The 288,358-nt window shown below is 44.4% G+C and overlaps 2 protein-coding genes across 3 annotated transcripts; both read left to right on the top strand.

Annotated features, from left to right (window-relative positions):
* Positions 1–5,130: 5,130 nt before the first annotated feature.
* CHAT (choline O-acetyltransferase) lies at positions 5,131–133,337 on the top strand. Of its 2 annotated transcripts, none has more exons than XM_073574832.1 (12): positions 5,131–5,244; positions 10,817–10,870; positions 41,228–41,408; positions 42,784–42,961; positions 62,331–62,500; positions 78,266–78,366; positions 106,697–106,825; positions 108,211–108,333; positions 109,789–109,930; positions 118,303–118,365; positions 121,185–121,322; positions 126,929–133,337. In XM_073574832.1, exons 1-12 carry the CDS (start codon positions 5,150–5,152, stop codon positions 127,190–127,192), a joined length of 1,638 nt encoding a protein of 545 aa, XP_073430933.1. In that variant the 5' UTR covers positions 5,131–5,149; the 3' UTR covers positions 127,193–133,337. The 2 variants fall into 2 exon arrangements, with proteins under 2 accessions (XP_073430933.1, XP_073430934.1); XM_073574833.1 differs by lacking the exon at positions 5,131–5,244 and adding an exon at positions 10,287–10,447.
* Positions 133,338–156,823: 23,486 nt separating this feature from the next.
* On the top strand, positions 156,824–227,612 carry CUNH10orf53 (chromosome unknown C10orf53 homolog). The gene is made up of 3 exons (XM_073574834.1): positions 156,824–157,029; positions 226,499–226,618; positions 227,481–227,612. Exons 1-3 carry the CDS (start codon positions 156,894–156,896, stop codon positions 227,543–227,545), a joined length of 321 nt encoding a protein of 106 aa, XP_073430935.1. The 5' UTR covers positions 156,824–156,893; the 3' UTR covers positions 227,546–227,612.
* Positions 227,613–288,358: the final 60,746 nt, after the last annotated feature.

The following is a 288,358-nucleotide window of genomic DNA, read 5'->3' on the forward strand; positions in this document are numbered from 1 at the left end:
GTCGGAGGTCGTCACGGATGTGGCGATACCAAACTTGTACTTTTTTTAACATAAAAAAGTACAAGTATTTTTACAATTTTGATGTACTTTTTTTACTTTTTTACTTTGTCTCACTATGGTACTTTCTTTTTCAGCAACTTAATTGCAGTTATAATCTATTGCAGTGCACGAGCATTGCAATGGCTCATAACTGTCAGTACTGACTCAAGCCCCTGAGACTGTGCTCTGAGCATGGTCTGAGGGGTTTGCCGTAGCCCGGTCACCCGGATGTCGTCTTGATGACATTGGGTCACCATGGCAATGATTGGGCTCCCGCTATGACATTGCGGGGGCGCCAATTGGAATGCAGAATGGGCCCACTCTCTCTGCACACCTGCAATGCTGTAATTGCATGCCTCTGTGCATGCAAAATCGCTTAGGCTAGTTTCACACTAGCGTAAGGAGGAGCTGCGGAGGGATGCGGACTTCCCTCATGAAGCTCCACCCATGGCCACATTTCCTCCGGTCAGCTCCACCTCCGTCGGCATGCGGCCTGCATACCCTATATTTAGCATTAGGTACGCAGGCCGCGCCAATGTATGCGGATGCCTCCGCATGCGTCATTTTAACGGTGGGTACGCAGGCCGCATGCCGACGGAGGCGGAGCTGACCTGAGGAGGTGAGGCTGTGGGCGGAGCTTAATGGAGGAAGTCCGCAGCTCCTCCATATGCTAGTGTGAAACTAGCCTTAGACATACTCAGTACGCCTTAGGTCAGTAAGTACTAGCCAACCATGACGTACTGAGTTTCTCCAAGGAAGGAAAGGGGTTAAATAAAAAATCAGCAATGCGCTTCTATGGGTCAGTGAGAAAATTGTACAGCACTCAGATGCCATCCATATGCTGTCCATTTTCCACTATAGAAGAAACTATAGGTGAAGAAACTTTTTTTTCTCATCACAAAAAAAGTGATGACACTGTGATCAAACTCTGAAAATTACTGATCAAACTTGGTCCGTTTTTCTCATACGTCACAAAATATGACATCTGAATGAGGGTTTAGGTTGATGGGTAAATAAAATTGGACTTTTTCAAATTATGATTTTTTTATTAAGGGAAGCAAATCTATAATAGCATTTAAATGAGCATCCACTAGTATTATGTTAATGTAAGGAGGTGAAGTACAAGAGCAGCTGGGGGAGGGCTGCCTCCTCTGCTCCATGCACACAACCATTGGATAGGGGAGGGGCTGAGCACAGGGGGCCAGGAGAGGAGAGCAGAGAGCGGGAAATCTGCCTGGGCTTTCTCTCAGTACAGCCTGGGGAGCTGAAGGGGGAGGACCCTGACAGTCTGCAGAAGAGACAGAGCTCCCGGTCACAGAGAGAGTCCGGGGTATCGTGCATAGGGACAGCAGAACGTTAGTACGTGAGACTGTGTACTGTGGAGACAGTGGAGCTGTGCCCTGACTCCGTGGACAGACTGAGACCTGCAGAGAAGCAGAGACCATAGCCCGTGACTACAAACAGTTGGAGTCTGCAGAGACAGATAAGTTGTGTCCTGATCCCCATATGAAGTCTGTGTGCAGAGCAAGGGCTGTATGCTGTGACTAGAGACTTCCCTGTGAACCTCCTTAGGGAGACTGTGATAAGTGGCAAAATGCTTCCTTCCAGACGGGCTGCATTCAGTAGCTGAGCTGAGACCTGTATAGAGAGACTGAGCCATGGACAAGGGGCTGTGATTCATGTGTTAATGTAGAGCCCCTGATGCTGGTGAGAGAACACCTCTGCCAAAGCAGGGAGAAGGACTTGGAGAAAAAGGGGCATATCGTCAGCCTCAGACCCTTTTGATCCTATGTTAACCCCCCATACGCCAGTTGGACTATACCTAGGACCCCAGAGACAGAGGACTTCAAGCACCGCTTGTGCCTCGGTGCCTACGTGGGAGAAGAGTGATCTCTGCAATCAAGACCTCCAGGAACTAAGTTTCTTCCCCATAAGAGAATAACTTCTTGTTGTTTGCACCCCTTATACTTCTCCAGTTCCTGATATAACCTTCTACAGCATTTTCTCTGTTATGCTGTATGTTTACCAGTATTATTCCTTGTAAATAAACCTCCCTTTTACTGTTGGTCTGCCTGTTTCGGGGTGACATATATCTCTCCTGCACCTTATTACATTATAGCAATCTAAGGGTAAAAGAGTTATGGTATGGTAATGTGTACTAATAAAGCTAAGTCTACAAAGTCTACAGAGGAATAACGTACATCAATACATCTGGTAAACATCAGGACTCATTAGCATTGCATAGAGAATTTACCTCTCAAAAATACTTGGATAAAAAATAAGGCAAAAATCTCCATCAGAATGCTATTGATTTACAAAGCCATAGCAAACACTGAAATCCACAAGGGTTTTTCTGGCTGTATGTAAATGGTTTTCTAAACCTCAAGTTATTGTGGATATTCAGTTATTTCTGATTAACTAAACCCAGACATTTGCCACATAACTCATCTATAATAATGAGATAATGTGATCACCACAACTCATAAAGGAATCAGCGATATTTTGCATGTAGCACTCCATTATGCTGAGTATTCAGGAATACTAAAAAAAAAGTTAAAAAAATCAGACATAGAAATGTCCGAAATACTACCATAAATCAACGTATAGGTAGACATCAGGGGTTAGTACATCAGTCAAAAAAGCAAAATCTATTTATTGGTTTAAATGCAGTAATATTTATCATAAACTCCTGCCTTACAATCCCACATTTCTCCTGTGTTCTCAGCCAGAAATTTGCTGACATCAGTCAGTTTATTTGAAATCAAAGTACAAGTTCCACTCTTTGTTTTTTTAGAGAATTAATTTAGTACAACGTTACTATATTCCTTACATAAAAGACCAGAAATGCTGCCAAGATAGCTCCTGCAACAGACTTAAGGCCCAGAAACAAGTGATGCCTAGAGGATGACTAGGGCCCCATACTGCCTATACTACTTTGTCTCAGTATCCTGAGAGGTGGAAATGAGAAGTAGAGCCAGGCAGCAGAAGTGGAGAAGATACTAATGCCACTACAGCAAGTAAGTTCTGTAAACTATGGAGGTCATGGACACTACTGAACTGCAGTAACGTATGGTCAAAACCTTTGCGATTACTATAGCCCTAATTTACCAAGTCATTAAATGTTGCAAACTCTTTGTACAACTCAAATATTGTGACTTTTGTCTTTTTACACCGGCATCAGCCAACTCCGTTCATTTTTAGAAAATCAGGTAAACCTTGGGTAAGACAGGCCATGGCCAAGCATGGCCAACAAATTCATCCTAATTTCACCAGTGGGGTAAATGTGCTCCGTTCAAAAATTCAACACATCTTACTCCAGTATACAAGATGCCAGAAGTAATAAATTAGGCACATAATGTGTTATTTCTCATGTGCATTACTGTATGGCATTAATAAGATACTTCTATTTGTAGAGTCAGAGACTAAATAAATAATAAAGTGTATTAAATATAGGAAATTCCAGTAAGCATTGTTTCTTGATGGGAACATATAAGAACAATTCAATGATTAATATTGTGATTTTTTCAGGATTTACCCAAGTTGCCTGTGCCACCGCTGCAACAAACAATGGATATGTATCTGAAATGCATGAAGCATTTGGTCTCCGAGGAACAGTATAAAAAAAGTAAAGCAGTTGTGGATAGATTTATGATGCCTGGTGGTGTGGGGCAAATGCTGCAACAAAAACTGGAGGAGCTCCAAGAAAATACTGAAAATTGGGTGAGACTTTAATCTTGTGCCTACTCCAAAGGATGTATGAATTATATAGTCATTATGGGATCATATAAATTAAACTGCTTGTGTGAATATGTCAAGTAAAATAACACTATATACTGTATTTAATATATGGATAGTTATTTTTATAGATAATATTATTTTACTGGGAGTAAACCATGATTCAGAAGGGGTTGTTGGAGTAGTGGACAACCCCTTTAAAAATTATCCCCAAAAAATAACTCCAAAGTGCCAGCAACTAGCTGCCTCTCTTCTGTTTAGCTCGTTGCAGAGTATGAGAATTGGGACAGGTCCTGGACATGTTAGCTTGGAAATGCACCAACAGACATTTTAATTTGTTTTGGGGGTTGACTTAAAAAAAAAATATGCCTAGGCACTAACAGACAGGTAGTTGCTACACAGAGCAGTCACCGACTTCCACTGATGTCACGTCAACAGAGCAGTGGTTTCTTTTCCTGTTAACAGGGCGGGACTACTGGTGTTGTGCTGATTGACAGCCGACTCTCAGATGCATAATTGAGGGAAGTCGGCTATCAGTCAGCATGACACCAGTAGTTTCGCCTTGTCAACAGGAAAAGAAACTTGCTCTGGTGTTCTCTGAGTATTTTGGCATGCTCAGAGATTTAGTTTGTGTCACCGTAGCTGCATGATTTGTGGCTGCTAGACAGCCTGAATACATGTGGGGATTTCCTAGCAAACAGGCTATGGCGACACAAACTAAATCTCCGAGCACGCTCAAAATACTAGGAGAACATCCGCGCATGCTCGGAAAACTCGAGTAATGAGCATACTCGTTCATCACTACAGGGTACAATAAGCAGGTAGTTGCCTCTGTGAGCAAAAAATGCTTGTTAGTGCTTAGGTATATTGTTTTTCTAATGTCCTGGATATACCCTTTAAGATAACTTTAACATAAAAATGACTTTATTTTGATCTTCCAGGAATTGTTTCTTAGAAGTAATCATATCTGCTTACTTTGATAACATAATTTGTGCCATACAATACATGAACCACATTTATTACAGATTGTGCACTGACTAGCATGATGATTAATTTTAGGGTCAATCTACATGCAGCTAAAATTGCTCAATGATCCCAGCCACTAACTGCTGTCTTATATCTCCGCTGCATTTTATAACATACATGTTACTCATAATTAGAATGTATTATGAAAAATGTCTCTACATTATTATTTCTGCCATCATTGATCGCATTGCTTTCTAGGTTAAACCTGCTACAGTACATATTAATTACACAGTCATTCTCAATAATCTCTTTGAGAGGAGATAACACCTCTTTACTTGGTAAAGAAAATGCATCTAGAAGATTGCTACTAACGTTGTTGTTTCAGATACACCAGTACTGGCTGGATGACATGTATTTAAATAATCGTCTTCCGCTCCCAGTTAACTCCAGTCCGGCAGTGATATTTGCTCGGCACAACTTCCAGGATGCCAATGATCAGTTAAGGTAGAGTAATGCTCAAAGCTTCTCTTCTTGTCACTAAGCTCCAGCACGTAACGGATTTGTAGTTTACATATCACATATACAAAGCATGTTGGCAACTGCGAGAAATGCAAAAGACCTGAAAACATGAACATTACTGTAGACATCTGTTGGTGTAGGAAAATACATTCCACACACAGAGACAATAGATGACTGTGACCACTCCGAATTACACAGGGATAGCAGTGTCTTCAAAACGTCCACAAATTAAACATGTAAAATGTTGTTTGGCTTGTTGAGAACTCAAAAGACCACCCAAAATCCTTACTTATAGTATGTAAATGTTACTTGTTACAATAAAATATATTCAACACAGAACTTTATCTATTTAGAATTAGATTAAAGTCCAGCAGAACGAAAAACTGAATGGGGTGTAACGGTTAATAGAAATTATTACCTATTTACAAGATAGGTAATAACTTCTAAAACCATGTGGGCACAAGTGATGAAGCCCCCGCCAATTGCCAGAATCAGATTTGTGTTATTTGCATTCTTAGTTAACAGGATTTTTTTTGTATCTGAACAAATACCACCACCTCCATCAGCGCCTGTGCTGCAATCTACAAAATTGTATTTTATCCCTTGACTCCCCCCTGTATATCCCCAAAAAAATATTTTGAATTGCTCCCATAATGTATGCAAATCAAGACGATCCAGTCTGATGAAGCTCATTGCTGCAGCGTGTGTCCCTTGTCTCCGTTGGTAATCGCCGTCCTCCAGCTTTGATTGATGTAGATGACGCCCACCATCATGCACATAGCCAAACAAATTTTGCGCCTGCGCAGAGACATTGCCGGCACACACAGGCACATTTTGCTCTGCCCTACTGCTGGTCAAGCATAAAATATAGCTGCGCATACAGATAAAAAGCTAATGACAGGTTCAGTTTAAGACAAATCTGTCACCCGTAGAGATGGGCGAATGAACCCGAACAGTAAAGTTCGGTGTCCGTACTAAACACGTATTGTTTGGGCATGGACACCGAACACGGACTTCACCAGGAAGTCTGTATTAGTGTTTGGGTTTACCCCCCGAACACCAGGTGTTGATCGCGCTGTCATGTGCATGACAGCGTGACAAGGACTGCTTCTAATCAGTGGTAAAATCATTACTGCAGGTCAGACAGCCACGGTTCCCACGCTGTCAAATGACAGTGTGAACCCGCAGCTGTGATCGGAGGTAAAAAGTTTACCTCTGCTCACTGGCGTTGGCTTATGGACTACTGTTTCCATCAACCTATTCCTCCTGCCACTAATAACAGCGAGAGCAGTCAATAGCTGATGGGAGTATTCAGCAGCCGGCTCCTACATTCTAAATAAATAACTTAAAAAAATACAGGTTCCCCTGTAGTTTTGATAACCAGCCAGGCAAAACTGACAGCTGGGGGCTGAACCATCAGCTGTCAGCATTTACAGGGTTGGTTATCAAGAATAGAGGGGTCCCCACACTGTTTTTTTTATTATTCAAATAATTAAAAATTAACAAAGTGATGTCCCCCCCATTTTTGACAGCCAGCCTTTCTTAAGCAAACAGGAGGATGCTTGTATTCTCAGGCAGGTAAGGAGCCATGGATATTGGCCCCCCAGCCTAAAAATAGCAGCCCACAGCCGCCCATCTATTTCATGCACTAATTCTGGCACTTTGCTTGGCTCTTCCCACTTGCCTTGTAGCGGTGGAAAGTGGGGTTCATATTTGTGGGGGTTGATGTCACCTTTGTATTGAACGGTGACATCAAGCCCATGGGTTAGAAATGGAGAGACGTCTATAAGGCACCTATCCATTACTAGTCCTATAGTTATATTGTAAATAAACCCACAGCCAGAATAAAGTCCTTTAATTGAAAGAATGACACAAACTCCTTTAATGATTCTAAATTAAACCATACTCATTTCAACACCCATTCTACTGAAGCCCTTGTCTCCTGTAACAAAACAAAAATAGAAAACAACTATATCCCTCACCTGTCTGTTGTTCTATCCCATGCCGTAATCCATGTCTGGGGGATAAACAGTTTTCAACCTGGACGGTGCCAAGATGCAACCGTCCAGGCTGAGAACCATTGATGGATGAGCTGCTGTGAGCACAGCATCAGTGACCAGCGGTGACATGATCAAGGTCACTGAGGCTGCATTCCCAGCCAGGCCCTTGAACTGCAGGGACCTCGGTGAGATCACCTCTCGCACAGTGAGAAAAAGCCTCATGGTGCAGCGATGAGTTCACCGCAGTATGCGGGGAGAAATTTCTTACAGTGAACTGCAGTGAAGTCTCTGAGCTCAGCGCTGCACCATGAAACTTTCTCACTTTGCTAGCAGGGATCTCACCAAGGTCACCACAGTTCAGGGACCTGGCTGAGAACAAAGCCTCAGTTACCTGTGGTAACCTCAATGACATCACCGCTGCTCACTGATGCTGTGCTGCGCTTGCAGCAGCTCATTCTCCCAGTGGTTCTCAGCCTGAATGGTCACATCTTGACACCACCCTGGTTAAAAACTGTTTATCCTCAGACATGGATTACGGCATTAGACAGAACGACAGACAGGTGAGGGATATGGTTGTTTTTTATTTTTGTTATATAACAGGAGACGATGGCTTCAATGGAATGAGCAATAATGTGAGTATGGTTTAATTTAGAATCATTAAAGGAGTCTGTCATTCTTTCAATTAAACAACTTTATTCTGGCTGTGTGTTTATTTACAATATAACTATATGATTAGTAATGGTTAGGTGTCTTATAAACGCCTCTCCATTACTAAGACATGAACTTAATGTCACCAGACAATACAAAGGTGACATCAACTTCACAAATATGAACCTCACTTGCCACTCCTACAAGGCAAGTAGGAAGAGCCAGGCAAAGCATCAAGATTGGCACATCTAATAGATGTTCCTTTTCTTGGCAACTGCGGACTTTTGTTTTTAGGCTGGGGATGCAATATCAATGACCCTTTACTAGCCTGAGAATACCAGCCCCAAGCTGTCTCTTTTAGCAAGGCTGGTTATCAAAAGTCCTTTTTTTATTATTTATTTAAATAATTTAAAAAAGCAGCATGGGGACCCCTCTATTCTTGATAACCAACCTTGCTTATGCTGACAGCTGAGGGTTGCAGCCCCCAGTTGTCAGTTTTGCCTGGCTGGTTATCAAAAATTCAGGGGAATCCGCATGTTGTTTTAAATTTTTTATTAGAGTGCAGGCGCCGGCTGATGAATACTCCCATCAGCTGCCACCTGTTCTCGCTGTTATTAGCAGCAGCAGGTGTAGGTTGATGGGAGCAGTAGTCCCATCAGCCGATGCCAGTGATCGGAGGTAAAATTTTTACCTCTGATCACAGCTGTGGGCTCACTCTGTCACTTGACAGTGTGGGAACCAAGGCTGTCTGACCCGTTGTAATGATTTTACCACCGATCAGTAGCTGGATGTTCGGGCCCCGCATTCAAGTGAATGGGGTTCGGATTCGGGTCCTGGTACTGTTCTGGTGCCCAAACCCGAGCTTTTTCTTAACCGTTTGGCCGAACCTGCCGGACCAGAACATGCAGGGGCCCGTCCATCTCTAGTCACCAGTTTTCACATTACAATCTGCATGCAATATTCAATACATCTTGTAGAACTGATGAGGCTGGTATAGTTTGAGTTCAATAGTGATGGCAAGGGAAGCAAAATGCCTGTGCCTTTGCAAAATGCACTAAGCAGCCTGAATTTGGTGCTCTAACCGAATTTGAGAGCAGGTCATTTTGAAATAGACGATGTTATTGTAGGGATAACCCCATAAATTCACGTGGTGATGCTATGTATTATTTTTTATCAGAGCAAGTTTGCTGCCAAGAGAAACAGGAGGCAATGGTTTCCGTAATACATTGTCTATAGTGGTAGAACAGACTGTACATTATCTACAGAAGAATAATGCACAAAACACAGTGACTTTCTGGAAAATATTATTTATGAAAATGCCACTAAGTAAAATACAACTTTTCTTTAAAGGGAACCTACCAGCTAACCATGTACCACAATCTCAATTTCTGGTCCCACTCTTTACACTGATTCCAACAAGCCTCTTTAATTTGTTTCCTGTTTAAGTCATTTCGATAAAATTGCTTATTTAAATTTGCCAAGTGATATGCAAATCAGTGGGTGACTAGTCAAGGACTAATTATGCTGTCATACCCCTGTGGGTGTGAGGAACATGATTTGGAAGAGTGGCGTCACCACCGTCTCTTTGCCAATCTCAAGCATGTAACCCACGTCAAGGATGTGACTATCATCATCCCTGGCAGTGTGCAATGAAGCCTGGGAACATACACTCCAGCTTCATTTTGCGCTGTCAGGGAGGATGACAGTCATTTGTATGGAACAGAAAAACAGAACTGATGAAATTAACTTGATCAGTCCCACAATGGCACCAGATGAACCCCATTGATAATGGGGTCTGTTTAGTTTCTATTATGGTGTCCATATATTTAACGAGAAAAAGAGTGCAACATACATAAAGTGATCACAAAACTGTTTCATTCTATAACAAAAATAATGACTTCACTTTCACTCCTTCATTCTACAGAGGACCAGCAAAGACATAAACGTATTAGAAATAACAAAAATTTACATCCCAACAGACATAAAGCTGAAGAATAACCATAAGGAGAGATTCCCAATTTTCTTGGTGATATCCCACGAAATCACTTAAAAATATACTATGCCAGTAATATACATGATTTTGTAAAGGTTAGTGATCAGGAGGCCACAGTCTAAGTTAAAGGCAATCTGTCACCTATTTTTTGGGCTATGAGCTGCGGCCACCGCCATCAGGGGCTTATCTACAGCATTCTGTAATGCTGTAGATAAGTCCCCGATGTGACCTGAAAGAGAAGAAAAATGAATTAGATTATACTTACCCAGAAGCAGTCCGGGTCCGGCGCTTCCCATCTTGTAGAAATGACGTCCTCTTCTTTGCTTCCCAGCGCAGGCGCACAGGTCTGCCCTGTTGAGGGCAGAGCAGAGTACTGCAGTGCACAGGCGCTGGACCTCTTCTGGCGCCTGCACACTGCAGTGCTCTGCTATGCCCTCAACAGGGCAGAGCAGTGCGCCTGCAGAGGGAAGCAAAGTGGACGTCATCGCTACAAGATGGGAGGCGCCGGCCCAGACCATGACACCCTCCGGACCCGGAACGCCCCTGGGTGAGTATAATCTAACTCGTTTTTCTTCCCTTTCAGGTAACATCGGGGGCTTATCTACAGCATTACAGAATGCTGTAGATAAGCCCCTGATGGCGGTGGCCACAGCTCATAGCCCAAAAAATAGGTGACAGATTCCCTAGAAGGTTTTACCTGTTGAAGTCAAAGGAAAACCTATGTAAAAACAGCAACACATAGGGCATGATGTAAAAGCCTTATGTTATTACTGCTTTCCATATCGTAATCAATGTTTAATACTTGGGTGTTAAAATGTTAAATGGATTCACTATTGAATGGAGGAAGAAAATCTTCACATAGGAAAGGATCACGTAGTTTAACAAATAACATTACTTTCTGTCTTTTTAATCACAGGTTTACTGCTAACCTCATCTCGGGAGTGCTTGATTACAAAACTTTATTGGACATGTAAGTCACATTATTTGGATAATTCACAGCCTGGCAGTACAGATGTTCTTTGCAATTACAGTATGTTATTCCAGTATTAATGAAGAAGCAGCGAGATAGCTAATGTAATTGTGCCATACAATAATATTCATTACATTTATTGGCTTTTTAATTTACATTCTCCTTACTACAAGAAAAAATGAACATAAATGTGAGCCGTATCGAGTGCTAGAGGCAAATGTAGGGCAGTAACTTTCATAGAGTGTTTAGACAATCAGTATAATGAAAAAAGATTCAGAATGATCTTTCTAAACATGCAAAATTGTATAGTGATAAGGTGAATAAATTCATAATATGTAAAAAGGGGTTATCTGGGACTTTTTTTATTTTTATGCTTGGGGCTAAGCACTAACAGTAAATTAGTAACGATCTCCCTGTTCTGCCTGTGCCAATCTCTGCTGGCACAGAGCGGTCACGTACGCCAGTTATTCAACAACTTCCACTGATGTCACGTTAACAGAGCAGCAGTGTTCTGCACTAATAATGAGATATCGCTGCCGATGTCATGCCGATTGACAGCCAGCTCCCCGCTGCCTAACTGCAGGGAGACAGCTGTCAATTAGAATGACCTCTGCAGTAGAGATGAGCGACTTTGCCTTTTTTCTAAAAAGTCGGGTCGAACGAAATCGGTCGACTATAGGGAAAACTCAGGGTCCGACTGAAACACGAAACCCAATGCAAGTCAATGGGGAAGCAAAGTCGGCAGGGAGTGGAGGACAGTAAACACACCTACAGTGCCCATTTCAATGCCAACGACATCAATTCTTATTACTTAAGCTTGGCAAGCTTAATTTACTTTATAATAATAGTTACGCATTGAAAACTGGGGGTTATTTGGCTAAAGTTGGGGGGTAAGGCTGGCGCCAGGTTTTCGTGTGCCCTGGGCCAAAGAGTGTCAGTGCACCCTTTTAACACATACCACAATTCATAATGCTCCAATACGGCACAGAAATATAGGTATAGTACAATGAAAAATACTTCAATGCTTACATGACATGACTGATATCTATTTTAAATTCTACAATAGCTCAAAAGACGGACAGTATATTACTCCATACAGTATTATGGCCACCACCTAGTGCGTCATACAGAATAATGAGCCCCATATATTTCTCCATACAGAATAATTGATAATAATTGGTCCCATATAATGTTCCATACAGTATATGATGAGCTCAACATAATGCTACAGTATATGATGGTCCCCATGGATGATGCTCCAGTGTCTTATGGGCCCAAATAATGCTCCATATATAAGGGGCCCCATTTCTAATGCTCCAGTGTATAATGGGCCCCATAGATGCTGCTCCAGTGTCTGATCTGCCCCATTTAGAATGCTCCAGTATATGATGGGCTCCATGGATGATGCTCCAGTGTCTTATGGGCCCAAATAATGCTCCATATATAATGGGCCCCATTTCTAATGCTCCAGTGTATACTGGGCCCCGTAAATGCTGCTCCAGTGTCTGATGTCCCCCATTTGGATTGCTCCAGTATATAATGGGCCAAATGGATGATGCTCCAGTGTGTTATGGGCCCAAATAATGTTCCATATATAATGGGCCCCATTTCTAATGCTCCAGTGTATAATGGGCCCCGTAAATGCTGCTCCAGTGTCTGATGTCCCCCATTTGGAATGCTCCAGTGTACGATGGGCCAAATGGATGATGCTCCAGTGTATGATGGGCCCCATATATCATTCTACAGTGTATATTGCTCCCCAAAAAATGCTCCCAACATTTAAAAAAAATTAAATACCTCTCCTCGCTGGGCACTGCTCTACTCTGGACTCCTCAGCATGGCCATCTTCAAGCTCTCTGCACTTGTACTGTTTCGGTAGAGGGCATACAGACGTGATGTCATCGCGCTCTGTAACCTGAATGTCACTGTCAGGAAAAGCAGAAGACGTCACGGCGGTGGAGCAGGGAGATTTAAGAATTGCAAGTGCTGTGTCCCTGAGCAAGCAGGGGGGACCCACTCGTGGGCGCTGGTACTGGCACAGGGCCCCTCATAGTACGCCAGTGTGTCCGACAGCGAGTGGGCCCCCCCACCGTTAAAGACACTTTATTGTACTATGAGAGGCCCTGTGCCAGTGCCGTCGCCCAAGGGTGGGGCCACACACCTGTTCAGGGCAGCAGCATTTGCCCGGGTGCGGCAGGTGTTCACCCCGGGACAGGGGTGGGGGGCAGCTCATTTAGGGTGGCTTAAAAAATGGCATATGTTGATGTGTAGGCTGGACTTTCAGCTGCTGCAAATGGAGGAATTGGAGAAGTCAGAGGAAGAGGATGACAAAAGCGAGCCTTTTTTCTGGCAACCTATGTGTTATCAGGGGAGGGTGGGACAAAATCTTTTGAAACCCATACATGGTTCATTTTAAGATCATCAACATTTTGGGTCGACAGACAGGTCCTTTTTTCTGTCAGGATTGATCCAGCAGCACTGAAGACTCTTTCAGATAGTACACTACCAGCAGGGCAAGCGAGCTCCTGTAAGGCATATTGTGCCAATTCAGGCCATGTGTCCAATTTTGAGGCCCAATAATCAAAGGGGAATGACCTGTGAGGGAGAACCTCGATATGGGAGGAGAAGTAGTTTGTAACCATAGTTGACAACTGCTGTCTCCTGTCACTTGCAATCGATTCAGTATTAGCTGTCGTGTGCGTGGGACTTGAGAAATCAGACCACAAGATGATCAGGAAACCCCGTCTCCAACGCCAGTTCGGCAGTGTGCACCACGAACACTTCTTCCATTTTGCCCACTACGGCTTGTGGGAGAACCAGCTCCGCTGCTGTGTGCTGAGCATGCCTCAAACAACCTGTTTACCAGAGTTGCTTGTTTGTTAGCCAATATTAGCTCTAGGTTCTCCTGTGGCATGATGTTGTGTAATTTGCCTTTATTGCGTGGATCGAGGATGCTGGCCAACCAGTAGTCGTCATCCTTCATCATTTTGGCAATGCGGGGGCAAGATCCGCAAGGCATAGTCACGCATGTGGGCCAATGTTCCAGTTGTCAATGCTGCACTGCCAGTGGTGGGTGGAGGAGCACTTTCTGGCAAATCCACATCCTCCAGTCACGCACAAACCCTGTACCTGACCTTGGCACACCCACATGTTCTCTTGCCCCCTGAGAAGCATCCTCCTCCCGAAAATAATCATCCCCCTCATCCTCCTCCTCAACTTCCTCTTCTTCCTCCACCTCATCCACACCAGTTCCCTGACCAGACAATGGCTGACTGTCATCAAGGCTTCCCTCCTTCTCCTCCTGTTGCTCCTCAGCTGCAGACGCCTGATCCTTAATGTGCATCAAAGTTTGCATGAGCAGATGCATAAGTGGTATGCTCATGCTCATGATGGCGTCGTCTGCGCTTACCAGCCATGTTCATTCCTCAAAACACTGAAGGACTTTACAGAGGTCTTTCAGCTTTGACCACTGCACACCCAACACTTCCATGTCTGCCCTCAAACTGCCTGCCTGTGTATCCTCCCACAAATGCATTGCAGCCTGCCTCTGTTTGCACAGCCTCTCAACCATGTGCATGGTGGAGTTCCATCTTGTAGCATCGTCTATGATTAGGTGGTGCTTGGGGAGGTTGAGTGATCGCTGCAGCTTCTGCATATGACTGGAGTGGACATTTGAGCGACGGATGTGCGAGCACAATCTTCGCACCTTATGGAGCAGGGCTGTTAACTCCGGATAATTATTTAGGAAGCACTGCAGCACCAGGTTCAAGGTGTGAGTCAGGCAAGGTATGTGTGTGAGTTTTGAAAGGGCTATGGCCGCCACAAAATTCCACCCATTATCACTGACTACCTTGCCTGGCTCAAGATGTAGAGTGCCCAGCCATGACTCAGTTTGTCGATGCAAGTAGTTGGCCAGTACCTCCGCGGTGTGTCTACTGTCGCCCAAAGACATCATTTTTAAAACAGCCTGCTGCCGCTTATTGCTAGCTGTTCGATAGTGGGACACCTCGTGTGCAACACTGACAGATGTGGATGGAGTGCTAGTGCGACTGCGCTCTGTCGAAGAGCTTTTGCTTCTGCAGGAGGAGGAGGGTCGAACGCCTACAGCCAACTGTTTCCTATACCGTGGGCTAGGCAGCAATGTTCCACTGCCGCTGTCCCCTGTGGAGCCTGCATCCACCACATTAACCCAGTGCGCAGTGATGGACACGTAACAGCCCTGGCCATGCCTACTGGTCCATGCATCTGTTGTGAGGTGCACCTTTCCACTCACTGATTGTTTTAGTGCATGGACAATCCGGTCTTTCACATGCCGTTGGAGGGCAGGGATGGCTTTTTGAGAAAAGAAGAGCTGACTGGGTAGGTCATAGCGTGGGACAGCGTAGGCAATGAGCTCTCGGAAAGCTTTGCTTTCTACCAAACGGAAGGGCATCATCTCTAATGAGATCAGTTTGGCAATGTAGGCGTTCAAATCCAGTGTACGCGGATGAGAGGATGAGTACTTTCTTGTCCTACTTAGAGTGTCTGGTAGGGTGAGCTGGACTTGAAAGCTGCACATGGGGGAACTAGCATTGGACATGACGGACTGAGAAGGGGTTGGTGATGGTGAGGGTGTTGATGGCCTAAATTCAGTGTTTCCTCGCAAAAATATTGTGATTGCCTGACTGCTTTGGCCTAGCAACGACACCTCAACATTTCTTGATGGTGGTGTGCTTAGCGGTGGCCTTACAGTGGGGGAAGTGATGGAGCGTTGTCAGCTAACTTCAGTCGGAGCAGGTGCACATGTGCTACCTGAGCTTTTGTAGTCCGTCCACGCTTGCAAGTGCATGTTGGTTAAATGTCTAAGCATGCAACTGGTATTCAAATTTCTTAGATTTTTCCCTCTGCTAAAGGTCCTTCGGGAACTTCTTACAGATAACCTTTGCGTCATCAGTAGGATTTTGTTCAAAAAAGTGCCACACTGCACTCTTCCTACTGTGGTACAAATTTTCAGGGCCTGCACACTGTGCCAATTTGACCGTCTGGCCAAGCTGTCCTGCAACTCTTTTAGTTTTCTTGCCAAGTTTTTTGACAGATACGGGCCTGCCGGATAACCGCTGCTGCGATGACGATGCCTGCTGCGGATCCTTCTCCTGTTCTGACCTATTGTCACCAGCACCCTCTTCCCCCAATGGATGTCAATCAGGGTCAACAACTGGGTCATCCATCACCTCCTCTTCAATTTCATCTGCACCTTCCTCTGTACCTTCCTCTGTGTCACCATGTTAGGTAGTATAGTATGCGGGAAGGGGCACCTGAGTTTCATCAGGGTCTGATTCGGGTTCAGTAGACTGCGAGGACAATGTACTGCTGTGGGTGAATGTACCAACAGATTCATCTAGCAGTGGCTGTGCATCAGTGCACTCCCTTTCAGATTCATCTTGGACTGGGGAATTCAGGATTTGACTTGATAACCCAGGAATGGTATGTGAAAAGAGCTCCATGGAATAATCTGAAGTGTGTGCTGCAACAGCCTTCACTTTTGGTGTGGGTGAAGGACACAAGGAAAGGTGTTGTTCCTGACCAGAGGCCTGCACTGACGACTCTGTGCTTGCAGTTTTTGTAACTTCAGAAGAGGAGGCAAAAGAGCTGGAGGCTGTTTCGGCAATGCAAGCCAAAACCTGTTCCTGATGCTCCGGCTTTAAAAGCAGTTTACCTACTCCCAGAAAAGGGAACCTTAAAGGCCTTCTTGTGCCAGATGATGATGCAGGCTCAACATCTCCTGCCTTAGCTGCTATTGTGCTTTTGCCAGAACCAGCCGATGCACCACAACCACCACCATCAGTAGCAGTTGCGCCCCCCACCCACGTCCGTGGCCTCTTCCACCAGACGTTCTCATGTTTGGGAAAATGCACCAAAAATACCAGCAGAGAAATGGTACTGTATGAGTAGCGTACAGCTGTATAAGGTTTATATAAGAAGTGAAATCTCCATATATATTTTGTGAGTCACAGACGCTCACCCAGTATGTATTTCACCGTAATACAACAAGCAGAAATACCGTACTGTATCAGAGGTGTACAGCTGTATATGTTGTTGGTGAAACTGTCAATCTCCGTATATGTATGTACGGAATGTCACACACACACGCTGACTCTTTGCAGATGTGACCGTAATAAGAACACCAGATATCCGATACTGTTTGAGAATCAGACAGCTCAATACGGTGTATGGGGAAATGGAAATGTCCGTATATGTATTTACAGAGTCTCACAGACACACGCTGACTCTGTGTAGATGTGACCGTAATAAGAACACCAGATATCCGATACTGTTTGATAATCGGACAGCTCAAAACGGTGTATGGAGAAATGGAAATGTCCGTATATGTATTTATGGAGTGTCACACACGCTGACTCTGTGTAGATGTGACCGTAATAAGAACACCAGATATCCAATACTGTTTGATAATCGGACACCTCTATACGGTGTATGTATGGAAAAATGTTAATCTCCATGTATTTTTTTACGGAGTCACACACATATAGCATGTATTTGTCCGTGATACCAGCCGGTACACGGTAGTGTGTGAGGAGTGTACACCTCTATATGGTGTGTGAAAAAATTTACGCTCAGTATCTACTGTGCAGAAAAAAAGGAATAAAAGGATTTTTGCTTTTAAAAAGGCAGTCTGCACAGCAGCGTTCAAGCAGCAATGCAGCTATAAGGGAGCCTTATAAGGCAGCCTAATCACCAACAGAGCTGCTGCACAAAAAAGTGTGAAAAAATGAAGGATTGGTAACTGCAGAAAAAAGGAATAAAAGGATTTTTGCTTTTAAAAAAGCACTCTGCACAGAAGTGTGCAAACAGCAATGCAGCTATCAGGGAGCCTTATAAGGCAGCCTAATAACCAACAGAGCTGCTGCACACAAATATATCCTCCCTTGTCACTGCACACTATACTGTTGTGTTGTACAGTGACATTCACTATCAGCAGAAGCAATTTTTTTTCTTGGCCTGCCTAAACACTCTCCCTATTGAGAACGAGCAGCAGCAACCTCTCCCTATGCTAAGATCGGCAGAAGTAACATGGTGGTCGGCGGTCACGGCCTTTTATAGGCACTGTGATGCCACACAAAGCCAGCCAATCACTTCAATGCCCTTCTCTAACATGGTGGGGGCCCCTGCCTATGTAATCGCGTTGCCCACAGTGTGCGTCCTTGATGATTGGATGAGAAAAGGCGCTGGAAGCATTGTGGGTAACGCGACTTTGGCGCGCGGGTCGGCGACCTCATGGCCCACCTCACGCTATGGTCGGGTTTCGATCGGTGAAACCAGACTTTAGCCAAAGTCGGCGGATTCTGAATTTGGCCGACCCATTTCGCTCAACTCTACTTTGCAGTGATGCCCCATCAACATAGCAGCCGGACGAGAAAGAGCTGCTCTGATGACGAGAGGTGAAGCGAAGCATGGAATTTGCCAGCTGAGCTGGAAGAAAGCGTTTCCGTGCAGACGACTAACCGACTCGTTCATAACCCCACACACAAAAATAATAAAAGTCTTGGATAACCCCTTCAAATGTGAGATGAGCAATAGCTACAGTATAGTCCCCAAGACTTTCTAGCTATGCAACCGCACATTTATAATAGTTGTACAGTGGTTTTCCAGCTAATTAAAAATGGAGCTAAATGATTTCTATGTACACACATAACCTAGTGATACAGTCCTGTTATTCCAGGTGCTGGTACAATTCTCCAACAGTCAGCTCGGTCCCGTCACTTAATGCTACATCGTGGACCACAGAACCTGAAACAAGGCGGCCAGGCCCCAGAACGCAGTGGCTAGCAATCAATGGGGACGTCTGAAATAAAAGGCAGATATTACTAAGTAATCTAACTTATTATGTACACATTTTTTACTTACATTTTTAATTTCCTGGAAAATGCCCTTGAGGATATTCATTCCTCAACATAGAAATTGCAACTCCAAAAATTAAAAGTTATTAAGTTATTGAAATCACAGGCTAGATGTCATGATCCAGTCCAGAGTTTGTTTTCTGCTGTCTTCTCTTTGGACTGGTCATGCGGGGATTAATCTCCTCTGCCTCGTTCTGGAGCTGGTGGGGCTATTTCAGTCCTCTGCAGCCTGCGGACCAGTGTCAGCTATAGATCATGCTTCCTGGCTAGAACTTCTCGCCCTATACTGGTGATCCATCTGCCTCTGACTTCCCGACTTGTGTATGACTTGGCCTGATCTCTGGACTCTGCCTCTTGTTTTCTGTCTCTGATACCACACTCTCTGACCGGTTTTGACTCTGGCTTGTACCCTGACAACGGCTTACGTCTTACATTTCTGATACCACGTTCCTGGTAGGTCTTGACTTCTCGCTTGTCTCTAACTATGCACTTGCTGTCTCCCTTGGTACTTTTGCTCCTGACAGTTGCTGACTTCAGCTAGTCTGACTACTCTTTCATTACCTGTGACACTGGTGCTGTTGCTCTGTGTTACTACGCTGTGTTTGTGTGTGTGCAACCTCTCTTCCCTCACCCTCACCCCCTGGTGGAGGTTGCGCTGTATTACACTGCAGCAGCATGTTACACTAGATAGATATGTTAATGATATTCAAATAATGAAAAAAATAGAAAGAAAATGTTATCACATCTCAAATTGTTTAGTATCTGCTCCACATGGAGAAATCCTCGCACTTTCTGCCTTGGATGCTATAGATGAAGTTATTAATGGTTGTTCTGTCATATTGAATGCACTTGGACAAATTATCAAGATCTGCTGCTGGCAGCTCCCTTTGCGATTGCCGACCAATGACCTCCTAGATGCACTCAATAGGAGACAAGTCCGAAGACGCTGCAGGCCATTGGAGCACATTTAGGCCATACAGGCTGCTCAAAGTAGCATGAACAACATTTGACATGGCGTTGTCATGTTGAAAAACGGCTCCTGGGACACTTTGGAGAAATGGTCATTCCATTCGTTCCATAACCAAATTAATGTATTTAGGGTATTTGACCTGAAGATTAGTGCATTATGAAATGGGAGTAGGACCGGTGTGATGTTCCTTCATGAAGACCTCTCCATGGTCTCCAGACATTTCTTCAGCTATTATTGCATCCAAGACAAAATCGGGATTCATTGCTGAAAAGGATAGACCTCTATTCCAGCATCCATTGCCACCTTGTTCTGCGCCATGATGGCCTTTGAAAGTGGTCCTGTGAGGTCAATAGAGCACCTGTAGCTGGACATCTGTCTTGAAACCCAATGTCCTGCAAATGCCTTCTGACCCTGATCTGCATGAGAATCTGCCCCCACAGATTATTGTAAATGGAAGGGGACATTATCAGGGTAACACATATAGATGAGGAGAGCAGACTGTCAGTCATTACATGTCTCACACTAGTCACAATCCCTATAATTTACGATAAGTTCTGGAGGCAGATTTTTTGGGAGATCAGAGTCCGGGCCATAGAATTTAACAGCTCGTTTACATATTAAGAAAAACGTTGCTATCTCTAAAATAAAACATCAGATCACAGATATCAAGGTATCATTTTATTCAGCTTCATATGACCTACATGTCCATATAGGCGGCTTAGGAGGGTTGATCTTACAGATAGATTCCCAGTATGGCTAAAAAAGATGTAATACCTAAATACAAAGAAAATATATTACTGCACAATTAGTGTAAATATATTCATACGTCATGCTATAAATAGTAGTAAATCTAATTTTACAGTAAAAAGATATAACAGTCTGGTGTGGAAAGACACCTGATGTGCCTATGTGACAGATGAACAGTTCCCAATGGGAAGGCAACAACTGATGGATGAAGGGCTATTGTAATTTATGTGATAACAGCATGTGGAAAACAAAAAGTAAGAATTGCACTGATGCAAATGGATGAGCCTTCTAGGACAGCATAAGTATTATGTGCATTAACATTATAATACTAAAGGATCCAAACTTACATATCCACTGATTCATTTTAGTCTGCTAAAAATCCTTAATATATATTATTGAAAATTGTTTAAAGGGCCTGTCACACTAAGCAATATCGCTAGCAATATCGCTATAACATCACTGGTTTTTGTGACGTAGCAGCGATATTGCTACCGATATCGCTATGTCTGATACTTACCTCCGACCGGCTCCCCCGCTGGTTATTACTGATCGCACGAGAACGTCCTGGACCATTTCTCGTCATCAGCTTCCTGCTGGGCTTCCTGTGGCGCCGACGAGCGACGCATGGACGCGGGCGGGAGGACGTCAGGATCGCCTCGTCTGACAGGTAAGTAGCGACCCCCGACCCCTGCTATGTCACTGGTGAGATCTGCCTGTGTGGCAGCTCACTATCGACCACTTAGCGATGCACCAGCGATCCTGACCGCGTCATATCGCTGGTCGGGATCGCTGGTGCATCGCTAAGTGTGACAGTACCTTAACTGTAATATGATATCTCAATTACTTATCTACTGTCTGTTGAGAAAATACCTCTGTTAACCCCTTCTCCCCAGAGCCTGTTTTCACCTTCCCGACCAGGCCAATTTTTCCAATTCTGACCAATGTCAATTTATGAAGCAATATGTCATGGTCACGCGTGGCTGGACACAGCGCCTCCAGCAAGGTGGATTTAGATGACACGCGTGACCCTGGATACACCGCCTCCAGTTGGGCGAATTTAAATAATAAAACGTGCAGCTGGGTACGCCGCCTCCAACAGGCGAATTTCGGAAATACACGTATGTCTGGAAACCCCGCCTCCAATAAGGCGAATTTAAACAATAAAAGGGAAAAACTGGGTAACAACAACAATGGTGGCCCTGCGATAGGGAATGGGGAAGTGGAGACCTCCTGCACTCCCCTGAGTCAGTGTCTCTAGACTCCTAACGATCCCTAGGCCGGTTGCGCACCGGGCGCCGATCAGGATACCTAATATCCCTAGCTCGCCCTGCACCTAAACCCTCACTAGTGAAGTGGACGGTGCGGAAACTAATCCCACCACTGCACTAAAACAAACATAAGGAAAAGAGACAAAACAGGGAAACACCACTTAGCTTTGCTCTGTTGCTTAAGCTCCCAGCAACAGAGCCCACCACCTGCATGCATCTCTCCCTCTGACCAGATCCAACACCATAGAGCAGCCTTGGAGCAAACAGAGCCCACCACCTGTGTGCAGCTGTCCAGAAACAGAGTCCTGCATATAAGTCCAGCTTTCCAGCAAAAGAGTCCAGCATCTTGAGTCCAGCTTTCCAGCAACCGAGTCCAGCATCATGAGTGCAGCTCTACACCATAGCTGCCACTCCACCAAGCCATACAAGAACTCCTTGCTGACACCGTAGCTGCAACTCAACCAAGCCATTCCAGCCCTCCTCACAGACACCGTAACTGCCACTCCAGGACTCTCACTGAGCTGCCCGGGACTCTCCTTCAGCTCCATCCTTCACCAAGGCTTGCTTCTAACTGAGGACTAATCACCAACAGTGATTGCAACACCTGACACTCATGTATAGGTAAGAGCCAGCAATCACACCTGATTTAATCACATGCACTAAACTAAAAAAAAACAGAGTGCAATGACGCTCACCACCACCGGGGCAAACTAGAACTGAAAACACCAGTGCAATGACCATGATAGCAAGTGGGGGCAAAAACCAACTCCGAGCACACAGCTCAAGGAAAAAAAAGGTTACTTTGTGCATTTATCTGTCAGATCCAACCTGGATCATGACGGTACCCTCCCCTTAATGAGGGGCCTCTGGACCCTCAAGACTGCTCCTCATTAGGGAACCATCTACAGCGGGGACGCCCAGATCCAGATTTCACCCCAACCACTACCTGACACTTTAGGTTAATGACAAACGCACCGCTGGTGTAGGCAATGTATGTTCGGGAAGCACCACACATCTCCAAAGCACAACCTGGGGAATGAGTTATGTATGTGTATGTTCGGTATAAGCTGGTAAGACTCCGCAACACACTTCCACAGTATGTTTTTTGGTGGCCACCCATACATGCTCGTTCACACACAGGTCCGGACCTGAACGTTTATTGCCACACATTCGTTTGTCATAATTCGGTGAACTCATTCTGGGATCGACAACAGAGGCGTCTCCCTGTGTCACCACACTCACACCATCGCTATTCACCAAGGGAACACCACCCTCCAACCCTTTACACCACAAGGTCTGTGCCTCCCAGGGTTGGCTAATGGCGAGGGTTGAGATTTGCCCCTACTCCCCCGCAGCACACCTGCTGCTCACACTGGAGAGGAAGGGGCCTGGGATATGGAGGAAAAATTCACTCCCTGGTCGCCTTCCTCTACACGACCAGGAGGGGGCGGCTTCTTCGGTGGTATGGAAGATTTGGCATGAGTCCCACGGACTATAACACCAGTCTGCTCACTACCGGGACGTACCCCTTCACCTCGGGGAAACCCAGACAGCACCATGGTTGCACCAACTCCACCCACCTGTCTGGGTGCGTCCACCTGTATGAGCAAGTCCCGCTCCCCAGCAGCGACTCTAGGGGGCTTCATTGCCAGCCGCTATTTGATTTTCCGGTTGAGTCAGAGGGAAGGCCCCAGACCCTGATTACTGCTGCTGGAACTGCTTACACACCATGCAGCTCCTCACTCACCTCAGTGAGGCCCAGCAGCAAATGCTCACAGGTCTGAACATGGCTCGAGGCTCACCAGAAAAAAAAATGTATGGGTTGGTGATTATGTCATGGTCATGCGTGGCTGGACACAGCGCCTCCAGCAGGGCAGATTTAGATGACACACGTGACCCTGGATACACCGCCTCCAGTTGGGCGAATTTAAATAATAAAACGTGCAGCTGGATACGCTGCCTCCAACAGGCAAATTTCGGAAATACACGTATGTCTGGAAACCCCGCCTCCAGTAAGGCGAAAATAAACAATAAAAGGGAAAACCTGGGTAACAATAACAATGGTGGCCCTGCGATAGGGAATGGGGAAGTGTAGACCTCCTGCACTCCCCTGAGTCAGTGTCTCTACACTCCTAACAATCCCTAGGCCGGTTGCGCACCGGGCGCCGATCAGGATACCTAATATCCCTAGCTCGCCCTGCACCTAAACCCTCACTAGTGAAGTGGATGGTGCGGAAACTAATCCCACCACTGCACTAAAACACACATAAGGAAAAGAGACAAAACAGGGAAACACCACTTAGCTTTGCTCTGTTGCTTAAGCTCCCAGCAACAGAGCCCACCACCTGCATGCATCTTTTCCTCCGACCGGATCCAACACCATAGTGCAGCCTTGGAGCAAACAGAGTCCACCACCTGCATGCAGCTGTCCAGAAACAGAGTCCAGCATATGAGTCCAGGTTTCCAGCAAAAGAGTCCAGCATCTTGAGTGCAGCTCTATACCATAGCTGCCACTCCACCAAGCCATGCAAGAACTCCTTGCTGACACCATAGCTGCAACTCCACCAAGCCATGCCAGCCCTCCTCGCAGACACCATAGCTGCCACTCCAGGACTCTCACTGAGCTGCCCGGGACTCTCCTTCAGCTCCATCCTTCACCCAGGCTTGCTTCTAACTGAGGACTACTCACCAACAGTGATTGCAACACCTGACACTCATTTATAGGTAAGAGCCAGCAATCACACCTGCTTTAATCACATGCACTAAACTAAAAAAAGCAGAGTGCAAAGACGCTCACCACCACCGGGGCAAACTAGAACTGAAAACACAAGTGCAATGACCATAACGGCCACTGGGGGCAAAAACCAACTCCGAGCACACAGCTCAAGGAAAAAAGGTTACTTTGTGCATGTATCTGTCAGATCCAACTTGGATCATGACAGTACCCTCCCCTTAATGAGGGGCCTCTGGACCCTCAAGACCGCACCTCATTAGGGAACCACCTACAGCGGGGACACCCAGATCCAGAGTTCACCCCAAACCACTACCTGACACTTCAGGTTAATGACAAACGCACTGCTGGTATAGGCAATGTATGTTCTTGAGGCACCACACATCTCCAAAGCGCCGACCTTGGGAACGAGTTATGTATGTGTATGTTCGGTATAAGCTGGTAAGACTCCATAACACACTTCCACAGGATGTTTTTTGGTGGCCACCCATACATGCTCGTTCACACTCAGGTCTGGGCCTGAACGTTTATTGCCACACATTCGTTTGTCATAATTCAGTGAACTCATTCTGGGATTGACAACAGAGGCATCCCCCTGTGTCACCACACTCACACACCCCCTATTCACCAAGGGAACACCACCCTCCAACCCTTTACACCACAAGGTCTGTGCATCCCAGGGTTGGCTAATGGCGAGGGTTGAGATTTGCCCCTTGTCAGGATCCTGACAGTGCCGGCATACAGCCTCCGCTGAGCAGGGACTCACCTACACTGTAGGGGCCCCGGGGACAGGTACAGCCGGAAAGTACAGATGCACAGGACCTGTGGACGCTGAAGTTTAGCAAGCAGTCACAGGACCTACGGTCTGTGACTGCAAGGGGGCGGGGCTTAGCGTCCTGCTTTCAGAGATGGCAGGGCATTATACAGAAAACTCAGAGTCAGGCAAAACGGAGGTCACACACAGTATGGGCAAGCGAGGTACAGGAGGGATATACAGATGAGAGGTCAGACAAAGCCAAAGGTCATACACAGTATGGGCAAGCGCGCTACAGGAGGGATATTCAAGAGGGAGGTCAGACAATGCCAAGCTTCATACACAGCACAGGCAAAGCAGGTACAGAGTCAGCAAACCAGAGACGTAAACCGTAACAGAGCAGGGTCAGAATACCAGGCAGACGGACAATGATTGGCGTGACGCACGGACAGAGCAGGGTCAGGCACACCCAGATAGGAGTATAAGCGACAGGGGACGGCTCTCCCCTGAAGCTATAAAAACCCTCCCCAGATCCACAGAGAGGCTCTCAGAGTTAGCTCCTACACCACCTACCTCAAAACACACCATGACAGTACCCCTCCTTCAACGGGGGGCCTCCGGATCTCCAGGTCTCTCAGGATACCGAGCATGGTAAGCTCTAACCAGACGATCAGCGTGCACTAACCCAGCTGGTACCCACGATCGGTCCTCCGGACCATACCCCTTCCAATGTACAAGATAATGCAAGAAACCGCGTACCCACCGAGACTGTACAATGTTTTGCACTTCGAACTCCATATGACCGTCTACCAACACTGAAGTTGGTATGGAACCAGGTTCCTCTGCCACCGAGCCTACTGGTTTGAGTAGAGACCTATGGATCACATTATGAAGTTTCAAGGATGCTGGGAGAAGTAAACGATATGCCACTGGGTTGATTACCTCGGTTATTACATAAGGGCCAATGAATTTAGGTCCCAGCTTGGCGGAAGGTAATTTTAAGGTTGTGTTTCGCATAGAAAGCCATACCTTATCCCCACACTGTAGTGTCAGACCAGGAACCCTCTTATTGTCAGCAAAACGTTTATATTTCTCTTGTGCTCTGGAAATGTTCGTCCGAACCTTAGCCCATAAATCACTTATTCTGCTGACGAGTCTTCTGCCCCTGGACAGCTTGAATCCAACCGTGAGAACTCACCAAAGTGACGGTTCAATCCATAATTAATAAAAATGGTGACCTACCCGTGGATTGGTTTATTCAACTGTTAAAGGCGAACTCCGCCAATGGTAAGGCCTCGCACCAGTCGTCCTGTAACGTGGAAGTTAAACACCGGAGGATCTGTTCCAATGACTGATTGGTGCGTTGCGTCTGTCCATTGCTCTCTGGGTGGTAAGCTGAGGAGAAAGACAGAGATATCCCCAACTTCCTACAGAAAGCTTGCCAAAACTTAGCCACAAATTGTGTCCCCCTGTCCGAGACAATGTTAGTAGGTACCCCATGGAGGCGAACAATTTGAGAAAGGAAGTGTCGAGATAGAACTTCTGCAGACGGTAATTTAGTCATGGGTACAAAATGTGCCATCTTATAGAATCTATCCACGATTACCCAAATTACCGTATTACCCCGAGAAGTGATGAAGTCCATGGACAAATGAGTCCAAGGCCTTCTTGGAATTGGTAAAGGCACCAATACCCCGGCCGGCCTGCAATGAGAGCTCTTTGAACGTGCGCAAACCCCGCATACAGTGACATGTTTCTTAATCTCCCCCGGCATACATGGACACCAGAAGACTCTTTTTATCACCTCACCTGTGGCAGCAATACCTGGATGAGCGCCCAGTTTAGAGTCATGAAACTCTCGCAGGAGATCAGAACGTGTTGCGGATCAAAAATCTTTTAGCGGGTTTGGACCTTAGCGCTAAAGATTGAGCCTCCATAATCTCCCGCTCCAGGTCCGATGACAGTGCAGCTAAAACTACCCCAGGTTGAAGAATGGATGACGGAGGATCAGGGGCAGACAATGGTTCAAAACTGCGTGATAATGCGTCTGCTTTCACATTGTTAGATCCTGGATGGAACGTAATCGAGAATTGAAATCGGGGAAAAAAAAGTGACCAACGGGCCGGTCTGGGGGTCAATCCCTTAGCAGTTTTGATATATTCCAGATTTTTGTGATCAGTGATGACCGTAATCGGATGTTCTGCCCCTTCCAAAAATTGTCTCCATTCTTCAAATGCCAGCTTAATTGCCAGAAGCTCTCTATTCCCAACATCGTAGTTTCTCTCTGCCGGAGAAAACTTTTTGGAAAAATAAGCACAAGGTCTAAGGTTAGTCAGGGTAGCTGGCCCTTGAGACAACACAGCCCCTACCCCTACCTCAGAGGCGTCAACCTCCACCACAAATGGCAAGGACGGATCTGGTTGCACAAGTATTAGAGCAGACATAAAACAATTTTTTAAAACCAGAAAGGACTGTTTCGCCAAGGGGGACCAATTTTTGATATCAGCTCCTTTGCATGTGAGATCAGTGAGAGGTTTCACAATCTGTGAGAAGCCCTTGATAAATCTATGGTAATAGTTTGCGAATCCCAAGAAGCGCTGGAGTCCTTTCAGGTCCTGAGGTTGGACCCACTCCACAATGGCTTGCACTTTCTTGGGATCCATCCGAAACCCCTGTGGCGAGATTATGAGTCCCAAGAACGTTAGCTCCTGGATGAAAAAAGTACATTTTTCAGGTTTAACAAATAATTGGTTTTCCCTGAGTCTTTGAAGTACCGTTTTGACATGGAACAAATGAGACTTTTTGTCAGTCGAGTAAATCAGAATATCATCCAAGTAAATGACAAGGAAGCGGCCAATGAGGTCCGCAAACACCACATTAATGAAATTTTGAAAGACCTTTGGAGCATTAGTAAGGCCAAATGGCATCACTAAATTTTCAAACAATCCCTCTGACGTGAGAAAGGCAGTTTTCCATTCGTCCTCTTCTTTAATTCTTATCAAATTATAAGCCCCTCTAAGATCCAATTTGGAAAACCATTTTGCCCCTGAAAGTTGGTTACACAAATCTGGAATCAGGGGTAAGGGGTACGTATTCCTGACAGTAATCTTGTTGAGTTCTCTGAAGTCGAGGCAGGGGCGCAGGCCACCATCTTTCTTTTTAACAAAGAAAAACCCTGCTGCTACCGGAGAAACTGAGGATCTTATATGCCCTTTTCAGAGACTTTCCGTTATGTATTCCTTCATTGCCAGACGCTCAGGTCCTGACAAATTAAATAAACGGGCTTTGGGCAATTTGGCCCCAGGGATTAGGTCTATAGTGCAGTCAAATGACCTATGTGGGGGTAATGCCTCGGCCTTACTTTCGGAAGAACATGTCCTTGAAGTCCTCTGGAATACCCTCCAGACAAACAGAAGACTCACAGGCAGGTTTTGCAGGTGTAACACAGAACACACAGAACACCAGGGGAAGAGTCTTGAGGAGATCATTTGCATATTCCCAGTGCCTTCTGGGATAAGTGAAGAGTCTCCGCGAGCTCAACGATCACTGGGTTTTGGCTGTTGCAGCTGAAAAGAGGAAATCGGAAAACCAGGGGAAGAGTCTTGAGGAGATCATTTGCATATTCCCAGTGCCTTCTGGGATAAGTGAAGAGTCTCCGCGAGCTCAACAATCACTGGGTTTTTGCTGTTGCAGCTGAAAAGAGGAAATCGTTTTTAAGAAATCTCAATATGGAAGAGGCCAGGAGCCATTTGGCGAGCTACATTTCTTGCTACATGTTCACAGACTTACCAGTGGAAAAGCCAAACTTCACATGCCACAAATGCAAGCTTGTGTCCCTGTTGGAGGAAAAGTTGCAAAATCTCGAAGAGAGGTTAGCTACGTTGAAGATCATTAAGGAAGGTGAAGAGTTCTTAGACAGAGCAGAATTATCTCTTCATGTTACAGAAAGAGAAGAAATTCGAAGTGCACCTGAAGAACGAGAGGAATGGAAGCATGTGACCCAGAGAAGCAGGAGGATCAGGAGGCAGTCAGCACCCATACTGCTCAGGAACCAGTACCAGGCTCTCACGCAGGAAAACGATGAAGAAATACATCAGGATAAGACTTTGCCAACAAACAGCAACCTTGTACGCCTTCAGAGTCCTCCTGGATGGAGAAAGAAAAATGTTGTGAAGAAGAAACGGAGAGTGGTGGTCATGGGGGATTCCCTGTTGAGAGGAACAGAGGCCGCTATCTGCAGACCGGATATAACTTCAAGAGAAATGTGCTGTCTTCCAGGTGCAAAAATTAAAGATGTGTCTGACAGGATATCAGGACTCTTCAGACCTACAGATGACTACACATTCCTGCTACTACATGTGGGGACAAATGACACCGCAAGAAATGACCTGGAAACCATCTGCAGAGACTTTGAAGACTTAGGCAAGAAAGTGAAAGAACTGGGAGCGCAGGTGGTCTTCTCTTCCATCCTCCCAGTGGATGGCCATGGAACAAGAAGGTGGAATAAGATTCTGCAGGTGAACAACTGGCTACGTCGATGGTGCCGTCAGCAACGATTTGGATTCATGGATCACGGAGTGAATTACCTTTACGATGGACTGCTTGCTAGAGATGGGGTGCACCTTACGAAGACTGGAAAACATGTATTTGGAAGTCGCCTTGCTACACTTGTAAGGAGAGCTTTAAACTAGAACAACATGGGAAGGGAAGCAAAAGACCAGAAAAAGCCATACACCTGACAAATGCTATTGAGAGCTCTGCTATTAGAAGTGGAAAGGAAGAACAAAGACAAAATGAATCTAATTAATAAAAAAATTGGAGAAAGAGAAACCAATCACAAACTAAAATGTTTCTATACTAATGCACAAAGCATGGGCAACAAACAAGGAGAATTGGAACTACTAACACAGGAAAAGAAATATGATGTCATTGGAATCACTGAAACTTGGTGGGACGATACACATGATTGGAATACAAGACTAGAAGGATACAACTTATTTGCAAGAAACAGACTTGATAAACGAGGAGGAGGTGTTGCATTGTATGTTAGAAACACGTATATCTGCACAGAGATTGAAGCTTCAGAGACTGGGAGTTCTGTGGAAACTGTTTGGGTAAGAATACAAGGACAGAACAATGGAAAGGACACCATTGTAGGCATTTACTACAGGCCGCCTGTGCAAGCTGAAGATATTGATGAACTCTTTATGCATCAAATAGCCATGTTCTCCAAAAAATATGACATAGTTGTCATGGGAGATTTCAACTATCCAGACATTTGTTGGGAATCTCTCTCAGGCAAAACTAACAGGTCAAGGAAATTCTTATCCTCTCTTGCTGACAACTTTATCTTCCAAAAGGTAGGGGAGAAAACAAGGGGAACTGCTACCTTGGATCTAATCCTTATAAACACTGAGGAAATGGTTGAGGAGGTAAAAGTGGCTGGGACACTAGGAGGTGGCGACCATGCTATTTTAGAATTTTCGATAACTAGAGGAGGAAGACCTGTGAAGACTCAGATGTCAAGGTTAGATTTCAGAAAGGCAGATTTTAAGGGATTCAGAAAGAGAATTGGAGGGATCCAATGGCTGGATATCCTTAAAGACAAAAATGTGCAGGAAGGATGGGAAATCTTGAAAAATGAAATTCTCAAAGCACAATTGTTAACAATTCCGAAAAGAGGGAAGAATAGGAAGCATTTAAGGAAACCAGGATGGATGAACACAGAACTTAAGCACATGCTAAAAAGGAAGAAAAAAATGTTTATAAAATGGAAAGAGGGAGGCATATCTAAAGAAGAATATAATGCTGTCTGCAGAACCTGCAGGGCACAAATCAGATTAGCTAAAGCTGAAAATGAATTGAGGCTTGCAAGAGATGTCAAAAGCAATAATAAAGGATTTTGGGGATATGTCAAAAGTAAAAGAAAAGTCAAAGATGCTATAGGATTTTTACAGGATGAAAATGATGAAATGGTAAGACAGGATGTTGAGAAGGCCAAACTTTTAAATTCCTATTTTGCATCTGTTTTCTCTCAGAAAGGAAACATAACATCAACTGTTCTTCACTGTCCTATTAAGGGTATAGAAGAATCCAGGATATCTATAAACAGAAAGATAGTGAGGAAACACTTAGCTAACCTAAATGAATTCAAGTCTCCAGGTCCAGATGAATTACACCCCAGAGAACTGAAGGAGATAGCAGAAGAAATTTTTGAACCCCTCTCCATAATCTTTGAAAATTCTTGGAGAACAGGAGAAGTCCCAGAAGACTGGAGAAGAGCAAATGTTGTTCCTATCTTCAAAAAGGGGAAGAAGGTGGACCCAGGCAACTATAGGCCGGTGAGTCTGACTTCTATACCAGGAAAGATCTTTGAACAAATTATTAAACAACATGTATGTCAGTACCTGGATAAGAATGAAGTGATTAAACAGAGTCAGCATGGGTTTGTAACTAATAAGTCATGTCAGACTAACTTAATTTCCTTCTATGACGGAATCACTGATTGGGTGGATCAAGAAAATGCTGTAGATATAGTATATCTTGACTTCAGCAAAGCATTTGACAAAGTCTCTCATACAATCCTTATTGAAAAAATGACTAAGTATGGAATGGACAAGGCAACTGTTAGGTGGATTCATAACTGGCTTAGTGATCGGACCCAAAGAGTGGTCGTAAATGGCTGCACATCCAGTTGGAAGAATGTCTCAAGTGGGGTACCACAGGGCTCTGTCCTGGGCCCTGTATTGTTCAACATCTTTATCAATGATTTAGATGAAGGAATTGAGGGTAAACTGATTAAATTTGCTGATGACACAAAGCTAGGAGGGATAGCTAATACTAGAGAAGAGAGAGAGAGGATTCAAAAAGATATAAATAAACTGGAGAAGTGGGCAGCAACTAACAGAATGGTTTTTAACAGGGAAAAATGCAAAGTACTACATCTGGGCAATAAAAATGAAAAAAGCATATACAGAATGGGAGGAATAGGGCTAAGCAACAACACATGTTAAAAAGACTTGGGTATACTAATAGATCACAGACTGAATATGAGTCAACAGTGTGATGCAGCAGCAAAAAAGGCAAATGCAATTCTAGGATGTATTAACAGAAGCATACAGTCTAGATCACGTGAAGTCATTATATCCCTCTACTCCTCTTTGGTCAGACCTCATCTGGAATATTGTGTCCAGTTTTGGGCACCACATTTTAAAAAAGACATCATCAAACTGGAGTAAGTTCAGAAAAGAGCGACCAGAATGGTGACCGGTCTGCAAACCCTGTCTTATGAGGAAAGGTTGCAGGATTTGGGAATGTTTAGTTTGCAAAAGAGAAGACTGAGAGGAGACTTAATAGCTGTCTACAAATATCTAAAGGGCTGTCACATTGTAGAAGGATCAACTTTATTCTCATTTGCACAAGGAAAGACTAGAAGCAATGGGATGAAACTGAATGGGAGGAGACACAGATTAGATATTAGAAAAAACTTTTTGACAGTTAGAGTGATCAATGAGTGGAACAAGCTGCCACGAGAAGTGGTAAGTGCTCCTTCAATGGAAGTCTTCAAACAGAGGCTGGACAGACATCTGACTGGGATGATTTAGCGAATCCTGCTTTGAGCAGGGGGTTGGACCAGATGGGCCAGGAGGTCCCTTCCAACTCTACGATTCTATGATTCTATGATTCTATAGGCACAGTCAATACATTTAGGACCCCACTTAACAATTTCTCTTTTCTCCCAATCAATAACTGGGTTGTGCCATTGAAGCCACGGCATGCCCAATACCAGCCCTTCGGGCAGGTTGTCCATGACAAAACATTTCATCTCCTCAACATGAGAGGAACCAACATGCAAAGCAAAACTGTTAGTAACATAATGAATCCCCGAACGGGTGAGAGGGGAAGAGTCAATGGCCACAATTTCAGAGGGGTCTTCAACCTGACTGTCCCTATCTTGATCCTGGAGACGGTACTGGAACTGACCAGGTTAAGTGATGAACCGCAGTCCACCAAGGCTGTAGAAATAAAATGACAGTTGTCTACTACCAGTTCAACATTAAGCAGAAATTTAGGGCATGATGAAAAAAGTACCAGGGGGTCTGGGCAGCCTCCTCGATCACTACCCAGACCTAGTAGTTTCCCGTCGGCTTGGAGGACGTTGGACATACTGGACAATCTCTCCTCCAATGTCCTGGTTCCCCACAGTAGAAGCAAAGTTGTTTCTCACGGCGGCGCTTCCTCTCTTTCTCTGTGACTGAGGTGGCACCAATTTCCATAGGCACAGGACTGGCTTCCACCTCTTTACCACTGGAAAACAAGGACGACTCGGAGTGCATAACCCCTCTGGCTCTGAGCCGGCGATCCATCCGCACGGCTTGAGTCATGGCATCCTCCAGACTGTCAGGAGGTGGATGCAGAGCCAGGGCATCCTAAAGGCATTCCGACAGGCCCCTACGGAATAGTCCACGGAGAGCAGCATCATCCCAGGAGACTTCCGCTGACCACTGTTGGAACTCAGAGCAGAACCACTCTGCTGAGTGCTGACCCTGACGTGCGCTCATCACCATGTCCCCTGCCAAGCGAACCCTGTCTGGTTCGTCATAAATGCGGCCCAAGGCCTCAAAAAATGCATCCACAGTCATACGTTCTGAGGCTGTGGGGGCTAGAGAGAACGCCCAGGCTTGGGGGGCACCCCAAAGTAGGGAAATAATCACCCCCACCTTCTGAAATCCAAGAGCTCCCTGTACAGTATTAACCAGCTGCTGCTGGGTTTGGGACATAGAGCGCTGCTCCACATTAAGTTTCTGAAACATCTGTGATAGTTGTTTAACCTGGTCAGATAATGTTTGCATGGGGTCCATGATGCAAGCTGTAATTCCCACACTCACACACCTTACTCTCAGGGGCGGGGGGATGAACTGTTATAGGTCGTTTATAATGTCAGGATCCTGACAGCGCCGGAGTACAGCCTCCGCTGAGCAGGGACTCACCCACACTGTAGGGGCCCCGGGGAGAGGTACAGCCGGAAAGTACAGATGCACAGGACCTGTAGACGCTGAAGTTTAGCAAGCAGTCACAAGACCTACGGTCATGTGACTGCAAGGGGGCGGGGCTTAGCGTCCTGCTTTCAGAGATGGCAGGGCACTATACAGAAAACTCAGAGTCAGGCAAAACGGAGGTCATACACAGTACGGGCAAGCGAGGTACAGGAGGGATATACAGATGGGAGGTCAGACAAAGCCAAAGGTCATACACAGTACGGGCAAACGCGGTACAGGAGAGATATTCAAGAGGGAGGTCAGACAAAGCCAAGGGTCATACACAGCACAGGCAAAGCAGGTACAGAGTCAGCAAACCAGAGACGTAAACCGTAACAGAGCAGGGTCAGAATACCAGGCAGACGGACAATGATTGGCATGACGCACGGACAGAGCAGGGTCGGGCACACTCAGATAGGAGTATAAGTGACAGGGGACGCCTCTCCCCAGATGCTATAAAAACCCTCCCCAGATCCACAGAGAGGCTCTCAGAGTTAATTCCTACACCACCAACCCAAAACTCAAAACACACCATGACACCCCTACTCCCCCGCAGCGCACCTGCTGCTCACACTGGAGAGGAAGGGGCCTGGGATATCGAGGAAAAATACACACCCTGGTCACCTTCCTCCACACGACCAGGAGGCTTCTTCGGTGGTATGGAAGATTTGGCGTGAGCCCCACGGACTATAACACCAGTCTGCTCACTACCGGGACATGCCCCTTCACCTCGGGGAACCCCAGACAGCACCATGGGGGCACCAACTCCACCCACCTGCCTGGGTGCATCCGCCTGTATGAGCAACTCCCGCTCCCCAGCAGCGACTCTAGGGGGCTTCATTGCCAGCCGCTATTTGATTTTCCGGTTGAGTCAGAGGGAAGGCCCCAGACCCTGATTACTGCTGCTGGAACTGCTTACACACCATGCAGCTCCTCACTCACCTCAGTGAGGCCCACCAGCAAATGCTCACAGGTTTGAACATGGCCCGAGGCTCACCATAAAAAAAATGTATGGGTTGGTGATTATGTCATGGTCACGCGTGGCTGGACACAGCGCCTCCAGCAGGGCAGATTTAGATGACACACGTGACCCTGGATACACCGCCTCCAGTTGGGCGAATTTAAATAATAAAACGTGCAGCTGGATACGCCGCCTCCAACATTCGAATTTCGGAAATACACATATGTCTGGAAACCCCGCCTCCAGTAAGGCAAATTTAAACAATAAAAGGCAAAACCTGGGTAACAATAACAATGGTGGCCCTGCGATAGGGAATGGGGAAGTGGAGACCTCCTGCACTACCTTGAGTTAGTGTCTCTACACTCCTAACGATCCCAAGGCCGGTTCCGCACCGGGCGCCAATCAGGATACCTAATATCCCTAGCTTTCCCTTCACCTAAACCCTCCTAGTGAAGTGGACGGTGCAGAAACTAGTCTCACCACTGCACTAAAACACACATAAGGAAAAGAGACAAAACAGGGAAACACCACTTAGCTTTGCTCTGTTGCTTACACTCCCAGCAACAGAGCCCACCACCTGCGTGCATCTTTTCCTCCGACCGGATCCAACACCATAGTGCAGCCTTGGAGCAAACAGAGTCCACCACCTGCGTGCAGCTGTCCAGAAACAGAGTCCAGCATATGAGTCCAGCTTTCCAGCAAAAGAGTCCAGCATCTTGAGTCCAGCTTTCCAGCAACCGAGTCCAGCATCATGAGTGCAGCTCTACACCATAGCTGCCACTCCACCAAGCCATGCAAGAACTCCTTGCTGACACCATAGCTGCAACTCCACCAAGCCATGCCAGCCCTCCTCGCAGACACCATAGCTGCCACTCCAGGACTCTCACTGAGCTGCCCGGGACTCTCCTTCAGCTCCATCCTTCACCCAGGCTTGCTTCTAATTGAGGACTAATCACCAACAGTGATTGCAACACCTGACACTCATTTATAGGTAAGAGCCAGCAATCACACCTGCTTTAATCACATGCACTAAACTAAAAAAAGCAGAGTGCAAAGACGCTCACCACCACCGGGGCAAACTAGAACTGAAAACACCAGTGCAATGACCATAGCGGCCACCGGGGGCAAAAAACAACTCCGAGCACACAGCTCAAGGAAAAAAAGGTTACTTTGTGCATTTATCTGTCAGATCCAACCTGGATAATGACACAATAACTCTGGAACTCTTCAATGGATCCCACAGTATCTGAGAAAGTCTTTTTCGTGACACATTGTACTTTATATTATTGGTAAATTTAGTTCGATTTTTTTGACATTTATGTGTGAAAATATCGGAAATTTGAAGAAAATTTTGAAAATGTCGCAATTTTCAAACTTTTAATTTTTATGCCCTTAAGATGGTTATATTACACAAAATAGTTAAAAAGTAACATTTACAACATGTCTAATTTATATCTGGATCATTTTTTAAACATATTTTTTTGTTAGAAAGTTAGAAGAGTTAAAATTTTATTAGCAATTACTGATTTTTCCATCAAAATCTACAAAACCATTTATTTTAGGGACCACATCCTATTTGATGGAACTTTGAGTGTCCTATCTGATAGAGAATACCCAAAAGGGATACCATTTTAAAATATGCACCCCTCAAAGTGCTCAAAACAACTTAGATGAAGTTTATTAACCCTTTAGGGGCTTCACAGGAATTAATACAATGTGGAAGGAAAAAATAAACATTTCAATTTTTCCCACAAAAATGTTCCTTTAGCCCCAATTTTTTTATTTTCACAAGGATAACAGGACAAAATGGACCATACAATTTTTTTTGTAATTTCTCCTGAGTATGAAGAAACACTTTATATGGTGGAAAACTACTGTTTGGGTGCACCACATGACTCGCAAGGGAAAGAGCGCCATTGAACATCACGTCGCATTTGCAGAGCCCTGAGGTGACTATGCAGTGGAAACTCCCACAAGTGACAACATTTTGGAAACTACACACCTCAAGGGATTTATCTAGAGATGTGGTGAGCACCTTGAACCCACAGGTGCTTCACAGAATCTTACAACATTGAGATGTAAAAATGAAAAAATATATTTTTCCTGCAAAAAATGTTGCTTTGGCCCCAAATTTTTCATTTTTACAAGGATAACAGGAGAAAATGGACCATTCAATTTCCCCTGAGTATGCCAATACCCCATTTTTGGTGGGAAACTACTGTTTGGGTGTACGACAGGGCTCGGAAGGGAAGTAGCACCATTTGACTTTTGGAGTAGCGCACAAAATTGGCTGGAATAGATAGCGGATGCCATGTCACATTTGAAGAGACCATGGTATGCCAAAACAGACAAAATGAGTGACCACATTTTAAAAATTACACCCCTCAAGGAACTTATTTAGTGGTATGTTGAGCACTTGTAACCCAGAGGTGCTTTACAGATTTTTATAACCTTGACCAGTGAAAATTAAAAATTGTATTTTTCCTGCAAATATTGGAGTTCAGATTTTGCTGGAATGGTTTGGGGGTGCCATGTCACATTGGCAGAGCCCCAGAACAGCAGAAACCCCCAGAAGTCACCCCATGTTAGTAATTACACCCCTCAATGAATTAATATAGGGGTGCAGTTAACATGTTGACACACAGGTCGGTCACAACAGATTATACAATTGGCAGGTGAAGAAAGAATAATTTCATTTTTGCTACAAAAACTTTGTTTTAGCTCCAGATTTTACATTTTCACAAAGAGAAATGGGTTAAAATGCCATCAAAGTTTATCACATAATTACTGCTGAATGTGGCGATAACCCATATGTGACTGTACAGTACTGTTTTTCTACATGGCGAGACTCGGGAGAGAATGAGTGCTATTTGACTGTTAGAGAACAAATTAACGTAGAATAGTTTGCGGACTCCATATACAGAGCCCTTAAGTGCCAGAAGAGCAGAATTCCCCCTTAAGTGACCCCATTTTGGAAATTACATCCCTCTGGGAATGTAACTACAGTTGAAACCAGAAGTTTACATACACTACATAAAAAGACATATATGCATATTTCTCCTATCTGACATGAAATCAGAATCAACATCTTCCGTTTTAGGTCAATTACGATTACCATAATTATTAATATTTGCCAAATGCCCGAATAATCAGAGAGAGAGAGAAGGTTTTAAGGCATTTTTATTACTTACTTCCAGTAATGGAATGATTGCTTTCCTTGATTACCACTCTCATGTCTAGCTACATGAAAACTTAAGATCCAACCAACATGTCTTCCTGTGCTTACTGTCACTGAAAGGAAACATTGATTCCTGAGGCTGAACGGACGAGCAAACAAATCTCTTACACAACACAACATTATAAGATTGATGTAACCAGTTTTCTGTGCTGGAAAAAGTCTGCATCCCTTAGAGCCATGTCCATAGGTTGAATAGTCTTTAGAACAAGGCCAGCTCCTTACAGAAACCATGGGCATAATGCAATCTCAATCTCGTTGAAGCTCCCTCTCTGTGCTGGCCAGTCGATATCGCTGTCACTATTGACAGCAGGGTCTAAGTGCCTAAACGCTCATGATGGGCTCTAGCACCGATTGCTGCAGGGTGTCAGCTGTAATTTAGAGCTGACACTCACTGATGATCGTGCCGACACTGGGAGTGAGCCCATGCAATCATCACTTCGTATATGTACGGCAGTTTGTGGGAGCGCACATCCCATAGTACTGTACATGTACAGCGGATTTCATGAAGGGGTTAAGGCCCCATACATATTAAAGTCACCTGAGCAATAACCCTATCTCTGGAAATTATATTACTTGTTAATGGGGAAAAGATATCTGTCACTCCGTGAGTGCACTAAGGACTTCAAATTTATTTCAGAACATAAATATAGACAAGACAGCTCAGTCGGCAAAAGAAAATTAATTTCGACCAGAAGGTCTTAATCATGGTTGACCATGATTAAGACCTTCTGGTCTAAACGCATTGGTTTTGCTGACTGACCTGTCCTGTCTATATTTATGTTCATGAAATACATTTGAAGATCTAGTCTACTCATGGAGTGACAGATATCACCATTTACGCCTGACAAGCTTATGTGCCTGTGCACATGTAGGAGGATTATACTGCAAGACTGGTGAGCTAGAATCCCCATTATCTGCAGTATATCAATTGTATCCTGCATTTTTTTACCAGTATCCCCTCTACAGCCCCTATTTCAAATTTAGTGGGAGTTGATTAACTGCTCTGATTTCTCCCACACGCTATACACAGAACGAAGGAGTCCTGCTCTTTCCTCCTTTTGCAGCCCCACAAACAGAAGCAGCAGAGGCATAAAGGAAATTATACAGCAGTATTGAGCAGTGTAGCTGGGAATCAAGCCCTAGGACTGGAGAAATTACTTGGTAGAGAGAATGTAGCATGGATCTGTTCCTCTGTGTCAGTGTCTGTGTCTGTCCCCTTTTTCTAGGCATCAAACAGGCTGTATAGCCTGACACCTTACTGTGCTGACAGTTTATCTTATGTTGAAGATGGAGTTGAGCTGTTTTTTAGAGTTAATGGTGAATTTAATAGGCAGTATGGAGGGGAAAAGTGGCTTATAAGTGGAGAACAAAGGACAATTCTCTAATAAGATATATTAGAAAATTTATTAATAGGGTTAATTATCCTATTTTGCTGCCTTCATAGAGAAAATAGCTTCTAAAGTGTGCTTTGACAAGACATATCCCAAATTTGGAGTATGATCCTCCCAGCTATGAGTGCAGGGAGAGCTCAATCTCTGTATACAGCAGTCACATAAGAGGAGTGCTGGGTGAACACAGCGCTCTTGGAGCTCCCGCCAGGACCGTGGGAATACTCGGTACCGGGCCGGTTCTTAAGGGGATATGTCACGGCAGCAGTGACCTGGTCCGTGGCCCTGGGCAAATAAAGTTTATAGGGGATTAATTTGTGACTCCACCTGTGGTAGTTGTCCATGGATTGCCGACGCTGCTTAAAGAGACTGCTGGGGCTGATGGTGATGCAGAGTTGATACAGCTCTCCACAGGTAGAGCTTAGTCCCAGGGCAATTATATTGTTAAAGATGGTGATGATAGATGTAGTGCAGGGTGGATGGCACAGTAAATAACTCCGAGGACACAGCAGGGTGCAGTTTCCACACTTTTACTCAAGGTATGAAGTGCAGGCCGGGGCACTAGTTACAGATGATATTGAAGGTCCGGGGAGCCTGGAAGCAACTTAGGATCCATTAAGCCAGATGGGTTTTGAGGCCTCCTTACTGCTCTGGTCTGCTGCTGTGCGTTTGGATGTTTGCTGGGCCAGGAGACCTGCAATCCCCTACCCACTGGATTTAACTGCTGGTACTGTTATACCCATCAGCTACGGACTCCGGCGTCCGGTTTCTAGCTCTGTACTCTGGGGTGAGCTTGGTCACAGCTCTACTCCCCAGGTTTTCTTTCACTTCTCCTCTCTCCTCTCTTCACTCAGACTCTGTCTCTCTCAGTCCCAGACACTGACTGACTGACCCCTCCTCCAGGCCAGAACTAATAGAGAAGCTCCCCTGAAACCTGGTTTAGAGCTCCCCCTTCTGGTATGGAGTCAGGAAAAGTGTTAGATATAAGTGTTATCTGGTCAGGGAACCCCTCCTTGCTTCCAGGCATGCCATCACCCCCCTGTGAGGGAGGCAATGCCACTGTGGCAACTGGATTCCTGGGGTGCCACATTCTCACTGTAACTGCTGCAAATTCTCCTCTACACACTCTTGTACAGTAATGAACACTACAATTGTGCTTGTCAACAAGGCCATAGATTGCCTTTATTTCCATAAGATTACATTCACACTGCATTTGCAGCATAAGTTTTAGAGGCCTACATTGGCATATGTCATTATGTCATACTTTGACTCCCATGTTCACTGCACAGTCTAGTTTATTTACATGACAGCATTATTTCATTGTGGATTAGAGTACAGTAACAATCCTTTTTTTTTCAATGTTTTAGGCATGATCTGCCTGTAGACCTTGCTCGAGGCCAGCTGTCTGGACATCGTATGTGTATGAAACAATACTATGGACTATTTTCTTCCTACCGTCTTCCAGGCTCAACAAAGGATACTCTTGTGGCTCAGGAAAGTAGTATCATGCCAGAGCCGGAGCACATTATAGTTGCATGTAACAACCAGGTGAGTTCTTTTATGAGTGACCATGCACTCTGGGCCAATAACGGGGTCATTTTAATGGGTACTGCTGTCACAGTAAATACTGCTCACATAGGTAATGTTTTATACCTGGAACTATTCCACAAACACAATAACGTTTTCAATGTTATAGTATTCTGATATATTTTCCTATATTTATTCATAGTATCTAGTAGGGCATGTGGTGACAGTTATCAAACTGAACAGTCTTTTATTTAGCTTCAAAAGAATGCACTTTTGATATAAATCATCTGTAACTTGGATATCTATACTTATCACTTAGAGTGCCAAATTTGGGGACTATTAACCCCATTCCAGGAATACTTTGGAACACCCCCAAAATTTCCACCGTAGGATATGGTTTTGCTACACCCTGCCCCTTTTGTGGTATGATTCTCAGGATATATAAATATATAAGCAAAGAAATAGTCATGGCATAACTGACTCCGTGTTTTTGGAGCCCTATCCTTACATTCCTCTTTTGCCCACTCCCCTTCTGCCACTCTTTCTTCTCTCCGTACCTCTTCTGCTTCTCTCTTCTCCTCTCCTTCCTTCTTCTGAACTTACTCTTATGCTGGTGTTAGATCACTTTGACTGTCAGATTATGTTTATGGAATTTAATATTTTGATTGCAATATAAGTTTTATGATAAGGTCCTAGACTGAAAGCATGATTCCTGGAATCTGTCTATGATTGTTACGCTGTAGAAATATAGGACAGTCCGTTGATAATATAGTCCGTTAAATATGTGAGAAATTCAGCATTGAGTTTTGCAGTGAGTGAAGAAAAAGTTTTTGATGGCAATCCAAAACAAAATGTTAAAGTTTCTTTCCTAATCCGAACCTTCATCGGAGTATAGGGGCAGTATTTGCCGCAGTATAGGGGATCATATGCAAAGTGTCAGCACATTGGGGTGTGTCCTTAGTCATCTTTGTATAGATCTGATAGAGCATATCATCCCATATACTGTGACCATCAGTTTTTAACGAAGATCCGTATTAGGGCCTAAAATTTTGTTTTTGATTGCCATTAAAAACTTTTTATTCACTCACTGCAAAAGTGAGTGGCATTTTTTTTCACTATAATTATTACTCACAGTGATTATTTCGGCATGGTTAGTCCCTTATGATTGTACTTCTTTGTTTCTTTTATAAATCAATAAATAAAGAAAAATGTATTGGTTACAGACAACAATCAAATCCTGTGTAGTCTGATCCTGCCTTCATTTTTCCTTTCATCAGTTTACCAATTCTTGCCAACATAGACTGCTAGTTGTACTTTTTAGACATCTAATCACTGTGCAGAGGGAACAATCTGGCATAGAAATGCATTTATCCTTTACTTAAATTTGTTCCAACAGTTTTTCGTGTTGGATGTTCTTATTAACTTCCGCCGTCTCAGTGAAGGTGATTTATTCACTCAGCTTAGGAAAATAGTTAGACTGGCAGAAAATGAAGATGAGCGCCTTCCACCAATCGGATTATTGACATCTGATGGAAGAGCAGAATGGGCACATGCTAGAGAAGTGCTAATGAAAGGTAAGCTAACAATTTTCAAACTATTGCAGAGAAAATAACTAAGCCTGAGTACCGAGGTAACTTGATGTTCGCAACTGAGAAATCTACTGGATATTGCATCTTGGCACGGAATCAATGATTATCAGCACTCAATGATTATTACAGTGCTTTAAGGGAACCTGTCAGCAGGATTGTGCTGCATAACCTACAGACAGTGTCAAGTTGGCACTGTTATACTGATTAAAATTATACCTTGTGGTTGTTGTTTAATCTTTATTTTCAGTTTTGAGTTAATGAGATTCTCGTTCTCCGGAGCTGGATATGCATAATAGGAGCAACGCCGCCATAGGTTGAAGTCCATCGGTTCAGGGGACATATGACACTGGGTGGCTATGTGATTGTGACATTGCCAACAGACCACATCCTTAATAACAGCCTTTGGCGGACCCTCAGCACAATTTGGACGCCCCTGTCTGTGGCTCTATACCCTCTTCGTGGTGAGCCTGCCCCCCTTTGGTTATTCCAGTATGGGAAAGTGATGATGTCCTGTTTCTCTAGGGACTTCTCTACAACCTGGTAACTCTCCACTAAGCCAACCAGGGCGCCTGCATTTTTTGGCATCTTAATCCTGATTATTAAGATGGCATCTTAATGCCATTTTTTGGCATCTTAATCCTGATTATTTTATTCAAAAGCAATCCAGAGCACATGTTTTTTTCTGCATTTTGTTGTTGACACTGCAGAATACAGCCAGATCTTTTTCATAGTACAGCGTGAAAATCCAGCTATTTTAAAGTTGTTTGCCCGTCCCAGTGATCACATCTGAGTGCGCAAAAAATTCAGCCATTTTTGTGATACTGTAAACATTTTTTGGAGTGTATTATACAATTTATTGACACCATTTTGCTGCGAAAAAATCTATAGCTGCCAAAACAAAATTTAGCTACAGGGCAGATATTTTCCACAGGGTTTTGTTCGCCACACAGATTGCATATCATTGCGTTTAAAATTGTGCCATTTCAGGCCTCCATAGAATTGTTTTTGTTGTGTCTTAGCCTACTTATTGACACAATTTTACTGGCCAAAAAGCTACAGGCCAGATATTTGAAAGTGTGGTATCTCCGTCACACACCTCATCTACCTGTGGGCTACAAATTGTGACATTTCAGGCCTCCATTCAACTGTTTTTGCTGTGTGTTACCCTAGTTCTTGAAACGATTTTCCTGTAAAAATAAAAATACAGGCCACAAATTTTACAGTGTGGTATCTCTGTCACACGACTCAGCTATCTGTGGGATAAAAATTGTGGCATTTCAGGCCTACATTGAACTGTTTTTGCTGTGTGCTACCCTAGTTAGTGACAATATTTTGCTGTAAAAGATAATAAAAATACAGGCCACATATTTTACAGTGTGGTATTTCTGTCAGACACCTCATCTCTGTGGGCCACAAATTGTGACATTTGAGGCCTCAATTCCAATTTTTGTCCTGTGTCTTAGCCTAGTTATTCAAACAAAAAAAGAAGCACTCTGTATTGCCATAGCATGCAAACATGAAATATGGAAAATGAATTGCATTACTGCATTAGAAATATGAAAAATTGAGAAAGCTTAGCGCACAAAATGGCCAATTTATGTATTCCTGGAAGCCACGTTAAGGCATTTCTCATTTTCCAGGACCCTAACCTAATGCCAATCCTCACTTAGACTAACGTCTTGTTAGAGTCGGCGGAACGCACCTGATATAAATAATAGGAGGTGCGTTCGCCGCCCGGGGTCCACCGTGCGGTAGATGGTAAGACCGCTGCTGGACAATGGCAGATGCACCAAAAGGTGTAGTACTGCGCTCGGGTTAACGTCACCCGAATGCTAAGAGCGGCTCTGTTCAGACACAGAGTTGCTTGGCAGCAATAAATATAAAGACGCTGGCCCTGTTAACTTCACAGGAAGCCCAACGGGTGGCGTTGCAGCCGCAACTGCCAATGGACGCTGCTACCGCAGCGCGGCAATAACTTAGCCGCTGGACGGCGGCGCCGGGAGGCCGGACACCGTCGGACGCTAGTGTGCAGTGCAGGAGGCACAGTGGCATGTAGCTTGCCACAATCTGGAGCTGACTAACCAACACTCTGTCACCATTCGTAATATCAGAGGGAAGGGGTTTCTTAATAAGTCGGTCACCAGTCCATGCATCCATCACCATACACACACAGCATAATATGCTACACTAGCGCATGGCCGAGCCGCCATGCGGGCTTTTTATAGCCATGCGCTTCCGGGACCTTCCAGTACCCTGGAAAGGACCAATCAGATCCGACGCAGGACCTGAGCATGTGACCCCTGCTCTCCAGTGAGAGGTCACCTTGCGGGCATGCCCAGTAGCATGGTACGAGGACTTCCGTGCAGAACAGGTTGCGCTACCATTGCTGCACCAGAGGTGGCAGCAACATCCAGGCTGTCAGAGCAAGTCTGAGCAGCACGCCTGGCTCGCCGTGATTCCTGAGCAGCACCCGGGGCGGTCGGAGGATAATGGGAGACCGCTGGATGTCTGGCTCTGGATTCCCGCTGTGCAGTGTCAGGAATCCGACGCCTAACAAGTCTTCATCTGTATGGGAACCTATGTAAATCCTCTCCTTAGACTGAAATCTATATCTGTGTGGAGGGGTGGTGGCCCTGCTGTTATTAAAAATGCCTGCGGCTAAGAGGTGGAATGCTCAGTCTGAAGGTTAATGAATACAAATTTAAAAAAACTGACCATCACATCCAAGCATAAACTAAGTGTGAACAGGTGTTTAACCTAGAGTCACCAACTCATATACACTCAAACAAAAAAGGAAGCACTCTGTACTGCCATAGCATGAAATATGGAAAATAAATTGCATTACTGCATTAGAAATATGAAAAATTGAGAAAGCTTATCGCACAAAATGGCCAATTTATGTGTACCTGAAAGCCACGATAAGGTGTTTTGTCGTTTTTCAGGACCCTAACCTAATGCCAATCCTCACTTAGACTAAAGTCTTCATCTGTATGGGAACCTATGTAAATCCTCTCCTTAGACTGAAATCTATATCTGTGTGGAGGGGTGGTGGCCCTGCTGTGATTAAATCCGCCTGCGGCAAAGAGGTGGAGTGAAAGTATGTCGCCTGTGTGCCCATTTTAGAGAGTCAGCTACAGCTTCTGCCACCCTTGCTGTGCTTCAGCAGTGTTTGCAGCTTTTGGCTCACCGACTGGTGTGTGATGTCTCCACGCGTCGAACCTTTACACTGCATATGTTACAAACGACTTGTGAGCAGAAAAGGGCAGTTGTTGATTACCAGAATCAATAAAGCAGTAGGTATTCAGTTCAGACTCAACACATAAGACTTCAGGAATGGACATGGATGTCAGACATATGTTCCATCCTACAAAAATTTGAAGAGTCCACCAAGATGGTGAGCGGCGATGACACCATAATTAGCATCACCATCCCGCTTCTCTGTATTCTGAAAAGCTCTCAGCTTACAATGAAAGAGGATGCATTGCAGATGGAGCAAGGAACCATACAGGGTGATTACACACAGCCCAGCCTCTTGTCATCCCAACGTGGATTGGTTGACAATGAGGAAGAGGAGGAGGTAGAGCAGGCGCTACTTTCATGTGCTGTAGACGGTACTACAAGCACAACTGTCATACCATCTGTTCAGCGTGGATAGCCTGAGGACAGGGAGCAAGTGGAGAAGAGCATGGTCAGTTGTTCTCTTGGTGAGGACACGGAAGCCTTGCCTATTAGCTGATTTTATGTTGCACTGCCTTTCCCATGACACTCAAATTCTCCAAATTTTGAGTGACAGTCATTACTGGTTGGTGACACTTATAGACCCATGCTACCAGGAGAACTTTCAATCTCTTTTTCCAGAGGCATACAGATGTACTAAAATGGTGCAGTACCAGAAGGCTATTGTTGCGGAATTATTTAAACAATTTCCATCTGAAAACGCTGATGGCAGAGGTCACAGTTCGTTGGCTAACCAAAGCGTACAGGAAACCACGTTATTGTTTTCAAGGGTATTTATGATGTCTGTAAAAAAAATATTTACACAGTACGTTGATGTGTACCCCCCCAGGAGAAATGTTTGCCAGCTCATACACTTAGTGTATTGGCATTACAAGTATAGGAAACCCGTTCCTTTAAACTGGGAAAAAAAATTTTGGAGGCCATCCTCTACATTTCATCCTTGGGGGTTTGGAGTGCGTGCAAATTTGGGGCAGGCCTTGTATTCACTTCATGAGCAAACTTTATGTGACTTAAAAAAAATCATAATAATAGGAACTTTGGTTTCATGTGGCATCCACTACGTGGGTCAAAGGCTTATTGGGGTGTGTGTAACTTTGGAGCATGGCAGGCCTTGCATTCAATGCATAAGCAAATAGTATGGGAGTACCAAATGAATAATGTGACCTTGGTTTTCCTGTGGCCATCAATTACGTGGGTTCAAAGGCTTATTGGGGTGTGCGTAACTTTGGGGCATGGCAGGCGTTTAATTCAATGCATAAGCAAACACTATGGGAGTACAAATGACTAATAATGGGAACTTTGGCTTCATGTGGTCATCCAGGATGTCTGTTCAATGGGTTACTGGGTGCGTCTAAATTTTTGGCAGCCCTGGCACTCACTGCATATGCAATAACAGTATAAGAGACCCACTGTTTAATAATGGGAACAACAAAGCATAAAAAATAGACTTTGTGACTTTCTGAGTCCCTCTTTCATAAATGAAACAGGATGTGTCTGATGATGTGTCACACACCACATGGCCAGATAAGGTTGTAAAACGTTAAAATGACATTTCCTAGTGAATGCATTTTTCTTTTTTGAAAGCAATACTAAAGTTGAAAAATACATCAAAAAACCCTACGTGTGAACATAGCCCAAGTGGTGGCGGAACGATTTTGTTTTGGGTTATTTATTTTGCCTTACATACAAATCATTACCCTGGAAAAAATGTTCCTTAAAATATTTCCCAGGAAAATCCATTTTGGTTTCGTTTTTGTATGTTTTATTGTGTGCCTGTAAAAGTGGCGTAAGACTCTGACAATATTGTTCACAGCTGTGACCCGGGAGTCAGAAATGCTTCCAGGGGCATTCCCCATGATGCTCCCATGTGATTTGAGCACGTTGAGCACTGTTCCCATCAATTTCAAACGTTTTTAGACACTAAAAGAACCCCTCGGGGGGTCGCGGCAAAAATGCTCGGCTTTCCCATAGACTTACATTGGGCTCGTTGGTCGGGTCGAGCACCGAGCATTCCAATTTGCTCAACCCGAGCAACGAGCACCCGAGCTTTTTAGTGCTCGCTCATCACTACTTATGATACATATCTACCCTCACATACATTGACAGTGACCCTGTCACTATACACACATATATATATATATATATATATATATACTGTGGTAGATCAGCTCACTCAGCGGTACACGGAGGTAGAAACGGGAACACTCGCTTTAAAGGGAATCTGTCTCCCATTTTTAGTGATATCATGTAAAGATATCACCCAATTGTGCGTCCCATAAGGATTCTATTAGGACTTTTGATTCCCCCGACCCCACACCTTTGATGCATAAATACCTTTTTTATCTTGGTGGAGATGTATGGAAAGCGGTCCAGTCCGATGGGCGGAGCTTATTCACCTTCTCCCTTCTCGGCTTGCTGAACGTAATCTTCATCTGTGAATATCACAGTTTTCCGCGCTTGGGCATTGAAAATGCCTCCAGCGCTTGCGCAGTATGCTTTGCCCAACTGTGGGCAAAGCATATAATCGGTACTGCGCATGCCAGTATTTTTCAACGTGGTCTATGCCCCAGAAATCTTCACATGCAGGGCACACTTCCGGGGCATAGACCGCGCTGCAAAATACAGGCGCATGCGCAATACCGATTATATGCTTGGCCACAGTTGAGGAGAGAGACATAGCGAATCAGAAAAACTAGTGTCATGATCCATGCTGGATCATGACAGATATAAAGCACAGGTAACCTTTTTTTCTAAGCTGTGCTTAAGGTTGGTTTTTGCCCCCGGTGGCCATTAGGATTATTGCACTGTGGTGTCGTTTGTTCTAAGTTTGCCCCTGGTGGTGGTGAGCGTCATTGCACTCTAGTTTCTTTAGTTAAGTGCACATGATTATAATGCAGGTGTGATTGCTGGCTCTGCTATAAAAGAGTCACAGGTGTTGCAATCAGTGTTGGTGAAAGTTCATTTCAACCATCCTTGGTGGAGGAAGGAGCTGGAGAGCGTTCCTTGCAGCACTGTCTTAGCCCTGGTGTGGAGGGAATCATAGGGGATTTCCTTGTAGCTCTGACAAAGCTTGGTGGCAGCGATTCAGGAGGAGAGCTGCATGCTGGTGGTGGACTCTGTTGCCAGGAGCAAGTGCAACAGAGTAAAGCTAAGTTGTGTTTACCTGTTTGTATTTTTCCTTAGTGTGCATTAGTACAGCGTTCGGGCCAGTGCCTGCACCACCTAGCTCCCTAGCAAGGGATAGGTGTAGGTTGTGCTAGGGCGACAGGTTCGTGATTGGCACCCGGTGCGGAACCGGCATAGGGAACGTTAGGAGCGTTAGGGACACTGACTCAGGGGAGTGCAGGAGGTCTCCACGTCCCCTTTCCCTATCGCAGGGCCCACCGCTGTAACCGTTTCCCTACCCCTTGTCTTGTTGTTTTAGTTACCGGCCTGCGAGCCGTGTCACACAGGACAGTATCACGTGCCACGTCCTGTTGTTCTAGTTACCGGCCTGCTGGTCGCGTCACACAGGATGGGTCCATGTGACTTTATCACCAACCACAACTTTTTTTTTCTGCTGAGCCATGGACCCAGTTCAGACCTTTGCCCAAATGCTGCAGACCCTTACTGATGAGATTAGGGGGCTGCGCGGAGTGTTGGTGCGGCAAATGCGGCTGTTGGTGGGCTCTGGGGGCTTGGTTCAGGAACAGGCTCAGCCAGAACCCGAGATATCCCTCCCTGACAGATTTTCTGGAGGGAGAGATCAATTCTTGGTGTTTCAACAAGCCTGTAAATTGTATTTCAGGCTGCACCCTCGTTCATCAGGGAGTGAAGAGCAACGGGTGGGAATCATTATGTCCCTTCTTAAAGGGGATCCCCAATCCTGGGCCTTCGCCCTACTGGACGATTCTCCATCTTTGGAGACCGTGGACGAGTTCTTTGCGGCTTTGGCGCTTGTGTATGGGGATCCTGATGGCGTCGCCCTGGCGGAATCCCGAATCCGTAGGTGTAAACAGGGAGCCCGGGTCGCTGAGGAGTACTGCTCAGAGTTTAGGAGATTGGCCACTAATACTCAGTGGAATGACCCTGCACTTAGGAGTCAATTTGTGCAGGGTTTGTCTCCAAAGTTGCAGGATACTCTGGTGCAGTACGCCGCCCCCAGGTCGCTGGAGGCCGCCATGTCCCTTGCCATCCGGGTGGATAGACACCTTAGGGAAAGACATATACAAAAAGTGCCCCATGATGTCCTCGCTAGGGAGGAGTACCCACCAGTGCGGACGGAGGAACCCAGGCAGCCCGGTGTTGTTGATACAAAAAAGGGGGTGTCTGTGGCTCGTCGTGGTGGGGGGTATGCTTTTCCTGTGGGAAGCCTGGCCATTTTATGAGAGCCTGCCCAGTTCATGCCAAGTCTCCTGTCGAACCCATGCAAGTAGGAGGAGCTAGTTTGTATTCGGAGCTGCCTACGGTTCGGGGAGTGGTGTCGGCATGTTTTTACTGTGGGCAGACTGGTCATGTCCTGAAGGTTTGCCCATTGCATGCTAAATTATCTGTGCCATCTGAGAAGCCGCATTCCCCTGGCCGCTTGGAGGGAGGCGACCAGGGAGTATACATTTCCTCCATTTTGCCCTCCCAAAGTACCATGTCAGCAGAGGTCTTGGCTGGCAGGGTACCGGAGGTGATACCGGTGTTTGTGGACAGTGGAGCAGGAGTCAGTCTGGTGGATGCTCGCTTTGTCCAGACTCATGGTCTGACGTGTAGGACACTAGCCCAGCCTATAAGCGTCCAGGCCATAAACTCTGTTCCACTGAGCCAGGGGAGCTTGACCAAGGTCGTAGAGAATATACATCTGCGTATAGGACATCATGAGGAGTCCTTGTCATGCTACGTCTTGGAGGGAATGCCAGTACCTATTGTTTTAGGCCTCCCTTGGCTGAAGAGACACAACCCGGTAATAGATTGGCGGGCGAGGGAAACGGTCAGCTGGGGGCACTCGTGTGAGGGCTGCTGCCTAGGAACTACTGTCTCTGCCGTCTTTCTTCAACGGACCCCCTTCCTCTCCAGTGAGGGCAGCAGATGTGCTGCAGGAGAGTAGGGGCAAGTCTCAACCCTCGCCATTGGCCTACCCTGGGAGGCGCAGACCTCGTGGTGGAAGGGGTTGGAGGGTGGTGTACCCCTTGGTGAGGTCTTGGCTGGCAGGGTACCGGAGGTGATACCGGTGTTTGTGGACAGTGGAGCAGGAGTCAGTCTGGTGGATGCTCACTTTGTCCAGACTCATGGTCTGACGTGTAGGACACTAGCCCAGCCTATAAGCGTCCAGGCCATAAACTCTGTTCCACTGAGCCAGGGGAGCTTGACCAAGGTCGTAGAGAATATACATCTGCGTATAGGACATCATGAGGAGTCCTTGTCATGCTACGTCTTGGAGGGAATGCCAGTACCTATTGTTTTAGGCCTCCCTTGGCTGAAGAGACACAACCCGGTAATAGATTGGCGAGCGAGGGAAGCGGTCAGCTGGGGGCACTCGTGTGAGGGCTGCTGCCTAAGAACTACTGTCTCTGCCGTCTTTCTTCAACGGACCCCCTTCCTCTCCAGTGAGGGCAGCAGATGTGCTGCAGGAGAGTAGGGGCAAGTCTCAACCCTCGCCATTGGCCTACCCTGGGAAGCGCAGACCTCGTGGTGGAAGGGGTTGGAGGGTGGTGTACCCCTTGGTGAGGTGCGGGGGTGTGAGTGTGGGGACACAGGGGGACACCTCTGTTGTCAATCCCAGAAAGAGTTCTCCAAGAGGTGACAAAAGAACGACTGGCAATAAAAGTTCAGGTCCGGACCTGTGTGTGAACGAGCGTGTATGGGTGGAAAGCAAAAAACATCCAGTGGAAGTGTGTTGTGGAGTGTTACCAGCTCATACCAAACATACACATACACAACCCGTTCCCCAGGTCAGCACTTCGGAGATGTGTGTTGCCTCCAGAACATACGTTGCCAATACCAGCGGCAACCTCACATGCAGGTAGTTGCTGGGGTGAACTCTGGGTCTGGGCATCCTCGCTGTAGGTGGTTCCCTGATGGGGAGCGGTCTTGAGGGTCCAGAGGCCCCTCATTAAGGGGAGGGTACTGTCATGATCCATGCTGGATCAAGACAGATATAAGGCACAGGTAACCTTTTTTTTCTAAGCTGTGCTTAAGGTTGGTTTTTGCCCCTGGTGGCCATTAGGATTATTGCACTGTGGTGTCGTTTGTTCTAAGTTTGTCCCTGGTGGTGGTGAGTATCATTGCATTCTAGTTTCTTTAGTTAAGTGCACATGATTATAATGCAGGTGTGAGTGCTGGCTCTGCTATAAAAGAGTCACAGGTGTTGCAATCAGTGTTGGTGATAGTGTTCATTTCAGCCATCCTTGGTGGAGGAAGGAGCTGGAGAGCATTCCTTGCTGCACTGTCTTAGCCCTGGTGTGGAAGGAATCATAGTGGATTTCCTTGTAGCTCTGACAGAGCTTGGTGGCAGCGATTCAGGAGGAGAGCTGCATGCTGGTGGTGGACTCTGTTGCCAGGAGCAAGTGCAACAGAGTAAAGCTAAGTTGTGTTTCCCTGTTTGTGTTTTTCCTTAGTGTGTATTAGTACAGCGGTGGGGCCAGTGCCTGCGCCACCCAGCTCCCTAGCAAGGGATAGGTGTAGGGTGTGCTAGGGCGACAGGTTCGTGATCGGCGCCCAGTGCGGAACCGGCAGAGGGAACATTAGGAGCGTTAGGGACACTGACTCAGGGGAGTGCAGGAGGTCTCCACGTCTCCTTTCCCTATCGCAGGGCCCACTGTTGTAACTGTTTCCCTACCCCTTGTCTTGTTGTTTTAGTTACAGGCCTGTGAGCCGAGTCACACAGGACAGTATCACGTACCGCATCCTGTTGTTCTAGTTACCGGCCTGCTGGTCGCGTCACACAGGACGGGTCCACATGACAACTAGACTACATTTTTAATTAGAGGTATTTTCTATTATTATTATTAGACCTACTACATATTGGGATATGATCTTGGAGATGGCAATACCCCTTTAAGTTTGTGGGTTTAATGTGGAATGAAATGTGGAATGTTCAAGGCGTATGAATAGGCTGCATTTTGCTCATGCTACTGTGAGCAGCTTGCGTAGCCTAAATGTGTTCTCACGTGTCTCTGGACTTGTCTCCCATCAAGCACATTTGGGAGGTCATTGGTCAGCAATTACAAAGAGCTGCCAGCAGCGGATCTTGATGATTTGCCAAAGTCCATTCAGCATGGCAGAACATTCCTCAGATAACCATTAATAACCTGAATGATAGCAGCTAAAGCATGTAAGTGTATGTATGTCTGCAGGTGGCACTCAAATTCCATACTAAATAAATTGAGATGATTTGAAAATTTTGTTCCCATTTTTTCATCATTTGTAAATAATTAGCATGTCTATCGATTCTGTCATTTCCATGAGAACATAAGTTTCTCATCTTGCTCTTGCAATTTTATTGTTGAAGATATATGTCAGTCAGAAATCCATCCATCTGTACCTTTAGTCATACTCGCTGCCTTCTTGATCAGATTGAGAAACTGAGAGGCTACAAAAGTGACTCATATGAACAGACATTTTGAACTATTTAAATGGGCTGTGAATCTATTTTCCATACATTAATGTAAAGGGGAAGCCTGAAAAAAAACATTTTTCTGTATTCAAATAAAGATCCTACTAATTACCATCAAAATAAATATTTGTTAGTAATTTTGTGTCTGTTCGCCAATCTTAGCTCCAAAATTATGCTTTCTATCTCTACATGCCAAACATAGGTCTGGCATTTTAGCAGATCTACAAGCTTTAGTTTATAGACTAATTCAAAGACATCGCTGATATCAGGGTCTCTGTTTCTACATTATGCTGAGCTCAGATTAGGTGGCAAAAACCTGGTGACAGATTCCCCTTAAATTAATTTATTCCTAAATCAGATTTCTTTAAAAATAAAGAGCAACTGAGCATGTTAAAAAAGAGATGAAGTTTAATTAAAAACTTCAAAGATCATATATTATTATTGTTACTAGTATAATTAGGATTTTTAACATATTTTATTATAAAATTAGCTAAAAATGGTAATAAATATAATTTAGGGCTCAGACTGATGATCATTGAAAGCAAAGCATTTCCCAGTACATTTTAATAGACATAATGTTATATGTATACATAGATTCTCATTTTATGCTAGTACTAGATGGAGGTCCGATGCTATCGCATCAGGAGGGCGGTGACGCCCTGATGGGGGCAGGCTTTGCCGCACTGAGAATCTAGGGCTAGGCGTCAATATAATGCTGCAACGAAGCACTGCTAATGTACAACTAATGAATGTGGTCACACTGCGACCCGTAAGTCAACATACGATCTCATTCACAATCATTATTAGTAATGATGATTTAAGGAGCGCGGTTTTGCCATCGCAATGTTGTCCGGGTTCAGCGGCGGCAGGTCCAGTGGCGGGTGGGGTCCTGGCAGCGGCCAGCCGGCAGGAAAGTCCGCGGCTTGCGGGGTGTGCACAGGTCGCAAGCCGCGGTGTTTCCTTCCAGCTGTGACTGGTGGACAGGTAGCGGCGGGTCTGGGGGGGTCCGGCGGGGTGGCCAGCAGCGGTGGTGGCGGTGTTCAGGTCCGGCGGGGTGGCCAGCGGTGGCGGTGGGGGGGTTCAGCGGCGGCTGGTCCAGCAGCGAGTGGGGTCTTGGCGGCGGCCAGCCAGCAGGAAAGTCCGTGGCTTGCGGCTTGTGCACAGGCCGCAAGCCGCAGACTTTCCTGCTGGTTGTGACGGAGGTGGGTGGGCAGGCAGCGGCGGGTCCGGCGAGGGGGTCTGGCAGGGTGGCCAGCAGCGGCGGCTCCAGCGGCGGCAGGTCCAGCGGCGGGTGGGGTCCTGGCGGCAGCCAGCCAGCAGGAAAGTCCGCGGCTTGCGGCCTGTGCACAGGCCGCAAGCCGCGGACTTTCCTGCCGGCTGTGACGGAGGTGGCGGGTCTGACGGCGGGGGGGTCCGGTGGTGATGGGGAGGTCCCGGCGGTGTTTCACTGGTGGTACTGTGGAAGGGCCTGGTACCACCAGCGGGTGCCATATTGAAATACCCCTTACTTGGGTATTTCAATATGACGTTCGGCGTACTACCGGTCGGCGCAGTGGATTTTGCGATTCGGGGACATCCAGACGGAAATGAAAATGTTACAAGGCAATTATGTATATAGATATCTACATATTCATTTGAAAGTATAATTCCAGAAAAATGACGCTGGCCCATTTCTAGTCCACACAACAGGACTTTACCAGAACAGTTAAGTTTGAAATCAAGGTTTCAAAATGTATTACTGACCCAAACATAATCGTAGCGTGAAAGTCAACTTTTCCTCTGGGCTACTAAAATCACTCTACGAGATTTACAAGGTAGCCAGAGCTCATCTGTTAACATGACAAGCCATAACAAATGAAATAAAGGTAAGCTTGGTGAGTGATGAGAAAGCAGAGCATAAGTGAGCTAAGGACATGGAATTATCAAATGATCAATAGTCTATTTATTTACCACATTTACTAGCTGATCAATATTGTAGTTGTAGCAAAAAATGACCTACCCCATTAATGTAGGGCTTAAGAATCTCATATGTATACTGCTCTGGCAAAAATTAAGAGACCACTGCAAAATTTATATTTTGCCTGATTTTTCTCTTAATTGGTATATTTTTGAGTAAAATGTAAATTGCTCTTTTATTCTATAAACTACTGACAACATGTCTTCGAATTTCCAAGCACTAAATTTTGTATTTATTTTCAGAAAATGAGAAATGGTCAAAATAACAAAAAAATGCAGTGCTTGCACATCTCAAATAATGCTAAGAAAACAAGTTCATAATCATTTACAAACAACAATACTAATGTTTTAACTCAGTCCTTATGATCTTTTGCAAACTTCAGCCTGGCTCTCCTTTGCTTCTCATTGATGAAAGGCTTTTTTTTAGCTTTACATGACTTGAGCCCTGCCTCGAGGAGCCTGTTATGAACTGTTCTTGCCGTGCACTTCACCCCAGCTGCCATTCCTTTTGTAGGTCACTTGATGTCATCCTGCGGTTGCTGAGTGACATTCGAATAAGATGACGGTCATCCTGGTCAGTGGAGAGTCATTTTCGCCCTCTGCCAGTCTGTAGCTTTGTTGTTCCCAATGTCTGCTGCTTGACCTTGTTGTAGTGGACAGCCGTCTTAGAAATTTTAAGGATGGAGGCAACATCACACTCACTGTATCCCTCTGTTAGTAAAGCCAGAATTGAGCCCTTCTTTTCCTCATTCAAGACTTTTCTTTTCAACTCCTTTGGCATGGTTAAAAGTTATTTTTTCATTCCTATTACTTTTGGGATATTACTAGCACTTGTTTTGCCATCCAGCTTGTCCTATTGCCAAAGGATTGAGTACACCACAGCAGGATTTTTTATACTTTCCTTCATTCAGGTTATCACCTAGTGAGAAGCACATTAAGTAGAATGAGGTGTACTCTGGTTGGAATTCAACTGACACTGGAATGGAATGGCTGTCAGACATGTATGGATCACATGGGCTGGTCACATGGTCATGACCTCACTGCAGGTCCTGAAACTCACAACCACACACACAGGGAAAAAAAGGGTACAGTGAGCACCATCACCCAGAGGTGAGGTAAAATGGGTAGCCAGACCCTCCCATCTCTCATAGCTACCCAGAACCCGGACCCAGGTGCACTAAACGACATATTAGTGCTCATGTGCACTAAAGACAAAATACTCCGGGTTGCATCGCAGGGAGCATCCATCCCTGTGACCATTAACCACGCGATCACCAGTCACACCACATAATATATATATATACATCAAGACAGTAAAACATCATTAAATTTAGCAACAATAGTGGTCCTTGTGTTTTCCAGTTGATAGCCTTAATATTTGGCTTTTTTGCTGTTTGTACACGTGATTAAATGGATGCAGAAATTTCTGCAGCTCTTAACAGTAAGAACACAGGTACAAAAATACATGTTTTTACTGTGATTTTGCAGCGTCTTTGACTGATTTGAATGAAGTCATAGGTGAGAAACTCAATGCACAAACTCACAGAGAATTGACATTCTGCCGATTTATTTTCTGCACCAAATTTGCAAGTCATAAATACTCAACGTCTGCATGGCACTTCAGGTTTCTCAATCAGTTTGCTGATATCAGGATTGCTTCAGGTTTTGCTAGCTAATCTACATGGCAAAAATGCACCAAAAAACGCAGCAACTGTGCAACAAGTGCACAAGCCCTAAGCACGAAGACAATTCATAATATATTTAAAGTAAGAAATTTATCACAAAAGGTAGCTCATGGACATAGAGTGCAGCCCTACCACAGATCATTAGCTTTAACAAAAGTCCCATTATTTACAAAATAATGATATCCTTAATTTATATAGTACCAATATAGTACATGGCTATACAATCAAGGGTAACACATACAGGTGCTTCTCACAAAATTAGAATATCATCAAAAAGTTAATTTATTTCAGTTCTTCCATACAAAAAGTGGAACTCACATATTACATAGAGTCATTACAAACAGAGTGATCTATTTCAAGTGTTTATTTCTGTTAACAGAAATAAACACTTGAAATAGATCACTCTGTTTGTAATGACTCTAATATATGAGTCTTAAGGCCCCATTACACATAACGATGTCCCAGCGATCCCACCAACGATCCGACATGGATGGGATCGCTGGGACATCGTTAGGCTGATCGCATGTGAGCTGTCACATAGACAGCCCCTCCAGCGATCAGGACCAGCGAGCAAGCTGGTTTCTAATGTAAACAGCGGGTATCTAAGAGCCGTGCGCTGGTCAGCGGGAGACCAACGATCAAAAAATGGCCCAGGACGATCGAGCACGATCAGCGATACCCGGCAGGGGGGCCGGTCGCTGATCCCCATCACACACAGCGATGTCGCTGGCAAGATCACTGTGGCATCACAAAATCAGCGATCTCGCCAGCGAGATTGCTGTGTGTAATGGGGCCTTTACTTTTTGTATTGAAGAACTGAAATAACTTAACTTTTTGATGATATTCTAATTTTGTAAGAAGCAGTTGTACAAATATACAGTTGTGCTCAAAAGTTGACATACCCCTGCAGAGTTGTTGCTTTCTTGGCCTTTTCTCAGAGAATATGAACGATAACACCGAAACTGTCTTTCCACTCATGGATAGTGGTTGGGCGAAGCCATTTATTGTCATACTACTGTGTTTTCTCTTTTTAAATCAGAATTACAACCCAAAACATTCAAATGACCCTGATCAAAAGTTCACATATCCTGGTGATTTTGGCCTGCTAACATACACCGAAGTTGACGCAAATGGGTATGAATGGCTACTAAAGGTAACATCCTCACCTGTCACCTGTTTCCTTGTAATCAGTGTGTGTGCATAAAAGTTGAGTGAGTTTCTGGGGTCCAGACAGACTCCTGCATCTTTCATCCAGTCACTGACATTTCTGGATTGTCACTCATGGGGAAAGTAAAAGAATTGTCAATGGATCTAAGGTAAAAGGTAGTTGAACTTCATAAAACAGGAAAGGGATACAAAAAGATATCCACGAAATTGATAATGCCAGTCAACAGCAATCAAAATGTGATTAAGGCTAAGTGCACACGTTGCAGAAAATTTCTGCACAAAAACCTGAATCCCTTCCCAGAAACCGCACCTATTTTTCCGCGGCGGTTTTGATGCGTTTTTGATGCATTTTTTACCGCAGCGGTTTCTAAACGCATGGGAGAAGCCAAAACCGCGGAAAAATCCGCAAAATTAATGAGCATGCTGCGTTTTTTACCGCGATGCGTTTTTTTCGCGGTAAAAAACGCATCAATGTGCACAAAAAGTGCAAAATGCATAGAAATGACTGTGCAGCTTATTTTTAGCGGTTTTATAGTGAAAACCGTGGTAAAAACCGCTAAAAAAACGCTGTGTGTGAACACAGCCTAACAAATGGAAAATCAGGGTCTCTGTAAAAACAAAACCACGATCAGTTAGGCCAACAAATATTTTGTCCACAACTGCCAGGAAAATTGTTCGGGATGCAAAGAAAAACCCACAAATTACATCAGCTGATATACTAGACTCTCTGAAAACGAGCTGTGTGGCAGTTTTAAGATGAACAATAAGGAAGCACTTGAAGAAAAATGGGCTGCGTGGTCGAGTCACCAGAAGAAAGCCATTACTGTGCAAATGCCACAAAGTATCTCTCCTACAATATGCAAAACAGCACAGAGACAAGCCTCAAATCTTCTGGAACAAGGTAATTTGGAGTGATGGAACCAAAATTAAACTTTTTGGGCACAACCATAAACGTTACATTTGGAGAGAGGTCATCAAGGCCTATGATGAAAGGAACACCATTCGTGTAAAGCACGGAGGTGGATCGCTGATGTTTTGGGGATATGTGAGCTACAAAGGCACAGGAAACTTGGTCAAAGTTGAAGGAAAGATGAATGCAGCACATTAACAGCAAATACTGGAGGCAAATTTGCAATCATCAGCCCGGAAGCTGCGCATGGGACGTACTTGGTCGTTCCAACATGACAACAATCCAAAACACAAGGCCAAGTTTACCTGTCATTGGCTACAGCAGACCAAAGTGAAGGTTCTGGAGTGGCCATCTCAGTCTCCTGACCTCAATATCATTGAGTCACACTGGGGAGATCTCAAGTGCGCAGTTCATGCTAGACAGCCCAGGAATTTACAAGAACTGGAGGCTTTGCCAAGAAGAGTGGGCATCTTTATCATCTGAGAAAATAAAGAACCTCATCCACAACTACCACAAAAGACTTCAATCTGTCATTGGTGTAAGGCTAGTTTCACAATAGCTTATTTTCCACGCAGCGCTTGGCGCTGCTAAGCCCCGCCCCATCCGGTCATCACCACCTACTATCTCACACGGCTGTATGCGATCTGCGCACCCTATCTTTAGCATAGGGTGCACAGACCATGCGCTGGCCATGCACTAGTAGGATTTTAGCGTGCGCTGCGCACTTTTGAAGGTGCGCCGAGCGCGCCAAAATGCAACATGGTGCGTTTGGCGCACACCGGCGCACCTTCAAAAGTGCGCAGCGCGCGCTAAAATCCTACTAGCGCAGGTCTGCGCATGGTCTGCGCACTCTATGCTAAAGATAGGGTGCGCAGATCGCATGCAGCCGTGTGCGATAGTAGGCGGCGATGACCGGATGGGGCGGGCAGGGAGCCAGCAGGGGGCGGGGCTTAGCGGCGCCGAGCGCTGCGTGGAAAATAAGCTAGTGTGAAACTAGCCTTAGAGGGGACAATACACGGTATTAAGAAATGGGGTATGTAAACTTTTGATCAGGGTCATTTGGATGTTTTGGGATGTAATTCTGATTTAAAAAGAGAAAACACAGTAATATGACAATAAATGGCTTCACCCAACCACTAACCAGGAGTGCAATGAGTGAGGCAGGATACTGTCTCGTCAGAATGTGGCAGGAACTATGAAAATCATATGCTTGAGATCACATGACCTCTTGCTCCTGGCGCCTGCACTGAAGAATCCTCACAGGCCTTGTAGCCTAAGGCCAGAAAACCCCTTTAATGTCATTAGAATTGTTTTCTAATGATAAAAAACATGGCTGTTTACTTACAGAAAAAGTATCCCATCTGTCTGTGAATTGTGTCTGGTATTGTATGGGCTCATTCAGAGTCGAACGTATGAAATATATATCTCATGGGAATCAGAAATAGTGCGAACATATAAATCCCTTAAAACGAATTATTTATTTTATACATTAAAAAACACCTATCCCAGTGAAAAATGGCCAATGCCATCATGCATCATCTGGGTATCATATATGGATATGACGTTTATTGATTGATCCTCCTGATGAACCGCTACAGGCGGGGAAACGCGTCGGGGTTGACCTGCACATGATAAGTGACTTTGTTTATTATACTATGATTCAGAATATACCCTTGAGAGGAGTTAGTTTGTATTATCTGTCTGTCGGACATATTAGTCTGTCACATATGGTCATGATGTGGAGGTAATAGATTTTTTATCGTTAATAGTATCCTGGGGTCCTACTTTAGCCTAAGGCAACTTTAATGTTCATTGCTATAATATCAGATGGGCATACCTACATATGACAAGCAATTTATTGGTTAATATACCCCTGTGTGGGGGTTCTTTCAGGACAACATCAATTGTTTGAGGTTTTGCTTGAGCTTAGGGCATTCTGAAGTTTCATTTCTGCACTATCCCCAGATTATTGTTTTCCCTCCTGTCTGAATAGGGACTGGTAGGGGAGTGAGGGATAGTCCACGTTGAGTGGGGGCGCCAATTCTCGTTTTTAGGGTGCCAATCTCCACGGCTAGGAAGGTATCAGTGAGCCTTAAAGTAGGGCTATGTAGCATCCCAGCGTAGGTCTGGTTATTTTTGGCATTGGCCATTTTTCACTGGGATAGGTGTTTTTTAATGTATAAAATAAATAATTTGTTTTAAGGGATTTATATGTTCGCACTATGGGCTCATTCAGACATCATTTTTTCACAAAGTCCGTGTATTTTTGCAGACTGAGTGAAACAGACATCACGAAGACATGTCTGATTTTGATTCAAGTTTCGGATCAACCTCAGCAAAGTAAGTCTATGGGTCAGTGATAAAAACGAGCAGCAGTCGGATGCCATCTGTGCACTGATCGTTTTTCACAAACTGTTTCTTATGAGAAGGTTGAGAAACCTCCATCACCTTTTTTTATCCAAGAAAAACTGATGAAGCTCTTATTAAACTATGATGGTAAAAACTGACATTAACCAAACACTGATCAAAAACACTGTTTCATTCAGTGATTCTTCTTGCATGCAAAAAAAATAGTCTTACTTCTGAATGAGCCCTGAAATGAATAAAGCTGGTCGTGAATACTACACACAACCTGCGGACATACTGTATGTGTAATTGAGTGATGCCGGACCGGCATGCCCCACCTCTGCCGTAGCAATAAAGCAGCTGCAGAAAATAATTATATGGGTAATGGTTAACAGCAGCAAAAATTTGCTAATCAAAAAATTTCTCAGCTTTAGTCTATGCTCAGTTGTCTTTCTATCCCGTATTTCACAGATTCCACAAACCGTGACTCTCTAGATATGATTGAGCGATGTATATGTCTAGTCTGCCTGGACGCACCAACAGGGGAAGAACTTAATGAAGCCAATAGGGCACTGCAGCTTCTTCATGGTGGAGGGTATGACAAAAATGGAGGCAATCGATGGTATGACAAGCCCATGCAGGTAATTTCAAATCTCATATTTTGTGTTGCATAGTTAAAAGGGGTATTGGCACTTGTCTATTTTTTTTGGCATATTTAGAGAGGTTCCCTACATTTAAACTACTAATGAAAGTTATTTCATGCCTCTGTTTCAGAATACATGTTTTTTTATAAATATTTTTATAAGAGGCTATAAGGTTATAAGGTGGTTTTATCTATGTATTATCTTGCCAACCAATTCATCATGGACCTTGCTCAGATATCTAATAAGAAGGAGGGAATATGCAGATGTTTCAGAACAAACACGCATTCAGCAAGTGGACCATTAGGAATTTGTGTTGGAAAAGAACCACTTCCATCTGTTCTCTACTATAAACTTACTAAAGTAATCAGATGTGATCCCTTCAGACCTTTTCTTGCTAGAGTCTTGGCCAGTGTATAAGAAAGCTCATTAAAATGAGAGACATGTTACTGAATCCATTGCCAAGGGCTACACGGAAAACAACTAATTTTCAGATGATTTATTTCTTTCTCTTTCTGGAAATGAAACTGTAAATGATATCACACATTTAAACTTAAAGGGAACCTTCCAGATATTTCATGCTCTTCCTCTGGGTGCAGCATGCAGTGTTTGTTATTACTGATTATTGGGTCATTTGGCCACTCTCCCACTTTAATTCTAGGAGTACCAGCTCTGTTCTGCCTGCATTCAAAATAGACTCAAACATTTTCTACCATTTTGCATCTTAACATGTGTGAGCAGGTTGTGGGATACAGTGACAGACGGGAGACAGAGCAAGGGTTAACCTATATACTAATACAGGGATATACTCCACGCAGGGAGTTAATAGGTTTTGAAGGATTATTGCAGTAATGGGGAAAAACAACAAGGAGATAGGGTGCAAGGAGCAACACTGGGGAAGAGGTAGCGACGAGTTCTTAAAGGATAAACTTATCCAGTTAGTTGACTTCCAGGTGCTGGGTTCAACGATGTGGAGTGGTGACGATGACAGCCATCAGAGAAGGCTTGTTCTCGTGGAGTGCTGAGGGAAACGTAGATCCGGTGGGGTCTGTACAGCGACATTTCGTCTCTGGTACTCTACGCAGAGTTCTGACTCCGGGGCTTGTGGTCGAGGGTAAAGTGTGGGCCACAACACAGTTCAGACCCACCGTGGCTCAGCAGATATGGACCGTTGAGTCAGGACACAGTTCATGGTCAAGCACTGCACAAGCAGGACCACAGTGTTCGGCACCCTGGTATGGGACAGTCGGCGGAGGCACTCCTAGTCTCTCTCCACAGTCCCTGCAGGTGGCCGTGGATATCCTCAAGTGAGGGCCTGTGCTGCTCTCGTGCTGCAGGGACGGAACACTTACATTCCCCTGCTGCACGCTGTCCCTTCCCACCAACTCTCCCCGCTTCTACGCACGCTCCACTTTCCCCAAGCTAACCACGTCCCCTGCTGCTAGGTGCAAATGATGGTCTGATTGTTTTAGCTTTCCCCCAGACGACAGAGGAGACAGTCCCGACAGTCCCGGACCCAATGCCAGAAAGGTAACCCCAGCCCGGTCCTTGTGCTAACCACATGTATAGTCTGTGAAACTCCTGTGTATGACAGGTTGTCATGTAACTCCGGACACAGACTCAACAGAATACTGTCCCTGGCTGTTTCAGATCTGCACTACATGTTCCTTCTCTTTTTTCTCAGGTGCCAGTACATATTAGACTAAGGCTTGGTTGAGGAGGGCATATTTCATGGTCTGCATATGGATCGTAATGCTCAGACTGATCGTGGGTCTCCTGATCCAAATTTACAGCCTCATATGTGTCTTTGAGGCTGTAAGTTCATGTTGGGAGACTAATGATCAGTCCAAGCATTACAGTCCATATACAGACTGTAAAATCCGTTCATCTGAACCGGGCCTAAGATTGGACATACCGGCTGGTGTTCACATGTCCAACAACACTCTAATGTGTATTAAATGTTCAGTATGTATCAAAGAAATAAACAAGTAAGTTGAATTCGCCAAACACACAGAACAGGATTGTTTACTCGTCCCTAAAGAAGCTTATCAATCACCAAGAGTTGGTCATCCACCTCTTCTGATGGCCTTTCCTATTTTCCTATAGTTAGGCAACCAGTTTTGAAGTTTTAGATAACCCCTTTTATTCAGAGTTAGTGGTCATATGGATGAATGAATGCGATTTGCATACTTGTAGTCATGTGTCACCTAGCCTCTCCTCTGCTAGACCACTGAGAAGTAGTGAAGCGTCTCATCTTCATGTGACTGCATGTATGTATATTGTGTGATTGTTATAATACAGGGGAATCGTGACAGTACATGCATTGCATACTGTCATTGTTCTGCAGTCACATGGAGCGACTGTAAACTTCTCAACACAGAAAATCCCTTTAATTCATCAGTAAACTTTTTTGGGGTTTTGATTTTTTAATAAGCATTAAAGCGCCCTTAGTTTGAGGTATAAAATCTTGATGACAGGTTCTCTTTTGAAAGTACCTTTCATCAAAATATTCATGTTGAATTGAACACACAATGTAATAAAATGGTCTTTTTTTAACTTGCCTTTCCATTGCAAAGATATTAGCAATAGGGATGAGAGAACCTGAACGGGAAAGTTCGGGGTCCATACTGAAAATCTAGTGTCCATTACCGAACCCCAAAAACAGATTTTTTTCAGGTTTGCCAGTCTAATAAAGCTTATTGAAAGGCTGCAGTGCAGCCAATCAATTTGTATTCAGACTGTGGACACTTCCAGACCCATCACAGCCATGACAAGTATTGGCATGGCTGTGAATGGCAGGCGCAGCACGTGACCTGGCCTATGCTCTCATTAGTGTAGGGATAGGACGTGAGTCGCCCTCCCAGGGCTGTGGGGTACTCGGTACCGGGCTGGTGTCAGGGGGAAATGTGTCACAGCAGCGGTGACCCAGTCCGTGGCCCTCGGCACCCAATATCAATGGCAGATGATGTTTATAATGTAGTTTATATGGAAAGTTTGTGACGCCACCCGTGGTGTTTGGCAAGTAAGATGGTAAGCCAACGCTGCTTGCAGATCCACTGGGACTGATGGTGTGATGCAGCAAAGATGGTGTAGCTCCCCACAGGTGGAGCTGTAGTCCCAGGGCAGTGTAGGTGCAATGGATGAGGAGAGGCGCAGACTGGTATAGATATTGGTACCCAGATGTAGTGGAGCTGAACGTGTTAGTGACGAATTAATGGAGGACACCAGAGCTTGCAGTTTCAAAGCTTTACTCACAGTTCGTAGTGCACACAGGTGCCCGCTTCAGTACCGTGTCCTCCGGGGCAGAGGCCCAGCCAACCTCCAGGCGAAATAGGACTCTCCCTGCCAGCACCCCGCCAAAATGTGACTTTCCTGAACGACTCCTCTATTACGCCTTTTAGTGTGAAGAACTCCAGTACCGTGGTTCCCTGAAGTTCCTCCTGTCAGATGTTCCTAACAACTACTTGTATGACAGACAGCTGTAGCCTGCTTCGGGGACTCCCTTCTCCTGAATCCCGGCTCTCTACTCGTTTGCTGTCATGTCCCAAGTCTTTGATGGGAGTAGTGCATTTACAGCCAACTACTCCACCCGTGTCTGCTGCAGAACCATAAGTGTCCATACAACCTCGGGGACCGGGCCCCGGCCTTGCGCTGAGAACCTATAGGTAGGGTTCCTATCCAACCCACTCCTCCTCTCTGTTCTCTCTCCTCTTCGTTCCGTACTTGTCTTGCTCTCTCTTATGGAAATGCAGGTTACAGTTCTACGTCTCTCCTTCTCTTTCCTCTCCCGTGCCAGCTGGCTCAGGTCACTGAGGCAGCTGCAGCACTCCTTCCTCCATCCCTTCTTCCAGGAATCCCCCACTCCTCACTGAGTGGCTTCCTACTCCGCCGACCTTCTGTCAGACTGCACTGAACCATGTCAGACGGCCCCCTAAGGGACTGACCTCTAGATCCTAGCTTTCCCCTTATTTTATACTAACTCCACCCACCTCCCAGCACATCTCATGTTAGAAGCAAGGATCTACGAAAGGTGCTCTGCTACCCACTAAGCATTGAGCTGCAATCTGGTCCTCTGCTGAACTATCCTGTGTGTGGGATGCAGGTGTTGGCGTGTGGCAAGGAGTTGCCACCTTACCTGGATGGTGGTGCACTACACCTTAGGAGAAGGTGCAGTACCTCTGTGGCGACTTAGCCTCAGGGGCGCCACAGACGCAGCTGGAGAGAGGGACAAATATTGAATGTGCACTCTCAGTACTGTTCTTTAAGCCACTGTGTACTCTGCAACCCTCCGACTGTGAGAGTACTGTCCTTTAAGCCGCTGTGTGTACTCTGCACCCTCCTGCCTGTGGGAGTACTGCCCTTTAAACCCCTGTGTGTATTCTGCACCGCCCCATGCCTGTGAGTACTGTTGATTTTAAGCTGCTGTGTGTACTCTGCACCCTCTCGCCTATGGGAGTACTGTCCTAAAAACCGCTGTGTATTCTACAACCAACCATCTGTGTGAGTACTGTCCATTAAGCTGATGTTTATATTCTGCACCCAACCCCCCCCCGTGTAAGTACTGTCCCTTAAGCCATCCTTAAAACCACTTCCAAAAATTAGGAGAGCATCCAATGGGGGCCGTGGACGTGGCCATGATGGTGTTGGTGTAGCTGCTGATGGTGGTGGAGTAGCTAATGCAGTGTCATTCTGTACATGCTACGTGCCCAAATGCAACACCTTCCTCTGATGTACGCAGACAAAAGGACGTTATGCATCCTTTCATAGGCCTGAATACTGCTGCATGAATGGTGAGGCCACAAGATGTTGAAAAGGTGTTAGATTGGATGGCTGAGAGTGGCTCCAGTTCCTTCGCATTATCTTTCACCCGGTCGACTGGAGAAAGTGCGCAGTTTTCACCTGGTCATCCGGCTTCCACCTCACCCCCTTGCAAATCAGCCAATCAGTCTGAGCCCCAAGTCGTACAGCAGTCTCTTCTGCTTTTTTGATGACTCCGCTGGCTGTTGTTCCGTGGCCCATCCAAATAGCCCTGCCCCAAACCACTTGTTGATGAGTATGTGAGAATATAGCTAGGAGAGTTTCCCAAAAATGGATAAAATATAACCTTTATTGGATAATCTTAAAATAACCATTCAAGACAAAAAAGTGACAGAAAACTATAATACCACATGTATAAAGTGCTTGTGCATACCAGTGCTCGATTAAAAAAAATGGTTTGTTCTCACCACTGTATTAGATGTTCACCATAGCAGCTCTACATCGGACAGGAATAGGAAAGACAAATGTGAGGAGGGAAAACAGGGTTTCCTTTCATTCCTTGTCATGCCCCTGCATTGCTCCCATCCTCACAATAAATACAAGTAAACTGCTATGGGTCACCCACCAACCGTATATGATTTAGATGTCCCTACGCGTTTCCTCCCCAATGTAGAGGATTCATCAGGAGAGTTACAAATAAAACAAGAGGGACCATAAGAATAGATCATAGGGCCCTGCAGTGGCTGTGATCCCTTTTCTAACGGGGCAGTGACACCATTGGTCACACCTTAAAAAAAGGATCACTGCCACTGCAGGGCTCTATGATCTATTGTTATGGCCCCACTTTTTTAATTTGTAACGCCCTTGATGAATCCCCTCGCATAAGTTTATAACATAGAGTCGTGAAAATTAAAAATCACATTTTTTCCACAAAAATCCTCTTTTAGAACCAAATTTTTTTATTTAAAAAAAGGTAGCAGAAGAAAATGGACCCTAAAAATTGTTGTGCAATTTCTCCTGAGTACGCCAATACCCCCATGTTTGGAGGAAGACCACTGTTTGGGTGCACGGCAGGGCTCGGAATTGAAGGAGCACTGTTTCATGTTTTGAACGCAAAATTGGCTGGAATCAAGAGCGGACACTATGTCGCGTTTGGAGAGGCCCTGATGCACCTAAACAGTGGAAATCCCCCACAAGTGATATGATTTTGGAAACTAGACCCCTCAAGGAACTAATTTAGCTGTGTGGTGAGCATGTTGAACTACCAGGTGCTTTAGGCCAGGTTCACATAGAGTCAACCAGCCCTATCAACGCATAGCGTTGACGGGCTGCGTTAACGCTATAGCATAACGCGATATTCATCAGCGCTAGCGGTGACATGCTATGACTGCTAGCGCTGATGAATCATCAGCGCTAGCTGTGACGGAGCCTCAGACGCTGCAGGCCGCGTCCGAGGCTCCGTCAGTGCTTAACGGCACATCGCGAACGTGTGCCGCTTTATGCGCTAGTTAATGGGAGGCTATGGCAGCGTTAACGGACTGTCATAGCGCAGTATGAACCCAGCCTTACAGAAGTTTATAACAGTGCTAAGAACATTTTTTAAAAAACACATTTTTCCCGCAAATTTTTTCTTTTAGCCCCAAATTTTTTTATTTTCTCAAAGGTAACAGGAGAAAATGTACCTCAGAATTTGTTGTGAAATTTCTCCTGAGTGTGCCAATACCTCATGTGTGAGTGAAAATTACTTTTGTGGCACAGTGCAAAGCTCAAAAAGGAAGGAGCGCCATATTATAGTGCAGATTTTACTATTATGGTTTGAGGGTGCCATGACCCACTGGGAGAGCCCCTGAGGTGCCAGAACAGTAGAACACCAAATAAGTGACCCCAAACTACACATCTCAATGAATTAATCTAGAGGTGTAATGATCATATTGATACCAAGGGTGTGTCACAAAATTTTATACCATTGGGCAATGAAGAAAAAATAATTACATTTTTACCACAAAAATATTGTTTTAACCCCAAATTTAACATTTTCACACAAGAAGTGGGTAAAATTGGCACCAGATTAGCCATACGAAGAGTCTCGGTAGGGTTGGAGCGCTATTTGCCTTCTGGAGGGCAGATTTTCCTAGAAAAGTTTGCGGACTCCATATACAGTACAGAGCCCCAAATTGCTAGAGAGCAGAAGTGACCCCTGCCAAATGTGAAGGCTAAAGGTGTTTATGCACACTGGGGCTCAGAAGGTGAGGGGGCATTTGGATTTGGGAGTGCAGAATTTGTTGAATTTCTTTTTGGGGGAAAAGAGCCAATTTGCTTTCCAGAGCCTTTGTGTTACCAGTAACATGGAAGCCTCCTATATTTCTATTAACAGATGACGAACCTGAGTGGGGACTTGCTTTTTTTGTGGATTGAGTTGAAGCTTTTATTGGGAACATTTTACATAATGCTTGGGATCACATTTATCCGGCGCTCTACGCTGACCATTACTTTGGGGTCTCCATCTAAATCTCTGAGCTACATGACAGATGAAACCCCCGATGGATCCATTCACTATAATGAGGCAGCAGAGTTACTCTGGACTCCGCCCGTTCAGTGTTGTCCTTCCTTTCAGAGGCGCACAAAGCTATGATGGGCAGCATTTTCATTTACGCCTAAAAAGAAGGACACCGCCGGATGACAGGTTCTATGACGTTCACAATACCTCCATCTACCTCATTATAGGGAATCTTCCAGATGACAGGTTCTATGACGTTCACAATACCTCCATCTACCTCATTATAGGGAATCTTCCGCCAGCTGTTCTGTCTGAATCACATGTTTCAGAGATTTACACGGAAACCCCGGTATAAGTGCGCAGTGTAGAGCGCAGGATAAATGTACATCGAGCCTTATGGCAATCTTTGGCGGCAGGCGAAATGAACAAATCCACAGCAGGTGAAGAATTAGTTTTATTTACTTTTTACGTCATTCCTCATGCAGTATAAGTGATTAGGCAACTTTATTCTTCGTGGTCGGTACAATTACAGCTATGCCAGATTATATCCTTTTTTATGTTGGCCAGGTGTCACACATTTTTTTTTGCAAAAAGAAGTCATTGCATTGCCATATTTTGAGAGCTATAATTTTTCCATATTTAGGCCAACAGAATCATGTTATGGCTTGTTTTTTGTGGGACAAGCTGACTTTTTTATTGGTACCATTTTCGGGCACATGACATTTTTTGATTGTTTTGTATTCTGATTTTTGTGGAGGCAGAATGAACAAAAGCCAGCAATTCAGAATTTTTTTTTTTCTCCGTTCTGCGTTGGTAAAATTGGTAAGGCAGCTTTACTTTTTGGGTCAGTATGATTGCAGCAATACCTCATTTATATTTTTTTATGTTTTGGCGCTTTTACACAATAAAAACTTTTATAGGAAAAATAATTATTTTTGCGTTGCTTTATTCTGAGAGCTATAACTTTTTTATTTTTCCTCTGAGTTATCTGTATGGCGGCTTGTTTTTTGCTGGATAAGATGGCTTTTTCAGTGATACTATTTTTATTTACATTCGTCTTTTTGGTCGCGTTTTATTCCACTTTTATTCTACTTTTTTGTGTTTTTTTTCTTACTGCATTCACTGAAGGTGTTAACTAGTGGGACAGTTTTATACTTTGGATTGTTCTGGATGAGATGATCCCAAATGTGTACTTTTTCTGTTTCAAGGTAAACTCTTCTGGATTCAGGACCTACTATGTTGTCCTCAGATGTATTTGTAGTACACACAACACTGTAGCTTCTCTGGGGGGATTGTGCACCATGTGGTATGAGTTCAATTTTAAAGGGAATCTGTCACCGGAAGTTGCAGGACAATGTAAATGGCCTGGGTCTGGTCCGATGGGCGGGGTTCCTTCTTTTTTCTTCACCCCATCCGTGGCCCCCGTCCGCGCTCTTCTCCGGTATTTTTCTCCATCATTCGTGCGTGCGCAAGGCAATCTTGCTTTGCGCACGTGCAGTATGCTTTGCCCAACTGCGGGCAAAGCCAAAAATCATTACTGCGCATGCGCCGGTACACTATGTCCCGGAACACAGCAAAATACTTCCGGGTCATAGTGTACCGGCGCATGCGCAGTAATGATTTTTGATGATTTTCACTGACTTGGACTTAACAAAAGTTGACTCGTAATGTCCCAAATAATTTGATTGCAAATATCTCCACAACTGAGAGGAGAAATTAAAGAAAAGTTTTATTCTACTATTTTGGCTCTATCATTATTACATCGTGTGTCCAGTTCAACATGAAAAATTTGGTCAAATTCATCTTTGAAGACTTGTGAATTTTAAGCCTTTAGGACAAAGCTATTTTTCATTGTCACATTCCAAGAGCCATAGTATTTTTATTTTTCATCAACATAGCTACTGTAAATAAGGGCTTGTTTTTTTCAGGATGAGTTAGTTGTATTCGTAAGTAGTACCAAGTTGGGGTACGTATTACCAAACTTTTATTAAGTCTTTATAGAGAGAAAAAAAACAAAAACAGCATTTCTTCTTGCTGATTTTGATGTTTTACATGTTCTGCTAATCACGTGCTGAGCAACTTTAGTTTGCGGGTCAACACAATTTTGGCAATGCCAAATTTATGTAGTTTTATTTATGGTTTATTGCTTTTGCACAATAAATACACTGCTTGAGTTCCAGTAAACAAGTTTTAACCCTCCGTCAGGCGCAATAGATCTGACAGGCACACAGTAATTAGTTTCACTTCTCTCTCCTTGCCCACTTATCAGAAAACCCCACCCCTCCTAGTTATCTCCTGACTCTACAGGCTCTGTGAAACCTGATATCACAGTGACTCAGCAGACCTTCTAGTGAGCAGATATCAACACTTTGGCTTCTCAGGCACATTGCGCCTGATTTCAACACAAATTGAAAGGTTAGTATTTTCTTTTTTTATTCATCACGATTGTGTATTTAGCTTGTTTTATGAAGGATTAATGCTAAGTTAGTGTACATAAGTACTGTTTTCTTAGACAAAAGGAGGGTGGCTTCTAAGGCACATTGCGCCCTAACACATACTCTTTCTCTCTTGCTTCAGATTTTCTGCTGCAATGGCCAGAAAACAGTATGATTCATCTAAACCCCTTCATTTAGAAGAAATGAAGATTTTTTTGTTAGAAGATGATGAGGAAGAACCAGCAGTAACTGAGGATTTAGAGGAATCTAGTGACATTTCATCTGAAGATGAGGTAGCAGAATGTAACACTGATTCTGGAACAGAGCAGGATGGTGATGACACTGATACAGAGGAAACAGACACAGATCTAGCTTATTATTTGGGCAAAGATAAAAATACAAAGGACGTCCCAAGGACGTTCCAGAACAAACACCGACTCTACCACCTTCTAAAAGACGCAGTTGTACTACCTGCTCATTTGTATCTGGTTTCAGAAGGCTTTCTAAATATGACTGCAAAATATGTAAAGAATCAATCTGCCTTTCCCATGCAACTTTCGTCTGCCAGCCTTGCTTTTCTAAGTGTACCTGTGCTGCTTCTGCTGCAATTGAAACCACTGAAGATGAGTAGAAAATAATTAAGTAACATCTAAGTGCAATATCCTTTAAGTTTTTTTCCATAATTTTATATTTAAGCAATAGTTAAGTAAAGATAACTGGAGCCTATTTGGCGGTACTACCGAAAAGTGGTACTTTTAGTTTTAATAAGTTTATGGTTAATAAATGTTTTTTTTTGCATCTGATTTGGTGTAATCTCTTTTAATACATTCCTATGAAGGTCACTGACTACTTCTATAGTCCTGAAATTGAAATATGTAGCTACTATAGGTGGTTTTCTGACCTGTGCTTGTCAGGCACATTGCGCATGAACTGAGGAGAATCTATATTGCGCCTGACGGAGGGTTAATGGAGGAATTGGGCATGAAACGAGGTCAATCAAAATTTGTGGCTGACAACAGATGTTGAAGATACTTTTTTTCTCAGAAGGAAAAAATACTTTCTAGCTGCATGTTGTTTGCGTGAATCAACTATCACAAAATAGAAGAAAGATTGAACAAGTCATTGAAAAAAATAATCACTGGAATCAAACGCAACCTTCCCAATCAATGTCGGCTGACTCAAAAGGGTTCCGCAAACATTCATCTAATGTGGGAAGCCTGTACTACAAATGCTTTACCCTCCAGAAGATGAATGCTGTTTCTTTTAGATACCCTCTAGTATACATTTATTTATATATATATATCTAATATATAAAGCTCAAAGTGTGTATGTATGTATGTATGTATGTATGTGTGTGTGTGTGTATGTGTGTGTCCGGGATAGGCATCCGCACCGTCGCAGCTACAGCCACAAAATTTGGCACAGTCACACGTCTGGACCCCGAGAGCGTCCTAAGCTATGTTGTGAGCTGAAATTTTAACCCCGCGCGTTCTAATTCACCAAACAATTTTGCCCCTATCTACATACTGGGGAAAAAGTGTGTGCGCGTCAAGCCCCGCCCCTCATAATGATGTCATAATGCCCCTATCTACATACTGGGGAAACAATGTGTGCGTATCAAGCCCCGCCCCTCATTATGATGTCACAATGGTTGCCATGGCGACGCTGATGTCATCATAGGTTGCAAGCCCTGCCGCCGCTCATTATGATGTCATAATGGTTGACTATGGAATGGAGAATGTGTGATGGGTATATGGGCACTGGACTATGGGATGGAGGATATGTATGACGGGTATATGGGCACGGGCCTATGGGATGGTGGATATGTATGACGGGTATATGGGCACGGGACTATGGGATGGAGGATGTGTGATGGGTATATGGGCACTGGACTATGGGATGGAGGACATGTATGACGGGTATATGGGCACGGGACTATGGGATGGACGATATGTATGACGGGTATATGGGCACGGGACTATGGGATGGAGGATGTGTGATGGGTATATGGGCACTGGACCCCGAGAGCATCATAGGCTATGTTGAGAGGTGAATTTTAACCCCGCGCATTCCAATTCACCAAACAATTTTGCCCTAGGTACATAATGGGGAAAAAGTGTATATATGTATGTGTGTATGTCCGGGGATTGGCATCTGCACCATTGCACCTACAGCCACAAAATTTTGTACAGTCACACGTCTGGACCCCGAGAACGTCATATGTTTTGAGGCAAATTTTTTTCCCCACGTGTTCCAATTCACCAAACAATTTGGCCTATTATTCTTATCATTTCTATGGTGTTATCGTCCTTCTGTAAAGTTGGAAAAAACACAATTTATTACCGTGCCAACACAGACCACCATCTGACACAGACTGCAGGGGGAGCCCAGTATGACACAGGATAGGATTAGATACACAGCTCAGCAGTCAGTATCCCACATGAGAGGATTAGACACATGGCTCAGCAGTCAGTATCACACAGGATAGGATTAGATACACAGCTCAGCAGTCAGCATCACACAGGATATGATTAGATACACAGCTCAGCAGTCAGTATCACACAGGATAGGAATAAATACACAGCTCAGCAGTCAGTATCACACATGATAGGATTAGATACACAGCTCAGCAGTCAGTATCACACAGGATAGGATTAGACACACAGCTCAGCAGTCTGTATCACACAGGATAGGATTAGACACATGGCTGAGCAGTCAGTAACACATGATAGGATTAGGTACACGGCTCAGCAGACATTATCACACAGAATAGGATTATATACACGGCTCATTAGTCAGTATCACACAGGATAGGATTAGATACACGGCTGAGCAGTCAGTAACACACATGATAGGATTAGATACACGGCTGAGCAGTCAGGATCATACAGGATAGGGTTAGATACACGGCTGAGCAGTCAGTAACACACATGATAGGATTAGGTGCACGGCTCAGCAGTCAGTATCACACAGGATAGGGTTAGATACACGGCTCAGCAGATGGTATCACACATGATAGGATTAGATACACGGCTCAGCAGACAGTATCTCATAAAATAGGATTAGATACACGGCTCTGCAGTCAGTATCACACAGGATAGGGTTAGATACACGGCTCAGCAGACAGTATCACACAGGATAGGATTAGATACACTGCTCAACAGTCAGTATCACACAGGATAGGATTAGATACATGGCTGAGCAGTCAGTAACACACAATAGGATTAGACACACAGCTCAGCAGAAAGTATCACACAGGGTAGGGTTAGATACACAGCTCAGAAACAGGATGTGCCAAAGGAGAGGACATTTTCATTCCAAGAATTCCACTCATTCCATCTGATTTGTTTTTTTATTTTAAACGCCTCCAGTTTCCATTTCAACTGCTATTTGTGTTGCAAATCTGTAGTGTTGAATATATGATGTGAAATTTTTTATGTGCAATATAATCATTATAATTTGTTATAACTAACCACAGTTGGTTACTATGCCCAGGCAACGCTGGGCTCTTCAGCTAGTATATATATATATATATATATATATATATATATATATATAAATATGTATTTTTTTAAATCTGAGAACCAATCAGAACTATTTCAGTTTTTCATTTACAGAGATGTATGACATCTTGTTTTTTGGGTAACACATTTTTGGGGTATTTATTGGTACCATTTATTTATCACTTTTTATTTAATCTTTTGGGAGGCGAGATGAACAAAACCACGGCAATTTTGGCTGTTTTTTATGCGGCATTTAAAGTGAAAGGTAAATAATGATATAGTGTTTTGACATTATGGATGCAGCAATACCAAATAAGTTACATTTATTTTTTTCAGCTTAAAACCATTTTATTATTGGGAAAACTGGAATTTTGGAAAAAGGTGTTTCTACTTTTTTCTTCTTTTTTTATTACTTAAATTTTTTTTATTATTTTAACTACAATATTTATTAGCCCTTATGATCGTATTAGTAACACACAACACTACTTTTGTACAGCTCTGATTACACTATCCGATTGGTGCTTGTCAGGCTTCATCTCCAATGGGATCTGATAGGTTGTAGTGTATGGCAGACCAGGAGGCCTTTGTTAGGTATCTGGTTGCCATAGCAATCCATAGGCACCTTGCGATTGCGCTGCAAGGGTTCCAATGGGCTGAAGGGGGATGTGCTTTCATGTTGTCAAACTGCTCATGTGCCGCTGTCACTACTACAGCGGTATATGAAGGGTTAAACTGCTGGAGTCGGCAAAAATGCTGATCCTAGTACTTACAGTAGGAGCTATATGTATCTCAACAGTGCAGAAACTGTGCCATACTATCAGTATTATGGATATATCAGTGATGAAGCACTAAGTGACATGTGCTTATGGATATGTACTGTGGTGGTGTTTATTATATAGACAGCAAAAACTATCCTAAAGGGAAAAGTAAACACAGCCTTTCAGGCAAAACAGGAAAAAACAACAAAAAAAAATAAAAATGCTGTAACACTGTCCATACATTTGTGGGGAGCGGGCCGCTCTGGAGCAACACAAGCTCAGGACACATAGCACTGGAGATCCTCTCTCCTGCCCTGGTGAACCAAGACTGCCTCTGGAGTCCAGCTATTTAAGTTCCAGACCACTCCATGGGGAGGAGATAAGGTGGACATCCTCCCACCCGCTGTATGGATGTCTACATAAAAGTTAGCCCATCATAACAAATTAGCTTAAGGGTACCGTTACACCTAGCGATGCACCAGCGATCCCGACCAGCGATATGACGCGGTCAGGATCGCTGGTGCATCGCTAGGTGGTCGCTAGTGAGCTGCCACACAGGCAGATCTCACCAGCGACATCGCTGGGGACGGGGATCGCTACTTACCTGTCAGACGCGGCGATCCTGCGTCCTCCCGTCCGCGTCCACGCGTCGCTCGTCGGCGCCACAGGAAGCGCCGCAGGAAGAGACCGACGAGGAATGGTCCAGGAGCTTCTCGCGCGATCAACGATAACCAGCGGGGGAGCCGGTCGGAGGTAAGTATCACATGCAGCGATATCGCTAGCGAAATCGGTGACTTTACAGCGATATTGCTAGCGATATCGCAGTGTGTAACGGGGGCTTAACCCCTCCAGCACTTAGTGTGACGGAGGAAAACTCTAGGTTTTATATCACTGACGCCATCAAGCGTAGTGAAACATATCTCCCCTCCAGCACTTTACCAGTGAGTTTGTCGCAGTACGTCAAATAGCAAATAGCATTAAGGGGTTAAAATATTTATACAAATTTTTGCAAATCCTTACAATACCGCAAATTAAAACAAATGTTAAAAACGTAAAGAAATTAATTTGGTGATATCAACGTGCAAGGCTATTCATTACTGTGCTGTCTGAACATGCAAACAACATAAAATCAAGCTGACAGCAAACAGAGTAATAAATGTTCTGCAATCTCTGAAGGACCATTCATTGACAATGATTGGACCTCAATGAGAAAGGAGACAGTGAAACACAGCAGTGTTAATTTGGGATGTGTATTTTTGTCCTCAGACAAAGAGTCTAATATACAAGACATAAATACCATTATTGTAGAACATCAATCTTCACTCTTGGGGAGAGACACACACCCACACAATTTGTTCAGCAGCTCATCGTGGAAAATGATAGGCTATATTTCTTGTGAGACTTTCAAACATTTTGAAAATGAACAAGAATAAAAAATGAAATTAAGCTAAAAGCAATTGGGCCCAAAACAGTAATAAGTAAATAAATACACAAATAAATAGCATTTTATTAATGTTTTCAATCTTCACAGAATTTAGGTGACAATTTTAGGTTGGAGAAAACAAAAGAATGTTGCCAAAAGCAAATCAGAAAACGGAATCTCTTGGCAAGTGGCATCCTTTGGAAACTCTCCTTAACTCAGTCGATCTACAATTGGCTTTGGTTATTTTGTATATCCCATAATTTCCTTATGCTTTCAGACCTACAGCAAACAAATAGCATTCAGAAAAGCAGAGATTTAAAATAATGGTTGTACAGACCCCGCTGAGGAGTTATGTGCTCTTCACTTGTTATTTTCTTTTCGCATCCTTTAGTTTGTTGTGGGCAGAGATGGCGTTTGTGGAACCATCTGTGAACATTCACCCTTTGATGGAATAGTGCTTGTGCAATGCACTGAACACCTGCTCAAATACATGTGAGTTTACACCATGTCCGCCATGTTTTATTCTACAGTATAAGTGGAGATAAGATAATACTATACTTAACACTGAATTTTTCTTAAGGAATTGTGTTTTACATATGTTTCTGTTCATTTAGATCTGTTGAAAAGACTGGGATTATTAGCCCAACTGATAAGTAACATGATTTTTTATTTCTACAGTTGCAAACATTTTTGCTGCAACATTAAAGGGGTTATCGAGTCCAAATCAATAAGTCTTCATTCACTTTTTGTGACTGCAGACTTATGAATCCCCCTAGTGCGCACACTGTGCACTGCGGGGATTCACCATTTTCAGACCCGGGACCGGAGGGTATGTACAGATGTGGCCAAAAGTATTGACACCCCTGCAATTCTGTAAGATAATACTCAGTTTCTTCCTGAAAATGATTGCAAACACAAATTCTTTGGTATTATTATCCATTTAATTTGTCTTAAATGAAAAAACACAAAAAGAATTGTCCTAAAGCCAAATTGGATATAATTCCACACCAAACATAAAAAAGAGGGTGGACAAAAGTATTGTCACTGTTCGAAAAATCATGTGATGCTACTCTAATTTGTGTAATTAACAGCACCTGTAACTTACCTGTGGCACCTAACAGGTGTTGGCAATAACTAAATCACACTTGCAGCCAGTTGATATGGATTAAAGTTGACTCAACCTCTGTCCTGTGTCCTTGTGTGTACCACATTGAGCATGGAGAAAAGAAAGAAGACCAAAGAACTGTCTGAGGACTTGAGAAACCAAATTGTGAGGAAGCATGAGCAATCTCAAGGCTACAAGTCCATCTCCAAAGACCTGAATGTTCCTGTGTCTACTGTGCGCAGTGTCATCAAGAAGTTTAAAGCCCATGGCACTGTGGCTAACCTCCCTAGATGTGGATGGAAAACAAAAATTGACAAGAGATTTCAACGCAAGATTGTGCGGATGTTGGATAAGGAACCTCGACTAACATCCAAGTTCAAGCTGCCCTGCAGTCCGAGGGTACAACAGTGTCAACCCGTACTATCCGTCGGTGTCTGAATGAAAAGGGACTGAATGGTAGGAGACCCAGGAAGACCCCACTTCTTACCCTGAGACATAAAAAAGCCCTTCTGGAGTTTGCCAAAACTTACCTGAAAAAGCCTAAAACGTTTTGGAAGAATGTTCTCTGGTCAGATGAGACAAAAGTAGAGCTTTTTTGGGCAAAGGCATCAACATAGAGTTTACAGGAGAAAAAAAAGAGGCATTCAAAGAAAAGAACACGGTCCCTACAGTCAAACATGGCGGAGGTTCCCTGATGTTTTGGGATTGCTTTGCTGCCTCTGGCACTGGACTGCTTGACCATGTGCATGGCATTATGAAGTCTGAAGACCTGAAGACTACCAACAAATTTTGCAGCATAATGTAGGGCCCAGTGTGAGAAAGCTGGGTCTCCTGTTATAAATGAGTCACCGAGGAGGAAAAACAAAAACAAGCTAAGCCACAGAAAACCAGAGAGGTTGGTAACTAAGCGGATTGCAGACCCCTGATCCTATCCACACAACTAGCAGTAGCCGTGGAGTGGTCCTACGATGATCCTAGACGCCTCGTCACAGCCGGAGAACTAAATTAGCCTAAAGCAAGAAAAGGGGAAATCTAAACTGCCCCAGAGCAGACCCCAAAGCAATAGACAGCCCCCAAACATGTATTGTCGGTGAGACAAGATGAAAACACAAACACAGATAGAAAAATAGGCTGAGCAAACGATGGGGCCCACACTAACTAGAAAGGACAGGAAGGGAAAGATGCTGTCTGCAATCACACACAAAGCCCTGCCAAAAAAAGTCCAACACTTTCTGATAACAAAAAACCCTGAAGTCGCTAGACTTCAATTCCCTATATCAGCACTCTGGTATATTCTGAAGACAGAGCAAAAAGAGACCAATCTGATCATGGGCAAAAAGCAAACTGGCATAAACAGAAACATAAGAATGGAAATTCAGCACAGCCCCAGCAGGGGCTGGCTGACCACAAAAACTGAGTAAACCAGACCAAATCTCATGTGAAAAAATAGCAGAGCACACTTAGCTTGAGAAGGCAGGAACAGAGCTGGAAACCAGAACCTCAGAGCAGGAAAAATCACCAGCACAAAATTAGGGAGTCGGCTGTCTTAAATCAAGTCAGAGACTCCTGATGTCCACCCACAGTTCTCCTCCTCAGGTGGCAGGTCTCTGCCATTTAGATCAGCTTCATTATCTACTGTCACCACTAGAGGGAGCCCGGATGGAGAACTTACGACTCCTCTGTCAACACAGCCAGCTCCACCACCCTCACCAGAAGCCAGAGGTAAACCAGAAAATGAGTTCACAACAGTCTCCCTCAGAGGTCATGGGTCTTCCAGCAGGACAATGACCCAAAACACACTTTAAATAGCACTAGAAAATGGTTTGAGAGAAAGCACTGGAGACTTCTAAGGTGGCCAGCAATGAGTCCAGACCTGAATCCCATAGAACACCTGTGGAGAGATCTAAAAATGGCAGTTTGGAGAAGGCACCCTTCAAATATCAGGGACCTGGAGCAGTTTGCCAAAGAAGAATGGTCTAAAATTCCAGCAGAGCATTGTAAGAAACTCATTGATGGTTACCGGAAGCAGTTGCTCGCAGTTATTTTGGCTAAAGGTTCTGCAACCAAGTATTAGGCTGAGGGTGCCAATACTTTTGTCTGGCCCATTTTTGGAGTTTTGTGTGAAATGATCAATGTTTTCCTTTTTGCTTCATTCTCTTTTGTGTTTTTTCATTTAAGACAAATTAAATGAAGATAATAATACAAAAGAATTTGTGTTTGCAATCATTTTCAGGAAGGAACTGAGTATTATCTGACAGAATTGCAGGGGTGTCAATACTTTTGGCCACAGCTGTATGAGCTATACATACTCGTGGCCTCGCTCCATACATTTGCATTGAGCAAGGCTGCGCCTCGTCTAGTGAGGAGGCCGGCCAGTGGGTGTGACCGACTAGGGTGCACAGCCTCACTCCATGTGTATGGAAGCGAGGCCGCACCCACTGTCCGGGAGTATGTATAACTCATATACCCTCCGACCCTGGGTCGGAAACAAGGAAATCCCTGTAGCACATAGTGCATGTGCTGGGGGGATTCATAAGTCTGCAAACAACCCCTTTAACATATACTTCATAGAGGATGATATTGTTTTTTTTTTACTTTTATTGAATGGCATGGTGCTGCAATGCTTTACATGAATACATTTATTACTTGTTATATTACAAGCTGATGTCTGTAAATCATCATTAAGGCCCTTTAATTTAACAGAAGACAAATGAAAATGTCATCAGGTAAATACTTAAAAGACAGTAAGCCTGAAACATGGAGTTACTTTGCATAAAGGGGCATGGTGGCATTTAATGCTATCTACAGTTAGGTCCATATATATTTGGACAGAGACAACATTTTTCTAATTTTGGTTCTAGACATTACCACAATGAATTTTAAACAAAACAATTCAGATGCAGTTGAAGTTCAGACTTTCAGCTTTCATTTGAAGGTATCCACATTAAAATTGGATGAAGGGTTTAGGAGTTTCAGCTCCTTAACATGTGCCACCCTGTTTTTAAAGGGACCAAAAGTAATTGGACAATTGACTGCAAGGCTATTTCATGGACAGGTGTGCGCAATCGCTTCGTTATGTCATTCTCAATTAGGCTGTGTGCCCACGATGCGATTTTTAAGCGTTTTTGCCGCGATTTTCGGCGCGAAAACGCTGCAAAAACATTTAAAAATCGTGTACAGAACGCCCCCCTATGCATTCCTATGGCATTCCGCACATGCTGTGCTAATGCTGCGCTTTTTTTCCGCACCGGAATTGCATCGCGGAAAAATTCGCAGCATGGTTATTCTTTTGTGAGGAATCGCAAAGAATTGCCGCAATTCCACACCCATAGGAATGCATGAGAATCGCTTACTTCCCGCATGTGGCTATGCCCACCATGCGGGAAGTTAAGCGTCTCATGTGCGGATGGTACCCACGGTGTGGAGGAGAGGAGACTGTCCTCCAGGCCCTGGGTACCATACCCCTGTAAAAAAAAGAATAAAAAAGAAAAAATCGGGGTATATTTACCTTCCGACGTCCCGCGCTGCATTCCCGGCCTAAGCGTTCCCAGTAATGCCTTGCGGCATAGTCCTGTGATGACGTAGTCTCGTGTGACTCTAGCGGTCTCGCTAGATCGCTATAGCAACGCGAGACTACATCATCACAGGTCTCGCAAGGCATCAGTGGGAACGCTTAGGCCCGGGATGGCAGCGCGGGATGTCGGAAGGTAAATATACCCCGATTTTTTATTTTTTTATCATTTTTAACATTTTATCTTTTACTATTGAGGCCGCATAGGCAGCCTCAATAGTAAAAAGCTGGTCACACTTGTCAAACACTATGTTTGACGAGTCTGACCAACCTGTCAATCACTTTCCAAGCGATGCTTCAAATCGCTTGGAAAGTGCTTGAGAAAATCGCGGGAAAATCGCGAACAGAATCGCGGTAAAATTGCTGTGAAATCGCGTGGAAAAAAACGTGCGATTTCTGGGAAGGAGTCCGGTTTTCAGTGTGCGTTTTAACACGCAACGTGGGCACAAAGCCTTAAGCAGACAAAAGGCCTGGGGTTGATTTGAGGTGTGGTGCTTGCATTTGGAAGGTTTTGCTGTGAAGGAAAAATGCTGTCACAAGGGACAGCACAAGGGAAATACCAAGGCCAGGTATCCATCCACAGACAGCTGTTTGGGGGTGTTGCCCCTCATCAGTGTGGAGTAGGATTCTGGCTAGGTGGGAGCAATGCCTAGTAGACCAACATCACGAAACAATCACTGACCTCAGGGAGACCAGTCAAAGAAAACACTGCGGCCTTGGTATTTCCCTTGTCATATCTGTAAACTCGTAATGCGCTGGATATTGACTTAAAGGGCCACTTAATATGGTGGTCATGGTGGTTTCCGAAAGGAGCCACCCCTTGGCTGGGTCCTTCCCTGGAGGAATATCTGGCTAGTCCCGTGTTTGAGACTCTTAAATGAGGCTCCACGGACTTTATTTGCACATTCGTATTTCCCAGGGAGCATTGCACCTAGGATTTCACTGATTGAGCGCCTTTGCCGGCTGCCACAGTGTTTTCTTTGACTGGTCTCCCTGAGGTCAGCGATTGTTTCGTGATATGTTTTATACAAGACACATTTAAAGACCAAAATATGAATCTATAAAATCTCCAACCATATACAAAAAATTCAAATTTACTTGCTTCTGATACTCATCGCAATGTTCTGACTGACTGGCGGCTCCTCTGACATGAGTGTGACGGCTGCATAGAAATTTATATGCTGTCAGGAGCACCACCAGCCTATCTGTGCACTGTGATGCAATCATTGTCCGTGATATAGATCTAACTGTGCCCTAATGGTTATAAAGTTATCCTGCATGAAGTCTTTTCCAACATTGTCACCAAGTAAAACCAGGCGGTGAAGGGTTTTAATGATTTTGGGGCAATAATAACGGAACCTAGCAGAGTTAAATGCGAACGAGAGGTTTATGATGGCTGAGAGGAAAAAGCAGAAATGGAGTAAGGGTGTGTGTGCAAAACATCTTTTTCAAGTGGATTCCACCTGGAATTTGTTTGAAGAAAGTGCTGTAAAACTGCAACAAAAAATTGACACAAAGCAGAGCAATGTAAAAATGACATGGCTGTCCATGTGTTCACTTTTTTGCTTCTCCTTTTAATTGCTTTAGGGTTCAGAAAATGTGAAATGTTAAAATTGAATTTGTCTCCAGTTTTTTGCTTCCCCATCTAAGAGAAGCATAAAGTAGGGACAGAGACTGGGACAGTGATGTGTCACTTACTGGGCTCCTTGTTGTCAGTTTGAAACAATTACTGCTTTAAAGATCTGCTGCAAATCTAACAGTTCTCTGAATGCCGAGCTCTGTAAATCCAACCTTGCCCACAACCTTGCTGAAATTACATCTTTGCAATAATAAAATAAAATCTGATTTCAACTCCACCGTATCTACAATTATGCCTTACACAAATGTCTGTACTGCACCACGTAATAGAGGACTGATCCTACAATGCAAAATGATCGTAGAATGCAAATGTAAAAATACTATCAGAAATTGTGAGAAAATCAAAACGTTTTTCCAACAATAATGTTTAAATGGAATCTGTCATTACAATTTTACTACTGAAAGTAGCAGTTTTGCTGTAAAGTACAAGAAGAAAAAGGATAACTTTTGTAGTAATCTAATTATGCCAGCACTGAGAATTCCGAGAGAATATCCTGAAATCATCCCTTTAATTAGATCTTTATCCATGGACATATCTCAAAACACTGATTTGTTAGTGTTTTGCGGAAGTACCCATAATTCTGATAGTAATTTAGTCTTTTGCTGACAATAAAAATCAAGTGCATGATAGGTCACTGCCTACTGAAATTAAAGAGAACCTGTCATGTGAAAAAAACACTATTAACCTTGAGATATAGAATTAATCTGCAGGGCAACGTGCTGAACGTGCTCAGTGTCCGCACTGAACTCCGCTGCCGGGAGGAAATTAACTTTACTCCAGCCAGTAATGTTTGGCGTTCAGTCAGAAGGGGGGACTAGCACAGGTTCAGTCACCGGTCACTGACTGACAGCCGGCCCTAATGCGTGCAGGGAAGGCGGTTACAGCCACTGCTCATTATACAGATAACAATGACTGAACGCGCGCTGGCGCCAACCCCATGACTGAATGCAAAACTCTGCCGGGGTGAATAAAGTTCATTTCCTCCTGGCAGCGGGGCTCAAAGTGCAGGTGCCGGGCAGGTTCGGAATGCTATTAACCTGCAGATGAACTCCATATCTGCAGGTTAATAGCGCTTTTTCATGTGACAGGTTCTCTTTAATAGAAGTTTTGAGAAGCTTTTGCAGCAGCTGTATCCCCACCACATCCAAAACACCATATCATTAAAGCCGAGATGATTCCGTCTTTGACGTAACGAACAATGAGCTTAGTAGAATCTTAATAGTATTCTAAAGTCTTACACCATTGCTTAAAATAACATTTAGAATTTTACCTATTGTATAAAATGACTGTTCTCCAGCTTCCATCATCCTACCTGGCAGGATAACTAGCTTATGCTGGATAAAGCCTCCATATCTTGCTCATAAACTCATGACACATAATATTAATAAGCAATTATAATATTAAATACTTTATTACCAACTGGCTGTAAATTGCTGTCTTGTATGTTCTGCCCTCCAGCAAATGTCTGTCAGAATAAGCGGGATTATAAAGATTCTCATGATGAAATTTGCAGCCTTTGTAGGTTAAAGAATAAATATAATGTTGATCTTGATCCTGTGGTCTCACAACAATGAGTACACTGTGCAGAGATTAATAGCCAACAGTGGGAGACACATTTTACTCTGCATGTTCGACTAAATGAAGAAGCACAAGATTTTGTCTGGAATAGAATCTTTTTAAAATGAGGTATTTTCTATTGGTGACTTTTGCCATACAATATTAATTTACAAATGTCGCACTATCGCTAATCGACAACAGATAATACATATATATATGAATATGGTGTGGGGAGTTGACTCACTCAGCTGCTTCCCTATGTATACACAAGAACATTTCTTGTAGTAAATCACCTGCTGGTTTATTATAGACAGCATAGACCATAGCAGGGTTCAGCAAAATAAGCAGAGGCTTTCTGGCATAATGTAAAAAAAAAAAGATAACATATTGCAAAGTCCATTTGTCTGAGGAATTCGCCTGCTTAGACCTCCAACTCTGCCTGGAGCCACCGTTTGGAGACTTGCTTTCTCCAAACCACAACACACACTGACTCTCAAGTCAACCTAGTTAAGCCAGACCTTGTGATCACCTGACCATGACATCATCCCAGGTCCTGTCAGTACACCTGCTAGTGTCGGCTCTGCAGGTGGAGATATATTGGGTACCCTCCCACCCACTCTATGGATGCCCATGTGGTACTCGCAGGTGCGCAGGATGCAGTGACGAGTCGCGAGACATGTAGGTGCTTTCTGTATTAACGTTTATAGGGCCGGAGGGAACTTTCCTCAGTCCCGGCCTGATCACCAAAAACAGGGGTAACAAGGGTTGCCCTCGCAGGGGCTCTATACAGGCACACACAAAATGGTAGAACACGACTACTTCCGGCAACAGCCGGTCACTATAGGGCCGTGGTATGGCCGACTATGGGTCCTTAATTATAAAGTCAACTTAGCCGTCCCAGATGTTCGGGTTGGTGGTCTTTCGGCGTAGTAGTTGCTGGGCCCAGTTGCTGAGACGATGATGGTCTTCGCGCATTCCGGCGCGCTGATGACACTGGAGCCCCACAGGCTCCGGCGGGGTCCTTGGACAGTTGGGCCACAGCCCCTGGCCTGGGGCAGGTGGCAGCGATGTGTGGTGGCGAAGGGCAGGCCACCTGCGCAGCTAACGGCTGCGACGGGGGGTCCATGGTCAGCGGAGGCCCGGCCTCTGCTGCGGACCAGAGCGGGACAGTGATGGCCGCCTGCGGTGCTGTACTTGCCGACGGGGTACAGGCTACTGGCGGCTGGGAACTTGCTGCAGCCATGAGCTTGGGAGGGACAGCAGCGGCCGCGGGTGACCGCTAGCAGGCCGCAGCCGCGGGCTGAGGGGCAGCGGCAGCGGCCGTGGGTTGAACTGGGGCCGCAGTGGCCGCAGGCTGGAGTGCGGCAAAAAGTCCCAGATAGTCGCCTCAGAACCGTCCTTTTGGAGTCCTCAGTGAGCGTCCTCCCTGGCACTGGTGAGTCGCTCTCCCTTGCAGCCGCTCCCACTGTCTCCTGCTCTCTCTGTGTCGGTCTGCTGACTCATCGCCCTGGGAATTCCCCGCCTACTTTATATTGGTCCCTCCCCCAGCCCATCTGTCTGTCACAGTGGTCCGTCCCTGAATCCTGTCCCACGAGGACAGTTTTCCCCGGAACCTAGATGACGGCTCCCATGGTTCCGGCCCGGGCACTCGACGGGGTCCGTTCCTCCCACACTCCCCCGCCCTGTATGCTTACAAGTCCTCGGGTGAGGGTTTTTGTAGGCTCGGGCTAGTCTTTCGGGAAGCCAGTCCTTGTCGCCATACGAACTGGTCCTGTTCGTAACGTTCAGGGGGTTTGCCAGCTGTTGACCGCTCGGAGCGTAGAAGCTCGGGTATTGTGGAGTCTTCTGGGGTGGTGGAGGATGGTCGCATAGTGGGTTCTGGTGGGATGTCCGGGTCTACTGGAGTGCCACTGCTGGGGTGACCCGCAGATGTGACGGGGAGTCCTCTTCGTCATCCAGGTCCCAGACTGTGGGTAGGGGTCGGGGACCTGGAGGGTCGGTTCAGAACAATGGAAAGGACACCATTGTAGGCATTTACTACAGGCCGCCTGTGCAAGCTGAAGATATTGATGAACTCTTTATGCATCAAATGGCCAAGTTCTCCAAAAAATATGACATAGTTGTCATGGGAGATTTCAACTATCCAGACATTTGTTGGGAATCTCTCTCAGGCAAAACTAACAGGTCAAGGAAATTCTTATCCTCTCTTGCTGACAACTTTATCTTCCAAAAGGTAGGGGAGAAAACAAGGGGAACTGCTACCTTGGATCTAATCCTTATAAACAGGGAGGAAATGGTTGAGGAGGTAAAAGTGGCTGGGACCCTAGGAGGTAGCGACCATGCTATTTTAGAATTTTGGATAACTAGAGGAGGAAGACCTGTGAAGACTCAGACGTCAAGGTTAGATTTCAGAAAGGCAGATTTTAAGGGATTCAGAAAGAGAATTGGAGGGATCCAATGGCTGGATATCCTTAAAGACAAAAATGTCCAGGAAGGATGGGAAATCTCAAAAAATGAAATTCTCAAAGCACAATTGTTAACAATTCCGAAAAGAGGGAAGAATAGGAAGCATTTAAGGAAGCCAGGATGGATGAACACAGAACTTAAGCACATGCTAAAAAGGAAGAAAAAAATGTTTATAAAATGGAAAGAGGGAAGCATATCTAAAGAAGAATATAATGCTGTCTGCAGAACCTGCAGGGCACAAATCAGATTATCTAAAGCTGACAATGAATTGAGGCTTGCAAGAGATGTCAAAAGCAATAATAAAGGATTTTGGGGATATGTCAAAAGTAAAAGAAAAGTCAAAGATGCTATAGGATTTTTACAGGATGAAAATGATGAAATGGTAAGCCAGGATGTTGAGAAGGCTGAACTTTTAAATTCCTATTTTGCATCTGTCTTCTCTCAGAAAGGAAATGTAACATCAACGGTTCTTCACTGTCCTGTTAAGGGAATAGAAGAATCCAGGATATCTATAAACAGAAAGATAGTGAGGAAACACTTAGCTAACCTAAATGAATTCAAGTCTCCAGGTCCAGATGAATTACACCCCAGAGTACTGAAGGAGATAGCAAAATAAATTTTTGAACCCCTCTCCATAATCTTTGAAAATTCTTGGAGAACAGGAGAAGTCCCAGAAGACTGGAGAAGAGCGAATGTTGTTCCTATCTTCAAAAAGGGGAAGAAGGTGGACCCAGGCAACTATAGGCCGGTGAGTCTGACTTCTATACCAGGAAAGATCTTTGAGCAAATTATTAAACAACATGTATGTCAGTACCTGGATAAGAATGAAGTGATTAAACAGAGTCAGGATGGGTTTGTAACTAATAAGTCATGTCAGACTAACTTAATTTCCTTCTAGGACGGAATCACTGATTGGGTGGATCAAGGAAATGCTGTAGCTATAGTATATCTTGAATTCAGCAAAGCATTTGACAAAGTATCTCATACAATCCTTATTGAAAAAATGACTAAGTATGGAATGGACAAGGCAACTGTTAGGTGGATTCATAACTGGCTTAGTGATCGGACCCAAAGAGTGGTCGTAAATGGCTGCACATCCAGTTGGAAGAATGTCTCAAGTGGGGTACCACAGGGCTCTGTCCTGGGCTCTGTATTGTTCAACATCTTTATCAACGATTTAGATGAAGGAATTGAGGGTAGACTGACTAAATTTGCTGATGACACAAAGCTAGGAGGGATAGCTAATACTAGAGAAGAGAGAGAGAGGATTCAAAAAGATTTAAATAAACTGGAGAAGTGGGCAGCAACTAACAGAATGGTTTTTAACAGGGAAAAATGCAAAGTACTACATCTGGGCAATAAAAATGAAAAAAGCATATACAGAATGGGAGGAATAGGGCTAAGCAACAGCACATGTGAAAAAGACTTGGGTATACTAATAGATCACAGACTGAATATGAGTCAACAGTGTGATGCAGCAGCAAAAAAGGCAAATGCAATTCTAGGATGTATTAACAGAAGCATATAGTCTAGATCACGTGAAGTCATTATTTCCCTCTACTCCTCTTTGGTCAGACCTCATCTGGAGTATTGTGTCCTGTTTTGGGCACCACATTTTAAAAAAGACATCAACAAACTGGAGCAAGTTCAGAAAAGAGCGACCAGAATGGTGACCGGTCTGCAAACCCTGCCTTATGAGGAAAGGTTGCAGAATTTGGGAATGTTTAGTTTGCAAAAGAGAAGACTGAGAGGAGACTTAATAGCTGTCTACAAATATCTAAAGGGCTGTCACATTGTAGAAGGATCAACTTTATTCTCATTTGCACAAGGAAAGACTAGAAGCAATGGGATGAATCTGAATGGGAGGAGACACAGATTAGATATTAGAAAAAACTTTTTGACAGTTAGAGTGATCAATGAGTGGAACAAGCTGCAACGAGAAGTGGTAAGTTCTCCTTCAATGGATGTCTTCAAACAGAGGCTGGACAGACATCTGACTGGGATGATTTAGCGAATCCTGCTTTGAGCAGGGGGTTGGACCAGATGGCCCAGGTGGTCCCTTCCAACTCTACGATTCTATGATTCTATGATTCTAAGCCGCGGGGATTGGTAGACGTACAAGGTCGTAACATGTTGCAGTGCACAACTCGAGTGAGAGGCACGTTGTCTCCTTCTGATTGTATTTCGTACACAGGCACAGGCCCGTCGGGGCTTATTCGGCGCAACACTCGGTACGGATTCACCTCCCACCGTGGCTCTAACTTGCTTTGGGGACGTTGATCAAGTATGAGGACCCAATCCCCAGGCTGAAAGTCAATGGGTGGGGGCAGTGCTCCCCCTGGTGTTCTAGATCCTGAATTTTTGTGTGGACGATACGGTGAAGGGTCTGCAGCCGGTGCCGGTGGTTTCGGACCCAGGAGGATACCCCGGTCCAGGGTAGGGACTCCTCCGGGTTCAACTCCACCTCTGTAATTCCTTTGCCTTCCCGTCCGAACAACCTTGTGTAGGGGGTGTAACCAGTCACTCGATGCACCCGATTGTTGTATACCCACACCAGCTCGGGGACATATTCAGGCCAGCGGGCCTTGCGGTCACTCTCTAGAGTACGCAGCATTTGTATTAGCGTGCGATTGAATCGTTCGCAGGCTCCGTTTCCCTGTGGGTGGTACGGCGTAGTCCGCGACTTATCGATGCCGTAAAGATGGTGTAGCTCTTCCATGACTTTTCCTAGGAAGCATGCTCCTTGGTCCGAATGTATCCGTTGTGGACAGCCGTACACTTGAATAAAGTTCCTACAAATCGCATAGGCGGCCGACTCCGCTGTTTGATCTCGAGTGGGGGTGACCACGGCGAATTTGGTGAAATGGTCCACCATAACGAGACAATGTTCATACCCCTGATAGGCCGGACCTATAGTCAGATAGTCCACCGTAAGAAGCTCCAGAGAGGCTGATGTTACGATAGTTTGCATCGGGGCTCGTTGCGCGGGGGGTTTAGCGAGCTCGCCGGGCGGCAGGTTCGACAAACTTCTTTTACAGCAGCGTACAAGTGTGGGTGGTATGCTATCTGCTTCAACCATTGTAAAGTCTTTTGAGCCCCTAAATGAGCCCCATTCTCATGGGCTTCCCGGGCCAGTTGGTTGAGATGGGCTCCCGGCACGATCACCTGCCATATTGTAGCTGACGTGGTTCGTGACATGGCTTTTCGATAAAAAAGTCCCTTTTTGATGATTAGCCTTTCCCACTGGTGCAACATTAGCAACATATCTTGGGTTAAAGCCTGTCTCTGTGAGCCCGTGGGCAATTTACCGGTGGCCACCCATCGGCGCAGGAGTCCAACTTCTGTATCTTACTGTTGCTGCTGAATCCATTTGTCATGGGGCTGTTCCAGCATTCCTCCTAGGAGCCCTGGTTGAGGCACTTCCTGCGTGTTGACTATAGGCACGGCAGTGGTGAGGGCGAACGGTGTCTCATCTGCATCTAATTCGTCGTCTCGACTTCTTCCTGGGGTGGTGTGTTGGATTCTGGAGAGCGCGTTAGCGTGCACGTTTTCAGCACCCCGTTTGTAGATGATCTTATACTTGAATTTGGCCATCCGAGCCACCCACCGCTGCTCCAGGGCCCCCAGTTTTGCATTCTCCAAATGGGCTAACTGGTTGTTATCGATCCGCACTACTACTTCGGAGCCCGCCAGGTACTCTGCGAATCGTTCCGTCATTGCCCACACTACCGCAAGGAGCTCGAGCTTAAAGGAGCTGTAATTGTCCGGGTTATGTTCTGAGACATGCAGCGACCGGCTACCATAGGCGATCACTTTCTCCCGGCCATCCTGCACCTGTGACAACACAGCTCCTAGTCCCTGGAGGCTCCCGTCGGTATGCAGGATGAACGGTTGCGAGAAATCCGCATATGCCAATACCGGGGCATCCGATAGAGCAGCTTTGAGATCTTGAAACGCATCATCTTGCAGTTGCTGCCACTAGATCTTCCGTCCATTCGCCCCAGCGGGAGCCCCCTTCAGCAGATCTTGCAGGGCATGAGCTCGGCATGCAAAATTCTTCACGAATCGACGGTAGTAGCCAGCCAACCCCAAGAAGGCCCACACATCCTTTACTGTTTCGGGGGTAGGCCACCCCTGAACGGCAGCAACCTTTTCCAGGGATGGTCGGACGCCCTCTGCCGAGACGGTGTGTCCCACGTATTCAATCTGGGTGCGGAACAGGTGGCATTTCTGGGGCTTTACCTTTAACCCGTATTTCTGCAGCCGGCCGTGCACCTGCCCCAACCGCCTCAGGTGGTCATCGAACGTGGCGGAATAGATGATAATATCATCCAGTTATATCAACGTGGCTTCAAAGTTGAGGTCTCCTAGACACCGCTCCATCAACCGCTGAAAAGTTCCTGGGGCGTTAGCCAGCCCAAACGGCATCGGATTGAACTCGAACAGTCCCATGGGAAGGATAAATACCGTCTTAGCTCTGTCTTCCTCCATCGGCACCTGCCAGTACCCACTGGCCAGGTCTAGGGTTGAGAAGTACGTCGCGTTCCCCAGGGCGGACAGAGACTCTTCTATGCGGGGCAATGGATACATAGCCTTGATGGTGCAGGCATTCAACTTCCGATAATCCACGCAAAAATGCAGAGTGCCATCTTTTTTCCGAACCAGGACAATAGGGGCCGCCCAAGGGCTTTGGCTTTCTCGTATGACCCCCTTCCGGAGCATTTGGGCAAATAGAGTCTTCACTTCCTGGTATAACTCGGTGGTGTTTGCCGATATCGCTCCCGGATGGGGGCCGCTCCTGCCGTGGGGATCCCATGCGTGATGGCCGTGGTACATCCGAAGTCGTCCTCGTGGCTGGCAAAGACACTGTAAAATTGTCCGAGAAGTGTCTCTACCTGGAGAAGTTGGGCTGGCGCTAGGCCGGAAAGTTCGACCCGCATTCTCTCCAGGATGGCTCGACCTTTCTCCTGGGTCGAGGATATGGCAGTCTGTTGGGTTCGTACCGTTACTGCCCAAGGATTTTCGGGCTGCACCTTCAACTGAACCGTGGGGTCCGGCAGCATCTCCTCCAATGGTCTTACTAGTTTGGCTATTTCGGCCCGGGGCTTCAGGGCGATATCCTGATCTTCCAGGTTGACACAACGTACCAAGACAGTCCCCTCCCGCACTGTGGCCAGGGAGCGGGCGTCCAGGATGCCAGGGTGCAGGTGCTCCGCGTAATATGGTTCCACCTGCACCTCCACGCCCTCCAGTGGTATCGGAGCATGGATCGGCAGAGCTACCACCGTCTGCCCTGGAGGAAGCACGAGCGGGGGGCCTGCCGGCGCGATGACCTTGCCCAGCGCCTCACCCTCCTGGAGCACTCGCGCCTCCCGCACCAACCGCTGGAAGACCTGCCCCTGGGCCGTGCGAGAACCCCAGTGGCCCAGAGTCTCTTGTGTGGGTTCACTGAGGAGGAGGTTGCCGAACTCTCGTAGTATGTTCATACCCAGAATAACCGGATGTTGGCTGTTTGTGTCTCCCTGGGTCAGGACCACTCCCCGGTGGCCGAGTGATTTGCCGTTTATTGAAATCTGCATCCAGGCTAGTCTGACAAGAGAGACTGGTAGCTGGTTGGCGGCTACCAACTTTACCACTGTCCCCCACTGAGGTCTCACTGCTTCGGGAAAATGCCGCCGAAAATAAGCGTCTGGCATGGTCGTAACTCGTGATCCCTTTTCTACTAGGCATCGCACAGCATGGCCTTTGATCTCTGCCCATACCACTGGGCAACGCGCGACCAAGTCTTCGTGACTTCCTCCACCCCGTGTGATGGGCTCCAGCTCCAGGCAGCATATCCACGGCTCAGGGTCCTCTGCTCTTCTTGACTAGCGGGGCGAGTTTCCCCTGGAACATGGGCACTCTCGGGTGGAGCGTCCCAATTCTCCACAATTGTAACCGGCGAATGGTCGTGGGGACCGACTTGGGTGGGGGCCGCGATGGTTCATGCCCCCTTTAGCCGGCCCTGGCCGACTCCTTGTGGCCGCGGGTTGTTATCGGTCCGCACTACTACTTCGGAGCCCGCCCGGTACTCTGCGAATCGCTCCGTCATTGCCCACACTACCCCGAGAAGCTCGAGCTTAAAGGAGCTGTAATTGTCCGGGTTACGTTCTGAGTCATGCAGCGACCGGCTACCATAGGCGATCACTTTCTCCCGGCCATCCTGCACCTGTGACAACACAGCTCCTAGTCCCTGGAGGCTCCCGTCGGTATGCAGGATGAACGGTTGCGAGAAATCCGCATATGCCAATACCGGGGCATCCGAGAGAGCAGCTTTGAGATCTTGAAACGCATCCTCTTGCAGTTGCTGCCACTAGATCTTCCGTCCATTCGCCCCAGCGGGAGCCCCCTTCAGCAGATCTTGCAGGGCTCGAGCTCGGCATGCAAAATTCCCCACGGGGACCGTCATCTCTTGCTCCTGCTCCAGAACCCGTACTTCCTTCCCTATCTCTGAAAAGGTCAGATGTGGATCCACTCGCACCCGCTCCCGCAAAGCCTGTCTTGTCAGGGTGTCTCGTAACCCGGTCACTATCAGGTCATGTAATGTTACGTCCACGGTCCCCATGCCGACTCCATCCTTCCTTTCAATGGCTAAAAACAGTTCCTGCAAAACATTCATATACTGGGTCACTGTTTCCCCCTCTTTCTGCATGCATCTAAACATCTAGGTTCTCAGTTCCCCCACATCGGTTGGGTCCCCATAGGCCTCTTCTAAGATCTGTAACACCCTGACGAAGGTGTTTCACTACCCCCGGGGCCTCAACATTATGGTATCCCGGGCTTCCCTGTCCAACGCCATCAGGGCCACTTCTGCCTCTAGGTCAGGGGTAAGCGGATGCATCCTAAATAACCCACGCATTCGCTCCATTCAGTTCCACAGCATAGTATTGCTGCCAGAGAACCTGGGTAGATTGCTTAGCATGGCCCCCAAAGAAATGTTGGGCGGGGGCCACGTTGTCCGCGCTCGGAGACTGCATCCTGACGACTACACCAAATGTGGTACTCGCAGGTGCGCAGGATGCAGTGACGAGTCGCGAGACAAGTAGGTGCTTTCTGTATTAATGTTTATAGGGCCAGTGGGAACTTTCCTCAGGCCTGGCCTGATCACCAAAAACAGGGGTAACAAGGGTTGCCCTAGCAGGGGCTCTATACAGGCACACACAAAATGGTAGAACACGACTACTTCCGGCAACAGCCGGTCACTATAGGGCCGCGGTATGGCCGACTACGGGTACTTAATTATAAAGTCAACTTAGCCATCCAGATGTCCATCGCCGTTCGGGTTGGTGGTCTTTCGGCGTAGTAGTTGCTGGGCCCAGTTGCTGAGACGATGACGAAGTCTTCGCGCACTCCGGCACGCTGATGACACTGGAGCCCCACAGGATCCGGCGGGGTCCTTGGATGGTTGGGCCACAGCCCCTGGCCTGGGGCAAGCGGTAGCGATGTGTGGTGGCGAAGGGCAGGCCACCTGCGCAGCTAACGGCTGCGACGGGGGGTCCGCGGTCAGCGGAGGCCCGGCCTCTGCTGCGGACCGGAGCGGGACAGTGATGGCCGCCGGCGGTGCTGTACTTGCCACGGTCAGTCGTGAGAACAGGGCGGCTACTGGCGGAGGGGAACAGGCCGCAGTCGTGAGCTCGGGCAGGACAGCAGCGGCCGCGGGTGACCGCGAGCAGGCCGCACCCACATAAAACCAGCCCATGTCTGTAACTTTAATTTAACCCTCTCAAAACGTAGTGTGCTGGAGGAAAATATCCTGGTTTCACATCACTGACGCCATTATGCGCAGTGACACATATCTCCCCTCATACACTGTGCCAGTGACCCTGTCAAAATGGGTACTCGCTGACATAACCACATCTTCTACATATGTTCATGGCTTCATCACAAAATCACTTAGTGTAAGGTTTGACTCAGTTTTAATGCATGCCATTAACCCCTTAACCACCAATACACATTAAAACGGCGTCAGCTAAAGGGCTTTATTCCCTCATTGCCGTTTTAACATTTCTGGGGTTTCAGCTACTGGCGGGTAGCTAAGACTCTGGGGAAAAAACAGCCCTGATCATATTCTCTGATCAAGTGATCGCCGTTATTCAAGTAAGAAAAAGTGTGCCAGCAATCAAAAACATTTCTCTATCTTATGACAAGATATAGATTTCAGAGGAGAAAGAAATGAGGTCCCCCATTTCTCTAGTACCTCCCCCATCCCCCGGTCCCTTAGCTCTGTCCCCCAGCCCTCCGCCTCCTCTTCCGGAAAAAAAGTCGAGATCTGCCTGCTGGCACCTGGCAAAAGCAGAGATTTTTTTCTATTGGTTTATTTTGATGACTGTGAGACCCTATCACAGTAATCAAAAGCCAATAATTAGTTTGTCACCACCTCCTGTGTCACCTCCTTAGTCAGATTTCATTCTTTTTATTTTATAAATTGTATTTCTTTCATTCTTTGCCATTGGGGTTAGGGTTAGAGTTGAGGTTAGGATTAGGGTTGGGCTTAGGGTTTATTCAAAAGCAAAAAACAATAATGATGATATGACGACTAGTTTTGAGGGCAAGTGCTCACTACTCGAGTTTTCATCAGTCTCGCTCGAGCATCCGCAATACTTCTTGCATACCCAAGCACACAAAGCAAACTCGAATAACGAGCAGTTGCGCTCAACACTAATGACGATAAATTCAAAATGACGATCTAATGTTATCAAATTCTGTGTATTACCTTTGGATTAAAAATCCTCAATATACCTCTGGATAAAATCCTTGTGGGGTGGAGTTTCCAAAATAGGGTCAGTTGAGGGGGGTTTCCACTGTTTTGGCACATCAGGGGCTCTCCCAACGTGACATGGCATAGCAAATATTAATTTTTTCCTTCCACATTCCATTAATTCCTGTGAAGCATCTGAAGATAAATAAACTTCTTGATTGTGGTTTTTGATTATTTTGAGGGGTGCAGTTTTTAGAATAGTGTCACTTTTGGGTATTTGATGTCATATAGATACCTCAAAGTCACTTTAAATGTGATGTGGCTCCTAAAAAAATGGTTTTCTAAATTTTGTTGGAAAATTGAGAAATTACTGATCAACTTTGAACATTTCTAACCTCCTAACAAAAAAAAGTGCTGATGTAAAGTAGATATGTGGTAAATGTTATTTATTGACTATATTGTGTGGTATAACTATCTGATTTAGGTGCATAAAAAAATTTAAGTTTGAAAATTGCAAAATTTTCATTTTTGGGAGCAAATTTTTGATATTTTCATAGACATACGCAAATTATATCTAACAAAATTTACCACTGACATGAAGTACAATGTGTCACAAAAAAACATAAAGTGACACTGACATGGAAATTTATATGGGTAGATTTACCCCTGTGTGCACTGTGGCCTGCCCAAATTAGACAGAGTCCTATTGAGCGCTCAAGGAAGGAAAGACGCCACACCTGGTTAGCAGCAATACCTTCCAGCAAAAACTCTGGTAATTTTATTGAATATACTTGGTTTTATTAGCTGTACAGAAAGGAGTGGTTACTCATTAACATAAAGGCTGAACTTCTTATCTAATTGGTCAGTTTAAATACATGAACATATATGGGTGTCCGACCTGGGGTTACTTAGACACCACATGATTTACTGTCCGGAGTCTTGCACTCGTCAGCAAGTCTCCAATATCGGCTGGACCATCTGGCCTTACTTCCTCATTCCCTATGTCTGCTAGATATTTCTCAAGTCAGAAGACAATGCTATTATGAGATGACTGGGTAGCAGGTCAACTTCCACCAACTAGTTATAAGGTTATAAGGTTCAAACTGTGAATATGTATCTGTATGCATATGGCTATATAAGAATACATGAGTATATGGAGTATATAGCAGTATATAGCCTATAGCAGGCAAGTGAGATCTTTATGAAATACATATACATATATATTTCCATAACAACACAGTAGTCAGATTTAAAAAATTTTGCCTGGTTATTAAGCCCTTAAGGACCAAGCCACTTTGTAGGTTAATGACCAGGCCTTAATTTTGAAATCTGGCCACTGTCAATTTACGTGTTTATAACTCTGGAATGCTTCAAGAGATCCCACTGATTCTGACACTTTTTTCGTGACATATTGTATTTTATGATAGTGGTAAAATTTCTTCAAAATTTCATGTGTTTATTTGTGAAAAAATGTAAATTTGGCAAATTTTTTTTTTTTGCTAGGAAGTTATAAGGGTTAAAAGTTGACCAGCGATTTCTCATTTTTCCAACAAAATTTACAAAACCATTTTTTTAGGTACCATCTCACATTTGATGTGACTTTGGGTACCTATATGACAGAAAATACCCAAAACTGACAACATTATAAAAACTTTACCCCTCAAGGTGTTCAAAACCACATTCAAGAAGTTACAGTAGTTTATCAACCCTTCAAATGCTTCACAAGAACTGAAGCAATGTGGAAGGAAAAAATGAACATGTAACTTTTTTTCACTAAAATTGTACATCGGACAATTTTTTTTTTTTTTCTCAAGGTTATAAGGAGAAAATGAACCACAAAATTTGTTGTGCAATTTCTCCTCATTACATCGATACCCCATGTGTGGAGGAAGATTAGACCACTCTTTAGGCGTACAGCAGGGCTCGGAAGGGAATGAGCACCATTTGTGGTTTTGAACGTAAATTGGCTGGAATCAAGAGCGGACGCCATGTCACGTTTGGAGAGCCCCTGATGTGCCTAAACAGTGGAAACACCCAACAAGTGACCCTATTTTGGAAACTAGACCCCTCAATGGACTTATCTGGATGTTTGTTGAGGACCCTGAACCCCAAGTGCTTCACAGAAGTTTATAACAGAGCTAATTAGAAAATTAAAAAAATCAAACTTTTTTCCTGCAAAAATGTTCTTTTAGCAGCAATTTTTTTATTTTCACAAGGGTAGCAGGAGAAAATTAACCCCAAAATTTGTGCAATTTCTCATGAGTGTGCCAATACCTTGTGCGGGTGACAACTACTTTTAAGGCACAGTGCAAAGCTCAAAAGGGAAGGAGCACCATATTATAGTTCAGATTTTACTATTATGGTTTGAGAGTTCCATGACACACTGGAAGAGCCCCTGAGGTGCCAGAACAGCAGGGATCCTCATAAGTAACCCAATTTTACAAAATAAACGTCTTGATGAATTAATTTAGGGGTGTAGTGATCATTTTGACACCATCGTTGGGTCACAGTATTTAATATACAGTACCATTGGGCAATGAAGAAAAAATAATTCCATTTTTTCCACAAAAAATTTGTTTTAGCCCCAGATTTAACATTTGCACACAAGAAGTGGGTACATTTTGCACCAGAATTTGTCCCACAATTTCTGCTGAATATAGAAATACACCATACAGTACTGCTTAGCCATACGGAGAGTCTCGGTAGGGATAGAGCGCTATTTGACTTCTGGAGTGCAGATTTTCCCAGAATAGTTTGCAGACTCCATATACGGAGCCCCCTAAGTGCTAGAGCGCAGAATCCCCCCCAAGTGACCCCATTTTGGAAATTATACCCCTGCCAAATGTGAGCGCTAAAGGTTGGTTTATGCGCACTGGGGCTCAGAAGGGAGGGGGGCATTTGTATTGGGATCGCAGAATTAGCTGAATTTCTTTTGGGGGGGCAATGAGCCATTTTTCTTTTCCAGAGCCTTTGTGCTACCAGTAACGTGGAAGCCTCCCATATTTCCGCTAATAGATGACAGACGTAAGTGGGGACTTGCTTTTTTTTCTAGATTGAGTTGAAGCTTTTACTGGGAACATTTTTCATAACATTTGGGATCACATTTCTCCGATGCTCTACGCTGAGCACATACTTTGGGGTTTCCATCTAAATCTCAGAGTGACATGACAAATGAAATCCTCAAGGGATCCAATCACTATAATGAGGCAGCAGAGTAAAGCCCACGTCACACACAGCGATCTCGCTAGCGAGATCACTGTTGAGTCACAAGTTTTGTGACGCAACAGCGATCTCGCCAGCGAAATTGATGTGAGTGACACTTACCAGTGACCGGCCCCCCTGCCGGGTATCGCTGATAGTCCTGGAATGGCCAGGACATTTTTTTGATCGCTGGTCTCCCGCTGGCCAGCAAGCATTGCTGCGTGTGACAGGTGGGAGACCCGCGATCAGTGAGCTGGCGCTGGTAACTAAGGTACACATCGAGTTTCTACGCAGCGCACAGCGCTTAGAAACCCGATGTGTACTTTAGTTACCAGTGTGCTGGTGCAGGGAGCTGGTAACCAAGGTACACGTCGGGTTTCTAAGTGCCGCGCACCGCTTAGAAACCCGATGTGTACTTTGGGTACCAGCTCTCTGCACCAGCGTGCTGGTAACTAAGGTACACAGTGGGTAACTAAGCGACGTGCACCGCTTGTTACCCGGGATCGCTGGTGCGTCGCTATGTGTGAAGGGGCCTTTACTCTGGACTCCGTCTGGCCCCTGTTCAGTGTTGCCTGTCCTTTCAGAGGTGCACAAAACTATGGTTGACAGCGTTTTTATGCATGCTTAAAAAGACGGACACTGCCGGATCACAGGTCCTATGTCATTCACAGTGCCTCCATCTGTCCCATTATAGGGAATCTTCCGCTGGCAGTTCTTAGAAATTTGCATGGAAACCCCAGTGTAAGCACTCAGTGTAGAGCACAGTATAAATGTGCGCTGAGCCTTACTGTGATCTTTGGGAGGCAGAATGAACAAATCCACAGCAGGTGAATAATTGGTTTTATTTATTTTTAACGCCATTCCTCATGCGGTATAAGTGATTAGACGACTTCATTCTTTGGGTCGGTGCGATTACAGCGATACCAGATTTATATCAGGTTTTTATGTTTGCCTGCTGTCACACACTAAAAGACACTTTTTTTTGCAAGAAGAAGTTTTTGCATATTTTGAAAGCTATAATTTTTCATATTTCGGCCTACAGAGACATGTGAGAGCTTGTTTTTTGCGGGACAAGCTGACTTTTTTATTGGCATCATTTTCGGGCACATGACATTTTTTGATCGCTTTCTATTGCGATTTTTGTGGAGGCAGAATGAGCAAAAATCAGTAACTCAAGGTCTTTTTTGTTTTTTTTCTCCGTTCTGTGGTAAAATTGGTAAGGCAGTTTTATTCTTCGGGTCAGTAGGATTACAGTGATGCCACATTTATATTGATTTTTCTGTTTTGCCGCTTTTGCACAATAAAAACTTTTATAGAAAAAATAATTATTTTTGCATTGCTTTATTCTGAGAGCTATAGCTTTTTTTCTGCTGATGGAGCTGTATGGCAGCTTGTTTTTTGCAGGGCAAGATGGCATTTTTAGTGATATTATTTTTATTTACATTCGTCTTTTTGATCGCATTTTATTCCACTTTTTCCAAGCAATATGATGATAAAGCATAGTTTACTACTTTTTTGTGTTTTTTTATGGCGTTCACTGAAGGTTTTAACTAGCACGATAGTTTTACAAATCAGGTTGTTCCGGACGCGGCAATACCAAGCATGTGTACTTTTTTTGTTTAATTTTTTTTACATAAAAATGTGTATTTATAGTGGATTGCAAGGACCGACAGCATGGGTCCCTGTGTAAGGCGGCCAGAGTGGTAGTCGTGGCAACTGGCTGTACTGTTCCCACACCCTGGCTCCCTACAGATGAAATACAAAGTTCTCTCTGCTTTATGTGTGATGTGTGAAGCAGGGTACTCACTTCAATTGCTGGAATCGTTTCAATCTCTGTCACTCCAGCTTCTGACTTCCAGGTTCCAGGAATTACCACAGAGTCACAGTTCTTTTTCAACAGCTGAACTTTACTAGACAGCAGCATATTCATCACATAGGCAGCACAAGTCAAACACAGAGACATCTTCTTATCTGCATTCTTCACATATGCAGCACACGTTAAATATAGAGACATCTTCTTATCTGCATTCTTCACACAGGCAGCACAAGATAAACACAGAGACATCTTCTTATCTTTCCCTGTTATCCGGACAGACTCTATCTTCTGCATCAGCCTCCCTTTACTGGCAAGCTCAACTATTTCCCTGGACAATCCATGTCCGACCTGTTTCCTTGGACAATCCATGTCCCATCTGTTTCCTTGGACAATCTCTGTCCCTCTTCTTTACAATCTGTCCCACTCGTGCTCCAGGCCCACGAGCTTCCTGCCGTTTCCCTGGTCTGGCTGCGAGTTATAGGGTAACAGGCTCGCTGACTCAGCTGTCTCCTAATCCCAGCCGTTAGCTTCTGATCCTTCCTTGGAATGGTTCTTTATAAGCTGGTGACCACCTGCACGATTTTCTGCCCGGGGCCCCTTACTGAAACAGCTTTATCCCCATGGCCTGTAATACTCTGCTCACACTTCCTGCCCTTGGGCAAGCTGCCTGGGGGTCTGCCTCTAATCAGGAAGTGCCTTTCCTATACCTCTCTGTTCTGTGCTGCTCTGCTCTGTGACTCCTCCCATCTTCTTAACCCCTATGCTGCCTGTATCTAACTAACACTCCTATCTATTCTAACCCCGCTGTTACTCTATGCTAACTTCTATCACTATGATAAAGGAGAAAAAAAGTTGTAGCGGTCTGTGGAGCGCTGAGATAAGGGATAATAATAGGGAAAGCAATCTGGTTAACAAACCTTTATTAACCCTTTGATCTCCACAATGCATTTCGATAGCATAACACTATCTTCATCAGTTGGTACCATGTTATCAAAACGCGTTGTGGAGATCAAAGGGTTTATAAAGGTTTGTTAACCAGATTGCTGTCCCTATAATTATCCCTTATCTCAGTGATCCACAGACTGCTACAACTTTTTTTCTCCTTCATCATTCCATATCCCTCCTCCTGAGGGTTTGCGGCAGGAGCAGCTACTAGCACAGTCAATTCCATTGAGAAGCTTAAGGACCTGCGGTGTCCGGGCAATGCTGGATCCACACTTCCCAGCTTAAGGACCTGCAGTGACACGTATCCTGTCTACTGATCACATGACCAGAACCCGGAAGTGCTGGCCAGCAGCGGTGGTGCACGGCAGTCTCCAATGGTCCTCAGGGATCATTTCTTCAAGTGCAAGCTGGGGTTGTGCAGGGGTGCACAACCCCATTAGGTGAGTGACCACTTGGCCCCTGTTTGATAATCCACTTAATCACCAGGTTTCACACATTTTGCGCTCCTTGTTTATTGTTTTCATTACAACTTCTATCCATAATCCTAAACATATCAAGTACACCTCCTTAGAATACATGATACACATTAATGAACATTAGGGAACAGCACATTACATGTATATGTATAAAACTCAAAATCTGTGGTAGCCCGCTGTATACAAATCCACAGTTCTCGCCCAATTTGGGTGAATTTTGGCACGCCCCCTCTCCACCCACAGGAGCAGAATACTATGCATGTTACATCTCATTAGCGTCCTCCCATCATGAGATTGGGGCCCCCATAGTTAGGTACTATACATATAACGGGGAAATGTGAAATCAGTAGTAGTCCGCTCTATACAAATCGACAGTTCTTGCCCAATTTGGGTGAAATTTGGCACGCCCCCTCTCCACCCACAGGATCAGAATACTGCGCATATTAAATCTCGCTAGCGTCGCCCCGTCATGAGATTGGGGCCCCCGAAGTTATGTTAGGCTCTATACATATAATGGAGAAATCTGAAGGTGAAAGTAAAAGTGCTGAGGGAAAAACAATAGCTGTGACTGACAGGGATGGATTATAGCGACGGCACCAAAGAGTCTCTGCTAAAGGGGCTGCGCCACCACACACAACACACAAACATTTCACAAACACCATTCAAACATCACACAGACAGCACACATACCCCAACCCACAAGCACAATACCTCACAAATGCCAAAACACACCTCACAAACACTAGACCACTCTAGACACACACAACACAAACACCACCCCATAAATACTACATGCACACCACACACGCACGCAAGGACCATACACGCATGCAAACACACTTAGATAGATGCACCCTACGCCCATGGACGAACATTACTGAGCAGCAATATTGGTCAGACAAAAAATGCCTCATAGTAAGATTGTCATTATTGCTTACTATACAGGGAGCTTTCATCACTGAAGCTGCTGAGGTAAAGTGAAAGCTTAGCTCTGATTGGTTGCTATGGGCAACTAGACAAGTCTACCTGTGAGGCCATTTTCATTACTGAGATGTGAGCTCCTTCAGGTCATAGTAATACTGTGTGAGCGCTGCTCTGTATTTACTATTCATCCTATTACATCTCTTATCAGTGTCAGGTGAATACTAAAGGGTCATAATACTAAGGACTGTTTTTAAAATGCCGCCCAAAAAACGACCATCTATTGGGCAAGTTCATCCAAAAGCTAAGAAAGCAAAATTGTGTCAAAGAGGTGAGACAAGTGAACAACGTGACTCGCGGCTTGAAACGAAGCAGATGAGACAGGCTAAATGTAAGGCTAGGTTCACATATGCATTCAGGAGGGCTGCAATGGCTGCCTACTTCCTCCTTTCTTTCTCCCTGAAGCTCCGCCAACTTCAGTATGGTTCCTGTGTTTTCCTGCATACCTATCTTTAACATTGGGTATGCAGGGACATGCGTTGTAGCATCCGCATGTGGCAATTTGACGTGTGCAGCGACTGTGCGAAAACTCAAAATTGTGTTTTTTGTGCAGTCTCCGAACATGTCAAATCACAGCATGTGGATGCATCCGCATACAACGCATGTCCCTGGGTACCCAATGTTAAAGATACGTACGCAGGGAAACGCAAGACGCATATAGAAGTAGGCGGAGCGTAGGCGGAGCTTCAGGGAGGAAGAAAGGAGGAAGTAGGCAGCCATCCACAGCCCTCCTGAACGCAAATGTGAAGCCAGCCTAAGGCAGCTGACACATCAGAGCAACGGGAATGTCGTCTTCACAAGATTCGTATAAGGTAGGCTGAAGCAAGGAATATGGAAACATATGAACAAAAGGATAAACGTTGTGAAAATGACCGCATACTTTAGCTACCATTACCAACAATTTCACATATTTTCCACGAGCGAAGCCGCTGCACGTGACACATGTGCTCGGTGTTCAGGAGAGAGGAAGCACAAGGGTCCCTGCTACCTCTTTACACCTGCACCTCTTCCCGTGCCTCTCAGCTGTCACAGACAGCTGTTGGCACTGAACTGTCACTGTGTGTTTACAGTTTAAATGCATAACGGACACAGTCCATCCTGGTGTGAGAACTGACACCCGGCCATGATGGGACTTTAAGGGGTTAAGGTCAAAATTAGCTTCGTCATCGTCATTAAGAAGTTAAACAAGGCCTGTCACCAGTTCAAAGGTGGACAGTTTTTGCCTTTGTTTTTTTCCACTGCTCTCCTGAGTATTAGTTTTTTACATTTTTTAAAATCCACCAAACGTTTGCAAATTTTTATGGTCTTTACGAGGAGGCATTGGTCACAGAATTCTCTGGGATGTGGCTTTTGTCTTTAGTCTTGTTGTGTTAAGAGTTAACTTTCTGCATTGTGATATCTTTCTTGTATGTTAGTTTAAGAAAGGATATATTTGTCATATATAAGACATATAAGAAGACTGATTTTGGAAATACTGTATTTCCCCTTTGATTTTCAATGGTTTTAAGAAACAGAGAAAATAGAAGAAAAAAATTAAACATCAAAATTAATGTAATTCTGTTGATATCATCAATTCTAAATATTGTTTGACAAACTGCACTTCAATAATTAAATATGGTGTGAAAAAAAATATAGATGATATTACCAGATACCCTTGGGCAGGAGCAGACATACCATTGGTAGAATCTGTGCAGCTGCACAGGGGCCCAAGAGGTAAAGGGGCCATTTTTGTCTCCAAGACTGGTGGAATTGTGCATTATGATGAGCTAAGGGCCCGTTTACTGTTCTTGAATAGGGGCACCTTTCTGTCTGTCAGCCCTTGCCCTTGGAGGCACCGAGAGGTCCAACAACCTAGACACATGTCTATATTCCCAGATGAAATTAAAAAATAAAAAGTTACAAAGCATAGTTGGACAATTCATGAAGCAACACAAAGAAAAGTAAGACATCATTTATAAAGGATACTCATAGAAAAAAGCATGGCTTCAACAGGGAAAGGCAGCGCAGTAATAAGAACTGTATGCAAACGCTATGCAAGACTAGGCAAATGTGATGTGTAGGAGAATAGCAGAAGCAGGCACCAGCAAAGGTCAGGAGCAGAGAACTTGGATGCAAAAAATGTATTGCACAAAAAAGTGTATTGTCTATATAGGAATAAAATAGGGATATGGTTAGCTGAAAGTACACAATCTGCAAACTTTATACAAATAAGAAACTGTTCTACATAGTGAAGAAACTGCCTCTGACATGCTGCACACTTTACTATTAAATAACAAATAATTCCTAATGTTTAATCCACATTAAATCTTTTCATCCTGCGTTTTTCAGGAAAAACAGTCCGAAAAAACTAGTAAGGGCAGATTCTGTGAGCGAACTTCCTGCACCTAGGAGGCTACGGTGGAAATGCTCCCCAGAAATCCAGGGACATTTAGCATCATCGGCCGACAAACTTCAAAGGTATGAACTGTATTAACATCTTTTTACGTGGAGATCCTCTATAGCTGCGTTAAAAAACATTTTGGTTGATCTGTTATTGTCTATTGCAAATTCATATGTGCCACTATCAAATTCAGGTCTGACTCATAGAAGCACAGAAATTTAGAGAAGACTGAGGGGTATAAATATTATTAATTTTTATACAAGGGTGATGAGGTTTGTAGGAAATGTGTCCCTCTTTGGACATGTTCAGTAAGGTTTCACATGAATAATTCATAGTTTTTGAATTTTTGCCATTTCCCACTTGAAGACAAGTGCCCAAATAAGTGACAATTTTTTACAAGATTTGTAACTAGAGTTGAGCGACTTTAGTCGGATCGGGTTTCATGAAACAAAATTTGTTTCAGATTAAATTGGTCCGACTAGGGCAAAAAAAGTCGGAGTTTCGCCGAAACCCGACCCCAATGCAAGTCAATGGGGAATAAAAGTCGGCATTGAGTGGATCAATGTCATCCGCTCAATGCCGACTTTTATTTCCCATTGACTTGCATTGGGGTCGGGTTTCGGACGAAACTCCGACTTTTTTTGCCCTAGTCGGACCAGTTTCATCTGAAACGAATTTTGTTTCATGAAACCCGATCCGACTAAAGTCGCTCAACTCTAATTGTAACTATTGATTTAAGTAGAATACAAAAATATTTCCATTATGTGAAATTATGGTTCTATGAATGCACCCTATAACCTTCCCGATCCTGGATCACTGAGATTCCACACAGTGATCCTAGTTGGGATATGCCATTAGAATTTCACCTTGTACAGTCATAAATCAGCCACAGGGACTCAAACATAAATTACAAGAACTCCCAGATGCTTGGATAACACCAGTTATCCGAGCACATTCCCGAATCACTATCAGTGACCCCTCCGATAGATTCCCTGTACAGGGGAACATGCTAATATCTTAACCAGTTGAAATGGAGCCGCAGTGACTTCCTGGGAAAGCCTGTGTCAGACTTGTGTTCACACACAGCAACTAATCTGAGGAGGCAGTGCTCCAGAAGAAAGAGAGCAACAGCCTCCACCAATGATGAGACAGGAGGTGTTTCTCTGACTACCTCAGACTCCCTGCAGACAGAGAAGCTAAACTCTAGTCACAGTTTATAGCTTTGCCCCAAGTGAAGCAGAGTTAAAAAGCATCCAAGATCAGAGGAAAATAGCTAAGCATCCAACATACATACTGACGAATATTTTTTTAACTAATGACTGAACTGTCTCATTAATGTGTATCTCTTTTAAAAATGTATATAAATCAACCTTCTAAAAGAACCTAAAAGTGTATAGTAGCTAAATTGAACAAGTGTCTTGAGTTTGAGCATATCGCCCATATTTTTATCTGTCTTTTGCAGGATAGTGAAGAATCTTGATTTCACAGTCTATAGATTTAAAGGTTATGGAAAAGAGTTTATAAAAAAGCAGAAGATGAGTCCGGACGCTTTTATTCAGGTATCGCTACAGTTGGCGTTTTATAGGTGAGCATTCAAGCATCTGGAAATTCTAATACTTTACAAAATAAAATATTTCCTTAAAGTGAACCTGTCATGTCAAAAACGCTATTAACCTGCAGATATGGGGTTAATCTACAGGTTAATACCAGTCTGAAGACTTGCGACCTCCCCATGGAAAGTCGGGTTACTGGGAGGAAATTAACTTTATTTATCCAAGCAGTTCCAGCACCGACTGACAGCTGACTCAGCAGTACATCAGGGCCTGGGTGCAGTTACACAGCAGGGGAATTGGATTAGTTCCTGGACATTATAGACTGGACTGCTCATGAAAAGTAGTTATAGGGGGTTGTCCACTTTCAGGAATGTGAACCCCAAAAGCTGGAAAATAGCTAAATTAACAAACATAGCAGGTATTTACTCTCCTTGAGTCCAGCACCATCTCCCCACTGCTGCTCTAGTCTCAGTGTTTTGGCTGCAACAGTGACATCATGTTGACAGCACATATCTACATTGTAGCCAATCATTGAGCTCAACATCAATGACGAGGTAGGCTGCACGACCTGCCCAGCACATTGATTGGCTACAGCAGTCATGCGCACAGTTGACATGATGTCACCACTTCAAGCAAAACACTGAGACCAGCGCAGCTGGACCACTGGAGGTTGATTACAAGCTTTGCTATTTTAGTTATTTTTCAGCAGTGGTCAACTGCCCTGAAAGTGGACAACCCCTTTACTCAACTTGTGAAGAAGGAGGGCAGTGAAGCCGTTCTTTTATGTTTGGAGTGAAATGACAGATATGCTTTAAGCATGTTCACAGTAAGACTCCAAACAAGACTCAGTTTCAACAGAACAGGCCTGAAGAGCTCATCCAAGGTATTGGATTCGTATTATCCTGCAGCGATGTGGACATACTCAGATAAGCTGAACGTTGGTTTGGTAGATGCAACACAATTGAATAAACCTATTGAAAGCATTAAATAGATTGTCTCATATAGAAAACATATGGTCCATATTTGTTTAGGGCTGCCAAGGGAAACCCCCACTCTATGGGTCAAGTTCTCCATCGTGCTATGACAGCAATATCTGTTCTTGTGGAATCAGGCAACCCTTATAAGACAACATGTAGTACTCGATTTTCTTAGCATTAGTTGCTGTGGGAGAAACATCAGGCTGGTTGAGGCTTCCCCTGGGGGAATAAGCTGTTTGCCGAGGGTGGCGGCATTATGAAAATTTAGTTTACTGACAGTCATTACATTTTTTCTTTAACTTATCGTACTAAAGATCTAATCAGACCAACACCATTATTTAACAAAATGTTCTCTATGATTGTGTGGTAAAGTAAAAAACTTTTTTAAATATATGGGATACATTTTTGAACATGACTAATATCACATTGTATCCACCCACTGTAAATGTCTTAGAAATGCCTATGGGAAATAAATATATAGCAATAAATAGACTATTCTCCTCTATGTAGGTGCCACAGACATCTTGTCCCTACATATGAAAGCGCCTCCATTCGCAGATTTCGAATGGGGAGAGTAGATAACATAAGATCATCCACTTCCGAAGCTTTAGCTTTCGTAAAGGCAATGGTGGATGGTAAAACGACAATACCGGTAAGATCATTTTCTATTCTTTAAGACTTCTTTACAATGAAGAAATGATGAAAAGGAAACAAAACCAAAAATATATCTACTTTTTGATTCTGTCTCATAGAGGAGAGTACCAATCACATGGCCCTTTTTATATATTTTCCAGTGCCATAATAAAACTTCTTTTTTAATTGTTCTTTAATTTGCTAAATGCAAAATTAGGAAACTTTTTAAATTGTCTCCATGTAAAAGTGCCATACTATTTTACTTGTAAGAGAGGTACAGGTGTAGAAATCTCTAAAATGACAGGTGTAGCGGGCTACATTGCTATTGTAGTGCACCTAATCAACCAGTGGCGTTCATGTACTTTGTACTAATGATGTTACACCACAGAGTTTGTGTATGAATGTTCAACATGTCAAGTGAAAATTTGTGGCTGTTTGCTTAATCCCTTCTTAGCATCTGCCTTAGCATCTGAACCGTTTCATTAGCATTGATTATCATCTGCATACCATAGTTGACACTTGTGGTCATTTACAGTGGCTTACGAAAATATTCATCTATCTCCCCCTTGGCTCTTTACCTATTTTGTTTCATTGCAACCTGTGTTGAAATATTTTTTGCAATCTGATTTGTGTGTGATGCATCAGCACTAAATAGTCTGTTAGTGAACTGAGAAAAATATAAGCATAAATTAAATTTATGGGATCAATTAACTGAAAATTGGTATGTGCATATGTATTCATCCTTCATGATATGAGGACCCTAAAAATTTATGTTGCAAGCAATTACCTACATAAGTCACATGCTTAGTGAAGTCCTTCTGTGTGCAATCTAAATGTCACATGGTTTGTCAGTATATACACAACTTTTCCGAAAGACCATAGAAGCTAAAACACCATTAAGCAAGAGGAACAACAAACCAAACAACACCATGAAGACCAAAGAGATCTCCAAACAAGTCAGGGACAAAATTTTTGAGAAGTCAGAGTTGGGTTATAAAAAAAAAATCCCAATCTCTGATGTTCCCTTGGAGTATCTATTATCATCAAATGGAAAGAACATGGTACCACAACAAACTTGCAAAGTGAGGGCATTAATCAGAGAGGCAAGACAGAGACCAAAGGTAATTAATATAAAGATAGAATCTGGCACTCAACTTAGTGTAAAGATTGTAGGTGATTTTATTCAATCCCAAACAGTAGCATTACAAAATTTATGGGTCCATACAAAAGACCTTCGTCAGTTGCATACTGAAGGTTGTGATACAAATACAATGGCCAACCACAGGATAGCAATACGGTCAATGCCAAGACTAGGTAACAGGAGGGTGGATGCAGCCTTAGCTGTAGCTGCTGACACGGTATCCACCGTTGAGACCAATGGTGGATACCGTGTCGGCAGCTACAACTAAGGCTGCAGCCACCCTCCTGTTACCTAGTATATCTGAATACAATATAGCCTCTTGGCATTCACCGTATTGCAATCCTGTGGTTGAGTGCCGGGTTCTATCTTTACATTAATTACGGTCTGGAAACCTAACTGAGCACCATCAGTCAGCTGTGCACACATTTTCTCTGTACAAGAGACCAAAGGTAACCCTGAAGGAGCTGCAGAGTTCCCAAGCAGAGACTGGAGTATCTGTCCATACAAACACAATAAGTCGTACACTCCGTAGAGGTGGCCTTTATAGAAGAGTTGGCACAAAAAAGCCTTTACTTACACATAAAAATTGTAACGTTCATTTTGAGTTTGCCAAAAGACATGTGGGAGATTTCTCAACTAAATGGAGGAAGGTGCTGTGGTCAGATGAGATCAAAATTTACGTTTTTGACGACCAAGGTAAATGCTATGTCTGGCGCCAAAGCAACACAGCTCATCACCCCAAGAACACCATCCTCACAGTGAAAGATGGTAGTGGCAGCATCGTACTGTGGGGATGTTTTTGACAGCAGGGATAGAGAAAATGGTCCAAGTCGAGGGGAAGATGGATGGTGCGAAATACTGGAATATTCTTGAGCAAAACCTGTTTCAGTCTGTCATTGATTTGAGACTGGGATGGATATTCGCCTTTCAACAAGACAATTACCCAAAGCATACTGCTAAAGCAATACTCGAGTGGTTTAAGGTGAAAATTATAAATGTTTTGGAGTGATCTAGTCAAGACTCTGTTAAAAAAAAATATAACGCAAAAGACATACATACCCAGAAATTGTGTTATTAAGCCGTACAGCTCGTCACCCTCCCCCAAAAAAGCCCTCATCCTGCTTTATTGTCAGAAAAACAATAAAGATTTAAAAATAAAGTTAATTATCATGCCGAAGTAGTAGAACATAAGAAAAAAAACATAAATCTGGTAAAATTGGAAGTGTATGAAACACTATAAAATATAAAAAAAAGCAATGCCAGAATTGCTGCTTCCGGATCATCTGACTATCCAGAGGAAAAAAATGAAAAAAGTAATTAAACAGTCTGAGGTACTCCAAAAATGATACTAATAAAAATAAACTTATCATACAAAAAAATAAGACCTCATATAGCTTTGTGAGCAGAAAATTAAAAATGATATGGCTCTCAGTGCGCAGGCGCAGGGAAAGGTCAGAGAGGCCCAGCATCTGCGCACTACAGTACTTTGCTCTGCCCTCAACAGGGTAGTTACTACTTTGTGGATACCATTAAAAATCTCACTTGATCACGTTAAGTTGAGTGCCGAGTCTGCTATATATCTCCTGAATCCTGTCATATGGAAGATAATTTATTAAAAAAAAAAAAAATTCTATATCACTTGATAGATGACTTGAGGGGTGCAGTTTCCTAAATTGCGTCACTTCTTGGAGGTTCTTTTCTTATTTCACCTCAGCCTCGGCATTTGTCTGCTTATACTATGTCAGTCGCTAATTTAGGCCTGAAACGCTCATGGTGCTCTTTTACTTCTTAGCTTTGTATGTCCCAGCAAAATATTACAAACTCAAGAGGGGCATTTCTAAAATGTGGAGACCCAGCAAAATAATTAGAGATCTTTGCAACTATGCAAAACATAGTTGTAGCTGAAATGGAGTATTTGGTGAAAAAATAATTTTTTTACTTCATAATATCAATGTACGTTAATTTCTGGATACAACCTGTGAGGTCAAAATCCTCACTACATCCCGTAATGAATTTATTGAGGGACATAATTTCATGGTAGCCTAGGTCTTACAGGGTCTAAATGAGTTCTGCAAATATGACGTGGTGAAAGAAAAGTATTTCAGCAAAATAATCACTCAAACAGCTAAATGGTTCTCCTTGCTTTACGATGCCTGTTGTGTTCCTAAACAGCAGTCATAACGACATATGTAGTATAGCCATGCTTGGGAGAAATTGTATAACACATGGAGTTGTGCTTTTTCTCCCATTAGCCCTTGTGAAAATGGGAAAATAATAGCTGATAAATTCTTCCAGATCCTCGGAAAGTATGTATAAGGCAATGGCTGTATGATCTCAGTCAGGTTCTGTATGTTTGATTCTTTTTCAGGGAAAAATATACTTTAAAAGCCACCAGGGATGGAGCCGCATGAAAGGCTAGTCAAAGGGGCAGGTCCCCAGCAACTTCTCTCTTCCATTGCCCTGGGTAATATACACACTTCTCAGGACATGAGCGGTGCGCTTGTCTAAAGTGATTCTTCTGTTTCCTTGAGTGTAGGAGAAATGAATTATGGATCATAACCAACCACAGTTGACCTCCACATGTGAACACCTTACATTGCGTAGCCCAGCTTTTTATATACTTGGTCTTTGGCTCATGATTCCAAGACAGCCTAGATTATAATATTAAAATTGCTTGTTTGTGACATGACCATGGACTAATTGAGGGGCGAGCCCTTTGCATATTAAAGACCTTGCTTTTCTAGCTAACCCGTCCATAATGCAAATCGGAGATCACATCTAGCTACAATGACCATCTGCTAACTATTTGAAGCTTGACTAACTAGGCCAAGATGTGACAAATGACACCCTTAGTACTCTTTCAGGAGACACCCCAATGGTTCTGAGTTCCTGTAATACCAGTAAATCCAGGTTATGCCCTTTTGTGTAGGGAACATCCAGTAGACTCAAATCAATGTAACTTTATTGCTGTTATACAATTCCCCTACACCCTGTATTGATAAGTCTCTTCCTATATGCATATATTAAAGTGATCTGTCAATCCAGGAGAGCAAGCAGGAAGAAGACGCTGAGGACCCGCCTGTCTGACTGGTCTTTAATGCGGCTCGGTCACCTGCAGCTTTTAAAGCATGTTTTTCTTGAAATTCCACAGCAAGTCAAACATGCCTGGCTGAAATGGTGCAGCATGTATCAGTTGTCAGGTTCCCTTTAATGCTATAATTTTCACAGTAAATTTTATGAGACACAGGTGGTGTCAAAATCACTACATCCCTAGATGAATTCTCTATAGATTGTAGTTTCAAATTCTGGGTCTCTTCTTGGGGTGGGGTAAGGTCCATCAATTGTACGGGCAATTTAGGGACTCTGCTAATGTAACATGCCAGCAAACATTGAAAGCAAAAATATATTTTTTCAGATCATCTTCCCATTGCAATCTCCTGAATGCTCATTACAACAATTCTATTGGCGATGCAGTGGAAAACTCCAATCCAACAAATGGGAGTTGTATTGTGTTGAATCAAGTCGAAAAAATGAAACTCTAGCACTTGTGTTCTGAGTCAGTAAAAAAAACTTTGAAATTCTTTATTAATCCATTAAAATACACATTCAGTAGATTAAAATCACAAAAAAATTCAACAACAGACACTATAGCCATACTATCCTATGCATTTTGATGCAAAAAAAATTCACAGATTTTTAGTTGTAGCATAGAAAACTAAAAATTGATGGAATTGTAGCAACTGTAATATGTACCAGCAAGAGTGTCATAGGATTAATGAGAAATTGAAAAGAAGAGGCTGTAAAGATGAAATCTAGCAAATTTCAAGAATATTTAGAATTGAGAGTCCTCTGTGATTGATACCTTTTAATGGCTAACTGAAAAGATGGTAACACATTGCAAGCTTTCGAGACTACGCAGGTCTCTTCATCAGGCTAGACTAATACAAAATCTGAAGAATCACATATTTATACACAAGACAGCACATAAATAACTCAATAGATAAAACAAGTGATGTGAAGTGGAATAGTCTACTCTATTGAGTTATTTATGTGCTGTCTTGTGTATAAATATGTGATTCTTCAGATTTTGTATTAGTCTAGCCTGATGAAGAGACCTGCGTAGTCTCGAAAGCTTGCAATGTGTTACCATCTTTTCAGTTAGCCATTAAAAGGTATCAACCACTGAGGACTCTCAATTCTAAATATTCTTCTATCTACTGGCTAACATGGTACAAAGATATATATCTTTCCTGTAGCAAATTTCAAGTTATGGATTGAATATGTTTTTTCACCCAAAATGAATAAACAGGGGCCAAATTAATATGGAATACAACTTAGTAATAACTATATTAATAATTACTACAAAATAAATTAATCAATAATCATATACTTATGCTCTACAGAAATCCAGAGCCATATGAATTATTAAAAGGGGCTGTAATATTTTTTAGCTTGTTTTAACTAAATCAATTCAACATGGCCCCTAGACACCACTTTCTGTTCTGAGCCCTAACATGTGCCCAGTTTCTCACCAAATCTGAAGCAATACCGTATTTAGGAGAAATTGCATAATAAAATGCATGGTTCTTTTCTCTTACTACTCTTTGTGAAAATAAAAAAAATTGTTGCCAAAACAATATTTCATAGGAAAAAATAGAATTTTCATTTTTACAACTCAATGTTACAAGATTATGTAAAACACTTGCGTGGTCAAAAGACTGGCAACATGAATGGATAAATTCCTCAAGGGCTGTAGTGTCCAAAATGGAATATTCCTTTGAGTTTCTAGTATATAGGCACCTCAAAGCCACATCAAACCTGAATTGGTTCCTAAAAAAATAGGTATTAGAAATATCATGGAAAATGACAAAAATTGCTACTAAAACTTTGCTACTAAAAATTTGTATATAAACTTCTGAGCCACTGAGATTGTGATGAAAGAAATAAAAGCTGAAATAAATCACCGTCTCTAGTATTATTCTGACATCTCACATTCTTGAAATATAATCGTGATCTTCAATGACTTCACAAAAAGAGAGAGAGGGGATGTGTCCTATGAGAATTGTGAAAAACTGAGGTTTAGTGAACATGTGTCATGAACCAATACGGTTAAGTCCAACAGATGACACAACTTACACCAACAATGGAAATGAATGGGAAGAGGAAGGCCCTCACAGTAGAAAACAAGGGATGGGGTACTTCCTGAGCTCCAACCTGTGCCTGTCCCTAAACTCCCTTGATGCCCTAAGCGGGTCATTCCATCTGCCACCGTCACATGCCTGGTCCCTAGCTGTCACCTCACTATTCCCTGGCTAGTGCACTGGCCGGCAGGGATGCTAGCCTCACCACTGCAGATGGTGAACAACACAGAGAGAGGGACAACAAGACTGACAGAAAAAAGGAAAATAGAACTTAACAATGACCCCGCTGAAAAGCACCACACAGCTCAGGACATGGCACCAGGACCATGAGCTCCACGAACACAGCAGAAGCACCACTGCAACCAGAGAGCTCTTTACTCCAGGCTTGGTCAACATAGATTACTCTATCACCAACAGTCAGCTGATGGGTCATGTGACTTTTTAAAGCATGGTGGAAGTGGTCACCACCCACATCAGCTGGCTAACAACAAAGCAGCTGCCAGCAAAGAAACTGACATTTAACCCTTGCTAACCTGAAAGGGATAAACTACATTTAAATTATAGCTTAACCAGATCTGCCACGAATCCAAAAATGAATCATGACAATGTGGCTGAGGTGTATATAAACTTAAGGCTCCATTTCTATATGCTGTAGGTATATTATGGTGTATCATGATCTGCCTGTTCACCTTGCAGTCCTGGCATTATTTGGACTGGAGGAAAGCTGGATACAGCCACAATTCTCTGCCTTGTCACTGTAACTGGAATGCTAGTTTTTGACCTATTAGCTAACAGAAGCAAAGCATTTTACAAAGCATCTCACATCAAAATGACTAAGTATGGAATGGACAAGGCAACTGTTAGGTGGATTCGTAACTGGCTTAGTGATTGGACCCAAAGAGTGGTTGTAAATGGCTGCACATTCAGATGAATGTCTCAATTGGGGTATCACAGGCCTCTGTTCTGGACCCTGTATTGTTCAACATCCTTATCAATGATTTACATGAAGGAATTGAGGGTAAACTGATTAAATTTGCTGATGACACAAAGTTAGGAGGGATAGCTAATACTATGGAAGAGAGACAGAGGATTCAAAAAGATATAAATAAACTGGAGCAGTGGGAAGCAACTAACAGAATGGTTTTTAACAGTAACAAATGCAAAGTACTACATCTGGGCAATAAAAATGAAAAAAGCATATACAGAATGGGAGGAATAGGGCTAAGCAACAGCACATGTGAAAAAGACTTGGGTATACTAATAGATCATAAACTAAACATGAGTCAATAGTGTGATGCAGCAGCAAATATGTTCTATGAGGATTTGGGAATGTTTAGCTTGCAAAAAAAAGACTGAAAGGAGACTTAATAGCTGTCTACAAATATCTCAAGGGCTGTCACATTGTAGAAGAATCATCTTTATTCACATTTGCATAGGAAAGACTAGAAGCAATGGTATGAAACTGAATGGGAGGAGACAGATTAGATATTAGAAAAAAACTTTTTGACAGCGAGGGTGATCAATGAGTGGAACAGGATTCCATGAGAGGTGGTGAGTTCTCCTTCAATGGAAATGTTCAAACAGGGGCTGGACAGACATCTGTCTGAGATGGTTTAGTGAATCCTCCTTTGAGCAAGGGGTTGGACCAGATGACCCAGGAGATCCCTTCCAACTCTACCATTCTATGATTAAGAAGGAGGTGAAAGAATCAGCAAAAGCCCAGATAAGGATCTAGTGCCGACTTCACTGTCCCCACCGCTGGAAGAATGAGCAATCAAAAGGAGGTGAGAAAGCAGCCACAAATCTGACTTCCTCTTGATTGATCTTGATTGATTAGTTATAAGTCCGAAGGCGAGGAACGCGATTGGGCACAGGACTTGATTGACAACCACACGTGTGCCCCAGGAGAGTAAATGCTGACACAGCTGGAAAAGCACTGGCATTGGAGGTGAGTATAAATACTCAAATTAAGAAGGGTTTGTCCTAGTAGTGGACCACCCGATATGTCAAAAATATTCCCTAACAGGCATGAGCCTAACAAAGATAGTTTTAGAAATTTGTACTGGGAAGAATAGTGGCATTAATTGTAATTTATTTTTTCATTTATAGGACTCTGAGAAAATGGAATATCTTAGAAATGCTATTACAGCTCAGACAAATTACACTATTCTGGTATGTGGCAATTACAAAGCACTTATTAAATGTAAGAAATGTTTCTATACCCAGCAGAGTACCAGTATATACAGTTGCAGTGGTAAATATTACATAATTTTTATGACATGTTACATTACGACAAAGGCCATTTATCGATATAAGTGACATGATACTGTGTCTAGACTCTAAACCAAATCCTCCCATGAAGTGCTATTTATTCAGACTCATAAGCGAGTTAATCTGATATACATACCCGATATTCTATTCCAAATAGTGTAAGTAAATGCAGTGCGCTGTGCAGGAAAATAATGCTTGTTTTAAGATTCCCATCTGACATTGATAAATGTTGGAAAATGTCAGTGTTCTCAAAAATGTTAATATTGAAGCAACCTGACATTTATTTTCATTTATTAGCCAATTTTCATTAATGAGGTTAAATGGAAATAAAAAATGACAGAGCACAATTTCATTTTGGAGGTTACAGTTCCCATATTTCTTCTGCTCTCTGGGTGTAACAATTGAATGGCTGAATAAAAATGTAAACCTAACTATAAAAATCAGAATCTTTTTGGTAGTGTTTATTGGAATCTGGCGACAATGTAATGTTTCTGCAGCCTGGTGGCCCAACGTGCTAAAAACGTAAAAAAGAATCTCTTTTTAACAGATAATGTTAATGAACACAATACAAATCACTTCAATTATTGGTGTGACCACCCTTCACCCTCAAAACAGCATCAAAGCATCAATTCTTCTAGGTCCATTTGCACAAAGTCAGGGATTTTGTAGGATTATTGTCAGGTGTATGTGTAACCAATAATACCAAACAAGTGATCATAATAATCATTTGTAAGTTGAAGTGAAGTCATTAACCGAAACAGAAAAATATGTGTAGGAGGCTAAAAACTGTGAGGAACAGGCAAACACTGGTAAAAAGGTGAGGTTATGGAAGACAGTTTCATGTCATAGGTCATACACCGTTGCAAGACTAAGCACAGCAACAAATCACAAGATACTGTAGTTACACTGATTCAGCAAAATCTTTTCCAGGCAAATATTTCAAAGCAGACTTAGACTTCAAGATGTCCTGTTCAAGCTCTGTTGAAGAAGAACCAAGAAATGGACACATTGAGGACCGTAGGGGCAGTGGTCAGCCAAGGAAAATTAGGGCAGGCAGAAAATGAAAGACACATCATGCTTAATTTCCTTCCAAATCAGATGTCCAGCTGTGCCATCAGCTCAGAAATGGAACTAACTATTGGAACCTATCTACACTAATGTACTGAAGACTAGCCAGAAGTGGTCTTCAAGAAAGAATTGCAGCCAAACCTCCATACAAGGCCATGAACTTAATTCTCCCCAACAGCGTTCCCATTTCAGCCACAGGGGCGGTTCCACATTTCAGCCACAGGGGCGGTTCCACATTTCAGCCACAGGGGCGGTGCTGGCGAGGGTTCAATGACTGCTCTGATAATACAGAGCGGCGGCTGTAATTGCCCGTAGAGGCCAGATGTTACAGGATAGTGGATGCCCACTATGCGTGCACAGCCGCCTCCAGCTTCCCTGCAGAGATGCACATGCGTCGCATCTTTCCAGACCGCACCATGTCTATTTATTTTGCGAAGACGCCAGTGCAATGTATATGACGCGGTGATTCCGCACGGTTCCATGGACACATGCAGAATCACCTGAATTCTAAAGCCGGCAGCGCTTTGGATGCAGCGGACATGTGCTGCGTTAAAAACGCTGCCGGTTACTGACCATGGGAACATACCCTTATTGCACAGGGTGTCCCTAAAGTCTGGACACAAAAGAATTCTTATTAACCAGAATAAATTGCTAAAATTGATGGCAACGTAGATTTATTTCATGTGTATTTTGCAAAGCGCATCAACCTTTACATCGCAAATTATGGAAATAATATTGAAGAAGTTATTTAGTTTTCCAATTGAACAAAATATTGTTAATAAATTTCATTTCTTGAAAATATGAATTTTTGCCTAGACTTTAGCGACACTTTGTATATCTGCTGCTATATTACTACACACCTAGGAGGACAAGTAACAGTTATACACACAGTAAGACTAGTAATGGCTATTAATCATTGCTAAGTTTATCAGCATCTGCCAGCATAGGGTGCATGTTAAGGCTATCATAATAATCATCTTTTGGGTAGAATAACACAGGGGCTTAGCTGTGCGCTCAAGTAAAGCTAGATTCACACTTGCGTTGGAGTCTCCGTATGAAGGCTGCATCGCAGGTTTCATCATTTAAGGCAGATGAAAAAGTGCAGAACAGAAAGATGGAATACCGAATATCAATGTGATTCTAGCCAAAATATCTGCATTAAAATATTTGTGTTAGTCCTCATTCAGGCATCAGTGATTTTCTTGTACTCAACAATGGTTTGCATTTTATCAGAGTCTTTGATCTGAGTGTCAGCAGAGTTCGGCTTACCCTAGAGGTTATCCAGACTTTTATCGTTTTTTTCTCTAATGAAAAAAGTAATGGTAGAGGTTTGCCAAGCTTTTCATATCAAACAGTACGTGAAAAAAGGACTGCACTCAAATGGCATCCAAGTGCTGTTTGACTTTTTCACATACCTATAGATTTGCATTGGAGAGTTTGAGCAGAGACTCCGATCAATGTCGGACATATCTCCACGATTATGTGTGGACCACTCAGTCTGCAAGAATACTACATGGCCATGTGATCAGCTCCATAGGGTACAAGTTCTTTCTGTGAATACTACGCATAGAACTCGTATGACAAAAACTGACGTCTGAATGAGCCATTAGGAAGACACATTTTACTATTGAGTCTCCTCTTTGTTTTCTCAGGCTATTACAGGGATGGCAATTGATAACCACTTACTAGCTCTGAGACAGTTAGCACGAGAACACTGCAAGGAATTGCCAGAGATTTTTACAGACGAAATGTACTTGTTGAGCAATCGATTTACACTCTCTACCAGTCAGGTATGCATTTCAGAAAGCATGGTATCTCATATGCTCATATCTAGTTGTGTCATTTAGCATGTACAAAAAAAAATAATAAAATAAAAAATAAATATACACTATTACTTACATGGTTAAAAATAAAAGCATGCAAAAAAGAGCAGGGTTGGTTAAAGGAAAATTATGTCCCTGGTTGGAAATATCAATAAGTCCATACAGCTTTCTATCCAGTAAACCAGCGCAGTAACTGCATGTTACTGTAAAACACATGAAATGTCATTAGAACACTGGATTTTCTGTAAGATTATTTAAAACAAGTGATAGATGAACATGATGCGAGTGTTTCTATGTTGCATTGAAGTGACAGTGTCTCCACAGAACAATACGTTTTGTTTATATCTTTCCTGAAACAATGAGTCACTAATTCTAATCACTAATGAGACATGTAAGTGCCCTGGTGAATCAGACTTGTGGTTTTGACAACATTCAGGAAAAAGATACAAACAAATGTTATAGTTTGGCAAAAGATTTTTAGGCCTGTGCTGTATAGTAGGCATATTTTAACTACTTCCAGACCACCGATAGACTATAAACGTCCAGGAAGTCCTCATTGTACTCTGCAGTGATGTTCTAAAACATCATTGCATAGTATAACAGCTGCATGAGATCTGCAGGAGTGGGGAGCTGGCTGTCAGATACAGTCAGACTCCCCACAGAGAGAAGAAACAGTTTATTACCAACAAATTGAAGTGTACTCAGTGTAGAACTAGCACTATGTATACAGTATAGGAAACACTGACAGTGCTTCTTTCTCTGGACCTTGTGATCATGTGATCGCTGAATGTAGGAATGGAGCAGGAGGTACTGACTTCTAGGAGACACATTTAACTGTTATGCAGCCAGGAGGCAACATTTCCATTATAACTGGGGCTAACATACCAGCCCCATTCACAGAGCAAATCAGATTAAAACAAGTATTTAAATGTTGAAATGCACCCTCCCAACCCCTCAAAGGTGTTTTATGACCTTAGGAAGAAAACAATATGTGAAAAAAATGAAAATAAATAAAAGCCGCAGCTAACCCAAATCACTGTTCATAATCCTGTCCCAGACAAAAAAAATGTGTCTGCTATATAAAACAATTGTTACACAAAAGGGAACAAATTGTGGTCCTTTGTGGTCAAAAAAAAAGAAAAAGGGAGGAAAAAATAGACATGTCCTTCCTTTATTTTTCCCATTGATATCGCCCAATATTGACAAAAAGAAGAGTATTAAAATAACATAAAGTGGGGAAAAAAGTAGTTAGTCAGCCACCAATTGTACAAGTTCTTCCACTTAAAAATATGAGAGAGGCCTGTAATTGACAGCATAGGTAGACCACAACTAAGACAGTCAAAATGAGAAAACAAATCCAGAAAATCACCTTGTCTGATTTGGTAAGATTTATTTTTCAAATTATGGTGGAAAATAAGTATTTGGTCATTAACAAAAGTTCATCTCAATATGATGATGCCACCTCCATGCTTCACAGTATGTATGATGTTCTTTGGATGCAACTCAGCATTCTGTCTCCTCCAAACATGACGAGTTTTATTTCTACCAAACAGTTCTACTTTGGTTTCATCAGATCATATGACATTCTCCCAATATTTTTCTGGATAATCCAAATGCTCTCTAACAAACTTCAGATGGGCCCAGACATGTACTGGCTTAGTCAGGGGGACACTCAGGATCTGAGTCCCTGGAAGCGGTTTGTTACTGATGGTAGCCTTTGTTACGGTGGTCCCAGCTCTATGCAGGTCATTCACTAGGTCCCCCCCGTGTGGCTCTGAGATTTTTGCTCGCCATTCTTGTGAGCATTTTGACCCCATGGAGTGAGATCTTTTGTGGAGACCAGATCGAGGGAGATTATCAGTGGTCTTGTCTTCCATTTTCTTATTATTGCTCCCACAGTTGATTTTATCACACCAAGACGCTAGCCTATTGCAGATGCAGTCTTCCCAACCTGGTGCAGGGCTACAATTTTGTTTCTGGTGTCCTTCGACAGCTCTTTGGTCTTCACCATAGTGGAGTTTGGAGTGTGACTGTTTGAGGTTGTGGACAAGTGTCTTTTATACTGATAACAAGTTCAAACTTGTTATCAGTATAAAAGGCACCAGCATGTATGAAAAAAATGAAAATAAACTTGGTCATTAAAGGGAGATAACTGGCCTGGCCTTGTGCTGGTTAAAGCAGAGCATGGACATTTAAGATGATATTGGCCATTTTAGATTTTAACAAACTTAAGAACAAGATTTTTTGGCACTTAGAAAAAACGATTTCCCCTCCTGCACTTATTAGTGGAGTCTTCCCCATAGAACAAATTCTCAGATCAAAATTTAAGTCAGATAAATGTTCTGCCACAAGAGATGGATGAAAATACAATTTACACACTTAAATTCAGAATAATTAGTCATAATTGGGTTGGAAATGAACTTGTAGATACAAGACACTAAGTAATGTATAAACTGGTGAGTGATTGTACTTAATGCTTCATTTCCAGTCATTAGATGGCCATGCACAACCACTTATGTGATATTTGACCTCTCCAGAATAACAACAGTACCAACAGTAATGGTGATGAGGCTCAGCCTTTAATACTCCACTGAAACATCTGTACAACTTGAAATCCACCTAATAACACAGTAGATCAGGCTGCATTTCGACAGGAAGACCACAAAGATTAAATGAGCACCAACCGGCTACATGTAAACCTGCAGCCGCTGATTAACAGCCTGTGTAGATTATTATTATTTATATAGCACCATTGATTCCATGGTGCTATACCTGAGAAGGGGTTACATACAAATTACAGATATCACTTACAGTAAACAAACTAACAATGACAGACTAATACAAAGGGGAGAGGACCCTGCCCTTTCGGGCTTACATTCTAAGGGATGGTGGGGAAGGAGACAGCAGGTTGGGGGGTTGCAGCAGTTTAGGTGTTGGTTGAGGCGATATCTCCGGTAGTGGTGAGGAGGTAGCGGAGTCATTGCAGGCTGTAAGCTTTCTTGAAGAGGTGGGTTTTCAGGTTCCGTCTGAAGGATCCGAATGTGGTTGATAGTCGGACATGTTGGGGCAAAGAATTCCAGAGGATGGGGGATATTCGTGAGAAGTCTTGGAGGCGGTTGGGTGAGGAGCGAATAAGTGTGGAGGAGAGAAGGAGGTCTTGGGTGGACCGGAGATTACATGAGGGAAGGTATCGGAAGATTAGCTCAAAGACATATGGGGAGACAGGTTGTAGATGGCCTTGTAGGTCAGTATTAGTAGTTTGAACTGGATACGTTGAGGAAATGGGAGCCAGTGAAGAGATTTGCAGAGGGCAGAAGAGGAGGAGTAGCGAGGAGAGAGATGAATTAATTGGGCAGCAGAGTTAAGGATAGACTGGAGAGGTGCGAGGGTGTTAGCAGGGAGGCCACAGAAAAGGATGTTGCAGTAATTGAGGTGGGAGATGATGAGGGCATGCACAAGCATTTTAGTAGATTGAGGGTTGAAGAAAGGATGGATTCTGGAAATATTTTTGAGCTGGAGTCCGGCCACACTCAGCGAAAGATAGGTAATATGATAGTTCTGTGCTCTAAAACATCATGTTTTCAGAAGCACAGAGTACGAGGGTTATGAGTTTTAAAAGGAACCATGGGCAACATGAATCAGACACTGGCTTATTGTATTATTCCTACCATGTATATTTTACCCTGGAACGCTACAGTGTAACACATTTTGAAAAGTTGCTTGAGACTATAAGGCTATGTTCGCACGTTGCATATTTGCTTGCAGAAATTTCTGCAAGGTTTCTGCATCTCTTGGCAGTAAAAATGATGCAGAAAAATATGCTGCGTTTTTGGTGTGTCTTTGCATGCGTTTTTTACCTGTGCATTCAATGGGTCAAAAACACAGGCAAAACGCAAAAAGAATTGACATGCTGCAGAAAAAAAATGCACTGCAAATATGGACTGAAATTTAGTGATCATGTGCACAACACTTCAGGATGGTCATTGAATTACCTTGCTTAAGAACTCCATTGTGTTTTTGGACCATTTACACAAAGAAAAAAAGTAGCGAAAACGCATCACATACGCAACGTGCGCACATAGCCTAAGTCTCATATGAGAATTGTGTACAGAGAGACCAGTCATTCAAGGGGATTTGGACTGAGAAGCCAAAGAGCTTGCCTCGATTGAGCTAATCATCCAAGACCCAACGTCTTCAGCTTTTCAAAATATGATTGCTCTGAAATGCCACAGAGTTCCATAGTAAAACATACACGGCTATAATACAGCTAGTGTCTGAATCATGCTGTCTGTGGGTCAGGCAGCATGAATTAGATGACAGGTTCCTTTTAAATATCAATGTTTTTGGTAGGCTGTAGATTAAAATACTGAATCAAATATAAATATTGTAACAGGTCCAAATGGCAATCTATGATCAATGCTAGTACACAATAGAAACACACTACGTGCTCCTGTTGATTCCCCTCCATTAATTTTTGCACAGCTGACATCCGGTATGTCTTCAGGTGAAATGATTTCAGCACTGTGTGTACACACATAGTTTTGCAGATAAAAGCCACCTGACATCATTTGGGCTGCTATTTTTTTGTCCTTCTCATAATCATCTCCCAGATTTTTTTCACCATGGATCCTGTGTTATGTAATTTCTACCACTTTTGTATGAGAAAGTCCAGAAATTGTTCATTAAAACAATTCTGTGTTTCTGCAAATATGCCCATGTGTACATTGGCCTCCTCTAGCACTCTGGACTCACTCCTACACAATACAGCCCTCCACAAAAAGTCAAGTCGGCCATACATGAGATAGCTGTTGGACCATCCATGCTTAGGCCATCATTCGGCCTGCAGCCATCTCTACTGTCGCTCTCGTGCACAATATCGTTTGGTTGACAGCTCCTGTGTTCTCTATTATAGTGCTCTTGCTTGACAACGCGATTGGCAGTTCAAAATTGGACATGCCAGACCCTTATCTACCCCGACAAATAATTGCTCGGGGCACCCATACACAGAGGACAGCTGAACTCGTCGATATTGCTGGGTTCAGTCGTCATTAGTCTAATACTTATGGGAGGGTTTAACACTTGACTGGCAGAAAAGAACACGAGACCTCATATATTTCTTAAACTGCTCTGCTAAAATGAAAACTGAGCTCAGATTTGTTCCTGTAGACAACAAAGACATTTTAACTCTAAAACCTCCAACACTTTATGCTAAAGTCAGTCATACTAGTTGTTATTGATGGGTTCGGCAGTCTGTGTATGGGGGCCCCTGACAGATGGTTATCAGGAGACTAAAGGATCCGGTGTGTCCAATTCTGTTTTCTCTGGGATAAGCAGTGGCCAGAGATGTCTGGCAGTAACTCTGTCAGCCAAGTAAACGTTCCTATCCTGTGTATGAGTTGAGTTGGGTGAAATGGGTGGCAGCCAAATCATCATTCTGCCAACAGCTATCTCAAGTATATGGGGGCGCGTGCCTTTAGACAGTTTTCATGAAGTGGTTCTGTCTTTTGGTTGTCCAATTTATATTAAAAATGGTTTCTTGTTTTCTCAGTGATGATTTTGGGCTTAATTTTCAGGTTCCCACAACAATGGAAATGTTTTGCTGCTATGGTCCAGTGGTGCCAAATGGATATGGTGCCTGTTACAACCCACAGCCAGAAAACATCCTCTTCTGCATCTCAAGTTTTCATGACTGCAAAGAAACTTCATCTGACATGTTTGCCAAAGCGCTGGAAGAAAGTCTGACTGCCATGGGGAACCTGTGTGTACAATATAACATTAAGGCCCAAACACCAGTGAAGGAAAGACAATTAGAACCAAAGAATGGGCACAGAACCTAGATAACTTTTTAACATATAACAATGTTGCTATATTATTTATTTTCCATAAATATATCATATTTTTAAATGTATATTTTTGAGGTAAAAGATTACTAGAGTATAGATAAATAAAAAGTATACAAAATTCCACTAAATACAAAGATAGTGATCTAAAGGCAAGAGGAATCTTTTTCATGGAAAAATAAGATTCATATAGTTTGTGTTTATTTCTTAGGCCGGTATCACACGTCCAGATAATTCCGGTACCGGAGCTATCCGTGTCTGTGTGGACTCGTGGTACCTCCGTGTGGTAACTGTGTGCCACACGTGAGCTGCATTAGGACCACACGGACGGCGCCGGGAAGAAGCGCTACAGTTAGCGCTGTTCCCGGCGGCTGGTGCTGATCGCGGCTGTCATTCTTCTCTCCTGCTCTGCTGGCAACAGCAAGCAGGAGAGAAAGAATGAATGAAAACCCAGACGTGGGGTCCCCCTCAGTTTATGAACCAACCAGACAAAACTTACAGTTGGGGGCAGAGCAGGAGAGCAGAATGACAACCGCAATCAGCACCAGCTACAGGGGAGTAGCGGCTTACAGTAGCGCTTCGTCCTGGTGGCCGTCCGTGAGCACATGTTCAGCATTTTTGCGGACCGTGCGCTCCCATGAACACTGACATGTCTCCGTGTTTTTCTCACGGACTGTGTCCATGAAAATATGCTGACATGTGCAGAGACACATTCAGTTTAATGTGTCTACATGTGTCAGTGTCTCCGGTATGTGTGTCACTGTCTCTTCACATACCGGAGCCACTGACGTGTGAAACCGGCCTTACATAGATGTACACATGGGTGCCGTGTAGATAACATGCCACTCCAAAGGTGCATTCAATATTGTGAGATCATTGTGAACAGCGTTCCTGGGAGCACTCTTTTCCTGGTAACTGTGCAATTAGAACAGTTTTCAAGTGAAATGATCTTTTGGTGCGCGTGTGCCCAAAAGATCATCGTCCTGGGCAGTGCACTGTCCCGTGTAAACAGGACCTGCGCTGCAGTGTCTAATGACTGCTCGATCAGTGTGTTTTCTCATGGATGTTTTACAGTACCAGCAAAATTAATGAGATTTCTGAAATCTCATGCTGCTTTTTGTTCTCTGCGTGTTCTAACCATTAATGCATTTCTTCAGATCTGCGACTTGTTAATTCTTTCAGTGTTTTTCGCCTATTCAAATAAATGCATAGAAATAAAAAAAAAATGTGTGTATGCACATTTGGTATGATGCATTTTTCTGCTAAACGATGCATTTTCAGAGCAGGAAAAACGCATCAAAAATTCGGTCTTTGAACATACTTTTTTTTTTCTCCCTCCAAAACCTGCTCCTTTGGCATTAAAAGGATGCATTCAAAATGCCCATATTTCACCATTTTTTAAGATGTTTCACACAATGCTTTTCTTTGCATTTTCAAAGCTTTTTTGGCTGCGGATTACATGTATGGTTTGTCTACAGTACATGCTTTACAACATTAGCTTTGTTCACCAAAAACACTTAAAAAATGTCCCGAAAAATGCTGTTACTTAAGGGTGAATAAACACTGCAAAGTGCTGAAAGAATTGACATGTGGCAGGTTTAAAAAACGCTGCAGTTCACAAATTCAGTCAGGAAAAAGCAAACAAGCATGTGCATGAGATTGCCGGAATCTCTGAGCTTTTGATAATACTGTAAAAAGGAATTTTTAATTTGCATAAAAAAATGCAACAAAACAAATACTGCAACAACGCTGCATGTAAACATAGCCTCGCTGATCTTTCAGTGTGGAAAGAAGCTAAGAAACAACCACTGATCAGCAATCAGACATCAGCAAAAGGTTAGATAGTGTGAATGGACCTTTCTTTTAGAGTATAAAAAAACTACGAAAAATACTACATACAGTATAAGGGCTCATACTCACTTGCGAGACACTCGCATGATTCTCGTGCGAGTCTCTCGCATGAAAACTCGGCACTGCCGCCGGCACTGGGACCGGAGCGTGCTGCTGCATAGAAATACATGTATCTGCATGCTCCAGTCTGAGTGCCGGCGGCAGTGTCAGGTTTTCATGCGAGAGACTCGCGCGAGAATCGTGCAAGTCTCTTGCAAGTAAGTATGAGCCCTAAGGCGTGGAATTTACTAAGAAGCGAATTCATAATAAGACATGAGCCATTTATTACATGATCAGAACATGAGCAGTCACATTGTATAAGGCTTCACGGGAAGCTGCCCAGTGCCAGCCATTTCTAGTAAAACTAGTTCCTCACTACCATTTATTTTTGTAACCTCTACAGTTAAAGTTGTAATCCATTCATGAGTACATCAGAAATCTTAGATTATTTTTCCATTAGATTATAATTCATTAGATACACAGAACCAAATAATATTGCATAAAATGTTAATGTTGTATAGTTATGTAAAAAGCGCAATATTTGATTAACGTTGCTGAGGTCTAATTAGTGGTAAGCATGCAGCAATTATGTCGTAATAAGCAATACCTCAAATACATTTCCTACACTAAATTACATTAGAAAACATCTAATGAGTCAAGTTGTTTGTGGAGGAAAAATATTACACAATGTACAATATGATGTGTTCTTGATTTACTGTATGAAAAATGTTTTCATAATTTCATAGCAATATGTCGATAAGCTATGGCTCGTTAGTGATACATCCTAACATGGCATGACAGCAGGACAAATACCAGTGAGTATGGATGGTCTGGGTCATCTAACATGAAAACTAGTCTGATACATATCTCTAAAATGCAATGTGATCAACTTACCGTAACTCATATTCAGAAATATTTTCATAAACATAAATTATAAATAAAATGCTATTGGCGCGCAAAGAACTACAAATGAAATTGAATTGTCAATCTAATGGTATAAACATGGATATATAAAATACTCTCTGTGCCGGGAAAGAATGGTGCCGGGCACAACTGGCAGGTGGGTAGCAACTACCTAACTGTTAGTGCTTAGGCACTTTTTTTGTTGCAAAGCCAAAGATATCCGCTTTAGACCGGGGTCACTCTTGCGAGTGCAATGCGAGAAACTCGAGCATCAATACTCGGCACCGGAGTGTGCGGCTGCATGTCTTTCTATGCAGCTGAACACTCCGGTGCCGAGTGCCGGCGACAGTGCCGGGTATTGATGCGCGAGTTTCTCACATTGCATTCGCAAGTGTGACCCCGGCCTTAATGTAGCCCTCCCCTCTACAATGAGTTTTAACTGCTTGTATACCCCAAAATACTGAGCCTATACATACAAAGTACAATGTCACATCCAATTGGGTAAAACTTCTACATAAAAGCCAATGAATATAAAGATGTCCAGTATAAGGGGGATATTCAGGTATAACAGCACCTAATTGTGAAATACTATATAGTCTCTTATGTTCATGGCCCGTTCTACTTTTATCACAAATTATATGCAACAGAATTTGGAATTCATATTCCCCCTTGTTATATATCGTTATGTTGCTTTTCTGCTCCTGTTGAAAAATGTCATTGATTAATTGAAGAATGTCAACATGAAAGCAAGTTGTCAGATTCCCTAATGTTATGCTTGATTGCACTCATGAGGGTTATAAAAACACAAAGAAAATCTGCTCTCGAGTCTCTACAAACTGTCTTTGTGTAGCACTACTGAAGTCCGAGTGTTGGCACCGATGTAGGATGCTACTAAACACCTTTTCAAAAATTCAGCAAGCCAAAAATGTCAAAACTGGGATAAAACTTTGTGAAATCTACTACTATTTCTAGTAATAAAACTGCTACCTTATTTAGGACTAACTGAAATAGTAATGAGGGAAGAATTACTAAGCTAAATGCTCGAGCTTTCTTGAGCAATTCGTGCTGTACTACACATTTATTTCTACACTTGAAACACTTTTTGTGCTTTGCTTGATAAGAGCGTGTAACTTAGTAGGTAGCAGGTGGGCATCTTCCAAAAGACAAGTAACACTGAGCTAGAATTAAGCCAAAATTTTGACAAAAATTTCATACGCAAAGTAAGCTAATAGGTGACTACGTTCAACAAAGGAGTCTAAAGATGTGCCAAATTGATCATCCAGCATGAGCCACTGTGATGGATAAGTGTGGAACATTTTTAGACCGTCTAATCTAAATTTGCTCTGTCCAAAAATTAGCCATTTTTAGTATATTGGCACCAAAGAGTTCAAATATGCCAACTTTCTTTTATTTTTACAATCTACAAATACATCCAAGTAGATGCAGTAATCCCCTGATAATTTGTAGGCAGGCTGAATTATGTTTCTACAATTCCAAGACATTTTTCATGAAATTAAGGCTATCTTAGTTTGATGTTTGTGCCAAAAGAGAAACAGTCACTCAACTATGCACACTGTACTGCAGTAAAGACAGCCTATAACTATGTATATATTTTAGGATACTTTACAGTAATTATTAAAGGCTTAAAATTAAAAGGGTTGTCCACTACTTTTTCCTTGATGGTCTATCCTTAGGATAGGTCATTAATGTCTGGTTGGGATCCAATACCTGGCACCCCCGCCGATCAGCTGTTCCCAGTGGCGGTGGCGGGCTGGAACTGCTTGATTGCAGAGCTGCTCTGTCTTCTGGTAATGCAGCAGGGTACGGCACATTCACTTCCAATTGATTTGAATAAGAGGTGAATGTGCAATACCATGCCATGGCCACTACCAGAAGATGTAGTCGTTACGGCCAGTGCCACTGTACAGCTGATCGGCGAGGGTGCCAGAACCCAACCAATCAGACATTGATGACCTAGCTTAAGGATAGGTCATCAATGAAAAAGTAGTGGACAACCTATTTAAATGAAACAGTACCTCTTGTAAAATAAAAACTGCATATACTCACTTCCTGGACCAGGACTGTGCCTGTAGGCGCTCTCTTGACATTGCTATGTGAGCACTGCAGTCACTGAGAATTTGCAGCACTCACATTTCACTTGTTCCAAACTTTTTTATCCAAGGGAAATGGCTGCAGCATCCATGTGGCACAAAGTCACATGAGCGCTGACAGAAACTGTGTCAAAATTGCTGGAACGGTGCTGGTTCAGGGGGTGAGGATATGCTGTTAATATGTGGCACTGTGTCGCTGTCCAGATAGTGGACAAATCCTTTAAAAGCTGTAGTATGTAAAATATTAATTGTGCATTGCTTTATAAAACTAAACCTCTGACGTCTATTACCAAAGGAGACAAACTCACAACTTGCTTCACCATCTAAGTGTACCCAGCCATGCCATACTTGTTGTTGTTGCCCTAGGCCCTGTGCTCATCTCCAATAAGCCTCTGAGCATTTACACATTGAGATACATTTTCAGATACAATTTGGCTGGTTAATGGTAATCTGTCATCAGGTGCTTGCTAATTCATCTGAGAGAAGCATAATGTGGGAAAATAGACCGATTCCAATGATGAATCACTTAGCTTACTGGGTGCAGCAGTTCTGACACAATCAGAGTTCTTAGATGCAGAATGCAGCAGAGCTGAGAAAGCTAACCCTGCCCACACCAGGTTCTGTATGTATATAGTTTACTGTCAGTGAGCGGATTATCAGAGAATGGTGGACTTGGCATGAGACAGCTGGTCTGGGCAATGATAATGTCCTGGTGATAAAACATTCATGGTAAATAAACAGCACACAGCCCAACAAGTGACAAGATGAATTCGGGGTTTTAACCCTACCTCATGCTCCCCTCAGATTTCATAGTAAAACCTGCACACGGATTTCCTTTAAATGTATAAAGTGAGAGCTTCATTATTAGCGTTTAAGGAGTATTACAGCTACGTGTGTGCCATATGACCGTAATACACTTATGTCAATAAAGTCTTAGGTATATAGAACAGACGTAATTTCTTCATCACTTCAGGAGTTTGTGCTTTAGGGTATTCCATGTGTGACTGCTTTGTTAAATTGTAATATTGTTGCTTCTGAGTAATATAATCGGTCACTAGCTGCTATTGAAACTGTATTAATATAGTTAGATCCTCTTAGAAATGAATCACTCATTAATGAAAGTCGTAACATTTATTTTTTTTTACAATAGCAAAGAATATTATTTCACAATAAGGGAGATTGTTTGAACTTAAAGGAAAAAAAGTCTGTAAAATAATAAAGATATATGTTATTTATGAGTTTTGGATTGAATAATTTAGGCTCCAAACACACAATGAATGCAATATAAGGTTAGATGGGGTCCATCAGAACAGAAGCCCCTTGCACAGACTCATTCTCCATGGAGGGGAGGGTTTAGAGCAGTTGGACATCATGTCAATAATAACCGATAGAGAATATGTATAGGGATGCACTGTATCCTTTCTGATGTGTGACGCACCAGTAAGGCTGTGTGCACACGCTGCGGATTTTGCTGCGGTTCCGCAGCGGTTTTGGCCGCTGCGGACCCGCAGCAGTTTTTGCTGCGGTGTACAGTACCATGATTCCCTATGGGAATCAAAAACCGCAGTGCAGACGGTGCGGAATTTTCCGCGCGGATTATCTGCGGTTTTCAATCCGCAGAAAGAATTGACATGTCAATTCTTTCTGCGGATTCTCCTGCGGTTTGCCATCTCCTCCATTGAGGAGATGAAAAACCGCAGGGCAAAACCGCAGAGCAATCCGCAGGTAAAACCGCAGGTCTTTTGACCTGCGGTTTCACCTGCGGATTGTACAAAATCCGCGCGGATGAATCCGCACCTTTTCCGCAGCGTGTGCACACAGCCTAAGGCACACGTCGGGTGCGGGTGTATGGCAAGTGCCAGTTCTTCTATATGGCCAGCATCCACCAGAGCAACAAAAACAAATTATTTCACTTTTTTTTATTGATTTTAGTGCACAATACAAATTTGTTTTTGCCATAATCGTACTGACCAGTAGAATGATGTTAACGTCAGTGCTCTATCCCTAAGTGAGCTGTGTGCTCTGACCTCCTATTTATAGGCTGTATAATCCTAAAATGGCGCGACTTGGCCAGTCCTTATCTTTTATAGTGGCTGTTATAGTCCTTCCTGATTGGATGCGCTAGACCAGGTGATAAGCTGACTACAAGGCATTATGAGAAAGCCCAGGCGATTACCCCTTACATTATTAGCCAGCTCTCTGAGTTCTCCACAATGTGCAAAATGGTTTTGGGCATTTTTTTTAGGATCCTGATGAACAGAGATGAGCAGATTGCTTAACGCAACCCCAAGCCACAGTCTAGGTCAGTACTATATTTTGTATTCTGCTGCGGATCCGCAGCGGTCTTGATCCTGCGGATCCGCAGCAGTTTCTGCTGCAGTGTACAGTACCACTAAAATCAATGCAAAATGAAAACCGCTGTGCAGTGCGGATTTTTCCGCGCGGATTTGCTGCGGTTTCAAAACCACAGCATGTCAATTCTTTGTGCAGATTCCGCTGCGGTTTGGCACCTGCTCCATGGCAGGTGTCAAACCGCAGGGGAAACCCGCAGAAAAACTGCAGATAAACCAAAGGTCTTTTGACCTGCGGATCTACCTGCGGTTTTTGACAAATCCATGCGGATAAATCCACAGGACAATCCGCAGCGCGTGCACACAGCCTTAGTCCTCATGCCAATGAGTCAGCCCTCATCCGCTGTAACATGGACTCTTTACGACCTCTCAAGGTATTCAGTACTAAAGTGTATTCCCCATCTGGGACACTTGGCTTATTGATAGGCTGTCCTGTATCTGTCAAATGGATGAGGGTCCTACTACATTACCTAAGCCCCTTCTACAATGTAATTGGATACCATGGCTCCACAAAAAGCAGACATTTTTGTGGCAATCGTATTTCTTTGTCATTTTTTCAGCACAATTAATTCCATAAATACAAAAAGCCAGAGCAGAACTACATTATTATACACTATTTCTCCACACTTAGATTTTTCCCCCCATTTTTCAATACATTATAGGGTAAAATTAACGGTTCCATTCAAAATTTTAAAAATCCTGCAAAAAAACAAGCCTTCGTATTGCTGTGTTGATGGAAAAATAAAAAAGTTATGGCTCTTGGAAGATGAAAGGGGTGAACAGTGAAGGCTACAAAACAATGGATAAAGATATTGTTGATATGAAAATGATGAAAAAAATGAAGACAAAATTTTCAAATATAAACATGGAAATCCCCATACATGCCATTGTATCAGTGAGGTTATTAATGGTTGTCTGAGGAATGTTCTGCCGGGCTGAACGTACTTGGACACACAAATCATCAGCATTCGCTGCTGGCAGTTTTCTTTGCAAATGCCAACCAATGACGTCCCATATGTGCTGATGGGAGACAAGTCCCGAGACGGTGGGAGCATGATAATCCATGCAGGCTGCTCATTGCAGCTAAGAATCAGTCTTCGGATGTTGTGACTGTTGTCACGTTGCAGCTATGCAGGTAGCTGCAAGCTCCACTAGATGGCAATAGAGTGGAAGGAGGACAGCACGTCTGCAAGAGCAGACCTGCAGCGCTGCAGTGAGGCTACCACCAGGTGGCAGCAGAGTAGTCAAACAAGCCGGGTCAAAATCTAGACCGTCACGTAGTACAAAGGGAAAAAATAAGCACAGAGTTAGTGAAGCACCAGAGGGTCAATAGCAGTCCAAAGCAGAAGTAACAGAAGCAAGAGACAAAGTCAGGTCAGAGCCAAAGCCGAATCAAACACTCGGAAATCCAAAAACAAAGGGAAACACTAAGACGGGATGGACAGAGAGGAAGGAACAGACACAGGCAAAGTCAGTAAGCGCAGCAGGACAAATCAGGGTACTACCAGAGTCAGATACTCACACCGTAGCCAGAAAATATAACTGACATTGCCTGCAGGATGCAGCGGGGATAAATAGTAGCCCTGAGGGGGTACTTTGGGGGAAAAAAAAACAGAATTAGACTTACCGGTAATTTGGTTTCTAGTAACCCACCATGACATCACACCGGAGGATGCTACCCTTTTCCTAATAGGGACAGGAAATACCAAAGAGGTTAAATAACCCCTCCCACATCCTCCCCTCAGTGTTATTGTAAAGGAACACAGGAGTAAGAATTCTTCAAATTATATTTTATTCTCTTTAGCTGAGAAAATGAAAATTAAGCAAAGGGAGGGATTTACCCGTACTGTCATGGTGAGTTACTCTAAACTGAATTACCGGTAAGTCTAATTCTATTTTCTCTAGTAACCCACCCACGACAGCACAATGGAGCATTACCCAAGAGTAATGTTAGGGAGATACTATAACCGGGTGGACTTTTCTCCTGAAGGCCAAGTACTCGACAGACATCAGATCTAGCCTGTAATGCTTAGAAAATGAATATACTGAAGACCAGGTAACAGCTCTGCATATCTGCTCGATGGAAGCACTGGCTTTCTCGGCCCAGGAAACAGATGTCACTCTAGTACAGTGAGCCGTAAATTTCTCTGGCGGTGGAAGTCCCTGGATGTGATACGTCTCAGAGATTGGTCTCTGGATCCAGTGGCAGTCATGGATCTGGAATACTTCTTCCCCTTATTCTGTCCTCGAAGGTGAACAAACAGGTTTTGATCCTTCCTAGTTTTCTCCATCTCCTGAAGATAGCGGAGCATCATTCTCTGAACGTCCAGAGTGTGGAACTCTTCTTCCTCCTTATTACCTGGGTCTTGATAGAAGGAGGGAAGCATTATCTCCTGGCACCTGAGGAACTCGGAGACCACTTTAGGAAGAAATGACGGGTCCAGTCGCAGAATAAGTCAGTCCTGTAGGATTCTCATGTACGGTTCATGGATTGAGAGAGCCTTTAACTCATCCACTCTTCTGGCTGGAGCTATTGCTACAAGGAAGGCTGTTTTCCTGGAGAGCTTGTCTACATTTATAGATGACAAGTGCTCAAAGGGTGGTAGTGTGAGCCCTTTTAGTGCAACATTGAGGTCCCAGGAAGGTACTAAATTTATAGTTCTAGGACGTAGGCGAGATGCTGCTGTCATAACTCTTCTAACCCATCGGTGGTCGGCTAACGTCCGGCCGAAGTAAGAACGTATAGCTGTAACCAGGATTTTGAGGGTACTAGGTCTGAGACACTTCTCTAGTTTCTCTTGCAGGAAATCCAGGACCCGTGGCATGTTTTTTTTTTTTTTTTTTTATCATAAAGGTTTTTATTGAGTTTTCAGAAAAAATACAAACTTCTCATACAAAAACATCAAGAACAGGAGCAATGAGTAGCAAGAGGTGGAATAACCTCGAGCCATTATTAGAATATCAATCTGGGACATTAAATACCCCCTCCAACAACAACTTGAACATAGAAGCGGGGAGAGGGGGGGGGGAGGGGGAAGGGGAAGCAGCTCTACATGCATGGCATTCTTAGGCACAATCAATTTATTTATGGTGTAGGTGTCTGTATCTGGGGGAGGGCCGTTGCATAAAGGGAAGTGGCCCACGGATGCCATTGTTTAAGTCTCACCGTTCTCTTCTCTAGATTGGGGGTCAAGTTGGTTTCGTATAGCCAGTGTAGGTTGGTCCTCTCAATTAGTTCTGTTTTTGTAGGGGGGCTCACCGACCTCCACTTGTATGCCACACAGTACCTGCCGGCTATGAGAATGTGAGAAATGATATTTTTTAAAAGATCCGGGATCCCATCTAGGCCAATGTGTAGCACCGCTAAGGTTGGGTTTGGGGAAAGACGGAGACTAGTAACCTCATGGATTAGATTGAACACCTCCTGCCAGAAGTTAGATAACTTAGGGCAAAACCACCACATATGACACAAGGTGCCCCTGTGGTTGCATCCCCTCCAGCACAAAGGTGACATATGTGGGGAAAAAGAAGCCAGTTTAGTAGGGGAGTTGTACCACCGCAGATGAACCTTTTTTAATTGCTCTATGTGATTGAGACATGAAGAGAATTTGTGGATCCATTTTGAGGCCGCGAACCATTCTTGCGACGGAAGCTGAGAGGCTAGATCTTTTTCCCATTTGAGCATATACGGCAATTGTTTGTCCGGTTCCGGGGAGTTTAGCAGGTTATGGATGTATGAAAGGCCTTTGATTTTGCTATTTTAAAAGAATTTTTTAATTGCGGCGTTGTCGGCTGTTTTGGGAACTGGTAGGCGATGTGCGGACTGAAGTAAGTGACGTATTTGAAAAAAATGGAATAAACTGTGTCGGGGGAGGTTAAATTTAACACACATTTCTGAGTACGGGAGTAGGACGCCTTCTCTATAGAGATCTGCTAGGGTAATTGGACCTCCACGTGTCCAGGCGGCAAGATTCAAATTCGGAATGAAGGCTTCCAGCGATCTAAGGGGAAGGCTGGGACCTAGAGCCTGTGACACTGGCTTGCTCCATAAGGACCAAGCTTTCTTTAGAGCTGCTGTGGTGGGTAGAAGATCGCCGGGGGGCGAAGGGGTTAGGAGCAGGGAGTCTAAGAATTGTTTAGGGGAGTGGACCTGTGCCCAGGTGTACTCAATCTGTAACCATCTCAAGTCTGAATCATTCTTCCACCAATCTCGAGCCGGTTCCAGGATAGCAGCTCTGTGATATGTTAGAATATTAGGAATACCCATTCCTCCACCACTGAACGGGGCATGCATACATCTCAGGGCTATTCTAGGTTTTTTCCCAGCCCATATAAATTTACTCATTAGCGAATGAATTTTGGTGAGATACCGTTGCGGAATTGTTAGGGGCAGGCACCGAAGTAAGTAGATAATTTTTGGGAGACAGATCATTTTAAAAGTCTGCATTCTCGCCACCCAAGAGAGCGGGAGAAGAGAAAGGCGAGTAAGTTCTTTATCCAATGAGGTGTGCAGGGTCAGCAGATTTTTCCGGATCACGGAGTGTAGCGGGGCCAGTATAATACCCAGGTAGGGGATTCCCTCGTCTTCCCATTTGAAAGGGTAAAGATGAGAAAGAGTGGCTCTGGTAGAGGCTGGCAAGAAGAGCGGAAAAATTAAGGACTTGGTAATATTAAGCTTGTAATACGAGACTTGAGCGAAGGAGGACAGGATCTCCATTACGTGTTGTAGGGACACCTCTACATTAGTGCAAGATAAAATCACGTCATCTGCATATAGACTGACCACATGATTTATACTCCCCACTCGAATCCCCGAGATCCGAGGGCATTCACGGATAGTCTGCGCCAGAGGCTCTATAGCAAGGGCATAGATGATAGGGGAGAGCGGACACCCCTGGCGTGTCCCATTGGTTAATTCAAAACTCCGAGATATAAATCCGGATGCCAGAACTTTGGCGTTAGGGTTAGAGTACAGCGCCATTATGGCATTAAGTATGGGGCCTTTGAAACCAAACTTGGCCAGAACAGATTTCAGATATCCCCAGTGCACCCTGTCGAACGCCTTCTCTGCGTCCAGGGACAGGAATACACTGGGGATTTTCCTCCCCTCAGCCACCGCAATCAGATCCAGCATACGTCTCGTCCCATCCTTCGCCTGCCTCCCCGCCACAAACCCCACTTGATCCGGGGAAATCAGTGATGGAAGAACTTTATGTATTCTAGCTGAGATTATTTTGGCGTACAATTTTAAGTCGCAGTTTAGGAGGGATATTGGCCTGAAGTTTCCTGGTGAAATAGGGGGTTTTCCTGGTTTTGGCAGGGTAGTTATAATGGCCTCTAGATTATTTGGTGAAATATCTGCTGTGGCTCGCCAAGAGGAGAAAAGTCTCAGGAGGAAAGGAGACAGGGTTTCAGTGAATTGCCTATAATAGGAGTTAGTGAGGCCGTCTGGGCCTGGAGCTGAATTTCTTTTGGCTGTGGTCACCGCCTGGCGAACCTCTTCCAGAGAAAAAGGGGAATTTAGTTGCTCCAGCTGTACTGCAGATAACCGAGGAAGATTAATATTGTTTAAGAAGGAATTGCCGTTTGGGTAGGCTTTGGGGCAGTCGGGTCATTTTTAAGGTTGTAGAGAGACTGGTAAAAGTCAGCGAATGCGTTGGCTATTTCCGTTGGGTTGCGTATTGTGGCATTAGAACCCGTCATGAGGTATTCAATTTTATTTTGCATTTCTCGTTTTTTAACCCTCCTGGCTAGTAAGGCACCCGCCCTGTCACCCATCACATAGTACCGCTGTTTGAGGGATCTTAAGTTTTTCTCATAGTCTGCCATCAACACCTGGCGGAGCTGTGTTCTTAGTTTCCTGAGTTCGTCAGATGTCGACAAGTTTGGGGCAAATTTATTGTGGGCTTCCAAAAGTACTATGTGGGACAGTAGAGCTTTGTAAGTTGCCTGATGCCTCCTTTTCTCCCTAGTGGCAATTTTGATGAATGACCCCCTAATATAGGCCTTGTGTGCAGACCAAAGCGTTTCCTCTGTCACCTCCTTGTTATCATTAAAGTTAAAAAACTCTGCGAGGTCGGCCTGCAACTCCTCAGAGATTTGTCTACAGGCTAGGAGGGAGTCATTCATGCGCCACCGGGCAAAAACAGGCGCGCGGTTTTGCTCCTGAACTGTCAGGTATATGGGGGCGTGGTCCGACCAAGCTATAAGTCCAATTTTTGAATCTGAGCAATCCATAATAAGTGAGCTATCAACCAGAAAGTAGTCCAATCTGCTGTAAGAGGTGAACCGAGGCGAGAAGAATGTGTAGTCCCTCTCATTTGCATGTTGGTATCTCCATATATCATGGAGATGCCTTTCTGAAATTATTGTGCTCATCTCCTTCCTCTTTACAGCAGTATTGGAGCAATCCAGAGTGCTGGACATTACCATGTTAAAATCCCCGCAGATTATTTGCTAAGGCTGGTTTCACATTTGCGTTTTTTTGCGCTGGAAAAAAACGCATACGTGCGCATGCGTTTTTTCCCCTATACTTAACATGGGTGCGCATACCTGCGCGCTGGCATGCGCACGTATGCGATTTTCATGCGCTGCATGTTTTTGGGGTGTGCGTTGGTATTTTCCAGACGCAGCATGTTGCATTTTTTGGCCCTGCAAAAAAGCGCATGCGCACGTATGCGCACGTTTTGCGCTAAAAATGGCCATTATAGCCTATGGGTGCGCATATGTGCGCATTGGCATGCTTATGTATGCGTTTTTTTGCACAAGCGTTTTTTTTTTTAACCATGGAATTTAGGGGTTTGGGTTAGAGTTAGGGTTAGTTAAAGGGGTTTAGGGTTAGGGTTAGGGTCAGGGTCAGGGTTAGGGTTGGGGTTAGGGTCAGGGTTAGGGTTAAGTATGGTTTGGTTAAGGGTTAGTGTCAGGGTTAGGGTTAAGTATGGTTTGGTTAAGGGTTAGGGTCAGGGTTAGGGTTAGTTAGGGTTAGGGTTAGTTAGGATTAGGGTTAGTTAGGGTTAGGGTTAGTTAGGGTTTAGGGTTTGGGTTAGGGTTAAGTATGGTTTGGTTAAGGGTTAGGGTCAGGGTTAGGGTTAGTTAGGGTTAGTTAGGGTTAGGGTTAGTTAGGGTTAGGGTTAGTTAGGGTTTAGGGTTTGGGTTAGGGTTAAGTATGGTTTGGTTAAGGGTTAGGGTCAGGGTTAGGGTTAGGGTCAGGGTTAGGGTTAGTAAAGTCATGGTTTGGGTTAGTGTGAGGGGCCACCTAATGTTGGAAAAAACGCAAACGCGGTAAAAACGCACTAAAAACGCATACAAACGCATAAAAACGCTGCGTTTTTTTCATGCATGCTCATAAAAATGCTTGAAAAAAAAGCAGCAGTTGTATGCTTTTGTATGCGTTTTTTTAATGTGTTTTTTGCGGGAAAAACGCGCTGCAAAAAAAAGCAAGTGTGAAACTAGCCTTACCCTCTTTAACGGATGAAAGCTTGGAATGAAACCTCTGCAAAAAGCTGATCTGACCAGAGTTGGGGGCGTAAACGGTTGCAATAGTATACTTAGATCCATTTATGGAGCAATTAATAATGGCGTATCTACCGTCAGGGTCTAAATGTTGTGAATGTAGTGTGAACGCAACAGTATTTTTTACACAAATGAATACTCAAGCCTTTTTTATTTTTCCACAAGCCAGCAGTATGAAAGGAAATTTAGCATTATTTAACCTGTGCGAGTCCCCTTGGAGGAGATGAGACTCCTGACCACATATTACATCACATTTGGATTTAACCACTTCCCGCCAAAACATGGATCTCTTGGCTGGCGAGTTCAGACCCCTAACATTTATAGACATACAGTTCAGTACCATTGTACATGAAAAAAAAGTCTCTTGCCTAGAGCTGCAGGGGGAAAAGGAAGGTTAGGCAGGAAAGAGATAACACTAACAATATTGACATCACTAACATTACTGATGTAGGGAGCATCAGTCCACAAAGAAAAAAGCCCAAAAAAGGGGCCTGCGGTATGGTGGAAATTTACCGCCATGGGGGTTCAGGGTCCTGGTTGAACAGAACCAGCGGACCTTAAAAGTAGCAACTAAGTCTCAGCCGCGACTCAAACATATCACATAACTCACGCGACGGACCAATCTTCATTCACTTTATCCTGTTGGGATGATCCTGTAGCTCTTGGAGATCTGGCCGGGAGATTTGCCAAGTTCCATGAGGATAGGAGCTTTGCCAACTGCTGTGGGGAATGGCAGGCGTGGGTATTTCCTGCTCGGAAAAGCAGGATCTTTACAGGGAAACCCCATCTATAGGATATAGCTTCATCCCTGAGAACTTTGGTATAAGGAGCAAATTCCCTCCTTTTTGCCAGGGTTCCTGCAGACAGATCTGGAAAAATGGACAGGTGCCGGAATTGCTCAGACAGAGGGGGTCTCTTTCTCAGGGCTTGCAGCAGGGCTTCTTTGGTCTTGTAAAAGTGCAGGCGAGCTAAAGTGTCCCGAGGGACATCAGCACTGAGGGATTTAGGCTTAGGGACTCTGTGTATTCTGTCCACCAGGAAATCAGTTGCAGTCAGGTCTGGGAGCAGCTCCTGCAGCAAGGAGCCCAGAAAACTCTGCAGCCCCTTGTCTGGTATGGCCTCTGGAATTCCTCTGATTCTTATATTATTTCGGCGGGACCTGTCCTCTAAATCCAAGACCTTGGTATGGAGCTTTTGCACTTGTTCCTCCAGTGCTGCATTGGCATCAATGAGGCTATTGTGTGACTTTGTCAGCTCCCCCATTTTAGATTCAATATGTGCTGTACGGCTGCCTATGGCAGTGATATCTCCCCTCAGCTCAGCCACCATATCTTTCCAATCCTGCTGCAGTGATGAGCGGGGGCACTGAGCAGTTTCTGCATTGTACCTTTGGTAAGCGGTATATCTGCAGCGTCTGTGTCCAAGTCTGGGCCTGCTGTGGATCCCCTCCTGGATGAGCGTGAGGAAGCTGTGGAGGAGGATGCTGCCGCCATTTTCCCTCGCCCTGTGCTGGAGAAGAAGTCTGTAACTTTCGCCGGGGACGGCTTCTTCTGGGATTTTCCCCTTGGCATGCTACGATCCTGGATACCTCCGCAGCACTCCCCCCCGTGTGCAGAGAGACTGGTGCCGCTGGCGAGCCGCAATGAGCCGATTAGGAGTCGAAGTGGCTGGAGCTCAGCAGCTAAGTTTCCGGTGCCATTAGCAAGCAGGCCACGCCCCCTCGACCCGTGGCATGTTTGATTGGTGTTGGTCAGGTTGTTCGGGTGCACTCGATGCGATGAAGGTCTTCTCTATCTTCTGGTATATAAATTTTGTCACTGCTTTCCTGCTTTTCTGTAGTGTCCTAAAAACCCTTTCTGATAATCCTCTGGTCTTCAGGATTGAGAACTCAGAAGCCAGGTACTCAGATGTAACTTCCTGGGATCTGGATGGAAGATTGGTCCCTGGTGGAGGAGGATTCTGATTGGGGGTAGTGCTTCCGGTCCCTAAATGCTTAAGTTGGACAGAGCACTGAACCAGCTTCTTTTGGGCCAGAGTGGTGCTACCAGGATTATCTTGACCCTTTCCAATCTTGTTTTTTGTAGAACCCTTGGCAAGATGGGTATTGGAGGGAAGGCATATGCCAGTTTAAATCTCCATGGGTGGGCTAACACATCTATGCCTAAGCAAGGATTGGCTGGATTTAGTGAAAAATATTGATCCGCCTTTGCGTACTGACCACTTGAGAAGAGATCAGCCTCTGGATGGCCCCACCTTCTGGTCAGTATCTGAAAGACCTTGGGGTCTAAAATCCATTCCCTTGGATGGATCTCTGTTCTGCTGAGAAAATCGGCCTGTATGTTTACTGCTTCTTTAATGTGCAGGACAGTGAGAGGTGTTCTTCCGACCACAAGAATATTCTGTCTGAAATCACTTTCAGGTCCTCGTGCTTTGATTTTAACAAGATCTGTTTTTGTTTGGGCAAGAAGGATGATTGGCTGTGTGAGTCTAGTAGGACTCCCAAGAATATTTTTGATGTTGCGGGAACCATATCTGATTTCTTGAGGTTCACTATCCAGCCTAGAGATGATAAGATCTGGGTCATTATCTGTAATGTTCCTGTAGCATGGGTAATGAAGGAGCTACCAGCAGAAAATCGTCGAGGTATGAAACTATGCATATGTGTTGACCTCTGATGTATGCCATGACTTTTGACATGATCTTTGTGAAGATCCATGGGGCAGAAGATGGACCGAATGGGAGGACATTGAATTGGTAATGTACTGTGTGTTCTCCCTGAACAATCGCAAACCTTAGGAAATTCCGATAAGTTGGATGAATCGGGATGTGGTAATACACATCCTGTAGGTCTATTGTCACCATGATGAAATCTTGCCCAATTAGAGGTACCATCGATCTGATGGATTCCATCTTGAATCTTCTGTATGTTATGTATTGGTTCAGGGATTTCAAATTGATTATAACCCGATGAGACCTTTTTTTTTTTATCAGGAACATGTTTGAATAGTGTCCACTGTTTCTTTCCCTTTCTAGGACTATGGAAACTACCCCTGTGGATAATAGGCCCCTCACTACTGAAATCAAGGTGAACTGTAGCTCCGGAGAGGAGAGTCGCGTTGATTTTATTTTCTTTAGAGGATACGAGGCAAACTCTATTTTTATTCCTTCCCTGACTGATGCTATAGTCCATTGGTTTGAACAGATCATGTGCCATTGAGGAAGTTTGAGATGAGATCCCCGCCTCTCTCTCTTGGGACATGCACATAAAGCGAGCCCAGCGAGCCCATACCGGGCAGCAACTTTCTGAACCCTGCTCATGAAGGTATTGTTCACATGATCAGGTTTTAAATATATTAGATAGGACTGCTCCGAGAAGGATATACTGTGACGTAGTGGAGTGGCTTAGCGTACATTTTTTTGCAAAAAAATGTATCAACTAAATACCCTGGTTTATCTTTTACTAGCACTTGCTGCTTACTGTTACATATATTTTACAACAGAGTATTTATGCACCTTTGTCATACTGTGTGCTTTTTCTGTGTCTTAGTTCTTGGGTGGTGAGAACAGGGTCTTACTGACCTGTTCATTTTTTGTGCATGTGTCATGTGTTCTGAATCTATTGATTTCTTGCTTATGCAAGCTTTGGGAGATCCCCACCTCTCTCTTTTGGGACATGCACATAAAAAAACATTTTGCCCAGCGAGCCCATACCGGGCAGCACCTTTCTGAACCCTGCTCATGAAGGTATTGTTCACATGATCAGGTTTTAAATATATTAGATAGGACTGCTCCGAGAAGGGTATACCGTGACGTGGTGGAGTCGCTTGGCGTACATTTTTTTGCAAAAAAAATATCAACTAAATACCCTGGTTTATCTTTTACTAGCACTTGCTGCTTACTGTTACATATATTTTACTACGGAGTATTTATGTACGTTTGTCATACTGTGTGTTTTTTCTGTGTCTGCGAACTCCTACTGAGTTGCCATCATGACTTATTTTGTCTCTGAGAGTGGGGAAGAAAAAGATTCTTGCCTCTTCCCCCTTTCGGGTAGCTCCAGTGACCTGACTTGCCCTTCCCTCTGCATTGAGGTGTACGTTCCTGTGGGGGCGAAAGGGTCTCTTCCCAGTATTCCTAGGTTCAGGCAAGGTCGTCTTCTTATCTGAAGCTTTCTCTAGCAGCTTGTCAAGGTCAAGACCAAATGTACTTTCCTTTGAAGAAGCAAAATCTCAATTTTGAAGTCATGTCCCTACTCCAGGATCTTATCCAGAGTGCTCGTCAAACAGAGTTCGATAACCCTGATGATCTTGCTGCTATTCTTATGGATTCTGCAGAGGCATCTGCTAAGAACCCTGTTCCTTTCTGGAGGAGAGGTAGAGAAGCCAAAATGTCCTGTCCAGGAGTACCTGTGGACAGGTGTTCTTCCAGCTGCTCTAACCAAAGGTAAATAGGGCCACACAGGTAGATACGGCATTGGAGTTTAATAAGGACGCCAAGGTTTCCCATTACTTCCTTAGTAGACCATCCATCTTGCGTTCCAGAGGGTGCTTCAACTGTGAGGCATCCTCAAACGGTAGTGTAGTTTTTTTGGCTACCCGCACAATTTGGACGTCGACCTTTGGAATCTCTGAACAGCATGCCGCTGTTTTGTCATCTTTCATCTCTGCTGGAGAAGTCAACCTATTTTCTGGGGATTCCCACTCCTCTAGCACCATGACCCGGATGTTTTTATGAATGGGAAACACCTGTTTCTTCCTAGAATGTAGGCCCCCCCAAACATCTCTTCCTGTAAAGACTGAGCAGTCTTCTCCTCAACTCCATGGTCCTCCTTACTGCCATAAAGAATTCCTCTATATTCTCTGGGGAAAAATAATATTTCTCCTGTTGGGAGATCTCTGGGTCCAAGTTAATTCGCCCTCTTCCAGAAGTTCGTCTAGGATTGATGTTTCATCCTGAGAGTCATCATTCAACTCCTCCTCCAGATTAAGCTTTCTCTTTTTAGCTTCTGGAGGGACACTGGGAGAGGGTAGCCAGGGAGGTCTTTATCTCCTGGTGGATTAAGACCCCCTCTCACATAAGGAGATTGTTAGCGAGATCGCTGAAACGTCACCGATTTTGTGACTCAACAGCGATCTCGCCAGCGATCTCGCTGCGTGTGACACATAGCGGCGACCGGCCTCCCACTGGATATCGCTGATCGTGCTCGAATGTCCTGAGCCATTTTTAGATCATTGGCGTCCCGCTGGCCAGCATGCATCGCTGTGTTTGACGCCGACGAGCGACCTCGTTAGCGACGCAGAACTCATGGACGCAGGCGGGAGTCGTCAGAATAGCTGCTGTGTGACAAGGTACCAATGACCGCTGAGGTCGTTATACGGATCGTCGGATCGTTGCTGCGTGGTTAAGTAGATCTGTCTGTTTGGCAGCTTACTAGCGACCATTTAGCGATGTACCAGCGATCCTTAACAGGTTGTATCATTGTCGGGATCGCTGGTGCATCGCTATGTGTAACGGTACCCTTAAGCCTTTAATCTCTTCCATTAAGGAAGGTTGTTCTTCCCTGATGACCTTTTCAAAGGGAATGGACACCCAGTGCCAAAGTACTTACTCGGACCGGGAGGGTGCTGGGATCTGCAGATGCAGAGCAGAGAGAACTTGACATCTCCATGCTACCACCACACAGGGTTAGTATTACCTTAGATGTCTTCCTCATCCAGGGCTCTTATTTAGGCGACCAGACCACAGCACCTGTCCACTCATTAGAGGACCTCCTCCCCCTCGATGTTCAGGTGTGGGGGCAGCCAACACCTATCTGTGCTGTAATCCCCGAAGTGTTACGGCATGGAGCGCAAGAATCTTGTGCATTTTGTGTACCGAAGCCGGCGCACGATGTCACTTCCTGCCGCCGGCTTCAGTACACCAGATGCACAAGATTACTCATGCGCGCGTTCCAGTGCAACACGTTGCCTGGATACAGCAACACCGGAGGAGGAGAGGAGGCTGGAGAGCACTTAGAGGCCCAAAGGTGCGGACTGGAGGGGGGTCCTGAGTTATGACCGGAGACGGGAGCAGCGCTCGGGGAGGAGAGGTAAGCCTGCTCGGTCCCCTGCTTCCCGGCTTGTTCTCTATTCCCCCCGGTGACTGTTGCCAGCACAGCACATCGTGGATGACCTCTTCATCCCTAGTAGGGACAGGAAAAAACACACTGAGGGGAGGATGTTGGAGGAGATATTTAACCTGTTTGGTATTTCCTGTCCCTATTAGGAAAGGGGCAACATGCCTGTGCAGGCATTCAGCACAGTAAAGGCAGAGGCATGGGCACATAGGTGAGCAGTGTTACCCTGCTGCGTTGGTGACTATCAGAACGCAGGCCTGCCGGTCTGCACCCTGTTGGAGACGGCACACACATGGGACTTTGGACGATGCAATATTTAGCTAATGAATCAGGACTTTACATGAGGGTCTGGCTGTGGGGGACATACGAGGGTCTGGCTTTGGGGAATATATGAGGGTCTGGCTGTGGGGGACATATGAGGGTCTGGCTGTGGGGGACATACGAGGGTCTGGCTGTGGGAGGCATACATGAGGCTGGATGTGCGGACTATCACAAGAGTGGCTGTGGGGGACATCAAACTGTATAGGAGGCTGTGGGGGACATCATACTTTATAGAATCATAGAATGGTAGAGCTGGAAGGGACCTCCTGGGTCATTTGGTCCAATGCTCTGTTCAAAGCAGGATTCACTAAATCATCCAGACAGAAGTCTGTCCAGCCTCTGTTTGAAAACTTCCATGGAAGGAGAACTCACCACCTCTCGTGGCAACCTGTTCCATTCATTGATCACCCTGTTAAAAAGTTTTTTCTAATATCTAATCTCTCATTCACATTCAGTTTCACCCCATTGCTTCTAGTCTTTCCCTGTGCAAATGAGAATAAAGATGATCCTTCTACAATGTGACAGCCCTTGAGATATTTGTACACAGCTATTAAGTCTCCTCTCAGTCTTCTTTTTTGCAAGCTAAACATTCCCAAATCCTGTAACCGTTCCTCATAGGACAGCTGTTTCCTTAGACAATCGATTCTTCTATTCCTTTAATATGACAGTGAAGATCAGTTGATGCTACATTTCCTTTCTGAGACAAAACAGATGCAAAATAATAATTTAAAAGTTCGGCCTTCTCAACATCTTTCTTACCATTTCCTCATTTTCATCCTGTAAAAATCCTATAGCATCTTTGACTTTTTTTACTTTTGACATATCCCCAAAATCCTTTTTATTGCTTTTGACATCTCTTGCAAGCCTTAATTCATTGTCAGCTTAAGATAATCTGATTTGTGCCCTGCAGGTCCTGCAGACAGCATTATATTCTTCTTTAGATATGCCTCCCTCTTTCCATTTGATAAACATTTATTTCTTCCTTTTTAGCACGTATTTAAGTTTTGTGTATATCCATTCTGGTTTCCTTAAATTCTTCGTATTCTTCCGTCTTTTTGGAATTATTAACGATTGTGCTTTGAGAATCTCATTTTTCGAAATTTCCCATCTTTCCTGGACATCACAGGGGACATCGTACTGTACAGGGCGCTGTGGGGGACATCACGCTGACCAGGGAACTATGGGTTCATCATATTGCATATTGGGGCTGTGGTGGACATCATAGTGAGTATTGGAGGGATGTTGTGGATATCAGTTTATATTGGGGGAATGTTGTCATGTCCAAAGTGTGGTCACCATCATACTGTGTTGGGGACAGTGTAAGAAGGGATACAGTTTGAAGAGTACAATGTAGTGGGCAGTATGAGGGAATAGTGTGAAAAGGGGGAACAGAATGGATATGGAGAGGTGACAGTGTGAAATGGGGGCACTATATGGAGAGAGGTTAACATGGTAGGGGAAAATGTGGAGATATAAAAATATATAAAGAATGTAAGGGAAAACTAGAGAGGAGACAACTATGGTATAGGCCGTGGTTCATAAGGGTGGATGGTGTAGCAGTTATAGCTGTTAATGGCAGACAGTATAGTGGCCATATACTGTAACAGGCTTATTTAGGACAAAATATCAACAGATATTTTTATGCAGCGGTCATTTTAATAACACTCATTTTAAAGCACTGTGTCTGAATGTGCTGCAGAAGACGGGAGAAAAGTGAATCTGGAGAGACAAGCTGTGGATGTGAAAAGCCATCATGGCGTCTGGGCAAAATGGAGTCGAAAATAAAGAACAGACCCAGAGAAGATGTCATCCATAAAGTAACTGGGTATAAATGTTTACTTGTTGACACTATGTCTCATCAGTACTGTGGTTCCTATATGGTCCGCAGTTTGATAAAGACGGATAACTTTCAGCATCTCCTTACCATTGTTTAGGACTTACTGTGAGTTGTAGGTTCATGAGATACAAATTTATATGGGCCTGACTTGACATTACAATTGAGTGCTATACTAAGCTTTGTGATGTACAGTATGCATGTAGTGATGGTGGTTCTGATGATATATACATGTACTAATGATGGTACTGGTGTTTTATTTATTTACTGATGGTGGTTCTTGCGATATGTTCATGTCCTGACTGAGGTTCTGGTGATGCATTCATGTACTGATGGTGACTCTGATGATATAGTCATGTACTAATGGTGGTTCTGGTGACCTGTTTATTTACTGATTATGGTTCTAGTGCTGTATTTTTGTACTAGTGATGGCTCTTGTGTTCTATTTATGTACTGATGATGATTTTGGTTTCCTATTCACGTACTGATGTTGGTTCTGGTGATTAATATAGCACCGGATCCATCATCACTACATGAATACATCATCAGAACCACCATCAGTAAAGGAATAATGACACAAGAACCACCATGACTACATGAATAAGTAACCATAATTACCATCAGTACAGGAATACAGCAACAGAACCACAATCAGTTGTGATGCAACCTGCATTTGTCACATGAGTGACTTAAAGAAGCACTCCCATCAAAGTATGTTATAGTCTTAATATATTGCAGTCATCATAATATACAGCACTGTGTACTTAAATTTACTTATTTTGCCCTTCTACTCTTTTTTGTGTTCTATGTAGGAACATGAAGTCACTTGTCTCTGCATTTATTATTCACTTCTTCAACTCCTGACTAGTGATGAGCGAGTATACTAGTTACTCGGGTTTCCCCGAGCACGCTCGGGTGCCCTCCGAGTATTTTGGCGCGCTCTGAGATTTAGTTTGTGTCGAAGTAGCTGCATGATTTATGGCTGCTAGCCAGCCTGAATACATTTGGGGTTTGCCTAACAAACAAGCATTCCAGACATGTATTTCAGGCTGGCTAGCAGCCATAAATCATGCAGCTACTTTGACACAAACTAAACCTCAGAGCACGCCAAAATACTCGGAGGGCACCCGAGCATGCGCGGGGAAACCCGAGTAACGAGTATACTCGCTCATCACTACTCCTGACCCAACTGCTCCATCATCATTAAGTGAACACATTTTACAAACTACACCCCCAAATGAATTAATCTAGGGGAGCAGTTATCATACTGACAACACATGTGCCTCTCAGAATTTTATACCACTGAACAGTGAAGAAAGAATAATTACTGGTTTATAACTAAAATGTTGTTTTAGCCCGAAGTTTTTAATTTTTATAAGGGCTAATATGAAAAAATGGACCTCTCAGTTTGTTCTACAATTTCTCCGGAGTGCCGCAATACCCTACATGTAATCAGGAAGTACTTTTCTGGGACAGTGGAAAGCAGCACCATATTACAGTGCAGATTTTACTGTTTTGGTCTGCGGGTGCTATGACCCACTGGAAGAGCCCCTAAGGTGCAAAAACAGCAGAACCCCCCACCTCCCCATAAATGACTGCGTTTTATAAACTACACCTATCAATGAATTTTATACTATTGCGCAGTGAAGAAAAAATAATACAATTTTTAACACAAAAATGTTGTTTTAGCCCCAGATTTTACATGGGTAAAAATGCCACCAAAATGTGCCAAACTAATTCCGCTGAAAGTGGAAATACATTACAAAACAGAAAACGGCACAATTTGTACGGTATTTCTACATAATATATCCAAAAATATTTTAGCCAGTATACTGTATATACACAAGTAGTAGAAATAACTTTGCAGTAAAGTCAGCACTGTGAACCAATCATCCAGACTGCGGTAACAGGCTTCAGGAAGCGTCTGATTTGCAGAGAAATCCTGGGTGAGGGTGAGCCCTGTGCAGACATGCACTTCCATAGATTGAGCAGGAGACACTGACGGTGAAGGAAGCACCCCTGTGGTGACGTTTTGGGGGACCTCCACCTGTCTCAAGCTTGCAATCCTTTTTCCGTTCCTTCATCAAAATGATATACACCACGTGACCCAGAACCAATCCTGACACCAAGTACTAAAACATATAAACCCAATTTAGCACAAAACAGCTTGTTTACAGCTATTAATATAGAGAACCATAGTAATACATCTTTGCACGATTGCATTATAAAAAGCAAGTGTCTTACAAAAACACATTAGACATATCTCATGTAATGTTTACAAAGATACATTAACGTTACATCTCTCATTTAACCCTTTTAGGGAAACCATATCAAGAAAAAATATCCTATACTTTGGAATAGCACTGTCATGGGGTTGCCGTGACAGTGTGGAGCCAGAAGACCCCAGCTGCTACTCTGGAGCTGAGAAGCACTTCTCCTTCATTGTAATGGTGTTTATTCCTTCTGGCAAAATAGGGGTTAATCGGCCATGTTGGAAATCTCGTTGCTTGCAGCTTAGCTCAGTTAATCACTCCTTTCTCCTTTATAATCTGGGCTCTGATGCAAATCCGTGTCAGAGCTAGCATTTGCAGCATGGCTTCAGGAGGGAGAGGTGTTCATTTGAGAAGGAAGTTATCTGTGACTGCTGCTTGGTTTGTAAGTGTGGAAATTCCCTATCCTTCTCTATCTTGGTTTATTCTCCCTCGTGCTCGTTCTGCACAATCCTGTGATAGATTAGCAGACTCAGGAAGTAGCAAAATGGAGTGTGTAAAGTCAAGATCGATGCTTGGGTAATCGGTTTGCTAGGGTGGATACCCAGTCTGTGCCAAATTACCTGTCGGATTTTGGGGATGTGTTCTCGGAGCAAAGGTGCCAAGAATTCCCTCCTCATTGGCCTTATGATTGTGCCATAAATCTCGTCCCTGGTGCCAAGCTGCCTAAAAGCAGACTCTATAACATCTCTGGTCCAGAGAGCCATGCCATGAATGACTACATCACGGAAAGCCTGGATAAAGGTCATATCAGACCATCCTCATTCCCCGTTGCTGCAGAATACTTTTTTGTAAAGAAAAAAGATGGGGGTTAGGCCCATGCCTAGATTTCTGCGAACATAATATGATCACTGTCCGTGATTCTCATCCGCTCCCTCACATTCTGGACCTCTTTAGTCAAATTGTGGGGGCAAAGTGGTTCTCAAAGATGGACCTCAAGGGGGCGCACAACGTAATTCGCATCCTGGTAATAAAGCCACCGCTGATCTTACTTGGCATTTTTGGTGGCCAGGTGCTCATCAGGATGTCCAGGAGTATGTAGCCGCCTGCAGCGTCTGTGCGTATTCTAAGAGCTCTCGTACTAGTCCTTCGGGGGCTCTCCAACCATTGAAGATTCCCAGTAGACCTTTGACTCACTTGTTGGTCGATTTTATCACGGATCTTGCCATGTCGGCAGGGAATACTGTAATTCTGGTGATGGTAGATTGATTCAGTAAAATGTCTCATTTTATCGCTTTACCGAACGCCAAATCCTTGGTGCACATTTTCGTCAGGGAAATAATTAGGGTATGTGCACATGTTGTGGATTTGCTGCGGATCCCCTGCAGATTTACAGTACAATGATAACCTACGGGAAAAAAAATGGCTGTGCACATGCTGCGGAAAATTCCGCACGGAATCCGCAGAGGTTCACTTTCCGCAGCATATCAATTCTTTGTGCAGATTCCATAGCATTTTTAAACCCATTTCATTATAGAAATCCCCAGGTGTAAAAACGCAGACGAAATCCGCACAAAATCCGCATATAAAACGATTTTGACACGCGGATTCTGCCAAGAGATGCAGATTCCACGCGGAAAAATGTGCACAGCAATCCGCAACGTGTGCACATACCCTTAGATTACATGGGCTCCCGATCGATATTGTTTCTGACCGGGGGGTGCAGTTCGTCTCCAAATTTCGGAGGGCATTTTGCAAAAGTCTGGAGATCCATTCGTCATTTTCTTCCGCATTTCACCCGCAATATAACGGGCAGATGGAACGGAACCAAATATGTGTTCTTTTTTTTTTTTTACATAAAAATACGTATTTATGGGTATTATGTGTTTTAATTAGTATTTTGTGATTTTTTTTTTTTCTTTAAAAAATTTTTTATTTTAAAACTTTTTTTTTTTTTACTTAGTCCCTCTATGGGACTCTCACTTCTATGGCTCTCATTGTCAGTATAATGTATTGGCCAGGTGTGGACCACAATGCCCATAATGACTGCGGTCTCCAGACCTGAACAGAGACCTTGCCCTATGTCTCAGGCTAGAAGCTCGGGCTGTATAGGAGATGTAGGGTCAGTCTGGGCATTGTGGTTCATCTACCGCCCCTAAAATCCAGCGCTATGGACCAGTGGCGTATCTAGGGGGGGGCAGCCGGGGCAGTTGCCCCGGGCGCAGCCAGCAGGGGGGCGCAGTTGGGCCGCCTAATGCAGCGGTCCGCAGTGTCCTCCCCGGCGGCTGCGTTCTGCCGCCCCCCTGGCCTGGGAGTCGGCGGTTCTCTGTGTCAGCTGTCAAGCTGACAGGCGGCACAGAGAAGGAGCGCATGCCGGCTCCCAGGGAGCAATTGTACTGGCGTCATACAGATGCCAGTGAAATTGCAGCTCTGACCGCCGGGTCAGAGCGACGTTAACAGCGTGATCAGGTCACGTGATCACGCTGCTGACGTCACTCCCCGGCGCCCAGAGAGAACCCTGGTGGTAAATGTGCTCCACTGTGGAGCTGAAGAACCACCGAAGATGGGAGATGGGGGGGATTTGTAGAGGGGATGGGGATTAATGTGTGGGGGGATTTGTAGACGGCATGGGGGTTAATGAATGGGGATGGGGGTTAATGTGTCTGGGGGTTAATGAGTGGGGATGGGGGTTAATGAATTGGGATGGGGTTAATGTGTGGAGGCGTTAATGAGTGGGGATGGGGGTTAATGTGTGGAGGCGTTAATGAGTGGGGATGGGGGTTAATGTGTCTGGGGGTTAATGAGTGGGGATGGGGGTTAATGAATTGGGATGGGGTTAATGTGTGGAGGCGTTAATGAGTGGGGATGGGGGTTAATGTGTGGAGGCGTTAATGAGTGGGGATGGGGGTTAATGTGTGGAGGCGTTAATGAGTGGGGATGGGGGTTAATGTGTCTGGGGGTTAATGAGTGGGGATGGGGGTTAATGAATTGGGATGGGGTTAATGTGTGGAGGCGTTAATGAGTGGGGATGGGGGTTAATGTGTGGAGGCGTTAATGAGTGGGGATGGGGGTTAATGTGTGGAGGCGTTAATGAGTGGGGATGGGGGTTAATGTGTGGGGGGTTAATGTGTGGGGGGGCTAATGAATGGGGATGGGGGTTAATGTGTGGGGGGTTAATGTGTGGGGGGGCTAATGAATGGGGATGGGGGTTAATGTGTGGGGGCGTTAATGAGTGGGGATGGGGGTTAATGTGTGGAGGCGTTAATGAGTGGGGATGGGGGTTAATGTGTCTGGGGGTTAATGAGTGGGGATGGGGGTTAATGAATTGGGATGGGGTTAATGTGTGGAGGCGTTAATGAGTGGGGATGGGGGTTAATGTGTGGAGGCGTTAATGAGTGGGGATGGGGGTTAATGTGTGGAGGCGTTAATGAGTGGGGATGGGGGTTAATGTGTCTGGGGGTTAATGAGTGGGGATGGGGGTTAATGAATTGGGATGGGGTTAATGTGTGGAGGCGTTAATGAGTGGGGATGGGGGTTAATGTGTGGAGGCGTTAATGAGTGGGGATGGGGGTTAATGTGTGGAGGCGTTAATGAGTGGGGATGGGGGTTAATGTGTCTGGGGGTTAATGAGTGGGGATGGGGGTTAATGAATTGGGATGGGGTTAATGTGTGGAGGCGTTAATGAGTGGGGATGGGGGTTAATGTGTGGAGGCGTTAATGAGTGGGGATGGGGGTTAATGTGTGGAGGCGTTAATGAGTGGGGATGGGGGTTAATGTGTGGGGGGTTAATGTGTGGGGGGGCTAATGAATGGGGATGGGGGTTAATGTGTGGGGGCGTTAATGAGTGGGGATAAGGGGTAATGTGTGGGGGGATTAATGAATGGGGATGGGGTTAATGTGTCTGGGGGTTAATGAGTGGGGATGGGGTTAATGTGTGGAGGTATTTGGAGTGGGGATGGGGGTTATTTAATGTGTGGGGGGATTTTGAGTGGCGATGGGGGTTGATGAGTGGGGATTGGGTTAATGTGTGGGGTGATTTGGAGGAGGGGGGCGCCGAACCGAATTCTTGCCCCGGGTGCTAGAAAGCCTAGATACGGACCCCCAGCTGAGGGGAGCGCCCAGTGGGAACATGCAGAGCCCCCTCGCTATGCACCAGGGCTACTGATTCCAGAATAAAGACCCCGCAACATTCATAGCACTACCCCCAGAAAATGGGGGCATTCCTGCTCCCACACCCAAAAAAGGAATAACCTGACGAGACCCTCACATGAATCCCAAAGTAGTGCGACAGCTAATTAAATCCTGAGGGAAAAAAAAACCTGCGTTATTAAGGGGCAACGCGGCGTCTTCTGCTTTGCAGGCGGCAATGGCCGCGCACGGAAATCCCCGGTCACCGCGGACAGTCAGGAGCCGGCGCGTCACCGGTGTGGGGAGGCGCGGCCGTGGTCGCCATGGGGACCGTGCAGCAGCGACAGGAGACGGCGGGTGACATGCCAGAGAAAGCCTCGGTGACGGTGCGGTTCGGTCCGTATATGAACGGCTCCGGTATAGTGCAGCACAGCGTGTCACGGCTGCAGGGGCTGCGAGGTAGGTGGCTGGCGAGGAGACTGCAGGTTAACAACGTGGTTGACTACAACGGGTTAACTCAGCATAGAAATCAGTTATTGCACGGTAACCATAGGCTGCACGCCAGCCAAAGCGGAAACAACAAAAAGCCATGAGATACGATTTGTTATGGAATAGAATAAAACTGTGGCGCCGACCCCTGTGAGGGGCTTCTGGGAGAAACTCTGCTCCAGGTGTAGTGTCGGCTTATCATCCCTAGGTTTGTTTTACCTGCTGCGTAGGACGCTGTTTACACTGGACATACATGCGATTATATACTGCGCAGTTACTGGGCTTCAGCCATTGTGGCCGTGCGCCTGTGTTATCACCCAAACTCTCTTGGATCTGTTTATACAACGATGTATTTAGTAATTTGGTTTCTCTCCTCTGTGGGGCCATGTTTGGCTACTTTGGATTACTACAATTTTTTATATTTGGCAATAAAATGTAATTTATTTCTAAGCAAATCTTTTCTCAGAACTTTTTTTTTTACACTATTCTTGACATAATAATAATAATAATAATAATCTTTATTTTTATATAGCGCTAACATATTCCGCAGCGCTTTACATTTTGCACACATCATCATCACTGTCCCCGATGGGGCTCACAATCTAAATTCCCTATTAGTATGTCTTTAGAATGTGGGAGGAAACCGGAGTGCCCGGAGGAAACCCACGCAAACACGGGGAGAACATACAAACTCCTTGCAGATGTTGTCCTTGGTGGGATTCGAACCCAGGACCCAGCGCTAACCACTGAGCCACCGTGCCGCCCTATGATTTGGAAACTAGGCTGTGTGCACACGTAGCGATTTTTAAGCGTTTTTGCCGCGATTTTTGGCGCGAAAACGTTTAAAAATCGTGTACAGAACGCCCCCCATGCATTCCTATGGCATTCCGCACATGCTGTGTTATTGCTGCACTTTTTTCCGCGGCGGAATCGCATCACGGAAAAAATCGCAGCATGATCATTCTTTTGTGCGGAATCGCAAAGAATTGCCGCGATTCCGCACCCATAGGAATGCATGAGAATCGCTTACTTCCCGCATGTGGCTATGCCCACCATGCGGGAAGTTAAGCGTCTCATGTGCGGTTGATACCCACGGTGTGGAGGAGAGGAGACTGTCCTCCAGGTCCTGGGTACCATACCCCTGTAAAAAAAAAGAATAAAAAATCGGGGTATATTTACCTTCCGGTGTCTCGCGCTGCATTCCCGGCCTAGCGTTCCCAGTAATGCCTTGCGGCAAGGCCCTGTAATGACGTAGTCTCGCGAGATCGCTATAGCAACGCGAGACTACGTCTACAGGTCTCGCAAGGCATCAGTGGGAACGCTGAGGCCTGGGAATGCAGCGCGGGACGCCGGAAGGTAAATATACCCCGATTTTTTTTATTTTTTTTAGCATTTTAACACTATGTTTGACGAGTGTGACCAACCTGTAAATCACTTTCCAAGCGATGCTTCAAATCGCTTGGAAAGTGCTTGAATATCGCACGCCAAAATCGCGATCATAATCGCGGTAAAAATCGCGGTGAAATCGCGCGGAAAAAAACGTGCGATTTCTGGGAAGGAGTCCGGTTTTTGGTGTGCGTTTTAACACGCACCGTGGGCACATAGCCTAAGGCTACTTTCACACATCCAGTTTGTGCCGTCAGGCACAATCCGGCATGTGTGTAAAAAAACGGATCCTTTTTTTGTTTACCGCCGGATGCGTTTTTTGTCATTGAGAAGCACATGCGCCGGATTGCGCCGCATGTGCTTCCGTTTGTTCCGGTTTTTACCGGATCCGGCAGAATTCTCCCGTCCGGCGGCCGGACAGGACGCATGCAGCGTTTTTTTGTCCGGCGCAAAAAGCCGGACATGGCCGGATGCGGCCCTCCCGGCTCTGCGGGACAATGTTACTCTATGGCACATTTCGGCCGCCGGATCACGCTTACACCTGATCCGGCCGCCGCATGCACCATTTGACCGTGTGCGCATGCCTGGAGCGCTCTCTCCCCCCCTCCTCACCGGCGCCTTCTTTACAGCATCCGGCGCCGTATACCTTTCCGATCCCTGCGTTCCCAGCCGCATCCGGCTCTCCTTCTTTTCACCGCACCATACCGGATTTGCAACGCCGGATGTGTGAAAGAGGCCTTAGAAGAGTCCGGTCTTGAGCACCGTCCTGTCCGAGGATGCAATAGCAGCAGCACTAGTGATACCAGACACAGGTTCTGGGGCGGCAGCACTAGTGATACCAGACACAGGTTCTGGGGCGGCAGCACTAGTGATACCAGACACAGGTTCTGGGGCGGCAGCACTAGTGATACCAGACACAGGTTCTGGGGCGGCAGCACTAGTGATACCAGACACAGGTTCTGGGCGCAGCAGCACTAGTGATACCAGACACAGGTTCTGGGGCGGCAGCACTAGTGATACTAGACACAGGTTCTGGGGCGGCAGCACTAGTGATACTAGACATAAGTTCTGGGGGTGGCAGCACTAGTGATACTAGACATAGGTTCTGGAGCAGCAGCACTAATGATACTAGACATAGGTTCTGGGGCAGCAGCCGGGGTCGGACTGGCCATCTGGCAATTCTGGCAAATGCCAGAAGGGCCTGTCTGGTCATGGGCCGCCTTGTCTGCTACATTGTTAACTGAATCGGTGTTCCCAAGACACCCATACTGTTCAAAGTCGTGACGGAGCACAAAGTCGCTGACTCCGTCACTTACCCCTGCAGGCTACAGGTATCATTAGAAATATTGTCTTGTAGTAAATCTTACTTTCCTCTAACCTGGGTAATATTAATAATATACCCCATCTGGGGCGGCAGCACTAGTGATACCAGGCACAGATTCTGTGGCAGCAGCAATAGTGATACCAGACACAGGTTCTGGGAGCGGCAGCACTAGTGATACCAGACACAGGTTCTGGGGCAGCAGCACTAGTGATGCCAGACACAGGTTCTGGGGGCAGCAGCAGCGCTAGTGATACCAGACACAGGTTCAGGGGGTGGTATCAGCACTAGTGATACCAGACACAGGTTCTGGGGCAGCTGCACTAGTGATACCAGACATAGGTTCTGGGGTCGGCAGCAGCATTAGTGATACCAGACAGAGGTTCTGGGGGTGGCAGCTGCTTTAGTGATTCCAGACACAGATTCAGGGGATGGTAGCAGCACTAGTGATACCAGACTCAGGTTCTGGGGCAGCTACATTATTGATACTAGACACAGGTTCTGGGGGCAACAGCAGCACTAGTAATACCAGACACAGGTTCTGGGGGTGGCAGCAGCACTAGTGATACCAATCATAGGTTCTGGGGTCGGCAGTGACACTAGTGATACCAGACACATTTTCTGGGGCAGCTACATTAGTGATACCAGGTAAAGTCATCTAATCACTTATAACACACAGGGTACAGCATAAAAATAAAACCAATTCTTCACCTCGTATTGATTTGTTTATTCTGCCTCCCAAAGATTGCAAAAAGGCTCGGCTCATATTTATCCTGAGCTCTTACACTGGGGTTTCCGTGTAAATCTCTGAAATACTTGATTCCGAAAGAACCTCTGGCGGTAGATTCCCTATAATGATGCAGATGGAGACACTAGGGATTCCGTCTGGCCTATGATCCACCAGTGTTCATCTTTTTAAGCATGTATAAAAGAGTGGTCAGCCACAGTTATGTGCACCTATGAAAATAAGGACACCGCTGAACAGAGACCAGACGGAGTCCAAAGTAACTCTGCTGTCTCATTATAGTGAATGAATTTCATCTGAATCACACTTGTCAGGGATTTTTATATAAGTGCTCAGCATAGAACACAGGATAAATGTGATACAAAGTGTCATGTAAAATGATCCCAATAAAAGCTTCAACTCAGTCCACAAAAAAAAATCACTCAGGATAGTCATCTGTTAACGTAAATATAGGGGGATTCCACGTTACTGGTAATGCAAAGGCTCTGGAAAAGCAAAATGTCTCACCCCAAAATAAATCTAACGAATTATGCTCTCCCAAATCCAAATGCCCACCCTCCCTTCTGAGCCCCACAGTGTTATGAATGAGTCACCGTAGGAGGCAAAAACAGAGATACTAGCTAAGTCCTGAAAACCAGAGAAATTGGCAGCTATCGGATTGCAGACCTCTGAACCTATCAACAACAACTAGCAGTAGCCGTGGGGGGTTCTTACGGTGCCCTAGACCCCTCGATCACAGCCGGAGAACTACATAGCCTAAAGACAGAAAGGGAAATCTGAACTGCCCCACAGCAGACCCCAAAGCAATAGGCAGCCCCCAACATATAATGACGGTGAAGCAAGATGAAAAAACACTCACACAGATAGAAAGACAGGCTGAGCAAATGATGGGGCCCAAGCTAACTAGATAGGACAGGATAGAAAAGCTGCTGTCTGTAATCCGCCAAAACCCTATCAAAACAAGAGCCAACAGCTGATAGGGAAAAAAGCCCTGAAGACACTGGGCTTCAAAAAGACTATATCAGTACTCAGGTATTTTCTGAAGACAGAGCAAAAAGGAATTCAGCTCACCCCAGCAGGGAATGGCAGAAATCAAGGAAAACAATGCAAAACAAAACCAAAACACAAATGCAAAAATTAGAGCAGAAAACTTAGCTTTTGAGGAGCAGGAATCAGACTGGTCTCCTAGAATCCCTCAGAGAGATCACCAGCAAGGCAGAAGGGCGTCGGCTGCCTTATATCCAGTCAGTAATTCCCGTCACCCAGTCATCATCATCCTGCCCAGGTGCTTGGTAATCAGCTTCACTACCTTCCTTCACCAGAAGAGGGAGTTCATCAGACCTCAATGGTGAAGGGGAAAATGAACTCACAACACCACAGTGTGCGTAAACGACATTTGCGCTCCAAAAGTCAAACAGTGTTCATTCCCCTCTGAGCCCTGCCATGCGCCTACACAGTAGTTTTTCACCACATATAGGGTTTCTGTGTGCTGAGGAGAAATTGCACTATAAATTGTATAGTCCATTCTTTCCTGTTAATCTTGTGAAAATTAAATTTTGCAGCTAAAGGAACATTTTTGTGGTAATTTTTTTTACATTTTCACTGCTCAATGTTGTAAAATTCTGTGAAGCACTTGCAGATTTCAAGGTGCTCACTAGTGATGGGCGAGTATACTTGTTGCTTGGGGGTCCCTCGAGTATTTTAGGCGTGCTCGGAGACTTAGTTTGTGTCGACATAGCTGCATGATTTGTGGCTGCTGGACAGCCTGAATACATGTGGGGGTTGCCAGTTTACTAGGGAATTCCCACACATGTATTCAGGCTGTCTAGCAGCCGCAAATCATGCAACTGCGTCGACAAAAACTAAATTTGAGCACACCAAAGTACTCGGTGGACACCCGAACTTGCTCGGGAAAACACGGGCAACGAGTATACTCGCTCATCACTAGTTCTCCTCACACCTCTAGATACCTTGAGGGGTGTAGCTTTCAAAATTGGGTCACTTGTAGGGGGCTTCCACTGTTTAGGCACATCAGGAGCTCTGGAAACACAACATGGTGTCTGCTTTCGATTACAGCCTATTTTGCTTTCCAAAAGTGAAATGGCGCTCCTTCCTTGCTGAGCCCTGCTGTGTCTCCAAATAGTATTTTTCCACCACAAATGGGGTCTCATCGTAAGAGAAATTGCACAACAATTTTTGGGTTCCATTTTCTCCTGTTACCCTTCTAAAAATGTGAATTTGGGGCTAAAGCAACATTTTTGTGGGAAAAAGTTAAATTTTAATTTTCTTCTTTAGACATTGCTTTTATTCCTGTTAAGCACCTACAGGATTAATAAATTTCTTCAATGTGATTTTTGAGCACCTTCAAGAGTGCATTTTTTTAAAATGTTGTCACTTTTGGTTATTTTCTGCTATATGGACCCCTCAAAGTCACTTCAAACATGATGTGGTCCCTAAAAAAAATGTTTTTGTAAGTTTCGTTAAAAAAATTATGCAAATTGTCTGTTCTTAGATGAAGAGGACTAGAACCCTTTAACGAGCCTTGTAACATGACTTAGGATAAAAGCCAAAACCAGAATCTCAATTTGCAGACACTGTGTTTTGGGGTGCTGCCCCTCATCAGTGCAAAGTGTGAGATCTGGTTTGGCTGGGTGAGAGCCATCTGACCGAAATCCAAGGGTAACGTTTTTGCGGAGAGCGACATGTCAAGCATGCCGAGATGAGGAGACGTTTAAGCCGCAGTGCTCCTCTGGGAAATATGCAAATTGTCTCTTCAGAGAGGAAGAGGACTAGAACTCTAGTGCCACCTATTTATTAACAATTATAACTTCCTAGCAAACAAAATGTTTCAAAAATTATGCTGATATAAAGTAGACACGTGGTAAGTGTTATTTATTAACTATTTTGTGTGACATAACTCTAGTTTGAGCATAAAAATTTAAGTTTGACAATTGCAACATTTTTAACATGTTCTCCAAATTTCCAATATTTTCACAATTAAATGCCAAACATATCGACCTAAATTTGCCACGAACATAAAGTACAATCACAAAATCACTGGGATACGTTGAAGCGTTCAAGAGTGACACTGGTCAGAATTGGAAAATTTGGCCTTGTCATGAACGTAAAAACGGACTGAAGGGTGAAGGGGTTAATGATAATCGTTGCATCGGTGGCATTGGTCATCTTAAGTGGTCTGTGCAAACAGCTGTCTAAGGTTATGTTCACTTGAGGCACTTTTGTTGTGTTTCGTAGAATATTGAACTTATTTCGGAGGGGCTGTTTTAATGTAAAAAAAAATTACTTATTTTCCAATCTTACAAAATGTCATCAAATCTCCAGTATGAGGAGGCTTAAACGCCTTGCGTGCTCCTCTGGGGTGCGTCCTGATTTTTGGCAGCCCTGCCACTCATTGCATAGGCAATAACAGCATAGGAAACCCACTCTAATGCTCGAGTTTCCCATAGACTTACATTGGGCTCGATGCTCGGCTTGGGCACCCGAGCATTCCAATATGCTCGACCCAAGCAACGAGCACCCGAGCATTTTAGTGCTCGCCCATCAATAGTGGAAATGAATACAATTTGTACTGTGATAAAACACTCCGGTATCGCCTTTGCTGGGGTCAAAGGTCACGTGCATTCAGCATGAAACTCAGGCGCAGAGCTGGGATTCGGGTGTAACTGACCCTGGGTCAGGTTTATTAACGGTGAAAGCAATGCAAAAGGAAATAAAACATAAAACAAATCCTTGCCTGTCCGGCACTAACTAAACAGTGGACAACCTAACTACCAACTGGCGGGCTTCTCCCGTCCAGCCAAACCACAGTTGCAGTGGGCACTGCTTCCACTCACGTGTGTCTCTCACACAGACAGGCTCTCTGTGTTCCCAGGCTGAGACCCTCACACAACCACCTGGCATCCTTTTATATCCACCTCCCATTCCATTAGTAAGCAGGTGCGATACTGACCAGACTAGGCCACATAGGAAAGGAATCTGGGCGAGATATACCTGCCCTCATCCACTATTCCCACATGATTCTCACATATCCCCCCCCCTCTGCTCAGACCACTCCGGTCGAGCAATGACACCCGCCAAACAGTGCACTCGGGACAGGGCATCTGCATTTCCCATCTGTACGCCTGGGCGGTGCTCCACCGTAAAAGTGTAGGCCTGCACGGCAAGGAACCACCGGGTCACCCGGCTATTCCGTTCCTTGTTCAAGTGCATCCACTTGAGAGGGGCATGGTCAGTGATCAGCCTGAACTTTCGGCCTACCAGGTAATATTTGAGGGCCTCTAGAGCCCACTTAATGGCGAGGCACTCTTTTTCTACGACTGCATACCTTTGCTCGTGTTTATTCAGCTTCCTGCTGAGATAGAGGACTGGGTGTTCCACTCCGTCCCTCACTTGTGAGAGTACGGCCCCGATACCGGTATCCGAGGCATCCGTTTGTACCACAAACTCGCTGCGGAAGTCTGGAGTCACCAGTACGGGCTGAGAGCAAAGTGCCCGTTTTAGGCCATGGAAGGCTTCTTCAGCCGCTAAACTCCATTTAATCATGACGGAGTCTTTCCCTTTTGTAAGATCCGTCAGGGGGGTAGCGATGGCTGCAAAACTGGGTATGAACCGGCGATAATAGCCGGCGATCCCCAGGAAGGCTTGCACCTGCTTCTTGTTGACAGGTTGTGGCCAGTCCTGAACCGCCTGAATCTTATCAACCTGGGGTTTAACAACACCCCTCCCAATTACATACCCCAAATACCGGGCTTCTTCTAGCCCGATGTGACATTTCTTGGGGTTCGCGGTTAGACCTGCCTCCCACAGGTCGTCAATCACAGCTTGTACTTTCTGGAGATGAGTCTCCCAGTCCAAGCTGTAAATGGTAATGTCGTCCAAATAGGCCGAAGCGTACTGCCTATGTGGCCTCAGGACTCGATCCATCAGTCTCTGGAAGGTCGCCGGTGCTCCGTGCAGTCCAAACGGCATATACACATACTGAAATAGACCTTCTGGGGTAGCAAATGCCGTCTTTTCTCTGGCAGCCTCCGCCAGAGGGATCTGCCAATACCCCTTTGTTAGGTCTAGGGTCGTAATATACCGGGCTTTTCCTAACCGATCTATTAACTCGTCGACCCGGGGCATAGGGTAGGCATCAAATTTTGAGACCGCATTTAGTTTCCTGAAGTCATTGCAGAACCGAATGGTGCCGTCCGGTTTAGGAATTAGCACAATCGGGCTGGACCAAGCACTGTGCGATTCCTCAATGACTCCTAACTCTAACATTGCCTTCACTTCTCGGGAAACGGCTTCACGGCGCGCTTCCGGGATTCGGTAGGGCTTTACGTGAACTGTGACACCAGGTTCCGTTATGACGTCATGTTTCATTAGCGTAGTCTGCCCGGGTTTTTCTGAGAAAAACTTTTGGTTGTGAAGTAGAAACTGCCTGACCTCAGTCTTTTGCCGCTCCGAGAGAGTCTCTGCAACCCGTACCTCCGGTACGGTATGTGAGCAGACGGGACGGGCCAGCTCCGCTGACAAGGCAGACCGATCTTTCCAAGGTTTTATCAGATTTACATGATAAATCTGTTCAGGTTTCCGTTTACCTGCCTGGTATACTTTGTAGTTTACTTCACCAACTCTTTCCTTAATCTCAAAGGGGCCCTGCCACTTTGCCAGGAACTTACTGTCCACCGTGGGGACCAGGATCAACACCCTATCTCCGGGTGCAAACGTACGGATCTTGGCGCCCCTATCATAGATTCTTTTTTGGGCTCCTTGAGCCTGTATCATGTGTTCTTTGACGATAGGCATAACAGCCGCAATACGGTCCTGCATTTGTGTGACATGATCTATCACTGTTTTAAACGGAGTGACCTGACCCTCCCAGGTTTCTTTTGCAACGTCTAACAGTCCGCGAGGAAGTCGGGCGTACAATAACTCGAAAGGCGAGAATCCCGTGGAAGACTGGGGTACTTACCTGATGGCAAAAAGCAAATACGGAAGTAAATAGTCCCAGTTCTTCCCATCCTTGTCTATCACCTTTCTCAGCATCTGCTTCAGAGTTTTATTGAACCGTTCGACCAACCCGTCTGTTTGAGGGTGATACACGGATGTGCGTAACGGTTCAATTTGTAACAATCGGCAAAGCTCCTTCATTACCCTGGACATAAAGGGGGTCCCCTGGTCGGTGAGTATCTGTTTTGGTACACCGACCCGACTAAACACATGCACCAGTTCCTTGGCAATCGTCTTGGTGGCCGTGTTACGCAAAGGGATGGCCTCCGGGTAACGAGTGGCATAATCCAAGATGACCAGGATATGTTGGTGTCCACGTGCAGACCGTGGAAGGGGCCCAACGAAATCCATCCCAATCCTCTCAAACGGGACTTCAATAATAGGGAGGGGTACCAAAGGGCTACAGAACCGGGGCTTAGGTGCAGAGGCTTTGCAGTCAGGACAAGACTCACAATATACACTGATATCGTGATGCATGCCTGGCCAAACAAAACAGTGTAATATCCTTTCGGTGGTTTTCTGGACTCCCAGGTGATCTCCCATCACATGTCCGTGGGCCAGGTCCAGCACCTGCCGCCGGTAGGGTTTTGGCACGACTAATAGTTGCACCGTATCTTCCCCCTTTTTCTCTATCTGATAGAGTAAATCATTCTCCAGAACCATGTAAGGATATGCCAGCCTAGAGCCAGGTTCTACGGGTACCCCATTTATCACTTTTACATTTGTCCTAGCCTGAGAAAGGGTAGGATCCTTTATTTGCTCACTTTGGAAGTCATCTTTCTGAACTTCTAAATCCGGCAAACGGGGAGGTGGACGGCTGTCAGCCTCCTCCTCTTCCCCGGTCCCCTCCGTATCACCCGCCATGACTGAAAACGGGAACTGCAGGTCATTTCCCGCAGACTCTTTCCCCGAGTCTTCCGGGGAGACCTCTTCCCGGGGTTCGGGACCCACACGCGCCCTGGAAGAAGAATCATGTACACTATTACCCGAAGGCATCAACTGATTCTCCCACAATTGCCAGAAGTGGGGAAAATCCCGGCCCAGGATAACATCATGCAATAACGCCGGGATGAGTCCCACTTTATGTTGCACAGACCCATAGGAAGTTGTAATGCATATGACCGTGGTGAGGTACGAACAGGTGTCTCCATGCACACACGTTACAGAGAATTTGTCTGATGGTCCAGTCGGGGCTGACACCAGACTGGCCTTCACCAGAGTCACCACACTTCCCGAGTCTAACAAGGCCACCACATTTTTGCCATCAACAGTTAAATCACACAAATGTTTTTCCACATCTTTTTGACCGGCATTCACACTCACTACCCGTGCAACCATAGACATGCGGTTTTTAGAGTCTGTGACGTCACACTGCATGGGTTCAGTAGTGACCGGACAATTCGTAGCAATATGTCCCATCTCTTGGCAGCGGAAACACCTAACGGGCCCCTTGCTTAGACCATAGTTCGCTACTCACGGCCTCGCAGTGCGGGCAGTCCCGTTTTCCTCCCCCACTGTCTTAGGGATTTTTCCATCTCCCCTACTCCCTGGAACAGTCTTACCGGTTCCACGTGGAGATGATGAAGAACGAGGTGGGGTAGCGTCGTCTCGGAGTCCTTCCGCCACGGAGTAACGTTCAACCAGATCCACCAGTTGATCTGCCGTCGTAGGTTTTCCATGGCTTACCCACTTCCTCAGGGCTGGCGGTAGAGCTCTCAGGTACTTGTCCATGACGACTCTCTAGATTATCTCTGGCGCCGTCAGCACCTCGGGTTGTAGCCACTTCTTCTTCACGTGGATCAGGTCGAACATCTGTGACCGCGGTGGTTTATCCGGCTGATAAGTCCATTGATGCACTCTCTGTGCACGGACAGCGGTCGTCACTCCCAGCCGGGCCAAGATCTCGGCTTTCAATTTGTCAAAGTCCTGCGCGGCTTCAGGCTCTAAGTCATAATAAGCCTTTTGGGCCTCACCGGAAAGAAACGGGGCAATCAGGCCGGCCCATCGTGCCTTCGGCCATTTTTCTCGCACCGCCGTCCGTTCAAACGTGGTCAGGTATGCCTCGACGTCATCTTCGGTCGTCATTTTCTGCCAGTACCGACTCACGTGAATCACTCTCGACTCGGCTTCCAGGTTAAGCTCAGGTAAGCTTGCCAAGCGCTGCGCCACCTGCTGGAGAAGCGAACGATCGGTAACTGTCATGTCCACCAACTCCTTCAGCTGGGCCATCATCACCCGATTAGCTTCTTGCTGGACGGCGGTGGACTGTACCAGCGCTTTCACCACGTCCTCCATGCTCATGCTTGCAACGTGATGCCCGCGTTCTCCACCACAATGTGATAAAACACTCTGGTATCGCCTTTGCTGGGGTCAAAGGTCACGTGCATTCAGCATGAAACTCAGGCGCAGAGCTGGGATTCGGGTGTAACTGACCCTGGGTCAGGTTTATTAACGGTGAAAGCAATGCAAAAGGAAATAAAACATAAAACAAATCCTTGCCTGTCCGGCACTAACTAAACAGTGGACAATCTAACTACCAACTGGCGGGCTTCTCCCGTCCAGCCAAACCACAGTTGCAGTGGGCACTGCTTCCACTCACGTGTGTCTCTCACACAGACAGGCTCTCTGTGTTCCCAGGCTGAGACCCTCACACAACCACCTGGCATCCTTTTATATCCACCTCCCATTCCATTAGTAAGCAGGTGCGATACTGACCAGACTAGGCCACATAGGAAAGGAATCTGGCGAGATATACCTGCCCTCATCCACTATTCCCACATGATTCTCACAGTACTTAGATATTTAGACCTTGGCGCAGGAAGGAATTAGATCTGTGAACAGCTGTTTTCAGAAAGTCATAATAATCTTTTGCTTCCTAAAATTGATTCCCAATATACCAGAACGTAAAATTATTTTCTTCCGTACATCCTGAACTCCAGGAAATCAGTCAAAAACCTTTTAAAAAGGCAATCTTCATTAATACTCTTCTCCAATGCTGCTGTTTGTGACCTTAGCTTTGCTTGCTGCAATAAATTACATACAGAATGTAATACCAGTGTATTTACGCATACAAATTTCATGCCGACGCATGGTGTTTTAGGTTGTTTGGTATCGATATTTATTAGAGTTTCTATTGTTCCGTTACCTAAAATCTTATAAACTCTACATACCAAGTGAACACATAAAATGGACATGTATGTGAATTTGCATCTTTAATAATTAAATATAGGTTTTGAGCAGGTTATACAGGGTTCAAAATCTAAGCTCTGCTACATATGTAGCAGAGAAATATTGACTCTCAGAACCACTGAACCCAGTAAACTAAGAGATACAGCACTAGTGTTGGGGTATCTGTCCCTATCTCATGCAGGAAGGATTCACAAGTATTTATTTATTTTCTCCTTTGGATCAATTTATACCAACAGTGTGCCATGGGAGCAAAATGACCCCACAATATGCTGACCTATATATGGTTAAACTGGAAGTGGAGTTTTTGTCTTGCTTTATAGCATACCTCTTCTACATTGATGATCTTCTAATAATCTGGACAGGCTCAAAATATGATCCTTACACAATAATTTCAACAAGTTCCACCCTCAAGCTTAGGCCTGTTTCACACTTCCGATTTTTGCCGTCAGTCAAAATCCGCCGATTTTAGAAAAAAAACGGATCCGCCAAAAAAGGGGCGGATCCGTTTTTCTCCCCCATTGACTTACATTAGTGCCGGATCTTGACTGACGGTCGTCCGTCCCACCCCTTTTTTTGACGGATCAGCCAAGATTTTAGCGTCTCCCGGGCGGATAAGACGGACCCTGCAACGTTTTTTTTCCTTGACGGTCCGTCAATTTTAAGTGCGCATGCCCGGAAGCTTTACTCCGGAAAGCATTTTAACCCTGAAATGCATTTCCGGGAGCAGCGAAAAATTCTCTCTCTCTTTCCTTCCAGACCGCGGTCGCTTTAAATTTGCTGCACTTTTCATGTTCGGCGGATCCGACCATATTAGCGTCCGCTGACATACGTATGTCACAACAGAGGGGGATCCGTTAATTTTCGTTTTTGGCGGATGTCAGCTGTCCGCCAAAAACGGAAGTGTGAAACAGGCCTTACCCTCAACTTCTCAAAGTCCCATATACATTTTCTGTACACGACCATATACTTCAAAGACAACACTCACAAACATCAGTTTACCATAAGCCCACAGGATGTCTGGCGTATCTTAGATGGAACAGCTTTCATCCAAGACACAAAAAATCCATCATCTACAGTCAAGCTCTGAGGTACATTCGAATCCGTTCAGATAGTGAAGACAGAAAACTACAGAAATGTTATCAAAATTGTCCTGTCATCACCATCAGTGACGGGCACATTCCCCTGTAATACTAAAAAAATTATCAAAATGTAAAACCTGTCCATTTATAATGGCATGAAATTGCTTGTATTAAAAGGTAACTTAAAATCTCAGTGAGACAGAATAGTCTGGGAGTATAAACTCATGACAACCTTTGACACACTCAGTGCAGGAATGAATGTGTCTCATGGATTTATGTCTTTTTACATCAATTAAGGAATTTGCTCCTCAGACCTTGTGGGAGCATCACAACACTGAACCAGACTCCAATCAGAGGACAATAAAACTTTCACATTCCTTATCTATGAATTGTTCCAATATTTATGGCCACAACTGTTTATCACTTTGCCATAATGATACTTCTGCTTCGTGTCACTTGTCTTATCTATTGAACTATTTCTGTGCTGTGTTGTGTATAAATTATGTGATTCTTCAGATTTTGTATTAGTCAATGCCTGATGAAGAGACCTGAGTAGTCTTGAAAGCTTGCAATTTGTTACCATCTTTTCAGTTAGCCATTAAAGGTATCAACCACTGAGAAGTGGAAATGGGGTTTTACACATAGTCTGTGCATGTGTGCTGGTGCTGCAAAAATGTTGATGTTTCAAAGCTTTGTCGGGGCTGGAGAATTATCTAGTCTTGTTTGGAGTTATTCAATTATACTTTTCTAGGTAATTTTCCATGACTGTTGGTAAATAATAAAGCATGATTTTTTTTTTTGCCTTTTTATGCTTTAGTCATGTGTTTTTTTGGTGTGTTTGGTGCCCACATTAATATATTGATGTGTTTTTGTAAGTGCTGTACCTAAAAAGTTCTAATGGCTCCTAACATTTTTAGAAATATATCCATCTGTAAGTAAATGTAATATGTATGACAAAGGCAAACTCTAACATTTAACCAATGTAATTGTAGTGGGTTTGTTCTACGTGAATACTTTACCACTATTTTAAATTTAGTATCCTCATATGTCAATAAAGCATAGTAAAAGTATAGTCGAGGAGCAATTAAAACAGGTTTAAAAAAATAATTCAACCCTTGCGTTCCTTATATTATTTATACATCACTTGAATTTTTCCACCTTCAACCTCAGTAGTCAAAATATTGTTTCCATTAGTAACATCAGACTCTTCCTCACTTTCTCAGGCGGCCCCAATACATTCCCTTCAGTCAGGGCAGTTTTAACATATTGGTGGCCCCAGTGAAAAAGTTTCATTAACTCCCTCCACTGAACATTGTACAATTTTCTTTCGATGGGCATCTAAAGGGGGTTTTACACATAGCGATATCTCTAGCAATATCGCTATAATGTCACCGATTTTGTGACTTTATAGCGATATTGCTAGCGATATCGCTATGTGTGATTCTTACCTATGACCGTCTCCCCCGCTGTCTGTCGCTGATCGCGTGAGATCGGCCTGCTCTATTTCTCGTCGGGCGCTTCTTGCTGGGCTTCCTGTGGCGCCGACAAGCGACGTATGGAGGCGGCCGGGAGGACGTCAGGATTGCCGTGTCTGAAAGGTAAGTATCGTCCGCTGTATCGCTGCTGCATCGCTGTGAGATCTGCCTGTGTGGCAGCTCACTAGCGATCATTTAGCGATGCACCAGCGATCCTGACCGTGTCGTATCGTGGTCAGGATCGCTTGTGCATCGCTAAATGTAAAAGGGCCTTAAGGGGTAAGGTTTCTCCTTGTGAAGAGTGACATGCCAGGTCTTGCACACCAGTATGAGGAGACTTAAACGCCTTGCGTGCTCCTCTTAAATTTGCAAATTGTCTCTTCAGAGAGGAAGAGCACTTGAACTCTAGTGCCACCTACGGGAAGTCGCAATCGTACAAATCAATATCGACCTTTTAGCAAGCATTGCAATATGACTTCAAATAAAAGCCGAATTAGAATCAGTTTACAGACACGGTGTTTCGGGGTGTTGCCCCTCGTACTCATACTTTTGCACTGATGAGGAGCAATACCCTGAAACACCATGTGATGTAGGGACATGTGAAGCTCTATCACCACTGTGGATGTGATATAGGGACATGTAAAGCTCTATCACCACTGTGGATGTGATGCTGTATCATCACTGTGGATGTGATGTGGAGACATATGAAGCTCTATCACCACTGTGGATGTGGTATGGAAACATGTGACCCTTTGTCAACTCTGTGGATGTGATGTGGAGACGTGATGCTCTATCACCACTGTGGATGTGGTGTGGAAACGTGTCACTCTGACACCAATGTGGATGAGATGTGAGGACATGTGAAGCTCTTGCACCACTGTGGATGTGATGCAGAAACATGTGACTCTCTAGCACCACTGTGGATGTGATGTGGAGACATGTGACACTCTTGCACCACTGTGGATGTGATGTGGAGACATGTTATGCTCTAGCACAAGGGTGGGGAACCTCAGGCCCCAGGGCCATTTACGGCCCTCAATGACCTTTTATCAGGCCCCTGAGCAGATTCTCAGAGACCGCATTCTTGGGCAGAGTGCTGTATTTTGATTGCCACAAGCTCATTAATTTCTTCTTGGCCTGTTAGCACACACACCCACTGAACATTGAAGGGCATGCAATGAAAGATTAAGTCATGAAACCAGTGCCAGAGTCAGGATGTACTTTGTGGGCGGAGTTTGTACGGCCCCCGAAGGATGGTATAAATATCCAAATGGCCCTTAGCAGAAAAAAGATTCCCCACCCCTGCTCTAGCACCTGTGGTAAATCGGCTCAATCGACTGCACACGGAGGTAGTCACGGGAACACTGCATCTTTAAAGATGCACTTGGTTTATTAGTTACAGCATAAACCAAGTTTTAAACACAAAATAAACATGGCCCTTTGGGCAAAACAGCAAAGCAAAATGGTAGCACTACGTGCACTCCTTGCATTGGTCGGGGTCAGTCCACTCAGGGTTAGCAATGTCCTTTAACAGGCACCATGTGCACAAACACTTTCCTGGAGTCAGAACCTGAAGACCTACCTCTTCCGACAAGCCTGCAGTTACCACCGATCCACCAAACCGCTGCACGACCTGCTCTACCCTCACCTACTGTATCCTCACCCATCCCTTGTAGATTGTGAGCCCTCGCGGGCAGGGTCCTCTCTCCTCCTGTACCAGTCGTGACTTGTATTGTTTAAGATTACTGTACTTGTATTTTATTATGTACCAGCTGAAGAGCCCGGCGTTGCTACGGTTAGTTATAACAAATTATAATGATTATATCTATATATTTATATAAAGCTGAGTGTAATCAGCCAGAACCACCGGACAACTACCCCTAATATCCCACATCAGCCAGAGCCACCGGACTACTACCCCACATCATCCCGTCAGCCTGGGGTCAGAACCAGAGCGCTGAGTGGAACGGTCCTAACTTCTATACTGGGGATCCCTTTAAGAGAGGCCTGGCATCAGAACCAGAGCAGTGACTTGATTTGCCCTGACTTCCATACCAATGATCCCTTTAATAGAAGCCTGGGGTGAGAATCAGAGTGCTGAGAGATTTACCCTAACTTCCATACCGGAGATCCCTTTAAGAGAGGCCTGGGGTCAGTACCAAAGTGCAGTATGGATTTGCCCTCACTTCCACACCAGGATCCCTTTAATAGGGGCCTGGGGTCAGAACCAGAGAGCTGAGTGGAATTGCCCTAACTTCCATACCAATGATCCCTTTAACCCTTTCATGACCCAGCCTATTTTGACCTTAATGACCTGGACATTTTTTGCAATTCTGACCAGTGTCCCTTTATGAGGTAATAACTCTGGAAGGCTTCAACGGATCCTAGCAATTCTGAGATTGTTTTTTCGTGACATATTGGGCTTTCATGTTAGTGGTAAATTTAGGTCAGTAATTATTGCGTTTATTTGTGGAAAAAAACAGAAATTTGGCGAAAATTTCACAATTTTCAAAATTTGAATTTTTATTCTGTTAAACCAGAGAGTTATGTGACACAAAATAGTTACATAATAACATTTCCCACATGTCTACTTTACATCAGCACAATTTTGGAAACAAATTTTTTTTTGTTAGGAAGTTATAAGGGTTAAAAGTTGACCAGTCATTTATCATTTTTACAACAAAATTTACAAAACCATTTTTTTTAGGGACCACCTCACATTTGAAGACACTTTGAGGGGTCTATATGGCAGTAAATACCCAAAAGTGACACCATTCTAAAAACTGCACCCCTAAAGCTACTCAAAACTACATTCAAGAAGATTATTAACCCTTCAGGTGCTTCACAGGAACTAAAGCAGCGTGGAAGGAAAAAATGGACATTTTAATTTTTCTAACAAAAATTTTCTTTTAGCATCATTTTTTTCATTTTCACATGGGTAACAGGATAAAATGGATCCAAAAATTTGTTTGGCAATTTCTCCTGAGTACACCGATACCTCATATGTGGTCATAAACCACTGTTTGGGTGCACGACAGGTCTCAGAAGTGAAGGAGCGCCATTTGACTTTTTAAATGGAAAATATGCTTTAATATTTAGCGGTTGCCATGTCGCATTTGGAGAGCCCCGTGTGCCTAAACATTGAAGCTCCCCCACAAGTGATCCCATTTTGGAAACTAGACCCCCCAAGGAACTTATCTAGATGTATAGTGATCACTTTGAACCCCCAGGTGCTTCACAGAAGTTTATAACGCAGAGCCGTGAAAATAAAAATTTTTTTTTTTCCTCAAAGGACAGTTTGTCCTGAGTATGCTGGTACCCCATATGTGGGGGGGAACCACTGTTCGGGCACACGTCGGGGCTCAGAAGGGAAGTAGAGACATTTTGAAATGCTGAATTTGATGGAATGGTCTGCGGGCGTCATGTTACATTTGCAGAGCCCCTGATGTGCCTAAACAGTGGAAACCCCACAGAAGTGACCCCATTTTGGAACTAGACCCCCCAAAGAAATTTATGTAGATGCGTGGTGAGCACCTTGAACCCCCAAGTGCTTCACAGAAGTTTATAACGCAGAGCCATGAAAATAAAAAATCATTTTTTTTCCTCAAAAAAAATGATTTTTAGCCCGCAATTTTTTTTTCACAAGGGTAACATGATAAATTGGACCCCAAAAGTTGTTGTCCAGTTTGTCCTGAGTACGCTGGTACCCCATATGTGGGGGGAGACCACTGTTTGGGCACACGTCAGGGCTCGGAATGGAAGTAGTGACGTTTTGAAATGCAGACTTTGATGGAATGGTCTGTGGTCGTCTTTACGTTTGCAGAGCCCCTGTTGTGGCTAAACAGTAGAAACCCCCCACAAGTGACCCCATTTTGGAAACTAGACCTTCCAAGGAACTTATCTAGATGTCTGGTGAGCACTTTGAACCCCCAAGTGCTTCACAGAAGTTTATAACGCAGAGTCGTGAAAATAAAAAAAAATCATTTTTTTTCCACAAAAATAATTTTTTAGCCCCCAATTTTTTATTTTCCCTAGGGTAACTGGAGAAATTAGACCCCAAAAGTTGTTGTGCAATTTTTCCTGAGTACACTGATATCCCATATGTTGGGGTAAACCACTGTTTGGGCACATGTCGAGGCTTGGAAGGGAGGGAGCACCGTTTGACTTTTTGAACGCAAAATTGGCTGGAATCAATGGTGGCACCATGTCGTGTTTGGAGACCCCTGATGTGCCTAAACAGTGGAAACCCTTCAATTCTAACTCCATCCCTAACCCCGACACACCCCTAACCACAACCGTAACCCCAACACATTCCTAATCCCAACCCTAACCATAACCCTAACCCCAACACACAGCTATCCCTAATCCCAACCCTAACCATAACCCTAACCACAAGCCTAACCCTAATCCCAACCCTAACCCCAACACACCCCTAACCCTAATCTTAACCCTAATTCCAACCCTAACCCTAATTCTAACCCTAATTTCAACCCTAACCCTAATTCCACCCTAACCTTAATTGCAACCCTAACCCTAATTCCACCTTAACTCTAATTCCAACCTTAACCTTATTTCCAACCCTGACCCTAATTCTAATCCTAAACCTAATGGAAGAATAAAAATAAAAATATTTTCTTTATTTTTTTAGTTGTGCCTACCTATGGGGGTGATAAAAGGGGGGTTTATTTGCTTTTTATTTTATTTCGATCACTGTGAGAGTTTATCACAGTGATCAAAATGAATGATTGGAATCTGCAGCCGGCAGATTCGAGCGGGCGCACTGCGCATGCGCCCGCCATTTTCCAAGATGGCGGCGCCCATGATCTGGGACCGCGGTACCCCGGGATTGACAGCAACACTGGGAAGGTTCCGGGAGGGGAGGTTATCGGGAGCTGGGGGGAGTGGAGGGAAGGCAGGGGGAGCAGATGATGACAGTGGCGGCAGATCCCCGCTGTCATTCAGTGCCGGGGGGCAGATCGGCTCCGTTAGCCAGTGTGGGTGGGGTCGGTGTCTCCAGCCATGTCCGATGCTACTGCAGCATCAGCCATGGCTGGTTTGTAATATTTCATCAGATTTCATTGATGAAATATTACTATCGCTCTGATTGGCAGTTTCACTTTTAACAGCCAATCAGAGCGATCGTAGCCACATGGGGGTGAAGCCACCACCCCCGTGGTGAAGTACAAAGCCCCCTGTATCTGCGGGTCGGGTGACCTTTCATTGACCCCGGTCACCCGACCCGCAGGGGGGCTTTAAAGTCATGACACAGCATATGCGTCATGGGTCGGATTGGCACCGTCTTTCATGACGCATATGCTGTGTAACAGGTCGGGAAGGGGTTAAGAGAGACTGGGGTCAGAACCAGAACGCTGAGTGAAATTGCCCTAACTTTCATACCGGGGATCCCTTTAAGAGAGCCTGGGATCAGAACCAAAGCGCTGAGTGGATTTGCCCTGACTTCCATACCAATGATCCCTTTAATAGAATCCTTGGGTCAGAATCAGACCACTGAGGGATTTGCCCTTACTTCCTTACAGGAGATCCCATTAAGAGAGCCTGGGGTCAGTACCCCAGAGCATTTGAAGGCAATTGCCCTCACTTCCATACCGGAGATCCCTTTAAGAAAGCCTGGGGTCAGAACCAGATTGCTGAGTGGAATTGCCCTAACTTCCATACCAATGATTACTTTAAGATAGACTGGGGTCAAAACCAGAGCGCTGAGTTGAATTCCCCTAACTTCCATACCGGGGATCCTTTTAAGAGAGCCTGGGATCAGAACCAGAGTGCTGAGTGGATTTGCCCTGACTTCCATACCAATGATCCCTTTAATAGAATCCTGGGGTCAGAATCAGACCACTGAGGGATTTACCCTAACTTCCTTACAGGAGATCCCTTTAAGAGAGCCTGGGGTCAGTACCAGAGCTTTTGAAGGCAATTGCCCTAACTTCCATACCGGGGATCCCTTTTAAGAGAGGTCTGGGGTCAGTACCAAAGTGTAGAGTGGATTTGCCCTCACTTCCGTACCAGGGATCCTTTTAAGAGGGGCCTGGGGTAAGAACCAGAGCGCTTAGTGGAATTGCCCTAACTTCCATACCAATGATCCATTTAAGAGACCCTAGGGTCAAAACCACAGCGCTGAGTGGAACGGTCCTAACTTCCATACCGGGGATCCCTTTAAGAGAGGCCTGGGGTCAAAACCAAAACGCTGGATGGATTTGCCCTGACTTCCATGCCAATGATCCCTTTAATAGAAGCCTGGGGTCAGAAACAGAGCGCTGAGGGATTTGCCCTAACTTCCATATCGGAGATCCCGTTAAGAGGGAAGATGTGCCTATGGGATGGAGGAAGTGTGATGGGTATATAGGCACGGGAGGGGGGGATTCATTTCTGTCATGTGCTCTCTGCTCCTTTCTGGGGGGCAGACAATGGCTGGGAGCTAAAGTTCCCGGGGATGCTAGATTTTTCCCACCAGTTCAGTGTCTGCTGAGGTGCTGTTGTGGAGTGGGAAAGCTGTTGCTCATAGGAACCAATCACAGCTCAGCTTCTTTTAAACAGCTCTGGTGAAATGAAAGATGCTTAGTGATTGGTTGCAAGGAAAACTGTTGCTCATAGCAGCCAATAACAGCATAGCTTCTTTTAAACAGCTTTGGTGAAATGAAAAATGCTTCGTGATTGGTTGGTGATACACACTGTGAGGAAGCGCTGTCATTCAGTTAGGGGATCACTCGCTTGGCAGCCACAGAATCAGATCCGGCACAGGTTTTTCATAACAACATAACAGTCCATGCGGCTTATTAAGCATCATAAACCATGACCAGCAACATAAAGTTCATATAAACGGCGTAGCGTCCATATCAGAGCTTCACTCTGTTAGTAATGTACAACACGCAGGCTTTTCAGCCTCACAATTATATCCCCTGTCAGGGTTTTACATCATGGCTGCTTCTCCATGCTGCAGACATTCATTCCTTCTCCCTGGGAACTCTCAGGCACTTGCAGCCATTAAACACAGCGTCCACACGTGCTATTAGGAAGACAGACATCGCTTTGCATGAGACCTTCCATATGGACCAATCGGGTCCCTGCATTCACCACGTGACCTACCCTGGCCACATTATATGGTCCATAGCCACGCCCACCGGGTCACATGACTATGACCTCATCACAGGTCCTTCAACCACTCACACTCTTTACAACAGTGGGTTTGTAGGTAACTGGCCCGCCCATCTCCCTAGTTACCTGGAGACTTCTCCCTGACACATTAAAGCAGCACCTCAGCAGTATTACTGCTGATCAACACATAAGTCTCCATCTCAAAGCCACCCACTTTGAGATACATAACGGCCATTAAGTATTCTGCCATTCATCCTTTCTCCTGGGACATCCACACAGCGCCCCCTAGCGGACACAGTGGTTACTACACCACATACCTCCCCCCTCTGTTCAAACTTGTGGAGTTGAACACACATTACACTAGGGTCTCGCGACTGGGCACTCAGTACACCTTGCCCCACAGGTCGAGAGAACCGTCTCCATCTGTCATACGGCCTCGTTCCTACGTTAGACCTCCCCCGCCTCCAGCGGTCAGAATCTCGGTCATTGGCTTTGACCCTCCAGTCACGGTCTGTCTGCGTCGTCAGACACTGGTTAGTCCTCATCCTTTATCTAAGCGTCTTGTAAGAAATGGTATCCCACCACATCTAAGTTTACTTTTCAGTGCATTAACCTCACAGTTCTTTGCATCTGCTGTCTCTATAGCAACCTCCAGTTCACACTGTAACCTACGGTGTAACGTATTGGCACGTTGAGCCTCTTTCTCTGCTTCCACCTGGCGTTTCAACTGTTTCAGACGCACATCATTTCCCTCCGCCAGACCTTTGTACTGCTCAGAATTACGCCTTTCATCATCCATTTGCCTTAGTACAGCCTTCAGTTTTTCTCCGTACGACGTACTTGTTTGCTAGCAGATTGTCGCACTTTAATTTCTGCATCAAGCTGTTCCTCCAGTAGTGCAACCTTTGCTTCTAAGTCCTTATTCTGGTGAACTAATTGCTGACTGGCAGTCTCATTCTTCTGAGCATTACTACGTTCTGTCTTCAGATCAGCATCCATCTGGACAACCTGAAGTGTGGCCTTTCTCAGCTTGTCATTGGCTAATTCAACGTTGCCGTGTTCTTCCTCCACTTCTTCTTCAAGCTCAACAATGCGAGACTCTAACCGCCTCTTTTCTTCCAAAGCCAGAGCACCTTCACCTCTGTTGTTGGCAATCACATCAGCCAGTTCATCTCTTTCCTGCTTTGCTTGTCTTTTAGCACACTCTGCAGCAGCAAGCTCCGTCTGCAAACGAATCACCTCTGCTTGCATATTTTTCAGTTTCTTTTTGTCTTCACACTGTTCCTCATTCAGGCCTGGCCGCTGTAAGTCTTCGTCCCACTTCTCCCGCAGAAGACCTCTTACAGTTTCTGTTAGTACTCCTACCTCTTCTCTGAGGGACTTATTCAGACCTTGCCACGATGCCAGGTGACCTTTGAGCTTGAAGACTTCTTTCTCTAGGTCATCTAGTCTGTGCTCCCTTTCTATCTCAGATCCACAGTCACCCCTAGAGTCTGAGTCACACCAGTCATCCGAGTCAACCCTCCAGTTACCCTCTGACCGTGTGTCCACTCCAGTCACCTCATCTCCCAGCCCACCATCTGTCTTGTCACGAGACGTCAGGTCCGTCAGTTGGGCAGATGTACTTCTTCCGGTCAGTTCTACCTCTGACCTGTCCACGTCAGGAGCTGTCACTGTCTCAGTGTCTGCTGGCCCCACAGTTGAAACGTCTTCATCGTCCGACCATGCGTCATCAAACATGACAAAGTCTCGGCCCCTCTCAAAGGTATGCACTAGGTTTGGTGACATACTACCACCTTGACACTTCCCCTTTGTCATCTCAATCATAACTCTGTTCACCGTATAATTCACAATGCCCCCATGGTCACAGCGAACCCTGACGTTTTTCTCAGTCAGAGATAAAACGAGAGGAGTTCCTGTCAGAGTCACCTGACTCTTTGAGTCCAGCCTACCAGGGACTCTTTCCCGGTGCAGCATCACGGTACACACCTGTGGCCCGTCGTTATCAGGAAAATACATACCGCACTCCTCAAAACTCATACACGTACACTGCGGTTCCCCAGACCTACCCACTGAGGCAACCAGTGCTGCCATTTCCTGAACCACCCCAATTTGGGTCGCCGCCCCCTCCTGGGACTCCACCCCTTTTTGGGTTACCACGCCAATTTGGGTCACTGCCCCCCTCTGGGACGCCACTTCTTTTTGGGTTGCCACCCCGATTTGGGCCACCACCCCCTTTCGGGATTTCCCCATGTCCGTTCTGCAGAACTTCTTATGCCACAGTTCACACAGTACAGTTTATGTCTATTTGGGCTGGTACTGGCCCTTTAAGCACAACACCACACCAGTTCCTTCTGGCACTGCCACAGCTCCTGCTGTCACAAATCACCGACACTATCGGCTGCTGTTCACACACAGCGGCTGGTGTCCTCTTCGTAACCCCGCCGAGTTACAGGAAGCCGCTTGTCCCCTTCGTGACCCCACTGAGCCACAGCAAGCTGCCTTGCAAAAAAAAAACACCACACAAAAAACTCACGTGTCCTGTCTGTATGCTCTTCAGGAGGTACCGTCTCCGCCTGAGACCGTCCAACACACGGCGCACCGGGTGCTATTCAGGGAGCCGACCCTCCTCTCAGGGTTTCCCAACACACCGGCCTCACCAGGTCCAGGGGCTTAGCGGGTGCTCTTCAGGACATCTGTCTCCGCCTGAGACTGCCCAACACTCGCGCCTCACCAGGTCCAAGGTCATACCACGTGCTTCAGGGATCCGATTCTTCTCCCAGAACCTCCCAACACTGACTCTCAAGGACCTTGCTCACTGAAACCTCCAGGTACAGTCTTTTCCCACTGACCCAGGTCAGTACAACACGAACACCTGTCCGTTACCTGTGTCAGCCACACAGGTCCTCGGGTAACTCTCTTATCCGCAGAGGCACCCTATAGCAATCACCAGTCTCTTTCTCCTGGGGAAACGGCCATACTGGGTTCACCGATCCGGACAGTGCCTTACTCACTAAGCCGCCCCACGGTTCCAGAACCACAGCCGGCTAGTGGCTTCCCCAACCGTCAGCCCTCCTGGCTCAGCGTTGCCAGCACTGTAACATACACTTTTTGGAAACCGTTGCCCTTAGCAACCGACTTTGCAGTCCTCTTCCGTTGCTCTCAGCAACAAGGCTACAACAATGCCCATAGCTTTCTCCACCAATTGTGAGGTAGCGCTGTCATTCAGTTAGGGGATCACTCGCTTGGCAGCCACAAAATCAGATCCGGCACAGGTTTTTCATAACAACATAACAGACCATGCGGTTTATTAAGCATCATAAACCATGACCAGCAACATAAAAGTTCATATAAACGGCATAGCGTCCATGACAGAGCTTCACTCTGTTAGCAATGTCCAATATGCAGGCTTTTCAGCCTCACAATTAAATCCCCTGTCAGGGTTTTACCTCATGGCTGCTTCTCCATGCTGCAGACATTCATTCCCTCTCCCTGGGAACTCTCAGCCATTAAACACAACGTCCACACATGCTGTTAGGAAGACAGACATCTCTTTGCACGGGACCTTCCATATGGACCAATCGGGTCCCTGCATTCACCACGTGACCTACCCTGTCCACATTATATTGTCCATAGCCACACCCACCGGGTCACATGACTGACCTCATCACAGGTCCTTCAACCATTCACACTCTTTACAACAGTGTTCTTTAAACACACCTCCTGGGTGGGTTTGTAGGTAACTGGCCCGCCCATCTCCTTAGTTACCTGGAGACTTCTCCCCGACACATTAAAGCAGCACCTCAGCAGTATCACTGCTGATCAACACACAAGTCTCCATCTCAAAGCCACCCACTTTGAGATACATAAAGGCCATTCAGTATTCTGCCATTCATCCTTTCTCCTGGGACATCCACGCAGCGCCCCCTAGCGGACACAGTGGTTGCTACACCACAACACATACATACAGACATACATTCAATTTTATATATAGATACCCCCCTTACATGTAAAGCGCCATGGAATAAATGGTGCTATAATAATAACCCAGACTGCCCCTGGAGTTCAGCTATTTAAGCCCAGACCATGTGACTCCCCATCCATATGACTGATCACATGACTGTGACATCACATAGGTCCTGTCAGCACACGGTTTTGCCGGCTCTGCAGGTGAAGATAAGGTGGACAACCTCCCACCCACTCTATGGTTGTCCACATTAAAAATAGCCCATTATGCAACTTATCTTAAGCCTCACAACAATTAGTGTGCTGGAGGAAAAACTCTGGATTTTACATCACTGACGCCATTAGGCATATTGAAACATATCTCCCCTCCAGCACTTTACCAGTGACTTTGTCACACACCACTGTGGATGTGATGTAGAGTGTAATGATTGTGCTGCTTTAAACAGACACAGGTCACTGCTCTGTTATTTCCAATACTGCAGTGATGACAGAGGTCAGTGCAGGGGCAGATTACTGACAACAAATGAGTGTGCAGAGGGCAGTGCTGGACACTGAGGCCGGTGGTGCCAGGTTAGATAATAAAGCACAGGGAGCTGTCATGTTTGGTAGGTAAAAAAAGGTGGGTGCAGGGAATGGAGTAAAATTCAGGAGGAACGAAGGGCAGGAGGAAAAAACAAAATGTATAGGGATGTTTTAAATCACAATACAGCACAGATTAGTTTAAAAAAAATTGGATTTCCGGATCGGATAACCCCTTTAACATCTCAACAATTTCAGTTAACAAAGGATTGTGCCTCTTCAGGAGTCCCAGTCCATATAAGAAATAGGATGTCTATAAACCTTCTATAAAACAAAATGTGACTCACCGGCAGGGAGGAGTGAGCGATGTGAATAGACTCAAACAGACCCATAAATAGTTTGTAATAACTGGGAGCAAATCGTGTACCCGTCACGCAACACCTGATCGCGGCCGGGTGTCAGCTGATTATCACAGCTGACACCCGGCACAATGTGTCAGGGGCGGTCACGGACCACCCCCGACACGTTAACCCCTTGCACACCGCGATCAAACACGATTGCTTTGTATCGGGGGTTAAAGGGAAGCATCGGCAGGGAGGGGGCTCCCTCCGTGCTTCCCTGAGCCCCCCACAGCGGCGCAATGTGCAGCGCTGCTGCGGGGGGCTCCATCCCTGCAGGTTCCCGAATTCAAGATGGCGACGGGGACCTTCGGGGGCCTGCAGGGAGCTGGCTTCCTCATATATGCATTCTATGTGTCTATATCTATTCTTTGGTTTCTGTTAGAAACCCTGTCATAGGGCTCCATTATAAGTCCATTTTGCAAGCCTGCGAGAAAATCTAGCCATACGGATGCCATACGGATGCAGACATGTGCAAAATACGCGACCACAGCTTGATTACGGATGACATACAGAGCACTGTTTAGGGGCCATTCATCCGTATTACGCATGTAAAATACTGACCGTATTTTGCGTCGGTTAGTGTGACCCCGGCCTAACGGCAAAAAACTGAAGTGTGAAAGGGGCCTAATGGATCCCTCTGGCAAACAAGACTTAATACTTGGTGGCAAAAATTGATCAGTCAGACTCTAACCTTTACAACATGGGCAAGACAAAAGAGCTTTATAAGGATGTCAGGGACAATCTCCTAGATCTGCACAAAGCTGGAATGGATTAATCTCATGGTCCTTTTCTTATAGGCAAAATGTCACTTCGATACTACGTTTAAACATATTTCGTAATGGTGGGTACCATGCGAAAATCAAGTTAATGGAGTTCAAAGAAGTGAAATAAAATCATTGTATTTATTAAATGACGTTAAAATCTGAAACAAGTTAAAAAAAACAGGGTGATTAGCCTCCAAATAGGAGGGGAATGTTCCGCAGCAGAGAGCAAAGTATAAGTTACATGTTATATTGCAAATGCAATTAAGTTGCAAATAAACCTTGTAAAATTGTATTTATATAAAAAAAAAAACTCCCAACACATATGCTAAGAACAGCTTGCCTCAAGGAAATGAAAAGGCTACTTGGTGAGGACAATAATATATAATTTTCTACTACCAAGTTTTGTGAAACCAATATTATGTGCTGCTCAGAAAAGATGGGGGCGACAATATAAAGTGACATCAAATTATTCACCAGTGTTGGTAATACAAGGGTTCATCCAAAATGTATGTAAAGAAACATGCAGGTATGTAATGCAGTTTAGCATGAGATTTTTACCTGCTGTTAGATGGATGCACAAAATTGTGCTGCAATTGCCATGTATACGGGGTTAACTGCCACAGAGCATTCCCCATATACATGGCAGTGGCAGTTAACCACGTATACATGGTAATTGCAGCATCACTTTATTCTGAGAGCTATGACTTTTTTATTTTTCCGGTGATGGAGCTGTATGGCGGCTTGTTTTTTGCAGGACAAGATGGCGCTTTCATTGATACCATTTTATTACCATTCATTTTTTTTATCGCGTTTTATTCCACTTTTTCCAAGCGGTATGATGATACCGCTTGGAAAAAGTATAATTTGCTACTTTTTTGTGTTTTTTTACGGCGTTCACTGAAGGGGTTATCTAGGGTGACACTTTTATAGATGGGATTTTTACGGACGCGGCGACATCAAACGTGTACTTTTTTGTTTATTTTATTTTTTTTACATAAAAATGTGTATTTATTAGGGGATTTTTAAAATTATTTTTATTTTTTCATTTTTTTTACATATTTAAAAAAAAATGTTTTTCTTTTACCTAGTTCCTTTATGGGACTTTCACTATTGTTTACTTTGGTTGAAATGTATTGCAATGTATTATGCCTATGCTGAATGCTTCTGAGACCATGCTGTGAGCATGGTCTCAGAGGCTTTCCGTTGCTGGATGTTACATTGCGGGGATGCCGATCAGAAGGCACAGGGAGCCCCCGACCCTCTGCCTCCCCCCTGAATGCTGCAATCGCACCCGATCACAGCAATCAGGGGTTTAACAGCCGCTCGTGGCTGTTAGTGCAGGAAGCTCAGCCACCGCAGCGCTTAGCCTCCTGCACTGACCGGGTGGGAGATGCTGAAACTTCAGCATCTCCTGCTCGATCATGCTGTGATCGGTCCGTCAGATTGACCGACCATTCACAGAGTTGTGAGGGTGGGGACCAATGTCAAGGGTCCCCGCATATCTTTCCGTGCCTCTCAGCTGTCAGTGAGATGTCGGCACAGAACTGTTACTGCGTGTTTACGCGCAGTGACAGTTTAAATGCAGGACAGACGTAGTCCGTCATGGTGCAGGAACTGACATCCTGACATGACAGACTATGTCCGTCTTTGGACGTTAAGGGGTTAAGGTCATGGAGTGGCCTAGCCAGTCTCCAGACGTTAATCCCATAGAAAACTGAGGGAGGGAGTTGAAGCTCCGAGTTGCCAAGTGACAGCCTCAAAATCTTAATGATTTAGAGATGATCTGCAAAGAGGAGTGGACCAAAATTCCTCCTGACATGTGTGAAAACCTCATCATCAACTACAAAAACGTCTGACTGCTGTGCTTGCCAACAAGGGTTTTGCCACCAAGTATTAAGTCTTGTTTGACAGAGGGATCAAATACTTATTTCTCACTGCAAAATGCAAATAAATTTAAATAATTTATATAATGTGATTTTCTGGATTTTATTTTTGACATTCTAACTCTCAATGTTAAAATTAACCTACCCTTAAAATTATAGACTGTTCCTGTCTTTGTCAGTGGGCAAACTTACAAAATCAGCAAGAGATCAAATAATTTATTTCCTTCACTGTACAGTGTACAAATGTGAAGACTGGAGCCATTTGGCCAAATGTGTACAGTGTACACATTTGGCCAAATGGCTCCAGTCTTCACATTTGTATACATAGATAGATCGGTCATATGTCCCAGTATGAAAGTACTGCTCTGTCAATAGTTATGCTTAATAGTTATACAAATATCCACAACTCGGGCCTGAGAACACATGGCACTTCCCAACTACTATATGCACCAAACAGATCAAGGAAGCATAATGCCATAAAATACAAATTACTTTATTGAAATATGTACAACAGACATAAACATGATAAAAAGAGATGGATATATCGATGGATATCACTGGTACAAATGTGCTAATCGTGTAAAAATACACAAAAAATGGTACACCTAACAATGAAATATCAAAGAATCGTGACAAAGTGTATCAGTATGAGGTTTAAGGGGTATGCAAAACATATGCATTCCTAAGCGGCTAGATTGTAGTCTGCTGCAGTAGTGATACTAACAGGAAAAAGTACTGAAAGCATCCAATATAACATGACAGTGAGATAGCCACTACCAAAAAATATATGCCCTACATGGCGGGAAAGAACTCTCAACAAATAATGTAAAATATGGTCAAATTAGATGCACGACACTGCTATAATAGTTTAGATAAAAAACCGTGTCCTAAAAAAGTACTAATGGTACACATATTGACCTGTTGTCATAGCAGTAACATTAAGCAAACGTGCATAAAGAATGGCCGAAATACTGAGTGTTTATAAATATGCTGCTATTAGCAATCTTAGACACTATCTAAATCAGGGTTCAAAGGGTAGTATATACCCACAATGTCATGTCAAAAACATGGGTGCAATAAACGACACAAGTGTGTCCATGGCATATATGCCCCCATTCTTGGTGCAAAGCAACCCCCCTAAGTGAAAAGCACATATGACCTGAGATACCGCAGTCCCCGACGCGCGTTTCGCCTTAGCTTCGTCCTGGGAGGTAAGTGAATGTGGCTGCAAGGTGTGTTGAAGTATATATAGCAACATAATTACAGATCACTCACAGCTGAGAAATCGCCCAGTGCCCGGCGTGTGACGTCATCATGGCGCGCGTCTCCCGGTCGCACAACCACTCCCCATCATACACGTCATGATGTGGAGACGGCTGAGTGAGGCCAGGGAGAACGCGTTGCCACGGCGACGCACCACGCTGCAGGAAGACGCTGCAGATAGGTAAGCCATTCCTCCGCCCGACGTGTCAGGGTAGAGAGGCGGACTTAACCCGTCCAACAGACGTTTCCACACAGAATGCACACAGTGCTCTGGGAGATACATGGGAATGGTGGTATAATGGAATGTCTTAGGACCGTGCTGCTCAGGTGCATCATTTATAAATACATAGTGGGCATGACTAGCGCCCTACCGAGCTGTGTACAGGAATCCATATTTCCAAAAATTACTCCATTAAAATATGCAATATGCAATGGATAGATATCTAACTATTGATGAAGTATAGAGAAAAATTCCAAAGATACTGATATAAAGAAAACGATATCGATGACCCTTATTTAGTAAATTTAATTTAACAGTAACAGTATCATATATAGCAGAAATTAAGGGTCTCGACTGCATATAGTGTAAATCACCAGATACACGAGAAATATAATATCATGGAATGTCCCCCTAGTTATCAATAAAGTTGGAGCAATACTACACCATTAAACGGGAAATGGCCATATGGAAATTATCCTGACGGGGTGTTTGCAGCCTCGTTGGCCCTTCATGACCATTGTGTTCATCTATATGCTGTTCCTTTTCCCTGTCCAAACACTGTGTGTCCATATTTATTAATGTTTTAATATTATTTTCAATAAATATCATAGTTTTATGGATTTTTGACTGCTTTTTCTTTTGGTACTTTCTAGTAAATGTGCAGTTGTCCTGCATTTGTCCTGGCTCAATTATGTGGATCATGATATATGATTTATATTATTGATCTCCTTTTATGGCCATTATATATCTTTGATATTTGGCCTCCACATATAACATGTCTATTACCCTTTTACTACCATCCATAACATAATGCAGACCTATTGGCACATAATGTATTAAGATTAAAAGAGTGAAACTCCAAAAGAAATATTGTGCGGACCCAAGAACATATATACATATATATGCTGATGTATGCATACTCTATACAGACAAAAAAAGGCCACAGTGTAGACATGCAGCAGTCCTGAAAAATAAATCCCACGATTCTTTGATATTTCATTGTTAGGTGTACCATTTTTTGTGTATTTTTACACGATTAGCACATTTGTACCAGTGATATCCATCGATATATCCATCTCTTTTTATCATGTTTATGTCTGTTGTACGTATTTCAATAAATTAATTTGTATTTTATGTTCCATAGGTAAAAGACCAGATTCATCAGCATTTTCCTTGTAGTTGAAACTCAGTCCTATAGAATTAATTTGGGAGGGTCAAGATAATCGGATAAGAGATATGCATAAATCAAGGAAGGACTATGGGAGGGATTAGAGGGCCTGTGGGAGGGGATATCCCCATTTTTCTACACTTTATAAGCACCCAGGCCCCTTTTTGCTCTATGGACCAGTGAGCAATATGGATCTCATTACTTTTATTTTTATCTTATGCCTTCCCCTTAACAAGTACACTCCCCTGATGACAGCTCATTGTTGAGAAAAGAAACGCGTCGGGAGGAATTTTTTTCTGGGGTATACAGAAATATGCAGAAATATCTGTTCCTGATTCCGAGGCTTGTAAGGAAGAAATTGTACAGTATACATGTATTTAGTTACAAGTAAGCATTATGTGGTCAGTCTCAGAGGGGATCATGTTAATGGTTAACCTAATGGAATGTGTGCAGTGTAAAATAATTGAATTGCTACATGGAATTTGAAATTACATAGTTGACCTCTAAAAGGACCTTTCACCAGTTTGAGAATGTTAAACTGGCCACATAATAACTATTTGTGGCTACAGAGCTGAATAAAATGTTTGTACTTATTAATTTCTTATCTCTGTTGTGGAGATATCAACTTGTAAAGTTTAGAGATTCTAATTTTCACTAAGACGAGAGGGCGCGTTAGCAGAAATTCATCTCTGGGGACATTGACTTTCTCGCCTGCATAAGTAAACAGAGCGGCGGCTGTAACCACGTCTTCAGTGGTCCTGACTGACAGCCATTCACAATACAGAGCCAGGGACAGTCAATGTTGGGGATGCAGTTACAGCAACCACTCTCTATACTCAGTAAGAGCGGTGACTTAACCAGTGCCGGTGCTGCCCCGTGACTGAAACTCAATGCTGCTGCATAGAATAAAGTTTATTTTCTCCCATATTGTTTGGCTGTTATTCTCCCCATATCATTCAGCTAACGCTACTAACCTGCAGATTAACCCCATCTACAGGTTAATAGCATTTTTGTTGGTGACAGGTTCCCTTTAAATATAAGTCTGAGTCTAGTCTCATGTCTCGCGCCTTCAAGCATGGCCCTAGTTTCGGCTTCGTAGTGCCTTTGTGACTTATAGTGCCTCATAGTGCATTTGTGCCTCATAGTGCCTCTATGCCTCATAGTGTCTTTGTGCCAAATAATGACTTTAGGCCTCCTAGTGCCTCTAAGCCTCATAGTGCCTTTGGGCCTCATAGTGCAGTGCTTCTGTGCCTCATAGTGTCTTTGGGCCTCATAGTGCTTCTGTGCCTCATAGTGCCTCTATGCCTCATAGTGCCTTTGGGCCTCATAGTGCATTTGGGCCTCCATAGAGCTTCAGTGCCTTTGTGCCTCATAGTGCCTTTGTGCCTTATAGTGGCTTTGTGCCTCATAGTTCCTCTATGCCTCATAGTGCCCTTGGGCTTCATAGTGCCTTTGGGCCTCATAGTGTTTGTGTGCCTCATAGTGTTTGTGTGCCTCATAGTGCCTTTGGGCCTCATAGTGCTTGTGTGCCTCATAGTGCCTTTGGGCCTCATAGTGCTTCTGTGCCTCATAGTTTATTTAGGCCTCATAGTGCCCCTATGCCTCATAGTGTCTTTGGGCCTCAGTGCTTCTGTGCCTCATAGTGTCTCTCTGCCTCATTATGTCTCTGCCTTATAGTGCCTCGTGGCGCCTCTGGGCCTCATAGCGCCTCAGTGCCTCATAGTGCCTTTGTGCCCCTTATGCCTCATGGAATTATTGGTTCACTCTTCTGGCAATCCAGGGCCTCTGTCCTGCAGGACTCCTCGTGCTATGATAAACTGGTTTGTAAACAAGGTTTAGTCGTGTGTTATTATGCACATGCAAGTTTATTGTGGGAATGCAGCAGTCCTCATTGCTGTGCAATAAGAGGTGTGGTCTATTCTATGGCTGCAGTTTTATAATTTATCTTTTTAATTACTGTGGTTCATTATTGGTGTTGGGGTACAATAGCGGAGTATCTAACGCTCTGTTTCTTTTGTATAATTTGACTAGTACCACATTTGTACTGAATATTTAGCATTATAGACATATCAGGCTCTCACCACGATGATTTGTCTTTCTAGATTTCTGTAATTGTATATATTTTCATCTGATCTTACAGATTGTTTTTATATCTAGCCTAGTTCTTGCCCAGGACTTTGGTCCTTTAGGGCTTCTGTACCCACCCTGGTGCTATTTCTCTGGTACTACTCCTCGTGTGCTGTTCGGAGAGGGAATTGGGTGTACCGGTAATTTGGTTTCCAGGAGTCCCTTAGGACAATACTCTTATTTCCCCTCCCTTTATGTTTGATCTTGTGCAAGTCTAAAGATAATCTTCCTGCAGACCGTTCATTCATCAGGACGCCGTGGCTCGAGATCAAGCTGGGGCCGTTAAAGTGTTATATTGCTTATGAGTTTCTAGTTGCTCGTATAAGACCATATGCATCCATCCTTCTGTGATACTTCTAAAAACACTGGAGGTGGGAGGCGCCTTTTAACCTCTCCGTGATCCTGTCCCATCATAGGTCAAGGAAGGGCTGTCACCAGGTGTTCTGTCCTCAGGGACTCCTGGAAACTGAATTACCAGTGGGTCTAATTCCCTTTTTCCATCCCTCCCTTTTACTGTACCTTTGTGTTAAGTGTTGTCACTGCTCAACTGCTGTAATCTTTCCTAAAAGGAAATTGTAGACAACCCCTTTAATGCAATATATAATAACATTTGTCTGTATCCTCCTGTCCGCTTTTCTAGCTAAAATAGTATTTAAAATGTCAAGTGAGTACCTGGTCTTATTGCTTAGAGGCACTAGGAGGCCTAAAGTCATTATTTGGCACAAAGACACTATGAGGCATAGAGGCACTATGAGGCACAAATGCACTATGAGGCACTATAAGACTTAAGTGCTTGTGTGCCTCATAGTGCCTTTGGGCCTCATAGTGCTTCTGTGCCTCATAAATGTCCAACTGGGGGTCTGTATGTGGGGGAGACAGGGCAAAAGCTTAGAACAAGGATGAATGCTCATCGTCACACAATAAGAGAAAAAAGAATGGATCTACCTGTGGCAAAACATTTCTGTATCCCTGATCACAGCAGCATGGATATGAAATTACTGGTATTGAAAGGTAACTTCACATCTCAGAGAGAGAGACGAGTTTGGGAGTACAAATTTATGACGAACTTTGACACTCTCAGTGCTGGAATGAATGTGTCGCATGGATTTATGTCTTTTTACATCAATTAAGGAATTTCCTTTTAAAACCTTGCGGGGCATCACAACACAGAACTAGACCCCAATCAGAGGACCATAAAACATCCAGACTCCTTATCTATGAACTGGTCCAATGTTGGTCCCATATTGATAGTTCTGCTTCACGTCACTTGTCTTATCTATTGCATTTTTTCTAGGCTGTATTGTGCATAAATATGTGACTTCAGATTTTGTATTAGTCTAGCCTGATGAAGAGACCTGAGTAGTCTCGAAAGCTTGCAATGTATTACCATCTTTTCAGTTAGCCATTAAAAGGTATCAACTACTGAGGACTCTCAATCCTGAATATTTTTCTATCTACTGGCTAACACGGTACAAAGATATACATCTTTCCTGTACCTGGTCTTAGATATTTAAAGGAAAACTGACAGTAAATTAATTCTTGACAGTGAGCAATTCTCATGCACCAGTAATAGCTCCGTCCAAACTTGATGTGACATCCCCCCACCCCCACAAGGTCCAAAACAGCAAGGATTCCAAAAATTCTGAGGCACCAGAGAATATATAGGGATAAAACATAGCTTTTATTCCATCTTTAAAATCACATCGCCAGTGTACAAAAATGAGGTAGACGATGCAACGTTTCGGCCATAAAAGACCTTTATCAAACCAGAAATACAAATAATGAAAATTCAGTCATATGGTGTAAGTGACACAGTTGTAGCTTTTTATACATCAGGGGAAATTGGCTCCACCTCTTCCGGGCCCATGCCAGTTGTAATGACAACCTGAGGATGAAGATGTGGAGCTCATTTCCTCTGGTGTATGAAAAGCTCCAACGGTGTCACCTACCCCATATAGCTGAATTTTTATTTGTTTTCTGGCTTGATAAAGGTCTATTATGACCAAAATATTGCATCGCCTACCTAATTTTTTAAGGTAGCTTGAATCCAACACTTGGTGCCTTATTCCAATCGTGTATATTTTATTACAAAATTCAGCAGAGTTGAGTTTCAGAAGAAACATACGGTACTTTCCAAAGGTTTATGTGTCTCAACTGATGAGTCTGAGGCTGGTCACAGTTGGCTTCTTCCTATACGCACACATATGGACCTGTTAGGGTCTCGTTTCTCTTAGCGATGCACCAGCGATCCCGACAATGATACGACCTGGTAGGGATCACTGGTGCGTCGCTAGTAAGCTACCAAACAGGCCGTTCTCTTCAGCGACGCAGCAACGATCCAGCGATCAAGCACAGCGATGCAAGCTGGCCAGCGGGACGCCGACGATAAAAATTGCCAGGACATTCCTGCGCGATCAGCGATATCCAGCAGGGGGGCCGGTCGCTGCTGCGTGTCACATGTAGCGAGATCGCAGGCGAGATCGCTGTTGCATCACAAAGTTGGTGACGCATTAGCGATCTCGCTAGCGATCTCGCTGTGTGAGACGGTGCTTTAGTCTAGGTGAGCAGGACGTGGAGAACCACCAGGGACCTGCCTTTCATTAGGTATCCAATGCAAAAAGTTAACGGCCGGCTTTTCAAAGTTAATTTTCTCTGAGAGAACCTAGGATGAAAACTATTTTGCCCATTTTGTTTTAATTCTAGGTTCTGTCTGTTAAATGGCCACAGTGTGAATGCCTTTCCACAAACAGGTGCAAACAGTCAGACATGGGGACTTCTATGCCCCCGTCTATTTTGAGGTATGTTAACACAGAGGTGAACTACAAGAGTTAAGGACCATCCTGATTGGGTACACCTTGTTGTAGTGGGACAGATTTTACACTCTTTTGATCATAGAATCATAGAATCGCAGAGTTGGAAGGGACCTCCTGGGCCATCTGGTCCAACCCCCTGCTCAAAGCAGGATTCGCTAAATCATCCCAGTCAGATGTCTGTCCAGCCTCTGTTTGAAGACTTCCATTGAAGGAGAACTCACCACTTCTCGTGGCAGCCTGTTCCACTCATTGATCACTCTAACTGTCAAAAAAAATTTTCTAATATCTAATCTGTGTCTCCTCCCATTCAGTTTCATCCCATTGCTTCTAGTCTTTCCTTGTGCAAATGAGAATAAAGTTGATCCTTCTACAATGTGACAGCCCTTTAGATATTTGTAGACAGCTATTAAGTCTCCTCTCAGTCTTCTCTTTTGCAAACTAAACATTCCCAAATCCTGCAACCTTTCCTCATAAGACAGGGTTTGCAGACCGGTCACCATTCTGGTCGCTCTTTTCTGAACTTGCTCCAGTTTGTTGATGTCTTTTTTTAAAATGTGGTGCCCAAAACTGGACACAATATTCCAGATGAGGTCTGACCAAAGAGGAGTAGAGGGAAATAATGACTTCACGTGATCTAGACTGTATGCTTCTGTTAATACATCCTAGAATTGCATTTGCCTTTTTTGCTGCTGCATCACACTGTTGACTCATATTCAGTCTGTGATCTATTAGTATACCCAAGTCTTTTTCACATGTGCTGTCACTTAGCCCTATTCCTCCCATTCTATATATGCTTTTTTCATTTTTATTGCCCAGATGTAGTACTTTGCATTTCTCCCTGTTAAAAACCATTCTGTTAGTTGCTGCCCACTTCTCCAGTTTATTTAAATCTTTTTGAATCCTCTCTCTTCTCTAGTATTAGCTATCTCTCCTAGCTTTGTGTCATCAGCAAATTTAATCAGTTTACCCTCAATTCCTTGATCTAAATCATTGATAAAGATGTTGAACAATACAGGGCCCAGGACAGAGCCCTGTGGTACCCCACTTGAGACATTCTTCCAACTGAATGTGCAGCCATTTACGACCACTCTTTGGGTCCGATCACTAAGCCAGTTATGAATCCACCTAACAGTTGCCTTGTCCATTCCATACTTAGTCATTTTTTCAATAAGGATTGTATGAGAGACTTTGTCAAATGCTTTGCTGAAGTCAAGATATACTATATCTACAGCATTTCCTTGATCCACCCAATCAGTGATACCGTCATAGCAGGAAATTAAGTTAGTCTGACATGACTTATTAGTTACAAACCCATGCTGACTCTGTTTGATCACTTCATTCTTATCCAGGTATTGACATACATGTTGTTTAATAATTTGTTCAAAGATCTTTCCTGGTATAGAAGTCAGACTCACCGGCCTATAGTTGGCTGGGTCCACCTTCTTCCCCTTTTTGAAGATAGGAACAACATTTGCTCTTCTCCAGTCTTCTGGCACTTCTCCTGTTCTCCAAGAATTTTCAAAGATTATGGAGAGGGGTTCAAACATTTCTTCTGCTATCTCCTTCAGTACTCTGGGGTGTAATTCATCTGGACCTGGAGACTTGAATTCATTTAGGTTAGCTAAGTGTTTCCTCACTATCTTTCTGTTTATAGATATCCTGGATTCTTCTATTCCCTTAATAGGACAGTGAAGATCAGTTGATGTTACATTTCCTTTCTGAGAGAAAACAGATGCAAAATAGGAATTTAAAAGTTCAGCCTTCTCAACATCCTGTCTTACCATTTCATCATTTTCATCCTGTAAAAATCCTATAGCATCTTTGACTTTTCTTTTACTTTTGACATATCCCCAAAATCCTTTATTATTTCTTTTGACATCTCTTGCAAGCCTCAATTCATTTTCAACTTTAGATAATCTGATTTGTGCCCTGCAGGTTCTGCAGACAGCATTATATTCTTCTTTAGATATGCCTCCCTCTTTCCATTTTATAAACATTTTTTTCTTCCTTTTTAGCATGTGCTTAAGTTCTGTGTTCATCCATCCTGGTTTCCTTAAATGCTTCCTATTCTTCCCTCTTTTCGGAATTGTTAACAACTGTGCTTTGAGAATTTCATTTTTCAAGATTTCCCATCCTTCCTGGACATTTTTGTCTTTAAGGATATCCAGCCATTGGATCCCTCCAATTATCTTTCTGAATCCCTTAAAATCTGCCTTTCTGAAATCTAACCTTGACGTCTGAGTCTTCACAGGTCTTCCGCCTCTAGTTATCCAAAATTCTAAAATAGCATGGTCGCTACCTCCTAGGGTTCCAGACACTTTTACCTCCTCAACCATTTCCTCCCTGTTTATAAGGATTAGATCCAAGGTAGCAGTTCCCCTTGTTTTCTCCCCTACCCTTTGGAAGATAAAGTTGTCAGCAAGAGAGGATAAGAATTTCCTTGACCTGTTAGTTTTGCTTGAGAGAGATTCTGGATAGTTGAAATCTCCCATGACAACTATGTCATATTTTTTTGGAGAACTTGGCCATTTGATGCATAAAGAGTTCATCCATATCTTCAGCTTGCACAGGCGGCCTATAGTAAATGCCTACAATGGTGTCCTTTCCATTGTTCTGTCTTTGTATTCTTACCCAAACAGTTTCCACAGAACTCCCAGTCTCTGAAGCTTCAATCTCTGTGCATATATACGCGTTTCTAACATACAATGCGACACCCCCTCCTCGTTTATCAAGTCTGTTTCTTGCAAATAAGTTGTATCCTTCTAGTCTTGTATTCCAATCATGTGTATTGTCCCACCAAGTTTCAGTGATTCCAATGACATCATATTTCTTTTCCTGTGTTAGTAGTTCCAATTCTCCTTGTTTGTTGCTCATGCTTTGTGCATTAGTATAGAAACAGTTTAGTTTGTGATTGGTTTCTCTTTCTCCAATATTTTTATTAATTAGATTCTTTCGTCTTTGTTCTTCCTTTCCACTTCTAATAGCAGAGTTCTCAATAGCATTTGTCAGGTGTATGGCTTTTTCTGGTCTTTTGCTTCCCTTCCCATGTTGTTCTAGTTTAAAGCTCTCCTTACAAGTGTAGCAAGGCGACTTCCAAATACATGCTTTCCAGTCTTCGTAAGGTGCACCCCATCTCTAGCAAGTAGTCCATCGTATAAGTAGTTCACTCCGTGATCCAGAAATCCAAATCGTTGCTGACGGCACCATCGACGTAGCCAGTTGTTCACCTGCAGAATCTTATTCCACCTCCTTGTTCCATGGCCATCCACTGGGAGGATGGAAGAGAAGACCACCTGCGCTCCCAGTTCTTTCACTTTCTTGCCTAAGTCTTCAAAGTCTCTGCAGATGGTTTCCAGGTCGTTTCTTGCGGTGTCATTTGTCCCCACATGTAGTAGCAGGAATGGGTAGTCATCTGTAGGTCTGAAGAGTCCTGATATCCTGTCAGACACATCTTTAATTTTTGCACCTGGAAGACAGCACATTTCTCTTGAAGTTATATCCGGTCTGCAGATAGCGGCCTCTGTTCCTCTCAACAGGGAATCCCCCATGACCACCACTCTCCGTTTCTTCTTCACAACATTTTTCTTTCTCCATCCAGGAGGACTCTGAAGGCGTACAAGGTTGCTGTTTGTTGGCAAAGTCTTATCCTGATGTATTTCTTCATCGTTTTCCTGCGTGAGAGCCTGGTACTGGTTTCTGAGCAGTATGGGTGCTGACAGTATCAACTTAAATCACTTATATCAATATGAATTCCGGCTAATTTCCTTGGTTTTCCATTAATTTTTTTTCTCAAACTCTGCAGTGTTTCGGAGTAAAACATATCTGGCTGCAATAACACAGCCACTGTCTGATCTACTGTATGCTGCCAATATGAAACCACAGTTCCCTTTAACCACACTTTGCAATTCTGACCACTGAAACTTTTTGTGGTAATAACTCCAGAACGCTTCAGCGGATCCCACTGATTCTGAGATAGTTTTTTGTGACATATTGTGCTTCATGATTGTGATAACATTTCTTTGATAGGACTTCTGTTTATTTGTGGGGGGGAAACCAGAAATTTGGCAAAAATTTTACAATTTTCAAATTTTTCATTTTTATGCCCTTAAATCAGAGCGTTGTGTCGCACAAAATAATTAATAAATAACATTTCCAACATGTCTACTTAACATCAGCACTTTCTATAGTTAGGAAGTTATAAGGGTTAAAATTTGATCAGTGATTTCTCTTTTTTCCAATAAAATTTACAAAACCATTTTTTTAGGGTCCACATCACATTTGAAGTGACTTTGAGGGGTTTATATGACAGAAAATACCCAAAAGTAAGACCATTACAAAAACTGCACCCCTCAAGGTGCTCAAAACCACATTCAAGATGTTTATTAACCCTTCAGGTGCTTCACAGAAATATTTGGAATGTGGAAAGAAGAAATTAACATACTTTTTTTCACAAAAATTAAGACCCTAATTTTTTTTTATTGTTGCAAGGGTAACAGGGAAAAATGGACCCCAAAATTTGTTCTGCAATTTCACCTGAGTATGCAGATACCCCATATGTGGGGGAAAACCACTGAGCGTACGACAAGGCTCTAGGAAGGGAAGGAGCTCCATTTGACTTTTTGAATGCAAAATTTGCTGGAATAATTAGCCATGTTGCGTTTGGAGAACTCCTGCTGTGCTTAAACAGTGGAAACTCCACACAAGTGACACCATTTTGGAAATTCGACCCCTCAGGGAACTTATCTATCTTTTTTATAAAATTGAGCCGTGAAAATAAAAAAAAATCACGTTTCCCACAAAAATGTTTTTAGCCCCAAATTTTGCATTTTCACAAGGGTAGTAAAAAAAACTGCACCATACAATTTGTTGTGCAATTTCTCCTGAGTTCGCAGATACCCCATATGTGGGGGAAAACTACTGTGTGGGCCCATGACAGGGCTCAGGAAAGGAAGAGTGATGTTTTGGAATGCAGACTTTGATGAAATAGTGTCATGTCGCATTTGGAGAGCCCCTGATATGCCTAAACAGTGGAAAGCCCCCACAAGTGACCGCATTTTGTTAAATATACCCCTCAAGAAATTATGTCTAGATGTATGGTAATAATTTTCACCCAAAAATGTTAGTTTATCCCCATTTTCTTTATTTTTGCAAGAATAGCAAGAGAAAATATACCCAAAACTTCTTTGTACAATTTCTCCTAAGTATGCCGATACCCCGTATGCGGTCAAAAACTACTTTAAACTGCAAAGCTCAGAAGAGAAGAAGTTTGATAATGCAGTACAGATTTTACAAGACTTGTTTGAGGGCACCAGGTCATATTGGCAAAGCTCCTGAGGTGCCAGATCAGCAGAACCCCCCCCCATAAGAGACCCCATTTTGCAGACTTGGACTGTGTGCCCATATAGCGTTTCTGCAGCGCTTTTAGACAAGCGATTCTGCTGCAAAAACGCTTAAAAGCATCCAATTGATTTTTAATGGAAAACGCACATGTTGTGCCAATGGTGCATTTTTGACCACTGCGGAAACGCTTAGTGGTTAAAAACGCAGCATGTTCATTAATTTTGCGGAATTGCACGCGATTCCACATACCATCAATTATATTGGCAAAAACGCTTGACAAACGCTTACAAAAGCACGTCAAAAAACGCATGCGTTTTCTCGGGAGCAGGGTGTGCGATTCTGCTCAGGTTTATTCTGCTTCACAATCTCTACGTGGGCACATAGCCTAAACCTTTCAATTAATTCATCTAGGGGTGCATTGATCATATTGACACCAAAGGTGGGTCACAGAATTGTAAACCTTTGGGTTGTGAAGAAAAAAAATAAGTTTTTACTACCAAAATTTTAATTTAGCCCCAGATTTTACATTTTCACACGGGAAATGGTTAAAAATTGCACTAAAATTTGTCCCACAATTTTTACTGCATGTAGAAATACCCCTTATGTGGCTGTACAGCACTGCTTAGCCATACAGCGAGACTCGGGAGGGACTGAGCGCTATTTCATCTTGGATCGCAGATTTTCCTAGAATAGTTTGTGGACTCTATGTACAGAGCCCCTAATTGCTAGAAGAGCATTATCACACCCCCTCAAGAGACCCCATTTTGGAAAATATACCCCTTTGGAAATTTATGTACAGGTGTTGTGACGATTTGGCCTCCATGGGTGTTTTCCAGAAACAAGCAATGTTATTATTATTATTTATTGTTATAGCGCCATTTATTCCATGGCGCTTTACATGTAAGGAGGGGTATACAGAATAAAAACAAGTACAATAATGTTAAACAATACAAGTCATAACTGGTACAGGAGGAGAGAGGACCCTGCCCGTGAAGGCTCACAATCTACAAGGGATGGGTGAGAATACAGTAGGCGAGGGTAGAGCTGGTCATGCAGCGGTTTGGTAGATCGGTGGTTACAATGTAATTTAAATTCACCGCACACTCATATGGATTTAATGCTGATTAGTATAAATTTTTATTATATACAAATTTATGGGAGCAAACAAGAATATATAGTTTATTGCTCCCATAAATTTGTATATAATAAAAATGTATACTAATCAGCATTAAATCCATATGAGTGTGCGGTGAATTTAAATTACATTGCTGTTGGGACCAATTGGTCCATTGCACCGGAACCTCGTATTCCAGACAGAGCGCATGCTAACTTTACTTCCAGAAACAAGCAGCAGTGGATGTTGCTGAGTGAAAATTGCAAACTGCCGTTGTAGTGACCAGTACGTTGTAGTGCCTAGCTCATGCTTCTGAAGATATGCACCTGTAAATTAGATGGATTGTCATCGCTACAGAAATACCAAACATGTCGACACCAAGGGCTTGTGCACACATTGCAGATTTGGTGCGTTTTTGCCATGCAGATTTGCTAGCAAAAACTGAAGAAATCCTGATGCCAGCAAAGTGAATGAGAAACCTGAAGTGTCATGCACGGTGAGTATTTTTGACTTGCAGACTTGGTGCAGAAAATAGTCTGCAGAATGACTATTCTCTGATCATTTTTGCCCACGTTTTTCACCATTGACCTGACTCAAATCAGTCAAAAAACGCAGAGTAAAAACAGAGGCAGAAACATCAAAAAATCAAAAATGTGTGTTTTTCGACAAGAGATGCAGAAATTTCTGCATCCATTTACTCAATGTGTGCACATAGCATAAATGAGGTTTAAGTGCACTGGGGCTCAGAAGGGAGGGGCACATTTTTAATTTGATTTGATTTGACTTCTAATGCATTGCAATCCTGAAAATTCTGTGCTTTCAAATCAAATCAAATTAAAAATGTGCCCCTCCCTTCTGAGCCCCAGTGCAACGTCCAAGGTCGGGAAGGGGTTAAGCCATTAGACCAGTGTTAAAGGGGTTGACCACTACTAGGATTCCCGTGCCAGCGCTGTTCCAGCAGTATCAGCACTCGCATTCCCCGACCTATCGTGCAGTTGTTATGATACATGATGCTGGCGCCCAATCTGCGCTGGCGCTACTGTCTCCGCCTTCTTACAAATTGAACATCAAGAGGAAGTCAGCGCTGTGGCTGCTCTCTCCCTTCCTTCATGTTCAATTTGTATGAAGGCGGAGACAGTGACTGAATGGGTGCCAGGCTCGTGTCATAACCTTAAGAGAACCTTGGGAACATGAGTGCTGACCGTGCTGGAACGGCATGGAAGGTGAGTTTAAGCCTTTTTATTTTATTGGGGCCAAGCGTGGAGTATTAAAAGGAGTTGTCCAAGTAGTGGTTAACTTTAAAGGGGTTGTTCACTACTAGAACAACCCCTTGATCAAAATGTTTGGCCCCCATAAAATAATAAAGCTTATATTCACCTCCCGTGCCAGCACTATTCCCATGGTGTCAGCAGTCGCTCTCCCTAATATCTGTAGTGCGGTGTTGTGACACATGACGCCGGCATCCAATCAGCGATGGCATCACTGTTTCCACCTTCGTACATTTTCAACATGTTTTGAACATGAAGAGGAAGTCCAGGCTACAGATGATTTTGGACTTGCTCTACATGCTCAAAACATTCGAAGGTGGAGACAGTGACACCAGCGCTGATTGGACACTGGCATCACATGTCACAAGACAGCCCCGGGGAGAGTGACTGCCGACGCCGCGGGTACGGCGCTGGCATGGGAGGTGAGTATAAGCTTTTTTATGTTATTGGGGCCAAACGAGGGGTATGTCAAGAAGAAGTACTGGACACCTTCTTTAAGGTTTCCAAAACCAATCTACATTATTGTATGTGATATGTTTCATATTCAACATTTTCTGGAAATGCATGGAAAATTACCTTGATTAGAAGACTTGCTGAGACATGGTCTGCACAGTTTACTTTACAAGTGATACTAAAAATTCTGCAATCATAATTTCACAGTTTGCGCTCACTTTGAAGAGCTAATTAAATGATAAGGAGTGGACATGTGCCAGTATTACAAGGGAACAAAGAGTAATTAGGCAAATTAGAAAGCCATTTTCCTATTTTTATTTTCTTATTATTGCTGATTAACAGCAGGCATTTTTTTTTTGTTTATTTACCTAACACTTAATAAAAGAGTGATGCAGCACAGATTCAGATGTGTGCAAGATACAACTTATGATTTCAATAGGCTTAATTTTATTTGCTTAAGGTTTTTAGACTCAAGGACACCTTTCAGTGAACTGCAAAGAACAGTTTTTACATTGTTGGCCATTCATTTACATAGCTACAGCCCAGTTGTAACCTAAAAATGATAATTACTTACCAGTAATTTTATTTTCCTGAAACCCATGACAACACTGAGAGAGTGGGATAAACCTCAACTACTGAACAGAAAGCCAAGAGCACAAAACAAAAAGTCAACTCCCACTTCCTCCTTCAATGTGGTTTCCAACAAGTCAAGTAGGAGTCACCTAAATTATTATCATTATTATGTTATATTTATACATTCACTCATTCCATAAATCAAAAGCCAAAGAGATGGAATAAATAGGGGTGCTGTCGTGGGTTTCAGGAAAATCAAATTACTGGTAAGTAATTATAATTTTTCTACTCACCTATGACAGCACCTGAAAGACAATGATGGAGTTACAGTATGTGGGGTCAAATATGATGTGAAGTCTGACTTATAAGGTCAGAAAAGAGCTTTCAAATACTGTCATTTTGACCAATAGGTGAACCTATGTACAAATGCTTTTGCACCTCTTGAAGACTTTTTTACTGTTAAATTCTTGACAAATATCCAAGATATGCTTTAAATAAATGGATTGTAAATTGTTTCCTAATGCAATGAGTGGGTTCCATTCCATTATGTGTCAAAAACACATTATTCTGGTGAATAAAGACATGTACACGACTATGGGATGGGGCTCATTACTTCATCAATCTTAGATCTGCGGGGGTTTGACTATTAGAAAAAGACTGGTTGGACAAAGCAGCAGTATGAAGCAGGGTTAGTACAAAAGCTCCCAGTAAGCAGTGGAAAGTCTGCATTGATTTCCAGAGCACTGTGCTCGTTCTGTGGTTTGTAGAGGTGATGGGAGTAGAACCTTCACCAATCTAAAATTGATTATTTATGGTAAGGATTGAGCATCAATATTAAAATCCCAAAAAAGTCCATAAATTTCTCAGTATAACATATCTAATCCCCAAATCCTCTGAGGGATTACTATAGCAGCTATGCATGCCCCACAAGGAAATAAGTTCATTTTTTTCCCAGTAGTCGCACTTTCAGTATGGCAGCCGAGCAATTTCATAACACTATTAACCTGCAGATTAACTCCATATCTGTAGATAAATCACGTTTTCTGAGGTGTCAGGTTCCCTTTCAATTGATACTTTGTCACACTATTTTAGGAGGTTATTTATTATCATTTCATGTTATCAAAACTATAGCAATTAATACCTACATGTTGACTTGCAGCTCACTGTGATTTTATTGTGAGTAATGATCCAGAAAGTCTTTGAACCTGGGTAGCATTAATAAAATGTATCATTTTGCATTGACCTCTTACATTGTCATGGAGTGTTATACCACAGCCTTGTACTATGTAGCCCCTGGATGAAAAGCAATCCCGCATATGAATGCTCTTTACTGTTGACATGACACAGGACTAGGGATGAGCTAGTACTGAAGTATTCAGACTCGCTATACTCGTACCGAGTATACCCTAATACTCGGGTATTCGGTACGAATAGCAAGTCCAATGATAGTCAATGGAAAATGCAAGTAATTGTCTGCTGGACCCTTCAAAGTGGTCTGGGGGCTGAGAAAAACGTTAAAAAATGTGTAAATGTTAAAAAATGTAGTATGCTGTAAACAAATGTATAGAACATGGGGGCACCTGGTCAGGGGCTGCACGATTGTTTTTACACCACTGCTTCACTAGAATGTACAAACACTATTTTAAGTCCTTTGGTTGTTTGCCAGAAGAGTGGGACTCGTACGCCACTTACGCAGTGCCAGTGATATATCAGAAGTGCCGTAAGAGCGAGTGATGATGGAGGCAATCTGCCCTAGGGGTAGGGGCTGTGTTATGGTTAACGCAGGAAGAAGCCACCCATCATCATCATCATCATCATCATCACAAGGGATTCACAATCATAAAGCTTGGACTACTGTCCTTGTTGTGCCACTGCCCAATGTGTAGACATAGATTTAGTGTCTTCCAAACATTAGCCATAGAGGCTGTATCATGGTTGATGAAGGAAGCAAGACAGGTCTGAAGGGCCTAACAATTATGATAAAGCCAGGACTACTAGCATAGAGGTGGCCGTGCCCAGTGTCCAGGCATAGCAATATTGTCTCCAAATATTAGCCCATGGTGCTGTATCATAGTTCATGAAAGAAGCAAGGCAAGTCTGAATGGTCAAACAATTATGATGAAGCTAGGAGTCAGACTACTAGCATAGAGGTGGCCGTGCCCAGTGTCCAGGCATAGCAATAGTGTCTCCAAAAATTAGCCTATGGGGCTGTATCATAGTTCATGAAGGAAGCAAGGCAGGTCCGAAGGGCCAAGCAATTATGATGAAGCTAGGAGTCGGACTACTAGCATAGAGGTGGCCGTGCCCAGTGTCCAGGCATAGCAATAGTGTCTCCAAAAATTAGCCCAAGGGGCATGATAGCATGGTTGATGAAGGAAGAAGAGTCTCACTCTCATCACAAGTGCCTCTGATGGGAAATATTAACGTAACGTTTTTAGCTTATTGACCATGAGGTACATGTGTCAGAAGCAGGTTTTGAAAACGTGTAAGAAGAAGAAAAGGGGCTTGTATGCGAATGGAATGGGATGGGTGTGATCACCAATTTTTAAAAAAAACATGTTGGGTGACTTTAGGTTGGGATACTGTCATCTGGAGGGCTTAAATACTGTTGCGAAATCCAGTCCTTGTTAAATTTTATCAGAGTCAGCTTGTCTGCATTCTCTGTAGTCAACCGTGTGCATGTATCTGTGATGATTGCACCAGCGGCACTGAAAACACGCTCTGACATCACACTAGCAGCAGGGCAGGCCAGCACCTCCAAGGAGAAGGAGAGATCGGGCCAACTATGCAGCTTGGATACCCAGTAATTAAACGGTACAGAAGCGTCAGGAAGGACGCAGGTATGGTCACTTAGATAGTCGTTGACCATGTTGTTCAACTTCTCCCTCCTTGACATTGCTACTGTTGCAGCTAGTCCTTGGTGATGAGCCGGTTTATTGAAGATGGCCCAGTTTGTGGACATTTTACCACCACCTCTTTTGGAACTGCTTGGCGTATCTCTCCCCATTAATGCATGCTGTTGCACAGAGCTGGTGTCTCTGCTAGCAGTGGTGTCTGAGGGTGCTGTTGCTATCAAATTATCGACAACGGCCTTCTTGAAGGATTCCATTGTGTAACCCCTTGGTGACTGCAACAGTAGCGGAGGAAATTTATCCTTGTACCGTAGGTCTAGAAAGGTGGCCAACCAGTATAGGTTGCTATTGAAAATGTGGATTATGCGAGGATCTTGGCACAGACAGTCAGATATGAAGTGTGCCATGTGTGCCAAGCTGCATAGAGGCAAATTTTCTGTGACCCCTGAAGGAGGAACAATACCCATCCTCTCCTCACACTGACTTTCCTCCTCCACCTTCTCTTCAGCCCACCCATGCTGGACAGACATGAAGCTGGGGTTTGGATTCCCCTCTGTAGCAAGACATGTCCCCTCGGTACCACTGAAAAAGAAGTCCTCTCCCTCCTCATTTTCATAATCATCTTCATCCCCCAATGTTACCTGATGATATTAGCTGGGCTGGGTAGGATCACCCATGTGAAATCTTGCTCCTTACCCAGCTGCTGGGCATGCAAAGATTCCATTTTTTGATTCTGCAGAGATTTTTTCAGCAGACAGCATAGGGATGGTTACACTGATAATAGCCTGATCACCGCTCACAAGCTTGGTGCAGTACTCAAAGTTATCAAGCACCTCACAAATATTAGCGATCCACACCCACTCGACAGTTGTTATGTGTCTTGGCTGAATCTCAGTGTGACGGGCATGTTTAAGCTGGTATTCAGAAAGTGCCCTCTGCTGCTCACTTTGCGAACATATGATATGTTGAGTTCCACCGTGTTGGCAGGTCGCAAATCAGTCTGTGGTTTGGCAAATTAAATTGCTTTTGAAGCACTGCAAGACCGGTTGAGGAGTGGCGGAAATGGGCGTAAATACGGCGCACCTTCTCAAGTAGGTACAGAAAGTCAGGGTATGTTTTTATAAATTTCTGCACCACCAGGTTCAGCACGTGAGCCATGCATGGCACGTGTACCAGCTTCCCAAGCTTTAAAGCCGCCACCAGGTTACGCCCATTGTCGCAGACAACCAGACCAGGTTGGAGTTACAGTGGGGAGAGCCACTGATTGGTCTGTTGTTTTATTCCTTGCCACAGCTCTGCTGCAGTGTATGGTGTTTCACCTAAGCAGATCAGCTTCAGCAGAGCGTTTTTCCGCTTTGCCGATGCGCTGCTGCACAGCTCCCAACTTGGGAGTGATGTGGAGGGTAATTCAGCATAGGGTGACGAGGTGGAGGAGGAGGAAGAGGGGAGACTGGACGTATATGGCGGAAACCCTGATTGAGGTTGGGCCCGCTATTCGTGGCGTGGGTAGGATATGTGTTGAGGGTCCAGTTTGAGACTTTGTCCCACCCTCCACCAGGTTCAGCCAGTGTGCCGTGACAGCGATGTATCGTCCCTGGCCACAATTACTTGTCCACGTGTCTGTTGTAAGATGGACCTTCCCGGTTACGGCGTTAGTGAGTGCACACTTTAGATTGTTTAAGACGTGCTGTTGTAATGCGGGGACAGCACAGCAAGAAAAATAGTGCCGGCTGGGAACCAAGTATCATGGGGCAGCCACAGCCAAAAGATCACGGAAAGACTGTGTCCTCACAATCCTAAACGGCAACATCTCCACGGCTAGCAACTTGGCAATGTGCGTGTTCAGTATTTGTGCTTGTGGGTGCGCGGCTTGGTATTTACGCCTCCTTTCATACATCTGGGGCACGGACAATTAGACGCTTTCCTGGGACAAACAAGTGGATGAGCTTGTTTTGGTCTGTGTCTGTGCAACCGCAGCTTGTGAGCAAGAGGTGTGATGATCACCTGCTTCCTGCCCAGCAGATTGGTGAGGCCGTATCACAGGCGACATGGCGGTGGTTTGACCCGCAGTCGCAGACACTGATTTGGTACCCTGTTGTTCAGCCCACCGACTAGGGTGCTTGGCTGCCATGTGTTTCCACATACTGATGGTGCTTTGGTTGTCTTTTCCCTGGCCTCTGCTCAGCTTCCTATGGCAGATGCTACAGATGACAAAATTTGGTTCAGAAGGTCTATCGGAAAAAAATTTCCAGACAGCGGCTGAACGCACCCTTGACTTGGGGCACAGAAGGATTGCTCTTGGCAACAGTTGACACACTTCGCACTCTGCTCAAACCAGTAGCCCTTGGTGCCTTTGTTGGTACTATGTATCCACCTTCATCCTCTGTGCTGCTGTGCAGGCTATGCGTGCCAACGGCCCAGGTCGGATCGGTGGTCTCATCATCGACCACCTCGTCGTCCATGTCATCCTACTTCCGTGTTGATATTGGCGACTGGACAGATGGCAACTGTGTGTCATCACCATCAGCTTCCACCTCTTCACCCGGTATATCACGTGGATGAAAGTGGCTTTCTTCTGGACGTGGGGTTTCAAATATTTGGCCATCTTCAACAGACGATACCCCCTCACGTTCCTCTTCAGTGTCGCGCGGTGAGAGGCCAGAGGCAACGAAAGAAAATGGAACAAAGAGATTCTCGGAGTGACCAAGGTTGGGGTCAAATGTTTCCTGTGACTCCTGACTGTGTGATGAACTAGGAACAGGTTGAGAAAAGGATGACCCACCGTTATCTGTATGGACAGTAGACTATTTTGTCATGGAGGATTGGGTGCTGCTAGAACATTTCGTGGAGGCCTTGTCAGCCATCCAAGACAGTATCTGCTCTTGTTCTTCTGGCTTCCAGGCCCGTTTATGTCCCAGACAGGGAAATTTCGCCAGGAAACTAGATGCATCAACCTTCTTCAATCTCCCAGGCTCTGTGCCTTGTTGGGCACCAACGACCCCACGTCCACGTCCCTGTCCCTTCACAACAGCCTTTTTAGTAATTTTGGATTTTTCTGCCATAGTTGCAGATGTTCAGATGCAGATATTGGGGAACAAGGAGCAGTTAGTGCTTTGTGGAAGGTAGCACTACAGCCTAGTACTGCTTTGTGTTTTACAAACCGCACCGCAGCAGCAGAAAAAAATTGCCCTGAGGTCTAAGGTGACATTACGCACCCCAGGAACCACACAAGACAGCGGTGCTGACCCTGAAAAATTGCTTTGAGGTTTAAAGCAAGAATACGCACCCCAGACACCACACAAGACAGTGGTGCTGCCTGCGTGTCAGTTGTGCAGTACCGTGCGTGCATACTATTTGCTGTTTTTATGTGAACGCAGCATGGTAGCAGCACAAAAAACTGCCCTGAGGTTTAAGGGAAGAATACGCACCCCAGACACCACACAAGACAGTGGTGCTGGCTGCGTGTTAGTTGTGCAGTACCATGCATGCATAATATTTGCTGTTATGTGAACGCTGCACGGTAGCAGCACAAAAAACTACCCTGAGGTTTAAGGCAAGAATACGCACCCCAGACACCACACAAGACAGTGGTGCTGCCTGCGTGTTAGTTGTGCAGTACCGTGGGTGCGTACTATTTGCTGTTATTATGTGAAGGCAGCACGGTAGCAGCACAAAAAACTGCCCTGAGGTTTAAGGGAAGAATACGCACCCCAGACACCACACAAGACAGTGGTGCTGGCTGCGTGTTAGTTGTGCAGTACCGTGCATGCATAATATTTGCTGTTATGTGAACGCTGTACGGTAGCAGCACAAAAAACTACCCTGAGGTTTAAGGCAAGAATACGCAGCCCAGACGCCACACAAGACAGTGGTGCTGCCTGCGTGTCAGTTGTGCAGTACCGTGGGTGCGTACTATTTGCTGTTATTATGCGAAGGCAGCACGGTAGCAGCACAAAAAACTGCCCTGAGGTTTAAGGGAAGAATACGCACCCCAGACACCACACAAGACAGCGGTGCTGGTTGCGTGTCAGTTGTGCAGTACTGTGCGTGCTGTTCGCTATTCGCTGTGAATGCAGCACGGCAGCAGCATAAAAAAACTGCCTTGAGGTTTAAGGCAAGAATACGCAGCCCAGACACCACACAAGACAGTGGTGCTGCCTGCGTGTCAGTTGTGCAGTACCGTGGGTGCGTACTATTTGCTGTTATTATGTGAACGCAGCACGGTAGCAGCACAAAAAACTGCCCTGAGGTTTAAGGCAAGAATACGCAGCCCAGACACCACACAAGACAGTGGTGCTGCCTGCGTGTTAGTTGTGCAGTACCGTGTAAATGCAGCCTGGCAGCAGCATAAAAAAACTGCCTTGAGGTTTAAGGCAAGAATACGCAGCCCAGACACCACACAAGACAGTGGTGCTGCCTGCGTGTCAGTTGTGCAGTACCGTGGGTGCGTACTATTTGCTGTTATTATGTGAACGCAGCACGGTAGCAGCACAAAAAACTGCCCTGAGGTTTAAGGCAAGAATACGCAGCCCAGACACCACACAAGACAGTGGTGCTGCCTGCGTGTTAGTTGTGCAGTACCGTGTAAATGCAGCACGGCAGCAGCACAAAAAACCTGCCCTGCAGGGGTAAATGTGACCTAAAAAAAGCTGGGAAAACGGTCACTACTCGGTCCCTGACCTTATACTTTCAGCTCTCAAACGAGCTTTTGGGTTTCACTGAGGATTTCTGGCTGATTTGAACCAAAAAACACAACTCTCCCTAGCAGCTGCTCACATTCTCCCTACACTAGCTGTGTTCTGCATGCAATGTGCAGAAAATGGCGGCGGCGGCAGGCAGGGCTTAGTGCCAGGCTATGATTGATGACTCATAGGAAGCTGGGCGGCCAGCCAATCATAGTAATGCCGCCCACAACCAAGAAGGGTGCGGCATTACTGTGATTGGCAAATGCTGGGCGGGAGAACCGAATAGCGGGGCGAGTAGTGAAATACTCGCTTTGGTTCGAGTACTGCGAGTACCGCAATACTCGCCAAGTACCGAATACCCACGAATATGCTTGCTCATCCCTACACAGGTCTCATAGTAGTGCTCACCTCTTCTCTGAACAATCATTTCTCCTGATGTCCCAAAGAATGCAAAGGGAGCGTCATTGGAAAAAATAACTCTACCCGTCTTTTTGCAGTCCAATCCTCGAACTTCCTGCAAAGGTATTGTGTAAGCATTATGTGTTATGAATAGGTCACCGAGGAGGATGGCAGGAATAGGCTAGGCCACCAGGAAACCAAAAAGGTTGGTAACTTAGCGGATTGCAGACCCCTAATCCTAACACCACAACTAGCAGTAACCGTGGGGTGTACCTATAATGCCCTAGACACCTCGGCACAGCCGGATAACTAACTAAGCCTAAAGCAAGAAAGGTGAAATCTAAACTGCCCGGAGTAGAACCCCAAAGAAATAGATAGCACCCAAACATATATTGTCGGTGAGACAAGATGAGTCACAGACACAGACAGAAAATAGACTGAGCTAATGATGGGGCCCAAACTGTCTAGATAGGATAGGAAAGGAAAGACACTGTCTGCAATCACGCAAAAACCCTAAAAAATCAAACACGTCTGATATACAAAAAATACTGAGGTCTCATGACCTCTCCCCCACTATATCATCATTCTGGTGTGAACTGGCAGCAAAGCAAAAGAGACTAATATAACAGGGGAATAAACAAACTGACATAAGCTGTAACATATGGAGCGGGGTCCAGCACTGCCCCAGCAGGGAGCACGCTAAACCCTCACAGCAAAGCAGAAAGAGGCAAAACCAGATCAGATGCAAAGGACTAGCAAATGAACAACTTGACTGAAAAATGATGCAGGATCAGGCAGGAGACAGCAGACCTCAGAATGCACAGGAAGAAACTAATCACCAGCAGCAACTGAGGGAAGCCTGCTCACTTATATCCTCCCAGTCAGTAACACCTGACTTCCAATCATCGGCGTCAGGTGGCAGGCTTATATCAACCCGGCCAGCTCCACTATCCGCAGTAACCACCAGAGGGAGCCCTGACTCAGAAGTCAGTTCAAGAGAATTCACAACAATTATGTATTTTTTATCTGAGTCCTGTTTCCTTGACTAATCACTGTATCTATGAGCGGCATCTCTGCCCATTTATTGGTGCTTCTTCAGCAGCTTGAACAGCACCTCTTGAATCCCTAGTCCACTTTGAAATCTTTACCTGGTAGAGACCTTGCTAATCCAGTATAACTACCTTGTGCTTTGTTGCTGTGTTCAGTCTTGCCATGGTATATCACCTGTGTCATGACACTATCTTCCAAAACTGCACATTTGTAGCAGAGTGTGGCTGTTCTTTATCCAATTTTAAACCTTCTAAACAGTTGTTTCAGTTAAACAAATTCAAGAATATTTTTCATTCTCTAAACCTGCCTAAATTTGTATGAAATGTAGTTTAATCCCTTCACAACGTATGACGTAAGCTTACCACATATGTCCCTGCCCTTTCATCAGTCATCCTGTTCCTCTATCAGGTATGGGTGGATTGGAGCTCTGTCCGCAGCTGTTAACCTCCGGCTAGAGGTGTGTCATTCCACTCTATCGCAGCACCTGTGAAAAATGAGTACGTTACGGGTCTCAGAAAATTGGCGAGAAAAGCATGTTTTTTCTTTGATGAATTTCCGAATTTTTGTTAACCACTTAAAAAAAAATTATGCACATTTTGCGTATTTGTACTGACCTTGAGAATCACATTACCTAGTCAGTTATACCATAAAGTGAAAATGGTAAATAAAAAAACATTGTGAAATTGCACTTTTTTTGCAATATCAAAGCACTTGGAATTTGTTTTCCGTGTTCTAGTACACTATGTGATGAATCATATAACAAAAAGGTGCAAAAAGATCAAGTAACAAGAGTAATGCTAAAAATGTAAATCCCCAAACTCCTGCCCTTACAAGGTCAGTCCACAGCTCACCCTAGTGGACATATTGCCCTACATGCCTCCAAACACATTTCTCCTTCAGTGGAGGACAAATGCACACAAAAGAAACTATCATATCTGGTCTCATATTCCGTTGTCCATCTATCACTGTATACTAGATTAACATCAACATCTAGTGGTACTAGTAGTAGCAAATAGGGCTTTAATATGTGAGCTATGGACTGCCCTTGTAAGGGCAGAAGTTTTGTGGCCTTGGACTGACTAGTGCTGAACAGTGCTCAATAGGGCCAGGTCCTGATCTCCCTTCCCATCTATACCAGAAGGCCAGCTGCTGGATTGATATTTGGCTTAAGGACATCATCTCCAACTAGAGTCTTGTGAGACAGTTCTAATTTTCATATGCTATATTGCCTATCCAGAAATGACTTAGAGGCATTGATTCTTACTGATATATTTAAATTGCCTTTCTGATTTATTGACTGTTGTCACGTAAACCAACTGGTTTAATAAGATTCTTATTTCACTCCATTCTCCACCACTATGGTGTAATTATAGTCAAATATTGCACCTAAGAAATGTTGGTGTTTTTAGAATTTGTGTATGCGTGACCGATTTTTAATTGATACAATTAAAAGTTAAATTGTATTATTTGTATTCACCTTGCTGCATAATAATAATTCCTCCATACAGAAAGCATCTTGAGGCCATCATCACTAACAAAGACTTGTGTACGATGTATTACCATATAGAAAGAAAGAGAATCAACATGACAAGGGGAGGAGGAGGAAGGGAGGATTAATTAAAGGAGAGCGAAGGCAAAAGTGAAAAAAAAACAATAATGAAAAAACAATACAGTGAAAAATGAAAAAAATCAATGTGTAAGAAAGTAAAGAAAGTTATTAATATGATGAGAGAAGTGCCAAGAAATCAGCCAGTGCTTCAAACAGAACCCTAAGACTATCACAGAGCAGGTGCATTTATACGGAGACTTGATTACACACAGGTGGATTATATTTATCATCATAAGTCATTTAGGACAACATTTGATCACTCAGAGATCCACAATGAACTTCTGGAGTGAGTTTGCTGCACTGAAAGTAAAGGGGCCGAATAATATTGCACACCCCACTTTTCAGTTTTTGAATTTCCATAAAAATTTAAAATAACCAATAAATTTCGTTCAACTTCATAATTGTGTCCCACTTGTTGTTGATTCTTCACCAAAAATTTACATTTGGTATCTTTATGTTTGAAGCATGATATGTGAGAAAAGGTTAAAAAGTTCCAGGGAGCCGAATACTTTCGCAAGGCACTGTATATATAATATATACACACACTGCTCAAAAAATAAGGGGAACACTAAAATACCACATCCTAGATATCTCTGAATGAAATATTCCAGTTGCAAATTTTTATTCATTGCATAGTGGAATGTGTTCAGAACAATAAAAGATAACAATTATCAATGTAAATCAAAATGAATATCCCATGGAGGTCTGGATTTGGAATGATACTCAAAATCAAAGTGGAAAATCAAATTACAGGCTGATCCAACTTCAGTAGAAATGCCTCATGACAAGGAAAAGGTGCTCAGTAGTGTTTGTGGCCTCCACTTGCCTGTATGACCTCCCTACAAAGCCTGGGCATGCTCCTGATGAGGCGGCGGATGGTCTCCTGAGGGATTTCTTCCCAGACCTGGACTAAAGCATCCACCAACTCCTGGACAGTCTGGTACAACGTGACGGTGGATGGAGTGAGACATGATGTCCCAGATGTGCTCAATCGGATTCAGGTCTGGGGAAAGGGCGGGCCAGTCCATAGCTTCAATGCTTTCATCTATCTTGCAGGAACTGCTGACACACTCCAGCCACATGAGGTCTGGCATTGTCCTGCATTAGGAGGAACCCAGAGCAAACCGCACCAGCATTTTGTCTCACAAGGGGTCTGAGGATCTCATCTCGGTACCTAATGGCAGTCAGCCTACCTCTGGCAAGCACATGGAGGGCTGTGCGGCCCTCCAAAGAAATGCCACCCCACACCATTACGGACCCACTGCCAAACCGGTCATGCTGAAGGATGTTGCAGGCAGCAGATCACTCTCCACGGCGTCTCCAGACTATGTGACGTCTGTCACATGTGCTCAATGTGAACCTGCTTTCATCTGTGAAGAGCACAGGGTGCCAGTGGCGAATTTGCAAAACCTGGTGTTCTGTAGCAAATGCCAAGCGTCCTGCACGATGTTGGGCTGTGAGCACAACCCCCATCTGTGGACGTCGGGCACTCAGTCCATCCTTATGGAGTCGGTTTCTAACCGTTTGTGCAGACACAAGCACATTTGTGGCCTGCTGGAGGTCATTTTGCAGGGCTCTGGCAGTGCTCCTCCTGTTCCTCCTTGCACAAAGGTGGAGGTAGCGGTCCTGCTGCTGGGTTGTTGCCCTCCTACGGCCCCCTCCATGTTTCCTGGTGTACTGGCCTGTCTCCTGGTAGAGCCTCCAGCCTCTGGACACTACGCTGACAGACTCAGCAAACCTTCTTGCCAAAGCTCGCATTGATGTGCCATCCTGGATGAGCAGCACTACCTGAGACACTTGTGTGGGTTGTAGAGTCCGTCTCGTGCTACCACGAGTGTGAAAGCACGACCAACATTCAAAAGTGACCAAAGCATCAGTCAGAAAGGCATTGGTACTGAGATGTGGTCTGTGGTCCCCACCTGCAGAACCACTTCTTTATTGAGTGTGTCTTGATAATTGCCAATAATTTCCATCCGTTGTGTATTCCATTTGCACAAGATCATGTGAAATTGATTGTCAGTGTTGCTTAGTAAGTGGACAGCTTGATTTCACAGAAGTTTGATTTACTTGGAGTCATATTCTGTTGTTTAAGTGTTCCCTTTATTTTTTTGAGCAGTGTGTATGTATATATACACACCGTATTTTTTGCTTTGTAAGACGCACTTTTTTCCCCCAATTTTGAGGGGAAAATGGGGGTGCGTCTTACAAAGCAGATATACCTTTCTGTGTTGCCGCTGAGGGCGTCCAGTGCTTGCCGCGGCGCTCTGTCCCCCCGGTGCTACCACCACGCTGTCCCTCGGTGCTTGCCGCCACCGCCGCGCTCTTACCCGTGCAGCGTGGGGGGGCTCTGCCGTTCCATGCATGCTTTTCTGTGGATTTCTTCCGGGAAAATGGCCGCTGCGCATACACAGATGGAGATCTCAGCACTGAAATCTCGGGAGATGAGATTAAAATGAACTTTCATTCGTGGGAAAAATTCTTTAATGTGACCGGCCTTCTCTGCCTGTAGACACGTCACACATCTGCTGCCGGGTTCAGCCGAATGATTCACTGCACCTGCCCGGAATATGCGCAGGCGCAGAATATGTGTATGTGTGGTGCGATGGTGTTCCGCTGGTGGTACCGCGTGATAGGTTGGTACCAGCAGCAGTTTCCATATTGAGACACCCATCACTTGGGTGTCCCAATATGGCGGTCAGTGATCTTCCTCCGCTTGGAATTCTGGGATACCGTGACATCTGGACAGAACAGGAAATGAAAACATTACAAGGCAATTATATAAATAGATAATAAATGTGAGTAATGTGACATGATTTACAAAAAATTGTATACCTACATATAGGTGCAAGAAATATATAGATTGGATAAAGTGCTGTGCATATTAACCCCTTCACCCCCAAGGGTGGTTTGCACGTTCATGACCGGGCCAATTTTTACAATTCTGACCACTGTACCTTTATGAGGTCATAACTCTGGAACGCTTCCATGGATCTCGGTGATTCTGACATTGTTTTCTCGTGACATATTGTACTTCATGTTAGTGGTAAAATTTCATTCAAATAACTTGCGTTTATTTGTGAGAAAAATGGAAATTTGGCGAAAATTTTGAAAATTTCGCGATTTTCCAACTTTGAATTTTTATGCCCTTAAATCACAGAGATACGGCACACAAAAAACTTGATAACTAACATTTCCCACATGTTTACTTTACATCAGCACAATTTTGGAACCAAAATTTTTTTTTGTTAGGAAGTTATAAGGGTTAAAAGTTGACCAGCGATTTCTCATTTTTACAACACCATTTTATTTTTAGGACCACATCACATTTGAAGCCACTTTGAGGGGTCTATATGATAGAAAATACCCAAAAGTGACACCATTCTAAAAACTGCACCCCTTAAGGTGCTCAAAACCACATTCAAGAAGTTTATTAACCCTTTAGGTGCGTCACAGGAATTTTTTTGAATATTTAAAAAAAAATGAACATCTAACTTTTTTTCATAAAAAAAATACTTCAGGTTCAATTTTTTTTATTTTACCAAGGGTAACAGGAGAAATTGAACTGCAAAAGTTATTGTGCAATTTGTCCTGAGTACGCAGATACCTGATATGTGGGGGGGAACGACTGTTTCGGCGCATGGCAGAGCTCAGAATGAAAGGAGCGCCGTTTGACTTTTTCAATGCAAAATTGGCTGGAATTCAGATTGGACGCCATGTCACGTTTGGAGAGTCCCTGATGTACCTAAACAGTGGAAATCCCCTACAAGTGACCCCATTTTGGAAACTAGACCCCCCAAGGAACTTATCTAGATATGTGGTGAGAACTTTGAACCCACAAGGGCTTTACAGAAGCTTATAACGTACAGCGGTACAATTAAAAAATCATATTTTTTCCACAAAAATGATCTTTTCACCCCAATTTTTATTTTCCCAAGGGTAACAGGACCCTAAAAGTTATTGTGCAATTTGTCTTGAGTACGCTGATACCACACACATGTGGGGGTAAACCACTATTTGGGCGCATGGCAGAGCTCGGAAGGGAAGCAGCGCCATTTGACGTTTTTGGCTGGAATTGAGATCGGACACGGTCGCGTTTGGAAAACCCCTGATGTACCAAAACAGTGGAAACCCCCCACAAATGACACCATTTTGGAAACTAGACCCCCTAAGGAACTTATCTAGATGTGTGGTGAGAACTTTGAACCCCCATGGGCTTCACAGAAGTTTATAACATAAAGCCATACAATTAAAAAATCATATTTTTTCCACAAAAATGATCTTTTCACCCTCAATTCTTATTTTTCCAAGGGTAACAGGACCCTAAAAGTTATTGTGCAATTTGTCCTGAGTACACTGATACCCCACATATGGGGGTAAACCACTATTTGGGCGCATGGCAGAGCTCGGAAGGGAAGCAGCGCCATTTGACGTTTTTGGCTGGAATTGAGATCGGACACGATGTCGCGTTTGGAAAACCCCTGATGTACCAAAACAGTGGAAACCCCCCACAAATGACACCATTTTGGAAACTAGACCCCCTAAGGAACTTATCTAGATGTGTGGTGAGCACTTTGACCCCCCCCAGTGCTTCACAGAAGTTTATAACACCCGGGCGTGAAAATAAAAAATTCGTATTTTTTCCACAAACATGATCTTTTAATCACCATTTTTTTATTTTCCCAAGGGTACCAGGAGAAATTGGACCCCAAAAGTTGTTGTCCAATTTGTCCTGAGTATGCTGATACCCCATATGTGGGAGAAAACTACTGTATGGGCACACATCGGGGCTCGGAAGGGAAGTAGTGACGTTTTGGAATGCAGACTTTGATGGAATGGTCTGCGGGTGTCATGTTGCCTTTGGAGAGCCCCTAATGTACCTAAACAGTGGAAACCCCCACAAATGACACCATTTTGTATACTAGACCCCCCAAAGAACTTATCTAGATGTATGGTGAGCACTTTGAACCCCCCAGTGCTTCACAGAAGTTTACAACGCCCGGGCGTGAAAATAAAAAATTCGTATTTTTTCCACAAACATGATCTTTTAGTCACCATTTTTTTATTTTCCCAAGGGTACCAGGAGAAATTGGACCCCAAAAGTTGTTGTCCAATTTGTCCTGAGTATGCTGATACCCCATATGTGGGAGAAAACTACTTTATTTGGCGATTTTTTTTTTTTTTTTTTTTTTTTTTACACTTTTTTTTATTTTTTTTTTACTTTATTAAATAGTTCCAGGTAGGACATCACTGTCCTGTGACAGATCGCTGATCTGTCACATCACAGATCACTGTGACAGATCAGCGATCTGACACAGGCACTGCAGAAGGCTTCCTCATGCCTGCTCTTTGCAGGCACTGAGGAAGCCAGCTTCCGCAGGCCCCCGAAGGCCCCCGTCGCCATCTTGGATTCGGGGGCCTGGAGGAAGGGAGTCCCCCGCAGCAGCGCTGCACATTGCGCTGCCGTGGGGGGCTCAGGGAAGCACGGAGGGAGCCCCCTCCTTGCCGATGCTTCCCTTTAACCCCCAGTACACCGCAATCGTGTTTGATCGCGGTGTGCAAGGGGTTAACGTGTCGGGGGCGGTCCGTGACCGCCCCTGACACATTGTGCCGGGTGTCAGCTGTGATAATCAGCTGACACCCGGCCGCGATCAGCGGCGCTCACCACGTGGGCGCCGCTGATCGCGCCGACGTACTATCCCGTCCCCGGTCATACGGGCCCGGGTACCGTGGACGGGATAGTACGTCGGATGGCAGGAAGGGGTTAAATATAAATATGTGTGTTGAATATAAATATGCAAATGAATAATGTAAAAATATAATGCCATGATTTACATGGATCGACATCGTGCACATGACATGTGCACGCATGTGTGTCCAAATTACCAAATATATACATTAAAAAATAATTGCAAACAAAGCTTTCTGTACCAAATAAGTTCTGTTTTTCCATTGTATCAAATACTTATTTAATGCAATAAAATTCTAATTAATTATGTAGAAATCATACAATGTGATTTTCTGGATTTTTTTTTTTTTTTTAATTCTGCATCTCACAGTTGAAGTGTACTATGATAAAAATTGCAGACCTCTCCATTCTTTGTAGGTGGGAAAACTTGCAAAATCAACAGTGTATCAAATAATTATTTTCCCCCACTGTTTATACAGTGGCTTGCAAAAGTATTCACCTACCTTGGCAGTTTTTGTGTTTTGCTCACAACCTAGTATTTTACAATTAGGACAAAATAACTAAAAAAAAACTTTAGTGTGCATCCCTCTAAAGTCAGTACTAGAGATAGATGGACACCTGGATGTTTGGGTCCAGCGGGTTCGGCCGAACAGTTTCAAAAAGTTTGGGTTCGGGTATCAGAACAGTATCCGGACCCCATTCACTTGAATTGGGGCCCCGAACATCCAGTGATTGCCATGCTGTCATGTGCATGACAGCATGACAAACACCGCTTCTGATCGGCGGTGAAATCACCCCCACCGGAAAGAGAGCCACGGTATCACGCTGCTGCAATGCAGGTAGGTGCAGGCTCCACTAGAGGGCAGTAGAGTGGAAGCAGGACTGTACCTAAACAGAGCTGGCCTGCAGTGCAGCAGTGAGGCTACCACAGGTGGCAGCAGAATAGTCAAACAAGCCAGGTCAAATCCTAGACTGTAGCGCAGTACCAAAGGAATAAGAAAACTCACAGTGAGAGACAAGCTAGGGAATCAGTAATGGTCAGGAGCAGATATGACAAAAGACAGAAACAGGTCAGGATACAAGCCAAGTCAAAACCAGGTAGTCACGCTGCGGATTCTGCTGCAGATCTGCAGCGAATTTGGCCCTGCGGCCCTGGGAAAGGTTAGGTTAACTCTTGACATGACCAGACCGTGAAAAAGGGAAAACAGGACTGGATCTGGTCTGGATCATGGCACACGGTTCCCACGTTGTCAAAAGACAGCATGAACGCTCAGCAGTAATCGAAGGTATAAAGTTTACCTCCAGTCACTGGTGTCAGCTGATGGGACTACTGCTTCCATCATCTGACACCTGCTGCCACTAAGAACAGCGAGAGCAGGAGCAGTGGTGTACTCATCAGCCACACATGTGCTGTAAATAAATAATTTTTTTTTAAAACGGTGTGGGTTCCCCTGTATTTTTGATGACCAGCCAAGCAAAACTCACAGCTGGGGGCTGCAGCCCTCAGCTGTCAGCCGCCAACAAAGCTGGTTATCAAGAATAGAGGGGTCCCCACACTGTTTTTTTAATTATTTAAATAAATAATTTAAACAAACAGTGTGGTATCCCACCAATTTTTGACAACCAGCCTTGCTAAAGAAGACAGCTGGTTGCTGGTATTCTCAGGCTGGTAAGGGGCCATAGATATTCACCCCCAGCATAAAAATAGCAGCCCGCAGCTGCCCAGAAAAGGCACATCTATTAGATGCGCCAATTCTGGCGCTTTGCCCGACTCTTCTCATTTGCCCTGTAGCGGTGGCAAGTGGGGTTTATGTTTGTGGGATGGATGTCACCTTTGTATTGCCAGGTGACATCAAGCCCATAGCTTAGTAATGGAGAGGCGTCTGAGACACTTATCTATTACTAATCCTATAGTTATATGGTAAATAAAGACACAGCAGTAATAAAGTCCTTTATTAGAAATAAAACAGTTTTACTTTTTTATTTAAAAAATAAACACAGTTATACTCACCAAATGCCTATTCCAGCGAAGCCCTCGTTCTCCTGTAATAAAACTGAAATAAAAAAAACAACAATATCCCTCACCTCCCTGCTGTTCTATCCCACGCCGTAATCGATATCTGGGGGAAAAACAGTTTTCAACCTGGATGGTGCCAAGATGCGACCGTCCAGGCTGAGAACCACTGAGGAATGAACTGCAGCGAGTGCAGCCTCAGTATCGGCAGTGACGTCATGGAGGTTACCTCTAGTCACTGAGGCTGTGTTCCCTGCTGAACTGCTGTGACCTCGGTAAGATCCCCTCTAGCACCGTGAGAGTTTTTTTATTTTAATGCAATGTTGCGGCAATCAAAAAAATGTAATTCTGGTGTTTTGACGTTTTTTCTCGTTATGCCGCTTAATAATTGGGTTAATTCTTTTATTGTTTTATTTTGAATAGGGCGAAAGGGGGGTGATTTGAACTTTTTTTTTATTTATTCTTTTAATATTTTTAAAAACATTTTTTTTAACTTTTGGCATGCTTCAATAATCACCATGGGAGACTAGAAGCTGCAATTGTCTGATAAGTTGTCTGATCAGCTCTGCTACATACAGGCGATGATCATATCACCTGTATATAGCAGAAATGCTCACTTGCTATGAGAGCTGACCTCTGGGCGGCGCTCATAGCAATCGGCAGTGACAACCATAGATTTCTGCTGGAGAACTCTGGTTATCATGCCAACCCATCGGTGACCCACGATCACGTGACAAAGTCACCAATGGGCGGGATTTCCGGCACGCTTTCCGGAAGCGTGAGTTAATGCCACTGTCCGAAATTGACAGCGGCATTTAACGGGATAACAGCTGTGGGTGGATCCTGATTCCACCCACGGCTGTTGCAGGCACATGTCAGCTGTATAGATCAGCTGACATGTGCCCGGAAAGGTGCGGGCTTAGCGCCGGAGCCCACATCAAACAGGGAGTCCAACATTAGCGTACATTTATGCTTGATGTCTCAAGTAGGTTAATGGTGTTGCAACCTCTTTGGCCTTTCAGAAAAGGTGTGCATATATGACAGATCATGTGAAACTAGATTACACACAGGTGGACTTCCTTTCACTAGGCATGTGACTTAAAAAGGTACCATATTTTTCGGATTATTATCATTTTTTCCCCCCAAATTTGGAGAGCCCCTGATGTGCCTAAACTATAGAAACCCCCCACAAGTGACCCCATTTTGGAAACTAGACCCCGCACGGAACTTATCTAAATGTGTGGTGAGCACTTTGAACCCCCAAGTGCTTCACAGAAGTTTATAACGTAGAGCCATAAAAATAAAAAAAATATTTTTTCCACAAAGATTATATTTTTGCCCCCAATTTTTTATTTTCCCAAGGGTAACAGGAGAAATTAGACCCCAATAGCTGTTGTGCAATTTCTCCTGAGTAGGCTGATACCCCATATGTGGGGGTAAACCACTGTTTGGGCGCATGGCAGAGCTTGGGAGGGAATGAGCACCGTTTTACTTTTTCAACGCAGAATTGGCTGAAATTGAGATCAGATGCCATGTTGCGTTTGGAGAGCCCCTGATGTGCCTAAATAGTGGAAACCCCCCAATTCTAACTCCAACCCTAACCCCAACACACCTCTAACCCTAATCTCAACCATAACCCTAATGGGAAAATGAAAATAAATACAGTATATTCTCGTGTATAAGCCGAGATTTTCAGCCCATTTTTTGGGGCTGAAAGTCCCCCTCTTGGCTTATACACGAGTCATATACCTGGGGGTCAGCAGGGGGGGGCGGGGGTGTTACAGATCATACTCACCCGTCCTGGCACTCTGCAGCCCCCTCGTTTCTCCACTGTCTCCCTTCCTGCCTTCAGCGGTCACGTGGTACCGCTCATTAAACTCATGAATATGAGCATATTCATGAGTGGTAATGAGCGGTATCATGTGACCGCTGAAGGCAGGAAGGGAGACCGTGGAGAAGCGAGGCTTCAGAGACGTTCCAGGATGGGTGAGTATAGCGATATTCACCTGTCCTCATTCCCACGCTGCTCACCGCCGTCTGCTGCTTCCTGTGTCCGTGATGTTTAGCCAGCAGGGGGCACAGTGATGTGATTAGTGCGCGCCGCACCCTCTGCTGGCTGAACAGTCACTGACAGACGCACAGACAGTGGTGAGCAGCGATGAACCCCGGACAGGTGAATATCACAGGTGTCGGGTCCTGAGCAGGAGAGGTGAGTATGGCATTTTTTGCAGCAGCAGCATATGGGGGCATAATATATGGGGGCATATTCTATGGAGCAGCATATGGGGTAAAATCTATGGAGCAGCATATGGAAGCATATTCTATGGAGCAGCATATGGGGGCATATTCCATGGAGCAGCATATGGGGGCATATTCTATGGAGCAGTGTTATGAGTTCATTTTCCCCTTCACCATTGAGGTCTGATGAACTCCCTCTTCTGGTGAAGGAAGGTAGTGAGGCTGATTACCACGCACCTAAGCTGGGAGAGGATGACTGGGCGACGGGGATCTCTGACTGGATATAAGGCAGCTGACTCCCTTCTGCCTCGCTGGTGATTTCTCTGTGGAATTCTAGGAGACCAGTCTGATTCCTGCTCCTCAAAAGCTAAGTTTTCTGCTTTGCCTTTTTGCATTTGTGTTTTGGTTTTAGTTTGCTTTGCTTTTCTGGATTCTGCCATTCCCTGCTGGGGTGAGCTGAATTCTTTTTTTGTCGGTTTGCTCTGTCTTCAGAAAATACCTGAGTACTGACATAGTCTTTTTGAAGCCTAGCGTCTTCAGGGCCTTTTTCCCTGTCAGTCTGTTGGCTCTTATTTTTATAGGGTTTTTCACGGATTGCAGACAGCAGCTTTCCTATCCTGTCCTATCTAGTTAGCTTGGGCCCCATCATTTGCTCAGTCTATCTTTCTATCTGTGTTAGTGTTTTTTCTTCTTGCTTCACCGTCATTATATGTTGGGGGCTGCCTATTGCTTTGGGGTCTGCTCTGGGGCAGTTTAGATTTCCCTTTCTGTCTTTAGGCTACGCAGTTCTCCGGCTGTGATCGAGGGGTCTAGGGCATCGTAGGAACCCCCCACGGCTACTGCTAATTGTTGTTGATAGGTTCAGGGGTCTGCAATCCGATAGCTGCCAACTTCTCTTTTTCCCATTTTTTTGTGGCAAAATTAGGGGGGTCGGCTTATACACGGGTCAGCTTATACACGAGTATATACGGTACATTTTTTATTTTATTATTTTTCCCAAACTAAGGGGGGGATAAAGGGGTGTTTGATTTACTATTTATAGTGGGTTTTTGTTTGGCAGCTGTCACACGCTAAAAGACGCTTTTTATTTTAAAAATAGTTTTTGCATCACCACATTTTGTTGAGAGCTATAATTTTTCCATATTTTGACCCACAGAGTCATATGAGGTCTTAAGTTTTGCGGGACGAGTTGACGTCTTTATTGGTACCATTTTCAGGCACGTGACGTTTTTGATCACTTTTTATTCCGATTTTTGGGACTCAGAATGAACAAAAACCAGCATTTCATGAATTTCTTTTGGGGGGGGCGTTTACACCGTTCCACGTGTGGTAAAATTGATAAAGTGGTTTTATTCTTCGGGTTAGTACGATTACAGCGATACCTCATTTATATATTTTTTTATGTTTTGGCGCTTTTATAAAATAAAAACAATTTTATATAAAAAATTATTTTTGCATCACTATTCTGCGAGCTATAACTTTTTTTATTTTTTCGCTGATGACACTGTATGGTTGCTCATTTTTTGCGGGACAAGATGGCGTTTTCAGCGGTACCATGGTTATTTATATCCGTCTTTTGATAGCGCATTATTGCACTTTTTTGTTCGGCGGTATGATGATAAAGCATTGTTCTTTGCTTTGCTTTTTATTTTTTTTAAGGGGTTCACTAAAGGGGTTAACTAGTGGGACAGTATTATAGGGCGGGTCGTTACGGACACGGCGATACTAAATACTGTATGTGTACTTTTATTGTTTTTTTTATTTACAAAAAAAGAATTTATTAGGGAATTTATTTTTTATTAATTTATGAATTTTTTAAAAATTATTTTTGCACTTGTTTTTTTTTTTTTACCTTATTATATTGTCCCAGTGTGGGACAATATAATAAAGTGTCAGATCACTAATCTGACACTTTGCAGTGCACTGTGTCAGATCAGCGATCTGACAGGCACTGCAAAGGCGCTGAGAAAGCTGCCTCGCTGCAGGACACCGAAGGCCCCCCCGGCCATATTGGATCTGGGGGCCTGCAGGGAGGAGGCCCTCAGAACAGCGCATTCACATCGTGCTGTTCCGAGGGTCTCCGGGAAGTACGCAGGGAGCCCTCTCCCTGCATGATTCTTCCCTATGCCCCAGTACACTGCGATCATGTTTGATCATGACCGCCCCTGGCACATAGTGTCGGGTGTCAGCTGACACCCGGCCGCGATCAGCGGCACTCCCCGTAAGCGCCGCAGATCGTGGTGACATACTATCCCGTCCACGGTCCCACGGGCCCGGGTCACATGGACAGGATAGTACGTAACATCAGAAAGGGGTTATCGAGTCGCCATTGACTTAGGATTGCTACTTTCTATAGGTGGCACTAGAGTTCTAGTCCTCTTCCTCTCTGAAGAGACAATTTGCTGAATTCTTATTAATTAGAGTTGTGTAGTCTAAACTTTAACTTTGTTCCTAGATACCTTTTTTTTTGTTTTAAATATATGGTTTTCAACAAATTTGTAGGGAAAATTACTTTTATGTCTGTGCAAAATAACAAATCTTGTATGCAATGAATGCCCCACATTTGTGGAAGTATTTTGTAGTATGGTATCCCATAGAAAATGTTTACTCTGAAAGGATACCAAAGGATTGACAAATCTGTTGTGATGCAGTCCTTTATACTGAGAACTGTATATATACACGCATAAAGTATACATTATATATTGCAGCTGTTCTTGCCTACGATGGACACAAAGTTTTCTTGGAGGAAATTCCAGATCGGGACACTGTGGAACTTATAATTAATGAAGAGATTGTATTTCACTGTAATATCAAAGAACTTGACTTTGGTAAGAATAGAAGGATATTTCCTTTCAAGTAATGTTTTACCAAACTTTTAACTGAATCCTATATTAATGATCATTTAGGGCACAGACTGCCTCCATGTTTTCCATATATTCTGTAAATTACATGCGTACAACATTATTTTTGTATCCACAAAGATTCAGCTAATTACTGTACATTTAGACCACTTATCAACAAACCTTTGTGCAAGTGTAACATTAAAGAGGATTTCCCATGAACGAAACACATGTTAAAAGATTTTGGAATAATAATAACTTCCACAATTGGATGTGTTAAAAAAAATGTTCCTGTGCTGAGATAATCTTATAAATGTGTCCTAGCTGTGTACAGTGTAATGGCTGTGTCTGATTGTGTAGTAACATGGTCTGATCATACCATAGCTCCTGGGCAGTGGTGGACAGAAAAGAGTTACCACAGATATTTTCTTAATATATATTTGTGGGATAACCCTTTTTAACTGAACATTTTTTTCAGCATGATTCTATAGGCATACATCTTAATAACAGCTAAAGTATGCATTCATGTAAAGAACTGCTCCGGGGGAGGGGGGGTTACGTCATCACCGGATAGGTATCGGTAATGTAGGTTCCATGTGTTCAACAAAGAGATGTAAGAGGGCACCACTCAAATATACATAAATGTTGGGATCAATTTCTCTCATACTAGGGATATCATAAAAAATATTGAATATGAATATAAAAACATTAAAAAAAAACAACTGTCTGTAGTATATTAACTAGATCAAGATAGAATGAATCAAGATCTCCGCTGCCTATACATATGATATTATATTACAAGGTAGCAACATGATGATGGCTAATCTGTAACTTTATTTTTGTGTTGTAGGAGGTGATGGCAAATTGGACCCACTGTGTGAGCAAGCAAGACATGCTGTGCTAAAGGCATATTAATAAATATTTTGTTTATGATGTTTAATATATAACAGGGAAAATAATAAAATTGTTACTTAAATTATAAGGTACTGTAAAGTATTGCTAACTGAAACGCCTCGAGCAATGGTACCTAAAACTGTCAGTGCAAATAATCAGTCAAATGTATCAATAGATTTTACCTATTGTTACTTTTTAATGATCTTTACAGTGCAAATTCTGTATTCATTACATAGCAATGATCATTATAGAGCTGAGTTCTCTGCCTCTGTAATGGCTATGACAGGGAAGGGGACTAGGATAGGTCTAGAGATGAGGCGTTCATCTCACCTCCTCCATAGGAAGCAGACTAGTGCTAACACAAGAAGCTTACTCATGTCAAATGCTAAAAAGAACCACAACCTTGTTATTCAAGTTCAGCTTTCTTCAATCTTTTAGTAAAAATGTTTTACTTTCAGTTTTTATAATTGTAAAATAATTTTTTTTCAACTGAAGTAAAATAAGCAATGTTGCTATTTGAAACAAGAAGCAGAAGTAAAATAGTGAACTTTATAGACCTATTCTTGAAGCTCAATATTTAAAGCAGATATGTCACCAGTAGAGTTGAGCGAAATGGGTCGGTCAAACTCAAAAGTCGGCGACTTTCGCTGAAGTCGGGTTTCATGAAACGAAACCCGACCATAGCGTGAGGTTGGCCACGAGGTCGGCGACCAGCACGCCAAAGTCGCGTTTCAAATGATGCTTACAGCGCCCTTTTTCAGCCAATGATGGAGGACGCACACTGTGGGCAACGCGATGACATAGGCATCGGTCACCACCATCTTTGAGAAGGGCATGCAAGTGATTGGCTGGCTTTGTGTGGCGTCACAGGGGCTATAAAAGGGCATGCACGCCGACCGCCATCTTCTGATGATCTTATCCTCACAAAAAAGTGCCCACACACCGTTAAATCCCCAAAAGAGGGTGATATACCACAAGTCAATGCTATTGTCACCTTGTGGCAACCTTAATTTCTAATTAAGAATAGGTGCCACACAATGGTACATCTTAAAAACCAATCTTTATTATACAAAAATGCACAATTGAAACCAATAAAAAGAAGGTGCCAGACCAAAGTGACAGAGACCCATTAATTATGGGAGCACAACACTACAGCAATAGAAGGTATAACTGTATGGCATAACATTGGATATTGCTTCATTCCCAAAAGGGGAGGCACAAAAAAGAGACATAAGCAATGCAGAGTGATATAGTCCCAACAACTCTCAACTGCCACCAGGCATATTACTGAAGTTAGTGGGACAATCACGTATAGTCCCTAATGCCTTCCCTATCGGTGCCACATGCTAAATAAACAAGCCAGATGTGTCATTTTCCATAACTACATACCGCAAGTTGGTGGTGCTTCCCCGGCGTCCCTTATGCCCCGACGCGCGTTTCGCACTGCTTGATCATGGAGGCGTGTCAGAAGGGGGCAATCCCATTTAAATACACAAGAACTCCTCTCGTCATTGGCCGCTATCAAAGTGTCACACCTGACTAAAAAGCGTCATCATCCTGTGTCTACCCACCCAATACTATACACCCTCCACCTTGTCATACACCATCCAATTTCAGCCTGTTACATTGAGGTGTAATCTCTACTGGGCCTGAGATACTAGTTCAGCGTCCTCAAATCTCTAGTGAGATTCAAATTCTCACCAATACTATATACACCCTCCACCTTGTCATACACCATCCAATTTCAGCCTGTTACATTGAGGTGTAATCTCTACTGGCCCTGAGATACTAGTTCAGCGTCCTCAAATCTCTAGTGAGATTCAAATTCTCACCAATACTATATACACCTTCTACCTTGTTTTACAGTGCCATATAGCTGGTGGTATTTTGAGTACATTTTCACAAAAATGAGGAAGTATGGTGGAAGTGGGCGGGGTTGCCAGCTGGTCCTGATGGTGGTGGTGTTGGTGGTGCATCTGTTGGTAGTGACAAAAGCACCTAAGGCAGGTGGTGTTGAGCCTGCATCATCGTCTGGCTCCACAAAGCCTTGAAGGCTCCCTTTTCTGGGAGTAGGTAAACCACTTTTAAAGCCGGAGCTTCAGGATCAAGTTTTGGATTACATTGCTGACACAGCTTCCAGCTCTTTCGCCTCCTCTTCTGAAGTTTCAAAAAATAAAAGCACTGAGTTGTCAGTGGAGGCTCCTCGTCAGGAACAACACCTTTCCTTGTGTCCTTCACCCCTACCAAAAGTGAAGGATGCGGCAGGCCACACTACAGATAACTCCATGGAGCTCTTTCCACATACCATGCCTGGGTTATCAAGTCAAATCGTGAATTCCCCAGTCCAAGATGAATCTGACATGGAGTGCACTGATGCACAGCCACTGCTAGATTTTTCTGCTGGTACATTCACTCAGAGCACTACATTGTCCTTGCAGTGTACTGAGGCAGAATCAGACCCTGATGAAACTCAGGTGCCCCTTCCCGCATACTATACCACCTTACACGGTGACACAGAGGAAGGTGCACATGAAATTGAAGAGGAGGTGATGGATGACCCAGTTGTTGACCGAGATTGGCATCCATTGGGGGAAGTGGGTGCCGCTGCCAATAGCTCAGAAGAGGAGGAGGATCCGCAGCAGGCAGCGACATCGCAACAGCTGTTATCTGGCAGGACCGTAGCAGTCCAAAAACGTGTTACAAAAACCAAAAGAGTTGCAGGACAGCTTGGCCATACGGTCAAATTAGCACAGCGTGCAAGGCCTCAAAATGTCTTCCATAGTAGGAAGAGTGCAGTGTGGCACTTTTTTGAACAAAATCCTAATGATCAGGCAAACGTTATCTGTAAGAAGGGCGCAAAGACCTTTAGCCGAGGGAAAAATCTGAGAAATTTGAATACCAGTTGCATGCTTAGACATTTACCCACCATGCACTTGCAAGCGTGGACGGACTACCAAACCTCACGTACCACATGTGCACCTGCTCCGAATGAAGGTAGTCAACAATGCTACATTGCTTCCCCCACTGTAAGCCCACCAGTTAGCACACCACCAGCAGCAAATGTCGAGGTGTCGTCGCAAGGGCAAAGCAGTCATGGAATCACAATGTTATTGCTACGAAAGACTGAATCTAGGCCATCATCAACACCACCATCACCAACCCTCTCACAGTCCACCATGTCCACTGCTAGTTCGACCATATGCAGCTCTCAAGTCCAGCTCACCCTACCAGAGACTCTGAGTAGGACAAGAAAGTACTCATCCTCTCAGCCGCTTACACTGGCTTTGAATGCCCACATTGCCAAATTAATCTCGTTAGAGATGATGCCCTACCGGTTGGTTGAAAGCAAAACTTTCCGCGAGCTCATGGCCTACGCAGTACCATGCTATGACCTACCCAGTCAGCACTTATTTTCATGAAAAGCCATCCCAGCCCTCCACGTGCATGTGAAAGACCGCATTGTCCATGCACTCAAGCAATCATTGAGTGGAAAGGTGCACCTCACAACAGATGCATGGTCCAGTAGGCATGGCCAGGGCCATTACGTGTCTATCACTGTGCACTGGGTTAATGTGGTGGATGCAGGGTCCACAGGGGACAGCAGCGGTGGGACAGTGCTGCCTAGCCCATGGTATAGGAAACAGTTGGCTGCAGGCATTCGACCCTCCAGAAGCGAAAGCTCATCCACAGAGCGCACTCGCACAAGCACTCCATCTGCAGCTGCCAGTGCTGCACACGAGGTGTCCCACTATCGAACAGCTAGTGGTAAGCGTCAGCAGGCTGTGTTGAAAATGATGTGTTTGGGAGACAACAGACACACCGCGGAGGTACTGGCTGACTACTTGCAGCGACAAACTGAGTTATGGCTGGGCAGTCTACAACTTGAGGCAGGCAAGGTAGTTAGTGATAACGGCTGGAATTTTGTGGCAGCCATAGCCCTTTCAAAACTCAGACACATACCTTGCCTGGCTCACACCTTGAACCTGGTGGTGCAGTGCTTCCTCAATAATTATCCAGAGTTAACAGCCCTGCTCCATAAGGTGCGAAGACTGTGCTCGCACATCCGCCGGTCGCCCGTACACTCCAGTCATATCCAGAAGCTGCAGCAATTGCTCCACCTTCCCAAGCACCGCCTAATTATCGATGTTGCAACAAGGTGGAACTCCGCCCTGCACATGGTTCAAGGGCTGTGCGAACAGAGGCAGGCTGTAATTCATTTGTGGGAGGATACACGATCAGGCAGTTTGCGGGCAGACATGGAGTTGTCTGGTGTGCAGTGGTCGAAGCTGAAAGACCTCTGTAAAGGCCTTCAGTGTTTTGAGGAATGCACACGGCTGGTAAGCCCAGACGACACCATCATAAGCACGAGCATCCCACTTATGCGTCTGCTCATGCAAACTTTGATGCACATTAAGGAGCAGGCGTCTGCCGCCGAGGAGAAGGGAAGCCTTGATGACAGTCAGCCATTGTCTGCTCAGGGAAGTCTCGTGGACGAGGTGGAGGAAGAAGAGGAGGATGATGGGGATGATTATTTTGGGGAGGAGGATGCTTCTCAGGGGGCAAGAAAAAATGTTGGCGTGGCAAGGTCAGGTACAGGGTTTGTGCGTGACTGGAGGGATGTTGATTTGCCAGAAAGTGCTCCTCCACCCAGCACTCGCAGTGCATCATTGACACCCTGGACATTGGCCCACATGCCTGATTATGCCTTGCAGATCCTAAAAAGGGACCCCCATATTGCCAAAATGATGAACGATGACGACTACTGGTTGGCCAGCATCCTGGATTTACGCTATAAAGGCAAATTCCTAAACATCATGCCACAGGAGAACCTAGAGCTAATACTGGCTAACAAATAAGCAACTCTGGTAAACCGTTTGTTTGAGGCATTCCCAGCACACAGCAGCGGTGATGGTTCTCCCACGAGCCGTAGGGAGCAACATGGAAGAGGTGTTCGTGGTGCACACAGCCGAAGTGGCGTTGGACACAGGGGTTTCATGACCATGTTGTGAACTGATATTTCAAGTACCGCTCACGACGTAATACTGCATCGATTGAAAGTGACAGGAGACAGCAGTTGTCATCTATGGTAACAAACTACTCCCATATCAATGTTCTCACTCACCGGTCATTCCCCTTTGACTGTTGGGCCAGTAAACTTGACACCTGGCCTGAATTGGCACAATATGCCTTACAGGAGCTTGCTTGCCCTGCTGCTAGTGTGTTATCTGAAAGAGTCTTCAGTGCTGCTGGATCAATCCTGACAGAAAAAAGGACCCGTCTGTCGACCCAAAATGTTGATGATCTAACCTTCATTAAAATGAACCATGCATGGGTTTCAAAGGATTTTGTCCCACCCTCCCCTGCTGACACGTAGGTTGCCAGAAAAATCGCTCACTTTTGTCCTCCTTTTCCGCGGCCTTCTCCAATTACTCCATTTGCAGCTGCTGATTGTCCAACATCAACATATACCATTTTTTCCACCTCGTTAACTGGGCTGCCTCCCCCCACAGGGCCGGTGTCACCACCTGGCGCACGCACCCGTGCGAGTGCCGTTGCCCTGGACAGGTGGGCGGGCCCACTCTTGGGCAACGGCACTGGCACAGGGTCCCTCATAGTACAATCAAGTGTCTCTGACGGTGGGGGTGCACACCCGACGTCAGACACCGGCGTACTATGAGGGACCCTGTGCCAGTACTGCCGGCCACGAGTGGGCCGCCCCTGCTTGCTCAGGGCACCAGCACTTGCAATAATTACCTCTCCCTGCTCCACGACTGTGTAGTCTGGCCTGTTAAATACTTCACTGGGACTGCCAATACAAATTTGGTGAAATGATAGATGATGGTTAAGACGTAGCTATGCCCTGTCTTGCTGGGCTCTATCTTCAGATGATCAATGGCTTCCATTTGTTATGGACGTCGACTCACAATGAGATGCAGTGGTGGTTTATCATCAGCTTTCACGGTTTTCCGACTCACAGACGTGTGACATTCCTGCCCACATTTTTAGATGTGTCCTCTCATGCCTATCCAATAGAATCGCCTACGGCCTGTGGCTTGTGTCTTTTGCACTCGAAAGTTACCTGACAGATCATGATAGGCAGTGAGGACAATGTCTACATCTCTCCTTGTGATCACAATTTGATGGAGATGAGTAACGGTGATGGGTTCCACGGTACTGTGATACAGCAAACCTTTCTTCACAAGAACTGTATTCGCTGTCTCTACAGACAAAGTAATTGAGGGTCAGCATCGCCTCTGAGAATTCTCCCGGGAGTTTTTCCCGTGATTAGTAATTCCAAAATTTCTGCAATCACTCGACTTTCCGTCTGTACTTGTATCCATCTCGTTTCCTGTTGCAGAGAGTCTGGACTGTCTTACTGAGACTGAAATATATATGCAGATTGAAAAATACCCCAACAGTGTATACTGGTGTACGCTTCGAATACATAACCCTTTTTCTACTTTTTAGATTCTTGTCTAATCCATACTGAGGCTGTGAGTGTCATTGTCGGACTCCGGAAATATACACGGAGATTTTTAATGTTTAAACTATGCTATATATACCTGCTATCCAGTGATACTGTACCCTTTCTCAACTTTCTACAATCACGTCGAATCCATACTGGGCCTGAGACCGTCTGAGTTTGCCTCCTGATATATTGACATACAGTAGGTTTTTAATGTGTAAACTATGCTATATATATACCTGTTATCCGGTGATACTGTACCCTTTCTGAACTTTCTAGAATCTTGTAGAATCCATACAGGGTCTGAAAACGTCTGAGTCTGCCTCCTGATTAGAGATGAGCGGTGTTCGAGTCGACCTGTTCACCAAGTTAAAATTCCCGCTGTTTTGGGCGGTGTTCAAGCCGTTCGTCGAACTCGAACACTTTGCTTTAAAATTCGGCTGTTCGAGGTTCCATTCGAGAACGGTTCGTTCACCAAAAGCGTAACTTCATTTTCACATTAATAATGGTTTTCAATGTTAATAGACTGTTTCATGGCATAGAAGCGGTGTGTGGTAGCAAGCGGTGTAGTACACCTGTCAAGGAGCTACACCGTGTGTGTTTCTAATAATTTTTTCTGCATTTTGTCTAGAAAATCCTTTAGGGCCTTGTAGTACTGTCTGCTACTCAGCAGAGGAGCCCACCAGTGAACCTAGCTATGTCGCCTGTTTATGAAAGAACCAGTTTTTTACTGCATTTAGCACAGTTAATACTTTGGGCCTAGTAACTGTGTCTGCTACTCATCAGAGGAGCCCACTCGTAAACCAAGCTGTGCCGCCTGTTTATGTAAGAACCATTTTTTAACTCCATTTAGCCCAGTGACTACTTTGGGACTAGTACCGGTGTCTACTGCTCAGCAGAGGAGCCCACCTGTGAACCTAGCTATGCCGCCTGTTTATGTAAGCACTGTCTGCTACTCAGCAGAGTTTCCCACCCGTGAACCAAGCTATGCCGCCTGTTTATGTAAGAACTGTGTGCTACTCAGCATAGGAGCCCAGCAGTTAAGCAAGCCACAGCACCTGTGGTTTGGACACTTAATTTTTCTATTCTTTCTGGAATGCTGGTTAGGCCTAAGTCCGGAATTCCGGTTGACCTGCACTTACTGGGAAATCCTCTTTCGCGGGGAAGAATTGGAATCCCAGATCCCCATCACTAACGGTGTTCAGCGGGTTATCTGCACCTGTAAGCGACACACGCTGGTCCTTTCAGTGTAGCGCGCATGCAGCCCCAGACATGTAAGGGCATGACAGACCTGTTATTGCTCTATATCGTGTGCCAGAGCCTTGTGTGTCCCTCTAGTAAGCTTGACGCGTACCGTGGGGGCATGCCGGAGTCTCGTTCGTTAACGGAATTAAGCTGACAAATCGCTAGCACAACTAAAAACGGACATCCACCACCACCCACTGAATCGACAAAGCTTGCAATCTGTCCATCTTTTCTGTAGCTGGCATGGTTGAGGTTTCCCGGGTGGGGTCGAATTAAGCCGCAGGCTCCACTCCTGATGGTGCCCTTCTGGACATTCCTTTAAGGTTCAGCTTTGCAACCATACTGCCCCCCGGAAGCCAAACACTTTGCCTTCATGGACGCTGTTCGGACGTTCGTGGGAATAATGCCGCCCGATCGGCAGTTGGCATAATTTATGGAGGGAAGTCCGACGGTATATGATCGTCTTCGATTTCAGATTTTTATTTTGTCTTTGTATTTTACATTTTTATTCCAGCCTTTCTTGACTTCATAAGGGCATGACATGCCTATATCTGTGTCTCCTCCTCCTCCTTTTACTCCTCCACCTCTTTTCTATATGTACTTGCCCTTTTCCATATGTTATTTTTGTATTCTGAGCATTTTGTCTGCTTTGAGACACCTTTTAAGGTGTTTTGCAATTGTTTTCTATTTGTTAGTATATGTTTGTGTTTGCCTGCCATTGTTTTCAGTGGTGTTCGACGAACATTCGACAAACTTGCCTCCTGTTTGACGAACCAAAGCGGACTCGAACACTAGCGGGGTGGCTCAACACTACTCGTGATATGTAGACGTACATTTTTAATGTTTAAACTATGCTATATATACCTGATATCTGGTGATACTGTACCCATTCTGCCAGGAAGTCCTCCTCCACCCACCACTCTAAGTGTATCATTGACACCTGGAACATTGTCCCACATGTGTGATTATTTCTTGCGGATCTTCTTGTTATATTGTGGTGTGATCCATCCTGATCGTGTGACGGTCTGTGGGTTACTCCTGCAATTTAGATGTACATATAAAAATTACCACAACACTAGTGTATACAGCTGTACGCTTGTGATACATTACCCATTTCCTGCTTTTTATATTCTGGTCTAATCCAAACTGACCAAGTGAGAGTTATTTTCTGACTGTGGAAATAAATACTGACATTGACAACAATGACCCCTACACTGTGTACAGCTGTTCTCTTCAGATCCATTACCGTTTTATGGCATTTTATATTGTGTTATAATCCATACTGAGCCTGAGAGCGTCTGTGTCTGCCTCCTGAAATATCTAAGGAGATTTAGAATGTTTAAACTATACTATATATACCTGCTATCTGTTGATACTGTACACTTTTTCTACTTTTTATATTCTTGTCTAATCCATACTGAGCCTGTGAGCATCTCTGTGTGACTGATGGAATATATAGGGAGATTGACAATTATCCTTTGACTGTATAGAGCTGTACGCTTCTGATTACCATATATCTGATGTTATTTTGGGTTCATTCTGCAAAATTTTGAAGTTTGGTGGAAGAGGCCGCGGATGTGGGCGTTGGGGGGCCAGCTGGTGCTGATGGTGGTGGTGCATCTTCTGGTAGTGGCAAAAGCACAATAGCAGCTAAGGCAGGAGGTGTTGAGCCTGCGTCATCGTCTGGCTCTGGAACGCCTGGAAGGCTACCTTTTCTGGGAGTAGGTTAACCGCTTTTAAAGCCGGAGCATCAGGAACTGGTTTTGGCTTACATTGCCGAAACAGACTCCAGCAAATATGCCCTCCTCTTCTGAAGTTTCAAAAAATGCAAGCACTGAGTTGTCAAGTGCTGGCTCCTGGTCAGGAAGAACCCCTTTCCTTGTGTCCTTCACCTCCACCAAAAGTGAATGATGCAGCAGGCCACACTTCACATTAGTCCATGTAGCTCTTTCTATCATACCATGCCTGGGTTATCAAGTCACATCGTGAATTCCCCAGTCCAAGATGAATCTGCCATGGAGTGTGAGTGGCCAGCCAGGCCAGTGGGGTTAATCGGTACCGGGCCAGTGTCTCAGAGGGATGTGTCACGTTGGTGGTGATGACCCATTCCATGGCCCTGGGCGTCCATGCAAAGGGGTGAATAACGTTTATAGGTGAATGATACGTGACGCCACCTATGGTTTTTGATCAGATTGACCCATGCTGCAGTGTCGCTTCTCTAGGACAGATGCGGTGGTGCAGCTAAGATGTAGAAGCCCTGCACAGGTAGGGTCGTAGTCGCAGGGCAGATGAAAGAGTTGGTAGATAGTGTGCAGTGCAGGATGTAGCAGAGCCATGCGCCAGGCGCAGGATAAAGATGACAGACACAGTCGTGCAGTTCCTTTTGGGCAGCACGGTGGCTCAGTGGTTAGCACTGCAGCCTTGCTGCACTGGGGTCCTGGGTTCGAATCCCACCAAGGACAGCATCTGCAAGGAGTTTGTATGTTCTCCCCGTGTTTGCGTGGGTTTCCTCCGGGCACTCCGGTTTCCTCCCACATTCCAAAGACATACTGATAGGGAATTTAGATTGTGAGCCCCATCGGGGACAGTGATGATGAGTGCAAACTGTAAAGCGCTGCGGAATATGTTAGCGCTATATAAAAATAAAGATTATTATTATTATTATTATTACCTGTACTTGGTAAGTGCCGTCCAGGACCCAGAATACAGATGGAGGAATTGGTCAGCCTGGAAGCAAATTTGGAATTCTCTCTGCAGATAGGTATTGTGGCCTCCGTTCTAGCGCTTATCTGAGGTACTCGCAAGACTGACTTCACTGAAGTTCCCCCTGTTGACTCTCTTTTGGAACTTTCTCGTATGGCAGGCAGCCATAGCCTTTTCCTTCTGGCTCACACATGTCGCTGCTGGGGCCTCCGAGCCTTAGTTGGGAACAGAGCATTTACAGCTGCTACTTCCTCCGGTTTCTGCTGCAGGACCGTCAGTGTCCCTACAAACTCAGAGACTGGAATCTGGACCATGCACTCCAGCTAGGAGTGAGCCTTAACTCTGCTCATCCTCCAGCTCCCCTTCTCACATCCACACACTTCCCCTTCCCTTCCCAGACTGCCCTAACTTACCTCCTCCCGACCACAGAGAGCAGCTCCTCTGCAGTCAGGTTCAGAGGTCTCCCTGCTGGCCTGGAGTGGGAACTGTGTTGTGTGTTGGTTTAACTGCTAGAGAGATTCTTCGTTACTCCCAAGCATGACATCACACTCCCTAGGAGGAAGCTAATGCCACTGTGGCGACCGTACTCCTGTGGGCGCCACAAGTGCACTGATGCCCAGCCACTGCTAGATGATTCTGCTGGTACATTGACCCAGACCACTACATTCCCCTCGCACTCTACACAGCCAGAATCTGACCCAGATGAAACTCAGGTTCCCCTTCCCGCATACTATAGCACCTTACACGGTGACAAAGAGGAAGGTGCAGATGAAAGTGCAGGTTCCTTGAGCAGGTGGGGGGGCATACTCATGGGCGACAGCACTGGCACAGGGCCCCTCATAGTACGCAAAGGTGCCTCTGCCGGTGGGGGTGCACACCTGCCGTCAGACACACTGCCGTACTATGAGGGGCCCTGTGCCAGTGCCATCACCAATGAGTGGGCCTCTACTGCTTGCTCAGGATCACAGCACTTGCAAAGTTGAAATACCTCTCCCTGCTCCACCGCCGTGACGTCTTCCGCGCTTCCTGACAGTGACATTCTGGTCAGAGAGCGAGATGACATCACGTACACCCTGTACGCCCTCTGTCTAAACAGTCCAAGTGCAGTGAGATGGAAGATGGGGATGACGAGGAGTCCAGACTAGTAGAGGGATTCCCTAGTGAGGAGACTTATTTACTTGTTTTCAATGCTGGGACAGCAATTTTTGGGGAGCACTATACTCTGGAGAATGATATATGAGGCCCACCATACACTGGAGCATTCCAAAGGTGGACATCAGACACTGGAGCAGCATTTACAGGGCCCATTATACACTGGAGCATTAGAAATGGGGCCCATCATATATGGAGCATTATTTGGGCCCATAAGACAGTGGAGCTTCATCCATGGGGACCAACATATACTGTAGCATTATGTGGAGCTCATCATACACTGTTTCAAACATTATATGGGACCAATGATTCTGTATGGAGAAATATATGGGCCTCATTACTCTGTATAGCGCCCTATGCGGTGGCCATAATACTGTATGGAGCAATATATTGTCCGTTTTTGGAGCTAATGGAGAATTTAAAATGGATATCAGTCATGAGATGTAAGAAGTGAAGTATTTTTCATTGTTCTATACCGCTATTTCTCTGCCGTATCAGAGGATCATGAATTGTGGCATGTGTTAAAGGAGCCCAGTGACACTCTTTGGCCCAGGGCTCACGAAAATCTGGAGCCAGCCCTACCCCCCCACAACTTTAGCCAAATAACCCCCAGTTTTCAATGCCTAACTATTATTATAAAGTAAATTAGGTGGACAAGCTTAATAATAATTGATGTTTTTGGCATTAAAATGGACACTGTAGGTGTGTTTCCTGTCCTCCACTCCCTGCCGACCTTGGTTCCCCATTGACTTGCATTGGGTTTCGTGTTTCAGTCGGCCTTCGGCTTTTCACGATAATCGGCCGATTGCGTTCGACCCGACTTTTGAGAAAGTCGGGTTTCATGAAACCCGACTCGACCCGAAAAGGGCAAAGTCGCTCATCTCTAGTCACCAGATTTCACAATACAAACTGCATACATTACTAAATAAATCTGTTAGCTGTACTAAGGATTGTATTTAGTGTGACAATTTGTCATTAATTAATCCTCTGTGAAAGTTTATCTAATCCTCTGCCCATCTCACCTGACTAACAGCTCCTCCTCCTGCTGAGTTCTTCCGCTGCTCTGTACAAACTGCAGCTGTCTGGCTGGATGGGCAGGAACTAAATACAATTGGACTCATGAGCTGTTTCATTCTATTGCTGAACTCGTGCTCATCATCAATTTCAGGATTATAGAGCCAATCTGACATAATTGTTTAAAGTAAATTTACCAATGTGGTCATGTCTAAGAAATCTATATATAATATACACAGTTGTGGAGTTTAGTGACAGATCTCCTTTAATTAAAATTAAGCTGACCTTACATAGCTTACACAGCCATCTTTCCTGAGTTGCCTTCTAATGAATTTAGTACCTCTTATTCCTGCACGCCTCTTAGTAAGACGGGACTACAAGGCGCCAGTTTTAATGAATCTGAACCATACTGTTTTAGGCCTCATTCACACATCCGTGGTTGAATGGTCCAAGTGTCATCAGTGTTTTTGAGCCTAGTTTCATCAGTGTTTGATTCTTGTGTCAGTGTTCATCAGTGATTTTCATCTCTGAATAAATAAATTACAAAGCCTCACCTATCCTTTGTGATGTTCATGACGGACAGTACTCAGACTGCACACTGACCGACACCATCCATGGGCTGTTTGGAATTTTCACTGACCCCAAGACTTAGAGCTCACACTTGCGAGAGGCTCGCACGATTGTCGTGCGAGCCTCTCGCATGAAAACCTGACATTTCGCTGGCACTTGGACCGGAGCGTGCGGCTGCATAGAAATACATGTAGCCGCATGCTCTGGTCCGAGTGCCGGCGGCTGTGCCAGGGTTTCATGCGAGAGGCTCGCACGAGAATGAGCCCTAACACTGATACTTTTCATCCGTGATGCCGGTAAAAACAGATCACTCCATGATTATTGCATGAACCACTCAATCTGCGAAAAAACATAGATATGTAAACAGTTCCATAGACTAATGGGTATATGGTCTATGAAAATCTCAGACAGAGCACATATGGGTAGCACGGACATCTGAAGGAGGCCTTAGAAAATTTTAATAGAATATTTCATTACAGTAAATTTGGAAGGTGGGAATGTATGATATGCATATTTATAAAGGTATAACACCTTATTGCAGCTGTAAGCACTGTTCAACAATGTGGATAGCAACTGATGTAAATCATGCCTACACACAAACAAATGTATCAAGACACAAGAAGATTTACTACGCCTATTTCTTCTGAAATCGTAGCTGTCCTGATTGCACGGTAAGGGCATGATTAACATTGTTTCAGCAGCACAACACATTATAAAGCACATTTTCTTCAGTGTAATTTACAATTTGTCAGCAAGCAACACAAAGTATTATTAAACATATTCTTCACATTTCTTTTTTCCAGCAGGAAAATGTAACTTTACGTCCATGTAATTTTTCATGCTAGTGATTATTTAAAGCCTCCACAAAGTAATTACCCTATAAAAACGTGTTGATGTGACAAGGTTTCTCCTACCTCGTATTACAGATTATTTCAAACAGCGGCACATAACAAAAAATTTTGCTACAAACTTTTCATGATAAAGCAAAAGCACACTCTACCAGAAAGGATTAAGATGAAGTCTTGTCTGCAATTTTATTTGCTGTACATCTTTATAATTTACGAGATTAACCCCTTAGTGACGGAGCCAATTTTTTAAATTCTGACCAATCTCACTTTATGTGGTGATAACTCTGGAACGCTTCAACAAATCTCATTGATTTTTAGATTTTTTTTTCGTGGCACATTATAATTTATGATAATGGTAAATTTAGGTTGATATGTTTTGTGTTTATTTACAAAAAATATCAGAAACTTGACAAAAATGTAAAGAAAAATTGCAATTTTCAAACTTTGAATGATTATCCGTTAAATCCAGATAGTCATTCCACACAAAAACATTAATAAATAACATTTCCCACATGTCTGCCTTACATCAGCACAATTTTTAAAACACTAATTTATTTTGTTAGCCTTTTAGGTTTAAAAATGTAGCAGTAATTTTTCATTTTATCAAGGAAAGTTACAAAATTTATTTTTTGAGGGACCTATCCAAGTTTGAAGTGACTTTGGGGATCCTATATATTGGAAGACCCCAAAAAGTGATACCATTTTAAAAAGAGCACCCCCCTGACACATTGAAAACTTCTGTCAGGTAGTTTATTAACCCCTCAGGTGATTTTCAGGAATTAATGCAAAGTGGTATAGCAGGAATGAAAAAAGGCCAGATAGAAAAAGGCCAGATAGAATAACAGAAGTACAAGTCGATGGACACCTAGGGAACAGTGACCGCACTATAATACAATTCCACTTGTCCTTCAGTAAGGTGCCCTGGAAGGGGGTTACAAAAACGCTGAATTTCAGGAAAGCAAAGTTTGATCAGCTTAGAGAGGACCTTCGCCGAATTGATTGGGACCCAAAGAGTGGTCGTAAATGGCTGCACATCCAGTTGGAAGAATGTCACAAGTCGGGTACCACAGGGCTCTGTCCTGGGCCCTGTATTGTTCAACATCTTTATCAACGATTTAGATGAAGGAATTGAGGGTAAACTGATTAAATTTGCTGATGACACAAAGCTAGGAGGGATAGCTAATACTAGAGAAGAGAGAGAGAGGATTCAAAAAGATATAAACAAACTGGAGAAGTGGGCAGCAACTAACAGAATGGTTTTTAACAGGGAAAAATGCAAAGTACTACATCTGGGCAATACAAATAAAAAAAGCATATACAGAATGGGAGGAATAGGCCTAAGCAACAGCACATGTGAAAAAGATTTGGGTATACTAATAGATCACAGACTGAATATGAGTCAACAGTGTGATGCAGCAGCAAAAAAGGCAAATGCAATTCTAGGATGTATTAACAGAAGCATACAGTCTAGATCATGTGAAGTCATTATTTCCCTCTACTCCTCTTTGGTAAGACCTCATCTGGAATATTGTGTCCAGTTTTGGGCACCACATTTTAAAAAAGACATCAACAAACTGGAGCAAGTTCAGAAAAGAGCAACCAGAATGGTGACCGGTCTGCAAACCCTGTCTTATGAGGAAAGGTTGCAGGATTTGGGATTGTTTAGTTTGCAAAAAAGAAGACTGAGAGGAGTCTTAATAGCTGTCTACAAATATCTAAATGGCTGTCACATTGTAGAAGGATCAACTTTATTCTCATTTGCACAAGGAAAGACTAGAAGCAATGGGATGAAACTGAATGGGAGGAGACAGATTAGATATTAGAAAAAACTTTTTGACAGTTAGAGTGATCAATGAGTGGAACAAGCTGCCACGAGAAGTGGTGAGTTCTCCTTCAATGGAAGTCTTCAAACAGAGGCTGGACACATCTGACTGGGATGATTTAGCGAATCCTGCTTTGAGCAGGGGGTTGGACCAGATGGCCCAGGAGGTCCCTTCCAGCTCTACGATTCTATGATTCTACAATGTCCTCAAAAATAGCACAGAAAATAAATGGGAAATATTTAAATCAGTTTTACACACCCACTGCGAGCTAGCCATACCGTACAGAAATAAAAGGGCTAGGAACAGGAGAACACCAATGTGGCTAAATAAGGATGTAAAAAGGGCAATAAATAACAAGAAAAAGGCATTTAAGAGGCTAAAACAAGAAGGCAATGAAGAAGCATTAAAAAGTTATAGAGAAAAAATAAAATGTATAAAAAGCAGATACATTTAGCAAAAGTGGAAACTGAGAGACTCATTGCTAAGGAAAGTAAAACAAACCCCAAACTATTCTTTAATTATATAAACAGTAAAATGGTTAAAATTGATGGTGTCGGCCCTTTAAAGAACAATGAGGGTGAAATCATAGAGAGCGATGTGGGAAAAGCAAATGTTTTAAATACTTTTTTCTCAACAGTGTTCACACAGGAAAAGTATTTGCCAGGGGAAATGCAGAGTGATAATGTAAACTCCCCATTAAGTATTACCTGCCTAACTCAGGAAGAAGTGCAGAACCGCCTTAGTAAGATTAAAATTGACAAATCACCAGGCCCTGATGGCATTCACCCTCGGGTATTAAGGGAGTTAAGTAATGTGATAGACAGGCCTCTATTCCTTATATTTAAAGACTCTATAGAAACAAGGTCTGTTCCTTTTGATTGGCGACAAGCAAATGTGGTACCAATATTCAAAAAGGGGGTTAAAAGGGAACCTGGAAACTATAGGCCGGTAAGCTTAACATCTGTTGTGGGTAAAATTTTTGAAGAATTTCTAAGGGATACCATTATGGAATATCTCAATGTTAATAAATGTTTAACTCCATATCAACATGGATTTATGAAGGATCGCTCCTGTCAAACTAACCTGATCAGCTTCTATGAGGATGTAAGCTCTCAAATGGACCAAGGAGAATCATTGGATGTCATTTATCTCGACTTCTCTAAAGCATTTGACACTGTCCCACATAAAAGATTGGTAAGTAAGATGAGAACGCTTGGGCTAGGGGAAAATGTGTGTAGATGGGTAGGTAGCTGGCTTAGTGATAGAAAACAAAGAATGGTTATAAATGGGGCATACTCAGATTGGGCCAGGGTTACTAGTGGGGTACCACAGGGTTCTGTATTGGGCCCCCTACTATTGACCTAGTGGATGGCTTACACAGTAAAATATCAGTATTTGCAGATGATACAAAACTATGTAAGGTAGTTAACACAAAGGAGGACAGTTTGCAACTACAGACAGATTTGAGTAAATTGGAGACTTGGACTGAAAAATGGCAAATGAGGTTTAACACAGACAAGTGTAAGGTTATGCACATGGGAAGGAGAAACAGATGCTACAATTGCTTACTAAATGGGAAACTGCTGGGGAAATCAGACATGGAAAAAGACTTAGGCATCTTAGTCAATAAGAAGCTAAATTGGAGTGCCCAGTGTCAGGCAGCTGCCACCAAAGCAAATAGGGTCATGGGATGCATTAGAAGAGGTCTGGGGACACGAGATGAAAACATAATTCTCCCTCTGTACAAATCACTCGTCAGACCACACTTGGAGTATTGTGTGCAATTTTGGACGCCAGTGCTCAAGAAAGACATTACTGAACTTGAAAGGGTTCAAAGGCGGGCTACTAAAATGATAAATGAAGTTGGCTCACTACAATACCCAGAAAGGTTATCAAAATTAGGTCTATTTACTCTAGAAAAGAGAAGACTTAGGGGAGACCTAATATATTGTCATGTCGGACGCTGTTCACACCACAGCGTCCGGCAGGCAGCGGTAGTTCCATCTCCGTCCACTATAGCCTCAGTGGTGCCGGCTTGATTTTACTCAGGTTATCTGGGGTTAATCTAGCTGGAAATCAGGTGGGATGTTTGGTCACACCCACGGTCTTTAAATAGTCGTGCTGGCCTGTGGGCGTCGCCGATTATAGCTTGTGTTTTGTGCCAAGTGGTTCCGGTCTGGAGAGGAGGTGTTGGAGAGAGAAATTCATATCTGGTGTCGTATGATCCGTTGTTACCTTTTCGCCTTCCTATATTTGTGCTTTGTTTTGCCCTGTTCACATTATAGTATTGTCCTGTGTGGTTGCGGTGTGGTTTGAGTTCTCCCTGTCTGTCATTACTGTGTGGGCTTTGGTGGTTTTACAACTCACTGGGTGGAGGGTGGAGGGTTCAGCTTAGGGCTGAGCAGGAGATAAGGAGAGGCTGGAGGCTCAGGCATTTGCACCTTTAGCAAAAACCCTGGGTTGAGGGTCAGACAGGGTTTTCCCTAGTTTGAGGGACTCCGCAGGGGCCCGGGTTTGTCAGCCTCCTTTGACCTAAGCCCCGCATAACATTATAATCGGCCTAACATTTTTTCCATGGATTACATGACTTCCATTAACCGCCAGTTGGCGGCGCTGTCCGTACAGGTCACCGAGTTGAAGGGGGCAGTTCAGCAGCAGGGCCTGGTTGTAGCTAATGTGCAAGCGGCTTCTGCAGGTGCAGAGCCTAAGATTCCGCTGCCTGAACGATTTTCTGGGGAACGCAGCAAATTTGTCATCTTTCGGGAGGCCTGCAAGTTATACTTTCGCATGCGCCCGGTCTCCTCAGGTAATGAGGCTCAGCGGGTGGGTCTGGTGTTATCTTTACTGAGTGGGGACCCCCAAGCATGGGCGTTTTCCTTACCAGCCGACTCTGCTACGTTTCATTCGGTTGAGAATGTTTTTTCAGCACTCGGGCTCATTTATGATGACCCCGACAAATTGGCTTTGGCGGAATCTAAAATCCGCGCCCTCCGTCAGGGGGAACGTATGGCGGAAGACTATTGTTCAGAATTTCGCCATTGGGCAGTAGACACAGTGGAACGACCCAGCGCTGCGGAGTCAGTTTTTTCATGGGGTTTCAGAAAGAGTTAAACAGGCCCTCCTGATGTATGAGACTCCTGCATCGTTAGAATCTGCCATGAGTTTGGTTATTCGTATTGATCGCCGTTTGCGTCAAGGGGCGCAGGAGACGCTGCCTCTGGGGGAAAGCGGGGGTGCCAGTGTGGTTGCTGCAGGTGAGCCCATGGAACCTATGCAAATCGCGGGGGTATCGCATGTGCAGCGTCGCGTTCCTGGGTTCAGGAGGCATGGAGCATGTTTTTACTGTGGTAAAAGAGATCATTATGTAAATGCTTGTCCTGTGCTACCAAAGAAAGTCGCACCGGCGGAAAACTGGTAAGCTCAGAGGGTATGGAGGAGGCCCAACTGAGCGTATGCATATCCTCCATGATGGTATCTCAATGTATGCTCCCTGCCAGGGTTATTGCGGGCAGAGAGCTACCTATATCAGTGTTTGTGGATAGCGGTTCAGCCACCAATCTCATGGATGACAAGTTTGCACGCATGGCAGGTTTCAAGATCGAAAAACTCCCTCATCCTATTCGCGTGGTTACCATTAATGCCGCTCCCCTCCCACAGGGGGAGATTACTGAGTTTGTAGCTGAGGTTAAACTCCACATTGGGGTCCTACATTCTGAGTGGGTTACATGTAAGGTACTCAATAATCTCCCAGCACAAATAGTCCTGGGTTTCCCATGGTTGTGTAAGCACAACCCGGTGATTGACTGGAGAACCCAGGACATAGTCCAGTGGAGCAGTTTCTGCCAGGAAAATTGCTTGGCCACATGTGTGTCCGCCGTGAAGTCCAGCCTTCCGGAGGCATTGCTGGATTTTGCGGACGTATTCTCTGAGAGGGGTTGCTCAGAACTACCTCCACATCGAGCCTATGACTGTCAGATTAGGTTAAAACCCGGGGCTAAATTGCCAAAGGCGAGGATGTTTAGTATTTCTGGTCTGGAGAGACAAGCTCTTAAGGATTACATTGTGGAGAGTTTAAGTAAATGGCACATCCGGCCTTCATCCTCACCTGTAGCAGCGGGGTTTTTCTTCATTAAGAAAAAGGATGGGGGGTTACGCCCGTGTCTGGATTTCCGTGAGTTAAACCAGATTACGGTCCATGATCCCTACCCGATGCCTCTGATCCCTGATTTGTTCAACCAGGTGGCGGGTGCGAAGTGGTTTTCCAAACTTGACCTCAGGGGGGCATATAACCTCAAGGGTCCGCCACGGGGATGAGTGGAAGACGGCATTTAATACCCCTGAGGGTCATTTTGAAAGCCTAGTTATGCCATTTGGGTTGACAACCGCGCCGGCTGTGTTCCAACATTTCATAAATGATGTATTTGCTCATGTGCTGGGGAAATTTGTGATTGTGTACCTGGATGATATCCTCATTTATTCGAGCGACCAGGACACTCATTTAGAGCATGTCAGGCAGGTGTTACAGCTGCTCCGTGAGAATAAGCTCTATGCTAAGCTTGAAAAATGCATGTTTTTTGTTCAAGAGTTGCCTTTTTTGGGATATATTGTGTCCGCCGCAGGGTTTAAAATGGATGCCGCGAAGGTGCAAGCGGTGCTGCGATGGGAACGGCCTGGTAATCTAAAAGCGCTCCAGCGGTTCCTTGGGTTTGCTAACTATTATAGGAAGTTTATTAAGAATTTCTCTACTATAGCCAAACCGCTCACGGACATGACGAAAAAAGGTACCAATCTCGCTATCTGGTCTGAGGATGCGGTGCGTGCATTTGAGCTTCTGAAGAACCGTTTTGCTTCAGCCCCCATTCTGGTGCAACCGGACGTATCTAAACCTTTTACGGTGGAGGTCGATGCGTCTGAGGTGGGAGTGGGGGCAGTACTGTCACAGGGCTTGTCCTTGAGCAATTTGCGTCCATGCGCCTACTTCTCCAAGAAGCTGTCGCCAGCCGAACGGAATTACGACATCGGCAACAGGGAGTTGTTGGCCATCAAATTGGCTTTTGAGGAATGGCGACACTTCTTGGAGGGGGCGGCCCACCAGGTCACAGTCATCACCGACCATAAAAACCTGCTCTATCTGGAGTCGGCCAAGCGTCTGTCTCCCAGGCAGGCTCGCTGGGCATTGTTTTTTACACGTTTTAACTTTCTGGTGACTTACCGTCCTGGGGCGAAAAACACCACGGCGGATGCCTTGTCCAGGTGTTTTCTCGGGAAGATCCGGTACCCATCCTCCAGGAAGGTGTAGTGGTTTCGGCTCTCACGACTGAGGTAGAGGCGGAGATTGCCGAGGCCCAGGAGGAGGTACCACCAGGACTTCCCGCTAATAAGTCATTCGTACCCCTTCATCTTCGTCTTAAAGTGTTGGGGGAACACCACGACTCGGTCCTGGCCGGTCATCCAGGGGTTAGGGGCACCTTGGAACTGGTATCGCGCCGCTTCTGGTGGCCAAAAATCCGGCAGGACGTGGTTTCGTATGTGACAGCTTGCATCACGTGCGCCAGGGCCAAGTCGCCCAGAACCCATCCTGCTGGCACTCTACAGCCGCTGGGGATACCTAGTAGGCCATGGACAGAAATCTCCATGGACTTTATCACAGACTTGCCTGCCTCGGCGGGGAACACGGTCATCCTGGTGGTGGTTGATCGATTTTCGAAGATGGCGCATTTTGTGTCGTTGCCTTCCTTGCCCAACGCGAAGACGTTGGCTCAGGTCTTTGTGCAGGAGGTGGTCAGACTGCACGGAGTTCCGTCGGACATAGTGTCTGATAGGGGTACCCAGTTTGTGGCGAAGTTTTGGAAAGCTTTTTGCTCACGATTGGGGATCAAGTTGTCTCATTCGTCGGCGTTTCGTCCGCAGTCAAATGGTCAAACTGAGAGCATGAACCAAAATCTGGAGCAGTATTTGCGATGTTTTGTGTCTGACAACCAAGAGGTGTGGTCGACGTTCCTTCCCTTGGCCGAGTTCGCATTAAATAATCACCGCCAAGAATCATCGGGAGAGTCTCCGTTCTTTTGTGTTTATGGGCACCATCCTCAATTTTGTACCTTGCGTCAGGGGGGCTCTGGGGGCGTCCCAGAGGAGGACCGGTTAGGAGTTGAACTATCATCGGTCTGGAGGAGTGTGAAACAGCGATTGCTGAGCATGAGTGCAAGATACAAACGCGTGGCTGACTCTAGACATGTGCCAGGTCCGGATCTGTGTGTGGGTGATTGGGTGTGGTTAGCTACTAAAAACATAAAACTCAAAATTCCATCATTGAAATTGGGTCCAAGATTTATTGGCCCTTTTAAGATTGCTGCCATCATTAACCCGGTCGCTTATTGGTTGGAGCTTCCTGCGGTATACAAGATACACAACGTGTTTCACAGGTCTTTATTGAAAAAGGTGGTAGGCTCTGTGGACACGACGCCGATGCCACCTCCAGTCATGGTGGATGGCGATTTAGAGTTTGAAGTCTCCAAGGTTGTGGACTCTCGAGTACTGCGCCGTACTCTTCAGTATTTGGTGCACGGGCGGGGGTATGGTCCGGAGGAGAGGTCTTGGGTACCAGCCTCGGACATACATGCGGATCGGCTGGTCAGTTCCTTTCACCGCCGCCATCCGGACAAGCCGGGTCCTATGAGTCTTGAGGGCCCTGGGGTCCCTCGTAGAAGACGGGGTACTGTCATGTCGGACGCTGTTTACACCACAGCGTCCGGCAGGCAGCGGTAGTTCCATCTCCGTCCACTATAGCCTCAGTGGCGCCGGCTTGATTTTACTCAGGTTATCTGGGGTTAATCTAGCTGGAAATCAGGTGGGATGTTTGGTCACGCCCACGGTCTTTAAATAGTCGTGCTGGCCTGTGGGCGTCGCCGATTATAGCTTGTGTTTTGTGCCAAGTGGTTCCGGTCTGGAGAGGAGGTGTTGGAGAGAGAAATTCATATCTGGTGTCGTATGATCAGTTGTTACCTTTTCGCCTTCCTATATTTGTGCTTTGTTTTGCCCTGTTCACATTATAGTATTGTCCTGTGTGGTTGCGGCGCGGTGTGGTTTGAGTTCTCCCTGTCTGTCATTACTGTGTGGGCTTTGGTGGTTTTACAACTCACTGGGTGGAGGGTGGAGGGTTCAGCTTAGGGCTGAGCAGGAGATAAGGAGAGGCTGGAGGCTCAGGCATTTGCACCTTTAGCAAAAACCCTGGGTTGAGGGTCAGACAGGGTTTTTCCCTAGTTTGAGGGACTCCGCAGGGGCCCGGGTTTGTCAGCCTCCTTTGACCTAAGCCCCGCATAACATATATATGTACAAGTATATCAGAGGGCAATACAGAGATCTCTCCAATGAACTGTTTGTACCAAGGACTGTGACAAGAACAAGGGGGCATTCTCTTCGTTTGGAGGAAAGACAATTTCTGCTCCAGCATAGAAGAGGGTTCTTCATGGTAAGAGCAGTGAGGCTCTGGAATTCTCTTCCTGAGGAAGTGGTGATGGCCAACTCACTGAATGAATTTAAGAAAGGAATGGATGCTTTTCTTGTGAGTAACAGTATAGAAGGTTATGAATAACATAATATTAAAGGTAGATGTTTGACCCAGCTAAGGCCTGTTTCACACTTCAGTTTTTTTGTGTCAGTTAAAATCCGCCAAAATGGCGGAAAGCGGATCCGTTGCTAACTGATGTGAACGGATGCCACCGGACCGTTTTTTTGACAGATCCGATGAATGAAGAATTTTAAAGGAACCGCAGCCCGGGAAGGAGAGAGAGAGAGAGAATTTTTTCTGTTCGCCAGAAATGATTTCAGGGTTAACTTTCCAACTGACTTCATTCCTCCTGGCATGCGCACTATAAAATGCGGTTCCTGCAGCAAAAAAAAGTTGCATGGTCCGTCAAGGCATGTCGGCGGATGCAAAAAAATTGACAGATCCGCAAAAAAATGGATCCAACGGATGGCCATCCGTCAACATCCGCCGGTAATGCAAATTAATGGAGAAAAAAATGGATCCGCCAAAAAAATGGATCCCTTTTTTTTTGCAAAACGGCGGATTTTGACTGATGGTCAAAAACGTAAGTGTGAAACAGGCCTAAGGGGAAGGAATTTTTTAACCTATGGAGAAAATTGGCTTCTACTCTGTGGGTTTTTTGCCTTCCCCAGGATCAACAATGCAGAACAGCTGCACTAAAAATAGGCTGAACTAGATGGACATAAGGTCTTCCTTCAGCCTTCAAAACTATGTTACTATGTTCAAAACTATGTTACCACCTAAATGTCGCTAACTTCTGAACTAGCCGCTATAGCCGAGAGACTCTAAGGCCGCTATTTGGCCATGAACTGCTATGGCAAACATCGGGACCACACAATCATAATCTCAGTGTGTCAATTAAATTAAAAGAGAAGCCCCCACAATCTTTTAACCATTTTTCCGATGTAGTCACTTTTGACAGAAGCAAGTAAGGGGTTAAACAGATATGGACGGTGCCAACACCGATCGTTTGTGATATAGCACGTCAGCTATAGTGGACAGCCGACAGCTGCTGGATTGCCACCTGTGTCAGGATGATATTCTCTTATATCTCAGGTCAGTAAAAAGACGTATTGGCGGCCATTAACGGATTAAGTCCGCAAGGACAGGGTCCCCTCCCCTCTGTACCAGTCTGTCATTGTAAAATTGTTTACTGTTAACGATATCTATAACTTTGTATGTTACCCCCCTTCTCATGTACAGCACCATGGAATTAATGGCGCTATATAAATAAATAATAATAATTGAAAAATTAAAGGACCCGTTGTCATCTCTAATATCTGCACTGGGCACTTAAGGAGAAATATAGCATTACATTCATTGATTGTTCACCTAAGTGAGAGCTGCTGCTTGTTATTCATTCTCTGCTCTCGCTTAGGCCTCTCACACATTCGTTTCTCTGGTATGTGTGGTGACAGTTTTCACATGTATCGGAGAAACTGACACATGTAGACCCATTCAAATGAATGGGTCTGTGCACATGTCACTGTGTCCATGAGCTCCACATGTAGACATGTCTGTTTTTTACCGTCAGCATGGGCAGCAAAACGTCCCACACGTGGAGAACACACATTGCTGTCATCCGTGTGACAAACATCGGCATCGGGGAAGAAGTGCTACAGTAAGTGCTGTTCCCCATCGCCGGGTGCTGAAGACGGCTCTCATCATTCTCCCCTGCTCTGCTGGTGGAAGCAGAAGAGAATGATGAGAGTTATATTAAAGTCAGAACGATGACAGCAGGTGGGGGCTTTTGGGACTATTACTCCCGTCATCTGACACCTGCTGGCGCTAATAACAGTGACAGCAGGAGCTGATGATTGGGGTATTCCTCCCCCACCACCTGCGATATAACTAAATAAATGAATTAGAAACCCGGCATGAGTTCACAGCTGGGGGCTGCAGCCCTTAGCTGTCAGCTTCAGCAAGGTTGGTTATTAAGAATAGAGGAGCCCCACGCTGTTTTTTTAAACTGTTTAAATAATTTAAAAACCGGTGCGGGGTCCCCCTCATTTTTGACAACCAGCCTTGCTAAAGCGCACATCTAGGGGCTGGTATTGTCAGGCTGGTAAGGGGCCATGGTTATTGAACCTCCCCAGCCTAAAAACGGCAGCCCACAGCCGGCCAGAAAAGGCACGTCTTGTCACCTTTGTATTATTATCAGGTGACATCAAGCCCAGGGGTTAGTAATGGAGAGGCATCTATAAGACATTTATACATTTCTAATCTTATAGCTATATGGTAAACTAGCTGAAGAGCCCGGCGCTGCCAGGGCATAGTAACTAACTGTGGTTAGTTATAACAAATTATAATTATCCTCCATCCCATAGTCCCGTGCCCATATACCCATCATACATATCCACGATCCCATAGGCCCATGCCCATATACCCATCATACATATCCTCCATCCCATAGTCGAGTGCCCATATATCCTTCACACATCCTCCATCCCATAGTCCCATGTCCATTTACCCATCACACATCCTCCATCCCATAGTCCCATGCCTATATACCCATCATACATATCCGCCATCCCATAGTCCCGTGCCCATATACCCGTCATACATATCCTCCATCCCATAGTCCAGTGCCCATATACCCATCACACATCCTCCATCCCATAGTCAACCATTATGACATCATAATGAGTGGCGGGGCTTGATACACACACACTTTTTCCCCATTATGTAGATAGGGGCAAAATTGGAGGATTGGAATGCGCTGGGTTAAAATTTCGCCTCACAACATAGCCTAGGACACTCTCGGGGTCCAGACTTGTGACTGTGCCAAATTTTGTGGCTGTTGCTGCGACGGTACGGATGCCAATCCCAGAAATACATACATACATACACACACTTGAGCTTTATATATTAAATAAAGACACAGCCAGAATAAAGTCCTTTATTTGAAAAAATGACATAGGCTTCTTTAATATTCTCAATTAAACCATAAAAGACACAGCCAGAAAAAAGAATTTTAATTAAATAAAACACAACATGGTTTTTCATAATTTTTATTGTATGCCCAGATCCTAGTGAAGCTATCGATCACCTGCAAAAAATTAAAAAAAAACAACCAACCTATACTTACCTTTCCGACGCAGTTCCTCTTTAAAAATGAGTGTCCCAGGACAATCTCCCCTATAGAGCAGTCACATCAGCAGATGTGACCACTCTACAGGGCCTCTAATGACACACTGACCGGAGATAACACTCCCGCAGTGTATCAGTGGAGTTCACTTTACGTGCTGCATGAGAAAATTCCCAATGTAATGGTCAATGTGTGACTGGACACACTGCCTCCAGCAGGGCAAATTTATATGACACATGAGACCCTGGATACACCGCCTCCAGTAGGGCGAATTTAAATAATTAGACATGGAGCTGGATACACCGCCTCCAGCAGGCGAATTTCAGAAATACACGTGATACTGGACACACCGCCTCCAGCAGGGCGAATTTAAATAATAAGGGGAAACAGCAGGGAAACAATAACAATGGTGGGCCCTGCGATAGGGAACGGGGACGTGGAGACCTCCTGCACTCCCCTGAGTCAGTGTCTCTACACTCCTACCGATCCCTAGGCCGGTTCCGCATCGGGCGCCAATCAGGATACCTTTAAACCCTAGCTCACCCTGCACCTACCCCTTTCTAGTGAAATGGCCAGTGCAGAGACTAATCCCACCACTGCACTGAAACACACAAAAAGGAAAGGCACAAACTGGGAAACACCACATTGCTTTGCTCTGTTGCTCTTGCTCCCAGCAACAGAGTCCACCACCAGAATGCAGCTTTCCTCCTGAATAGCTGCAACCAAGCTCTGTCAGAGCTGCAAGGAAATCCCCTCTGACTCCTTCCACACCAGGACTCTGACTGTGCTGCAAGGAACTCTCTCTAGCTCCTTTCTCCACCAAGGATGGTTGAAATGAACACTATCACCAACACCAGTGAGAGCACATTACACACCTTTATAGTTAAGCCAGAGGAATCACACCTGTTAGTGATTCCCGTGTAATAACGCTAACCACCACCGGGGGCAAACTAGAACAAAAGACACCACTGTGTAATAATCCTAATGGCCACCGGGGCAAAACCAAACTTAAGCACACAGCTTAAGGGAAAAAAAAAGATTACATGTGCTTTTAACTGTCATCATCCAACCTGGATCATGACACCCATGCTGTAGTGCTACTGTAAGTCATAGGTGAAATCTTGTGACCTCCCGGCGGAGTGATACAGCGCGGAGGGTCATCTCCATCACTGTATCACTAGAGCCCTGGAGAGCAGTCAAATCAGCTGATGTGGCAGCTCTGCACGGGAGTTCGACGTGGGACCCTTGTTATTAATGGATTACGGCAGAAAGGTGACTTTAGGTTGGTTTATTATTTTAATACTATTTGCAGGAGACGAAGGCTTCGGGGAATTAGGTGTGTGCTGTGAGAATGTACTCTATGTTATGTGTTTTATGTTCTGTGTATGAACTGTATGTTATATGTTGTATGTTCTGTATGCCTTTTTTTTTACATTCACCACTAGAGTTGAGCGATACTGTCCGATACTTCAAAGTATCGGATCGGAATGGATCGGCCGATCTTAAAAAAAAGTATCGGTATCGCCGATTCCGATACCGGAAGTCCCATTCAAGTTTATGGGACTTCCGGTATTGGAATAAGAAAAACCCTGTTTTTGCCTTGTACAGCCTCTCTGGGGTCTGTACGGGCCTTTCGGGGGGCTGTGCCGGCCTGCCAGGGGGTCTGTGCAGGCTCCGGTGGTCTGTGCCGGCCTGCCGGGGGGCTGTGCCGGCCTGCCGGTGGTCTGTGCAGGCTCCGGTGGGCTGTGCCGGCCTGCCGGGGGGCTGTGCCGGCCTGCCGGTGGTCTGTGCAGGCTCCGGTGGGCTGTGCCGGCCTGCCGATGGTCTGTGCAGGCTCCGGTGGGCTGTGCCGGCCTGCCGGGGGGCTGTGCCGGCCTGCCGGTGGTCTGTGCAGGCTTCGGGGGTCTGTGCAGGCATGCTACATACATACTACATGCATGCTACATGCATGCTACATGCTACATACATAACACATATATACTACATGCATGCTACATACATACTACATGCTACATACATACTACATACATACTACATGCATGCTACATACATACTACATGCTACATACATACTACATATATACTACATGCATGCTACATACATACTACATGCTACATACATACTACATATATACTACATGCATGCTACATACATACTACATGCATGCTACATACATACTACATGCTACATACATACCACATACAAACTATGTGGAACTATGTGGAATTTCCCACGCAGCAATGGCATAAAGTGAGACTAGGGACTTTTTTTTTTAAGTGGCGGAGGAATACAGTGCGGAAGGATACCTACCTTCCGTCATTGGATTCCTGCAGCCCGTAGAGAACGGCAGCATCAGCTGATGCTGCCATTCTCTACCCAAGATCGTTGTGGGACACACTCGTGGACTGCTTCGGATCGTGGGTGAGTATTTTTGTGGTTTGTTATGTTAATATTTATTCCGTAAAAGACAATGGCTTCGGGGAACAATGTGACAAGTATTGGTAAGTATGTTACTCTATGTTATATGTACTGTATGTCTATGTATGTATTGTATGAATGTATTGTATGTAGTATGTATGTAGTATATATGTAGTATGTATGTAGTATGTAAGTAGCATGCATGTAGTATATATGTAGTATGTATGTAGCATGTAGTATGTATGTAGTATGTATGTAGAATATATGTAGTATGTATGTAGCATGTAGTATGTATGTAGCATGCATGTAGTATATATGTAGTATGTATGTAGCATGTAGTATGTATGTAGCATGCATGTAGTATGTTTGTAGTATGTATGTAGTATATATGTAGTATGTATGTAGCATGTAGTATGTATGTAGCATGCATGTAGTATATATGTGTTATGTATGTAGCATGCATGTAGTATGTATGTAGTATGTATGTAGTATGTATGTAGCATGCATGTAGTATGTATGTAGTATATATGTGGCATGTATTTAGTATGTATGTAGTATGTATGTAGTATGTATGTAGCTTGCATGTAGTATGTATGTAGTATATATGTGGTATGTATGTAGTATGTATGTAGTATGTATGTAGCATGCAGTATGTATGTAGCATGCATGTAGTATATATGTAGTATGTATGTAGCATGTAGTATGTATGTAGCATGCATGTAGTATGTATGTAGTATGTATGTAGTATTTTTTTTTTTTTTTTAACATTTAACACATTAGCCGGATGATGGGACTACTACTGTCCCATCATTGGCTAATGTGTCAATCACTGTCATGGTAGCAGGCATCGCCAGATGGGACTTATAGTCCCATCGGACGATGCTTGCACAGACCCCCGGACATCAGCACAGCCCCCCGGCAGGCCGGCACAGCCCCCCGGCAGGCCGGTACAGACCCCCACAGGGTGCACAGACCACCGGCAGGCTGGCACAGCCCCCCGGCAGGCCGGTACAGACCCCCACAGGGTGCACAGACCACCGGCAGGCCGGCACAGCCCCCCGGCAGGCCGGTACAGACCCCGGGCAGTCCACACAGCCCCCCGGCAGGCCGGCAGAGACCCCTGGAAGGCCCGAAATGACGGCGCATCATGATGCGCACACACCGCGCATCATGATGACGTCATTTCGGCTGTCAATCAACTTTGAACTTCCGATTCCGATGCCGACTTCCGATATTGAAAAAATATCGGAAGTCGGTATCGGAATTCCGATACAGCAAGTATCGGCCGATACCCGATACTTGCGGTATCGGAATGCTCAAGACTATTCACCACATTGAGATAGTCGACACCTATAAGTACCTTGGTGTGATCCTCAATAATAAGCTTGACTGGGCCCATCACTTGGATGCAGTGTACAGGAAGGGCCAAAGCAGGCTTTATCTGCTCAGAAGGCTGAGAGCCTTCGGAGTTAGAGGGACACTCCTTGCATCCTTCTTCTACTCTGTTGTGGCATCAGTCATCTTCTTTGGTGTGGCGTGCTGGGGTAGTGGCATATCAACCAGGGACAGGAATAGGCTGGACAAACTGATTAGAAGGGCCAGCTCTGTCCTGGGATGCCCCCTTGACCCAGTTCAGGAAGTAGGCGACAGGAGGATACTGGCCAAGGTGAGCTACATGGTGCAGAATGATTCCCATCCCATGCATGAGACCGTGACAAAGATGTGCAGTACTGTCAGTGACCGGCTACTTCATCCTAAATGTGAGAGGGAGCGCTATCGAAAGTCCATCCTTCCTGCTGCAGTTAGGCTGTATAACCAGCACTGTCCAAAACAGAGAACGACCCAAACAGAGAACTGATAGATCCAAAGTTGTGACAGTCTGGTTACAGGTTGTTTTTTTTTGTTTTTTTTCATATATGTACCTACCTACTGTCAATGTACTGCCTTTATGCATCTGTATCTGTACTTGTTCCTGCCTTGCTGCTGTAATGCTCTGAATTTCCCCATGGTGGGACAATTAAAGGATTATCTTATCTTATCGTATCTTAGCCGGATGATGGGAATGCTACTTTCCCATTATCCACTAATGCTGTCACTGTAGCGGGCATAGCCAGATGTGACAAGTAGTCACATCGGATGATGCCGACATAGCCCGCACAGGCCCCGCACGGCCTGGCACAGGCCCTGCACAGGCCGGCACAGCCCCGGCAGAGGCTATCACAGCCCAGCACAGCACCGGCAGAGGCCGGCACAGGCCCGGCACGGCCCCGCGCACACACACAGCCCCACAGACCCCTGCACACATTCTCCACCCACACACATTCTCTACCCATTGCTCGCATTTCCCATAGACTTACATTGGACTCGCTATTCATTACGAATACCCCAGTATTAGGAGCTATTCATAACGAGTACAGCGAGTCCGAGTATTTCAGTACTCGCTCATCCTTAGTCTTCTCCCTTTCAGTTTCATTCCATTGCTTCTCGTGTTTCCATGTGAAAATGAGAATAAGGATGATCCCTCTACCCCAGGGCTCCCCAACTCCAGTCCTCAAGGCCCACCAACAGGTCATGTTTTCAGGATTTCCTTAGTATTGCCCAGGTGAAATCCTGAAAACATGACCTGTTGGTGGGCCTTGAGGACTGGAGTTGGGGAACCCTGCTCTACACTGTGACATCCCTTCAGATAATTGTAGACAGCTATTAAGTCTCCTCTTAGCCTTCTTTTTTGTTAAACATTCCCAGATCCTTTAACCGTTCCTTGTAGGACATACTTTGCACTCCTCTTACCATCCTGGTAGCTTTTCTCTGAACTTGCTCCAGTTTTTCAATGTCTTTTTTAAAATGTGGTTCCTAGAACTGGACACAATATTCCAGATGACACCTGACCAAAGAGGAGTAGAGGGGGATATTGTAAACATTATACATTGTGTATGTCATGTTTTGTCAAAAAAGTATCCAGACCTTTTTTTACAAGATGTTATATTGTCTGCCATTACTGCTTCTTGTGGTCGATATTCCGCAGTCTGACTGCTCTACTGAAAAGAACCCTTTCCTTTTTAGCTGCCAGAATTTACTTTCCTCCACATGTAATAAGTGTTCCATTACACTTTGTAAGGTCATGGAAAATGGTAAGGTGTGTGCCAGTACTATGCATTGACCACATACAGTATGTATTTATACATGTAAATGAGATCTTTTAATAATGTAATAATCTAGTTTCCTCCTTTGAACTGACTCTAAATTTCAAATACCTTACAAGGAATTTATAGAAGGGTAATAATACATTTATATCACAGGATTTTCTCTCTCTTTTTATACACCCTAAAATCTTGAAAAAGATTTACTCAAAGGTGGATGGAAGATCCCACAGGATCAAAAAGATATGCAACATGAATGATGATGCAATGATAAAATAATAAAAATAATAATAAATGGCAAAGTCTTTGTGGAAATAAAAATGACTTTATTAAAATATTGGCACAACAATTAAGTGCATTAAAAATGTGTGTATATATATATATATATATATATATATATATAATAATAAAAAAGAAAATTAATAAAATATACAACCACATTAGCGATATATTTATGGATAATGGAACAACCATACCATAACAAAAAAAGCTTAATTAATAATACAGGTAAAAAAGTGCATAATTGTAGTAACACAGAAATTGTATAAACGATTGAACATGCCAAGAAGGGGCGCGTTATTATACCACTCACATAGCGTTTATTGGCTTACAGGTATATATATTTTCTGTTTTAATTGCACACGCCTTAGGGCGACTTGTATTATTTGCACTTTTGCACTTCTTGGCACGTTCAATCGTTTATACAATTTCTGTGTTACTACAATTATGCACTTTTTTACCTGTATTATTAATTAAGCTTTTTTTGTTATGGTATGGTTGTTCCATTATCCATAAATATATCGCTAATGTGGTTGTATATTTTATTAATTTTCTTTTTTATTATATATATATATATATACACATTTTTAATGCACTTAATTGTTGTGCCAATATTTTAATAAAGGCATTTTTATTTCCACAAAGACTTTGCCAGTTATTATTATTTTTATTATTTTGTCATTGCATCATCATTCATGTTGCATATCTTTTTGATCCTGTGGGATCTTCCATCCACCTTTGAGTAAATCTTTTTCATCTATACCGGATGGTCTGCCATCCTTTTCTTGGGAGATTGGTTCAATCACACTTTTTGATATTTATTTATACCTTTATATATTAGTTTTACTATTACATTATATATTATTATATTGTGTGTTTGCAGTTTTTTTTCCCCTGTTCATTTACCCTAAAATCTTGCTTGCTTTTGCAGCTGCCGCTTGACATTGAGTATTGCTGGTCACCTTACTTGTAATCAGAATACCCAAGTCCTTCTCCTGTTCTGTAATCTTTAATATATTTCCGCCCTTTTCTCACCATGGAAACAACAAAAACCCTCACTGTAGCATTGATCCACTCCTGCCTGGATTACAGCAACGCTCTATTAATTGGCCTCCCTGTCACTCGACTATCCCCTCTCCAGTCCATACTTAATGCAGCAGCCAGGGTCGTCTGTTGTGAGTTCATTTTTCCCTTCACCATTGAGGTCTGATGAACTCCCTCCTCTAGTGAAGGAAGGTAGTGAGACTGATTACCAAACACCTGGGCAGCTAGATGATGACTGGGTGGCTGGAATTGAGGACTGGATATAAGGCTGCCAACACCCTTCTTCCTGGCTGGTGATCTTCCTGCTGGATTCTTGGAGACCAGTCTGTTTCCTGCATCTCAAAGCTAAGTTTTTCTGCTCTGCTTTGTACTCTTCAGTTTTGTTTTTGTTTTGCCTTGTTTTTTGGGAGTTCTGCCATCCCCGGCCGAGGGTGAGCTGAATTCCATTTTTGTCTCTGATCTGTTGTTATTTTGCTCTGTCTTCAGAATATACCCGAGTGCTGATATAGTCTTTTGAAGCCTAGCGACTTCAGGGCCTGTTTTTCCTATCAGTCGGTTGGCTCATTTTGATAGGGTTTTTGCGGATGGCAGACAGCAGCTTTCCTATCCTGTCCTATGTAGTTAGCTTGGGCACCATCATTTGCTCAACCTATCTTTCTATCTGTGTTAGTGTTTTCATCTTGCTTCACCGTCATTATATGTTGGGGCTGCCTATTGCTTTGGGGTCTGCTCTGGGGCAGTTTAGTTTTTCCCCTTTCTGTCTTTAGGCTATATAGTTCTCCGGCTGTGATCGAGGGGTCTAGGGCACCGTAGGAACCCCCCACGGCTACTGCTAGTTGTTGTGGATAGGTTCAGGGGTCTGCAATCCGATAGCTGTCAACCTCTCTGGTTTTTCTGGACTTAGCTGGTATTTTGTTTTTTCCTCCTTCGGTGACTCATCATAACAGTCGTCCATCTGGCTAATCGGTACTCGGACGTGTCCGCTCTTCGTCAGTCATTACACTGGCTGCCCATTCATTATAGGATCCAATTCAAAGTACTAGTTCTCACCCACAAAGCTCTCCACGGTGCGGCACCCCCCTACATCTCCTCCCTCATTTCTATCGGCCTAGCCGATCGCTGCGCTCTGCAAACGACTTTCGACTAACCTCTGCACTAATCCATACCTCCCACTCTCGACTCCAAGACTTCTCCCGTGCTGCTCCTATCCTCTGGAATGCTCTACCCCAAGAAATTAGGACTAACCACAATTTGCATAGATTTAGGCGCTCCTTCAAAACACATTTGTTCAGAGCGGCTTATCATGTTCACTAATCAAAGTCATTCTAATCCATCCCTCACTCCCTCAAGATGGCTGGACCTTCATTGTAAATATACAATTGTAAATACACACCTGTACTTTGTATCTCCCCCACCTCATTGTAGATTGTAAGCTTACACGAGCAGGGTCGTCTTATTTTGCTTTAATTATTGTATTATTAACATTGTTACTTATGACTTGTGTTTTGAAACTGTAAAGCGCTGCGGAATATGTTAGCGCTGTATAAATAAAGATTATTATTATTATTATTAATAATATATTTGCATTTAATCAATATGCAGCAGTACAATTACTCCTGTAGCTGTGCATTACTCTGCATTTATTAACATTAAACTTTATCTGCCTTGTGTTTGCCCTCGCAAGAATCTTTTCCAGCTCCTTTTGTAATATAATGTCAGATGTTAATAATCAACATATGCAGTTTAGAGGGTGCCGATCCATTAGAAAATGTAGGATATCCAGTCATTTGAGAGCAAATTTAGGAAAAGAGACCCTGAATCCAACAATGTATCACTTAGTTTAATGGGTGCAGACGTTCTGACATAATCAGAGTTGTTAGATTTAGCATGAAACAGAGCTGAGAAAGCTAGCCCCTCCCATACCACAGCTAACCCCGCCCACAGCAGGCTCTCATGCACATAGATATAGACAGGGAGTGGTTACCACAGAAGGGGGTGAAGTTGGACCAGGGCTCTCAAGACCAGCTAGTCACAGCATTGTTAATGACAAAATGATTAAAGCTTCAGTCTAAGTAAAGAGCACACAGCCGTTATGTGACACATCATTGAGTTCAGTGTTTTAACCCCTGCCTCATGGTGTCCTCAGATTACATAGCAAAAATTTGCTGATAGATTCCCTTTAATGCTTACATCTCTGCTGGTTACTGCAGCCCACACTGCTAGAATGAGCTCAGCGAGCCTAGACAGTGAGGAGATAAGACCATACCATGGCCCAAGGACAGAAAAAGCAAGACTCCTTAAAGTAAGGCCATGGTCACATGTCCAGTAATCATCAGTTAGAACTGTTCCAGCAGCAATCCGTTAACAAAACCGTTGTGCAGGCACAATGGTTTTGTCCAGCTAAAAATAATGGTTTCAACTGGATCCATTTTTTAACAATGAAGTTTATTGAAAACTGACTAGTTACATAGTCTGTTCCCTGTGCACCGGTCTCATGAGCAGAAAACTTCACATGGTGATTACAGAGAAACAAGAAAGCAGATTTCTTCAAAGATATCAATGTGATCAGTATTACCGCGCCATTACAGCCATGACTTCTCTTTAAGGTGCACTTACCTTGGTTGACCACAGCTGTTAAAGGGGTTTTTCATCCCAAACCAATTATTTCAGCTAAAAGTACAGTGTACGGAATAACTCTATACAATGTCAGGATTTGGCTCTGGTTGTCATGTCACTGCAGGAATGAGATTTGCGCACCGTTCTCCTGTCCAAGATAATTGTTGCAGTCAGACTGGTAATGATAACAGCCCATAGTCTGCAAAGTGTACTGGTAATGATACCGCGTCGGTATGTGCACATGATAAGCATGGGCTGCTGACATTTCTGCAACAAAAATGTGTCTCTTGGCAGGAAAATCGCTTTGATATTGCTGCATTTTTTTATTAGATTTTTTCCCGTTCTTTAGAACGGGTGAAAAATGCTGCAAAAATGCTGAAAGGATAGATGCTGCGGACATGAAACTGCTTCAATTCTGCAAGGAAAAAAATAAGCTGCTTTTCCATGATATTTCAGATGTCTTATTCACTTTGGTACTATCAAACATAGCATTTTTGGGGTCATGGAGCTCTTTATTACAAATATGTCCATCAGTCCAGATGAAAAAACTAACATTTTCCTGGAGGGAAATTTGTGTTCGACATTATCATTGACAGACAAAACTAAATTAATGTAAAGTGCAGTTTACAGCTATTTTTATTTTTTTTGAAAATGTGACATATACCCAAATCCCTGGAAAAAATAGCGAACTTCGGCACTCAAAAAATTAATTTATTGAATGTAAGGCAAGACAATGAAATATATCAGATAAGTATAAATGCGACATTTTGGCACATCATGGCCTTTTGCAAGATATATCTGCGTATAAAAGACATGACAGTATTATTAAGTGACAATGATACAACGTAAATCCCGGGTCAAGAAATGAAATCAAATGTAACTAAACCTCTAACCTAAAGGAAAGAGACAACATACTAAATAACTATATCACATACTGTGTATGTGTCAAGGTTAAGGATTTTTCAAGGAGGGACTAACCTGCAACCAAATGTGAATATGCAGGGGTCATGGTAATATATATAGCATTGTATATGGGACATAGTGCCTACAGAGAGTGCCATATGGAATATAAAGCCGAGAATGTCGTATGGAGCAGTAACAGGAACAGATAAGATGTGTGCCAAAAATTGTAACTAGTGCCATTCACCTGAAGGGAGTGGGTCGCTATTTTTTTTTCAGTATATGTTACTATTTACTTCAGATCTCCACCCACACAGTGAGCCCCCCATAACTCTCCATATATACCCAAATCAGCCATAACCCACAAGTGCACAAAAATATTTCACATACGCCACGCATCGGGTGGGCTCTCAAATGCCTGGGCTGAGTTTCAGTTCCAGTCCGGCCCTGTCAGTAGGTAAAATGATTAGCAACTATATATACAGTAAATATCATTCATTTGTCTGCTATAGGATAGTCTACGTTAATGTTACATGTGGCTAGGAGTATAGCAGGATATAAACCATAGGAAAAATGATTATTTTCAGCACAGGACAAACGGTAATGCAAAGTGGATTTAATGCAGGGAAACAAACCACTTTGCATTACAGGGTAGTCAATCCATTCTCTATGGAGAAGAGAGGCTGAACTGCATTAAAAACAATGATTTGGAGCAAATACCCTCCAGCAGCAGTTATAATTGTGCCTGTGAGAATGGGAAGAATAGTATATGTGGGTCAATAGTACTGGCTCTTCGGCATCACATAAAATTATTATATCAGTTCTGAGGTCAAATTTGTAGGGCATCCATCCATATGGCAAATTATTTTCATTCTTGGGGCAATCCCCACACAATCACAATCATAGATCCATAGTGAGAGAAAACCCAAGGCAGAGTTGCTCCCAAAAATTTAAGTAAGTCAAAAAAGTGACATTTTGGTCACAAACGGACTTTTATGTCGAATATAAGAAAAAAAAGCAAATAGCTTAGCACAGGGTTGCCAAAATGACTTTTTTTCTGAACAACTCAAAAAATCACGGGCAAACAATATTTTTTACAGACACATTGGAAAATCATAAGAAATCACTATGACTAGAAGTGATAAAAAAACATTAGGTGCATTCACTGTAAAATGATGATAATTATAGTAAAAATAATCTGCATGCGCTTCTTCAGCGTCAAAAAAATCAAGGACAACTTAATTTTTTTTTACGGACAGGGTAATAAAAATGCTCTATTTTTACAGACAGTCCTGGAATTTACAGATGGTTGGCGACCCTGGCCTAGACCTAGATGGATGTACTATAAAGGTTTAGGCTACTAGAAACCTGGATAAAGCAAAATATTAAGCAAAAATAAAATGTAATTTTGCCAGCTGAGCATACAGTATAAAGCTATGCATCATTATAAGACCGTTTGTGTTAGTACGCAAATGTAATTAGAGCGAGAAAAACAAAACAATTTCACTAATTACTGCTGTGCACTAGTACATTAGCCCCATTATACATTTCTAGCTCAATATTAGAACAAATAATCTAATAAGAACCAGCCGTTAATAGCTTTTTTTCAAAACGTTAGAAGTACAAAGCAGCAATATTGATGATGTCAGACAGACCAGTCACCCTTAACTTGCAATATCATTTTTCTAGTGGACAGATGTGCTCTGCCCATTAGATTACCAAGGCTTTGACTGCACATAATTTGGTTGTGGATATCAAAATACTTGTAATTTAGGCAATTTAGGCACCAAAGGGTAATCATGGACTTTGCCTAGAATAAGCCCACCTACAATAAAATTAAAAGCAAAGCCAGACAAAGAGGAATTAAAATTTTACCCCAAAATTCAAGAATTAACATAGGAAAAAAGGCCAACAGTATTTATCTGCCCAGGTCACGGAAACTAATGCAGCAAATCCGTATAATAAAGATGGCAACACAGGTGCAAAATACTGATGAGACCACCACTCAAAACCTACCAATGGTGAATTTTGGAGGTGGAACCATCATGGTGTGTTGGGCTGTTTTTGAGCTTATGGAATTGACAAACTTCATATAATTGAAGGAAGTATGAACGGACTAATGTACTGTGACATTCTTGATTAGAGATGAGCGCACTTGTTTGGAAAATATTTACCAATCTCAAATTCGGCACGAGCATAGCTCATTCAGATTCAGGTTCGGATTCCCGAGCATTTTTCCTTAAAGTCATCAAAATTTAGGCACAGTTCAGTAAATGAACGCATTTCCTTTAATGCTTTTGTCAGGACTTTGGCTAGGATAGTCTTGCTGTATGATGACCGTGGGATGTGTTGGATGAGGGAAGGGGTTGTCGAGAGGTCCGAGGAGCAACAGACAGTTTTTTCTTTTTTCTTTTATTAACTTAATGTGTGGGGATTCCATCACAAGGGTTTCTGTCATTGGCTACCAAAGTCACATGTTGTTCTCCATATGAAAAGCGGGCATGTTGTTTTGGTGGCTCCATTTTGTCAGTGTAAAGGCCCCGTCACACTAAGCGACTTACCAGCGATCCTGACACCGATATCAAGGTGTCAGGATCGCTAGTAAGTCGCTATGTGATCGCTGGTGAGCTGTCACACAGACAGCTTCACCAGCGATCACAGCGATGCCTAGTGCCCGGCATCGCTGGCCATCCCTGTAAAAAATAGAATCAAAATAAAAAATATAGTTATTCTCACCTTCCGACGTCCCGTTCAGCCATCCCGCCTCTCTCCACGCTCCGGTCCCAGTGATCCTTTGCGAGAATGACCGCGAGATGTCACGGTCTCGAGGGATAACAAAGTCTCGCAGTCATTCGTGCAAAGGATCACTGTGACCGGAGCGTGGAGAGAGGCGGGATGGCTGAACGGGACGTCGGAAGGTGAGAATAACTATATTTTTTACTTTTTTATTATTTTTTACACCTGATCGCTGGTCTCCCGCCTGTCACACACAGCGACGCGTGCTGGCCAGCGGGAGACCAGCGACCAAAGAAATGTCCAGAGGTTTCTTCCAGCGATCAGCGATACCGGCAGGGGGGCCGCTCGCTGATCGCTGTCACACACAGCGATCTCGCTGGTGAAATCGCTGTTACGTCACAAAAGTTGTGACTCAGCAGAGATCTCGCTACCGAGATCGCTTAGTGTGACGGGGCCTTTACAGTACAGAGAGGCTGCTTCTGCAAATAGATACTGTGGTGCAGGCAGGAGGCCACATTTCTTAATCTAAATTGTTTGTGCTAATATTGTGGTTCAGGTAGGAGGGGCATATTTCCTAATCTAAATCGTTTGTGCCAATATTGTGGTGCAGGCAGGAGGCCACATTTCCTATTCAAATTGTTAGTGTTATTACTGTAGTGCAGGCAGCAGGCCACATATCCTAATCTTACTCGTTTGTGCAAATATTGTGCAGACAGAATGCATCAAGTGGCCTCTCTTCCTCTTCTTCCAACTTAACATCACACACAGTACAATCCTCAAAGGTGGCACCCCAATTACCTTTGTTTCCCCCATGTCACAACTCTCTAACCTCCCACCTGACTGTGGGGAACCACAGATGGACGAGTCTGCAGAGCTCTTCACACATTCTATTCCATGGGCATCAGATATCATCTCCAAAGAGTCACAGAATCAAGAGGAGGAAAGCATCTGCACCAATGCCCAAAATTTTGGTTTTGGGGCCATAGGGAGTAAGGTGAGAGCAGAATCGAGTCACTTGTCACCAGACATTAACCCCCAGAGGTGGAGGTGATCCTGGTGAGTTTCCGATACCTAAGGCGCACGCCATCTGTACTGTGCTGTTAGGGCAGGAAGAAGAGGAGGGTGACTCTCAGGGCGAGGAGTGGGAGAACAGAGAGGATAACAATCAGGCTGTAGATCCCACTTAGTGTGAACCCAGAGGCATTCAGCTGAGTAGCTCAGCAGAGGAAAATTAGGAGTTTACTTTGTGGCTTGCCGCAAAGACATGGAGTGATGCAACCATGACAAGCACTGCATCCTCAGCCACAACTCTGGCTGTGGCCAGAAGTGGTTGCTGGTATGCAGTTCACAGGGTCAACAAGGGTTGCCTAGCCTGGGCCTTTTTTGAGACCACAAAGGATGACCCAGCTCACATTATATGCCAACTTTGAAGAAAACTCAGAAAAAGGCAAAAATTTCAATAATTTGAGTACTACATGCATGAACCAGCACATGCCTGATCGACGTGTTAGTCTGGGAATCTCTCCGGCCTCCCCATCAACCGCATCTGCTGGTTCTTCATCCTCCATCACGGTGGCAAGTGTTCTCACACAGGTCTCCAGTCGCAGAAACTTGTTTACTCCCTACAGTCAGGGAGATTGAGAGCAAGTCAGCTTTTACGGAAGTGGAGATGCCTGCTGTTTTGGTTTTGCCGAGAACACCACATCTTTTTCAATCCACCATAGCATCTCCACCTGCACCTCACTCACAGTCCAGCAGTTTGTCCGGTTCACCATACTCCACCCTCTCTCAACACATCAACCAGCCCTCGGTCCTGCAGTTGTGGTAACGTAATGTTTCCTCTTACACATGGCGAAGCTAAGAGCTTGAACTCCACCATCTCCAATCTGTTGGCCATAGAAATGTTGCCTTTCCGCCTGGTGGAACAGACGGTCGCCGAAAGCTGATGGCCGTTGCAGTCCCCCAGTATCAGTTGCCAAGTCACCATTATTTCTCTCAGAAAGCTGTGCCTGTTCTACACCAGTATGTCACAGACAACATCACCCATTCCTTGAAAAAAATCTGTTTTCCAGGGTGCATTTCACCATTGACACCTGGACGAGCAAACATGGCCAGGAGTGTTACATCTTGCTGACTGGGCACTAGTTGACTCTGGTGGCTGTGGGGGCAGGTGGACAAGGGGCTGCTCCACAAGTCTTTGAATCCCCAAGGCTTGCTGGACAATCCTCTTTATCTAACACTTCTGCCTCCTCCACCTCATTTAGGGCCTTATCTGTGCCTTCAACCACTCCCTTAATGAGACACACGTTCCAGCAGTGCAGAGAGCATCCCCCCACATCTGTACTGCACAGTCATGGCTCACCGCAATCAGGTAGTGTTTAAATTAATAAGCCTTTGATATCGCAGTCACACAACTCAAGAGTTGTGGACAGCTATCCAGACCAAGATTGAGCATTGGCTGTTTCCAGTGAACCTGGAGCCAGGCTAGGCCTTGTGCGACAACATTGCAAACCTGGTGGTGGCCTTATGCCAGGGCATCCTCAAACACGTGCCTTGTATGGCTCACATCCTCAACCTGGTGGTACAGCAATTTCTCTGTCACTATCCCCGCCTGGATGCGCTGCTGCAGAAAGCACAGTCACTGTGTGCTCACACTGTTTGGACCCCCCCAAGTCATTGATTTGCATTGCTATAGAGGACTTTTGGCTTACCAATTAACCAGTTGATATGCGATGTGCTGACATGGTGGAATTCCACTCTGCATATGTTGCAGCGACTGTGGCAGCAGCGACAAGCCCTGGTACAGTATGTCCTTTTGCATAGCCTGTGCCAATGCAGTATGGACGTAGTGCAAATTACGCTTACGGAGTGGGCACAGATGAAGCGCCTCTGCACCCTTCTGCAGAGTTTCGAAATGGCTGCTAAGATGGTTAGCACTGATGATGCCATCATCACCATCACTATTCTGGTCGTCTACATGCTGGAGCACACTTTGAATAGTCTGGAGTTGGAGGGGGTGGAAGCAGAGGAGGATGCAAAAGCATTAACATTATATCTACGTTCTGGATTGTCATAGCAAGGGCGAGTGCCATGGAAGGGTGGATTACAGCGATCGAGAGGGGCACATGGTACCAGACAAACTGTTACTGAAGGTGCAGGAGCCAAGGAACAAATGGAGGAGGCCAAGGAAAAAGAGTTGATGGGCGCGTAACAGTCAGGAGATGAAGAGGATAATTATCCCCTCTCTGTTGACCATGGTTGGTGAAAGGGGATGGAGGAAGCAAGCTTGAGTGTTAGGCTACTTTCAGACTTGCGTTAGGAAATGCAGCCCAGTGCCGCCACAAAGCTCCGCCCCGGCTGTGCCTCCTCCGGTTAGCTCCTCCTCTGGGTGCATGACGCTGCATGCGACCGGCGTACCCAATATTTAGCGTTGGGTACGCTGGCTGTGTGCTGGTATGTTTTTGCCGGCGCATGCGCCCTTTTTGCGCTGCGCCGATGTGAGCCAAACGCACCATGTTGCATTTTTGCACAAAAAGGCGCATGCGCAGGCAAAAACCAACGCACAGCCAGCGTACCCAACGCTAAATACAGGGTACACTGGTCGCATGCAGCATCATGCGCCCAGAGGAGCTGACCGGAGGACGCGCGGCCGGGGGCAGAGCTTAGCGGCGGCCCTGCGCTGCGCCTCCTAACGCAAATCTGAAATTAGCCTTACCTCGCCACAAACACCATGGATTTGGACCTCGTGGAAGCGCCCGACACATGAGCTCCTTCTTGCTGCACTATCTTCAACATGATTCCCGTATTCTTAGGGTTAGAAATAATGCTGATTGCTGGTTTGCTACTCTGTTAGATCCATGGCACAAGAGTAAGTTTTGCCAGATGCTCCACCACCCTAGAAAAAGACATGAGCATGCTGGAGTATCGAAACACGCTTGTAGACAATCTTAAAGCGAACCTGTCACTAGGTTTGGCTGATATGAGTTACAGCCACCGCCTTTCAGGGCTTATCTATAGCAGCAGTATAAGTGGCAGAAGAAATTTCTGTGAGTCGTTTTACCCATTAAGACAAGCCCATGCACCTGCATATCAGAGTACAAGTCTGACACATTGTGAACGACTGGAGAGGATGGTGTAGGAGTATCTCGAGCTCAATATCAATGCCATCAGGGAATTTGGACCCTTTGCATTTCGGTCTTTAAATATGGAAGAGTGGCCTGAGCTCGCCTGTCACTCCTTGGATGTTTTGTCATGCCCAGCAGCCAGCATTCTCTCAGAACTTGTATTTAGCGCTGCTGGTGGTGTCCTGATTGATAAGCACATCCGGCTGTCCACTGAAAGTATAGACCTCCTAAATTTCATGAAGATAAACAAAGCTTGGAGCTCCAACGACTTTTGCACCCCAGTCACAGACTGAGCAGACTAGGTGATGGTGTTGTTTTTTATTGTGCTGCATTGATTGCACATTATTGCAGTCTGTGACTCCTTTGTCATGGCTTCTGTGCCTGCTGTTGATATTACTAATTTTTTTTACATCTGGAGACTCCAAGTTGTGGCTCCATCTGGTTGATTGCCTGTAGTATACTATTTCTTTGTACTTTGTACTATACATCCATGGTTTGATTTCTTTGGCTGTGTGGATTTGATGGGTTGTTACAGATATCTGGTGAGACTTTCATGTCAATAGCACCTTTAGAAATATATTTACTTAGAAAATTGGTGACAAGTTCAATACTTACTTCACCCTCAGTTAAGTGCAACCCACCAGGACAATCTAGAACAGGGTTCCCCAACTCCAGTCCTCAAGGCCCACCAACAGATCATGTTTTCAGGATACAAAGGAAATCCTGAAAACATGATCTGTTGGTGGGCCTTGAGGACTAGAGTTGGGGAACCCTGATCTAGAACAAGCCCACCTAATAAAAACAACTGCATAAATGAACTAGATGTACATTTCCTGAAGGAAATACATGGTGCTTGAACAGCACTGCCAGCTTTACAGCAGTGTATCAGGTGTCGACTGTAAGAAAGTAAAGTTAGAATATGAATGTTGTGTATAGCCACTTTGGCACATTCAGCACCTCGGTAGCCACTTGGTAGCCACTTTGGCACATTTGGCACCTCGGTAGCCACATTGGCCACTTGGTAGCCACTTTGGCCACTTGGTATGCACTTTGTCCACTTGGTAGCCACTTTGGCACATTCAGCACATCAATAGCTACTTTGGCCACTTGGTAGCCAATTTGGCCACTTGGTAGCCACTTTAGCACATTCAGCCCCTCAGTAGCCACTTTGGCCACTTGGTTGCCACTTTGGCACATTCGGCACCTCTGTAGCCACTTTGGCCACTTGGTAGCCACTGTGGCACATTCGGCCCCTGGTAGCCACTTTGGCCTCTTGGTAGACACTTTGGCACATTCGGCACCTCAGTAGCCACTTTGGCCACTTGGTAGCCACTTTGGCAACTTGGTATCTACTTTGGCCACTTGGTAGCCACTTTAGCACATTTGGCAACTTGGTAGCCACTTTGGCCACTTGGTAGCCACTTTGGCACATTTGGCACCTCGGTAGCCACTTTGGCACATTTGGCCCCTCGGTAGCCACTTGGTAGCCACTTGGTAGCTACTTTGGCACATTCGGCACCTCGGTAGCCACTTTGGCCACTTGGTAGCCACTTTGGCACATTTGGCACCTCGGTAGCCACTTTGGCACATTCGGCACCTCAGTAGCCACTTTGGCCACTTGGTAGCCACTTTGGCACATTCGGCACCTCTGTAGCCTCTTTGGCCACTTGGTAGCCACTTTGGCACATTCGGCCCCTCGGTAGCCACTTTGGCCACTTGGTAGCCACTTTGGCACATTCTGCACCTCCGTAGCCACATTGGCCATTTGGTAGCCACTTTGGCCACTTGGTATGCACTTTGGCCACTTGGTAGCCACTTTGGCACATTCAGCACCTCAGTAGCCACTTTGGCCACTTGGTAGCCACTTTGGCACATTCGGCACCTCGGTAGCCACTTTGGCCACTTGGTAGCCACTTTGACACATTCGGCACCTCAGTAGCCACTTTGGCCACTTGGTAGCCACTTTGGCACATTCGGCACCTCGGTAGCCACTTTGGCCACTTGGTAGCCACTTTGGCACATTCGGCAACCTCGGTAGCCACTTTGGCCACTTGGTAGCCACTTTAGCCATGTTGACACATGCTGCCACTTTGCCTCGGGGGCCACTTTGACGCTCCGAGACCCTCAGGGGCAACTTTGGCACACTGGGCTTCTAAAGCCACTTTGGCTTCTGACTGCAGTGATGGCGAACTTTGGTACTCCAGCTGTTGGAGAACTACAACTGCCACTTTGGCAACTTGGTATCTACTTTGGCCACTTGGTAGCCACTTTAGCACATTTGGCAACTTGGTAGCCACTTTGGCCACTTGGTAGCCACTTTGGCACATTTGGCACCTCGGTAGCCACTTTGGCCATTTGGTAGCCACTTTGGCCACTTGGTATGCACTTTGGCCACTTGGTAGCCACTTTGGCACATTCAGCACCTCAGTAGCCACTTTGGCCACTTGGTAGCCACTTTGGCACATTCGGCACCTCGGTAGCCACTTTGGCCACTTGGTAGCCACTTTGGCACATTCGGCACCTCAGTAGCCACTTTGGCCACTTGGTAGCCACTTTGGCACATTCGGCACCTCGGTAGCCACTTTGGCCACTTGGTAGCCACTTTGGCACATTCGGCAACCTCGGTAGCCACTTTGGCCACTTGGTAGCCACTTTAGCCATGTTGACACATGCTGCCACTTTGCCTCGGAGGCCACTTTGGCGCTCCGAGACCCTCAGGGGCCACTTTGGCACACTGGGCTTCTAAAGCCACTTTGGCTTCTGACTGCAGTGATGGCGAACTTTGGCACTCCAGCTGTTGGAGAACTACAACTCCCAGCATGCCTTAACTGCTGCCTCAACTGCTGCAGGATGCAAGGGCATGCTTGGAGTTGTAGTTTTACAACAGCTGGAGTGCCAAGGTTAGCCATGACTGGGTGGGGCTTTTCAGAATCCATTGGTGTGCTGCGTCTTTAAGACCTTAAATCAGCAATCTGTCAGCTTCTATTAGCTAATACGGGTCATGTGTGGAAGCTGCATTTGCATAGCTGCCATCTTTGTAAGGTCACTGCACCTGCGCTGTGACTTCAATGCATGTCAGTTGGGGGTCATAGAAAGGTCGCCATTAATTCCTATGGGAAAATTTTTGCTTAAAATGCGATTTTTAAAAAAACTACAAATCAGATTGACTCCAAAAATACATAGCACACCTGTCCCCACCGAGGGCTTTGAAACGCCGCCTGGCCTCTGCACCAAGCAGTTCGGGCCGCATTAATTGCAGAAAATGCGGAGAAGTAGAATAATAACTAGATGTGTATTTCCTGAAGGAAGTACAGATAGTGCTTTGAAATGGTGTCCAGACTGCCCCTTTAAGAGAGACTTGCCTGCTGCCCCTGCAAGACTTTCACCTCAGGATCCATTTTAACTGTGGGTGCCTCTCAGGGGCCACTTTGGCCTGTGGGGCCCTTCAGGGTCTGATTTGGTGGGTGGAGCCCCTCAGGATTCGATTCGAAGGCCTGGGCTCCTCAGGGCTTGAATTGGTGGACGGGATCCCTCAGGGTCTGATTTTGTGGGTGGGGCCCCTTAGGGTCTGATTTTATGGGCGGAGCCTCTCTAGGTTCAATTTGGTGGGCGGGGCCCCTCTGGGTCCGATTTGGTGGGCGGGGCCTCTCAGGGTCTGGTTTGGTAGGCAGGGACCCTCAGAGTCCAATTTGGTGGGCGGGGCCACTCTGGGTCCGATTTGGAGGGCGGGGCCACTCTGGGTCCAATTTGGAAACCTGTGTGGCTCAGCCTCTGATTTGGAGGCCGGGGTGGCTCAGCCTCCAATTTGGAGGCCGAGGTGGCTCAGCCTCCGATTTGGAGGTCGGCGTGGCTCAGGCTCCAATTTGGAGGCCGGGGTCGATCAGCCTCCGATTTGGAGGCTGGGGTCGATCAGCCTCCGATTTTGGAGGCCGGGGTGGCTCAGCCTCCGATTTGGAGGCCGGGGTGGCTCAGCCTCCGATTTGGAGGCCGGGGTCAATCAGCCTCTGATTTGGAGGCCTGGGTGGCTCAGCCTCCGATTTGGAGGCCGGGGTGGCTCAGCCTCCGATTTGGAGGCCGGGGTGGCTAAGCCTCTGATTTAGAGGCCGGGTCAATCAGCCTCCGATTTGGCGTGCCGACCCTTTAAGACTCATATTGGTTCACCGACCCTTTAAGAATCACTTTGGCGTGTCGGCCCTTTAAGAGCCAGTTTGGCGCGCTAGGCTTCTAAATCCACTTGGGTGCACATTATCTCTCAGGGGCATGCGTCATGTGATGAAGCTAGATTTGCTTTTGTGCTTTGGGTTTCGCTTTAAGAGCTGATATTATCTGGCAGAAACTGTGTCCTGGTGGGGTCATGTAAAGTTCGTAGGCGTTGGCATAGTAACTGGGTCTGCCTGCGCATATCAATGAGCTTAACTGACACAACTGGTCCTCAAATTTGAATCGCCTCACGACTGCCCCATGTATTCCTATGGCAAAATTGAGACAATGCATTCCAATGACGGGAAAAAAAGTTTCAAATGCAAATTGCGCAAAAACTACAAATCCGATCGACAAGAACAATACTTAGCACACCACTCGTGGACGCTGGCTTCGAAACGACACCTCAACGGAGTCTGTGCGTGTAGCGCTTCAGGCCTCATTAATTGCGGGAAATCAACTTAATAATAAGAAGAACTAGATATGTATTTCCTGAAGGAAGTATATAGATAGTGCTTTGAAATGGTGCCCGGGCTGCCCCTTTAAGAGAGACTTGCCTGCTGCCCCTGCAAGACTTTCAACTCAGGATCCGTTTTAACTGTGGGTGCCTCACAGGGGTCACTTTGGCCTGTGGGGCCCCTCAGGGTCTAATTTGGTGGGCGGGGCCCCTCAGGGTCAGATTTGTTGGCCTGGGCTCTTCAGGGCTTGAATTGGTGGACGGGATCCCTCAGGGTCTGATTTTATGGCCGGGGCCCCTCAGGGTCCGATTTTGTGGCCGGGGCCCCTCAGGGTCCGATTTTGTGGGTGGGGCCCCTCAGGGTCCGATTTTGTGGGTGGGGCCCCTCAGGGTCCGATTTGGTGGCCGGGGCCCCTCAGGGTCTGATTTGGTGGGCGGGGCCACTCTGGTTCTGATTTGGTGGGCGGGGTCACTCTGGGTCTGATTTGGTGGGCAAGGCCACTCTGGGTCCGATTTGGTGGGCGGGGCCACTCTGGGTCTGATTTGGAGGCCAGGGTGGCCCAGCCTCCGATTTGTAGGCCATGGTCGATCAGCCTCCGATTTGGAGCCTGGGGTCACTCAGCTTTCGATTTGGCGCTCCGGCCCTTTAAGACTCATTTTGGTGCGTCGGCCCTTTAAGAATTACTTAGGCTCGTCGGCCGTTTAAGAGCAAGTTTGGCGCACTGGGCTTCTAAATCCACTTTGGTGCATATTCTCTCTCAGGGGCATGCGTCATGTGATGAAGTTAGATTTGCATTTGTGCTGAGGGTTTCGCTTTAAGAGCTGATGTTATGTGGCAGAAGCTCTGTCCTGGGGGCGTCATGTGACGTTCGTAGGCGTTGGCATAGTAACTGGGTGTGCCTGCGCATATCAATGAGCTTTACTGCCATTTGAATTGCCTCAGGGCACGTTTTAAGTTTCCCATTGAAAAGCATTGGAGACAGTGCATTCCAATAACGGGAAAAAAAATTTTCAAACGCAGATTGCGCAAAAACTACAAATCCGATCGACACGAAAAATACTTAGCACACCTCTCATGGACACTGGCTTCGAAACGACACCTCAACGGAGTCTGTGTGTGTAGCGGTTCGGGCCGCATTAATTGCGGAAATCAACTTAATAATAAGAAGAATAAGTTAGCAGCATTCGGATTACAATATAGTGGTGTTTTTCAAAGCACTATAATAAGTTAGCAGCGTTCGGATTACAATATAGTGGTGTTTTTCAACGCACTATAATAAGTTAGCAGCGTTCGGATTACATGATAGTGCTTTCTACAAAGCACTATAAATATAAGAAAGCGGATTACAATATATTGCTTGTTTTCAAATAATTTTATTAGGTATTTTAGCAGAATTTACAAACATGCTCTTTGTTTATGTAGTAAATCGCCTTGGTAAGTAGGAAAAGGGGGGGAAGGAAAGGGATAGGAGTAGGGAAGGGAAAGAAAGGAGTTTTAATAGTAACATAGACAGAGCTGTACATATTTGTATATCTACTACAAAAAAATGTATCTGTCTTAGTAAGATAATCTTCTTTGAATTTCCATGTTCAAACTATGTACATCGAAAATAGCTAGAAAGCTACTTTTAGTTTAAGAGTAAGAAAAAAACTTATTAACAAGAAAAGTCTTAGCTAAACTAAACTAAATCTTGGTATTTAGTGTTCCATATGCTCCATTTATTGTCATATTTATGCAAGCATCCATTTGCTATTGAGAATTTTAGGTCCAAGGTATTATGCGTCTTTAGTCTATCCACAATGTCAGAAAATCTTGGTATGTCAGTTCTTCTCCAGAAGGAGGCTATCATATTTTTAGTTATCAGTAAAACGTGTATTATGACTTTTTTAGTTGAGTAATGTACCTCTTCCAAGCCCAAGGAAAAAAAAGCTGTATGAGGGGAAAGTGTAAAGTTCTTGTCGAGAAGTTCACCAATATATATGGAAATTTTATTCCATAATTCTGTGAGAGCTGGGCAGGACCAGAAAATATGTTTCAAATCTCCCTTGAGCCCGCACCCCCTCCAACACAAAGGGGATGAATCTGTTTTGAAATGTGATATTCTAGAAGGAGTTAGGTACCATCTTGTTAATATTTTGTAGTATGATTCGTGAAGTAGTATTGATATGTTGGAAGAGTATGAGTCTCTTATTGCCTTTTCCCATTGACCTTTTGTTGCGCAGAACTGGAAGTCTTTCTCCCACTTGAACATATATTTGTTTTTTGCGAAGACGCCATCTTTATTGAGAGAGCTGCAAAGGAATTTAGTGCTCCAGAAAATTTTATGGTTTGGATTATTTAGAAGAAGGTGAACCACCTCTGATTTCGGAGGGACCAAGCTGACAAATTTTTGTATATACTCCTTGATTATGCAATATTGCATAAAGTCTGAGAAGGGTAGGTTGAATTTGTTTCTAATCTCGGAAAAACTGAGTAATTTATCCATTACAAGAACGTCTCCCAACTTTCGAATGCCATTTTTTGACCATATTTCAGGCACAGTAAATCCGTAAATAGACGCGATCAGGGATATTGGGAAATTTTCTTTCAGTTTTGGCTTCTCAGCTTTGTTCGGTGAGGCCAAATGATCCCAAGCTTGGGTAATCGCCAGAAAAATTGGGTGATTTAGTCTATATCTTTTTATATGGAATATATGATTGAGGAGAAGATTTTTGAGTGGGTTTGAGGGACTATGGTCTCTCTCTAGCATCCTCCAAGATGGTTCGGCAGTCTCACTCATCCAATATTGGCTTTGTTTGATAAGAATCCCCAGGTATGATATTTGGTCCTCCTCCCAACCAAACTCTGAAATATTTTTAATAGAGTTTATTGTAGTATCTGAAAGGTAGAATTGCAAGATTTTCGATTTACTATTGTTAATTTTAAAGTTTGATATTTGTGAAAATTCCTCTATTATCTCAAGCAGTGTTGCAATGGATTGTGTCGGGTTTGTGAGTGAGAGCAGTATATCGTCTGCAAACAGGCTTATTTTGAATTGTTTAGATGGAGTGTTGATCCCTGTGATTTTTTCGTTTGTGCGAATTGCTTCGGCTAAAGGTTCTATCGCCAAGGCGAACAGCAGTGGCGAGAGGGGGCACCCTTGTCTTGTCCCATTATTTATATAAAATGATTTGGATAAGGTGTTATTTATGTAAGTTTTGGCGCTTGGTTGGGAGTATAGAGTGAACACCAATTCTATCCATTTGTTGTTGAAACCAAAATTTAGGAGAACAGTTTTTAGGTATGACCAATTGACCCTATCGAACGCCTTTTCGGCATCAAGTGTTAGGAGTATTGAAGGAGTTCGGGTAGAGTTAATTCTGTTAATAATGTTGACAAGTCTCCTAGTGCTATCAGAAGTTTGTCTGCCTTCAATGAAGCCTGATTGATCATCATTGATTAGTTTTGGTAGTATTCCCTTTAGTCTTGTAGCCAGTATTTTGGAAAAAAATTTTATATCTGAATTTATCAGGGAAATTGGGCGAAAATTTTTCACTTCTTCTAGGTTATTTAATGTCTTGGGTATCACAATGAGAATTGCCTCCAACATCTCCCCCGGAAAAGAGCCACCCTCCGAAACTTGATTGAAAATTTTAGCCATATACGGGACGAGTACGTCTGCAAAGTTTTTGAAGTATTCATTTGTTAGTCCGTCTGGGCCCGGTGATTTTTGTAGTTTTAGTGAGTTTACCGTTTCTATAATTTCTGAGATTGGTATAGGTGAGTTAAGTTGTGATAGGTCTGGAGGATTAATTTTAGGAAGATGTAGTTTCTTAATAAACTCATTTATTTTTTGGGGGTCTGGTTGAGGAGTTACGTTCTTTAGGTTATATAGTTTCCCATAGTAAGATGCGAATTCCTCTACAATATCGGTTGGGTGATGTTTTATATCTCCGGCTGCATTTTTTATTTTGTATATTCTGCTACGGATTCTCTCGCTCTTCAGTTTGGACATCATGAATCTCGTTGGCTTGTTCGTTTCAGAGTATACTTTAAATTTTGATATTTTAACGATTTTATCAAAGTCGTCAAGAATAGCCCTATTTAATTCTTGTCTCAAGTTAAGTATTTCCCTGTAAATTTGCTGAGATTTTATGTTAGTCTTAGAGAGATCATTTTCCTTTGAATTTATTTGTTTTTGTATAGTTTTAATTTTTTCTCTTTTTTTGCATTATGTCTTGCTGTAATTTGGATCAGTTTCCCTCTTATTACCGCCTTATGTGCACACCAGACTGTAAGTGGGTTCATTTCCCCTATGTCGTTTTCTTTAAAGTATTGTTTTAATGTCGTGACAATTTCGTTTCTATATTCTGGAATGTTCAGTAGAAAGTTATTGCATCTCCATACTGTGGAATTTTTAAAGAATGGGCCAACCCAAATTTCTGACAAAATGGGAGAGTGGTCCGAGATTGATCTGTCTAGTATGGATGAGTTTTTTATTTTAGTGAGAGTGAAAATGTCTGTGAGAAGTAAATCTATTCTCGCAGAAGTTTTATGTGCCGCTGAGGAGTGTGAATACTCTCTGGATGAGGAATTCAGACATCTGTATGTGTCATATAGCTCGTTATTTTGAATCCATTTACTGAGATTACCCGATAATTGGCGAGTTGGAGAAGTGGAGTCCAAAACTCCGTCAGGAACCATGTTAAAGTCTCCCAGAATGAACAAATTGCACCTCTTTTTTAACTGGACTTTCCTCATCACTTTGTTGAGAAAACTCAGTTGTTTTGTATTAGGGCAGTACACATTAACAATTGTACATTGAGTCGAATTGATTTCGCACACCAAAACATGGTACCTGCCAGCGGGGTCCACCACCTCCTCCATAAGATGGAATGGCACTGTGTTTTTTATCAACGTGATCACTCCTGCTTTTTTTTTGGAAGATGAGGCTGAGAAAGAATGTAGAAAGTCCCTGTGGGTGAAATTTGGATGGTTACCTTTTTTAAATTTCGATTCCTGGATGCAGACGACGTCTGCGTGTGAATTCTTAATTTCTTTCCACAGTGTGTATCTCTTCCATGGGCTATTAAGACCTCTGACATTGTAGGACATACATTTCAGCTGCATAATTCGAAGTGTTAAAGGAGCTAAAGGAACACCAAAAGAGAAACAGAAAAAATTTCAACAATCAGAAATAAACGTATTTATCAAATACAGTACAGTATGACTGGTATGAGCAAGAAATTCAATTCTAGGTCTTTTCCCTGAGGAAGTCTCGACCTGTTGGGGGAAAAGTTCGTGAAAAAAGAAGAAAGTTCTCCGTTTTTTACCCCATGGTTATTGAGATGATTGCTCTGACTTTTCCAAGGTCTCTTTAATTCATTAAAGTCAGATCAGGAATGAGATTTAAATAGAGCCATGCCTTCTTCCAAAGAATTAATCACTACGAATTTATCTCTATGGTTGAACATCAGTTTAGTAGGAAATCCCCATCTGTACTGGATGTTTTTGCCTCTTAAAATATCTGTTAAAGGCTTGAAGGATCTGCGGGAATCCAGAGTATGTTTTGAAAGATCTGTAAATATTTTTAGTTGGTGGTAAGGTTCCGGGAGCGAGCCCTTGGCTTTGACATAATTCTGTATCTTTTCCTTGGTGGTAAAGAAATGCAGACGAAGGATCGTATCCCTTGGTTTGTCTGCTGTGATGCCTTTGGGTTTAGGGAGTCTATGTATTCTGTCAATGCACAGGTCTAGGGTATTGAAGTTTGGTATCATTTTTTTGAAAATAGTTTTGACAAATTCTGGTAGTTCTGATTGGCTTACTTCTTCGGGGACACCTCTGATTTTCAAATTATTTCTCCAGCTCCTGTCCTCTAAGTCAGCCATTTTGGTTCTGATATCGTTAACTTCTTTTTTTAGAACGATGTTTTGACTGATTAGTGATTCTGTCTTCTTTTCAAGATCAATTATTTTGGATTCATAAATTTCTAGTTTTTGGGTAAAACCTCTGCAAACCTCCTCGAAAGCGGCGTTATGTTTAGCGAAGCCCGTATTTAGTTTTTCGTCAATTAGTGAAGTTATTTTTTGAAAGAATATCTCCTCGTGACTCATTTTTGGAGCCATTGGTTCAGATTCAGGTCGATCTTTTTTATTTTTATTTTCTGATTCCGAATTTCTCTCCTCTTCTGGAGCACTTCTCTTAGTCGAGACGGAAGTATCCATCAGCTGATTCGGTGCAGAGGAGGAAGTCATCGAAGAAGGAGGGTTTTTACTTCTAGTAACTGGAGTGGTATTTTGGAAGGTGGATTTAGCACCGTTTGATTGTGTTGTTATTTTATGAGTCTTATAGTCATCAGCTTTTTGGGGAGATCTAAGTTTAATTGGGCTCAGCTGGTTGGGAATATCTGTATTTGATCTGGAATAAGATGCGGAGGTTTTTCTTTGGCTTTGTAATGATTTTTTGTTATCAGACTTTTGTTCCATTTGGGAAATTTGGTGTATAAGCAAGCTATTTAAATTGGGTCTCCCAATTTCAGTAGACAGGTTCCCGGCTTTAAATAACTAGAGCGACAGGATGGACACCCTCCGTGTAAGTCACATATAACTCAAGTTTGGAACTACCTCGTTAAATGCCAAAGCTAAGAAGGAATAAAGCTATTGTCCTCAAATTCTCAATTGTCACAGATAAATATTTATTTATCCACTAGGTGGAGCAATGGCATTGAGAGGAGGTACTAGGCCAGACTTTATTATGGGTACTATATACCTTAGAGATTTATTATCAATCCACAATGACTACTTTATATTCCACAGCGTTGCTCTCTGTCCCTCAATAAACGGCAATTTCACCTATAGCACCTCCCGTCCACTTTATGTAAAAATTGCGCTCTGCAGTCTATAATTCTATAATTTGACTCCCAGTCTCTTGGACCTTGAACTGTGTAGGTTACACTTTGTGATATTCCACAACATGCCCCTCGCTTAAGCAGTAATCCCGTCTCCCTCTCATATGTTAATGCTGGGGAAGTAATTTCCCGATTATAGTTTATATCAAACTCCACAGCAAAATCACTCGCTGGCCAGTCCAGGGCACACCCCCTCTCTATATTTGCAGAGTGTTGTAGTCCGTAGGGGAATCCCGTTGCCGGGCTTACCTTGTACCCCTATTTGTAGGAAGGGTGTTGACACTACTGTGTCGCTGCTGTGCTTCAGATTGGTGACGCAGTTTCGGTGATCAGGAGCTCAGACTCCGGTCTCCGTCCCCCGACGCTGCAGGGGGTAGAAGTGGCCCATGTCTCCTCTCCACCAATGCTTCCATGTGACCAGTCGCAGTGTCCACCAGTGGGTCTGTTCTTCACAGCAGTTTCCTCAGCAGTGATCCGGGTAAGTCCCCGGAGCGATCGCTGACAGACTCCGGTCTCTGCTCTGATTGCGATTGGCAGAGTACTGATGTGTAGATGCAGGAGCTCCGGCTGTGAAACCGGCGGCGCATGAGACACCGCAACCTCCCCAGAAGACCGCTCTGCAGCTGCAGCCCCAAAATCCTAGGTCCCAACCGCTCTTCAGCTGACAGGCGAGGGACCTCCCGGTAGCCGGGGAAGAACAGACAGTTTCTTCCTCTGTTTTCTGCCGCAGGTCACAGTACATCCGGGGTCTAAGATGGCGGCGTGGCCATGAGGTCTCCCAGCTCAAAATGTTCAGATCTTCTTATCACAAGATCCTTTAAGCCTAGAGATCTGAATTTGGTCTCAGATTAATCCCTGTGAGTTAGGCTTTAGGTAGAAGGCTAATCCTAGCCAGTAATGGGTCTCAGAGTCGCTTTTGACGCTTTTTAGTGGGGTTCCTGTGGGAGCTTAGGACTCTTGCTTCTTCATGTGGCAGAAGCCAGGCCACACCCCCAATATATTGCTTGAACCTAGAGGTTCAAGCACCATAATAATCTCCCTTTACCCAAGGACAATTAGTGAAATGTAAAAAAACAACTCCAATAAAAAAACACATGGTATCAATGCATGCATGATTTGGCTGAAGAAAATAAAATATGTATCTTGTACAGTGAACACTAAGGGTACGTGCCCTCGATCAGGAGCAGCGGCGTTTTGGAAGCGTCTCGCCTGGTCTACGTTCAAAATGCTGCTTTGTACATTACAAGCACAGTGGATGGGAGTTATAGAAATCTCCTGCCCATTGTGCTTCTATTTGATGCTGTGTAAACTCGTCCCCGGTGCGGGTTTACGAGCTGCAGCGGAGACGCTAGTCTCCGCAAAAGAAATTTCCACAATGGAAATGTATTGGATGCAGTAAATCTGCATGGTTCAGTGAACATATGCAGATTTAACTGGGTGATTAGAACGTAGAGTTTTGGATGCCGCTAAAATACGCGGCGTCCAAAGTGCTGCCATTTCCTTATCGTGGGCATGTACCCTAAAGAGGAAAACAAATCACAATGTCACCTTCCATATAAAATTCATCAGAAAAATGTACAGACACCAAAATGGTGGATGAAAACTACAGCCCATAAAGAAAAAAATAAGGCGTGATACAGCAATAAAACTATCTGCTGAAAAAAAAAAAAAACAATTGAAAGTCAGAATATGACGGGTGGGAACTTTTTTTTATAATAACAAAACCTTAAAAAAAGTTTTTTTTTCTTTTTATTACATTTTTCCCCACCTGGATTTTTTTTTCAGAACCTTACACTGTAAAATGAATGGTGTTTAAAACTACAACTCGTCCCATAAAAAACAAGACCTCGCAATTTAATATTGATAGGGAGATAAAAAAAAAATTATGGCTCTAAAAGGAAAAATGGCTGTCTCCTACAGGTTAAAGCCTTATGTAATAGGCAAAGATAGGTGCCTGTTTTACCACATCAAAGTGACAGGGCGGGTACGCCCTTACTTACGTAACGCTCACTAATATACGAATTAGGCACACTGAATACAGTTTTATGGTAAAACAATAATGTAACAATTTATTAAGATTACATCAGGATAATGCTGAATTATGGAATGGCAAATATAATAGTACCCTGTTTTGTTAATTAATTCATTTCATGTGAATCATACAATTAATATGAAATATAGTACATAGAGAAATAAGCATTGATACATTACCAAGCAGTAATGCAACATCACTTCTCCACTGGAGGGACCACAGTGTCAACAAGAAGGAAATACTCTGGTCTTTTCATCACAGAAACCGTGCACCCACGATACCTTCTTGAAATGTCCCTACCTCATTGACACAGGGTCCACCTTTTTATACACAAAACTCCCACATTCAGGCTATGTGCACACGCTAGCGTTTTTAAACACTCAGGAAAAGGATTCCCTTCCCAGAAATCGCGCGTCTTTTTCCGCGCGTTTTTTGCGCGATTTTTGACGCGTTTTTGACACGCGATTTCTGGGATCATTGGGGATGGCTAAAAACGCTCAGCAATGCGGAAATTAATGAGCATACTGCGTTTTTAGCCGCTAAGCGATTCCTGAGCTGTTAAAAACGCATGCATTGGCACAGAAAGCCAAAAACGCATGCTAATTAATTTGATGCATCTTTTAAGCGTTTCTGCAGCGTCTGAGCCGGCTCAAACGCTGCGGAAACGCTTAAAAAAATGCATCGTGTGCACACAGCCTTAGAGTTGAGCGAAATGGGTCGAAAAATTTCAAAAGTCCCCGACTTTTGGCAAAGTCGGGTTTCATGAAACGAAACCCGACCCTAGGATGAGGTCAGCCACGAGGTCGGCGACTTACGCACCAAAGTCGCGTTTCAAAAGTTTGTTTTGCGCTCTTTTTCAGCCAATCAGGATCCACGAACACTGTGGGCAACGTGATGACATAGGCAGGGGTCACCACCATCTTTCAGAAGGGCATGCAAGTGATTGGCTTGCTTTGGTGGGCGTCACAGGGGTTATAAAAGGGCGTGCACGCTGACCGCCATCTTACTACTGCCGATCTTAGCATAGGGAGAGGTTGCTGATTCTGTAGGGAGAGCATTAGGCAGGGAAGAAGAAAAAAAAACTGCTTCTGTTGCTAGCGATTTTGCCTGTACAACACACCAGTCACTGTGTGTGCAGTGCAAGGGGAGGCTATATTGTGGTGGATCAGCGGTGTTGGTTGTTAGGCTGCCTTCTAAGGCTTCCTGACAGCTGCATTGCTGTTTACCCACTGCTCTGCAAACTGCTTTTTTAAAAGCAATCCCAATTTTTTTTTTTGTCCTGCTGAGGTACTGAGCGTGCATTTTTTCACACCATACAGCGGTGTACGCTCCTCACACAGTACCGTGTAACGGCTGTTATCACAGCCACAGTGAAGCTATCTGTGTGTCACTGTGGAAGGATAAGTGGAGGACTTGTTCCGTTCTTACAGACCTACACTCTAGGGAGATTCCTATTCTGCCCAATTCTACATACACCTTGTAGTTTGTGATACACTAGCCAATTTCTGCCTGTGACATAGCGCTCTGATATTCAGTGGGCCTCACACAATCCAAAAGTGTCCAGTGTCCACTAGTGTGTGCAGAAATTCAAAATCTCCCTTATCCTGTAGTCACTTTTTTCACACCTGTGCCATCGAGCCTGTGACATAGCGCTCTGATATTCAGTGGGCCTCACACAATCCAAAAGTGTCCAGTGTCCACTAGTGTGTGCAGAAATTCAAAATCTCCGTTATCCTCTAGTGACATTTTTCACACCTTTGCCATCGAGCCTGTGACATAGCGCTCTGATATTCAGTGGGCCTCACACAATCCAAAAGTGTCCAGTGTCCACTAGTGTGTGCAGAAATTAAAAATCTCTGTTATCCTCTAGTGACATTTTTCACACCTGTGCCATCGAGCCTGTGACATAGCGCTCTGATATTCAGTGGGCCTTACACAATCCAAAAGTGTCCAGTGTCCACTAGTGTGTGCAGAAATTCAAAATCTCCCTTATCCTGTAGTCACTTTTTTCACACCTGTGCCATCGAGCCTGTGACATAGCGCTCTGATATTCAGTGGGCCTCACACAATCCAAAAGTGTCCAGTGTCCACTAGTGCGTGCAGAAATTCAAAATCTCCGTTATCCTCTAGTGACATTTTTCACACCTGTGCCATCGAGCCTGTGACATAGCGCTCTGATATTCTGTGGGCCTCACACAATCCAAAAGTGTCCAGTGTCCACTAGTGTGTGCAGAAATTCAAAATCTCCGTTATCCTCTAGTGACATTTTTCACACCTGTGCCATCGAGCCTGTGACATAGCGCTCTGATATTCAGTGGGCCTCACACAATCCAAAAGTGTCCAGTGTCCACTAGTGTGTGCAGAAATTCAAAATCTCCCTTATCCTGTAGTCACTTTTTTCACACCTGTGCCATCGAGCCTGTGACATAGCGCTGTGATATTCAGTGGGCCTCACACAATCCAAAAGTGTCCAGTGTCCACTAGTGTGTGCAGAAATTCAAAATCTCCCTTATCCTGTAGTCACTTTTTTCACACCTGTGCCATCGAGCCTGTGACATAGCGCTCTGATATTCAGTGGGCCTCACACAATCCAAAAGTGTCCAGTGTCCACTAGTGTGTGCAGAAATTCAAAATCTCCCGTATCCTGTAGTCACTTTTTTCACACCTGTGCCATCGAGCCTGTGACATAGCGCTCTGATATTCAGTGGGCCTCACACAATCCAAAAGTGTCCAGTGTCCACTAGTGTGTGCAGAAATTCAAAATCTCCGTTATCCTCTAGTGACATTTTTCACACCTGTGCCATCGAGCCTGTGACATAGCGCTCTGATATTCAGTGGGCCTCACACAATCCAAAAGTGTCCAGTGTCCACTAGTGTGTGCAGAAATTCAAAATCTCCGTTATCCTCTAGTGACATTTTTCACACCTGTGCCATCGAGCCTGTGACATAGCGCTCTGATATTCAGTGGGCCTCACACAATCCAAAAGTGTCCAGTGTCCACTAGTGTGTGCAGAAATTCAAAATCTCCCTTATCCTGTAGTCACTTTTTTCACACCTGTGCCATCGAGCCTGTGACATAGCGCTCTGATATTCAGTGGGCCTCACACAATCCAAAAGTGTCCAGTGTCCACTAGTGTGTGCTGAAATTCAAATTCTCCCTTATCCTGTAGTCACTTTTTTCACACCTGTGCCATAGAGCCTGTGACATAGCGCTCTGATATTCAGTGGGCCTCACACAATCCAAAAGTGTCCAGTGTCCACTAGTGTGTGCAGAAATTCAAAATCTCCGTTATCCTCTAGTGACATTTTTCACACCTGTGCCATCGAGCCTGTGACATAGCGCTCTGATATTCAGTGGGCCTCACACAATCCAAAAGTGTCCAGTGTCCACTAGTGTGTGCAGAAATTCAAAATCTACGTTATCCTCTAGTGACATTTTTCACACCTGTGCCATCGAGCCTGTGACATAGCGCTCTGATATTCAGTGGGCCTCACACAATCCAAAAGTGTCCAGTGTCCACTAGTGTGTGCAGAAATTCAAAATCT

The sequence above is a fragment of the Dendrobates tinctorius genome, unplaced genomic scaffold, assembly GCF_039654945.1.
Source record: "Dendrobates tinctorius isolate UK_male_01 unplaced genomic scaffold, ASM3965494v1 ptg000040l, whole genome shotgun sequence".
NCBI lineage: Eukaryota > Metazoa > Chordata > Amphibia > Anura > Dendrobatidae > Dendrobates > Dendrobates tinctorius.

What these genes read in the sequence shown, in the direction of transcription:
- CUNH10orf53 (XM_073574834.1), top strand. Translation starts at nt 156,894, where the DNA reads ATGGGGACCGTGCAGCAGCGACAGGAGACGGCGGGTGACATGCCAGAG. An exon ending in ACGGCTGCAGGGGCTGCGAG is followed by an intron (nt 157,030 to 226,498) that starts GTAGGTGGCTGG and finishes TATATATTGCAG; the next exon opens with CTGTTCTTGCCTACGATGGA. An exon ending in TATCAAAGAACTTGACTTTG is followed by an intron (nt 226,619 to 227,480) that starts GTAAGAATAGAA and finishes TTTGTGTTGTAG; the next exon opens with GAGGTGATGGCAAATTGGAC.
- CHAT (XM_073574832.1), top strand. Translation starts at nt 5,150, where the DNA reads ATGTATTTAAATAATCGTCTTCCGCTCCCAGTTAACTCCAGTCCGGCA. An exon ending in TAGAGAAGTGCTAATGAAAG is followed by an intron (nt 42,962 to 62,330) that starts GTAAGCTAACAA and finishes CGTATTTCACAG; the next exon opens with ATTCCACAAACCGTGACTCT. An exon ending in CTACAGTTGGCGTTTTATAG is followed by an intron (nt 108,334 to 109,788) that starts GTGAGCATTCAA and finishes TCCTCTATGTAG; the next exon opens with GTGCCACAGACATCTTGTCC.